This window comes from Gorilla gorilla, chromosome 19, assembly GCF_029281585.2.
Source record: "Gorilla gorilla gorilla isolate KB3781 chromosome 19, NHGRI_mGorGor1-v2.1_pri, whole genome shotgun sequence".
Classification (NCBI taxonomy): domain Eukaryota; kingdom Metazoa; phylum Chordata; class Mammalia; order Primates; family Hominidae; genus Gorilla; species Gorilla gorilla.
The window spans coordinates 112,612,949-112,897,046 of NC_073243.2; the positions used below are offsets into that span (position 1 = coordinate 112,612,949).

Consider the following 284,098-nt stretch of genomic DNA (forward strand, 5'->3'; position numbering starts at 1 on the left):
GTTAGGGTTTTAGGGTCAGGGCCCAGGGTTAGGGTTTTAGGGTCAGGGCCCAGGGTTAGGGTTTTAGGGAGAGGGCCCAGCGTTAGGGTTTTAGGGTCAGGGCCCAGGGCCCAGGGTTAGGGTTTTAGGGTCAGTGCCTGGGGCCCAGGGTTAGGGCTTTAGGGCCAGGGCCCGGGGCCAGGGTTAGGGATTTAGGGCCAGGGCCCGGGGCCCACGGTTAGGGCTTTAGGGCCAGGGCCCGGGGCCCAAGGTTAGGGATTTAGGGTCAGAGCCCGGGGCCCAGGGTTAGGGCATTAGGGTCAGGGCCCAGGGCCCAGGGTTAGGGCTTCAGGGACAGGGCCCGGGGCCCAGGGTTAGGGCTTCAAGGCCAGGGCCCGGGGCCCAGGGTTAGGGCTTCAGGGTCAGGGCCCGAGGCCCAGGGTTAGGGCTTCAGGGTCAGGGCCCGGGGCCCAGTGTTAGGGCTTCAGGGTCAGGGCCCGGGGCCCAGGGTTAGGGCTTCAGGGTCAGGGCCGGGGCCCAGGGTTTGGGCTTCAGGGTCAGGGCCCGGGGCCCAGGGTTAGGGCTTCAGGGTCAGGGACCGGGGCCCAGGGTTAGGGCTTCAGGGTCCGGGCCCGGGGCCCAGGGTTAGGGCTTCAGGGTCAGGGCCCGGGGCCCAGGGTTAGGGCTTCAGGGTCAGGGCCCGGGGCCCAGGGTTTGGGCTTCAGGGTCAGGGCCCGGGGCCCAGGGTTAGGGCTTCAGGGTCAGGGCCCGGGGCCCAGGGTTAGGGCTTCAGGGTCCGGGCCCGGGGCCCAGGGTTAGGGCTTCAGGGTCAGGGACCGGGGCCCAGGGTTAGGGCTTCAGGGTCAGGGCCCGGGGCCCAGGGTTAGGGCTTCAGGGTCAGGGACTGCGGCCCAGGGTTAGGGTTTTAGGGTCAGGGCCCGGGGCCCAGGGTTAGGGTTTTAGGGTCAGGGCCCGGGGCCCAGGGTTAGGGTGATTTCCAGGAAGTGACCTCACAACGACTCAGGCTACCACTTACTGTTGATTGTGATGAAATGCCAGCTGAGGCACACGCCTTGGGAGCTAAGTGGTGCTGCCCTTGACTACTATGAAGACTGGTGTGGGAAGGGTCGCTTTGGATGCACTTGAGCAGGGGTCCCCAACCCCTGAGCCATGGAGCCGTAAGGAGCCACACAGCAGGTGAGTGGTGTCGAGTGAGGGAGTGAGGGAAGCTTCATCTGTATTTACAGCCACTCCCCTTTGCTCACATTCCCGCCTGAGCTCCACCTTCTCAGATGAGCAGCAGCATTAGATTCTCATAGGAGAACGGACCCTGTTGTGAACCGTGCATGTGAGGGATCTAGGTTGCGCTGTGCTTATGAGAATCTAATACCTATTGATCTGTCACTTTCTCCCATCACGCTCAGGTGGGACCATCCAGTTTCAGGAAAACAAGCTTAACACGCCCACTGATTCTACATTATGGTGAGTTCTATAATTATTTTATTATATATTCCAGTGTAATAATGGAAATGAAGTGCCTAATAAACGTAAATGTGCTTAAATCTTTTGGCCCAGCTCCTACCTCCCGGCAGCCTCGCCAGGCCCAGAACTCTCTCCAGTCAGCCTCTACAGACCAAGCTCATGACTCACAATGGCCTATTGAGGCCCATACCCTACCTCACGGCAGTCTCCGCAGATGAGCCTACTGCCTCACAACAGCCTCCACAGGCACAGCTCCATCGTTACAATGGCCTCTTTAGACCCAGCTCCTGCCGCCCAGCCTTCTCTCCAGGCCCTGAACTTTCTCCGTAAGTTGAGGTAGCTGGGACTGTAGGTATACATGACGATACTTGGCTAATTTTTAAATTGTTTTGCAGACATGGGGTCTCACTTTGTTGGCCAGGCTGCTGTCAAACTAATGGCCTCAAGTGACCCTTCCACCCCTGCCTCCCATCCTCGAGGTATGTGCCACCACAAGGAGCACTTGTTCAATTTTCTAAAGAAAAAATTTCTAAAGTAAGGCTGTGGGATGATGGCAGGAAGATAAAAGAAAAACAGAAGAATAAGTTAAAATGACTTATTCACACATATTCTTTTGACAGCAGGAAGAACTTTTAGTATATACATTCCTTACAAACAAACAAACGGCAGATAAACAATGTTGTATAGGAACTTCAACACACACTGTACAATATTCCCACTTTGCTGACATAAGTTATGGAAATTTCGTGGTTTCCTTGAGTGTCGCTAGCAGTATTTTGCTTCTCTGATGATTTTTATCAACTTCCTCATCTGTTAACTTCTCTCCAAGGTATGTCATGTCACGACATACTGCCGCTGCACGAACACGGCCAGTGTCTTCCTATTAAACATGAAGAAAGCTTTCCTAATTTCTCTTTTTACTCTCTGTCTTTGTGTTCTGCATTTTCCTTACTTTTATTGTCAGAAACTCCAGAAAGTGAATCGTACTAATTTATCACGATTTGCTTTATTAATTTATACTATGCTTATATGGAATTTTGCCCAACAGACCTCATTACAATTTGGGCCAGGGCCCAGGGTTAGGGTTGTTTTAATGTCAGGGCCCAGAGTTAGGGTTGTTTTAGGGTCAGGGCCCAGGGTTAGGGTTGTTTTAGGGTCAGGGCCCAGGGTTAGGGTTGTTTAAGGGTCAGGGCCCAGGGTTAGGGTTGTTTTAGGGTCAGGGCCCAGGGTTAGTGTTGTTTTAGGGTCAGGGCCCAGGGTTAGTGTTGTTTTAGGGTCAGGGCCCAGTGTTAGGGTTGTTTTAGGGTCAGGGCCCAGGGTTGGGGTTGTTTTAGGGTCAGGGCCCAGGGTAGGGTTGTTTTAGGGTCAGGACCCACGATTAGATTTTTAGGATCAGGGTCAGGGCCCAGGGTTAGGGTTTTAGGGTAAGGGCCAGGGCCCAGGGTTAGGGTTTTAGGCTCAGGGCCAGGGCCCAGGGTTAGGGTTTTAGGCTCAGGGCTAGGGCCCAGGGTTAGGGTTTTAGGATCAGGGTCAGGGCCCAGGGTTAGGGTTTTAGGCTCAGGGCCAGGGCCCAGGGTTAGTGTTTTAGAGTCAGGGCCAGGGCCCAGGGTTAGGGTTGTTTTAGGCTCAGGGCCAGGGCCCATGGTTAGGGTTGTTTTAGGGTCAGGGCCAGGGCCCAGGGTTAGGGTTGTTATAGGGTCAGGGCCAGGGCCCAGGGTTAGGGTTGTTTTAGGGTCAGGACCAGGGCCCAGGGTTAGGGTTGTTTTAGGGTCAGGGCCAGGGCCCAGTGTTAGGTTTGTTTTAGGGTTAGGGCCAGGGCCCAGGGTTAGGGTTGTTTTAGGGTCAGGGCCCAGAGTTAGGGTTTTAGGCTCAGGGCCAGGGCCTCGGGTTAGGGTTTTAGGCTCAGGTCCATGGCCCAGGGTTAGGGTTAATTAAGGGTCCGGGCCAGGGCCCAGGTTGAGGGTTGATTTAGGGTCAGGGCCAGGGCCCAGGTTTAGGGTTGTTGTACGGTCAGGGCCAGGGCCCAGTGTTAGGGTTGTTTCAGGATCAGGGCCCTGAGTTAGGGTTGTTTCAGGGTCAGGGCCCAGGGTTAGGGTTTTTTCAGGGTGAGGGCCCAGGGTTTTGGTTGTTTTAGGGTCAGGGCCCAGGGTTAGGGTTGTTTTAGGGTCAGGGCCCAGGGATAGGGTTGTTTCAGGGTCAGGGACCAGGGTTAGGGTTGTTTCAAGGTCAGGGCCCAGGGTTAGGGTTGTTTCAGGGTCAGGGCCCTGGGTTAGGGTTGTTTCAGGGTCAGGGCCCAGGGTTAGGGTTGTTATAGGGTCAGGTCCTTGGCGCAGGTTTAGGGTTGATTTAGTGCAAGGGCCAAGGGTTAGGGTTGTTTTAGGGTCTGGCCAGGGCCCAGGGTTAGGGTTGTTTTAGGTCAGGGCCAGGGCCCAGGGATAGGGTTGTTTTAGGGTCAGGGCCAGGGCCCACGTTTAGGGTTGTTTTAGGGTCAGGGCCAGGGCCTAGGGTTAGGCTTGTTTTAGGGTCAGGTCGAGCGCCCACGGTTAGGCTTGTTTTAGGGTCAGGGCCAGGGCCCAGTGTTAGGCTTGTTTTAGGGTCAGGGCTAGGGCCCAGGGTTAAGGTTGTTTTAGGGTCAGGACCTGGGCCAAGGGTTAGGCTTGTTTTAGTGCCAGGGCCCAGGGTTAGGCTTGTTTTAGGGTTAGGGCCAGGGCCCAGGGTTAGGCTTGCTGTAGGGTCAGGGCCAGGGCCCAGGGATAGGGTTGTTTTACGGTCAGGGCCAGGGCCAAGGGTTAGGGTTGTTTTAGGGTCAGGGCCAGGGCCCAGGGTTAGGCTTTTTTTAGGTTCAGGGCCAGGGCCCAGGGTTAGGGTTATTTTAGGGTCAGTGCCCAGGGTTAGTGTTGTTTTAGGGTCAGTGCCCAGGGTTAGGGTTGTTTTAGGGTCAGGTCCACGGCCCAGGGTTAGGAGTGTTTTAGGGTCAGGGCCAGGGCCCAGGGTTAGGGTTGTTTTAGGGTCAGGGCTAGGGCCCAGGTTTAGGCTTGTTTTAGGGTCACGGCCAGGTTCCAGGGTTAGGGTTCTTTTAGGGCCAGGTCCCATGGTTAGGGTTTTACAGTCAGGGCCAGGGCCCACAGTTAGGGTATTAGGCTCAGCGCAAGGGCCCAGGGTTAGGGTTTTAGGCTCAGGGCCATGTCCCAGGGTTAGGGTTTTAGGGTCAGGGCCCAGGGTTAGGGTTTTAGGGTCAGGACCCAGTGTTAGAGTTTTAGGGTCATGGCCCAGGGTTAGGGTTTTAGGGTCAGGGCCCAGGGTTAGGGTGATTTCCAGGAAGTGACCTCACAGTGACTCAAGCTACCACTTACTGTTGATTGTGATGTAATGCCAGCTGAGGCACATGCCTTGGGAGCTAAGTGGTTGCTGCCCTTGACTACTATGAAGACTGGTGTGGGAAGGGTCGCTTTGGATGCACTTGAGCAGGGGTCCCCAATCCCTGAGCCATGGAGCCGTAAGGAGCCACACAGCAGGTGAGTGGTGTCGAGTGAGGGAGTGAGGGAAGCTTCGTCTGTATTTACAGCCACTCCCCTTTGCTCACATTCCCGCCTGAGCTCCACCTTCTCAGATGAGCAGCAGCATTAGATTCTCATAGGAGAACGCACCCTGTTGTGAACCGTGCATGTGAGGGATCTAGGTTGCGCTGTGCTTATGAGAATCTAATACCTATTGATCTGTCACTTTCTCCCATCACGCTCAGGTGGGACCATCCAGTTTCAGGAAAACAAGCTGAACACGCCCACTGATTCTACATTATGGTGAGTTCTATAATTATTTTATTATATATTCCAGTGTAATAATGGAAATGAAGTGCCTAATAAACGTAAATGTGCTTAAATCTTTTGGCCCAGCTCCTACCTCCCGGCAGCCTCGCCAGGCCCAGAACTCTCTCCAGTCAGCCTCTACAGACCAAGCTCATGACTCACAATGGCCTATTGAGGCCCATACCCTACCTCACGGCAGTCTCCGCAGATGAGCCTACTGCCTCACAGCAGCCTCCACAGGCACAGCTCCATCGTTACAATGGCCTCTTTAGACCCAGCTCCTGCCGCCCAGCCTTCTCTCCAGGCCCTGAACTTTCTCCGTAAGTTGAGGTAGCTGGGACTGTAGGTATACATGACGATACTTGGCTAATTTTTAAATTGTTTTGCAGACATGGGGTCTCACTTTGTTGGCCAGGCTGGTGTCAAACTAATGGCCTCAAGTGACCCTTCCACCCCTGCCTCCCATCCTCGAGGTATGTGCCACCACAAGGAGCACTTGTTCAATTTTCTAAAGAAAAAATTTCTAAAGTAAGGCTGTGGGATGATGGCAGGAAGATAAAAGAAAAACAGAAGAATAAGTTAAAATGACTTATTCACATATATTCTTTTGACAGCAAGAAGAACTTTCAGTATATACATTCCTTACAAACAAACAAAGGGCAGATAAACAATGTTGTATAGGAACTTCAACACACACTGTACAATATTCCCACTTTGCTGACATAAGTTATGGAAATTTCGTGGTTTCCTTGAGTGTCGCTACCAGTATTTTGCTTCTCTGATGATTTTTATCAACTTCCTCATCTGTTAACTTCTCTCCAAGGTATGTCATGTCACGACATACTGCCGCTGCACGAACACGGCCAGTGTCTTCCTATTAAACATGAAGAAAGCTTTCCTAATTTCTCTTTTTACTCTCTGTCTTTGTGTTCTGCATTTTCCTTACTTTTATTGTCAGAAACTCCAGAAAGTGAATCGTACTAATTTATCACGATTTGCTTTATTAATTTATACTATGCTTATATGGAATTTTGCCCAACAGACCTCATTACAATTTGGGCCAGGGCCCAGGGTTAGGCTTGTTTTAGGGTCAGGGCCAGGGCCCAGGGTTAGGCTTGTTTTAGGGTCAGGGCCAGGGCCCAGGGTTAGGGTTGTTTTAGGGTCAGGGCCAGGGCCCAGGGTTAGGCTTCTTTTAGGGTCAGGGCCAGGGCCCAGGGTTAGGGTTGTTTTAGGGTCAGGGCCAGGGCCCAGGGTTAGGCTTGTTTTAGGGTGAGGGACAGGGCCCAGGGTTAGGGTTGTTTTAGGGTCAGTGCCAGGGCCCAGGGTTAGGCTTGTTTTAGGGTCAGGGCCAGGGCCCAGTGTTAGGCTTGTTTTAGGTTCAGGGCCAGGACCCAGGGTTCGGGTTGTTTTAGGGTCAGGGCCAGGGCCCAGGGTTAGGGTTGTTTTAGGGTCAGGACCTGGGCCCAGGGTTAGGCTTGTTTTAGTGCCAGGGCCCAGGGTTAGGGTTGTTTTAGGGTCAGGGCCAGGGCCCAGGGTTAGGGTTGTTTTAAGTCAGGGCCAGGGCCCAGCGTTAGGGTTGTTTTAGGTCAGGGCCAGGTCCCAGGGTTAGGCTTGTTTTAGGGTCAGGGCCAGGGCCCAGGGTTAGGGTTGTTTTAGGTCAGGGCCAGGGCCCAGGGTTAGGGTTGTTTTAGGTCAGGGCCAGGTCCCAGGGTTAGGGTTGTTTTAGGGTCAGGGCCCAGGGTTAGGATTGTTTTAGGGTTAGTGCCCATGGTTGGGTTTATTTTAGGGTCAGGGTCAGGGCCCAGGGATAGGTTTGTTTTAGGGTCAGTGTCAGGGCCCAGGGTTAGGGTTGTTTTAGGGTCAGGGCCAGGGCCCAGGGTTAGGCTTGTTTTAGGGTCAGGGCCAGGGCCCAGGGTTAGGGTTGTTTTAGGGTCAGGGCCAGGGCCAAGGTTTAGGGTTGTTTTAGGGTAAGGTCCAGGGCCCAGGGTTAGGGTTGTTTTAAGTTCAGGGCCAGGGCCCAGGGTTAGGGTTGTTTTAGGGTCAGGGCCAGGGCCCAGGGTTAGGATTGTTTTAGGGTCAGGACCTGGGCCCAGGGTTAGGCTTGTTTTAGGGTCAGGGCCAGGGCCCAGGGTTAGGCTTGTTTTAGGGTCTGAGCCAGGTCCCAGGGTTAGGGTTGTTTTAGGGTCAGGGTTAGGGCCAGGGCCCAGGGTTAGGGTTTTTTTAGGGTCAGGGCGAGGGCCCAGGGTTAGGCTTGTTTTAGGGTCAGGGCCAGGGCCCAGGTTTAGGGTTGTTTTAGGTCAGGGCCATGGCCCAGTGTCAGGGTTGTTTTAGGTCAGGGCCAGGTCCCAGGGTTAGGGTTGTTTTAGGGTCAGGGCCAGGGCCCAGGGTTAGGGTTGTTTTAGGGTCAGGGCTAGGGCCCAGGTTTAGGCTTGTTTTAGGGACAGGGCCAGGGCCCAGGGTTAGGCTTGTTTTAGGGTCAGGGCCAGGGCCGAGCGTTAGGCTTGTTTTAGGGTCAGGGACAGGGCCCAGGGTTAGGGTTGTTTTAGGGTCAGGGCCAGGGCCCAGTCTTAGGCTTGTTTTAGGGTCAGGGCCAGGGCCCAGGGTTAGGGTTGTTTTAGGGTCAGGACCTGGGCCCAGTGTTAGTCTTGTTTTAGTGCCAGGGCCCAGGTTTACGGTTGTTTTAGGGTCAGGGACAGGGTCCAGGTTTAGGGTTGTTTTAGGTCAGGGCCAGGGTCCAGGATTAGGGTTGTTTTAGGGTCAGTGCCCGGGCCCAGGGTTAGGGTTGTTTTAAGGTCAGGGCCAGGGTCCTGGATAAGGGTTGTTTCCGTGTCAGGGCCAGGGCCCAGGGTTAGGGTTGTTTTAGGGTTAGGGCCAGGGCCCAGGGTTAGGCTTGTTTTAGGGTCAGTGCCCAGGGTTAGGGTTGTTTTAGGACATGGCCAGGGCCCAGGGTTAGGCTTGTTTTAGGGTCAGGGACAGGGCCCAGGGTTAGGGTTGTTTTAGGGTCAGGGCCAGGGCCCAGGGTTAGGCTTGTTTTAGGGTCAGGTCCTGGGCCCACGGTTAGGCTTGTTTTAGGGTCAGGGCCAGGGCCCAGGATTAGGCTTGTTTTAGGGTCAAGGACAGGGCCCAGGGTTAGGGTTGTTTTAGGGTCAGGCCCAGGGCCCAGGGTTAGGGGTGTTTTAGGGTCAGGGCCAGGGCCCAGGGTTACGGTTGTTTTAGGGTCAGGATCTGGGCCCAGGTTTAGGCTTGTTTTAGTGCCAGGGCCCAGGGTTAGGGTTGTTTTAGGGTCAGGGCCAGGGCCCAGGGTTAGGTTTGTTTTAGGGTCAGGGCCAGGGCCCAGGGTTAGGCTTGTTTTAGGGTCAGGGCCAGGGCCCAGGGTTAGGCTTGTTTTAGGGTCAGGGCCAGGGCCCACGGTTAGGGTTGTTTTAGGGTGAGGGCCAGGGCCCAGGGTTAGGCTTGTTTTAGGGTCAGGGCCAGTGCCCAGCGTTAGGGTTGTTGTAGGTTCAGGGCCAGGGCCCAGGATTAGGCTTGTTTTAGGGTCGGGGCCAGGGCCCAGGTTTAGGCTTGTTTTAGTGCCAGGGCCCAGGGTTAGGGTTGTTTTAGGGTCAGGGCCAGGGCCCAGGGTTAGGTTTGTTTTAGGGTCAGGGCCAGGGCCCAGGTTTAGGCTTGTTTTAGGGTCAGGGCCAGGGCCCAGGGTTAGGCTTGTTTTAGGGTCAGGGCCAGGGCCCAGGGTTAGGGTTGTTTTAGGGTCTGGACCTGGGCCCAGTGTGAGGCTTGTTTTACTGCCAGGGCCCAGGGTTAGGGTTGTTTTAGGGTCAGGGATAGGGCCCAGGGTTAGGCTTGTTTTAGGTCAGCGCCAGGGCCCAGGATTAGGGTTGTTTTAGGGTCAGGGCCAGGGCCGAGGGTTAGGGTTGTTTTAGGGTCAGGGACAGGGCCCAGGGTTAGGGTTGTTTTAGGGTCAGGGCCAGGTCCCAGGGTTAGGCTTGTTTTAGGGTCAGGGCCAGGGCCCAGGGTTAGGCTTGTTTTTGGGTCAGGGCCAGGGCCCAGGGTTAGGCTTGTTTTAGGGTCATTGCCAGGGCCCAGGATTAGGGTTGTTTTAGGGTCAGGGCCAGGGCCCAGCGTTAGGGTTGTTTTAGCGTCAGGGCCAAGGCGCAGGGTTAGGGTCGTTTTAGGCTCAGGACCTGGGCCCAGGGTTAGGCTTATTTTAGTGCCAGGGCCCAGGGTTAGGGTTGTTTTAGGGTCATGGCCAGGGCCCAGGGTTAGGGTTGTTTTAGGTCAGGGCCAGGGCCCAGCATCAGGGTTGTTTTAGGGTCCGGGACAGGTCCCAGGTTTAGGGGTGTTTTAGGGTCAGGGCCAGGGCCCAGGGTAAGGGTTGTTTCAGTGTCAGGGCCAGGGCCCAGTGTTAGGGTTGTTTTAGGGTCAGGGCCAGGGTCCAGGGTAAGGGTTGTTTCAGTGTCAGGGCCAGGGCCCAGGGTTAGGGTTGTTTTAGGGTTAGGGCCAGGGCCCAGGGTTATGGTTATTTTAGGGTCATTACCCAGGGTTAGGGATGTTTTAGGGTCAGTGCCCAGGGTTAGGGTTGTTTTAGGGTCAGGTCCAGGGCCCAGGGTTAGGGTTGTTTTAGGGTCAGGTCCAGGGCCCAGGGATAGGCTTGTTTTATGGTCAGGGCCAGGGCCCAGGGTTAGGGTTGTTTTAGGGTCAGGGCTAGGGCCCAGGTTTAGGCTTGTTTTAGGGTCAGGGCCAGGGCCAAGTATTAGGCTTGTATTAGGGTCAGGTCCAGGGCCTACGGATACGCTTGTTTTAGGGTCAGGGCCAGGGCCCAGGATTATTCTTGTTTTATGGTCAAGGACAGGGCCCAGGGTTAGGGTTCTTTTAGGGTCAGGGCCAGGTCCCAGGGATAGGCTTGTTTTAGGGTCAGGGCCATGGCCCAGGTTTAGGCTTGTTTTAGGGTTAGGGCCAGGGCCCAGGGTTAGGGTTGTTTTAGGGTCAGGGCCAGGGCCCAGGGTTAGGCTTTTTTTAGGGTCAGGGCCAGGGCCCAGGGTTAGGGTTATTTTAGGGTCAGTGCCCAGGGTTAGTGTTGTTTTAGGGTCAGTGCCCAGGGTTAGGGTTGTTTTAGGGTCAGGTCCAGGGCCCAGGGTTAGGCGTGTTTTAGGGTCAGGGCCAGGGCCCAGGGTTAGGGTTGTTTTAGGGTCAGGGCTAGGGCCCAGGTTTAGGCTTGTTTTAGGGTCATGGCCAGGTCCCAGGGCTAGGGTTCTTTTAGGGCCAGGTCCCATGGTTAGGGTTTTACAGTCAGGGCCAGGGCCCACAGTTAGGGTATTAGGCTCAGCGCAAGGGCCCAGGGTTAGGGTTTTAGGCTCAGGGCCATGTCCCAGGGTTAGGGTTTTAGGGTCAGGGCCCAGGGTTAGGGTTTTAGGGTCAGGACCCAGTGTTAGAGTTTTAGGGTCATGGCCCAGGGTTAGGGTTTTAGGGTCAGGGCCCAGGGTTAGGGTGATTTCCAGGAAGTGACCTCACAGTGACTCAAGCTACCACTTACTGTTGATTGTGATGTAATGCCAGCTGAGGCACATGCCTTGGGAGCTAAGTGGTTGCTGCCCTTGACTACTATGAAGACTGGTGTGGGAAGGGTCGCTTTGGATGCACTTGAGCAGGGGTCCCCAATCCCTGAGCCATGGAGCCGTAAGGAGCCACACAGCAGGTGAGTGGTGTCGAGTGAGGGAGTGAGGGAAGCTTCGTCTGTATTTACAGCCACTCCCCTTTGCTCACATTCCCGCCTGAGCTCCACCTTCTCAGATGAGCAGCAGCATTAGATTCTCATAGGAGAACGCACCCTGTTGTGAACCGTGCATGTGAGGGATCTAGGTTGCGCTGTGCTTATGAGAATCTAATACCTATTGATCTGTCACTTTCTCCCATCACGCTCAGGTGGGACCATCCAGTTTCAGGAAAACAAGCTGAACACGCCCACTGATTCTACATTATGGTGAGTTCTATAATTATTTTATTATATATTCCAGTGTAATAATGGAAATGAAGTGCCTAATAAACGTAAATGTGCTTAAATCTTTTGGCCCAGCTCCTACCTCCCGGCAGCCTCGCCAGGCCCAGAACTCTCTCCAGTCAGCCTCTACAGACCAAGCTCATGACTCACAATGGCCTATTGAGGCCCATACCCTACCTCACGGCAGTCTCCGCAGATGAGCCTACTGCCTCACAGCAGCCTCCACAGGCACAGCTCCATCGTTACAATGGCCTCTTTAGACCCAGCTCCTGCCGCCCAGCCTTCTCTCCAGGCCCTGAACTTTCTCCGTAAGTTGAGGTAGCTGGGACTGTAGGTATACATGACGATACTTGGCTAATTTTTAAATTGTTTTGCAGACATGGGGTCTCACTTTGTTGGCCAGGCTGGTGTCAAACTAATGGCCTCAAGTGACCCTTCCACCCCTGCCTCCCATCCTCGAGGTATGTGCCACCACAAGGAGCACTTGTTCAATTTTCTAAAGAAAAAATTTCTAAAGTAAGGCTGTGGGATGATGGCAGGAAGATAAAAGAAAAACAGAAGAATAAGTTAAAATGACTTATTCACATATATTCTTTTGACAGCAAGAAGAACTTTCAGTATATACATTCCTTACAAACAAACAAAGGGCAGATAAACAATGTTGTATAGGAACTTCAACACACACTGTACAATATTCCCACTTTGCTGACATAAGTTATGGAAATTTCGTGGTTTCCTTGAGTGTCGCTACCAGTATTTTGCTTCTCTGATGATTTTTATCAACTTCCTCATCTGTTAACTTCTCTCCAAGGTATGTCATGTCACGACATACTGCCGCTGCACGAACACGGCCAGTGTCTTCCTATTAAACATGAAGAAAGCTTTCCTAATTTCTCTTTTTACTCTCTGTCTTTGTGTTCTGCATTTTCCTTACTTTTATTGTCAGAAACTCCAGAAAGTGAATCGTACTAATTTATCACGATTTGCTTTATTAATTTATACTATGCTTATATGGAATTTTGCCCAACAGACCTCATTACAATTTGGGCCAGGGCCCAGGGTTAGGCTTGTTTTAGGGTCAGGGCCAGGGCCCAGGGTTAGGCTTGTTTTAGGGTCAGGGCCAGGGCCCAGGGTTAGGGTTGTTTTAGGGTCAGGGCCAGGGCCCAGGGTTAGGCTTCTTTTAGGGTCAGGGCCAGGGCCCAGGGTTAGGGTTGTTTTAGGGTCAGGGCCAGGGCCCAGGGTTAGGCTTGTTTTAGGGTGAGGGACAGGGCCCAGGGTTAGGGTTGTTTTAGGGTCAGTGCCAGGGCCCAGGGTTAGGCTTGTTTTAGGGTCAGGGCCAGGGCCCAGTGTTAGGCTTGTTTTAGGTTCAGGGCCAGGACCCAGGGTTCGGGTTGTTTTAGGGTCAGGGCCAGGGCCCAGGGTTAGGGTTGTTTTAGGGTCAGGACCTGGGCCCAGGGTTAGGCTTGTTTTAGTGCCAGGGCCCAGGGTTAGGGTTGTTTTAGGGTCAGGGCCAGGGCCCAGGGTTAGGGTTGTTTTAAGTCAGGGCCAGGGCCCAGCGTTAGGGTTGTTTTAGGTCAGGGCCAGGTCCCAGGGTTAGGCTTGTTTTAGGGTCAGGGCCAGGGCCCAGGGTTAGGGTTGTTTTAGGTCAGGGCCAGGGCCCAGGGTTAGGGTTGTTTTAGGTCAGGGCCAGGTCCCAGGGTTAGGGTTGTTTTAGGGTCAGGGCCCAGGGTTAGGATTGTTTTAGGGTTAGTGCCCATGGTTGGGTTTATTTTAGGGTCAGGGTCAGGGCCCAGGGATAGGTTTGTTTTAGGGTCAGTGTCAGGGCCCAGGGTTAGGGTTGTTTTAGGGTCAGGGCCAGGGCCCAGGGTTAGGCTTGTTTTAGGGTCAGGGCCAGGGCCCAGGGTTAGGGTTGTTTTAGGGTCAGGGCCAGGGCCAAGGTTTAGGGTTGTTTTAGGGTAAGGTCCAGGGCCCAGGGTTAGGGTTGTTTTAAGTTCAGGGCCAGGGCCCAGGGTTAGGGTTGTTTTAGGGTCAGGGCCAGGGCCCAGGGTTAGGATTGTTTTAGGGTCAGGACCTGGGCCCAGGGTTAGGCTTGTTTTAGGGTCAGGGCCAGGGCCCAGGGTTAGGCTTGTTTTAGGGTCTGAGCCAGGTCCCAGGGTTAGGGTTGTTTTAGGGTCAGGGTTAGGGCCAGGGCCCAGGGTTAGGGTTTTTTTAGGGTCAGGGCGAGGGCCCAGGGTTAGGCTTGTTTTAGGGTCAGGGCCAGGGCCCAGGTTTAGGGTTGTTTTAGGTCAGGGCCATGGCCCAGTGTTAGGGTTGTTTTAGGTCAGGGCCAGGTCCCAGGGTTAGGGTTGTTTTAGGGTCAGGGCCAGGGCCCAGGGTTAGGGTTGTTTTAGGGTCAGGGCTAGGGCCCAGGTTTAGGCTTGTTTTAGGGACAGGGCCAGGGCCCAGTGTTAGGCTTGTTTTAGGGTCAGGGCCAGGGCCGAGCGTTAGGCTTGTTTTAGGGTCAGGGACAGGGCCCAGGGTTAGGGTTGTTTTAGGGTCAGGGCCAGGGCCCAGGCTTAGGCTTGTTTTAGGGTCAGGGCCAGGGCCCAGGGTTAGGGTTGTTTTAGGGTCAGGACCTGGGCCCAGTGTTAGTCTTGTTTTAGTGCCAGGGCCCAGGTTTACGGTTGTTTTAGGGTCAGGGACAGGGTCCAGGTTTAGGGTTGTTTTAGGTCAGGGCCAGGGTCCAGGATTAGGGTTGTTTTAGGGTCAGTGCCCGGGCCCAGGGTTAGGGTTGTTTTAAGGTCAGGGCCAGGGTCCAGGGTGAGGGTTGTTTCCGTGTCAGGGCCAGGGCCCAGGGTTAGGGTTGTTTTAGGGTCAGGGCCAGGGCCCAGGGTTAGGCCTGTTTTAGGGTCTGGGCCAGGGCCCAGGGTTAGGGTTGTTTTAGGGTCTGGACCTGGGCCCAGTGTGAGGCTTGTTTTACTGCCAGGGCCCAGGGTTAGGGTTGTTTTAGGGTCAGGGCCAGGGCCCAGGGTTAGGCTTGTTTTAGGTCAGCGCCAGGGCGCAGGATTAGGGTTGTTTTAGGGTCAGGGCCAGGGCCCAGGGTTAGGGTTGTTTTAGGGTCAGGGCCAGGGCCCAGGGTTAGGCTTGTTTTAGGGTGAGGGACAGGGCCCAGGGTTAGGGTTGTTTTAGGGTCAGTGCCAGGGCCCAGGGTTAGGCTTGTTTTAGGGTCAGGGCCAGGGCCCAGTGTTAGGCTTGTTTTAGGTTCAGGGCCAGGACCCAGGGTTCGGGTTGTTTTAGGGTCAGGGCCAGGGCCCAGGGTTAGGGTTGTTTTAGGGTCAGGACCTGGGCCCAGGGTTAGGCTTGTTTTAGTGCCAGGGCCCAGGGTTAGGGTTGTTTTAGGGTCAGGGCCAGGGCCCAGGGTTAGGGTTGTTTTAATTCAGGGCCAGGGCCCAGCGTTAGGGTTGTTTTAGGTCAGGGCCATGTCCCAGGGTTAGGCTTGTTTTAGGGTCAGGGCCAGGGCCCAGGGTTAGGGTTGTTTTAGGTCAGGGCCAGGGCCCAGGGTTAGGGTTGTTTTAGGTCAGGGCCAGGTCCCAGGGTTAGGGTTGTTTTAGGGTCAGGGCCCAGGGTTAGGATTGTTTTAGGGTTAGTGCCCATGGTTGGGTTTATTTTAGGGTCAGGGTCAGGGCCCAGGGATAGGTTTGTTTTAGGGTCAGTGTCAGGGCCCAGGGTTAGGGTTGTTTTAGGGTCAGGGCCAGGGCCCAGGGTTAGGCTTGTTTTAGGGTCAGGGCCAGGGCCCAGGGTTAGGGTTGTTTTAGGGTCAGGGCCAGGGCCAAGGTTTAGGGTTGTTTTAGGGTAAGGTCCAGGGCCCAGGGTTAGGGTTGTTTTAAGTTCAGGGCCAGGGCCCAGGGTTAGGGTTGTTTTAGGGTCAGGGCCAGGGCCCAGGGTTAGGATTGTTTTAGGGTCAGGACCTGGGCCCAGGGTTAGGCTTGTTTTAGGGTCAGGGCCAGGGCCCAGGGTTAGGCTTGTTTTAGGGTCTGAGCCAGGTCCCAGGGTTAGGGTTGTTTTAGGGTCAGGGTTAGGGCCAGGGCCCAGGGTTAGGGTTTTTTTAGGGTCAGGGCGAGGGCCCAGGGTTAGGCTTGTTTTAGGTTCAGGGCCAGGGCCCAGGTTTAGGGTTGTTTTAGGTCAGGGCCATGGCCCAGTGTTAGGGTTGTTTTAGGTCAGGGCCAGGTCCCAGGGTTAGGGTTGTTTTAGGGTCAGGGCCAGGGCCCAGGGTTAGGGTTGTTTTAGGGTCAGGGCTAGGGCCCAGGTTTAGGCTTGTTTTAGGGACAGGGCCAGGGCCCAGGGTTAGGCTTGTTTTAGGGTCAGGGCCAGGGCCGAGCGTTAGGCTTGTTTTAGGGTCAGGGACAGGGCCCAGGGTTAGGGTTGTTTTAGGGTCAGGGCCAGGGCCCAGGCTTAGGCTTGTTTTAGGGTCAGGGCCAGGGCCCAGGGTTAGGGTTGTTTTAGGGTCAGGACCTGGGCCCAGTGTTAGTCTTGTTTTAGTGCCAGGGCCCAGGTTTACGGTTGTTTTAGGGTCAGGGACAGGGTCCAGGTTTAGGGTTGTTTTAGGTCAGGGCCAGGGTCCAGGATTAGGGTTGTTTTAGGGTCAGTGCCCGGGCCCAGGGTTAGGGTTGTTTTAAGGTCAGGGCCAGGGTCCAGGGTGAGGGTTGTTTCCGTGTCAGGGCCAGGGCCCAGGGTTAGGGTTGTTTTAGGGTCAGGGCCAGGGCCCAGGGTTAGGCCTGTTTTAGGGTCTGGGCCAGGGCCCATGGTTAGGGTTGTTTTAGGGTCTGGACCTGGGCCCAGTGTGAGGCTTGTTTTACTGCCAGGGCCCAGGGTTAGGGTTGTTTTAGGGTCAGGGCCAGGGCCCAGGGTTAGGCTTGTTTTAGGTCAGCGCCAGGGCGCAGGATTAGGGTTGTTTTAGGGTCAGGGCCAGGGCCGAGGGTTAGGGTTGTTTTAGGGTCAGGGACAGGGCCCAGGGTTAGGGTTGTTTTAGGGTCAGGGCCAGGTCCCAGGGTTAGGCTTGTTTTAGGGTCAGAGCCAGGGCCCAGGGTTAGGCTTGTTTTTGGGTCAGGGCCAGGGCCCAGGGTTAGGCTTGTTTTAGGGTCATTGCCAGGGCCCAGGATTAGGGTTGTTTTAGGGTCAGGGCCAGGGCCCAGCGTTAGGGTTGTTTTAGCGTCAGGGCCAAGGCGCAGGGTTAGGGTCGTTTTAGGCTCAGGACCTGGGCCCAGGGTTAGGCTTATTTTAGTGCCAGGGCCCAGGGTTAGGGTTGTTTTAGGGTCATGGCCAGGGCCCAGGGTTAGGGTTGTTTTAGGTCAGGGCCAGGGCCCAGCATCAGGGTTGTTTTAGGGTCCGGGACAGGTCCCAGGTTTAGGGGTGTTTTAGGGTCAGGGCCAGGGCCCAGGGTAAGGGTTGTTTCAGTGTCAGGGCCAGGGCCCAGTGTTAGGGTTGTTTTAGGGTCAGGGCCAGGGTCCAGGGTAAGGGTTGTTTCAGTGTCAGGGCCAGGGCCCAGGGTTAGGGTTGTTTTAGGGTTAGGGCCAGGGCCCAGGGTTATGGTTATTTTAGGGTCATTACCCAGGGTTAGGGATGTTTTAGGGTCAGTGCCCAGGGTTAGGGTTGTTTTAGGGTCAGGTCCAGGGCCCAGGGTTAGGGTTGTTTTAGGGTCAGGTCCAGGGCCCAGGGATAGGCTTGTTTTATGGTCAGGGCCAGGGCCCAGGGTTAGGGTTGTTTTAGGGTCAGGGCTAGGGCCCAGGTTTAGGCTTGTTTTAGGGTCAGGGCCAGGGCCAAGTATTAGGCTTGTATTAGGGTCAGGTCCAGGGCCTACGGATACGCTTGTTTTAGGGTCAGGGCCAGGGCCCAGGATTATTCTTGTTTTATGGTCAAGGACAGGGCCCAGGGTTAGGGTTCTTTTAGGGTCAGGGCCAGGTCCCAGGGATAGGCTTGTTTTAGGGTCAGGGCCATGGCCCAGGTTTAGGCTTGTTTTAGGGTTAGGGCCAGGGCCCAGGGTTAGGGTTGTTTTAGGGTCAGGGCCAGGGCCCAGGGTTAGGCTTTTTTTAGGGTCAGGGCCAGGGCCCAGGGTTAGGGTTATTTTAGGGTCAGTGCCCAGGGTTAGTGTTGTTTTAGGGTCAGTGCCCAGGGTTAGGGTTGTTTTAGGGTCAGGTCCAGGGCCCAGGGTTAGGCGTGTTTTAGGGTCAGGGCCAGGGCCCAGGGTTAGGGTTGTTTTAGGGTCAGGGCTAGGGCCCAGGTTTAGGCTTGTTTTAGGGTCATGGCCAGGTCCCAGGGTTAGGGTTCTTTTAGGGCCAGGTCCCATGGTTAGGGTTTTACAGTCAGGGCCAGGGCCCACAGTTAGGGTATTAGGCTCAGCGCAAGGGCCCAGGGTTAGGGTTTTAGGCTCAGGGCCATGTCCCAGGGTTAGGGTTTTAGGGTCAGGGCCCAGGGTTAGGGTTTTAGGGTCAGGACCCAGTGTTAGAGTTTTAGGGTCATGGCCCAGGGTTAGGGTTTTAGGGTCAGGGCCCAGGGTTAGGGTGATTTCCAGGAAGTGACCTCACAGTGACTCAAGCTACCACTTACTGTTGATTGTGATGTAATGCCAGCTGAGGCACATGCCTTGGGAGCTAAGTGGTTGCTGCCCTTGACTACTATGAAGACTGGTGTGGGAAGGGTCGCTTTGGATGCACTTGAGCAGGGGTCCCCAATCCCTGAGCCATGGAGCCGTAAGGAGCCACACAGCAGGTGAGTGGTGTCGAGTGAGGGAGTGAGGGAAGCTTCGTCTGTATTTACAGCCACTCCCCTTTGCTCACATTCCCGCCTGAGCTCCACCTTCTCAGATGAGCAGCAGCATTAGATTCTCATAGGAGAACGCACCCTGTTGTGAACCGTGCATGTGAGGGATCTAGGTTGCGCTGTGCTTATGAGAATCTAATACCTATTGATCTGTCACTTTCTCCCATCACGCTCAGGTGGGACCATCCAGTTTCAGGAAAACAAGCTGAACACGCCCACTGATTCTACATTATGGTGAGTTCTATAATTATTTTATTATATATTCCAGTGTAATAATGGAAATGAAGTGCCTAATAAACGTAAATGTGCTTAAATCTTTTGGCCCAGCTCCTACCTCCCGGCAGCCTCGCCAGGCCCAGAACTCTCTCCAGTCAGCCTCTACAGACCAAGCTCATGACTCACAATGGCCTATTGAGGCCCATACCCTACCTCACGGCAGTCTCCGCAGATGAGCCTACTGCCTCACAACAGCCTCCACAGGCACAGCTCCATCGTTACAATGGCCTCTTTAGACCCAGCTCCTGCCGCCCAGCCTTCTCTCCAGGCCCTGAACTTTCTCCGTAAGTTGAGGTAGCTGGGACTGTAGGTATACATGACGATACTTGGCTAATTTTTAAATTGTTTTGCAGACATGGGGTCTCACTTTGTTGGCCAGGCTGCTGTCAAACTAATGGCCTCAAGTGACCCTTCCACCCCTGCCTCCCATCCTCGAGGTATGTGCCACCACAAGGAGCACTTGTTCAATTTTCTAAAGAAAAAATTTCTAAAGTAAGGCTGTGGGATGATGGCAGGAAGATAAAAGAAAAACAGAAGAATAAGTTAAAATGACTTATTCACACATATTCTTTTGACAGCAGGAAGAACTTTTAGTATATACATTCCTTACAAACAAACAAACGGCAGATAAACAATGTTGTATAGGAACTTCAACACACACTGTACAATATTCCCACTTTGCTGACATAAGTTATGGAAATTTCGTGGTTTCCTTGAGTGTCGCTAGCAGTATTTTGCTTCTCTGATGATTTTTATCAACTTCCTCATCTGTTAACTTCTCTCCAAGGTATGTCATGTCACGACATACTGCCGCTGCACGAACACGGCCAGTGTCTTCCTATTAAACATGAAGAAAGCTTTCCTAATTTCTCTTTTTACTCTCTGTCTTTGTGTTCTGCATTTTCCTTACTTTTATTGTCAGAAACTCCAGAAAGTGAATCGTACTAATTTATCACGATTTGCTTTATTAATTTATACTATGCTTATATGGAATTTTGCCCAACAGACCTCATTACAATTTGGGCCAGGGCCCAGGGTTAGGGTTGTTTTAATGTCAGGGCCCAGAGTTAGGGTTGTTTTAGGGTCAGGGCCCAGGGTTAGGGTTGTTTTAGGGTCAGGGCCCAGGGTTAGGGTTGTTTAAGGGTCAGGGCCCAGGGTTAGGGTTGTTTTAGGGTCAGGGCCCAGGGTTAGTGTTGTTTTAGGGTCAGGGCCCAGGGTTAGTGTTGTTTTAGGGTCAGGGCCCAGTGTTAGGGTTGTTTTAGGGTCAGGGCCCAGGGTTGGGGTTGTTTTAGGGTCAGGGCCCAGGGTAGGGTTGTTTTAGGGTCAGGACCCACGATTAGATTTTTAGGATCAGGGTCAGGGCCCAGGGTTAGGGTTTTAGGGTAAGGGCCAGGGCCCAGGGTTAGGGTTTTAGGCTCAGGGCCAGGGCCCAGGGTTAGGGTTTTAGGCTCAGGGCTAGGGCCCAGGGTTAGGGTTTTAGGATCAGGGTCAGGGCCCAGGGTTAGGGTTTTAGGCTCAGGGCCAGGGCCCAGGGTTAGTGTTTTAGAGTCAGGGCCAGGGCCCAGGGTTAGGGTTGTTTTAGGCTCAGGGCCAGGGCCCATGGTTAGGGTTGTTTTAGGGTCAGGGCCAGGGCCCAGGGTTAGGGTTGTTATAGGGTCAGGGCCAGGGCCCAGGGTTAGGGTTGTTTTAGGGTCAGGACCAGGGCCCAGGGTTAGGGTTGTTTTAGGGTCAGGGCCAGGGCCCAGTGTTAGGTTTGTTTTAGGGTCAGGGCCAGGGCCCAGGGTTAGGGTTGTTTTAGGGTCAGGGCCCAGAGTTAGGGTTTTAGGCTCAGGGCCAGGGCCTCGGGTTGGGGTTTTAGGCTCAGGTCCATGGCCCAGGGTTAGGGTTAATTAAGGGTCCGGGCCAGGGCCCAGGTTGAGGGTTGATTTAGGGTCAGGGCCAGGGCCCAGGTTTAGGGTTGTTGTACGGTCAGGGCCAGGGCCCAGTGTTAGGGTTGTTTCAGGATCAGGGCCCTGAGTTAGGGTTGTTTCAGGGTCAGGGCCCAGGGTTAGGGTTTTTTCAGGGTGAGGGCCCAGGGTTTTGGTTGTTTTAGGGTCAGGGCCCAGGGTTAGGGTTGTTTTAGGGTCAGGGCCCAGGGATAGGGTTGTTTCAGGGTCAGGGACCAGGGTTAGGGTTGTTTCAAGGTCAGGGCCCAGGGTTAGGGTTGTTTCAGGGTCAGGGCCCTGGGTTAGGGTTGTTTCAGGGTCAGGGCCCAGGGTTAGGGTTGTTATAGGGTCAGGTCCTTGGCGCAGGTTTAGGGTTGATTTAGTGCAAGGGCCAAGGGTTAGGGTTGTTTTAGGGTCTGGCCAGGGCCCAGGGTTAGGGTTGTTTTAGGTCAGGGCCAGGGCCCAGGGATAGGGTTGTTTTAGGGTCAGGGCCAGGGCCCACGTTTAGGGTTGTTTTAGGGTCAGGGCCAGGGCCTAGGGTTAGGCTTGTTTTAGGGTCAGGTCGAGCGCCCACGGTTAGGCTTGTTTTAGGGTCAGGGCCAGGGCCCAGTGTTAGGCTTGTTTTAGGGTCAGGGCTAGGGCCCAGGGTTAAGGTTGTTGTAGGGTCAGGACCTGGGCCAAGGGTTAGGCTTGTTTTAGTGCCAGGGCCCAGGGTTAGGCTTGTTTTAGGGTTAGGGCCAGGGCCCAGGTTTAGGCTTGCTGTAGGGTCAGGGCCTGGGCCCAGGGATAGGGTTGTTTTAGGGTCAGGGCCAGGGCCAAGGGTTAGGGTTGTTTTAGGGTCAGGGCCAGGGCCCAGGGTTAGGCTTTTTTTAGGTTCAGGGCGAGGGCCCTGGGTTAGGGTTATTTTAGGGTCAGTGCCCAGGGTTAGTGTTGTTTTAGGGTCAGTGCCCAGGGTTAGGGTTGTTTTAGGGTCAGGTCCACGGCCCAGGGTTAGGAGTGTTTTAGGGTCAGGGCCAGGGCCCAGGGTTAGGGTTGTTTTAGGGTCAGGGCTAGGGCCCAGGTTTAGGCTTGTTTTAGGGTCACGGCCAGGTTCCAGGGTTAGGGTTCTTTTAGGGCCAGGTCCCATGGTTAGGGTTTTACAGTCAGGGCCAGGGCCCACAGTTAGGGTATTAGGCTCAGCGCAAGGGCCCAGGGTTAGGGTTTTAGGCTCAGGGCCATGTCCCAGGGTTAGGGTTTTAGGGTCAGGGCCTGGGCCCAGTGTTAGGTGTTTACGGTCAGGGCCCAGGGTTAGGGTTTTAGGGTCAGGGCCCAGGGTTAGGGTTTTAGGGTCAGGGCCCAGGGTTAGGGTGATTTCCAGGAAGTGACCTCACAGTGACTCAAGCTACCACTTACTGTTGATTGTGATGTAATGCCAGCTGAGACACATGCCTTGGGAGCTAAGTGGTTGCTGCCCTTGACTACTATGAAGACTGGTGTGGGAAGGGTCGCTTTGGATGCACTTGAGCAGGGGTCCCCAATCCCTGAGCCATGGAGCCGTAAGGAGCCACACAGCAGGTGAGTGGTGTCGAGTGAGGGAGTGAGGGAAGCTTCGTCTGTATTTACAGCCACTCCCCTTTGCTCACATTCCCGCCTGAGCTCCACCTTCTCAGATGAGCAGCAGCATTAGATTCTCATAGGAGAACGCACCCTGTTGTGAACCGTGCATGTGAGGGATCTAGGTTGCGCTGTGCTTATGAGAATCTAATACCTATTGATCTGTCACTTTCTCCCATCACGCTCAGGTGGGACCATCCAGTTTCAGGAAAACAAGCTGAACACGCCCACTGATTCTACATTATGGTGAGTTCTATAATTATTTTATTATATATTCCAGTGTAATAATGGAAATGAAGTGCCTAATAAACGTAAATGTGCTTAAATCTTTTGGCCCAGCTCCTACCTCCCGGCAGCCTCGCCAGGCCCAGAACTCTCTCCAGTCAGCCTCTACAGACCAAGCTCATGACTCACAATGGCCTATTGAGGCCCATACCCTACCTCACGGCAGTCTCCGCAGATGAGCCTACTGCCTCACAGCAGCCTCCACAGGCACAGCTCCATCGTTACAATGGCCTCTTTAGACCCAGCTCCTGCCGCCCAGCCTTCTCTCCAGGCCCTGAACTTTCTCCGTAAGTTGAGGTAGCTGGGACTGTAGGTATACATGACGATACTTGGCTAATTTTTAAATTGTTTTGCAGACATGGGGTCTCACTTTGTTGGCCAGGCTGGTGTCAAACTAATGGCCTCAAGTGACCCTTCCACCCCTGCCTCCCATCCTCGAGGTATGTGCCACCACAAGGAGCACTTGTTCAATTTTCTAAAGAAAAAATTTCTAAAGTAAGGCTGTGGGATGATGGCAGGAAGATAAAAGAAAAACAGAAGAATAAGTTAAAATGACTTATTCACATATATTCTTTTGACAGCAAGAAGAACTTTCAGTATATACATTCCTTACAAACAAACAAAGGGCAGATAAACAATGTTGTATAGGAACTTCAACACACACTGTACAATATTCCCACTTTGCTGACATAAGTTATGGAAATTTCGTGGTTTCCTTGAGTGTCGCTACCAGTATTTTGCTTCTCTGATGATTTTTATCAACTTCCTCATCTGTTAACTTCTCTCCAAGGTATGTCATGTCACGACATACTGCCGCTGCACGAACACGGCCAGTGTCTTCCTATTAAACATGAAGAAAGCTTTCCTAATTTCTCTTTTTACTCTCTGTCTTTGTGTTCTGCATTTTCCTTACTTTTATTGTCAGAAACTCCAGAAAGTGAATCGTACTAATTTATCACGATTTGCTTTATTAATTTATACTATGCTTATATGGAATTTTGCCCAACAGACCTCATTACAATTTGGGCCAGGGCCCAGGGTTAGGCTTGTTTTAGGGTCAGGGCCAGGGCCCAGGGTTAGGCTTGTTTTAGGGTCAGGGCCAGGGCCCAGGGTTAGGGTTGTTTTAGGGTCAGGGCCAGGGCCCAGGGTTAGGCTTCTTTTAGGGTCAGGGCCAGGGCCCAGGGTTAGGGTTGTTTTAGGGTCAGGGCCAGGGCCCAGGGTTAGGCTTGTTTTAGGGTGAGGGACAGGGCCCAGGGTTAGGGTTGTTTTAGGGTCAGTGCCAGGGCCCAGGGTTAGGCTTGTTTTAGGGTCAGGGCCAGGGCCCAGTGTTAGGCTTGTTTTAGGTTCAGGGCCAGGACCCAGGGTTCGGGTTGTTTTAGGGTCAGGGCCAGGGCCCAGGGTTAGGGTTGTTTTAGGGTCAGGACCTGGGCCCAGGGTTAGGCTTGTTTTAGTGCCAGGGCCCAGGGTTAGGGTTGTTTTAGGGTCAGGGCCAGGGCCCAGGGTTAGGGTTGTTTTAAGTCAGGGCCAGGGCCCAGCGTTAGGGTTGTTTTAGGTCAGGGCCAGGTCCCAGGGTTAGGCTTGTTTTAGGGTCAGGGCCAGGGCCCAGGGTTAGGGTTGTTTTAGGTCAGGGCCAGGGCCCAGGGTTAGGGTTGTTTTAGGTCAGGGCCAGGTCCCAGGGTTAGGGTTGTTTTAGGGTCAGGGCCCAGGGTTAGGATTGTTTTAGGGTTAGTGCCCATGGTTGGGTTTATTTTAGGGTCAGGGTCAGGGCCCAGGGATAGGTTTGTTTTAGGGTCAGTGTCAGGGCCCAGGGTTAGGGTTGTTTTAGGGTCAGGGCCAGGGCCCAGGGTTAGGCTTGTTTTAGGGTCAGGGCCAGGGCCCAGGGTTAGGGTTGTTTTAGGGTCAGGGCCAGGGCCAAGGTTTAGGGTTGTTTTAGGGTAAGGTCCAGGGCCCAGGGTTAGGGTTGTTTTAAGTTCAGGGCCAGGGCCCAGGGTTAGGGTTGTTTTAGGGTCAGGGCCAGGGCCCAGGGTTAGGATTGTTTTAGGGTCAGGACCTGGGCCCAGGGTTAGGCTTGTTTTAGGGTCAGGGCCAGGGCCCAGGGTTAGGCTTGTTTTAGGGTCTGAGCCAGGTCCCAGGGTTAGGGTTGTTTTAGGGTCAGGGTTAGGGCCAGGGCCCAGGGTTAGGGTTTTTTTAGGGTCAGGGCGAGGGCCCAGGGTTAGGCTTGTTTTAGGGTCAGGGCCAGGGCCCAGGTTTAGGGTTGTTTTAGGTCAGGGCCATGGCCCAGTGTTAGGGTTGTTTTAGGTCAGGGCCAGGTCCCAGGGTTAGGGTTGTTTTAGGGTCAGGGCCAGGGCCCAGGGTTAGGGTTGTTTTAGGGTCAGGGCTAGGGCCCAGGTTTAGGCTTGTTTTAGGGACAGGGCCAGGGCCCAGTGTTAGGCTTGTTTTAGGGTCAGGGCCAGGGCCGAGCGTTAGGCTTGTTTTAGGGTCAGGGACAGGGCCCAGGGTTAGGGTTGTTTTAGGGTCAGGGCCAGGGCCCAGGCTTAGGCTTGTTTTAGGGTCAGGGCCAGGGCCCAGGGTTAGGGTTGTTTTAGGGTCAGGACCTGGGCCCAGTGTTAGTCTTGTTTTAGTGCCAGGGCCCAGGTTTACGGTTGTTTTAGGGTCAGGGACAGGGTCCAGGTTTAGGGTTGTTTTAGGTCAGGGCCAGGGTCCAGGATTAGGGTTGTTTTAGGGTCAGTGCCCGGGCCCAGGGTTAGGGTTGTTTTAAGGTCAGGGCCAGGGTCCAGGGTGAGGGTTGTTTCCGTGTCAGGGCCAGGGCCCAGGGTTAGGGTTGTTTTAGGGTCAGGGCCAGGGCCCAGGGTTAGGCCTGTTTTAGGGTCTGGGCCAGGGCCCAGGGTTAGGGTTGTTTTAGGGTCTGGACCTGGGCCCAGTGTGAGGCTTGTTTTACTGCCAGGGCCCAGGGTTAGGGTTGTTTTAGGGTCAGGGCCAGGGCCCAGGGTTAGGCTTGTTTTAGGTCAGCGCCAGGGCGCAGGATTAGGGTTGTTTTAGGGTCAGGGCCAGGGCCCAGGGTTAGGGTTGTTTTAGGGTCAGGGCCAGGGCCCAGGGTTAGGGTTGTTTTAGGGTGAGGGACAGGGCCCAGGGTTAGGGTTGTTTTAGGGTCAGTGCCAGGGCCCAGGGTTAGGCTTGTTTTAGGGTCAGGGCCAGGGCCCAGTGTTAGGCTTGTTTTAGGTTCAGGGCCAGGACCCAGGGTTCGGGTTGTTTTAGGGTCAGGGCCAGGGCCCAGGGTTAGGGTTGTTTTAGGGTCAGGACCTGGGCCCAGGGTTAGGCTTGTTTTAGTGCCAGGGCCCAGGGTTAGGGTTGTTTTAGGGTCAGGGCCAGGGCCCAGGGTTAGGGTTGTTTTAAGTCAGGGCCAGGGCCCAGCGTTAGGGTTGTTTTAGGTCAGGGCCATGTCCCAGGGTTAGGCTTGTTTTAGGGTCAGGGCCAGGGCCCAGGGTTAGGGTTGTTTTAGGTCAGGGCCAGGGCCCAGGGTTAGGGTTGTTTTAGGTCAGGGCCAGGTCCCAGGGTTAGGGTTGTTTTAGGGTCAGGGCCCAGGGTTAGGATTGTTTTAGGGTTAGTGCCCATGGTTGGGTTTATTTTAGGGTCAGGGTCAGGGCCCAGGGATAGGTTTGTTTTAGGGTCAGTGTCAGGGCCCAGGGTTAGGGTTGTTTTAGGGTCAGGGCCAGGGCCCAGGGTTAGGCTTGTTTTAGGGTCAGGGCCAGGGCCCAGGGTTAGGGTTGTTTTAGGGTCAGGGCCAGGGCCAAGGTTTAGGGTTGTTTTAGGGTAAGGTCCAGGGCCCAGGGTTAGGGTTGTTTTAAGTTCAGGGCCAGGGCCCAGGGTTAGGGTTGTTTTAGGGTCAGGGCCAGGGCCCAGGGTTAGGATTGTTTTAGGGTCAGGACCTGGGCCCAGGGTTAGGCTTGTTTTAGGGTCAGGGCCAGGGCCCAGGGTTAGGCTTGTTTTAGGGTCTGAGCCAGGTCCCAGGGTTAGGGTTGTTTTAGGGTCAGGGTTAGGGCCAGGGCCCAGGGTTAGGGTTTTTTTAGGGTCAGGGCGAGGGCCCAGGGTTAGGCTTGTTTTAGGTTCAGGGCCAGGGCCCAGGTTTAGGGTTGTTTTAGGTCAGGGCCATGGCCCAGTGTTAGGGTTGTTTTAGGTCAGGGCCAGGTCCCAGGGTTAGGGTTGTTTTAGGGTCAGGGCCAGGGCCCAGGGTTAGGGTTGTTTTAGGGTCAGGGCTAGGGCCCAGGTTTAGGCTTGTTTTAGGGACAGGGCCAGGGCCCAGGGTTAGGCTTGTTTTAGGGTCAGGGCCAGGGCCGAGCGTTAGGCTTGTTTTAGGGTCAGGGACAGGGCCCAGGGTTAGGGTTGTTTTAGGGTCAGGGCCAGGGCCCAGGCTTAGGCTTGTTTTAGGGTCAGGGCCAGGGCCCAGGGTTAGGGTTGTTTTAGGGTCAGGACCTGGGCCCAGTGTTAGTCTTGTTTTAGTGCCAGGGCCCAGGTTTACGGTTGTTTTAGGGTCAGGGACAGGGTCCAGGTTTAGGGTTGTTTTAGGTCAGGGCCAGGGTCCAGGATTAGGGTTGTTTTAGGGTCAGTGCCCGGGCCCAGGGTTAGGGTTGTTTTAAGGTCAGGGCCAGGGTCCAGGGTGAGGGTTGTTTCCGTGTCAGGGCCAGGGCCCAGGGTTAGGGTTGTTTTAGGGTCAGGGCCAGGGCCCAGGGTTAGGCCTGTTTTAGGGTCTGGGCCAGGGCCCAGGGTTAGGGTTGTTTTAGGGTCTGGACCTGGGCCCAGTGTGAGGCTTGTTTTACTGCCAGGGCCCAGGGTTAGGGTTGTTTTAGGGTCAGGGCCAGGGCCCAGGGTTAGGCTTGTTTTAGGTCAGCGCCAGGGCGCAGGATTAGGGTTGTTTTAGGGTCAGGGCCAGGGCCGAGGGTTAGGGTTGTTTTAGGGTCAGGGACAGGGCCCAGGGTTAGGGTTGTTTTAGGGTCAGGGCCAGGTCCCAGGGTTAGGCTTGTTTTAGGGTCAGAGCCAGGGCCCAGGGTTAGGCTTGTTTTTGGGTCAGGGCCAGGGCCCAGGGTTAGGCTTGTTTTAGGGTCATTGCCAGGGCCCAGGATTAGGGTTGTTTTAGGGTCAGGGCCAGGGCCCAGCGTTAGGGTTGTTTTAGCGTCAGGGCCAAGGCGCAGGGTTAGGGTCGTTTTAGGCTCAGGACCTGGGCCCAGGGTTAGGCTTATTTTAGTGCCAGGGCCCAGGGTTAGGGTTGTTTTAGGGTCATGGCCAGGGCCCAGGGTTAGGGTTGTTTTAGGTCAGGGCCAGGGCCCAGCATCAGGGTTGTTTTAGGGTCCGGGACAGGTCCCAGGTTTAGGGGTGTTTTAGGGTCAGGGCCAGGGCCCAGGGTAAGGGTTGTTTCAGTGTCAGGGCCAGGGCCCAGTGTTAGGGTTGTTTTAGGGTCAGGGCCAGGGTCCAGGGTAAGGGTTGTTTCAGTGTCAGGGCCAGGGCCCAGGGTTAGGGTTGTTTTAGGGTTAGGGCCAGGGCCCAGGGTTATGGTTATTTTAGGGTCATTACCCAGGGTTAGGGATGTTTTAGGGTCAGTGCCCAGGGTTAGGGTTGTTTTAGGGTCAGGTCCAGGGCCCAGGGTTAGGGTTGTTTTAGGGTCAGGTCCAGGGCCCAGGGATAGGCTTGTTTTATGGTCAGGGCCAGGGCCCAGGGTTAGGGTTGTTTTAGGGTCAGGGCTAGGGCCCAGGTTTAGGCTTGTTTTAGGGTCAGGGCCAGGGCCAAGTATTAGGCTTGTATTAGGGTCAGGTCCAGGGCCTACGGATACGCTTGTTTTAGGGTCAGGGCCAGGGCCCAGGATTATTCTTGTTTTATGGTCAAGGACAGGGCCCAGGGTTAGGGTTCTTTTAGGGTCAGGGCCAGGTCCCAGGGATAGGCTTGTTTTAGGGTCAGGGCCATGGCCCAGGTTTAGGCTTGTTTTAGGGTTAGGGCCAGGGCCCAGGGTTAGGGTTGTTTTAGGGTCAGGGCCAGGGCCCAGGGTTAGGCTTTTTTTAGGGTCAGGGCCAGGGCCCAGGGTTAGGGTTATTTTAGGGTCAGTGCCCAGGGTTAGTGTTGTTTTAGGGTCAGTGCCCAGGGTTAGGGTTGTTTTAGGGTCAGGTCCAGGGCCCAGGGTTAGGCGTGTTTTAGGGTCAGGGCCAGGGCCCAGGGTTAGGGTTGTTTTAGGGTCAGGGCTAGGGCCCAGGTTTAGGCTTGTTTTAGGGTCATGGCCAGGTCCCAGGGTTAGGGTTCTTTTAGGGCCAGGTCCCATGGTTAGGGTTTTACAGTCAGGGCCAGGGCCCACAGTTAGGGTATTAGGCTCAGCGCAAGGGCCCAGGGTTAGGGTTTTAGGCTCAGGGCCATGTCCCAGGGTTAGGGTTTTAGGGTCAGGGCCCAGGGTTAGGGTTTTAGGGTCAGGACCCAGTGTTAGAGTTTTAGGGTCATGGCCCAGGGTTAGGGTTTTAGGGTCAGGGCCCAGGGTTAGGGTGATTTCCAGGAAGTGACCTCACAGTGACTCAAGCTACCACTTACTGTTGATTGTGATGTAATGCCAGCTGAGGCACATGCCTTGGGAGCTAAGTGGTTGCTGCCCTTGACTACTATGAAGACTGGTGTGGGAAGGGTCGCTTTGGATGCACTTGAGCAGGGGTCCCCAATCCCTGAGCCATGGAGCCGTAAGGAGCCACACAGCAGGTGAGTGGTGTCGAGTGAGGGAGTGAGGGAAGCTTCGTCTGTATTTACAGCCACTCCCCTTTGCTCACATTCCCGCCTGAGCTCCACCTTCTCAGATGAGCAGCAGCATTAGATTCTCATAGGAGAACGCACCCTGTTGTGAACCGTGCATGTGAGGGATCTAGGTTGCGCTGTGCTTATGAGAATCTAATACCTATTGATCTGTCACTTTCTCCCATCACGCTCAGGTGGGACCATCCAGTTTCAGGAAAACAAGCTGAACACGCCCACTGATTCTACATTATGGTGAGTTCTATAATTATTTTATTATATATTCCAGTGTAATAATGGAAATGAAGTGCCTAATAAACGTAAATGTGCTTAAATCTTTTGGCCCAGCTCCTACCTCCCGGCAGCCTCGCCAGGCCCAGAACTCTCTCCAGTCAGCCTCTACAGACCAAGCTCATGACTCACAATGGCCTATTGAGGCCCATACCCTACCTCACGGCAGTCTCCGCAGATGAGCCTACTGCCTCACAACAGCCTCCACAGGCACAGCTCCATCGTTACAATGGCCTCTTTAGACCCAGCTCCTGCCGCCCAGCCTTCTCTCCAGGCCCTGAACTTTCTCCGTAAGTTGAGGTAGCTGGGACTGTAGGTATACATGACGATACTTGGCTAATTTTTAAATTGTTTTGCAGACATGGGGTCTCACTTTGTTGGCCAGGCTGCTGTCAAACTAATGGCCTCAAGTGACCCTTCCACCCCTGCCTCCCATCCTCGAGGTATGTGCCACCACAAGGAGCACTTGTTCAATTTTCTAAAGAAAAAATTTCTAAAGTAAGGCTGTGGGATGATGGCAGGAAGATAAAAGAAAAACAGAAGAATAAGTTAAAATGACTTATTCACACATATTCTTTTGACAGCAGGAAGAACTTTTAGTATATACATTCCTTACAAACAAACAAACGGCAGATAAACAATGTTGTATAGGAACTTCAACACACACTGTACAATATTCCCACTTTGCTGACATAAGTTATGGAAATTTCGTGGTTTCCTTGAGTGTCGCTAGCAGTATTTTGCTTCTCTGATGATTTTTATCAACTTCCTCATCTGTTAACTTCTCTCCAAGGTATGTCATGTCACGACATACTGCCGCTGCACGAACACGGCCAGTGTCTTCCTATTAAACATGAAGAAAGCTTTCCTAATTTCTCTTTTTACTCTCTGTCTTTGTGTTCTGCATTTTCCTTACTTTTATTGTCAGAAACTCCAGAAAGTGAATCGTACTAATTTATCACGATTTGCTTTATTAATTTATACTATGCTTATATGGAATTTTGCCCAACAGACCTCATTACAATTTGGGCCAGGGCCCAGGGTTAGGGTTGTTTTAATGTCAGGGCCCAGAGTTAGGGTTGTTTTAGGGTCAGGGCCCAGGGTTAGGGTTGTTTTAGGGTCAGGGCCCAGGGTTAGGGTTGTTTAAGGGTCAGGGCCCAGGGTTAGGGTTGTTTTAGGGTCAGGGCCCAGGGTTAGTGTTGTTTTAGGGTCAGGGCCCAGGGTTAGTGTTGTTTTAGGGTCAGGGCCCAGTGTTAGGGTTGTTTTAGGGTCAGGGCCCAGGGTTGGGGTTGTTTTAGGGTCAGGGCCCAGGGTAGGGTTGTTTTAGGGTCAGGACCCACGATTAGATTTTTAGGATCAGGGTCAGGGCCCAGGGTTAGGGTTTTAGGGTAAGGGCCAGGGCCCAGGGTTAGGGTTTTAGGCTCAGGGCCAGGGCCCAGGGTTAGGGTTTTAGGCTCAGGGCTAGGGCCCAGGGTTAGGGTTTTAGGATCAGGGTCAGGGCCCAGGGTTAGGGTTTTAGGCTCAGGGCCAGGGCCCAGGGTTAGTGTTTTAGAGTCAGGGCCAGGGCCCAGGGTTAGGGTTGTTTTAGGCTCAGGGCCAGCGCCCATGGTTAGGGTTGTTTTAGGGTCAGGGCCAGGGCCCAGGGTTAGGGTTGTTATAGGGTCAGGGCCAGGGCCCAGGGTTAGGGTTGTTTTAGGGTCAGGACCAGGGCCCAGGGTTAGGGTTGTTTTAGGGTCAGGGCCAGGGCCCAGTGTTAGGTTTGTTTTAGGGTCAGGGCCAGGGCCCAGGGTTAGGGTTGTTTTAGGGTCAGGGCCCAGAGTTAGGGTTTTAGGCTCAGGGCCAGGGCCTCGGGTTGGGGTTTTAGGCTCAGGTCCATGGCCCAGGGTTAGGGTTAATTAAGGGTCCGGGCCAGGGCCCAGGTTGAGGGTTGATTTAGGGTCAGGGCCAGGGCCCAGGTTTAGGGTTGTTGTACGGTCAGGGCCAGGGCCCAGTGTTAGGGTTGTTTCAGGATCAGGGCCCTGAGTTAGGGTTGTTTCAGGGTCAGGGCCCAGGGTTAGGGTTTTTTCAGGGTGAGGGCCCAGGGTTTTGGTTGTTTTAGGGTCAGGGCCCAGGGTTAGGGTTGTTTTAGGGTCAGGGCCCAGGGATAGGGTTGTTTCAGGGTCAGGGACCAGGGTTAGGGTTGTTTCAAGGTCAGGGCCCAGGGTTAGGGTTGTTTCAGGGTCAGGGCCCTGGGTTAGGGTTGTTTCAGGGTCAGGGCCCAGGGTTAGGGTTGTTATAGGGTCAGGTCCTTGGCGCAGGTTTAGGGTTGATTTAGTGCAAGGGCCAAGGGTTAGGGTTGTTTTAGGGTCTGGCCAGGGCCCAGGGTTAGGGTTGTTTTAGGTCAGGGCCAGGGCCCAGGGATAGGGTTGTTTTAGGGTCAGGGCCAGGGCCCACGTTTAGGGTTGTTTTAGGGTCAGGGCCAGGGCCTAGGGTTAGGCTTGTTTTAGGGTCAGGTCGAGCGCCCACGGTTAGGCTTGTTTTAGGGTCAGGGCCAGGGCCCAGTGTTAGGCTTGTTTTAGGGTCAGGGCTAGGGCCCAGGGTTAAGGTTGTTGTAGGGTCAGGACCTGGGCCAAGGGTTAGGCTTGTTTTAGTGCCAGGGCCCAGGGTTAGGCTTGTTTTAGGGTTAGGGCCAGGGCCCAGGTTTAGGCTTGCTGTAGGGTCAGGGCCTGGGCCCAGGGATAGGGTTGTTTTAGGGTCAGGGCCAGGGCCAAGGGTTAGGGTTGTTTTAGGGTCAGGGCCAGGGCCCAGGGTTAGGCTTTTTTTAGGTTCAGGGCGAGGGCCCTGGGTTAGGGTTATTTTAGGGTCAGTGCCCAGGGTTAGTGTTGTTTTAGGGTCAGTGCCCAGGGTTAGGGTTGTTTTAGGGTCAGGTCCACGGCCCAGGGTTAGGAGTGTTTTAGGGTCAGGGCCAGGGCCCAGGGTTAGGGTTGTTTTAGGGTCAGGGCTAGGGCCCAGGTTTAGGCTTGTTTTAGGGTCACGGCCAGGTTCCAGGGTTAGGGTTCTTTTAGGGCCAGGTCCCATGGTTAGGGTTTTACAGTCAGGGCCAGGGCCCACAGTTAGGGTATTAGGCTCAGCGCAAGGGCCCAGGGTTAGGGTTTTAGGCTCAGGGCCATGTCCCAGGGTTAGGGTTTTAGGGTCAGGGCCTGGGCCCAGTGTTAGGTGTTTACGGTCAGGGCCCAGGGTTAGGGTTTTAGGGTCAGGGCCCAGGGTTAGGGTTTTAGGGTCAGGGCCCAGGGTTAGGGTGATTTCCAGGAAGTGACCTCACAGTGACTCAAGCTACCACTTACTGTTGATTGTGATGTAATGCCAGCTGAGACACATGCCTTGGGAGCTAAGTGGTTGCTGCCCTTGACTACTATGAAGACTGGTGTGGGAAGGGTCGCTTTGGATGCACTTGAGCAGGGGTCCCCAATCCCTGAGCCATGGAGCCGTAAGGAGCCACACAGCAGGTGAGTGGTGTCGAGTGAGGGAGTGAGGGAAGCTTCGTCTGTATTTACAGCCACTCCCCTTTGCTCACATTCCCGCCTGAGCTCCACCTTCTCAGATGAGCAGCAGCATTAGATTCTCATAGGAGAACGCACCCTGTTGTGAACCGTGCATGTGAGGGATCTAGGTTGCGCTGTGCTTATGAGAATCTAATACCTATTGATCTGTCACTTTCTCCCATCACGCTCAGGTGGGACCATCCAGTTTCAGGAAAACAAGCTGAACACGCCCACTGATTCTACATTATGGTGAGTTCTATAATTATTTTATTATATATTCCAGTGTAATAATGGAAATGAAGTGCCTAATAAACGTAAATGTGCTTAAATCTTTTGGCCCAGCTCCTACCTCCCGGCAGCCTCGCCAGGCCCAGAACTCTCTCCAGTCAGCCTCTACAGACCAAGCTCATGACTCACAATGGCCTATTGAGGCCCATACCCTACCTCACGGCAGTCTCCGCAGATGAGCCTACTGCCTCACAGCAGCCTCCACAGGCACAGCTCCATCGTTACAATGGCCTCTTTAGACCCAGCTCCTGCCGCCCAGCCTTCTCTCCAGGCCCTGAACTTTCTCCGTAAGTTGAGGTAGCTGGGACTGTAGGTATACATGACGATACTTGGCTAATTTTTAAATTGTTTTGCAGACATGGGGTCTCACTTTGTTGGCCAGGCTGGTGTCAAACTAATGGCCTCAAGTGACCCTTCCACCCCTGCCTCCCATCCTCGAGGTATGTGCCACCACAAGGAGCACTTGTTCAATTTTCTAAAGAAAAAATTTCTAAAGTAAGGCTGTGGGATGATGGCAGGAAGATAAAAGAAAAACAGAAGAATAAGTTAAAATGACTTATTCACATATATTCTTTTGACAGCAAGAAGAACTTTTAGTATATACATTCCTTACAAACAAACAAACGGCAGATAAACAATGTTGTATAGGAACTTCAACACACACTGTACAATATTCCCACTTTGCTGACATAAGTTATGGAAATTTCGTGGTTTCCTTGAGTGTCGCTAGCAGTATTTTGCTTCTCTGATGATTTTTATCAACTTCCTCATCTGTTAACTTCTCTCCAAGGTATGTCATGTCACGACATACTGCCGCTGCACGAACACGGCCAGTGTCTTCCTATTAAACATGAAGAAAGCTTTCCTAATTTCTCTTTTTACTCTCTGTCTTTGTGTTCTGCATTTTCCTTACTTTTATTGTCAGAAACTCCAGAAAGTGAATCGTACTAATTTATCACGATTTGCTTTATTAATTTATACTATGCTTATATGGAATTTTGCCCAACAGACCTCATTACAATTTGGGCCAGGGCCCAGGGTTAGGGTTGTTTTAATGTCAGGGCCCAGAGTTAGGGTTGTTTTAGGGTCAGGACCAAGGGCTAGGGTTGTTTTAGGGTCAGGGCCCATGGTTAGGGTTGTTTAAGGGTCAGGGCCCAGGGTTAGGGTTGTTTTAGGGTCAGGGCCCAGGGTTAGGGTTGTTTTAGGGTCAGGGCCCAGGGTTAGTGTTGTTTTAGGGTCAGGGCCCAGTGTTAGGGTTGTTTTAGGGTCAGGGCCCAGGGTTGGGGTTGTTTTAGGGTCAGGTCCCAGGGTAGGGTTGTTTTAGGGTCAGGACCCACGATTAGATTTTTAGGATCAGGGTCAGGGCCCAGGGTTAGGGTTTTAGGCTCAGGGCCAGGGCCCAGGGTTAGGGTTTTAGGCTCAGGGCCAGGGCCCAGGGTTAGGGTTTTAGGCTCAGGGCTAGGGCCCAGGGTTAGGGTTTTAGGATCAGGGTCAGGGCCCAGGGTTAGGGTTTTAGGCTCAGGGCCAGGGCCCAGGGTTAGTGTTTTAGAGTCAGGGCCAGGGCCCAGGGTTAGGGTTGTTTTAGGCTCAGGGCCAGCGCCCATGGTTAGGGTTGTTTTAGGGTCAGGGCCAGGGCCCAGGGTTAGGGTTGTTATAGGGTCAGGGCCAGGGCCCAGGGTTAGGGTTGTTTTAGGGTCAGGACCAGGGCCCAGGGTTAGGGTTGTTTTAGGGTCAGGGCCAGGGCCCAGTGTTAGGTTTGTTTTAGGGTTAGGGCCAGGGCCCAGGGTTAGGGTTGTTTTAGGGTCAGGGCCCAGAGTTAGGGTTTTAGGCTCAGGGCCAGGGCCTCGGGTTAGGGTTTTAGGCTCAGGGCCATGGCCCAGGGTTAGGGTTAATTAAGGGTCAGGGCCAGGGCCCAGGTTTAGGGTTGATTTAGGGTCAGGGCCAGGGCCCAGGTTTAGGGTTGTTGTACGGTCAGGGCCAGGGCCCAGTGTTAGGGTTGTTTCAGGATCAGGGCCCTGAGTTAGGGTTGTTTCAGGGTCAGGGCCCAGGGTTAGGGTTTTTTCAGGGTGAGGGCCCAGGGTTTTGGTTGTTTTAGGGTCAGGGCCCAGGGTTAGGGTTGTTTTAGGGTCAGGGCCCAGGGATAGGGTTGTTTCAGGGTCAGGGACCAGGGTTAGGGTTGTTTCAAGGTCAGGGCCCAGGGTTAGGGTTGTTTCAGGGTCAGGGCCCTGGGTTAGGGTTGTTTCAGGGTCAGGGCCCAGGGTTAGGGTTGTTTTAGGGTCAGGTCCTTGGCGCAGGTTTAGGGTTGATTTAGTGCAAGGGCCAAGGGTTAGGGTTGTTTTAGGGTCTGGCCAGGGCCCAGGGTTAGGGTTGTTTTAGGTCAGGGCCAGGGCCCAGGGATAGTGTTGTTTTAGGGTCAGGGCCAGGGCCCACGTTTAGGGTTGTTTTAGGGTCAGGGCCAGGGCCTAGGGTTAGGCTTGTTTTAGGGTCAGGTCGAGCGCCCACGGTTAGGCTTGTTTTAGGGTCAGGGCCAGGGCCCAGGGTTAGGCTTTTTTTAGGTTCAGGGCCAGGGCCCAGGGTTAGGGTTATTTTAGGGTCAGTGCCCAGGGTTAGTGTTGTTTTAGGGTCAGTGCCCAGGGTTAGGGTTGTTTTAGGGTCAGGTCCACGGCCCAGGGTTAGGAGTGTTTTAGGGTCAGGGCCAGGGCCCAGGGTTAGGGTTGTTTTAGGGTCAGGGCTAGGGCCCAGGTTTAGGCTTGTTTTAGGGTCACGGCCAGGTCCCAGGGTTAGGGTTCTTTAGGGCCAGGTCCCATGGTTAGGGTTTTACAGTCAGGGCCAGGGCCCACAGTTAGGGTATTAGGCTCAGCGCAAGGGCCCAGGGTTAGGGTTATAGGCTCAGGGCCATGTCCCAGGGTTAGGGTTTTAGGGTCAGGGCCTGGGCCCAGGGTTAGGTGTTTACGGTCAGGGCCCAGGGTTAGGGTTTTAGGGTCAGGGCCCAGGGTTAGGGTTTTACGGTCAGGGCCCAGGGTTATGGTTTTAGGGTCAGGGCCCAGGGTTAGGGTGATTTCCAGGAAGTGACCTCACAGTGACTCAAGCTACCACTTACTGTTGATTGTGATGTAATGCCAGCTGAGGCACTTGCCTTGGGAGCTAAGTGGTTGCTGCCCTTGACTACTATGAAGACTGGTGTGGGAAGGGTCGCTTTGGATGCACTTGAGCAGGGGTCCCCAATAACTGAGCCATGGAGCCGTAAGGAGCCACGCAGTAGGTGAGTGGTGTCGAGTGAGGGAGTGAGGGAAGCTTCGTCTGTATTTACAGCCACTCCCCTTTGCTCACATTCCCGCCTGAGCTCCACCTTCTCAGATGAGCAGCAGCATTAGATTCTCATAGGAGAACGCACCCTGTTGTGAACCGTGCATGTGAGGGATCTAGGTTGCGCTGTGCTTATGAGAATCTAATACCTATTGATCTGTCACTTTCTCCCATCACGCTCAGGTGGGACCATCCAGTTTCAGGAAAACAAGCTTAACACGCCCACTGATTCTACATTATGGTGAGTTCTATAATTATTTTATTATATATTCCAGTGTAATAATGGAAATGAAGTGCCTAATAAACGTAAATGTGCTTAAATCTTTTGGCCCAGCTCCTACCTCCCGGCAGCCTCGCCAGGCCCAGAACTCTCTCCAGTCAGCCTCCACAGACCAAGCTCATGACTCACAATGGCCTATTGAGGCCCATACCCTACCTCACGGCAGTCTCCGCAGATGAGCCTACTGCCTCACAGCAGCCTCCACAGGCACAGCTCCATCGTTACAATGGCCTCTTTAGACCCAGCTCCTGCCGCCCAGCCTTCTCTCCAGGCCCTGAACTTTCTCCGTAAGTTGAGGTAGCTGGGACTGTAGGTATACATGACGATACTTGGCTAATTTTTAAATTGTTTTGCAGACATGGGGTCTCACTTTGTTGGCCAGGCTGGTGTCAAACTAATGGCCTCAAGTGACCCTTCCACCCCTGCCTCCCATCCTCGAGGTATGTGCCACCACAAGGAGCACTTGTTCAATTTTCTAAAGAAATAATTTCTAAAGTAAGGCTGTGGATGATGGCAGGAAGATAAAAGAAAAACAGAAGAATAAGTTAAAATGACTTATTCACACATATGCTTTTGACAGCAAGAAGAACTTTTAGTATATACATTCCTTACAAACAAACAAACGGCAGATAAACAATGTTGTATAGGAACTTCAACACACACTGTACAATATTCCCACTTTGCTGACATAAGTTATGGAAATTTCGTGGTTTCCTTGAGTGTCGCTAGCAGTATTTTGCTTCTCTGATGATTTTTATCAACTTCCTCATCTGTTAACTTCTCTCCAAGGTATGTCATGTCACGACATACTGCCGCTGCACGAACACGGCCAGTGTCTTCCTATTAAACATGAAGAAAGCTTTCCTAATTTCTCTTTTTACTCTCTGTCTTTGTGTTCTGCATTTTCCTTACTTTTATTGTCAGAAACTCCAGAAAGTGAATCGTACTAATTTATCACGATTTGCTTTATTAATTTATACTATGCTTATATGGAATTTTGCCCAACAGACCTCATTACAATTTGGGCCAGGGCCCAGGGTTAGGGTTGTTTTAATGTCAGGGCCCAGAGTTAGGGTTGTTTTAGGGTCAGGGCCCAGGGTTAGGGTTGTTTTAGGGTCAGGGCCCAGGGTTAGGGTTGTTTAAGGGTCAGGGCCCAGGGTTAGGGTTGTTTTAGGGTCAGGGCCCAGGGTTAGTGTTGTTTTAGGGTCAGGGCCCAGGGTTAGTGTTGTTTTAGGGTCAGGGCCCAGTGTTAGGGTTGTTTTAGGGTCAGGGCCCAGGGTTGGGGTTGTTTTAGGGTCAGGGCCCAGGGTAGGGTTGTTTTAGGGTCAGGACCCACGATTAGATTTTTAGGATCAGGGTCAGGGCCCAGGGTTAGGGTTTTAGGGTAAGGGCCAGGGCCCAGGGTTAGGGTTTTAGGCTCAGGGCCAGGGCCCAGGGTTAGGGTTTTAGGCTCAGGGCTAGGGCCCAGGGTTAGGGTTTTAGGATCAGGGTCAGGGCCCAGGGTTAGGGTTTTAGGCTCAGGGCCAGGGCCCAGGGTTAGTGTTTTAGAGTCAGGGCCAGGGCCCAGGGTTAGGGTTGTTTTAGGCTCAGGGCCAGGGCCCATGGTTAGGGTTGTTTTAGGGTCAGGGCCAGGGCCCAGGGTTAGGGTTGTTATAGGGTCAGGGCTAGGGCCCAGGGTTAGGGTTGTTTTAGGGTCAGGACCAGGGCCCAGGGTTAGGGTTGTTTTAGGGTCAGGGCCAGGGCCCAGTGTTAGGTTTGTTTTAGGGTCAGGGGCAGGGCCCAGGGTTAGGGTTGTTTTAGGGTCAGGGCCCAGAGTTAGGGTTTTAGGCTCAGGGCCAGGGCCTCGGGTTAGGGTTTTAGGCTCAGGGCCATGGCCCAGGGTTAGGGTTAATTAAGGGTCAGGGCCAGGGCCCAGGTTTAGGGTTGATTTAGGGTCAGGGCCAGGGCCCAGGTTTAGGGTTGTTGTACGGTCAGGGCCAGGGCCCAGTGTTAGGGTTGTTTCAGGATCAGGGCCCTGAGTTAGGGTTGTTTCAGGGTCAGGGCCCAGGGTTAGGGTTTTTTCAGGGTGAGGGCCCAGGGTTTTGGTTGTTTTAGGGTCAGGGCCCAGGGTTAGGGTTGTTTTAGGGTCAGGGCCCAGGGATAGGGTTGTTTCAGGGTCAGGGACCAGGGTTAGGGTTGTTTCAAGGTCAGGGCCCAGGGTTAGGGTTGTTTCAGGGTCAGGGCCCTGGGTTAGGGTTGTTTCAGGGTCAGGGCCCAGGGTTAGGGTTGTTTTAGGGTCAGGTCCTTGGCGCAGGTTTAGGGTTGATTTAGTGCAAGGGCCAAGGGTTAGGGTTGTTTTAGGGTCTGGCCAGGGCCCAGGGTTAGGGTTGTTTTAGGTCAGGGCCAGGGCCCAGGGATAGGGTTGTTTTAGGGTCAGGGCCAGGGCCCACGTTTAGGGTTGTTTTAGGGTCAGGGCCAGGGCCTAGTGTTAGGCTTGTTTTAGGGTCAGGTCGAGCGCCCACGGTTAGGCTTGTTTTAGGGTCAGGGCCAGGGCCCAGTGTTAGGCTTGTTTTAGGGTCAGGGCTAGGGCCCAGGGTTAAGGTTGTTTTAGGGTCAGGACCTGGGCCAAGGGTTAGGCTTGTTTTAGTGCCAGGGCCCAGGGTTAGGCTTGTTTTAGGGTTAGGGCCAGGGCCCAGGGTTAGGCTTGCTGTAGGGTCAGGGCCAGGGCCCAGGGATAGGGTTGTTTTAGGGTCAGGGCCAGGGCCAAGGGTTAGGGTTGTTTTAGGGTCAGGGCCAGGGCCCAGGGTTAGGCTTTTTTTAGGTTCAGGGCCAGGGCCCAGGGTTAGGGTTATTTTAGGGTCAGGGCCCAGAGTTAGGGTTTTAGGCTCAGGGCCAGGGCCTCGGGTTAGGGTTTTAGGCTCAGGGCCATGGCCCAGGGTTAGGGTTAATTAAGGGTCAGGGCCAGGGCCCAGGTTTAGGGTTGATTTAGGGTCAGGGCCAGGGCCCAGGTTTAGGGTTGTTGTACGGTCAGGGCCAGGGCCCAGTGTTAGGGTTGTTTCAGGATCAGGGCCCTGAGTTAGGGTTGTTTCAGGGTCAGGGCCCAGGGTTAGGGTTTTTTCAGGGTGAGGGCCCAGGGTTTTGGTTGTTTTAGGGTCAGGGCCCAGGGTTAGGGTTGTTTTAGGGTCAGGGCTAGGGCCCAGGTTTAGGCTTGTTTTAGGGTCACGGCCAGGTCCAAGGGTTAGGGTTCTTTTAGGGCCAGGTCCCATGGTTAGGGTTTTACAGTCAGGGCCAGGGCCCACAGTTAGGGTATTAGGCTCAGCGCAAGGGCCCAGGGTTAGGGTTTTAGGCTCAGGGCCATGTCCCAGGGTTAGGGTTTTAGGGTCAGGGCCTGGGCCCAGGGTTAGGTGTTTACGGTCAGGGCCCAGGGTTAGGGTTTTAGGGTCAGGGCCCAGGGTTAGGGTTTTAGGGTCAGGGCCCAGGGTTAGGGTGATTTCCAGGAAGTGACCTCACAGTGACTCAAGCTACCACTTACTGTTGATTGTGATGTAATGCCAGCTGAGGCACATGCCTTGGGAGCTAAGTGGTTGCTGCCCTTGACTACTATGAAGACTGGTGTGGGAAGGGTCGCTTTGGATGCACTTGAGCAGGGGTCCCCAATCCCTGAGCCATGGAGCCGTAAGGAGCCACACAGCAGGTGAGTGGTGTCGAGTGAGGGAGTGAGGGAAGCTTCGTCTGTATTTACAGCCACTCCCCTTTGCTCACATTCCCGCCTGAGCTCCACCTTCTCAGATGAGCAGCAGCATTAGATTCTCATAGGAGAACGCACCCTGTTGTGAACCGTGCATGTGAGGGATCTAGGTTGCGCTGTGCTTATGAGAATCTAATACCTATTGATCTGTCACTTTCTCCCATCACGCTCAGGTGGGACCATCCAGTTTCAGGAAAACAAGCTGAACACGCCCACTGATTCTACATTATGGTGAGTTCTATAATTATTTTATTATATATTCCAGTGTAATAATGGAAATGAAGTGCCTAATAAACGTAAATGTGCTTAAATCTTTTGGCCCAGCTCCTACCTCCCGGCAGCCTCGCCAGGCCCAGAACTCTCTCCAGTCAGCCTCTACAGACCAAGCTCATGACTCACAATGGCCTATTGAGGCCCATACCCTACCTCACGGCAGTCTCCACAGATGAGCCTACTGCCTCACAACAGCCTCCACAGGCACAGCTCCATCGTTACAATGGCCTCTTTAGACCCAGCTCCTGCCGCCCAGCCTTCTCTCCAGGCCCTGAACTTTCTCCGTAAGTTGAGGTAGCTGGGACTGTAGGTATACATGACGATACTTGGCTAATTTTTAAATTGTTTTGCAGACATGGGGTCTCACTTTGTTGGCCAGGCTGGTGTCAAACTAATGGCCTCAAGTGACCCTTCCACCCCTGCCTCCCATCCTCGAGGTATGTGCCACCACAAGGAGCACTTGTTCAATTTTCTAAAGAAAAAATTTCTAAAGTAAGGCTGTGGGATGATGGCAGGAAGATAAAAGAAAAACAGAAGAATAAGTTAAAATGACTTATTCACACATATTCTTTTGACAGCAGGAAGAACTTTTAGTATATACATTCCTTACAAACAAACAAACGGCAGATAAACAATGTTGTATAGGAACTTCAACACACACTGTACAATATTCCCACTTTGCTGACATAAGTTATGGAAATTTCGTGGTTTCCTTGAGTGTCGCTACCAGTATTTTGCTTCTCTGATGATTTTTATCAACTTCCTCATCTGTTAACTTCTCTCCAAGGTATGTCATGTCACGACATACTGCCGCTGCACGAACACGGCCAGTGTCTTCCTATTAAACATGAAGAAAGCTTTCCTAATTTCTCTTTTTACTCTCTGTCTTTGTGTTCTGCATTTTCCTTACTTTTATTGTCAGAAACTCCAGAAAGTGAATCGTACTAATTTATCACGATTTGCTTTATTAATTTATACTATGCTTATATGGAATTTTGCCCAACAGACCTCATTACAATTTGGGCCAGGGCCCAGGGTTAGGGTTGTTTTAATGTCAGGGCCCAGAGTTAGGGTTGTTTTAGGGTCAGGGCCCAGGGTTAGGGTTGTTTTAGGGTCAGGGCCCAGGGTTAGGGTTGTTTAAGGGTCAGGGCCCAGGGTTCGGGTTGTTTTAGGGTCAGGGCCAGGGCCCAGGGCTAGGGGTGTTTTAGGGTCAGGGCCAGGGCCCAAAGTTAGGGTTGTTTTAGGGTCAGGGCCCAGGGTTAGGGTTTTAGGTTCAGGTCCAGGGCCCAGGGTTAGGGTTTTAGGGTCAGGGCCTGGGCCCAGGGTTAGGTTTTTAGGGTCAGGGCCCAGGGTTAGGGTTTTAGGGTCAGGGCCCAGGGTTAGGGTTTTAGGGTCAGGACCCAGGGTTAGGGTTTTAGCGTCATGGCCCAGGGTTAGGGTTTTAGGGCCAGGGCCCAGGGTTAGGGTTTTAGGGTCAGGGCCAGGGCCCAGGGTTAGGGTTTTAGGCTCAGGGCCAGGGCCCAGGGTTAGGGTTTTAGGGTCGGGGCCAGGGCCCAGGGTTAGGGTTTTAGGGTCAGGGCCTGGGCCCAGGGTTAGGTTTTTAGGGTCAGGGCCCAGGGTTAGGGTTTTAGGGTCAGGGCCCAGGGTTAGGGTTTTAGGGTCAGGACCCAGTGTTAGGGTTTTAGCGTCATGGCCCAGGGTTAGGGTTTTAGGGCCAGGGCCCAGGGTTAGGGTTTTAGGGTCAGGGCCAGGGCCCAGGGTTAGGGTTTTAGGCTCAGGGCCAGGGCCCAGGGTTAGGGTTTTAGGGTCGGGGCCAGGGCCCAGGGTTAGGGTTTTAGGGTCAGGGCCTGGGCCCAGGGTTAGGTTTTTAGGGTCAGCGCCCAGGGTTAGGGTTTTAGGGTCAGGGCCCAGGGTTTGGGTTTTAGGGTCAGGACCCAGTGTTAGGGTTTTAGGGTCATGGCCCAGGGTTAGGGTTTTGGGGTCAGGGCCCAGTGTTAGGGTGATTTCCAGGAAGTGACCTCACAGTGTCTCAAGCTTCCACTTACTGTTGATTGTGATGAAATGCCAGCTGAGGCACATGCCTTGGGGGCTAAGTGATTGCTGCCCTTGACTACTATGAAGACTGGTGTGGGAAGGGTCGCTTTGGATGCACTTGAGCAGGGGTCCCCAACCCCTGAGCCATGGAGCCGTAAGGAGCCACACAGCAGGTGAGTGGTGTCGAGTGAGGGAGTGAGGGAAGCTTCGTCTGTATTTACAGCCACTCCCCTTTGCTCACATTCCCGCCTGAGCTCCACCTTCTCAGATGAGCAGCAGCATTAGATTCTCATAGGAGAACGCACCCTGTTGTGAACCGTGCATGTGAGGGATCTAGGTTGCGCTGTGCTTATGAGTATCTAGTACCTATTGATCTGTCACTTTCTCCCATCACGCTCAGGTGGGACCATCCAGTTTCAGGAAAACAAGCTTAACACACCCACTGATTCTACATTATGGTGAGTTGTATAATCATTTTATTATATATTGGATATATAATACGTATATATATTTATATATATGTAATAATGGAAATAAAGTGCCTAATAAATGTAAATGTGCTTAAATCTTTTTAAGCAGATTCTTCAGGCCCAGCATCTGCCTCACTGTGGACCCCCCAAGCCAAGCTCCCAACCTTTCAGCAGCTTCTACACACCCAGCTCCCGCCTGCCAGTGGCCTCTTCAGGCCCATGGGGCTCATTCCTCACAACAGCCTTTCCAGTCCCAGTTTTTCCCTTCCGGCGGCCTCTCCGGGCTGAGAACCTCCTCAAGTCGGCCTCTCCAGACTCACTTGCACCCTCCAGGCGTCCTCTCCGGGCCAAGCTCCTCTTCCTGGCTGCGTCTCCAGGCCTGACTCCTGCCTCTCAACAACCTCTTTGGACTCAGTGCCTACCCATCTCCTGGCGTCCTTGGTCGGCCCACAGCTTCCTCAAGCCAAGCTCCCCAGGCCCAGGTCAGGCCTCACGGTGCCCCCTCCACGATGAGCTCCTGCCCTCCAATGGCACCTGCAGGACCCAAATGGTCTCCGGTCGGTGGGCTCCTCCACGCCAAGCTTGGGCCTCCCGGTGACCTCTGCAGGCCCAAGTTGTCCTGAAGTCGGCATCTCCCAGCCATGCCTCCCAGCAAGTAAGCAAGCTCTTTTGGCTCAACTCCTGCCCAGCTCCCAACCGCCTTTGTAGGTCACGAACTTTCTCCAGCCAAGTTCTTTGGGCCTCATTCCTGCCACCCGGTGGCCTGTACGGGCCCAGCAATGGTTGGAGAACGGCCTCTGCAGGTCCCGCTCTTGCCTCCCAGGGGCCTCTCCAGGCCCAGCTCTTGCCCCCACAGCGGCCACCTGGGGCCAAGTCCCTGCCTGCCTCCCAGCAGCCCGCATGCGGCCCAGCTCCTCCCTCACGGTGGCCTGTTGATGCCCATGCCTCTGGTACCCTGCCCAGAGGCATGAGCCCCTGCCGCACACTGGCTCCTCCCACGCTGAGAGAGGTCAGCGTGAGCCCTTGCCTCACACCGGCCCCTCCCATGCTGAGAGAGGTCAGCGTGAGCCCCTTGCCTGACACTGGCTCCTCCCACGCTGAGAGAGGTCAGCGTGAGCCCTTGCCTCACACCGGCCCCTCCCATGCTGAGAGAGGTCGGCGTGAGCCCTTGACTCACACCGGCCCCTCCCACGGTGAGAGAGGTCAGCGTCAGCCCCTTGCCTCACACCGGCCCCTCCCACGCTGAGAGAGGTCGGCGTGAGCCCTTGCCTCACACCGGCCCCTCCCACGGTGAGAGAGGTCAGCGTCAGCCCCTTGCCTCACACCGGCCCCTCCCACGCTGAGAGAGGTCGGCGTGAGCCCCTTGCCTCACATCGGCCCCTCCCACGCTGAGAGAGGTCGGCGTGAGCCCTTGCCTCACACCGGCCCCTCCCACGCTGAGAGAGGTCAACGTGAGCCCCTTGCCTCACACCGGCCCCTCCCACGCTGAGAGAGGTCAGCGTGAGCCCTTGCCTCACACCGGCCCCTCCCACGCTGAGAGAGGTCAACATGAGCCCCTTGCCTCACACCGGCCCCTCCCACACTGAGAGAGGTCAGCGTGAGCCCTTGCCTCACACCGGCCCCTCCCACGCTGAGAGAGGTCAGCGTGAGCCCTTGCCTCACACCGGCCCCTCCCACACTGAGAGAGTTCACCGTGAGCCCCTTGCCTCACACCGGCCCCTCCCACACTGAGAGAGGTCAGCGTGAGCCCCTTGCCTCACACCGGCCCCTCCCACGCTGAGAGAGGTCAGCGTGAGCCCTTGCCTCACACCGGCCCCTCCCACGCTGAGAGAGGTCGGCATGAGCCCCTTGCCTCACACGGGCCCCTCTTACTCTGACAGAGGTCAGCCTGAGCCCTTGTCTCACACCGGCCCCTCCCACGCTGAGAGAGGTCAGCGTGAGCCCTTGCCTCACACCGGCCCCTCCCACGCTGAGAGAGGTCAGCGTGAGCCCTTGCCTCACACCGGCCCCTCCCACGCTGGGAGAGGTCAGCGTGAGCCCCTTGCCTCACCCCGGCCCCTCCCACGCTGAGAGAGGTCGGCGTGAGCCCTTGCCTCACACCGGCCCCTCCCACGCTGAGAGAGGTCGGCGTGAGCCCCTTGCCTCACACCGGCCCCTCCCACGCTGAGAGAGGTCAGCGTGAGCCCCTGCCTCAACAGGCCACCGTGAGGGAGGAGCAGGGTCGCACGCGGGCTGCTGTGAGGCAGGCAGCGACTTGGGCCTGGGAGGTCGTGGTGGGGTGAGAGCTGGGCTTGGAGACTCCCCTGGGAGGCAACAGCGTGGCCTACAGACTCTGTTCTCCAGCCGGAGCTGGGACTGTTCAGGTACTGGGAGGTGGGATGTGGGTCTGAAGAGCTTGGTTGCAGAAACTTCGGGGTCTACAAACGCAGGCGGGAGCTGAGCCAAAAAAGCTTGTTTGCTGGGAGGCGGGAGATGCAGCCAGGAGAAACAGCTATGCCTGCAGAGGCCGCCATGCGGGAGGCGGAGGCCGGGCCTCCTCAAATCGGCCTCTCCAGACCCACTTGCAGCCTCCCGGCATCCTCTCCGGGCCCAGCTCTTCCTCCCGGCTGCGTCTGCAGGCCTGACTCTGGCCTCCCAACAACGTCTTTGGACTCAGCTCCTGCCCAGCTCCCAGCAGGCCCAAGTTGTCGTCAAGTCGGCCTGGAATTGGGCCCGGAAGAGCAGCAAGTCGGCCTCCCCGGGCCCAGCTCCGTCCTCTCGGCGGCCTCTCCAGGTGCAAAACTTCCTCGAGTCAGCCTCTCCAGGCCCAGCTCCTCCTGCCTCCCAGTGGCCTCTTTCAGCCCAGACCAGCTCATGGCTCTTGGCGGCCTTCCCAGGCCCCGCTTTTGACTTTTGGTGGCCTCTTCAGGCCCAGAACTTGACCTCCAGTGGGCCTTTGCAGGCCCGGCCTCCTGCCTCTCGAAGGCCTGCACGGGCCCGGACTCACAGCGGACTCACAGCGGACTCTCCATGCCCAGCTAGCTCTCGCCTCATTGCGGCCTCCCGAGTCCAAAGCTCCTGCCTCTCGGCCGCTTCGGCAGGCCCAGCTCCCGCCTGCCAGTGGCCTCTTTAGGCCCAGCTCATTCCTCACAACAGCCTTCCCAGGCCCCGTTTTTCCCTTCTGGCAGCCTCTTGGCCTCTAATTTGTTTATCTTTTGTGTATAAATCCCAAAATATTGAATTTTGGAATATTTCCACCATTATGTAAATATTTTGGTAGGTGATTTATTTGGGGTGAGTTTCTGCACCAAGCCCGAATTTTTTATTTTATTTTCCTTATTATTTGGTGTTAAACAGGTTTAATGACGGTCATGGCAACTGTTTGGCACAATGAAAAATATCGCCCATGATCAACGTGTTCTGTTCTGGGGAAGGGGGCAAAGGCAGGGTGAATCACTTTCTTAAAAAGTATAGCTCAAGTTGGGAGTGCAGAGGGAATGGGGAGAAAACCCTCCCGCTGCCTGTGTCGGAGTGCAGGAGCCCCCACCCCTATACTCACCTGAGTCCAGCCCCTCTGGGGAAAGAAGGGGTGCATGAACTCCCCCTAGTCCACAGGCACCTCCCTGTGGCCCAAGGCCCTCTTCACACTCCATCTTGTAGCCCCAACAGGAGCTATTTTCCGAAAAGTGAAAAGCTCTGAAGGTCCCACAATTCATGGTATGTACACCTCCCTCACCAGGGGCTGCAAAGTGGCCTGGAGCTCCATACTGAGTAGAAGTCTTTGGGCCAGAGTCAGCATCTGGCTGACGGTCCGGATATCCTGGTTGGAGTGACCCTGGTGCGCCCTGCCAGGGCCTGGTGCCGCTTGCTGAAGATCATGACCGCCACTCATGGGCCACCGATGTGGTCCTTGTCCCATTTGTTGGGGCTGCGTCCATCCTTCTCAGAAGATGAGTCCTGTTCCTTGCGCAGGGCACTGAGGGACTGGGCCTGACATCATCTGAGTGGTAGAGGCAACTGGGTGTCAGGAGACATGATGGAGAGGAAAGCATCATCATGGTCATTCTCTGTCTCACTGTCCAGCAGGGACTCCCCTGAGGGGCCCAGGGCTCCTCCTCCATGGTGGGAGGTGAGCTTTTAACAGGTTCCACCACCCCCAAAGTGTGTGGGGTTGCGGGCCCTGGGCTTTCAGGGCAGGTGGCTCCAGGAGGCCGCCCAGGGTCAACACTCCCTGTGCCACCTGGTGGATGCTCATGAGCAACAGCTGCCAACTTGGCAGGTTGTTTTCTCTGGTTGGAGGCCACTGAGTAACTGGCAGGTTGCTGGGCCTCGTGTGGCTGCAGGGAGGGGTCAGGAAGGGGATGGAGTACCAGGGGAACACGGCCACAGAGTGACCTTCCACATTCCTCCACACGAACATGCTGACGCCACGGGAGGCCTCACTGAATGCAGGCCTGGGGGCCGAGTACTTGGTCCGGGCAGGGAGTTCCTGGCAGGGGCTCACACCTCACCCCCTCCTCAGCCCAGGTGGCTTGGGCCCAGAGAAGTGGGGGTTGGAGAGGAGCAGAAGACCAGGCCTCAAGTTTTGTTTTTTTTGTTTGTTTTTTTGTTTTTGAAATGTAGTTTGACTCTTGTCACCCAGGCTGGAGTGCAGTGGCACGATCTCAGTGGCCTTCATACCTGGCTAATTTTTTGTATTTTTACTGGGGGTGGGGTTTTGCCATGTTGGCCAGGCTGGTCTTGACCTCCCGACCTCAGGTGATCCACCCACCTCAGCCTCCCAAAATGGGATTACGGGCATGAGCCACTGCTCCCAACTTCATTCATTTTTACTTGAAAAACTCCGTTAAGCATTTTTTTAAGGTAGACCTAGTGGTCCTGAATGCCCTCAGCTTTGTTTGTCGAGGAAGCACGTTATTTCTTTTTTCTTTCTGAAGGACAGCTTTGTCAGACATAGTATTAGTTGCTGGCACTTTTTTTCTTTCAGCACTTTGAATGTATTATTCGATTCTGTCCTGACCTGCAAAGTTTCTTTAACTTTTGACTATTTGATTATATTGTGACTTGGTGAGTATCTATTTGGTTTGAACCTCTTTAGGAATCTTTAAGCTTCATGGATTTAGATGTGTAAATCTTTCCCATGATTTAGGCAGTCTTCAGCCATTCTTTAAATAAGCTTTCTTCTCCTTTCTCTATTTTCCTTTTCAAACTCCCATAACCTGACAATGGGTTGCCTAATGGTGTCTTGTTGGCTTTCTTTTCTCTGTCTTTTTTTCTTTTTTTTTTTTTTTTGAGACAGAGTCATGCTCTGTCACCCAGGCTGGAGTGCAATGTGTGGTCTAGGCTCACTAGGGTTAGGGTTAGGGTTTTAGGGTAAGGGCGAAGGGTTAGGGTTTTAGGGTCAGGGCCCAGGGTTAGGGTTTTAGGGTCAGGGCCCAGGGTTAGGGTTTTAGGGTCAGGGCCCAGGGTTAGGGTTTTAGGGAGAGGGCCCAGCGTTAGGGTTTTAGGGTCAGGGCCCAGGGCCCAGGGTTAGGGTTTTAGGGTCAGTGCCTGGGGCCCAGGGTTAGGGCTTTAGGGCCAGGGCCCGGGGCCAGGGTTAGGGATTTAGGGCCAGGGCCCGGGGCCCACGGTTAGGGCTTTAGGGCCAGGGCCCGGGGCCCAGGGTTAGGGATTTAGGGTCAGAGCCCGGGGCCCAGGGTTAGGGCATTAGGGTCAGGGCCCAGGGCCCAGGGTTAGGGCTTCAGGGACAGGGCCCGGGGCCCAGGGTTAGGGCTTCAAGGCCAGGGCCCGGGGCCCAGGGTTAGGGCTTCAGGGTCAGGGCCCGAGGCCCAGGGTTAGGGCTTCAGGGTCAGGGCCCGGGGCCCAGTGTTAGGGCTTCAGGGTCAGGGCCCGGGGCCCAGGGTTAGGGCTTCAGGGTCAGGGCCGGGGCCCAGGGTTTGGGCTTCAGGGTCAGGGCCCGGGGCCCAGGGTTAGGGCTTCAGGGTCAGGGACCGGGGCCCAGGGTTAGGGCTTCAGGGTCCGGGCCCGGGACCCAGGGTTAGGGCTTCAGGGTCAGGGACCGGGGCCCAGGGTTAGGGCTTCAGGGTCAGGGCCCGGGGCCCAGGGTTTGGGCTTCAGGGTCAGGGCCCGGGGCCCAGGGTTAGGGCTTCAGGGTCAGGGCCCGGGGCCCAGGGTTAGGGCTTCAGGGTCAGGGACCGGGGCCCAGGGTTAGGGCTTCAGGGTCCGGGCCCGGGGCCCAGGGTTAGGGCTTCAGGGTCAGGGACCGGGGCCCAGGGTTAGGGCTTCAGGGTCAGGGCCCGGGGCCCAGGGTTAGGGCTTCAGGGTCAGGGACCGGGGCCCAGGGTTAGGGTTTTAGGGTCAGGGCCCGGGGCCCAGGGTTAGGGTTTTAGGGTCAGGGCCCGGGGCCCAGGGTTAGGGTGATTTCCAGGAAGTGACCTCACAACGACTCAGGCTACCACTTACTGTTGATTGTGATGAAATGCCAGCTGAGGCACACGCCTTGGGAGCTAAGTGGTGCTGCCCTTGACTACTATGAAGACTGGTGTGGGAAGGGTCGCTTTGGATGCACTTGAGCAGGGGTCCCCAACCCCTGAGCCATGGAGCCGTAAGGAGCCACACAGCAGGTGAGTGGTGTCGAGTGAGGGAGTGAGGGAAGCTTCGTCTGTATTTACAGCCACTCCCCTTTGCTCACATTCCCGCCTGAGCTCCACCTTCTCAGATGAGCAGCAGCATTAGATTCTCATAGGAGAACGCACCCTGTTGTGAACCGTGCATGTGAGGGATCTAGGTTGCGCTGTGCTTATGAGAATCTAATACCTATTGATCTGTCACTTTCTCCCATCACGCTCAGGTGGGACCATCCAGTTTCAGGAAAACAAGCTTAACACGCCCACTGATTCTACATTATGGTGAGTTCTATAATTATTTTATTATATATTCCAGTGTAATAATGGAAATGAAGTGCCTAATAAACGTAAATGTGCTTAAATCTTTTGGCCCAGCTCCTACATCCCGGCAGCCTCGCCAGGCCCAGAACTCTCTCCAGTCAGCCTCTACAGACCAAGCTCATGACTCACAATGGCCTATTTAGGCCCATACCCTACCTCACGGCAGTCTCCACAGATGAGCCTACTGCCTCACAACAGCCTCCACAGGCACAGCTCCATCGTTACAATGGTCTCTTTAGACCCAGCTCCTGCCTCCCAGCCTTCTCTCCAGGCCCTGAACTTTCTCCGTAAGTTGAGGTAGCTGGGACTGTAGGTATACATGACGATACTTGGCTAATTTTTAAATTGTTTTGCAGACATGGGGTCTCACTTTGTTGGCCAGGCTGGTGTCAAACTAATGGCCTCAAGTGACCCTTCCACCCCTGCCTCCCATCCTCGAGGTATGTGCCACCACAAGGGGCACTTGTTCAATTTTCTAAAGAAAAAATTTCTAAAGTAAGGCTGTGGGATGATGGCAGGAAGATAAAAGAAAAACAGAAGAATAAGTTAAAATGACTTATTCACACATATTCTTTTGACAGCAAGAAGAACTTTTAGTATATACATTCCTTACAAACAAACATAGGGCAGATAAACAATGTTGTATAGGAACTTCAACACACACTGTACAATATTCCCACTTTGCTGACATAAGTTATGGAAATTTCGTGGTTTCCTTGAGTGTCGCTACCAGTATTTTGCTTCTCTGATGATTTTTATCAACTTCCTCATCTGTTAACTTCTCTCCAAAGTATGTCACGTCACGATATACTGCCGCTGCACGAACATGGCCAGTGTCTTCCTATTAAACATGTAGAATGCTTTCCTAATTTCTCTTTTTACTCTCTGTCTTTGTGTTCTGCATTTTCCTTACTTTTATTGTCAGAAACTCCAGAAAGTCAATCGTACTAATTTATCACGATTTGCTTTATTAATTGATACTATGCTTATATGGAATTTTGCCCAACAGACCTCATTACAATTTGGGCCAGGGCCCAGGGTTCGGGTTGTTTTAGGGTCAGGGCCAGGGCCCAGGGCTAGGGGTGTTTTAGGGTCAGGGCCAGGGCCCAGGGTTAGGGTTTTAGGCTCGGGGCCAGGGCCCAGGGTTAGGGTTTTAGGATCAGTGCCAGGGCCCAGGGTTAGGGTTTTAGGGTCAGGTCCAGGGCCCAGGGTTAGGGTTTCAGGGTTAGGGCCAGTGCCCAGGGTTAGGGTTTTAGGGTCAGGGCCTGGGCCCAGGGTTAGGGTTTTAGGGTCAGGGCCAGGGCCCAGGGTTAGGGTTTTAGGGTCAGGGCCAGGGCCCAGGGTTAGGTTTTTAGGGTCAGGGCCCAGGGTTAGGGTTTTAGGGTCAGGGCCCAGGGTTAGGGTTTTAGGGTCAGGACCCAGGGTTAGGGTTTTAGCGTCATGGCCCAGGGTTAGGGTTTTAAGGCCAGGGCCCAGGGTTAGGGTTTTAGGGTCAGGGCCAGGGCCCAGGGTTAGGGTTTTTGGCTCAGGGCCAGGGCCCAGGGTTAGGGTTTTAGGGTCGGGGCCAGGGCCCAGGGTTAGGGTTTTAGGGTCAGGGCCTGGGCCCAGGTTTAGGTTTTTAGGGTCAGCGCCCTGGGTTAGGGTTTTAGGGTCATGGCCCAGGGTTAGGGTTTTAGGGTCAGGACCCAGGGTTAGGGTTTTAGGGTCATGGCCCAGGGTTAGGGTTTTGGGGTCAGGGCCCAGGGTTTGGGTGATTTCCAGGAAGTGACCTCACAGTGTCTCAAGCTTCCACTTAGTGTTGATTGTGATGAAATGCCAGCTGAGGCACATGCCTTGGGGGCTAAGTGGTTGCTGCCCTTGACTACTATGAAGACTGGTGTGGGAAGGGTCGCTTTGGATGCACTTGAGCAGGGGTCCCCAACCCCTGAGCCATGGAGCCGTAAGGAGCCACACAGCAGGTGAGTGGTGTCGAGTGAGGGAGTGAGGGAAGCTTCGTCTGTATTTACAGCCACTTCCCTTTGCTCACATTCCCGCCTGAGCTCCACCTTCTCAGATGAGCAGCAGCATTAGATTCTCATAGGAGAACGCACCCTGTTGTGAACCGTGCATGTGAGGGATCTAGGTTGCGCTGTGCTTATGAGAATCTAATACCTATTGATCTGTCACTTTCTCCCATCACGCTCAGGTGGGACCATCCAGTTTCAGGAAAACAAGCTGAACACGCCCACTGATTCTACATTATGGTGAGTTCTATAATTATTTTATTATATATTCCAGTGTAATAATGGAAATGAAGTGCCTAATAAACGTAAATGTGCTTAAATCTTTTGGCCCAGCTCCTACCTCCCGGCAGCCTCGCCAGGCCCAGAACTCTCTCCAGTCAGCCTCTACAGACCAAGCTCATGACTCACAATGGCCTATTGAGGCCCATACCCTACCTCACGGCAGTCTCCGCAGATGAGCCTACTGCCTCACAACAGCCTCCACAGGCACAGCTCCATCGTTACAATGGCCTCTTTAGACCCAGCTCCTGCCGCCCAGCCTTCTCTCCAGGCCCTGAGCTTTCTCAAGTCGACCTCACCAGGCCCAGCTCATGCTTCTTTGCAGCCTCTCCAGGCCCAGCTCCTGCATCTTGGTGGCCCCTCCAGGCCCAGCCTCTGCCTCCCGTCGGCCTCTACAGTCGTAACATCTACCTCACAGCAGATTCTTCAGGCCCAGCATCTGCCTCACTGTGGATCCCCCAAGCCAAGCTCCCAACCTTTCAGCAGCTTCTACACACCCAGCTCCCGCCTGCCAGTGGCCTCTTCAGGCCCATGGGGCTCATTCCTCACAACAGCCTTTCCAGACCCAGTTTTTCCCTTCCGGCGGCCTCTCTGGGCTGAGAACCTCCTCAGGTCGGCCTCTCCAGACCCACTTGCACCCTCCGGGCATCCTCTGCGGGCCAAGCTCCTCTTCCTGTCTGCGTCTCCAGGCCCGACTCCTGCCTCTCAACAAGCTCTTTGGACTCAGTGCCTACCCATCTCCTGGCATCCTTGGTCAGCCCACAGCTTCCTCAAGCCAAGCTCCCCAGGCCCAGGTCAGGACTCACGGTGGCCTCTCCAGGATGAGCTCCTGCACTCCGATGGCACCTGCAGGCCCCAAATGGTCTCCGGTCGGTGGGCTTCTCCACGCCAAACTTGGGCCTCCCAGCGACCTCTGCAGGCCCAAGTTGTCCTGAAGTCGGCATCTCCCGGCCGTGCCTCCCAGCAAGTAAGCAAGCTCTTTTGGCTCAACTCCTGCCCAGCTCCCAACCGCCTTTGTAGGTCCCGAACTTTCTCCAGCCAAGTTCTTCGGGCCTAATTCCTGCTGCCCGGTGGCCTGTACGGGCCCAGCAATGGTTGGAGAGTGGCCTCTGCAGGTCCCGCTCTTGCCTCCCAGGGGCCTCTCCAGGCCCAGCTCTTGTCCCCACGGCGGCCTCCCGGGGCCAAGTCCCTGCCTGCCTCCCAGCAGCCCGCATGCGGCCCAGCTCCTCCCTCACGGTGGCCTGTTGATGCCCATGCCTCTGGTACCCTGCCCAGAGGCATGAGCCCCTGCCACACACTGGCTCCTCCCACGCTGAGAGAGGTCAGTGTGAGCCCTTGCCTCACACCGGCCCCTCCCACGCTGAGAGAGGTCACCGTGAGCCCTTGCCTCACACCGGCCCCTCCCACGCTGAGAGAGGTCAGCCTGAGCCCCTTGCCTCACACCGGCCCCTCCCACGCTGAGAGAGGTCAGCGTGAGCCCTTGCCTCACACCGGCCCCTCCCATGCTGAGAGAGGTCTGCGTGAGCCCCTTGCCTCACACCGGCCCCTCCCACACTGACAGAGGTCCATGGGAGCCCCTTGCTTCACACCGGCCCCTCCCACACTGACAAGAGGTCCATGGGAGCCCCTTGCCTCACACCGGCCCCTCCCACACTGACAGAGGTCCATGGGAGCCCCTTGCTTCACACCGGCCCCTCCCATGCTGAGAGAGGTCTCCGTGAGCCCTTGCCTCACACCGGCCCCTCCCACACTGACAGAGGTCCATGGAAGCCCCTTGCTTCACAACAGCCCCTCCCACACTGACAGAGGTCCATTGGAGCCCCTTGCTTCACACCGGCCCCTCCCACGCTGAGAGAGGTCAGCGTGAGCCCTTGCCTCACAGCGTCCCCTCCCACGCTGAGAGAGGTCAGCGTGAGCCCTTGCCTCACACCGGCCCCTCCCATGCTGAGAGAGGTCTGCGTGAGCCCCTTGCCTCACACCGGCCCCTCCCACACTGACAGAGGTCCATGGGAGCCCCTTGCTTCACACCGGCCCCTCCCACACTGACAAGAGGTCCATGGGAGCCCCTTGCCTCACACCGGCCCCTCCCACACTGACAGAGGTCCATGGGAGCCCCTTGCTTCACACCGGCCCCTCCCACGCTGAGAGAGGTCTCCGTGAGCCCTTGCCTCACACCGGCCCCTCCCACACTGACAGAGGTCCATGGAAGCCCCTTGCTTCACAGAGGCCCCTCCCACACTGACAGAGGTCCATGGGAGCCCCTTGCTTCACACCGGCCCCTCCCACGCTGAGAGAGGTCAGCGTGAGCCCTTGCCTCACACCGTCCCCTCCCACACTGACAGAGGTCCATGGGAGCCCCTTGCTTCACACCGGCCCCTCCCACGCTGAGAGAGGTCAGCGTGAGCCCCTTGCCTCACACCGTCCCCTCCCACGCTGAGAGAGGTCAGTGTGAGCCCCTTGCCTCACACCGGCCCCTCTCACGCTGAGAGAGGTCAGCGTGAGCCCCTGCCTCAACAGGCCACCGTGAGGGAGGAGCAGGGTCGCACGCAGGCTGCTGGGAGGCAGGCAGCGACTTGGGCCTGGGAGGTCGTGGTGAGGCGAGAGCTGGGTCTGGAGACACCCCTGGGAGGCAACAGCGGGGCCTACAGACTCTGTTCTCCAGCCGGAGCTGGGACTGTTCAGGTACTGGGAGGCGGGATGTGGGTCTGAAGAGCTTGGTTGCAGAAACTTCGGGGTGTACAAACGCAGGCGGGAGCTGAGCCAAAAAAGCTTCCTGGGAGGCGGGAGATGCAGCCAGGAGAAACAGCTGTGCCTGCAGAGGCCGCCATGCGGGAGGCGGAGGCCGGGCCTCCTCAAATCGGCCTCTCCAGACCCACTTGCAGCCTCCCGGCATCCTCTCTGGGCCCAGCTCTTCCTCCCGGCTGCGTCTCCAGGCCTGACTCTGGCCTCCCAACAACGTCTTTGGTCTCAGCTCCTGCCCAGCTCCCAGCAGGCCCAAGTCGTCGTCAAGTCGGCCTGGAATTGGGCCCGGAAGAGCAGCAAGTCGGCCTCCCCGGGCCCAGCTCCGTCCTCTCGGTGGCCTCTCCAGGTGCAAAACTTCCTCGAGTCAGCCTCTCCAGGCCCAGCTCCTCCTGCCTCCCAGTGGCCTCTTTCAGCCCAGACCAGCTCATGGCTCTTGGCGGCCTTCCCAGGCCCCGCTTTTGACTTTTGGTGGCCTCTTCAGGCTCAGAACTTGACCTCCAGTGGGCCTTTGCAGGCCCGGCCTCCTGCCTCTCGAAGGCCTGCACGGGCCCAGACTCACAGCGGACTCACAGCGGACTCTCCATGCCCAGCTAGCTCTCGCCTCATTGCGGCCTCCCGAGTCCAAAGCTCCTGCCTCTCGGCCGCTTCGGCAGGCCCAGCTCCCGCCTGCCAGTGGCCTCTTTAGGCCCAGCTCATTCCTCACAACGGCCTTCCCAGGCCCCGTTTTTCCCTTCTGGCAGCCTCTTGGCCTCTAATTTGTTTATCTTTTGTGTATAAATCCCAAAATATTGAATTTTGGAATATTTCCACCATTATGTAAATATTTTGGTAGGTGATTTATTTGGGGTGAGTTTCTGCACCAAGCCCGAATTTTTTATTTTATTTTCCTTATTATTTGGTGTTAAACAGGTTTAATGACGGTCATGGCAACTGTTTGGCACAATGAAAAATATCGCCCATGATCAACGTGTTCTGTTCTGGGGAAGGGGGCAAAGGCAGGGTGAATCACTTTCTTAAAAAGTATAGCTCAAGTTGGGAGTGCAGAGGGAATGGGGAGAAAACCCTCCCGCTGCCTGTGTCGAAGTGCAGGAGCCCCACCCCCATACTCACCTGAGTCCAGCCCCTCTGGAGAAAGAAGGGGTGCATGAACTCCCCCTAGTCCACAGGCACTTCCCTGTGGCCCAAGGCCCTCTTCCACTCCATCTTGTAGCCCCAACAGGAGCTATTTTCCGAAAATAGCTTTTGGAAGGGTTGCACCAGAGCCTGAGCAGGGTGAGGTGGGGCCAGGCAGGGCTGGGAGTCAGGGCAGGGGCAGCAGCAGTGGACCCGCTATGCACACATCTTCTTCTCCAAGGTTTGTGTGCAGAACCTCCTGCCCATGCTGCCCCAGCAGCTTCAGTTGGCACCTGCCCCAGTCCAGCCTCTGGAACCCATGCAGCAGCTCCCAGCGGCCCTGCACCCACCACCAGCATCCGTTTCACCTGCAGTTGAAGATCCGTGAGGTGCCCAGAATATCATGTAGCCATCAGTCCCACGGAGCAGCTCGCGAGGCTGAGGCTCCTCCCACTGGACCGCCCCCCATCTGGCACCACTGCTGCCCCTGCCCCTACTCTCAGCCTCACGTGACTCTCGGGCAGAGGCAGTGGTGGGGCAGCCAGGGCAGCGTCAAGAGTCTGAGCCAGGTGAGGTGCGGTCAGGACTCCCACAGGGCTGGGAGTCAGGGCAGGGGCAGAACAAACCTTGGAGGGGAAGATGTGTGCATAGTGGGCCTGGAGGGCGGCTGTGGCCTAGTGGACGGGAAGAAGCAGTGGGCCTGGAAGAGCTGCATGATCAGGGTCGGCACTGGTCCAGGGTGCGTGCAGTGAAGAGGACAGCGCCTTCTCGGTCTCCGGTTCCCTGAGCCTGTCCTCGGGAGCCTGCCCCTACCTGAGAGGCCCTCCTGCCCGGCACCAACCTGTGGAAGCCCAGTCCATTCTTCAAAGCTGTAATCACTAGAGTGCCGTGGGTTGCAAGTGACAGATAACCAACTCAGAGTGGCTTAAACAATGAGGACAGCTGAGGTCTTGCTGCACCAGGGTGCACCAATGCAGCAGCCCCTCAGCACTGTTAGGGTGATGGTTCTCTCCATCTTTGCTTGTGGCTGTGCGCTTTTCCTTGTAGAGCAAAATCAAGTCCCGTTTCCTATTCCTAAGGGTGTCTGGGTGAGGAAGGTTCAGGTGCAAACCAAGGTCAGAATGACGCTGTCAGTCTCCATCAGCCAAGCAGGACCCTCAGGTCCAAGGTGGCTGCTGCAGGTCCAGGCATCACATGTAACAATAAGGTCCTTGGCTGGGTAAGGAATTGGTAAGGACCGATTCCTTTTCTCGTGTCTCAGTTTAAGAGCGAGGAAACCTCTCCCAGAAGTCCCCAGGAGACCTGTCCTTTTGTCTCGTTGGCCAGAATTGGATCACGTGCCCGTGTTAAACCTGCCCTGTGTGGTTCACCCAGGACCGGGTCAGGACTGATGCCTGTGCAGGTCTGGAGCAAGGACAAGGCGTTGAGTCCACCACAAAGGTTCTCCGTGTTAGGGGGCATATTCCAGCCCCCATGGGCTGTGGTGCCCCTTCCTTTGAGCCCAGAACCTCTTTGGCCCCAGTCATGTTCTACCTGGACCTGTGATATTTGTAATGCACTCGATGTTACGGCACCAACTATGTGGCAGGCTCTGTGTTAGGCACAGAGATACAAGAATGCTGAGAGGCAACCTCTGACCTGAGGGTGTTCATCAAAACCAAGACAAACAGGCGACCCCACAGCGAGGGACAGGGAGGCAAGAACCCAGATGGAAAGCTCTGGCTGGCGGAGGTCACTCACAGAGAGGGCTCAGCCCTAAGACTGGGAGGAGGGAGGAGGTGGGCTGACGGAAAAGAGGAAAGGGAGGTGCTCTTGGCAGAGGGACAGCTGTGTACACAGGTCCTGAAGTGTCAGAAACTCAGCCCAGTGTAGGCAAAACAATAGAGCCAAGTGGCTCAAAGAAGGGGAAGAGACCTATGAGGAGGCCAAAGCGGTCATATCACACAAGGTCTTGAATGCCACACCAAGGAGGCTGAACTGAGTCCAGGAGTTGATGGAGAACCTTTCAACAATTTAAAGCAGATGAATGAAGATGTTTATAAAAATCTTAACACTTGTCTCTAAGCTCCTGGGAAGCAGGGATGATGGCTCGTTTCTCTCTGTCCCCCCTGCAGTGCCGGCCTGGCTGAATGGCTGTTTCCCCAACTATAAAATGCTTTCAACACAAGCTTGATGATTTTCTATGGTCCTTGCCACAGTTGTTTTGTTTTGTTTTTTAAACTATTTGAGAGCCTGACATTTTTCTTAAAAAAAAAAAAAAAAAAATCAGGGCAGATTTCCTATTCCCAAGGGTGTCAGGAAAGTCCAGGCGCAAACCAAGGTTATGATGATGCTGTCAGGTCTCCATCAGCCAAGCAGGGGGTGTTCGGCCTTAGAGGAGCCAACAGGCGCTTGAGCTTGATTTTCTCTGAATTAGCCCCATTAAAGCTCTGTAATTATCGACAAGCGGGTGACAACTCTCAAAGGCCCATTAGTGACCAACCCTCATGATTTTTCCAAAGATGTAAACTTCCGTGGGATCATGTGATTGGAGCGCCCCAAGGGCAGGGCACTGTGGCTCACAGAGAAGCACCTTCTCCTGCCCTTAGGGCCCTCCTCACGCCCAGCACAAGCCCAAGGTGCTTTTCCAACTCTGAGGGCTCTCCAGGGCAGCGGCTGAGCCCCCACTCTCCTTCCCCTAGAGCAACTCTGCTTTTCTCTCTTTTTGTTTCTTAGTTGCATCCTCCTAAGATTTCAGCTAAACAAAGTGGCCAAAAAAAAAGCTTTTTGGACCAGGGCAGAGTGGCCCGTGTGTGCCTGTAATCCCAGCACTTTGGGAGGTGAAGGCGGGAGGATTGCTTGAGCCCGGGAGTTCAAGACCAGCCTGAGCAACGTAGTGAGACCTACCCCCCCCGCCCCCCCCCCCACACACCACTGTCTCTTTTTTTGTAAATATATTTTTTAAATTAGCCGGGCATGGTGGTGGGCGCCTGTAGTCCCAGCTACTTGGGAGGCTGAGGTGAGAGGATCGTTTGAGCCTGGGAGGCTGAACTGTGATTGCACCACTGTACTCCAGCCTGGGTAACAGAACAAGACCCTGTCTCAAAAAAAAAAAAAACTTCTTGGGAGCCAGTAGGCTTTAAGGGAGAAACTATCAGGATGGAAGTGAAGAGGCCTAGATTCTGTGCCTGGGTCTGCTGGGCCACGCTGAGCAGCTCACCTCCCCTCTCTGAGCCTCATTTCTCTAAAGGGAAATGAAGAGTTTGGGCCATGTGCTCCGTAAGAGAGCTTCACCAGCCTCTCAAAATTGTGACTGAGCTTCTATTTATGAACTATCATTTCTTACAGACCTTCCAGTGGAGTTCAAAGAAATTCATCAGTCCCTTCCTGGTGACACACTGGGTGTGCTGTTCCTTCCCAGGAGGTGGTGACAGGTGTCAGTTTTCCCCCCAGGCAGTTGGAGAAGATCGCTGCCCTCCTTGGACAGGGGTTTCTGTAGAGCCAGTGCAGGGGCTCCTCCCCTGCAGGAGCTGGGTGCCCCAGGGGGAGCAGGCAGCCGCTCCGTCTTCTGGCTGTCCTTCTCTGGGGTTGGGAAACAGGCAGAAATGAGAATGTGCATTTTTACACTTGGGTGTCACACCAGATCCCAGCTCCTGGGAGCACCTGGAGGGCAAGTTGGTTTGAATGGACCAGCCATGTGTGTCTGCATCTGCTGTTTGTGGGTCTCACAGGTGTGGCCAAGGCATGGTCCCTGTGCTCAGGGGGCTAATTCGCTGGGGGAACAAACCCCAGGTAGGCCTGACCTGAACAGCAGATCCATTTACTCTCATGTAAAGCCAACAGCTTCAGAGAATAACAGATTGGTGCATCTTGGGCTGTGGCTGTGTTCATTGCTGCAGGAGCAGTGGGATATACCTCCCTTCCTGCAGCCTCACCTGCCTGGTGTGGAGATGGCAGCTAGCATGCAGGCAGCTGAAGGCCAGCTATAGCCATTGCTGCTGCACACATACCCTGCTCAGGAGAACGTGCCTCAGGCTTCACTCAAGACCTAGTATTTATTTTTTTGAGACAGGATCTCGCTCTGTCGCCCAGGTTGGATACAGTGGCACAGTCACACTCACTGTAGCCTCAACTTCCTGGGCTCAAGCGGTCCTCCCACCTCAGCCTCCCGAGTAGCTGGGACCACAGGCATGCGCCACCATTCCCGGCTATTTTTCTATTTTTTGTAGAAATGGGTGTTTCCATGTTGGCCAGGCCGGTCTTGAAATCCTGGGCTCAAGTGATCCACCCGCCTCAGCCTCCCAAAGTGCTGGGATTATAGGCATGAGCCACCACACCCGACCATTTTTGTAGTTTTTGTTGCCATGTTGGCCAGGCTGGTCTCAAACTCCTGAGCTCAAGTGATCCATCCACTTCGGCCTCCCAAACTGCTGGGATGACAGGCATGAGCACCACACCAGCCACTCAAGGCCTGTTGTCTCTTAGTTTGCACACAGTTCCAACAAGTATCATCACCTGGTCTCATGGGAGAAACAATTATTGAATAGGTGAGAGCTGTCTGCGCCAACACAGACAAGTAATCTAATAGGAGTTTCAGGCTGATGTCAAAGGAAGAGGCAGAAACATGAAGAAAACCGAAAAGAGGGCCACCCGGGACCCTCTGGTGCAGGGGTTGCTTCGTGTCCCCTTTTGCCTCTGGACCATGACCATGACATACGGAAGAGTCATCGTGGCCATAGCAATGACTCAGGTTATTCAGAAAAGTTTAAGTGACTATTTGTATGTTCTGTTCCCAAAGGCAGGGAGGGAAATGAGCCAATTGAGGACAGTTTCATTCCAGAATGGGTCTTAGAGAAGCCAGTACTGTTAGCTAGAAAATCCACCATAGGGATCTGCTCCTTCTATAATGATCTACTGAGCACCTCCTACACCCCAGGCACACTGTGCTGTGAGGTGGATACTACCATTGTCTCCATTTTACAGATGAGCAAACTGAGGCATAAAGACGTTAGATAAGCTGGCCACACAGCAGGGAAGTGCACGCTGGGATTTGAACCGAGGAGACTGATGTCAGAGGGCAGGTCTTGCACCCCACACTGCTGCGAAGACAGAGACATGTGCCTGATCCGTGTTAGAAGGGGATGATCTAGACAAATGCCACTCCCATCACCAGCTCAGAATAAAGGACACTCCACACTCGTGGCCTTTCATTAGCCAATTTCCCTGCAGACCCAAGAAACTTTGTTATGCCTGGGCCCAGCACTCGCCCAGAGATCTGCAAACTTGTTCTATAAAGAAGGGCTGGATAGTAAATATTTTCAGCTGTGCAGGCCATAGGGTCTGCTTCTGAAGTAGGAAAGCAGCTGCAGACGAGATGTACATGATGGGCCTGGTCAGGTGTGGCCGTAATTGGATCTAGATCCATGTTGGGAGCCTAGCTCAGAGCCTGAAGAGCACAGTCTTTCAAGTTTGGCCTTCCCTTATCCCAGGATCACACCAGCCACTAAGCCTGCACCTGCTGGTTGGCCTGTGGTTGGAATCGTCACCTCCCCCAGCCCCTCTTTGCCATTGGCCAACTCCTACTCATCCCTCATGGCTCAGGTGAAGCATCACCTCCTCCAGGAAGCCTTCCCTGGTGGTCCCAATTCACATGGGCTCCCCATGGCTCCCGGCTCACCAGACTCTACTGCGGCAAATTATTTCCATTTGTTCCTCCCCTTAGGCTGTGCTTTCCTTGGGGTAGGGACTCTGCCTCACAGATGTCCATCCCCTAGAGTCTGGCATGTTGTAAACACTTGGTAAATAATGAAGGAATGTGACACCAGTTGACCAGCCCTGCAGCCTGGGAGCAGGCTCTGGGCTTCTGAAGCCATCTGTGAATGTGCATCTTGCTGTCTGCGGACTGCCCCCAAGCTCTGCCCCCCACCATCATCTCCAAGCTCTGCCCCCACCATCACCTCGGCCTTCATGCTGGGAGCCGCTTCTGCATGGAAAGCCACAGCTGCTATGAGTGATTGCCCCCGGGGAGGGAGGCAGCTGCACCCAATTATGGCTGCACCCTCCCCCCAGCTTTTGGGAGTTACCATTGCCATTGAGAGACTTGGGGGCAGCAGTATGAGGACTCAGCTGGCTCCTCACGGCCTGCTCGGGGTTCCCAATGGGCCAGAGAGACAGAGGAGCTGCAGTCCTGTGTGTTGGCTGGGGGACTGTTGAGCAAATCAGCTGATCTTCCTGGCCAGGGCCTGTCCCTCTCAAAGCCTCGTCTCCTCCACCTTGTGTGATCCTTGTGACATTTCACAGGTGAGGGAAACTGAGGCACGGGGCCCAGACTGGCAGTTGCACCAGGAGGGCAGGAACTCCTTTGGCTGGGTGCCCAGCTCAGGTGGGCCACGCACTGGGCCAGACAGGGAACTGGAGTGACCCACCTGACTTCTCTGGGTCTCAGCTCCTCCTCTGGAAAGTGGGGAGATTATTGTGACTTCCCAGGGTTGGGTGGGACTGGGAGGATGGGTGAGGGGCTGGCATAGAGCAGGTGCTTGGTTGGTGGCAGCCGCCATGGAACGGTGGCACCTGCCCAGGCCAGGCTCATCTGGTCTCACAGGGGCAGGCGAAGCCTCTCCAAGATGGGGCCAGGGTGGGACCTGTGCCCTCCTCTGTCCGCAGCTGCCCTGGGCACACTGGACTTCAGCCTGCTGTATGACCAGGAGAACAACGCCCTCCACTGCACCATCACCAAGGCCAAGGTAGGCCCCGCCAGCCTGCCCCCAAATTCCCTGGCCCGGGGTCCTCGAGAGGGCCTAGGTCAGGGAGGCCAGACCACACCACTCCCCAGGTTCCTGTCCAGGCTTTTGGATGTCTGCGCTGTGTGGGGTGTGGGGCCAGGAAGGAATTCTTCTTTAAACCTTCTTGAATACCCATCCCCAAGAAAGGCCTTGGACAGTCAGGCATTGCGGGGAGCAAAGAAACAGATGAGAATGGGAAGATGAAGGCCTGGACCGAGGACCCTCGAGCCTGGGGAGGGGCTGCTGATAGGCAAAGAGAGGGGCAGGGTGATGTCTGTCCTGCAGGCCAAGGGAGGGCGGGTTGGGTGCTGGTGCCTCCAGGCCTCCCAGACGCCCTAAGGAGTGGGGACCCCACTTTGCACCCTGGAAGCCGAGCCACTGTAGGAGGCCGATGCCACTCCAGGCAGGGTGTCCAGGGCCTGAGCCCAGAGGCCCTCTGAGCCTCACTACGTGGGCTGGGATTGTGGGTGCCTGTGGACCCCTCTGCAGCCTGGCCCGGTCCCTGGTGCTGCCCTCTGCAGCCTGGCCCGGCCGCTGGTGCTCCCCTCTGCAGCCTGGCCCGGCCCCTGGTGCTGCCCTCTGCAGCCTGGCCCGGCCCCTGGTGCTCCCCTCTGCAGCCTGGCCCGGCCCCTGGTGCTGCCCTCTGCAGCCTGGCCCGGCCCCTGGTGCTGCCCTCTGCAGCCTGGCCCGGCCCCTGGTGCTGCCCTCTGCAGCCTGGCCCGGCCCCTGGTGCTCCCCTCTGCAGCCTGGCCCGGCCCCTGGTGCTGCCCTCTGCAGCCTGGCCCGGCCGCTGGTGCTTCCCTCTGCAGCCTGGCCCGGCCCCTGGTGCTGCCCTCTGCAGCCTGGCCCGGCCCCTGGTGCTGCCCTCTGCAGCCTGGCCCGGCCCCTGGTGCTGCCCTCTGCAGCCTGGCCCGGCCCCTGGTGCTGCCCTCTGCAGCCTGGCTTGGCCCCTGGTGCTCCCCTCTGGCTCTGCCGCTCAAGCATGTGTCAGCTCCATGTTCTCAACTGTCCTGTTCCCTTCCCCTCACCCCATCGCTCCCTGTGGGAGGAAGGTGCCAAAATTGATGTTCTCTTGCAAGGTAAGGGCCTGCATGGCCAGTAAAGTCTCCCTAGTAGTGCCATGGAAGGGCCTGAGTCAGCCCAGCTCAGATCCAGCGGCTTCCCACAGAGCTGCCTGGGCCCAGCCCCACCCAGCCTCCCAACCTGCAGGCCCCCTGCCCCTCCTCCCAGCCTGGCAGCGAGGGCTGTCCTTGGCACCATGGCCACCCAGCAGGACAGGCTACTGCGTGCCACCCCAGGCTGTCCCCCAGCCCAGCCTGGGCCACATGTGGACTGCCATGGGTAGGTGTGAGTGCCATCCACGCCAGCCTCAGGGCCCTGGTAGGGCACTGAGAGGCCTGCACGCTCCATCCCACCCCTGCCCTCTCCTCTAGAACCACCCATGCTATGACTCAGGGCATGTCCAGCCCTGCCTGGTGGGGGCTCCAGCCCACCCCTAGGAGCAGAACTGAGCATTTGTCAAACCCCAGCTGTGCCAAGGTAGAGACCAAGCTAGACCCTTCCTCCTTTCCCTCTGTCCAACTTTGTAGAGGTGGTCCAGGCCTGGGGACTGGAGAGGTGCCGGCTGCCAGGCCACTCTGGCCAAAGCCCACCCCTTCCTCTCTCCATGCCAGACACCAGGGCCTTCCCTTCCCAGCTCCAGGTGCGTTTGTGTGTATGCACATACATGGCTGTATGTGTGTCTCTGTGTGTACATGTGTGGTACCGTGCGTGCACACATGTAAGTGTGTGTCCACTTTGGGCTGTATCCCTCAGGTATCAGAAGTGGGGGTGGGAGGCCCAGTTCCTTCTCTGTGTAAATCCAGTTCTGTAGGGAAGGGATGGTGCAGGCTGGGGAAGAGCTGGGGCTCTGGGCTGGGGTGTGGGGAGGGGCCCAGGGTGGGTGAGCTGAAGCAGGGCTGGCCTCTGGAGGGCCAGGGTGGGGGCTGGACACCCTGGGGTGCACCCTTGCTTGTCCCCACTTAGAAGGGTCAGTCTCAGTTTGCCCATCTGTAAATAGGGTTGGTTGTCCCTGCCCTACATGCCTGTTGTGAGCATTAAATGAGTTAACACGCGGCCCCTGGCACTACCAGTTCTGGGAGACTTTTTATTTTTATTGTGGTAAAATACACAGATATACATTTCCCACCTCAACCACTTTTTTTTACTTCTTCCCTCAGCGCTCAACCATTTTTAGCATACAGTTCAGTTGTGCTAAGTACCTTCCACCTTCACACTGCTGTGAAACCCATCTCCAGAGCCCTCTTCAGCTTGCAAAACTAAACTGGGCCCATTAAACAACAACTCCCCCTTCCTCCTCCCCTGGCCCCTGGGGAGGCTGCCATTTGGCTTCCTTCTCTATGGATTTGACTATTCTAGGGACCTCATGTAAGTGCAGTCTCCCGGTATCTGTCCTTTTGAGTCTGCAGTCCCCGGGATCTGTCCTTTTGAGTCTGCCTTCTTTCACTCCGCAGAAGGTCTTCAGGCTTCATCCCCATTGCAGCACGGGTCAAAACTTCCTTTTCAGGCTGAATGATACTTCAGACTAGAAAGCTCCTCTTCTGAACACTTCACCAGCAACAGCCTCTGAGAGGCCCAGGGCGGGGCAGGGCTAGGTTTTTGGGGAGAGGCTCTCCTCTCAAAGCCAGACCCCCCATCTGTTCCCTCAGTGCCAGTACCAGCCAGGGCCTCCCCCAGGGCAGCTTCCGCCCATCCCCCCTGTATTAGTCCATTTTCATGCTGTCGATAAAGACATACCTGAGACTGTGTAATTTATAAAGGAAAGAGGTTTATTGGACTTGCCGTTACACATGGCTGAGAAGACCTCACAGTTATGGCTGAAAGTGAAAGGCACTTCTCACATGTTTGGTGGCAAGAGAGAGAATGAGAGCCAAGGAAAACGGGTTTCCCCTTATCAGGCCATCAGATCTCGTGAGATGTATTCACTACCTCAAGGAGTGTCAGACCATGAGATCTCGTGAGACGTATTCACTACGTCAAGAGCAGTCTGGGAGAAACCTCCCCTTGTGACTCGGTTATCTCCCACTGGGTCCTTCCCACAACCTGTAGGAATAATGGGAGTACAACTCCTGATGAGATTTGGGTGGGGACACCGCCAAACCACGTCACCTCCCGTGAGGCCCACCCCTAAACCATGGGATCAGTTTATGTCTCTTGCCAACTCCCAAGCTGGGGAGCATGTGCCCAAGGGCCCCACTAGCAGCTCCCTGCCCTGGAAACAGCCTCCCCACCTTCCCCTTCCATGGACAGAGGTCAGGCTTCGTGGGAGGCCAGCCCCACAGAAGGTGGAGGCACTGGCGGAACCCCGGGTCAGGGCCAGGGAAGCTGCCTGTTTGGGCACAGAAGTTGGTGGCAGCACAGTGACAGGGCCTCAGGCAGTGCCTGCTGGTCCTTTTGCTTTTGGCGAAATGTGTGGCTGCCCAGGGTGCTCAGGGAACTGCCGGGTGGAGGAGTAGAGAGCAGCAGCAGGGGCCTCGTCGCAGTCCCGGGGTCTGAAGGACAGAGCAGGCATTACTCCCATCCCAGCATGACAGCGCCCCTCGACCCAGCCTAGCTCCCACGGGTGTCTCGGGGCACGGAGGTGGGACCACGAGAGCCACTGGAAAGACATACGCCAGAACATGTGGTGGCCCAGAGGTTTGTAAGTGAAACGTGTCGGGAAACGTGGCCCAAATGGAAACATTTTAAGCTACAACAAACAAATGTATAAGGACTGTAAGAATAAGACACAGCAGTCAGGCACCGCCTGGTCAGGCCGGGCCACCAGATTCCCAGAACTCTGCGCTTCAGGCACTTGGTGGGAGAGGTGCAAGGCAGGGTGAGGGAGTTGGGTTTGGAAGAGCAGCCTTGTCACCTTGAGCACGTGTTGGGCCACTGAGCCAGGCCCTGTCCCAGAGGCAGCCCCACAGTGCAGGGCACAGCTCAGATGCACCCAGCAGACCTCAGCCACTTCTCCGGCGTCTCACGGGGGCCTGGCGTGCAGGGAAGGGAGCAAACCCTGCCTGCCAGGCCCTGTGTCCACACGGTCTCCCTCCTTCTCACTCCAGCCCTAGGAAGGTGGGAGTATTACACCCCTGCCCTCTTTTTTTTTTTTTAACTTGAGACAGGGTCTCACTCTGTCACCCAGGCTGGAGTGCAGTGGTGCGATCACGGTTCACTGCAGCCTCCGTGTCCCAGGTTCAAGCGATCCTTCCACCTCAGCTTCTCTAGTTGCTGGAACCACAGGCACATGCCACCCCACCCAGGTAATTTTTTAGTTTTTTGAAGAGACAGGGTCTTACTGTGTTGCCCAGGCTGGTCTTGAACTCCTGGGCTCAAGCGCTGGGATTACAGGCGTGAGCCACCGTGCCCGGCCAACCCCTTTAACAGATGATAAAGCTGAGGCTTAGCGTGCAAAGTAACTCATCCACTTCCCAGCTAGTGAACAGGAGCTGAGCCTGGAGCCCAAGCCAGCCAGGCCCCCAAACCTCTGCCCTTTGCCAGTGGCAGGGAAGTAGGTGGTTGGAAGCCCCTGCCGCATCCCCCTAGAGCTCCGTCAAACCGAGGTGGGGTGGGCCTGGGAGGGAGCCCCAGCCTTCCCTTGGAGATGGGCCTGGTGTGAGCCGCCGAGCTGCCTCCCCGGCCTGGCTGGGTAGAAGCCCTTTGAATACTATCCTGGGGTTGCCGGCTGCACCCCCACAGATGCCACAGCTGCCTCCCTGCATCCCTGTGCACCATCCCAGAAGGAAACAAATGCAATTTTCAGAGACAAGAGCCTGCTGAGGTCAGCAAAGCCCCTCTCTGTCCATGTTTCTGTGTGCCTCTGGCTGTGCACGCGTGGCTGGGTTTTCTAAAAGAACCAAAGTGAGAGAGGGGTGCCATCTTGTGGAGGGACCCTCTGTGGCCAGTCTGCTTGTGTGATCTCTGTGGACTGACTGGGAGTTGTGGCAAATATGGCCAGAAATGGGGCCTAGTCTCGGACTGTGTCCCGGGGTTACGTGGATTTAGGGTCAGTGAGGGGCGTGGCCACTCAGGAGGCCATGCTTGGTAGATGGGGGACGGGAGTCAGGATGATGGCAGGGCCTGAGCAAAGCGGGGTGGAGAGGGAGGCTCAGAGAAGGGGGAGCCACCTGGCTTCCAGGATGAGGAGAAGAGAAAGTCTGTCCTGACAGAGGCCCCATGACAGCTGCCCTGGGCCAGGATGTTTTGGGGAGGGGAGATTGCATCAGCATTGAGCCATCTTCACTCCCTCCATCTGGAGGTGTGGGGCCCGGGGGCTTCTGTGAAACGGGCCATGAATGGACCCAGCCAGGAGACCCAGGGGACAAGGGCATCTGCAGGCCTTGTCAGTTCCATCTCCCCGATTTCCAGTTCACACCGTTTGCTGTTCTCTGCCCTGGGCCTGAAGCCAATGGACCACAATGGGCTGGCAGACCCCTATGTCAAGCTGCACCTGCTGCCAGGAGCCAGTAAGGTGAGGGGTTCCACCCAGGCCTGCCCACCAGCTGCACCCGCCCACCACCTCAGGCAATGCACTCTGGTCCTTTTGCTTTGGGGCCTGGACTGGGCTGCGGGCACCCAGGGAGGCCCACAGCTGCCACTCCCCTCAGAGTCCAAGCAAGCTGATGGGACCTCAGCCATTCAACTGCACACAGAGCACCCAGTCTGTCCCACACCCTGTTGCCTCCTGGGGACCTCACGAGTCAGCGTTACCTACCTGCTGATCTGGGGAAACCCCAGGAGAATTTCCAGGCCAGCATTTTATAAGAAGCATTCTCAGCTGGAAGTTACTATTAGGTGCAAACAAAGGACTCCGTGGTTAAATAACATGGGGAAACATTGTTAAACAGGTTTCTGTACCACAGGACTTCTCAGAGCATCTAACGTGTTGATGGGCTGTTCCCTGACTCTCCGTAAGGGAGATGAAGTGGGCAGAATCTGCCCCATGTGTTTGACCACAGGATGCCCTGACTCTCCGTAAGGGGGATGAAGTGGGCAGAATCTGCCCCTCATTCCTACGCCGGATGACCCAAGCGTCCGACCACACATGTGCTCAGGGCACCAGCACAACAGGTGCATCTCAGACAGGAGAGAGAAAAATTGCTGTTAAATAAAAGCATCAAGGTGACCTTGGGCCATGGAAAGTCAGAACTTAATTAGACTTCCTTCTGTGCATCCTACACTTCAGTGCTGTTTTATTTTTAATTTCATGGGGCAGAGTCTGAGTTTACGTGGGGGCCTAAATGGGTAGGCCTGGGGCCCACAGCAGCCCAGGAGGACCACCCCAGAAGGGGCCCTTCCCCCTTCTCTAGGGAAGGCAGGGCTGTAGGAGAAATGGCAGTGCCCCACCACCTACTCCTGGGGAAGAAATGGGCTCCCCACACCGGGTCTTGATGCCCTTATGCTGCAAGAAGGGCTCAGGGATGTGAGGGCCAAGGGCGAGTATGACCAGGGAAGTGTGCTCAGTGACCCTTCATTTGTGGGACTGGAGCCGGCAGTGCATGGCTGCTGAGTTGTAGGAAGTCCCCTGGACTTTCCCTAGTGTTTTATAAAGAGCAGTCTCCTTACAAACAGCTCCTGAAAGCAATGGGAGAGAGGGATTCCTGTGCTCTTTCCACAGTGGGGAACCTGATGCTGCCACAGAGCTGGAATTGGAAGCCCAGGCTGTCTGACCTCCCAGCCTGGGCCAGGTGTGGCAGGCATCAGACCGATTCAGACAAGGAGCTCAGAGCCGCTGGCACAGGAGGAGGGAGTGGCAGCAATATTCCAGCTCAGAGAGGCCACCCCCGAGGCAGACCCAAGGACGGGATGGGTTCCAGGCAGAGGGGACGGTCCACAAAGGCAGGGAATGCCCTGGGAAGGAGACTCCAGTTCCACACAGGCCTCCTGCAGAACCTACCCCGTGGCATCGGGCTGGAGGTGGGGTCCTCCTTGGATGAGCCTCCTATGGCTGCTGCCAACAAATGACCACAAACTTCGTGGCTTAAAGCAGCGTGTTTACTCTCGGACTGCTCTGCAGGTTAGAAGTCCAACCGTGGTCTCTCTCTGGGCTAAAATCAAGGTGTCGGCAAGGCTGCATTCCTTCTGGAGCCCGGGGAGCCCACAGTTTCCTAGCTCTTTCCAGCTTCTAGAGGCCATCGGCCCTCCTGGGCTTGTGGCCCCTTCCTCCACCTTCACAGGGGGCCCCATTGCATCTCTCTGGCCCCCTTCCTTGGTGACGTCCCTGACTATCTTCTCTGTCCATTCTTCTGCTTTTAAGAACCCTGTGACCACGTTGGGCCAGCCAACAATCTAGGATAATCTCCCTATTCTAATGTCAGCTCATTACCAACCCTAAGTCCACCTGCAGCCTCAGTCCACTTGGCCATGTTGATAACACATTCACAGGCTCCAAGATGAGCACGTGGCCATCTCTGGGGGCCATTGTTCTGTTTGACACACACTTTGATGCTAATAAGATCATTTTTCTCTTCTCCAGGCAAATAAGCTCAGAACAAAAACTCTCCGTAACACTCTGAACCCCACATGGAACGAGACCCTCACTTACTACGGGATCACAGATGAAGACATGATCCGCAAGACCCTGCGGTGGGTGAGGGCCCCAAGCCGCCTGCTCCCTCCCCAACCCCCACTCCCACCTGGCTTTTCCTAATGAAGGCAGGACTGGAGGGTCAGATGGTCCCCTGTGGGTTCAACCTCATGCCAGCAACTCCAGCCTGGGGGCTTGAAGAAAGGCAGAAAGGTCTGCCCATGCCAATGGAGCCTGGTGGGTGGAAAAGGGTCACCCTGGCCCCAGTCCCCTGAAGGTGCTTCCTGGGGCCTCTCAGGGTGCTGGAGGTGGTTCCCTCCAGAGAACCGGCTCTCCCAGCCTCCTGGCTACTCCTGGCACTGGTTCTGCCTTCTCCTGTCCCCACTTCCAACCTGAGGACACTTGTCCATGAGGACAGTGCCTGATATCGTGCCACACTCTGCCCCTGTCAGGGCCCAGGCATCTTGTGCGTCTCCCACCCCAGACCAGGGCAGGGCTTGGGGCAGGAGAAGCCAGGGCTGGCCCTACCTGCGCACATCTCCACCATGCCCAGTGCGTCTGAGGCACTGGCTGTGCCCCTCACCACCGCCCCCGCTAGGATCTCTGTGTGTGACGAGGACAAATTCCGGCACAATGAGTTCATCAGGGAGACACGTGTGCCCCTGAAGAAGCTGAAACCCAACCACACCAAGACCTTCAGCATCTGCCTGGAGAAGCCGCTGCCGGTGAGAGGATTGATTGAGCACCTGCTGTGTACCTGGCTTGGTGGCAGGTGCTGGGAAGGCAGAACTTCCTGCCTGTGATGGGACTCTTGAGGGGCAGAGTGAGAGGGGAGGGGAGACCAGGGAGGTGAGCATGGAGAGTCAAGGGGGTGGAGGTGAGGAAGGACCCTGGCTTTCACTCTGAGTGGCCACGGGAGGGTGCTAAGCTGAGGGATCACGGGGGATGACATTTTACCAGGCTCGCTGGCCTGGGCTCAGGATGGCTTGAAGAAGAGGGAGGAGAGGGCAGGAGGCCTGGGGAGATGGGGAGAGATGGGCACAACCCTGGCCTGACCTTGGCAGTGGTAGGAGGGCTTGATTCTGAACCGGATGTGCAGGCAGCAGATAGGACGTCCTTGGGTGAGGGAAGGGCAGATCCGAGGTTTGGGGCCTGAGCCACTGAAGCCTGAGGGGCTGTTTGCTGTGCTCAGAGGACTCAGCAGGGACCATGGGTGGACAGGACGTGCAAGGAGCACGCTTGGAACATGTTAGACCTGAGTGCCTGTGAGATACGCAGAGGAGACAGCAGAGTATCCTTTCCTAGAAATGGCATTTGTCTCAACGTTATGTCAGAACAGATTTGCCCCCGGCCTGCTCCAGCAGCTACGCCCTCTGAGTCTTGGTCTCTATGTCCCTCTTCCCTCCCCCATCCTCCCTTGTCTATGGCCTCACCTTCACCTGGTTCATAGGGCTGGTGAAGCCAGGAGACCCCGTGCCACTGGGGTCAAGAGAAATCCTGGGGCCTCAGCCTCCCAGTGTTCAGGACACAGGCGGAGGCACGGTCCCCTCGATGGCACGTTGTCTCCCTAAGAGGACTGGGCAAGGGGCAAGTTTGGGAGGACAGAGCCCAGTGGCTGTCCCCAGTGTACCCAGCCCCAGTCGGGCCCGGGGACGTGGACTCACCTCGAGCTTAGCCCAAGTCAAGCCCCGGGGGCGAGTCAGCCTGAGGCCACGGCTTCTTCCTAGAATCCCAGTTACTTTTGCAGAATTTGATCCAATTTTATTCCTTGTCACATTCTTTCCCCCTCAGACATTTGTGTGATGGATATAACTTTTCCTGTTTTATTATTAGTCACTAACCACAGGTAACCCGGTTTTTCCACATGGTCTATGTCACTTAAGAAAGGCAACATCTTAGGAGGCCAAGGCAGGTGGGTCATGAGGTCAAGAGTTCGAGAGAGCCTGGCCAACATGGCGAAACCCCGTCTCTGCTAAAAATAAAAAAATTAGCCGGGTGTGGGGGTGCATGCCTGTAATCCCAGCTACTCAGGAGGCTGAGGCAGGAGAATTGCTTGAACCTGAGAGGCGGAGGTTGCAGTGAGCCGAGATTGCACCGTTGCACTCCAGCCTGGGTGACAAGAGCAAGAGCAAGACTCTGTCTCAAAAAAAAAAAAAAGCAACACCAGCCCTGCCTTAGTGTTCCTGAGTTTTCATCACTGGCATAAACAAACAACCACGTGGGTATGTACGTGGGGTGTCAGCGTGTGTGTGTGTGTGCTCGTGTGTGAATTGTGTGTAAGAGCATATGTCAGTACGTGTCTGTGTGCGACAGTGTGTGTGTCCACATGTGTGGTGTGCGTTCGTGAAAGCATGTGCGTCCCTGTGCATGGCCATGATCAGGGCGTTGCTGGATGCGCTACCGGCTCATTGGTGCCATTCGGGGACTCACAGTGACCGCAGGAGTGCAGCTGGGGATGCACCCCTGGCAGTACAGCCACATTCTGGTGGTACTTTTATTATTATTATTTTTTTGAGACTGAGTCTTGCTCTGTCATCCAGGCTGGAGTTCAGTGGCAAAATCTCTGCTCACTGCAACTTCTACCTCCTGAGTTCAAGCAATTCTCATGCCTCAGCCTCCCGAGTAGCTGGGACTACAGGCGTGTGCCGCCACGCCTGGTTAATTTTTGTATATTTGGTAGAGATGGGGTTTCACCATATTGCCCAGGTGTCTCAAACTCCTGACCTTGAATGATCCACCTGCCTCAGCCTCCCAAAGTGCTGGGATTACAGGTGTGCGCCACCATGCCTGGCTAATTTTGGTATTTTTAGTAGAGACGGGGGTTCGCCATGTTGGCCAGGCAAGTCTCAAACTCCTGACCTCCAGTGATCCTCCTGCCTCGGCCTCCCAAAGTGCTGGGATTACAGGCATGAGCCCCTGTGCCAGGCCTCTGGCGGTAGGTTTTAGAATTTACAGTCTGCGAACATTATCTGTTTTAAGGCAATACTGAGCAAGACCCAGTGGTCTTCATATGAAACAACCCGAAGTACAATGTCCCACCCCTGAAAAAAGAGCTAAAAATATGCCTGCTGGTTGGTTGGTTTTTTTTTTTTTAATGAGATGGAGTCTATGTCGCCCAGGCTGGAGTGCAGTGGCGCAATGTCAGCTTACTTCAACCTCCGCCTCCCGGGTTCAAGTGATTCTTCTGCCTCAGCCTCCCAATAGCTGGGATTACAGGGGCCCGCCACCACACCCGGCTAATTTTTGTATTTTTAGTAGATACGGGGTCTCACCATGTTGGCCAGGCTGGTCCTGTACTGCTGACCTCAGGTGATCTGCCCGCCTTGGCCTCCCAAAGTGCTGGGGTTACAGGCGTGAGCCACTGTGCCTGGCCCCTGCTGGTTTATATTGTTTAATTTTCACACCACACACACTGACACAAGCAGCACAGGGCATCGAGGCCCTCACACACAAAGCTCTGCCTGAGCGGCAGATAGCGAGATCTCGCAGGCCTGGCCTGATCCACCAGGAATGGCTGCCTGAGCACTGTGTTGAAAAGGATTCTGAGGTGGCATTGGAGCCCAGGGCAAATGCTAGGATCGATTAGCCATGTCTGCTCTGGGCGTGGGAGGTGGCGAAGGTGGCCGGTGGGGCATGTATGTCTTCCCTGCTCAACATCCCTGCTCACCTCACAGGAGTCTCATCTCCAGAAAGGGTTAGATGTAGCCAGAGGTACTCACTTTGGTGTTAGGCAGGGCACGGTTGTGAGCAAAAGGAGGTGGCTGGGGCTGCTTAGGGGGCACGGTTGTGAGCAAAAGGAGGTGGCTGGGGCTGCTTGGGGGGCACGGTTTTGAGCAAAAGGAGGTGGCTGGGGCTGCTTGGGGGGCACGGTTGTGAGCAAAAGGAGGTGGCTGGGGCTGCTTAGGGGGCACGGTTGTGAGCAAAAGGAGGTGGCTGGGGCTGCTTAGGGGGCACGGTTGTGAGCAAAAGGAGGTGGCTGGGGCTGCTTAGGAGAGGAGCCTGTTAGAGTCCTAAGGGGATCCAGGGGGACACAGGGCTCAAGCTGGGCGTGTCTGCATGGCTCAAGCTGGGCGTGTCTGCATGGGCTCAAGCTGGGTATGTCTGGGTGGGCTCAAGCTGGGTATGTCCGGGTAGGCTCATGCTGGGTATGTCTGGGTGGGCTCAAGCTGGGTATGTCTGGGTGGGCTCAAGCTGGATATGTCTGGGTGGGCTCAAGCTGGGTATGTCTGGGTGGGCTCAAGCTGGGTATGTCTGGGTGGGCTCAAGCTGGGCATGTGTGGGTGGGCTCAAGCTGGGTTTGTCTGAGTGGGCTCAAGCAGGTTTTGTCTGGGTGGGCTGAGGGCCTAGGAGAGAGGGTTTGGGGTGTGCAGCAGCCAGAAGGAAGAAGCCGGGTAGTCTCGGGAGGGCAAGGAATGGAGAAGCATCAGGCTGGCTGGGGATGGGGAGGCCTGGAGCTGAGATCTGCCTTGAGAGGCAGGCACTGGCAGCTGCTGAGGCAGGGAAGGCACTGGATGGGCTCCCTACCTGGCTCCCAGCTTCTCCAGGGTGAGGAATGTACCAGAACTCTGTCTTCGGGGTTCTCCTGAGGGAGCCACATCCAGCACCCTGAGAGGCTCCAGGAAGCACCTTCAGGGAACTGGGGCCACGGTGACCCTTTTCCATCCACCAGGCTCCATTGTCATGGGCAGACCTTTCTGCCTTTCTTTGAACCCCCAGGCTGGAGTTGCTTGTATGAGGTTGAACGCACAGGGGACCATCTGTCCCTCCATTCCTGCCTTCACTAGTACAAGCCTCCAGTGGGCCCTTAGTGCCAGGCCCTTGCCCAGCCCTGAGGTATTAAAGATGACGCAGGTATTATCTGGATGCGGTGGCTCATACCTGTAATCCCAGCACTTTAGGAGGCTGAGGTGGGTGGATCACTTGAGGTCAGGAATTCGAGACCAGCCTGGCAGACATGGCAAAACCCTGTCTCTACCAAAAAATACAAAAATTAGACTGTGTAGTCCCAGCTACTCAGAAGGCTGAGGCAGGAGAATCGCTTAAACCCGGGAGGCAGAGGTTGTAGTGAGCCACAATCGTGCCACTGCACTCCAGCCTGGGTGACAAGAGTCAGACTCTGTCAAAATCAAAATTTACAGGTAGAGTTCCAACTTCAAGGAACTTAGGGGCTGGGGCAGACCCCTGAGGAAGCAGGGGGCCACACCGGGCCATGACAGGATAAACCCGAGGCAGTGGGCGCGCAGAGGGGACGGCCAACCCACCCTGAGGGTCAGAAAAGCCCCCCAGGCCCAGAAGGACCAGGAACTTATCAACGGTGAACACTGAGGAGGTCAGAGGAGGGTGCTGGAGCTGTGGATTAAGGGTGCGCAAAGGTGTGGAGGTGGGACCCGGCTTCAAAGCCAAGGGAAAGTCAGGGCGGGCTGTGAGGAGGACCTGGTGGAAGACCGTCCGCGGAAGCCGAGCGCGCCAGGCCGGGGGCTGCAGACCCGTGAAGGGCCGCTTAGCACTAATGTTAGGCTCTGTGTGCCTCACAATCTGTGGCCACCATGCAGCTCTGTCCTTAGGGCAAAAGCAGCCATAGAGAAGCATCACGGAGCTGGCAAGGCTGCGTTCCAACAACATGGTGTTAATGGAAGCTGAAGTGTGAATTTCATGTCATTTTCATGTGTCACAAAATATTTTTCATTTCATTTTTCTTTCTGCTATTCCAAAAAGTAAGAACCAGCTGGGCACGGTGGCTCATGTCTGTAATCCCAGCACTTTGGGAGGCCAAGGTGGGAAGATCCCTTGAGCCCAGGAGTTTGAGATCAGCCTGGGCAAAATAGTGAGACCCCTGTCTCTATTTTTTTGAAAAAGAAATTGTTTAAAATAAGGGTAAGAGCCATGCTTAGCTCACATCCCACACAGAGCCAGGCGTCGGGCCTGATCTGGCCCCCGGGCTGCAGTTGCCAACCCCTGGGCTGGCCCTTGCTGGGCTGTGAAGGCCACCGTAGGCCACATGCAGCCAAGAACAGGGAGGGTGTGGGTGAGATCCAGCCCTGGAAGAGCCCTTGGGAGGGAAGAGATGACAGAAGGGCTGTGAGTTCACAGTGAGGCCACTCACCAGGGACCGTGACCAGGCCCGGCTGCAGCAGCCGGATGGGCGGGCTCAGGAAGAGGAGGCCAAGGACGGCCAAGAGAGGGGTGGGAGCAGGTGAGGACTGAGTGACCATCCCGTCCAACAGGTGGACAAGACCGAAGACAAGTCCCTGGAGGAGCGGGGCCGCATCCTCATCTCCCTCAAGTACAGCTCGCAGAAGCAGGGCCTGCTGGTAGGCGTCGTGCAGTGCACCCACCTGGCCGCCATGGACGCCAATGGCTACTCGGACCCCTACGTGAAAACGTGAGTGTGCCGTGCATGTGACCACCTGCCACATCTTCACCTCCAAGGACGGGGGTCCGTGTGCCAGCTCCGTGGTCCCAGGTGGCAGGCACCCAGGGAGTACCTGAGGTACAGGGGTGCCTGCCACGTCTTCACCTCCAAGGACGGGGGTCCGTGTGCCGGCTCCGTGGTCTCAGGTGGCAGGCACCCAGGGAGTGCCTGAGGTACAGGGGCGCCTGCCACGTCTTCACCTCCAAGGACGGGGGTCCGTGTGCCGGCTCTGTGGTCCCAGGTGGCAGGCACCCAGGGAGTGCCTGAGGTACAGGGGCGCCGTGTTCCCTGATGGGCTACCTTGGCAACTCCAGGGGTTAAGCATGGCCAGCCCATTTCACAGATGGGGAAACTGAGGGACAGAGAAGCTGAGTGGCTTCCCAGGGTCATGCAGATATTAGTTATCACCTGATGCTATGTCCAGGCCTCTCTGTGACTGAGGGGCCCAGGAGGGGCCATGAGTCGGAGGAGGGGACAGAAGGTGGGGCCAGTGCCAGGGGTAGCCAGGAGGCTGAGGGAGGATGCAGAGGAACTCTGCCAGGCCTTTGCAACTGCCCACATTTGCCCAGCCCTATACTGGGGCCACAGATGCGGATAAGAGTCCACCCAGCTCTACCAACAGGGCTGATGGTGGGCCCGGGGAGAGACACTAACTCAGGGGGCCATGCCAGGTGGCCTGGGCCACAGAGCTGTGGAGCTGTGAGCCTGGTCAGGAGAGGCTGTGTAGCTCTGAGAGCCAGGCAGGAGCTGGCGACCCTTTGGAGAGGGTGCTACAGGTGCCACAGTGACTACCGTCAGTGCTCGGGGCTCTTCAGAAACTAGGTAGGTATGAGTGTGAGCTCACAGGGAGACTCTGGAAAAGTGAGACTTGGGGAGGAATTTAGTTCAGCAGAAAGGAGGGGCAGGTGCCTCAGGGAGGGGGAATGACAGAGGGATGGCCCTGACCTAGGGGACACCAAGGACCCAGGTGACTAAGGCCTCAGGGACATCTTGGCACCATGAAGAGGCCAGTACTCCTCGTGGCACAGCTCTAGGGGCACCATTCCCATGGCCATGATCATATTTCTGTCACTTTAAAAATTGTATGTGGCAGGTGCAGTGAGTTACACTTACATTCCCAACACTTTGGGAGGCCAAGGCAGGAGGATTGCTTGAGGCTAGGAGTTTGAGACCATCCTGGGCAACATAGTGAGACCTCCATCTCTACAAAAAAATTAAAAATTAGCCTGGTGTAGTGGCATGTCCCTGTAGTCCTAACTACTTGAGAGGATTGCTTGAACCCAGGAATTTGAGACCAGCCTTGGCAACATACTGAGACCTTGTCTCTACAGTTAAAAATAGTAATAAATTAGGCCGAGTGCAGTGGCTCGTGCCTGTAATCCCAGTACTTTGGGAGGCCGAGGGGCACGGATCACCTGAGGTCAGGAGTTTGAGACCAGCTTGGCCAATATGGGGAAACCCGTCTCTACTAAAAACAAAAAAATTAGCTGGGTGTGGTGGTAGGCGCCTGTAATCCCAGCTACTTGGGAGGCTGAGGCAGGAAAATCACTTCAACCTGGGAGGCGGAGATTGCAGGGAGGCGGAGATTGCAGTGACCCGAGATCACACCACTGCACTCCAGCCAGGGTGACAGAGCGAGACACTGTCTCAAAATAATAATAAACAAATAAAAATAATATGACAGTAATGGGATGGCCACTTTGGGAAGCAGCTGATAGTTCCTCAGAAAGTTAAACACAGAATCACCATTTGATCTGGCAATTCCACTCCTAGTTATATACCCAAGAGATAAGAAAAACATGTCCATCCTAAAACTTGTGCAGGAATGTTCATAGCAGCACTATCCACAACAGCCCAAAGTGGAAACACCCCAAGCGTCCGTCCACTGATGAATGGATACACAAATGGAGTCTGTCCCTGCAGTGGAATATCAGCCCTAAGAAGGAGTGTAGCAGGTGTGTGGAATATCAGCCCTAAGAAGGAGTGTAGCAGGTGTGTGGACTATCAGCCCTAAGAAGGAGTGTAGCAGGTGTGTGGACTATCAGCCCTAAGAAGGAGTGTAGCAGGTGTGTGGAATATCAGCCCTAAGAAGGAGTGTAGCGGGTGCGTGGAATATCAGCCCTAAGAAGGAGTGTAGCGGGTGCGTGGACTATCAGCCCTAAGAAGGAGTGTAGCGGGTGTGTGGAATATTAGCCTTAAGAAAGAGTGTAGCGGGTGTGTGGAATATGAGCCCTAAGAAGGAGTGTAGCGGGTGTGTGGAATATTAGCCTTAAGAAAGAGTGTAGCGGGTGTGTGGAATATGAGCCCTAAGAAGGAGTGTAGCAGGTGTGTGGACTATCAGCCCTAAGAAGGAGTGTAGCGGGTGCGTGGAATATCAGCCCTAAGAAGGAGTGTAGCGGGTGTGTGGAATATTAGCCTTAAGAAAGAGTGTAGCAGATGTGTGGAATATGAGCCCTAAGAAGGAGTGTAGCAGGTGTGTGGAATATCAGCCCTAAGAAGGAGTGTAGCGGGTGTGTGGAATATTAGCCTTAAGAAAGAGTGTAGCGGGTGTGTGGAATATGAGCCCTAAGAAGGAGTGTAGCAGGTGTGTGGACTATCAGCCCTAAGAAGGAGTGTAGCGGGTGCGTGGAATATCAGCCCTAAGAAGGAGTGTAGCGGGTGTGTGGAATATTAGCCTTAAGAAAGAGTGTAGCAGATGTGTGGAATATGAGCCCTAAGAAGGAGTGTAGCAGGTGTGTGGAATATTAGCCTTAAGAAAGAGTGTAGCGGGTGTGTGGAATATGAGCCCTAAGAAGGAGTGTAGCGGGTGTGTGGAATATTAGCCTTAAGAAAGAGTGTAGCGGGTGTGTGGAATATGAGCCCTAAGAAGGAGTGTAGCAGGTGTGTGGACTATCAGCCCTAAGAAGGAGTGTAGCGGGTATGTGGAATATTAGCCTTAAGAAAGAGTGTAGCAGATGTGTGGAATATGAGCCCTAAGAAGGAGTGTAGCAGGTGTGTGGAATATCAGCCCTAAGAAGGAGTGTAGCGGGTGTGTGGAATATCAGCCTTAAGAAGGAGTGTAGCAGGTGCATGCTACACGGTGGGAGGACCTTGAAAAAAAGATGCTAAGCGAGAGAAGCCAGACACAGACGGCCACGTGTTGCAGGACTCTATTTCTATGAAGTGTCCAGAATAGGTCAACCCACAGAGGCAGAGACTAGATTTGTGGTTGCAGGAGCCAGGGGAAGCTTGAGGGGACATGGGCAGTGTGTAGAATGTGGTACTATGAAGTTAAAAATGAATAAATTTGAACTAGAGGAATTATTGTAACATGGACAGCTGTCAAAAACACAACAAACGACACACACAGTAGGATACTGGTTTGCGTATATATGTGTTTTTTCTTCTGACTTGTCATTGACTTGAATCTCATGCATATATATCCTTGCAGGAGGATATGCAATCTGAAGCCAAAATGGTGTGATTTTTTTTTTTGAGACAGAGTCTTACTCTGTTGCCCAGGCTGGAGTGCAGTGGCGTGATCTCAGCTCACTGCAACCTCTGCCTCCCAGGTTCAAGCAGTTCTCATCCCTCAGCTTCCCAAGTAGCTGGGATTACAGGCATGCGCCACCACGCCAGGCTAATTTTTGTATTTTTAGTAGACGGGGTTTCACCATGTTGGCCAGGCTGGTCTTGAACTCCTGACCTCAAGTGATCCACCCACCCTGGCCTCCCAAAGGGCTGGGATTACAGGCGTGAGCCACTGTGCCCGGCCTATGGTGTGACATTTTTAAACCAGTTTCAATGCCCACCTGCCAGATGGACAGGAATTCCAGGGTCACCTGCTGGGTTGCCCAGAAAGCAGAGTCTTACCTGCTGTGACAGATGGTCTGGTCAACTTCCACAGGCAGGTGGGGGGCCATCTGGGCAGGGCCTGTCCACTGTACCACAAGCTCCTCCCTGCCACAGGTGGCTGTTGTGGGTGCTGCTGGACCCCTGCGGCTGGGTCCCACCTGCCAGCCGTGGGCCAGGTCACGTGGCCTTTCAAAGACAGGCCGAGCTGTAGGCCACTCCCTATATCTGAGCCACGCCTCACCTGAGACCTCCACGTCTGTTTCAGACACCCTGGGTGAGACACGAGGGCTGCTGCTCAGGGCTCCTCAGGGGTCCCCATCTCTGAAAGGCACCTTCATGGACCAGGGGCCTCTTCCTCACTAAAGCAGAGGAAACAAGGGCACAGATTAGATGGTAAGAGGGGCACCCCTCAGCTGCATCCTAGACCTGGAAGAGAGTGTGACCTGTGCCCCAGAAGAAAGGGAGGGACGTATCTAGTGGTTGATGCTGAGGGCCAAAGCTAGATGGGTCAAGGCCTTTTGTCTGCACTATTATTTTTATTTGTTTTCTTTATTTCTTCCTTTCTTTTTTGAGACAGTGACTCACTCTGTCACCGGGCTGGAATGCAGTGATGCGATCACAGCTCACAGCAGCCTCAAACTCCTGGGCTCAAGCAGTCCTTCCCCCTCAGCCTCCTGAGTAGCTGGGACTACAGGTGTGCACCACCATGCCTGGCTAGTTGTTTTTTGTATTTTTTGTAGAGACTGGGTTTTGCCGTATAGGCCAGGCTGGTCTCAAACTGCTGGACTCAAACGATCCTCCTAGCTCGGCCTCCCAAAGTGCTGGGATTACAGGTGCAAGCCACCATGCCCAGCTAGCACCATTATTTTTATAAAGCTCATCTCTGGTGATACTTGCCCCAGTTTCCCCAGGCTGGAAGTTGACCCCAGGCCCAGCTCTTGAGGGTTTGATGGAAAACCCCAGGAGTAGCAGTGCCTGTGACAATCGCTGACATGTCGAGTTACACGTAATATCCCTGAGCTGCGCGATGGCTGCGTGTGACGCGCTCAGCAGCCTGTGCGGTCGCTCCTGTTGTTATCTCCATTTCATGCCAGTGAAAATGGCAGTAACTGGCAGCAATGTGCTGTGCCACCCTGGGCAACTCCCTTCTCTGGCTGTCTTATGTATAACCAGAAGGGGTTTCTTCTCAAAGCCACAGGCAAGCAGAAGGCACTGTGCAGAGGGCTCAGAGGTACACGGCACAGGGCGGCTCTGTGAGCCCCGGTGGCCAGGACCACTGTCCTGACAGCAAGGGAGGGAGAGACGCCACAGGGTGGGCCTCAGGGGCTTTGCAGGGTGGGCTTGTGCCAGAGTAGGGTGTGCTCAGGGAGGGTGCTGAGGGATCTCCCCAGAGTGGTCAGATGAGGAGGGAAGGGCACTTCTGGTAGAGAAAATAGCAGAACAGAGGGCAACGCTGGCGGAACTGTCCATGGCTGAAGGTGCCGAGGCTGGAGCCTGTCGTGGAAGTCTGGTGGCTGAGTGAGGGGTCACCAGATGGGCACAAGTTGTCCAGGCTGAGGGTGCAGAGATCCCAAAACAACTTTCCTTCCAGGGGCTTGTGAAGGCAGGGCACGCAGGACCCTTCTGTCCCTGCTCCTCACCCGTCACCAAACAGGCCAAGGACAGTTCACAGCAGACACAATACCAATACGTAGAGAAATGGCCAAGGAGCATAGTAAGTAACTAAGGAAATCCGCTGTTTCCGGGTGGCGGGCTTAGGGGAATCCCCCCAAACTTTTTTTAAATCAGGTTTATTGAGGTACAGGTTGAGCGTCCCAAAGCTGTAAATCCAAAACCCCAAACATTCCAAGCACCGACATGACGCTCAAAGGGAATGCTCATTGGCGCGTTTGGGATTTCAGATTTTTGAATTTTTGAGTTAGGGATGCTGAACTGGTAAATATACTGCAAAGATTATGAAATATGAAAAAATCCAAAATTCAAAACATCTGGTCCAAGCATTTCAGATAATGGATCCTCAACCTGTATCATTCATATCCAGTGAGTTTTTCTTTTCTTTTCTTTTTTTAGAGACAGGGTCTTGCTCTGTTGTCCAGGCCAAAGTGCAGTGGCGCAATCATAGCTCATTGCAGCCTTGAACTCCTGGGCTCAAGCATCTTCCCACCTCAGCACTGTGAATAGCTGGGACTACAGGCATGCACCACCATGCCCAGCTAATTTTTAATTTTTTGGTAGAGATGGGGTCTCGCTGTATCACCCAGGCTAGTATAGTCTTGTTTCCACCACCAGAATCAACATAGAGAATATGACCCCAGAAAGTTCCCTGGCCCCAGGCAACCACTCACCTGTTTTCTGTCTCAATAGTGTTGCGGTTTCCAGACTTTCCCATGAAACAGTCAGATAGTGTGTTGCCCTGTGAGTCCGGCTTCTTTCACACGGAGGAATGCGTTTGAGATTCATCTGTCAGTTGCATGTACCAAGAGTTTGGTCCTTTTTGTTGCTAAGTGGTCTTCCATTGTGTGGGTACACCACAAGTTTGTTGTTGATGAGTTCCCCAGTTGAACGGCGTGTGGTTGTTTGCAATTTTTGGTGATGGTAGAAAGCTGCAATGAACAGGTTTTTGTGTGGACATATGTCTTCATTTCTCTCTCCTAATCCCAACTTTTGTCCACATGCATTTTCTAGTGCTTCTGTAATAAACCAGTATTATTTATGCCATGAAAGTCACAATTTTAAAATATGCAAAGTAAAGCAACTATGAGATATCATTTTCTGCCTGTCAAACCAGCAACGAGTTTTTAAATGATAGCATTCAGCTTTGTCGCAGGCACTGTGTGTCAACCACGCAGCCTTTCTGGAGAGGAACTGGGCAGAATAAGCTGGACATGGGCGTGTCTTTGGGCGGTGCCTTCACTTCTAGGGATGCAGGTTAAGCTGGACATGGGCGTGTCTTTGGGCGGTGGCTTCACTCCTAGGGATGCAGGTATTCGCTGGACAGATGTTTGTTAAGCTCCCTGGTGCCAGGCCCAGGGAGTTGGTCATGGGTGAGACCCCAGAGACCCCAGAGCACATTCAGCAGGGACAAGGCAATTGTCATGCAATTATCTATGCAGGAACAGGGTGAGAAGCTTTGCAAAGAAGTTGGGGACCTCTTGTCCCCTTCTCCAGCCTGCATATGACCTCCCTGTCATAGAGAAAGGAGTCTGAGCCTGGCTTTCAAGCACCACACTTGTGCTTGCGGGCTGTGTGACCTTGGGCAAGTCACTCCCCCTCTCTGAGCCTCAGAGGAAGACAGCTGTTCTGCATCAGAGTCTAAGGCCTTAGTGGCTGTGGAGGGAAGAACATCTAGGTGGCCTCCCTGTGACTGCACAAAAGGTCTTGTCCTTCCTCAAAGCTCCAATGGAGGTAGTGGTGATGGTTGTACAACTCTGGGAGCCTACTAAAGGCTACTGCATTTTACACTTCAGAAGGATTGATTTTATGGTATGTGAATTATATCTCAGTAAATCTGCTATTTTATAAAAGAAGCTTGAGGCCGGGGGTGGTGGCTCACGCCTGTGATCCCAGCACTTTGGGAGGCCAGGGCAGGTGGATCACCTGAGGTCAGGAGCTAGAGACCAGCCTGGCCAACATGGTGAAACCCTGTCTCTACTGAAAATACAAAAATTACCTGCACATGGTGGCACATGCCTGTAGTCCCAGCTACTCTGGAGGCTGAGGCAGGAGAATCACTTGAACCCGGGAGGCGGAGGTTGCAGTCAGCCATCTGAAAAAAAAAAAAAAGAAGTTTGAACAAGAGACCAACTCTGCTAAAAACTCTGTTCTGGTGGGAAACGTGAGCTTTATGAAAATTAGACTTCCAGAAATGAGGAAAAACCCCTTTCCTAGGGGGATGGAGGGCGCCCCCCAGGGTTAACTTCAGGAATGTGTGTGTGAACAGAAGTGCGATGGATGAAGGGACCACTTGCTTCTCGAAAACAACGTCTCGCCTTTGCCACAAAATAGCGTTGGGAAAATCCAATGATTAGGACAAAAGAAGGGCCCAGGAATCTCTCTCCAGGGACAGGAAGCTCTTTGAATACCTGCTGGCTTGATCTATACCCCATAGCATGTCCCCATCCTCTGCCTGTCCATTGGATGTAATTCCAGGTACCTGAGGCCAGATGTGAACAAGAAATCCAAACATAAGACAGCGGTGAAGAAAAAAACCCTGAACCCGGCGTTTAATGAGGTGTGAGGGGCTGGTGAAGCTTCATGAAGGCCATTCCTCTGCCCCACAGCAGTGGGGGTGTGGCTGGGTTTTCAAAAGGTCATGGCGGGATGGGGAGGGTGGTCAGAGACGGTGGGGAGGGGCCGCACCAAGCCACAGACACAGGGGAGCTGGGGGACCCCTGGAAAGCTCTTGGCAGGACTTGTTGGATGTAGGGCTGGGGGGAGGGAAGTGTTGAGGGGAGTCCTGGGTTCCTCATGGAGGCAACAGGGCAAAGAGGGGGTGAGAAAGATGGGGAGAAACTCTGTGTGGGGCAAGGGGACTCGAGACACCCTGGGGCCCCAGGAAGTCTTCCGCCCAAGGCGGCAAGTATGGCTGGAAATGCGGATTCCCCCCAAGGAACAAGAAGGAAAGAAGAGCAGAGGGGCCTTGGGTAGAGCCCACGCCACACCAGTGATCCAGAGGCAGGCAGGGGAGGTCGAGAAGATGCTTCCAGAGAGTGAGGGGAACCCTGGATGGAAGGGAGGGTCCCACAGAGAAGGGAGGGGTCAGCAAAGCCAGGCCCCAGAGAGGCCCAGGATGACAAGGACTGTGGGGCGTGCAGTGCCTCTGCAGTCAGGAGGCTCCCGGGGTGTGGGGAGAGCAGGCTCAGGGAAAAGGAGCAAGCGGGCGAGGGGACAGGGGCCCTGAAGACCCCAGTGGAGCTCAGGGGGAAGTGGGCGAGACATGTGAGCATCCACCCCTCATCCACTCTGAGCACTGATCACCCCCGTCCCTCCTCTTTCCCTACACCTCATACCCCTCCTGGCCCCCGGCCGAGGCCCAGGCCTCGTGGCATCAGCCCTAACACTCCCTTCTTGCCAGCAGGAGTTCTGTTACGAGATCAAGCATGGGGACCTGGCCAAGAAGTCCCTGGAGGTCACCGTTTGGGATTACGATATTGGAAAATCCAATGATTTCATTGGTAAGGGGGCATAGTGGGAACACCATCTCACTGTGTGCCTGTCCTGGATCAGGCCACAGCCCCTCTTTCCTGGTCCATGGGGAAAGCTGGAACCACGGACCACCTGCCCCTAGGTCAGGGGCCTCAGACCTTCTCCAGCCTGACCCTTGTGCCCCAGGAAGAGACAGACCCAGAGATGGAAGGAGTTCTGTTAGGGTCACACAGCACTCTGTGGTGGAGCACAGACAAGAGACAATGATGGGCAGTGCCTCGGGCTGGACTCTGAGCCCTAGAGGCCCCAAATTCCCAGTGGGCCTGGTGGCTGCGCATAGTGGGGCTGCCTGGCCCTTTCTCCCCTCTTCAGGCCCCCATTCCTTGACCCCTGATGCTGCCTCTGCACCCTGCCCCTATCCCTGCCCTGGTGGAAGAGAGACAGGATGGCTGGGCCCTGACGGGGCCAGAGTGTGGCATGGAGGTCAGGTCCTGTTCATGCTCAGAACCCAGCGGGCAGTGGGAGAGGCTGGCCTTCGAGCACAGAACCTGGGAGGGGGCATGGGCCCCACGCCTGGGAGTTGGGGGTCCCTGTGCCCCAGCTGCCCCTCCTGTCCTCCTGCAGGTGGTGTGGTTCTGGGCATCCACGCCAAGGGGGAGCGCCTGAAGCACTGGTTTGACTGCCTGAAGAACAAGGACAAGCGCATCGAGCCCTGGCACACGCTCACCAGCGAGCTCCCAGGGGCCGTGCTCAGCGACTGATGCCCACCCGCCACTGCTACCCCTGCCGCCACCTGCGCCCAGCACGGCCGGCCCCGGGCTTCCCCAGCAGCCACCAAGGCCTGTGGCCCCCACACTGGGGGAGATCCAGAACCCCTGCTTGGACACAGAGCCACTGCAGTCCCCGCTCGGAGGATGTGGAGGGCTCAGCCACTCTGGGACGGGGAGGGCAAGGAGCTGGGGTGGGGGGCTCTCAGCCCTCTGGTGCCCAAGAGGCCGGTGGTGGAAAGAGACCTCAGCACCTGCCCAGGGGAAGGGGACACGCCCATCTGGGAGCAAAGACCCTTCTAGAGGCCAGCCCTGGTTGAGAGGACAGGAGTGTGGGGGTGCCTTGGCAGACAGTGGGAACAGAGGAGGGAGGTGGTGAGCAGACAGACAGGTGGAGGATGGGACCTTGAAGACTGGCTGCTCCAGCCCAAGAAAGCCTGACTGCATCCCTCATCTCCTTCGCTGCTGGGCAGATGGAAGAAGCGGGCCTGCCGGCCGAAAGTCTGCCAGAGTTCCCGGAGGCTCCTGATGACGGGTAAATTGGCACATGCTTCACTCAATTATTCCACAAGCCCTGGGGGTGAATGAGACACAGGGCCTGCCCTCAGGGAGTTCCCATCTAGTCAGGAAGCTGGGAACAAACCATTCCAACTGGGGTGAGAAATACCAAGACCAGCTTGGCCAGTCTGCAAGTACTGTGGGCTCTGTTGACTCTGCCGGGAGGTCAGGGAAGGCTTCCTGGAGGAGGCGGTGCTTCCGTAAGGCCTATGGAGGGTGAGTGGGGGCTTCTAAAAGCAGTCCAGGCAGTGGGAGTGGTCTAAAATGGCCTGGAGAGAGAAAGCCAATGGGGCCGGGGTGCTGTGGACCCAGGGTCTCCTCTCCAGGGGAGGGTTTGTTAGGAAGGTGTGAGGCTCGAGGCAGGAGGTGGGGGACGTGATGGAAACACCATGGAGAAACTGGTGTGGGCTGAAGTTCAGACCTCAGACCCAAGTCTCCCACTCTGATCTCTTTCTACTCCTGAGGGACCTCAAGGGCGGAGCCCGCCCCTCCTCCCTCCCGGCATAAGCATCAGGTCAGCTGCGGTGGAGAAAAGGGTCCCTTGTGCTTGGGAAAAAAGCAAGCATTCCTACACGTCCTGACTCTCCCCTCCCCTCCCCTCCACTCCCTGGCTCACACTGGGGGCCTCCGGGTGCTTGCTCGTGGCATCTTGGTCCCACTACCGCCGCAGATGTCCCTTTTGGGAGTAATCAGTGGCAGTCCAGGGCCTTGTCCACCCTCCAGGAGCTGAGCAAGAATCACCCTGGCTGGTGGGCCTGTCTGCTCCCCTGAGTAAGACTCCCCAGGAGGCTTGAGAGTATCTGAATCTTGGGGCCCAAGCCTGAAGCCCACAAACTTTCTCTGCCTACCAAGGGCCCCTCAGGAACGCTGGGTGAACAAATACAGAGCCAAGGAGTTGCACAGCCAGAGTCCCAGTGTGCTCAGCCCATCAGTGTGTGAGGGAAACAGAGGCCCAGAGAGGTCAGGTGACCTGCCCAGGGCCTTCCAGCCCCCACACAGCTGGGACCAGGATCCACAGCCCCCAGCCCAGAGTGCTGGACACCACACTTCAGGGGAATTGGCGTGCTGACCTCACACCAGAGAGGTCCTGCTAGCTGCCAGCCTGGGGCTCCCCCGCCTGCTGCCCACCCCTTCAACACCGATAGAGGGACTCACAGGCACGACGGTGGGACCTTCCAACTGCAGACACAAAGCACACCACCACCTGAGGTCCAGGGTTGTGATTTGAATCCTACCAAGTGCCCATCAGGCCTTTCCCAGGTTCCAGGGAAAACAGGACCCCAGCCCCCACACAGTCCCTGGCCACCTGCTGCTCGTGGAGACTTGTCTCCCCACCTTTAGGAAGGGTTTCTATGTGAAGGTTTTTGCATGCACTGGTCTGAACGCATGTTCACAGCCCTGCAAGGTGGGTTTGATTCTCATCCCCATCTTGCAGGTGAAACAGGTTCCCAGAGTCTGAGTAGTTTGCCAAGGCCACACAGCCAGGAAGGGGTGAACCAGGACTCAAACCCAGGTCCTCTGACTGCCACTTTCTCTCTCTGGGGGTCGGTACCCCCAGTCCCTTCCCTCTTGGTCTGTCGGAGACTCAGCAGAGACACCAGGTGAAGGCTCAGTAAGCTCAGGTGCGTGATGGAGACCTGGGGTCTTGTCACTGTCCTGCCACCTCATCCGCTGGCTTTGAAACCATCCGTGCTACTTCAGGCTTCCCCAGAGGTGTCTAACCTGGCCCCAAAACTCAGCCACCCCACCCTAGCCTCTGGGGGCTGAGGCAAGGGCTCCTCTTTTCTCCACACAGAATGGGCACCCTCTGAGGGCCTAAGGTAAGAGGTGGTCTCTTTCTAAAAGGCCTGGTGTCTAGTTAAGCTCTGGGTATCTTCTTAGCTTTGCTTTTTTGGGGGTCTCATTCAGAGAGGAGATTTGACAGCCTCTCTGAAGACACAGAAGTGAATGGCAGAGCGAGAAGAGGCTGTACCCCCCACCTACCATGACTTCCTTATTAGGCACATGGGGAATGTAAGGCCCAGTGGGTGAGAGGGGCCTGAAGGGGCACAGCTGGGACAAGAACCCAGAACTCCAGCCCCCCAGTCCAGGGCCCTCTACTGCCCAGGCTGTGCAAATGGGGCTGGGACCGAAAGATGGGGACAGTCAGGCTGGGAGGTGGGCTTGCTGGCCAGCCAGCCCAGGGGCAGCACAGGCACTCGGGCAGGAACTCCCCAGGAAGTTTGGAAACCTTCCTTCCCTAGGATCTCAGCACCCTTTTAGATCCCGTGCAGATTGTCTTTCTGTTAAAGCGTTTTGAGGCACGATGGCTCACGCCTGTAATTGCAGCACTTTGGGAGGCCGAGGCTGGCGGATCACCTGAGGTCAGGAGTTTGAAACCCACCTGGCCAACAGGGCGAAACCCCATCTCTACTAAAAATACAAAAATTAGCCGGGTGTGGTGGCGCACGCCTGTAGTCCCAGCTACTCAGGGAGGCCGAGGCACGAGAATCGCTTGAACCCGGGAGGTGAAGGCTGCAGTGAGCCAAGATCGCGCCACGGCACACCAGCCTGGGCGACAGAGCAAGACTCATTCTCAGAAAAAAAAAAACAAAAAACGCTTTGAGAAGCTGCAGAAGCGGCTCTGCCTTTGACCCCGAATGGGCATCTTTACTCGGGTCCATCATCCCCACAAAGACAGGAAATCTGATGCCAAAAAAAAAAAAAAGTCATTCCAGGTGTCAGTAACCAGGCGCTGCCTCCAGCCCCGCCCGCCGCCTGCGCCCGCCGCCTGCGCCCGCCGCCTGCGCCAATCCCCGACGGGCCCGTCTTCCAGCCCCGAAGCGGTCACCTCCTGACCTCTAGTGGCGAGCGCGGGGAACTGCGCCCCGGCTCGTCCGCCCGCCGAGCCCGGGCCGTGCATGCCCTGCCCGTTGTTCCTTCGCAAGCCGAGTGAACCTCCCGATGCATGGACTCTGGCTGTCGTCGACGCAGACTCTCGTGCACTGCTTAACCCCGTTTTGCTGCCATGTGACGGCTGCAGACACTGTCCTCAAACTGCAGTCCCACAGACAAGTTTTGTATTTTGGTCTGACCTACCCGAAGGTGTCCTTTTTAAGTCTTATTTGTTAATATTTATAATGACATATAATCCAAAGTAAATGGAAACTTCATATTGCGATCTCATTGCCTTGGCGAGACTCTCACCTTTTAATAGATTTGAAGGGGGTGGGGGCGGTGGCTCACGCCTGTAAGTCCTAGCACTTTTGGAGGTCGAGGTGGGAGAATTGCTTGAGGCCTGGAGTTCGAGACCAGCCTGGTCAACATGGAGAAACCACGCCTCTACACACACAGACACACACACAATGACAATTAGCCTAGCGTGGTGGCACACACCTGTAGCCCCAGCTATTCAGGAGGCTGAGGTAGGAGGAGGAGGATCGCTTGAGCCTGGAAAGTGGGGATTGCAGTGAGCCGAGATCACGCCACTGCACTCCAGCCTGGGCAACAGAGGGAGACCTTGTCAAAAAAAAAAAAAGAAAAAAAGAAAAAAAAAAAAGATTTGGAAGGGTAGGAGGGGAGGGTGGAAAGACGGAGGAAAAGGCAACTGAAACCTACTCCGGATATAGTCTTGTTACTCTTCACCAGGAACCCATTTGAGGTAGGCCCTCAAGTTACAGATGGGGAAACTAAGGCCCAGAGAGGTTAAAATACTTTTACAGAATCACACGGCTGGTCGATGGCAGAAGCAGGATTCAAACTGAGGCAGCCCAAGACATTTTGCACCAGGACCTGTCGACCATGCTGTTGTCCACTCATCCAACAAACAGCCGTGGAGTATTGACTAACGCCAGCCCGTCTGAGGCTCCAAGAGTCGTACATTTTGGAAGGTAATTTAAGACATGTACTGCTTAGGTTTGGAGGGAAAAAAATAAACCTTCCTAACCACAGATTAGTGTATTAGGACTAGTAGCAATCCCCACACTTTATATTTTCATTCCACCTTGTTAGAAAATGTCGATCAATTGTTGAATACAGTTTATTGTACATCATTCTTTAGGTCAGAAATTTCTCAAGATAAAAGCCTTTGCTTTCTAACATCGACTAACGAAGAAAATGTATGTCATTGAATATGCAAACCTCTCAATCTCTTTCCTCTATGTCCCCCTTCAGGGTCAGGGTCAGGGTTTAGGGTCGGGGTTAGGGTCTAGGATCAGGATTAGGGGTTAGGGGTTAGGGATTAGGGTTCAGGCTTGGGTTCGTACTAGGTCCGGGTCCAGGTCCGGGTCAGCGTTTCGCATTTAGTCAGGGTTTGGTGTTCGGTTTTTGCCGGGTTAGGGTGAGTTAGGACTCGGGTCATAGTTTTGGGTTGGTGCGGTCGGCATCCGTGCTGGAATTTCCTTTCTGGCTGTCACCGTGACCGTAACCTGTATTCTGGTTCCACTGCTCTCCCCTGTCTAATTATCAGGGCTCTTTTCACCGCTGGCTCCATTCATTGCTCGCTCCTCCTGCTTATCTCTCCTGTCCAATCTGCAGAGCTCGCCACCTTCTTGTTCCGCCCTCTTTTCCCTAACATCCAATAGCAGCCTTCTCCGCAGTCCTTGCTCCTACCACTCCTGTCTCTTGTCCAATCAGCAGGCTTTACCAATGCTTACTCAGCCCACTTCTCTCTCTTGTCCAATTGGCAGGGTCTCCTCAGTGCTCGCCCCACCTACTTCATGCCCGTCCAATTGCAGGATCTCAGTGCTAGCCCCGCCCACTTCTCGCTCCTATCCAACCAGTAGAGACTCTACCAGTGCCCACCCTGCCCACTTCTCTTTCTTATCCAATGACAGGATCTCCTAGTGCTCACTCCGCCCACTTCTCTGCCCCATCCAATCAGCGAGCTCTGCCAGTGCGTTGCGTTCCTGTCCTTTGGGGAGGGAGTCCGGGGTCTCTCGGGGAAATGGAAACGCAGGCTCAGATGTGCGGGTCCAGTTTCGAGGCAAAGCGGACAAAGCGCTCTTCCAGCACACAGTGGTTTTGTGGGGCAAAGGCCGCGCGATTCCGCAGGCCCTGACCCTGCAGGGACTCAGGATGGCCCTGGGCGCTTTGTCCGGGTGGAGCAAGGGGTCGTGTGCGGGCGGCTGCGCAAATGGCCCCGCCGGCACCGCGCGGGCCCGGGTATGGGGGCAGCCTGGGGAGGCAGCGCCTGCGGGTGCCGCCCACGCCGAGCGCTCTCTGCCTCCCCGAGCACTCGCTGCGGACTCCAGGGCACCGTGCACCGAGTGCCATACCTGCTGTGCGCACAGGGGCTCGGCTGGGCTCCCGCTCCCTCTCTCGGTGGAATGAGCTGTCAGAGCCGCCTCTGCGCACTCCCGTGCTAAAGGAATGGAAGCTGGGCTCCATGCCCCGGGAAAAGGGTGTTTGGCGCCACCAGCGACTGGCAAACCGGTTGCACACCTGCTCAGCTGTCAAGCTCATCTGAAGGACAAGTCCCCCGACCCCCAAACAACAAAACCTCCAGCCCGGCTGGAAGGCGGAGCTGTGGCTGCTCATTTGCAATCCGAGGTCACTGTGTGGCAGGGCCAGGAGCTGAGCTGGAGACGAGGGCGTCGTGTGGCAAGAGGAGGGTTCAGTGAGTATATTTGAGAGGTGAACCAAGCACCAGGATTTGGGGTGTCTTGGATTAGTAGTAATGGATTGTTGGTTCAGACCAAAGACCTGCGAAGAAAGCAAGAATATTTGCATGGCCCCGTGGCAACAGCCTTTTGCAGCCAGCAGGGCTGCTCTTGCTTGCTGGGAAGGAGACTGGCACCCGGACGGAGTCTCACTAAGCCTCCCCTCCCATCTCATCGCTTGCAGAGGGACGTGAGGAAAAGGGGCCTCCACAATCCCCAGAGACAATCCAAGGACCGTGGGAGCCGCTGGCCTTAGCCTCGGACTTTCCTGGAGCAGAGACAGTTTCAGAGCCACTGGCTGCCAGGTACTATCATCCCATGGCCATGGGACCAGCTCGTGATCAGTTCCTTTCCCTCCTCAGATGGAGACTGGAGCGTGGAGTGGGTGTGCCGGTGCCAGGGCCCCGACACGGGGACAAGGTCAGACCCCAGGAATGGGGAAGCCACCAGCAAGGAGCCCACGTCAGGGACTGGGGTTGGGGGCTTCCTCTGACCCCACACTGCTCCTGCACCCTGACTCATCACCTGAGTTCATGTCTGTTTTGCAGAATGAGGGGACAGACTTCGAAGGAAACACATGCAGGCCTGACACCTAAAGAGAAAGCCAGCTGTCCCTGTGGTTTATTTCTAGTATTTTGTCTGATTGCTTTTCAGTGAGTCAGTGATAGCCAACGTCTTTAGTTCCTAGTACGTACCAGTGCTGTTTGAACACTCTCCCTGCACTCTGTGCTCTTCCTATGATGAAGTGAAAACTTCATGTAAGGACAGGGAAGGTGTATCCTGGCCAGCTGTGGGGCTGGATCCACGCGGGGTCAGCCCATGGCATGTTTGGCCATCACACCATGCTCACTTCTGCTCCTTCTTTTCCTTGTACTGTTATGACATCAGCTTCTCTTCTGAGACCACCTGTGCCTGCTCATATTTAGGCCTGATACTGCCCAGGTGTGTGACCCTAGGCAGGTTCTCAAACGTCTCACCTGTAAAATGGAGATGGTACTAGGACCTTCCATGGGGTGGTTGCGAAGGTTAAGCGGGGGTGGTTAGCCAAAGCCTAGGAGCATCAAGGAGCACCATTGAGACACAGTGAGTATTTGTGGAATATTAATTCTTAATTCTTTAATAATTCTCTAATGAATTATTTACTTAATTCCTTTAGGATCAATCATCATTTATTCAGTCAACTGTTAGGCTCTAATCATTTTCAGTTAGGTTAGAGATAGCATAGGGTTATGACTGTTAGGGTTAGGGTGGGGATTAAAATTCTATATGAGATTTGGGTTGGGAAACAGAGTCAAACCGTATCATCAGTTCAATATTTTATATTAAGAGTTACAGAGATGTTGAACTCATATTCCTCATGGAGGTTAAAAACTCTATATGGTGGTGAGAAGTTGTAGTTAGAAAATTTATTTATTCTATAAATTTATCTTTGTACACTAAGGACCCGTATTCATTAAACTAAAATAAAATATTCTGAGAACTGTGTGATGTGACTAAGCTATGACCGTACCAGCTCATTTAATCCTTACCAACTGATAACTATAGTGCCCACATTTTGCTCATGAGGAAACAGAATTAGAAAGATAAAATATCTTGCCTAGACTCCCAGCTAGCAAGTGACCTATGCCAGGCTTGAGTCTACGGACAGATCTGAAGTCTTGGACTTTTAATTACTATTCCTATTCAAGTCTATCATTTTGGATGTATTTTCTGGGTGACAGGGTGAGACCCTGTCTCAAACAAAAAAAGAAACCCAAAAAGTTTGTTTGTGAAGAAGGAGGAAAACTAGTTTTATGTGGTGTCATCAAGAAGTGAGAAAGGAAAATGTCTTGATCATAGAGCATGATCTGATACTTTAAAAGTTGCCGAGAGGTCAAATAATGAAGGCAGATGGGACCTTTTGAGCTTACTGGTGACCTTCATATGAGCAATTTCACTGTTGGAGATGAAGCCATGTTGGTGTTCAGTTACTCAACATTATTCAACATCCCTTCATGCTAAAAACTCTCCATAAACTAGGTATTGATGGAACGTATCTCAAAATAATAAGAGCTATCTATGACAAATCCACAGCCAATATCATACTGAATGGACAAAAGCTGGAAGCATTCCCTTTAAAAACTGGCACAAGACGAGGATGCCTTCTCTCACCACTCCTATTTAACATAGTACTGGAAGTTCTGGCAAGGGCAATCAGAGAAAGAAATAAAACATATTCAAATAGGAAGAGAGGAAGTCAAATTATCTCTGTTTGCAGATGACATGATTTTATATTTAGAAAACCCCATCGTCTCAGCCCAAAAACTCCTTAAGCTGATAAGCAACTTCAGCAAAGTCTCAGGATACAAAATCGATGTGCAAAAATCACAAGCATTCATATACAGCAACAATAGACAGAGAGCAAAGTCATGAGTGAACTCCCATTCACAATTGCTACAAAGAAAATGAAGTACCTAGGAATACAACTTACAAGGGGTGTGAAGGACGTCTTCAAGGAGAACTACAAACCACTGCTCAAGGAAATAAGAGAGGACATAAAACAATGGAAAACCATTTCATACTCATGGATAGGAAGAATCAATATAGTGAAAATGGCTATACTGCCCAAACTAATTTATAGATTAAATGCTATTCACATCAAACTTCCAGTGACTGTCTTCAAAGAATTAGAAAAAACTACTTTAAATTTCATATAGAACCAAAAAAAGAGCCCGTATAGCCAAGAGTACCCTAGGCCAAAAGAACAAAGCTGGAGGCATCACGCTACCTGACTTCAGACTATACTACAAGGCTACAGTAACCGAAACAGCATGGTACTGGTACCAAAACAGAAATATAGAACAATGGAACAGAACAGAGGCCTCAGGAATAACACCACACATCTACAACCATCTGATCTTTGACAAACCTGACAAAAACAAGCAATGGGGAAAGGATTCCCTATTTAATAAATGGTTCTGGGAAAACTGGCTAGCCATATGCAGAAAACAGAAACTAGACCTCTTTCTCACACCTTATGCAAAAATTATGTCAAGATGGGTTAAAGACTTAAATGTAAAACCCAAAACCATAAAAACCCTAGAAGAAAACCAAGGCAATAGGGTTAGGGTTAGGGTCAGGGTCAGGGTTACGGTCAGGGTTAGGGTCAGGGTCAGGGTCAGAGTTAGGGTCAGGGTCAGGGTTAGGTTAGGGTGAGGGTTAGGGTCAGGGTCAGGGTCAGGGTGAGGGTCAGGGTCAGGGTCAGGGTAGGGTCAGGGTTCGGGTTCGGGTTAGGGATTTGGGTTAGGGTGAGGGTTAGGGGTTAGGGTGAGGGTTCGGGTCCGGGTCAGGGTCAGGGTCAGGGTAGGGTCAGGGTTTGGGTTCGGGTTCGGGTTCGGGTTAGGGGTTAGGGTGAGGGTCAGGGTCAGGGTTAGGGTAGGGTTAGGGTCAGGGTCAGGGTCAGGGTCAGGGTTAGGGTAGGGTTAGGGTTAGGGTTAGGGTAGGGTTCGGGTTAGGGTTAGGGTTCGGGTTCGGGTTCGGGTTAGGGGTTGGGGTTAGGGTTGGGGTTAGGGTTAGGGTAGGTGTTAGGGGTTAGGGTTAGGGTTAGGGTAGGTGTTAGGGGTTACGGTTAGGGTTAGGGTTAGGGGTTAGGGTTAGGGGTAGGGTAGGGTTAGGGGTTAGGGGTTAGGGTTAGGGTCGGGTTCGGGTTCGGGTTCGGGTAGGGTAAGGGTAAGGGTTAGTGTTAGGGTTAGGGTTAGGCTTTTAGGGTTAGGGTTAGGGTTGGGTTAGGGTTAGGTTTAGGGGTTAGTGTTAGGGTTTAGGGTTAGGGTTAGGGTTAGGGGTTAGGGTTCGGGTTAGGGTTAGGCCAGGACCAGAATCCCAGATCACCTATCCCATCACCCTGAGCCCATGTCCTTCACATGCTTCTCTCTCACATCATCTTACCAGAAGTATCTCCTACCTAATCTGACCTCCTTTGGCCTCTTCTCTGTATGTAATCAAAGAAGTCTGTTTAAAGAACAAATGAGTTACTATGTTACCTGACTAAACCCTTCCCTTGCTCCCCACTGCCTTAGGGTGAAAGACAACCATAACCTTTGTCCTCACCCCGCCACCTCTTGGGCTTCGTCTCTTGCCCTTTGTCTCCTTTCATACTGTTAGCTCATGCTCCTGAATTAATTGAAGCTCCCTATTTATGACGTGTCTTCTCCCAACTGTAATCCTTTTGCACATGCTGTCCCCTCTGCCTTTAACACTCTTACCAACCCTGCTGCATTTGTCTGTTCTTTTTTAGGTTACCGAGTTGATCTTTCTTTTTCCAGGTAACCTCCCTGGCTTGCTGGCCTCCAGGGTAAAGTAATCCCTACTGAGTTCTCTGGGAGCAACTCTATGCTGTTATGATCTGTGTTACCACTAGTTTCTCCTGGCTCCTGAGAGAAGGCTGGATATAGAAGATAATGCTGCCATCCATTAGGAGAAAGGGAACGCTGTATGGAACCCAGCAGTTCTCCAGGACACCTCTTGGTACTTCCACTGACCACAGTAAACGTTCATAAAAAACTAACCCAACCAACTAAATAACCAACAAAGGCAGGACCACTAAGGGTTTGGACCCTTCAGGAATGAAGGTTTTGATCACCCTACTGGTAAAAAGCCAGAACAATGGAAGGGTGGGCTCAAGGCAAATGGAACCTGGGATGAATAATGTAAGAAGGAATTTATGAATATTAACTACAGCCTTGTGACCAGTTACAGAAAGAGAACTATAGTAGTGATACAGTTTTTTCTCCTTGTTTGTATGTGTATGTCTATCTGTATCTATGTCATCTATCTTTCTATTTATTAATCTATATGCACATTTTGTTTTGTTTTGTTTTGAGAGGGGGTCTCACTGTATCACCCAGGCTGGAGTGCAGTGGCGGATCTCGGCTCACCACAACCTCTGCCTCCTGGGTTCAAGCAATTCTCCTGCCTCAGCCTCCTGAGTAGCTGGGATTACAGGCATGCATCACCATGCCCAGCTAATTTTTGTATTTTTAGTAGAGATGGGGTTTCACCATGTTGGCTAGGCTGGTCTTGAAATCCTGACCTCAGGTGATCCGCCTGCCTTAGCCTCCTAAAGTGCTAGGTTTACAGGTGTTAGCAACTGCACTCGGTCTGTTTTGTTTTAAGAGATAAGGTCTTGCTGTGTTGCCCAGGTTGCCCTCAAACTCCTGGGCTCAAGAGATCCTCCTGCCTCAGCTTCCCAAGTAGCTGAGGTTACAGGCACAAGCCACCATGCCTGGCTAGCATATTTGTTTTTATTAACTAATTTTTTCTTTTGTTTCCTCTTTTATCCTTGTTATTTTATAGAAGGATTATTGGCAGGAGCTTGTAGGTTATAAACTCTTCAGGCAGAACTGCCAAGGAATAATCTCACTCAAAAGATGGGTGCAGTGTCTGTTGGGGCTTCCTATCTCCCCTCTGTGGGAGAAGGGGAGAGGGCCTTGTGTTAATATGAAGGATGCATTGAAACTTGTTATACAAAAAATATACATTTATTAATGTAGTACAGAAGACTTAATATCTGTAGAAGAATGTGTGTGGATGCTGAGCAACAAAAGGGGTGGCTGGGCCAGTGAGAAGCTATTGACACCTGGTTAGGTGCAGTGTCAGGTAATTCCAGCACTTTGGGAGGCCGAGGTGGATGGATCACCTGAGGTCAGTAGTTCAAGACCAGCCTGGCCAACATGGCAAAACCCTGCCTCTGCTAAAAATACAAAAATTAGCTGGGCATGGTGGCAGGTGCCTGTAATCCCAGCTACTTGGGAGGCTGAGGCAGGAGAATCACTTGAACCTGGGAGGCAGAGGTTGCAGGGAGCCAAGATCGCGTCATTGTACTCCCGACTGGGCAACAAGAGTGAAACTCCATCTCAAAATGAAAAAAGAGAAGCTACTGACTCTCAGCTCCAAACTGAGCCTTCTATACTTAACTTGGCAATGGTGGGACTGGAACTGTCTGAATTACATTAGTTTTGTCAGCCAGCTCCTTGTTAGGGGCTGTCAGGCAGACAAAGATACACTCCTTTCTGTTGTCTTTGTTGTTCATGCCAGTGTCATCTCAGCAGTGTCATTTCACTTCCAGTTTCCAGTTTTTTCCACACTCCTAGAATCAGCTTCATCTCTCTCTTCAGAGGCTCCACTGGGCAGTGCTCCCCTGCCAGAGGTCTGGGTCCCAGCTCTGCAGAAGCCCTGATCTGAGCTCCCAGGAGCCAGCCCCAGCTGGTCTCTGCTCAGGAGTCTGGGTTGCAGGTCCTGGGGGGTCCCTCTGTTGACCTTCTAGGTTCTCACAACCTAATCTCTTACTATTGTCCCCAGTCCTTGAGGGGGTGCCTGCATCCTGCAGTTACTTTCTCTGTTACCTCAATGTCTTCCTTTGCTTTTCTAGTTCCCTGGTAGCCACCAATTTCCTGATATTAAATTCTTTCCATTTTTCTTTTTATTTTTTGAGATGGAGAATCACACTATCACCCGGGCTGGAGTGGAGTGGCGCTATCTTGGCTCACTACAACCTCCGCCTCCCAGGTTCAAGTGATTCTCCTGCCTCAGCCTCCTGAGTAGCTGGGATTACAGGCACCCACCACCATGCCCAGCTAATTTTTTGTATTTTTAGTATAGACGGGGTTTCACTATGTTGGCCAGGCAGTCTCGAACTCCTGACCTTGTGATCTGCCTGTCTTGGCATCCCAAAGTGCTGGGATTACAGGCATGAGCCACGGCGTCCTGCCTCTTTCCATTTTTCTAACTGAACTCTTAGTGATACAAGATAATGCAGAGTTCCTTCTCACACGGATCCTACAGTCCAGTGGGAGAGACAGATATTAAGCAAATAATTACATTTAATTATGTTGAAATAAGTACCATGAAGGAAAAGTACAAAGTTTATTAGCATATTAAAGGCCCTGAGAAGTTCTGCAGTAAATAAGCCTGGTTAGCATTGTTTAGGGCAACATCTCCTTATTTTATTTGACCAAGAAACTTCATGGTAAACCTATTAGCACCCAGCAGAGTTAGCGTGCTACATAGTAGTGCATTGTGCAAATGGAAAAGGGAAGTCATTGAAGAAATGTGAGCTGGGGGACTTGGAGTGTGAGCATTTGCCCTGTTCCTCCAGTAGCATCCAGTGGGTTAGGGGCATCTTAGCTGCAGGATTCCAGTCATAGGATCAACTGACAATTCTCCTTGCTCTTTTCTTTTCTTTTCTTTTCTTTTTTTGAGACAGAGTCTTGCTCTGTCGCCCAGGCTGGAGTGCAGTGGCGCGATCTCGGCTCACTGCAAGCTCCGCCTCCCGGGTTCACGCCATTCTCCTGTCTCAGCCTCCCCAGTAGGTGGGACTACAGGCGCCCACCACCACACCCGGCTAATTTTTTGTATTTTTAGTAGAGACGGGGTTTCACCGTGTTAGCCAGGATGGTCTCGATCTCCTGACCTCATGATCCGCCCGCCTCGGCCTCCCAAAGTGCTGGGATTACAGGTGTGAGCCACAGCGCCCGGCCTCTCCTTGCTCTTACTCTAGCCCCATGAGGCACCTTTCTGGTCATCACCGACTTACTGAGTAAATTTCCCTATAGGGAGAGGATGCTCTCATTCACCAGCACAGATGTTCTGGTCTACCTGGCAGTTTCTTTCTCATTATAGAGCAAGGTTTCTTGACCTAGGTCTTTAGAGGGACCATCCACCCCTTAAGACTATCTGCAAAATGTGTGTGTGTGTGTATGCATGTGCGCGTGTGGGCGCACGTGTGTGTGTGTGTGCATGCATGGACATTTTTCTGGCAAGAGGGTCCATATCTTTTGATATTCCTAGTGGGAGTGTGACTTCAGAAAAGGATAAGTTTAGGAATCACTGCATTAAAGGAAAATGTTCTATTATTTGTGTATTGATCTCCTGTGAGTGTGGTCACTGTAAATGGGTTCTTCTTCGTCTGATCAGCCTTGTGTTGACTCACCAAACTGAGGTTCTGGATCCTCCAAGGTACCTACTCCCCTGGCTAAAGGATGAACCAAACTTCTTGGACCTCAAGGGATCACTCCCCTCTAGGCCATTGCCTGTGCCATTTCCTCTCGCTGGGAAACCCTCTTCCCAGGCCTTGTGGTCAACTCCCAGTTATTCTTCAGGTCTCAGCTTAGAAGTCATTTCCTCCTTGAAACCTTCTCTGACTAACCGCTTCGGGATTTGATAGCCCTTATTTGTGCTCCCACAGCATCCGTCCCACCTCTCTGGGGCCCCTACTTTCCCTTCCCACAGGACCATGTTTTTCCCTTCATTGTGTCTGTTCCATGATACAATTAACTGTTTATAGTACTTCTCTGCCACTTTTAGAATGCAAGCTCCACAAGGAAGGGGGGCTGTGTCCAGCTTTGCTCTGCTTTTCCCCCAACACCAAGCACAGTGTCTAGCATATATTAAGTGCCCATTAAAATCGAAGGAATGCATACAAAAATAAGTACCTTAATCCTTTCAGTGCGACATTTATGTGCCGTCACAGCTAGACCACGAATGTCCTTTTACCTCACTCTAGGACTATGTACAGATTTGCCAGCCACGAGAAGTCCAAAAAATAAAACATCCAGGTAATCAACTTTCATCTTCTATCAGCAAAAGCTTCTTTCTCGTCAAGTGTGTGCATACATTTGTACATACAGATGCACATACTTATATGTGGGTGAAGAGAAAACGTGCTGCAGTGTCGGAAGAAACCTACCTGCGTTTCTTAGAAAGCGGTTCCTATAGTCCTTGACTACCCTCGTGACTGGGTTACAGAAGCCGTCTCCACAATCGTAATAGCCCCTGGGGATTTTTCTAGGTGGGTCCATATTGGTGAGTTGAGCCATACCTTGAAAGAACATAATGGGCAATTAGTTCACCATCAAGGCCAAATCCAAACCCAGTGTTCCCATAAGGTCCACTTGTGGCTGGTGGCTCATGTGACTATCTGGCTCCCCTGTTGAACTAAATACCCCCTACTCAGGGCAAGAAGCAAACCCAGCAGAAACGGTGCCCCAAAGGAACTTTCTGAACATGGCTCTTGGGAACAGGGTCTTGGGAACGAGACCCTCTGTCTTCTTCTTCCTTTGACCCCATCCTCCTCCATTTCTTCGGATACCATGACAAAGGGCACAGGTTCTGAAGTTAGACAGATGCTGAGGGTAAGTCAGAGTTGGCAAATGGATAGGAGAGCATCAGATCCAGAAGAGGGGTGGCATTCAAAGCGTGGGCAGAGGCCAGAGGCATGGATCCTTAAGCCCCACTCTGGAAACCTTGTAGAGCAGAGCACGTATGAAGGAGAACAGCAGAAAAGAAATGGATCAGGTGGACAAGGGGCAGGTGGTGGAGAACTTTGACTCTTGCCAAAATTACCACGGTGGCTGCCACTCATTGAATGTTTATTATGTGCCAGGCATTGTGCTCCTCTTTTATTTAATCCTGAGAGCAACTCTGTGGCTCCATTTTACAGATAAGAAAACTGAGGCTCAGAGAAGTTAAAGTAACTTTCCCAAGGTTATCCAGCTAGGAGGCAGTCCAGCTCTGGAACCTGTATGTTCAGGTGCCAACATCAGGAGAGGAGACAGCCTAGGTGCAGCCACAGGACCGGGGACACTGAGATCTCTGGGAGAGAAAGAAGACTGAGTGCACCTTTTAGGTCATGCACGCTAGGTATGTGTATCTTGAAACGCCATGGCTCAAGTAAAGGGAGAGGTTGGAATAAATAACTTCTCAGGTTCCTTCTAACTATAGTTGCTATAGTTCCTTGTTCTCTAGACTGAGAGCTGGATGCCCACTGAGCACACAGCACCACGCCCACAACCCAGAGTCTTGCACACAGTAGGAACTCTTGTGTTGCTTAATGACATGCCTAACCGTAACCCTGACACTGACCCTGATCCTAAACCTAACCCCATATGTACTGGCTAATGACTACTGAGAACTTACTCCATGTCAAGCACTTTACAGCCATTCTCTCACCAAAGCCTCATGCCAATGCCCATCTCACAGATGCTCCAAGAGGTCACGGGGCACTTTTAACCCTCACCCTGCCTTACAGGCAGGGCGAGTTGCCCTAACAATGCCAGCCCCGAGAGGCAAAGTGTGGAGTGACAAGGGAAGGAAGTAGCTACTTAGAATCAAGCTGCTCTTCTGAGGGTCACAGGAGAAGTAGGGGAGAGCCAGGCAGGTTCGGGAAAAGCCACCACGAGACTGGCAGAGGCTTAGCTTTAGCAAAACCAGCCATTGTGTGAGAGCTAAGGCTTAAGGCTGAGGGCTTTTTGCCTACAGCCTTAATTGGGGTGAAGAGCCCATGGCAAAGTCCAGGCCTCCCATCATAACTAATCCGGGAGGAGTGATTTGCAAGGTTCTCAAGCTGCAGCTAGACTGGCAGCTCTTTGAAGGGAGAGATGATGTCCTCTTAACTCTGGTCTCCCTGGGTCCAGCCAGTGTCTGACATACAGTAGGAGCTTAGGAAATATTTCTTAATGTCATTGCCTTAACTCCCCTAAGCACATACTTCACCCTGCACTGTGATGTCAATATCATTATCCCTGTTTGACAATAACTCTTTAACGAGTACCCACTGTATGCCAGACAATGTGCTAGGGCCCTGCCCTCATGTTGCTCACAGCTTGAGAAGACGAGATGAACACTCACGATCCAAGCCCTGGGAGGAGGTCATGGCTGCTGTGATATGCCACAGGGAGACCTTACCTAGTGTGGGAATTCAGGGAAGGGGCTCCCAGCTTCAGGACGTTGAGCTGAGACCTGAAGGATGGGAAGGAGTTATTTGGGTGAAGTAAGAGGGTTAAAGTATTCCAGGCAGAGAGAATGGCAGGAAAAAGTGTGGTCTCTTTGAGAAATAGAGAGAAAGCAAGCATGGCAAGAAGGGAGAGAGAAAAACCGAGAAGGGTGGGTAGCCTAGGATGAGGCTGGGACATGAGCAGGAGCCAGAGAATGTCACTGTTTCTGAGAATTTGAAACCTTATCTTGAGGGTATAGGGAGCACTCAAGGGGCGGGGCGGAAGGGAGGCAATCAGATTCACACTTTAAAAGATGTAAGCGGCCGGGCATGGTGGCTCACGCCTGTAATCCCAAGTTAAGGAGGGAAGGTTGCTTAAGGCCAGGAGTTCTAGATGAGCCTGGGCACCATGGCAAGACCCATCTCTACAAGAAACTTAAAAAAAAAATAACCAGGAGTGGTGGCACATTCCTGTAGTTCCAGCTACTTAGGAGGCCAGATCACTTGGCAGGAGGATCGCTTGAGCCCAGGAGTTCAAAGTTACAGTGAGCTATGATCATACCACTGCACTCCAGCCTGGGCAACAGAGCAAGACTCTGTCTCAAAAAAAAAAGATGGAAGTGACTGCAGAATGGAGAATGACCTCAAGGGGGCCAAGTGGGGATCTCTGGAGTCAGGTCATCAAGGGGAAAGATGATGGAGGGCTGGAACAGGGCAGTGGCAAAGAGTATGAAGAGAATGCTGCCTGGCACATGGAAGTGCTCAATAAATATTTGTTGAATAAACAAATAAAGTCTATATTTCAGAGGTAAAATCCATAGGACCATTGCACTTAGGGGGCAGGGGAAGGGAGGATTAGGCTTACCTAGGTGGATGGGCATGACATTCAGTGAGGCAGCCATCACGGTGGGGGTGACAATGAATTCAGTGCAAACAAGTTGAGAACGACCAATACAGGTGTCAGGGAAGCTTGATGCAGGGATCTTAGCCTCAGGGATTCTGATTTCAGTTTAGAAGCCAATGGTAGTTGAAGGCTTAGAAGTGTATCAACTTGTTCAGGAAGAGCATATAGAATGAAAACAGAAAATGCCTAAGCCAGAGAGCCCCGGGAACCTCAACGTGAATAACTGGGGGTGGGGGGATGTTGAGGAGGCAGTGGCAAAGAAGCCTGGGGATAGGAGGAAAATAGCAGAGTAAGTGTCAGGAGGGCAAAGGGAGAGAAGGCGGCTCACCCGGTCAACTAACTGACCCAAGGTCATGAAGCTGGGAAGGGAAGGAGATGGGGGTTTGAGCTCAGGTCTGCCTGACTCCAGTGCCTGGGTGCTTCCTGGAGGCTTCTGCCCTGACGGAGGTTGACTTGTGCAGGCTCATCCAGCTATAGACAGAGAATGCTAGGACTCAAACCCACAATTTCTGGCTCCATGCTCTGTCAACCACAGCTCATGGTCTCTCACAAGCTAAGTTGGGATTGTTTTTATAGTATACAGAGTTGTTTCCCCATCTGTCATTTTGGATATATTATCTCTGCTGTGCCAAAAACTACACTCTTCTTTTTTTATTTTTTTATTATTTATTTATTTTTTATTATACTTTAAGTTCTGGGGTACATGTGCAGAATGTGCAGGTTTGTTACATAGGTATACACATGCCATGGTGGTTTGCTGCACCCATCAACCTGTCATCTACATTAGGTATTTGTCCTAATGCTATCCCTCCCTTCCCTTCGTCTTGAGGCTCACCTGACCTGGAACACGTCTCAAAATTTTAAGGTGCCACTCTCTGAATCCAGACTTATAGTCCAAATGTAGCCCTCTGTGATGAAACACGGTTTTTGCAGGGAGGTAGCATGATACAGAGGACCTCAGAGAGTAAGACTGGGCTGCCAGTGTGAGCTCTGCCACAGGGAACCATGTCTGAACTCCACAGCCTCAACCTGGAGTGACATGGGACTAGGAAGGCTGACTGGGCAGGGTCATCTGGACATTAGGGAGACAGGGATTACAGAGAGCCTCCCCCAGCACCTGATACACAAAGCACATGCTCTGTCAGTACTGCTTTCGTCCTTAACTCTTTCTTTTTAAAATATTTACATAATTTTAGTGTTATAGTAGGTACCACGAATAAGAACAGCTGACATGTACCGTGCACCCACATGCATTCAAGGCATTGTTCTAAACACCTGACATGAATTATCTTATTTACAACAATCTTGGGAGGTAGATGATGCTGTTGACCCCATTTTGATTTTTTTTTTTTTTTCTGAGACCAGAGTGTCGCTCTGTCGCCCAGGCTGGAGTGCAGTGGCGTGATGTCAGCTCACTGCAAACTCCACCTCGTGAGTTCAAACGATTCTCATGCCTCAGCCTCCTGAGTAGCTGGGATTACAGGCATGCCACCATACCCGGCTAATTTTTGTATTTTTAGTAGAGACAGGTTTCACTATGTTGGCCAGGATGGTCTGGAAGTGCTGACCTCAAGTGATCCACCCGCCTTGGCCTCCCAAAGTGCTGGGATTACAGGCATGAGTCACCACGCCCAGCTGATTGACTCCATTTTGAAGGTGAGAAACTGAGGCACAGTGGGTAAAGTCCCTTGCCCATGGTCCTCTGGCTAGCACAGTGGAGCTGAGATATGAGGACTGGCCTTCCTGGCTCCAGGACATGGCTCTTTTGTATTCTTCTACGCCTGCTCAGTTCCTCTTCCCCTTTAAGTTACTTCAGTAGGACACAGTCCACTTATCCAAAACTGTCTTAGTTTCCCTCTCAGTTTGGGTATGAAGGAAAGGGTGGGTGCCTGGGTACCTGCAGGCTTCAAGCCATTGAGGATCTCTGTGTAAAACCTCCGATCATAGCCGTCGCAGTAATGCCAGTTCTTCTCATCATAGTGCAGCCCATCTACGAAGGTATATGTGCCCTGGAAGACAAGGAGCACACATGTGCATCTGAGGAAGCTGAAGGCTTTTGGCCAAGAGGTTCAGATATCAAGGGAAGTGGGGGCCTTTCTGATGGCTGCAGTAAAGAAGTGGTAACTATCACAATTACTATGGTTGTGACGACAAGAGGGAATGGGTATAAGTGCCGAGCCCTGTCCCTGCCGCTCAAAGTGGGTGAACTCACTTTGGCAGATGAACTTGGGCAGATGACCCACTCTCTCTGGTCCTTCATTTCTTCATTTGTAAAATTAAGTTAATGATACTGTACATAAAATAGGGTTGATTGAAAATTCAATGAGATAGCACACGTGAAGCATTTAGCACAGTGCCTGGCTGTGATGGTTGATTTTGTGAGGCAACTTGACTGGGTTAAGTGAAAGGGATGCCCAGATAGCTGGTAAAACATTTCTGGGTGTGTTCATGAGGGCGTTTCTAGAAGGGATTCGCATTTTAATCGGTGGACTGAGCAAAGAAGTTCCACCCTCACCAAAGTGGGTGGGCACCATACAATCCGTTGAGGGCCTGGATAGAACAAAAAGGCAGAGGAAGCGCCAATCCCCTGTCTCTGCTTGTGCTGGGACATCCATCTTCCTTGCCCTTGGACATCAGCATTCCTGGTTCTCAGGCCTTTGAACTCTGACTGGGACTTACACCATTGATCCCCCTGGTTGAGGCCCTTGGGTTTGGACTGGAACTACACTAACAGCTTTCCTGGGCCTCCAGGTTGCAGAGGGAAGATTGGGAAGCTTCTTAGCCTCCATAATCTTGTGAGCCAATCCCTAATATAAATCTCTTTCCATACATCTCTGTATATCCTATTGGTTTTGTGTCTCTGAAGAACCCTGACTGACACACTGACACAAAGTAAGCCCTCAATAAATGTTATTATTCTTTTATTATTATTATAGCTGGAAAGGTCAGAGCCATCAGCCACGGCCCTTTGTCCAAACGCATACATTCTGCCTTTGCTGCCTTACTGCTAAAGGAAGCCTCAGGATGTAGAAATTGCATTGGCCTGGGCATCAGGAAACACGGGTGGAAATTCCAATGATACTATTAATTCACTGTGTGACCTCGGGAAAGTCACATCCCCTTCCTGGGGCTTAGACTCTCCAAGCTATAAAACAAGGAGCATTTCTTAACCTTTTTTAGGTCATGAGTCAGGCCCCAAGATGCTCTTAGTGAAACTGATGAAAGCTATAGATGCTTTTCCTGGAGAAATACCTAGTCCCCTTTACACAGAAATTTCTGTATATAAATCAAGAGGTTTCAGTGACTCCCTGAATTCTATTCATGACTCACAAATACCAGGGGGTAAGAATCCTTGGATTAGGTAAGTTATAATGATAGTAGCAGTGATGGTGGTAATAAGAGCTAACACTTATTGAGTGCCTTTTGTGTGCTGGGAACTTAGCAAAGTGTTCACATATATATATTGAGGTGCCTTGTACTATTGTGGTAGGCTGAATAATGGTCCCCCAAAGATGTCCCTGTCTGCTGCAACCTGTGAGTATGCTACTTTACATGGCAAGAGGGATTTTGCAGATGCAATTAAATGAAGGATCCTGAAGTGGGAAGATTATTTGGATTAACTGGGTGTGCCAAATATGATTGCAAGGTTCCTATGAGAAGGAAATAGTAAGGTCAGGGTGAGAGAAGATGAGATGACGATGAAAGCAGAGGGATGAAGGGTGGCGTGATGATGAAAGCAGAGGTCGGAGTGATGCGTGGCCATGAGCCAAAGAATGCAGGCAGCCTCTAGAAGCTGGAAAAGGCAAGGAAACAGGTTTTCCCATAGAGCCTCTGGACGGAATGCAGGCTTGCTGACCTATTTCAGACTTTTGAGCTCTAGAACTGTAAGATAATACATTTGTGCTGATTTCAGACTAAATCTGTGGTAACCTGTTATAGTACCAACACATAACTAATGCAACTAACTGTCCTGAGTTGATAGGTGAAGAACTCTCAGGGAGGTGAAGTCATGGGCCTAAGACCAGGCAGTAAGTGGTGTAACAGATGCAAACTCATCATGGCCTCTCCACAGATCCTTCCAGATCTAGAGGGAGAGGATTCTAGAGCCCTGGGAGATCCAGAAGCAGGGAGAAATTAGCCGGGCATGGTGGCACATACCTGTAATCCCAGCTACTCAGGAGGCCTAGGCAAGAGAATAGCTTGAACCCAGGAGGCAGAGGTTGTGGTGAGCTGAGATCACACCACTATGCTCCAGCCTGGGCGACAGAGACTCGTTTTCAAAAAAAAAAAAAAAAGGTCAGGTGTGGTGGCTCGCACCTGTGCACCTGTAATCCCAGCACTTTGGGAGGCCAAGGCGGGTGGATCACAAGGTCAAGAGATTGAGACCATCCTGGCAAACATGGTGAAACCCAATCTCTACTAAAAATACAAAAATTAGCTGGGCATGGTGGCTCATGCCCGTAGTCCCAGCTACTCGGGAGGCTGAGGCAGGAGACTCGCTTGAACCCAGGAGGTGGAGGTTGCAGTGAGCCGAGATTGTGCCACTGCACTCCAGCCTGGTGACAGAGTGAGACTAAAAAAAAAAAAAAAAAAAAAAAAGTTGGGGGAGTGGGGGAGAAGCAAAGAGAAGAGTGAATGGAACGAGGTGGGCACCAGACAGGGACGATGGGGCGCCAGAGGGTGAGGCTCTTCTTGCCCGAGGATCTCTCCTCCACAGCACCCGCCCCCCCAGCTGATCACCTTTATGGCCAATCCGTTTTCCCAAATGGCGTCGTATTGGCTTCCACTGGGGAGGTACAGGGTTCCTTCGCCGTGAAACATGCCATCCTTCATTTCCCCAACATATATTGTTTCGGTAGGGAGGATGTACTTGGCTTTGCCCTCCATCCTGTAAAGACACAGGGAAATCACTGAGCCCTGTGTGACAGCTGGAGGATCAGAGCTGGCAGGCAACAGAGTGAGCAGGAACCCCGTTCTCAGCATTCTCATCCTTCTCATCCCAGCAGTACTCTGCTGAAAACAAAATTTTTGTTTTGTTTCCCTCAAAAGCTCAAAAACGAAAAGAGGGGAATAGAGTTTGCTCTGTTCATTCTCCCCTTCACCTAGAGGCTCACTCTCACCTTGGAGTTCACACTGCTCCCTGAAATAAACCCCCTTAGTAGGCCCAGAGAGTGTAGAGGTGTGCCCAAAACCACACACAGTAAAAACTGTGGACACTAGAGCCCAGGTTTTCTGGCAGCTGGTTCTGTGATTTCTCTGTCCCCCATGAACAATCCATCCTTGCCTATTATGCCACAAGTGGAATATTAGGGAAAATATGAAATTTAGAGACAGGAGTAAGGGTTTGAAGCTTACCACCATTATACATATATATATATAAAATCGTGGATATTGATATTGTTTGGCTGTGTCCCCACCCAAATCTCATCTGGAATTGTAGCTCCCATAATCCCCACATGTCATGGGAGGGACTCAGTGGGAGGTAACTGAATCATGGGGGTGGGTTTTTCCCATGCTGTTCTCATGATAGTGAATAAGTCTCATGAGATCTGATGGTTTTATAAAGGGCAATTCCCCTGAACATGCTCTCTTGCCTGCTGCCATGTAAGATGTGCCTTTGCTCCCCCTTTGCCTCCACCATGATCGTGAGGCCTTCCCAGCCATGTGGAACTGTGAGTCCATTAAGCCTCTTTCCTTTATAGATTACCCAGTCTTTGGTTATGTCCTTACAGCAGCATGAGAACAGACTAATACAGATACTTTCCCAAACCTCTTTGCTTGTGCCTCCCTCCCTTCCTTCCCTTCCTTCTTTCCTTCCAAACAGGTATTTACAGAGCACCTACATTTTGTCAGGGACTATGCTGATGGTCCAACTTGCTGAATACAACACAGATTCAACAGTGATCAAGGCAGATGCAGTCCCTGTCCTCGGGGGCTCACAGTCTAGTGGGCAACAAAATTGAGTAATTATACAATGTGTGATAAGTGCTATGCAGGAGGAAGACAGGCTCATACAGGAGAACAAGGCAGGGACACCAGCTTGACCAGTTGACTAGCTTCTTTGTTTTGTTTTTTGTTTTTTTCCCAAGACCAGATCTTGTTCTGTCTCCCAGGCTGGAGTACAGCGGTGTGATCATGGCTCAATGCAGCCTCAATCTCCTGAACTCAAGTGATCCTCCCACCTCAGCCTCCCAAGTAGTTGGAACCACAGGTGTGCCCCACCACGCCTGGCTTATTTAATTTTTTTTTTTTTTTTGTAGAGATGGGGTTTCCCTATGTTGCCCAGGGTGATCTAGAACTCCTGGGCTCAAATGATCCTCCTGCCTCAGCCTCCCAAAATGTTGGGATTATAGGTGTAAGCCACTGCACCGGGCTGACCAGTTTCTTTATGGGTGAAATGGCTGCAATTAATACAGGTAACATATAACGATTTTCCTAGTAAAGGGCCTGACATATAGTGAGTGCTTAATAAATATGCTTTCATTCATTCCTTCTCCATTCCTCCTAACAAGCTGAAGGCTCCTCTCCTAACTCTGACCTTTTTAAGGCTTTTGCTAGTACCTCTGTCGGGATGCGTAACACTTTCTATCTTGTTTTGTAATTAGATATCTTATCTCCGGTATTTAAGAAAAGCTTCTTTAAAGGAAGACTTTGGTATCCTCAGCTCCTAGAACCACTAAGCAGGGGCTTCATAAACGTCTCCTGAGTAAAGAATGAAGGAAACAGAAAGAGTAGTCAGTGAACAGAGTGGATGACAAAGTTGTTGAGATAACTGAGTGAGACGATGGTTGTGAAACTATAGCAGAATGCCCGGCATAGAACAAGAAATTGAAAACTATTTCACTTTTATTCTAGTGCAAGACATGGGGGGACGGGAGAATTCCTTTTCTCCTTCCCTCCTGTACTCTTTGCTTGAGCTCACATCTATCATTTCTAAGCACCATCTCCATATTCAAGTTCTACACCCTTCTCTGAGGTTAGACCCCACCCCTTTTCTTACCTCGAACTGGACATCACTGTTCAGACCTCTCACAGACATCCCCAACTCGCCTAAAACAGAATCATCTCCTCCTCCCCTAAGCAGCACCTCCTTAGAGTTCTCTATTTCCATGAATGGTATCAGAATCCTCTGGTTCAAGGCCAGGAGCTGGGCCCAGGGCTGGGGCTGTAAGCCATCTCTGGACGGGACTGGAGCCAATCAGCTGCCAACTCCTGGCAGTAAAATCCCCAAACCTCTCCTACATTTTTCTCTTTCCTGCGGCTTCACTGCTTCTGCCTTGGCCCAGGGTTCTGCTGCCTCCTACTGGGACAACTGCAGTGAGCTCTGAGCTGATCTCCCCATCTTCACTTTTCCTGCTTCCCTCCTCTCTGTCCCTCCTTCTCTCCTTCTCCTCCCTTCTTCTTTTTCTCCTTCACTCTCTCTCTCTTTCCCTTCCTTTCTCCCTCCTTCTCTTCCATTTTAAAAAATTCATTCAAGGCGAAAAGCCTGCCTTCTAAATTCAAAGTAAGTTAAAAAGAAGAAAAAAACCACTTTATAGTGAAGGCTTCAATCCATAATAAGGATATGATTTCCAGATCTCAAATACCTATCAATTAGCTGGGCATGGTGGCGCATATCTGTGGTCCCAGCTACTGGGGAGGCTGAGGTGGGAGGATCGCTTGAGTCTGGTGGGGTGGACATTGCTGTGAGCCAAGACTGCACCACTGCACTCCAGCCAGAGCCCTCCAGAATGAGACCCTGTCTCAAACAAACCCCTCAAAACCTATGATTCATTCATTCATTCATTCAGCCAACATTTACTGAGTCTCTACCACACATATGCATTATGAGGAGAGTTACAGAGATGAAATAAGTTTTATTTCCTGATGCTTGGCCCTACCAGGATCTATCAGTGGTTCCTCCACCACCAGAATTGTGCACGGTATTGAAATTTCTTTGCCAGAGCACAGACCGCCTGTCCAGCTTCCCTTTGCATAACTCCTCTGGGCACAACCCACTCTCCTGCCAAACTGAACTGCCAGCTCTACTCCATACGTGCCCTCTGGGCTATTGCTCATGCTGTTCCCTCTGCCTAGAAACTTCTAGAAAAAGAATTCTTCACCTTGCATCTCCAACCACCTAAATCCTACCCAACCTTCAAGGCCCATTTCAAATACTATCTCTTCCACGAAGCCTTTAAGGACGGCTCCGACTGTATGTGGCCTCTGAAGGGCCCCAGCAGCAGGGAACTATTGTAGGAAGCACGTGGGCTTTACAGTCTGATCGACCTGGGTTTTAATACCTGCTCTGCCAAATGCTAACTGGGTGACTTTGGGCAAGTTTACTCCGAGCCTTACTTTTCCCACCTGTAAAACAGGATAACGATATCTATCTCAAAGAGTCCCTGTGAAGAGAAGATGCAGGCAAAGCCACCCAGAGCACAGTAGTTACTACATAAATGCTATGGGCGTCCCTTCCTCCCCTGTGTCTGTAGGTCTCTTCTGGCACTTACCTTGTGGTGCTTTGGAGTGGAGTTATCTAGAACTCCATTGTGCGACTACTCCAAAGAAACCATAATATTGAGGTCAGACAGATACTACATTAACCTTTTTTTTTTTTTAATATTCACACATGGTACAGGGAAATCATGTCTCTTTTAAGGTTTTTTTTTAAAGTAGATTTATTGAAGTGTAATTGACATACAATAGGCCACGTGTTTAAAGTGTACAATTTGACACGTTTTGACATCACCTGGGAAAACATTATCACAATCAAGACAAAATATCTACTCCCCACAAAAGTTTCTGCATGCCTTTCTGTAATACTTCCTCCTTGCCCCTGACCACAATCCTCATCTCTAGGTGACTACTGATCTACTTTCTGTCACCATAGATTTGCATTTTCTAGAATTTTACATAAATGGAATCATACAGTATCTACTCTTTTTGTCTGGCCTCTTTCACTTAACATAATTTTTTGAGATTCATTCATGTTGTTCTGTGTACCAATAGTTCACTCCTTTTTATTGCTGAGTAGTATTCCAATGAATGGATATACCACAATTAGTTTCTTCATTCCCCTGTTGATGACATTTGGGTTTGTTTCTAGTTTTGGTTATTATAAATAAGGCTGCTATGAGTACTTGTATACATGTCTTTGTGTAGATATACACTTTCATTTCTGGGGTAAATACCTATAAGTGGAATGGCTGTTTAACTTTTCAAGAAACTGCCAAACTTTTCCAAAGCAGTCGTACCATTTGATGTTCCTATCAGCCATGGAGAGTCTACATAAACTTTTTAAACCAAACGTTAAATATCAACTTCCTACTGTATAGAGAGGTTACTCTATTCATTTAAACTCCAAGAGGAAAATATCCCCTCCCTAAATTAAAAAAAATCGATTGAGTATCTACCATTTGTAAATAACACCCATATATGATCATTACATATTCCTTGAAACACTGCTGCTGAATGTGCATTGCTTTCCCATTTTACAGATGAGGAAACTGAGATATGGATGGTTGATTAAGTGTACAACAAGCAAATGGCAGACTTGAGCCCAGACCTGTCTCATGCTCTCATTACATGCTGAAATTTGAGATGCCCCAAATAGAATTCTAGTTAACTGTTGTTAAAAACACAAAATCAATACAGAATAACACATGTCCAACTTATGAAAAGAAGTATAACAAGTGAAAAACTGCTGACTTCTTGCTAGTTATGGGAAATTGGGAAGCCCTGTTCAGGTCTGGGAATCCCTATTGTGGTTACAGAGGTACCAGACAACCTCAAGCAAAGCCCAAATTCCTAGGGCCAAAGCATGGAAATGGCTGATTTGGCACAAAAACCCAATGAAAATACACAGAAGGCCAAAGGCAAATGGTTGAAAGCCTTCCCTCTTTTACCTTGTCTGTGTGTTTCTCTCTCACCCATATACAGCCCATCAAAAATTAATGTAGTTTCTCAACTTTTTGTGCCTGAAATGCCCAATACCCCATCTCTATCTGCCAAAATTCTACCACCTTCACTGTAGCAGGGCCTTGTGAAAAGTAAGAATGTGGTTTGGACAGAGGATTGGGTTCAAATCCTGACTCTGTTACTTCCTAGCTCTGTATCCATAATGGTGGGCCAGTCATTTTGCTTCTCTTAACTTCTGTTCCTTTATTTGCAAGGTCAGCCTGAACTATCTCACTGAGTAGTGAGAGGGAGTACACATCAAGCACCTCTGCCACTTACCTGCTGAGTAGGATAAGTGTCTCAAGCCCTGTAAGGGTCACCTTTGTTACCTGGAAAGATAATAACATCTTCCTTGCAAAATTGATGTAATGATTAGAGAGATAGCATCCCATAGCATTCCTACCACCCTCTCTAGGAATCTATCTCCTATCCCTGTCCAGACCACAGATCCCTCTTTCCTATTAACTCAAAATGCCCTGGAATTCCACCAACTTGTGAATACAGAGCCCCAAGGTGGGAGTGCTTCACAGTCCCGACAACTAGCACTGGTTCAGCAAACCACTTCATATCGTCCAGCCTTGGTTTCCTCAGCTATAAAAACAGAGATTCCACTTTCTTCATCCAGGGTGGTTGGCAAAAAAGAGTGGCCACCTCTGTGTTTCCTCTGCTTCTCTCTACTACAGCTCTTATCACACTGAATCGCAGTTATCTGTTATGTCTACTTGTCGCATCATGTTTGAATGAACTTTCTGAAGACAGGGATTGTGCCCAGAGTCAATTCCAGGGCCTGGTACTCGGTAGCCACTCAACATTGTTGAATTGCTGGGCACGGTGGCTCATGCAAGAGGATCACTTGAGCCCAGGATTATGAGACCAGCTTGGACAACATAGCAAGACGCCGTCTCTACAAAAGGCGTTGAAAAATTTGCTGGGGGTAGTGGTGCACACCGGTAGTCTCAGCTACTTGGGAGGCTGAAGCGGGAAGATTGTTTGAGCATAGGGGGTCGAGGCTGCAGTAATCAGTGAACAGGCCACTGCACTCCAGCCAGGGCAACAGAGCGAGATCTTGTCTGAAAATAAAACAAAAACGAGAGAGAGAGAAAGAAAGAGAGGAAGGTAGGAAGGAAGGAAGGAAGAAAGGAAGGAAGGAAGGAAAAGAAAAGAAAAAAAACTGTTGAATTATTTTTTACTACTAGTCCACTACAGTGATTTGTGTATAAAATCCTCTATAATAATCCCTAGATCGTGAACTCCTCCTGGAAGGAAGCGACCGTGTAGATTCAGATTAGCCAGTCTCTCTTCCCTAATCTTCGTGTTTGTTTTTATAGCATTTACCATTATCTGTAATTATTTTATCACTTATTTGTTTATTGGCAATACATCTCCAACTGGATTATAAACTCCCTAAGAGCAAGGATCTTGACATTTTAAATATTCCTATGTTTAAAACTGGCAGATAGCACACACACACAGTCAATGCACACACACATATAAGTATATATGGAGTGAATGCATCTCAGCTTTGCTGCTTGTTAGATACGGTCCTTGAAAAAATTACTCGGGCAAGTTTGTGAAAGTGCCTGGCACAAGGTGTTTCGCAGAAGCAAAAAGCCGTCTTTTTCCAGTCACAGCTATTCAAGGTATAGTAAGTGAATCAAATGAGCCCCTTACCTCCCATCTACATATTCCCCGATATATTTGCTCCCTGTGTACTCCATGGCGCCTGTTTTTAGCCTCCAGCTGTTAGGATCCGGAGTCTCAGTGGAAACGGCATCACTATGACAACCGGAGGGGTGGGCGGAGCCGAATCGAAGCCCCACCCCGCTGGAGGCCGAAGAGTTCTCGGTATTGCGCACGCTCTCTCGCTCGTGGTTGGGCAGGGCAATACGCGTGCGTGTTGCCAGATGCGCATGCGCAGGCGCCGTGTGGCACTCGGCGGTCGAAAGGGGAGTTCGAGGAGACGGGGGCGACGCGGCTGAGGGCTTCTCGTCGGGGTCGGGGCTGCAGCCGTCATGCCGGGGATAGTGGAGCTGCCCGCTCTAGAGGAGCTGAAAGTAGATGAGGTGAGGCTATCCGGAGGACAGGCAGGGGAGACATGGGGCTGCGGCTTCTCGGGCCTGGGCCTAGCCCCGCTTGGGCTCCGCGGATCCTGGGACCCGGGCCCCCCTCCCCAGTCCTCCAACGCATATACAGGTCGACCCCCGGAGGTCCCCTCCGCAGCTTTGGGAGTCGCCTCCCCTCTCTACCCCACCCTGTCGCATCCTACAGTGGCTCTAGAATCCTCCCCCTTTCGCCCTCCACAGCGACCTGTTTCTCCTTCCGTGAATAATAGTGATACATTTTATTAAGCACCAACGAGTCATTTTCCTTAGCTTATGTCGCTTAATCCTCAAACTTGCATGCGAGGTGAGTATACAACTCTAGGGGCTCACAGTCGAGGGGGACGGTCACCTACCTTAAAGTGGTATGACCGGTGCCGAGTGCATAGAGTGGGGTGACGAAGCCGCGGGAAAATGAGACAATATTGGAGCGTGCATCTACTCACAGCCTTGGGAAGGTGTTTGGTAACAGGACCCATTTAAAGCATTCGTTTATTCAAGAGATATCATTTGAGTAATTAACGTGTACACGTAACGCTGGAAGAGATATACTTCGTGCTTTCATGGACTTTACAATCCAGTAGGGAGACAGACACATAAAGAGGCAGTCACAGTACAATGTAGTTAGTGCTGTGAGAAGTGAAGTAGAAACATACCCTACTAATTATAGCTAACATGATCAAGTCCTTTCTAGATACCAGGCAGGATGCTAATTACTTTCCATGCATTAATTCATTGAATCCTCCCAGCAACACTATAAGGTAGGATATATATATATATATATATATATATATATATATATATATATATATACACCATATATATATATATATATATATATATATACACCATATATATATATATACACACACAATTGGTCATATATATATATATATATACACACACACACACACAATTGGTCGTAACGTTATAAATAAGGAATTAGTCCCCGAGAGTAGAAATGATTTGCCCAAGGTCACGGAGCTCGTAAGTAATAGAGCTGGAAGTGAACCCAGGTCTGATTTTAAAACCAGTGCTTTTCCACTATATTATGGGTGAAAACTCACAAGAATGAGACGGCCTAGCAGAACTTGTGTGTTTAGGGAGCCAAGTACAGTTTGATGTGACCCTAGTGGTGGTGGTGGGAAGCAGCAGGTGCTGAGCCTGGAGAGGCAACTCGGGCTGAGGTAGGACTTGGAAGCAGCTTCTACAAGGCCAGACCAAACAGTTTGGACTTGATCCAGTAAGGGAGGTGGTGGGAAGAGGTGGAAGGTTTTAAGGCAGAGGAGTGTCATGGCCGGGCTGGATAGTAGAACAGGCTGTATTAAAGGAGAGGAAGGCCAAGACTAGAAATGATGTACCAGCAATGATATACCAGGCACTATGTTAAGTGTTTTGTTTGTTTGTTTTGTTGTTTATGAGAGTCTCGCTCTGTCGTCCAGGCTGGAGTGCAGTGGCGCGATATTGGCCCACTGCAACCTCCACCTCCCGGGTTCAAGCGATTCTGCTGCCTTAGCCTCCCGAGTAGCTGCGACTACAGGCGCTCATCACCACACCCGGCTAATATTTTGTATTTTTAGTAGAGACGGGGTTTCACCGTGTTAGCCAGGATGGTTTCGATCTCCTGACCTCGTAATCTGCCTGCCTCGGCCTCCCAAAGTGCTGGGATTACAGGCGTGAGCCACCGCGCCTGGCCATATGTTAAGTCTTCTACCTGCAATGCTTCATTTAATCTTAGATGCCTGTGAGAGTGGCAACTGTTATTTTCCTCAGAGGAAGAAATTATTAGCTATGTTCAGGGACTTTATTATATTAAAGTGACATTTACTCTGAGGTGGCAGAGGGGAGCTGCCATGTGGCCCCCACTCTTTTGTTCCCCCCGGTGAACCACCCCCCTGCCCCCACCCCATGTAGCTGGGTTAATCTTGAGTTGCTGTATTTCTTGTTGCAATTTTTATTAGGTTCAACAAACATCTGAAGTTCTACTTCATACAACTGATGTATCTGAAATACATTTGCCTTTACTCTTCACACAATTGAATGAACATACGAATAATTACATAAATAACTAAAATACAAGACAAGGTGTGATTAAATACTATGAAAGGGGGAAGATGTGGTTTAGGAAAAGATTTGAAGTTGTATCTAAATTCTAGGCCTACCTGCCGGTCACCTTGATTACTTGATTTTAGCATTTGCAGACACGGTTATTTGTAAGATGAGGTGATCCCAGCTATAAAATTCTCTGAAACTATAAAGGGAATAGAGAAAGCACTTTTTGGGCATAATGTAAGACATGACTAAATGGCATATGAAGAATGGCATTTATGGGCGGAGATGAAGAGAAGACCCCTCTAAGTGAGGGTAGGGTCCGAGCAAAAGTAAGGAGATGGGAAAATGCAGAGAGTCAAAAAGGAGTTCAGTGTTTTGAGAGAACAGTAAATAGTCAGTCCCTTTTTGAAATGTTGTGGGTGAGAAGGGTGGAAAGATAGTTTGGGTCCAGAAGCCTTTCGGTACCCGTTAAGAAGTTTAGGCTTTATTCTGCTGTTAAGGCTGAATGAGAGTTTGGTTGCTAATATAACAGCAGAGTAAAATAAGAATTGTCATTTAGGGAGATCATGGTAGCAGCTGTGTGAAGAATGGATTGAAGAAAGAAAAAGAAAAGCAGGGAGACTGGTCTCAGTGGCTCTGAAAATTATTGAGAAAGATGTTAATGATCCCAGTGTAATTGGTGCTTACAGAGACTGTGCTTACAGAGAGCAAAGAACAAGTATATCTAGAATTGATCAGACTTAGCAATGGATTAGATATTGGAGGTAGGGAAGGTTGAAGAATCAAAGTCAGATTTGCAGCGTGGCAATAGTACTGGTGAAGCCAGAAAAAGAAGCCCGTTTGGAGAGCGAGTTAAATACATTTTGGACCTCATTGGCTTAGGAGTTATGACACATCCCCATTGAAAAAGCAGTCAGAAGCTTTGGACTGGAAAGTCCTTGGACACATTTGATAATTTTGAGTAAAAACAAAAATAGCTAATATTTATGGTGTGCTTTCGATGTGATAGGCACTGTTCTTATTATTTTTATATATATTAACTCATTTAATCTTCATAACAGTTCTATTAAGTACTATTCTCTGTTTTACATAAATTTAGGAAAACTCAAGGCATGGTATAAATAAAGTACTATAAAAAGAGGTACAGACATAGTTTAAGGAGACAAGGACAGGACTAGAAGGTTGATTGGCTCTAGATGGTGACTTTGTCTCAGTTTCCACACCTGCAGACTGTGTAGCCCTGCTGTGCAGTGAGGCTGTTGTGAGAATAAATGAGAAGGATGTTGAAATTCTGTGTTGTTTGAGACAAAGAGATCTGAATGAATTTGAGACGATATTCATGGTAAACAGCTGTGAAAGGATGTTGTTTCTGTTGGAATTCATCAGTCTCAGTGAAGAAGCAGGTGAGGGGATATGGTGACATCTCAGGCTCATCCACCTCAGTGATGGTGATATAATGGGAAGAAGCCTGGTTGGAGGTCACAATCACTGTGTTCTAGTTCTGGGGTTGCCACTGACTCACTGTGTTGTCTCTAGCACATCCCTCTTTTTCATTAATTATGAAACAGACTCAATGTCTTCCTTTATTTTCCTGTGACAGGGATGGTGTTTTATATGCTCAGCAACATGTGTATACCTTCATTTTGATAAGATTTCCACATTTGTAGGGAAATAAATAATGTGTCAGGCTTTTTGGGCCGTATAGTTTTGGGCCTTTGAATAATTGAATCAGCCAGTTAAAGCTCTTTTAAGGCATATGACAAGTAAATATAACTAACTTAATTATTAAAATATATTAAGCTTTTAGAAAAGTTTGAGTGTTAGTTTTTATTCTCCTAGCTGTTTATAGGTAATAAAACAAGCAAATGTGTGCCAGTTTACCTAAATAAATTCTTTTATTTTCAAAAACTTTAATACAAAAACTTTACAGATTTTAAACATAAATTTATTAGAGTCATCATGGCAGATTTCACTTATGTCATAACTTTATCTTTGATAATTATAACAGTTGCACTATTAATAGACATAGTCATAACTTTATTCTCCTTTCTGTAGTGTATAGATTAATTACTCTTGTCATCTTTCCTTGCCTTTTATTAATAATCTAGCTGCATAAAGTGCATAAAAAATAAAATTACAGCTGGGTGTGGTGGCCCATGCCTATAATCCCAGCACTTTGGGAGGCTGAGGTGGGAGGATCATCTGAGGTCGGGAGTTTGAGACCAGCCTGACCAACATGGAGGAACCCCGTCTCTACCAAAAATACAAAATTTGCCGGGTGTGGTGGTGCATGCCTGTAATCCCAGCTACTCAGGAAGGCTGAGGCAGGAGAATCACTTGAACCCGGGAGGTGGAGGTTGCGGTGAGCTGAGATTGCGCCACTGCCCTCCAGCCTGGACAAGAGCGAAACTTGGTCTCAAAAAAATAATAAAATAAAATTACAGACTGTTCTCACACAACAATTTTTAATTTTACAAATCAAATTCAGTAGTGTATTAAAGCATAATACACTGTGACAGACTAGATTTTATTCTAGAAATACATTGGATCAGTTTTACAAAATCTGTTAATGCTCTATGTTACATTTATAAATTAATGAAAACAAAGCCTAAAAATTTTAGTCTTTTCTGGTATAGAAAACAACAGTAAAGCAAAACTAATTAGAATTAGAAAGAAGCTTTCTTAACAAGGAATATCCAAACAACTATATTCCAGATACCAACAGCAAATATTATACCAAACTTGCTTTTAATTTTAGAAAAAGGGAAGGTTGTCTGCTGTCATTGCTCTTCATCTGTATTGTCCTGAAGGGGTTGGTTAAAGCAATAAAATAGGAAATGAGAATAAGAAGAAAAAAATAAAGTAGCAGAAGGGAAAGAGACAGTTTTTATTTGTAAATGGCAGTTTTTCTGTTAATCTTCTTGAGTTTTGTGTCAGAACTAACAAGAGTTCAGTAAGATGGCTGGAGAGAAAATACAGTATACAAGCAAGCAGTAAACAGTTTGAAAGTCTAATAGAAAAACTATCCTATTTAGATAGTATCAAAAGTGCTAAAATACTGAGGAATAAACAAGAAATGTTCAAGGTCCCTATAATGAAGGAAACTAGTTTTAACCAAAGGACAAGAATGACTTGACTATGAATAAATGGAGAGAAATACTGTGTTGTGGATGAGAAGGTGTGATTGATGTATTCATATCTGTTTTCTAATTATTGTATCCCCATTTTCTAGCAAAGAGTGGGTGCTCAACAGCTACTTGTGCTAGACACTATTTTGGGTGCTTGGTGTGTACCGTATTCAACATTATATTTAATTACCATAGCTTAATATAGGGAGAATTGATATCTTTACAGTAGTGGATCTCTGTTGAAAACAAAATCCCTTCCCTCTGGGAGCTTATGTTCTAGTCACACACAGACCACTCAGGGGCTCTTAAAATTATTGAGAAAGATGTTAATGACCCCAGTGTAATTGGTGCTTAATACAGAAACTGTGCTTACAGAGAGGAAAGAACAAGTATGTCTAGAATTGATCAGACTTAGCACATGAATGCTAAGACCAGACCACATGAGTGACCACTGATGATAGCTTATATAAGATGATTAGAGAGAGGCTCTCTGAGGATGTGAAGTTTGAGCAGGCACCCAGTATTATAAAAAGTGCCCATTGTTCCCTAATTTAACATATAACTAAATTTAATACAATTTGAATGCAAATTATTGGGGGACGATGTTCATCTGAAAGAATAGCCAAAAAAGTTTTGAAAAGGAAGAATGAGGAGGATGGTTCTCCCAGATAACAAAATGTTATCTTCAGTGACAGTAATTAAAACATTGTGGTATTGGTATAAGAAAAGGTAGTACAGAAAAGGGACCACAGGTCTCTTGCTTAAGCAGCTGTTTGTAGGCCCTGGACAGTTTGCAGTTCTCTCTGAGCTGGCTATATCTACACTGTGTATCTTCTCAAGAAAATATCACTAAAATACTATTGAGCGAAACTGGTGGGCATAGTTAAAGGGATGGCAACCTTGGATATGCTCTGATTTTTAAAAAATTTGTAGATTTTAGTACTTTATTATTAGTTATTACTAGATGGACTAGATGGACTATTACTAGATGGACTAGATGCTCTTTGTGATCTCTTCCAGCCTCATCTTCTGTGACTCCATAGTCCTCTGGGAGTTTTATTTATCCTTTAATTTAATTTAATTTAATTTAATTTTTTTTTTTTTTTGAGACAGAGTCTTGCTCTGTCACCCCGGCTGGAGTGCAGTAGCGTGATCTTGGCTCACTGCAACCTCTGCCTCCTGGGTTCAAGCAATTCTCATGCCTCAACCTCCCTAGTAGCTGGGATTACAGGTGTGCACCACCACGCCCAGATACATCTCTAGTATCTTTACTAGAGACAAGCTTTCACCATGTTGGCCAGGCTGTTCTTGAGCTCCTGGCCTCAAGTGATCTTCCTGCTTTGGCCTCCCAAAGTGCTGGGATTACCTGTATGAGCCACTGTGCCCAGCCTTATATATCTATTAATTTTATTCCAGCAGCAGAAACTCAGCAAAGCTCTCCAGAGTTGGTTCCTCTCCCTGCATCCCAGAAGACTCCATCCTTCTCTACACCCCTTTTCTCTCTACCATAAATAAAGATTCTATTAGGGGTGCCATTTCTTCTGCTCTAAAATGGGAATATTAATCTCTTCATGAGACTATTGTAAAAGTGAAGAAAATAATATATGTGAAAGAGCTTCGTGTTCTCTAAATCACCATAGATTTTAAAGGATCGCTGGGCGAGGTGGCTTATGCCTGTAATCCCAGCTACTTGGGAGGCTGAGGCAGCAGAATCGCTTGAGCCTGGGAGGCCGAAGTTGCAGTAAGCCGAGATCGCGCCACTGCACTCCAGCCTGGGGGATGGGAGTGAAACCCTGCCTCAAAAAAAAAAAAAAAAAATTATTATTATGACAGTGTTTAATTTTCTTGGTAAAGTCAGAACAGTGCTACTTTTGTGTTCTCTATTCTGACCCGCATGAGGTAAAGCTGAGAAAGTGGTATTCTGGTTCACAGTCTGTGGCCTTTGTCCCATCTTTCCTTTCCTAGGTGAAAATTAGTTCTGCTGTGCTTAAAGCTGCGGCCCATCACTATGGAGCTCAATGTGATAAGCCCAACAAGGAGTTTATGCTCTGCCGCTGGGAAGAGAAAGATCCGAGGCGTTGTTTAGAGGAAGGCAAACTGGTCAACAAGTGTGCTTTGGACTTCTTTAGGTAAAAATCTTTGGTATCAGTGCCTACTTGGTTGAAGCATAAAGGTTTAAATGAATAAGTGAACAGCCAGCTAATAATCTGGATTTTATTAGGAAGTACATAGGCTTTGAAATCAGACCAAGGTAAAACATTCAAAGGATGATAATTATTTTTGGTTTTGTTTTTATTATCTGGCAAGTTCTTTTATCTCCATGAATCTCAGTTTCCAAATTGTAAAATAATACCTATCTAGGTTTGCTAAGCAAGTGACTGGTGACCATTTTTGCTACAGCAAGGGGAAAGTCTTTTTGCTGTGAAAAATTTGAAAAGGCACGTAAAACAACCTATCACAGTCCTTTTTAAGCAGGCATTCACTAGGTTTTGTCATTACTACAGAACACAGGTATGATGGAAAGAAAACTGTATTCGGAGTTAGGTTTTAGGTAGGTCATTGTGCTTGATACTTAAGTAAAAAAAAACTAAACAGTGTAATTGTAGGAAAATGTTTTAGCAAGCATATTAGCACTCTATTTAAAAGGAGAGAGAGTGAACTCAAAGGAAATTGGCTCTTGTAACTCTGAAGTCCAGAAATAGGCCTGGCATCAGGCAGGGCTGGATTCAAGGGCTTAAATAATTTCACAACTACTTGATGTCTTTTTGCCTCTCCTCTTTTCACAATCTCTTAGTCCTGGTTTTCTCTGTTGACCTCATTTCAGAAAGACTCTCACCTTGCTGTACCAAAAATGGCCACCAGCCACTCGAGTTGCTGTTCTGTTGATACTTGCTTAGCAAACCTAGACAAAGTGTGCCCTTTATCCAGAAGTGAGCAGAAGCTCCTGAACTGAGTCTAATTGTCCTGGCTGGCGGACTTCGTATACGTATCATTGCATCACTTGTGCTTCAGGAGATAAAAAGCTCTAATTGGTCAGGCCTGAGATGGGGAGTGGACTTAGCTTCATCCAAACCACATTGCTGAGAGACAGGGAGGGGTTGTTCCCAAAGGAAAATTAGAAGGATGTTACAGAAGAATGGGGAATGACTGCTGGCTAGGCAGAAACCACCGATGTCCACTACAATGAAGTTAGAGAAAAAAAATAGATACCTTAGCACAGTAGCTGCTTTCCTCCTTTCTTGCATCTGCTGTCTCTGTCCCTATGCAAAGATATTTTTGTGGTTATAATCATAGTATGTATACATTGAGAAATTCATTTTTCACTTGATATTATTGGAAACATCCTTCGAAGTTGCTATATAGTCTTCATGATCATCTTTTTTTTTTTTTTTTTTTTTTGAGACGGAGTCTCACTCTGTTGCCCAGGCTGGAGTGCAATGGTGTGATCTTGGCTCACTGCAACCTCTGCCTCCTGGCTTCAAGCGAGTCACATGTCTCAGCCTCCTGAATAGCTGGGTCTACAGGCCTGCGCCACTACGCCTGGCTAATTTTTTTGTATTTTTGGTAGAGATGGGGTTTCAGCATGTTGGCCAGGCTGGTCTTGAACTCCTGACCTCAAGTGATCAGCTCTCCTTGGCCTCCCAAAATGCTGGGATTGCAGGTGTGAGCCACCGCACCTGGCCATGATCATCATTCTTAATGGTTATATATTATTCCATCAGTGGATAAACCAACCATAACGTACCTGACCAATTCCTGTTATTGAACATCATTGTTGATTTCAGTTTTTGATTATTTTGGATAAATCTGCAGTGATTACCTTTGCGTATAGATCATTTTCATCAGTTAATAATTCCTTGGCATAAATTTCCTAACAGTGAGTTTACTCTATAAAGGGCTTTGAACATCATTATGGCTCTTGAACTGTATCGCTTTTTTTTTTTTTTTTTGAGGTGGGGTGTCGCTCTGCCCAGGCTGGAGTGCAGTAGCACGATCTTGGCTTACTGCAAGCTCCGCCTCCCGGCTTCACACCATTCTCCTGCCTCAGCCTCCCGAGTAGCTGGGACTATAGGCACCCAGTACCACGCCTAGCTAATTTTTTGTATTTTTAGTAGAGACGGGGTTTCACGATGGTCTCAATCTCCTGATCTTGTGATCCATCTGCCTTGGCCTCCCAAAGTGCTGGGATTACAAGCGTGAGCCACCGTGCCCAGCAAATGCTTTTGTTTTTTAAATGTTGGATCAATTTATGCTGTCCTCAGCGCTGGATTCTGGTATGCATAGTATTTAAATATTTGGGAGGTGCAAATATTTAATTTGCAGTATTTGGGAGGTGCAAATGTTTCAATTTGCATTGATTTGATTGCCAGCGAGATTGAGTGTGTGTGTGTGTTTATTTAAACAATTTTTCTTTTTTTTTTTGAGACAGAGTCTCACTCTGTCACCCAGGCTGTAGTGCTGTGGCGTGATCTTTGTTCGCTGCAACCTCTGCCTCCTGGGTTCAAGCGATTCTCATGCCTCAGCCACCTGAGTAGCTGGGATTACGGGTGTGTGCCACCTGCCTGGCTAATTTTTGTATTTTTAGTAGAGATGGGGTTTCGCCATGTTGGCCAGGCTGGTCTTGAACTCCTGGCCTCAAGTGATCCACCCACCTTGGCCTCCCAAGGTGCTGGGATTACAGGCATGAGCCACAGCATCCAGCCTAAACAATTTTTATTTTCTAAGAGAACTTTTGCGAGCATTTTTTCCATGGCCCAGTGGTAGTACATTTTAAGGAATGTTTGGATTTCACAAATTCCCAAGGTGCCTAACTGCCTCCATAGAGGAATTTCTCACTGCTGAAGTTGCTGGTTTTAGGCATTAGTAGATAATTGTTAGGTATGGGTAACAGGGTCCAGAACAGGGATCCGTGCTACTAGAGTAGTGGCTTGCAGCCCGTCTGCTGCTGCTGCGTTTTGGAGGAATATAAAACTCCCATTGGAAATGGTTGCTTTCTACCAAAGTGATTCTTGAGTAGAAGTTATGTGGGTGCAGGTTATGCTTAGTATACCCGGAAGGGAAACCTAAGAAGCTGGTGACATTGGTGGACCTCTAGGAGAGCAACTGAGTGGCTTATTGGGCAGGGTGGAAAGCAGATTTTTCACTGTATACTTCCTTAAGCCATCTCTGAGATCCTTCCTTCCTGATCCATGTTAAACAAGATTCATGTGAGAGTGTAGCTAGATTTCTGGAGTATGACAGGTAAGCACTTAAATAATAAAATTATTATTTCATTGGGAGAAAGAGGTGTTCTGAATTTCACTGCCTCAAGTATGGCTTTTACATAAAATGATGGTATTTTATTCTTGCTTGAACATGCATACTAGCAGGGTTGAATGATAAGATAAGGAGGATTTTGCAAAAAACTGAAACTTATTCTTCTTATACACAGAAGTTAAATTTTCTCTAGCCATTTTTGATGGCCACAGAATGAATTATATGCTAGCCTGCTTCTTAACAGAGAATACCAAATATAATATAACTTTGTTCTTGATAGCAAGGATTAATATCTATTTTTGTTCAATGCGTAAATAAAATGAGGACCTTGAGCTTTTGAGGAGTGGAGTACAGTTTGTCTTTATACTGAATGATCCCAGGATCTTCTGCTTGTTAGTTTGTGTATTTGCTTTTTATAATTCTGTCTCTTCCTTTGCCGTTGTCTGTCACGTTTGACTTCTATCAGCATGTCCATGATTTAATTATGCCTCCTTCTCTTCTAAATTTGCTAAGCTGATACCCTTAGAGGAATTGGATCTGAAGAAAAGAATAAATAGGCCCCAAGTAAGGAGTTCCCCTCTGAGTAAAATAGGCGTGCATTAGGCTACGCTCTTTTCTTCTTACTATATAAAGAAATTAGGTTTTCTACCTCAGAAATCTTTTTTGTTTACTAACTTGTTCTCAAATTGAGGATCCTGAAGTTGTCTTGTAAGTGAGGTAAGAATATATACTCATATACCTTTCAAAAAGCAAGGCTATGTATTTGAGATCTGTACCTATTTTTTTCTCACTTTTCTGTTTTTCATTGTTTTGCAAAGAGATGCCCCTAACCCAGCTTTCTTTTCCAGGCAGATAAAACGTCACTGTGCAGAGCCTTTTACAGAATATTGGACTTGCATTGATTGTACTGGCCAGCAGTTATTTCATCACTGACGCAAACAGCAGGCAAAGTTTGACGAGTGTGTGCTGGACAAACTGGGCTGGGTGCGGCCTGACCTGGGAGAACTGTCAAAGGTAAAAAGGCTTCTGCTGGAGGTCTCACTTTCTGACTCGGGTGGGATAAAGGCAGGAGGTGGTCAGCAAAGGGTCTCTGTAAATACAGATATGATGTAAGAACTTACCAGATTTACCAAGCATATTAATTAGGCAGTGATTATACACAATCCAGAAAGGAATTTTTAAAAATAGAAATATTTCTGGCCGGGCGTGGTGGCTCACACCTGTAATCCCATCACTTTGGGAGGCTGAGGTGGGCAAATCATGAGGTCAGGAAATCGAGACCATCCTGGCTAACATGGTAAAACCCCGTCCCTACTAAAAATACAAAAAATTAGCCGGGCGTGGTGGTGGGCGCCTGTAGTCCCAGCTACTTGGGAGGCTGAGGCAGGAGAATGGTGTGAACCCGGGAGGTGGAGCTTGCAGTGAATGGAGATTGTGCCACTACCTCCACTCCAACCTGGGCAACAGAGTGAGACTCCGTCTCAAAAAAAAAAAAAAAAATTTCTTTAGGCCTTCTAGCATGTGCAGATTTGTTTTTAGTTAATTAGCTAATTAAAGAACAGAAGGGAGTAGAGAAAGATAAAGTATTAGTGAAACACTGTCAGTTGAAAACATTGTGGAGGTTATTGTGGAATTCACTGGGGAAATAGGATCAGGCTTATGCCATATTTTTCAGAACATATCTAAGATTTTTTTTTTTAAACTACATTCTTGTAGTTTTAAAAGTGTTTCTCTTTCTCCTATATTTCCTATCTTAGTTGTGACACCACCGTCTGTTGAAACATCAGAGCTAGAAACCTGAATTCTTCATTCCCTACTGATTCCATGCAGTCATCACTTCATTTAGATTAGCATCTTCTGGAATTTTTTTTTTTTAATCCTCTCATTGTTCCTGCTGCTGTTATCTTATTCTTGGACAGGAGTTCTTAACCTGGGGTACATGAATTTCTGGGAGAGGAGGGTGGATCAATGTGGGCTTTAGATGAAATTGAAGAATTGAGGATTAAATTACACCTCCACAAGAAGAGTGATCTGTGTGGAAAACAAATCTTACGTCACTGTGTTTTTAAAAACTGTACGGGGACTCTGCATTGCTGGTGAGATAAAGCATCTTCTCCATAATATGGCATGCAGGCCCTTTATGATCTGACCCATCCCTGCTTCTTCAGCCTCAGCTCCCTCCGTTCCCTGTGGGGCAGCACAGGTAGCAAGGCATGGAGGAAAAAACTCAGGTCTCACTCTCTCTCCTAGGCTGGAATGCAGTGGTGCAATCACAGCTCACTGCAGCCTTGACTTCCTGGGCACAGGTGATTCTCCCACCTCAGCCTCCCAAGTAGCTGGGACTACAGGCGCAGGCCACCATGCCCAACTAATTTTTGTATTTTAGTAGAGACAGGATTTTGCTGTATTACCCAGTCTGGTCTTGAGATCCTGAGCTCAAGCAGTCCTCCCACCTTAGCCTCCCAGTGTGATGGGATTACAGGTCACCATACCTGGTCTAGTTCCCTTCTCTTTGTGTATAGCATCTGTGAATGGTTGGATTATAAGCTTGGTGTCATAAGTAATAACTTAGCAATTTTTTTGTCTTTTATATCTGGCTTGATTATTTTCAGATACTTTCTGATGTACTGAACATATTATTTTAAATAGTTGATAATTCTAGGTTGGAAAGTGGTAGAACTTATACATGTAACAAATAAAACTACCTTTTCTCATTTCTGACTTATGAAAGAAGAAATAACAAGTCATGCTAGTAAGAAAGCATATTTATTCTTGAATCTTTGTATTAACATTTTTTAAAACTCTGTGAGATAAAAAAAAATTCTCTTAACTCTTTTCAAAAGTGTATTTCTCGATCAGGTGCCATGGCTCACACCTGCAATTCTAGCACTTTGGGAGGCTGAGGCAGGAGGATCGCTTGAGCTCATGAGTTCAGGACTAGCCTGGGCAACATTTTTTTTGTTTTTCTTTTTGAAGTGGAGTCTCACTCTGTCACACAGGCTGGAGTATAGTGCCACGATCTCTGCTCACTGCAACCTCTGCCTTCCGGGTTCAAGCAATTCTGCCTCAGCCTCTTGAGTAGCTGGGATTACAGGCACCCGCCACCATGGCCAGCTAAATTTTGTATTTTTAGTAGAGATGGGGTTTCACCATGTTGCCTGGGCTGGTCTTGAACTCTGACCTCAAGTGATCCACCTGCCTCAGCCTCCCAGAGTGCGGGGATTACAGGCATGAGCCACTGTGCCCAGCCAATTTCATAAATGTCTTTAATTCCTTAAAGGAGCTGCAAATACCAGGGAACCACTAGTGGATCATTAGGAACCATCTGTACTTATGACAGGGCGGTGGGATAACTTTCAAAAGCAAACAAACAAAACTAGTAGACTTGAAGACTTAGGTTCCAGCTTTAGCTCTGACATTAGTGTGTATCTTATCTTAGGCATGCTAACCTCCCTGGTCTTCATCTGTGCACTAGAGATAATAATGCCTCATAAGGTGGTTATAATAATAATTGTGTGATTGTATACACAAAAGCTCTGTTCCCAATAAAAGGTTTCTGAATTTATACATCTAGGAAGATGAATCTGGTCATTTTACATGAGGTGACTTAAGAGTTCAGAGCAGTGGCTTAATACAACCAAAGTTTATTTCTTGCGCATGGGTTCAATGGGCGCTGGTGGGGTTGGGGAGCAGGGGTCTCTCATCATCTTGGTTATTGAGATCGTGGTCTCCCATTGTGACACCTGCTTTCATGAGTCACTGAGGGAGGGAAAGAGCATGTGGTGGTGAATTTGCACTGGTTTTTAAAACATCTACCCAGAAGTGATGCATCCCTTCGGCTCACATTTGATTCGCTGAAGCAAGTTACAGGGCCATGGCTAACCTCAGAGGGATGGGGGATGTGCAATCCCACCGTGAGGGTGTAAAGAGGAGAATCAGGCTATTTGGTAAACTGTGCTAATTACCACCATGATATCACATGTAGAGATACAAATATATGCTGTATATAAATATAAATATACACATATTTTATTTTTTCTTTCTAGAGAGGGTCTTGCTCTGTCACCCAGGCTGGAGTGTAGTGGTGCAATCTCGGCTCACTGCAACCTCCACCTCCTGGGCTCAAACCATCCTCCCACCTCAGCAACCCTCGCCCCCCAGGAGCTGGGACTACAGGTGCACACCATGCCCAGCTAATTTTTAATATTTTTTTGTAGAGACAGCATTGTGCTATGTTGCCCAAGCTAGTCTCCTGGGCTCAAGTGATTCTCCTGCATCGGCCTCCCAAAGTGCTGAGATTACAGATGTGAGCCACTGTACCCAGCAGATATTTCATTTTTTAAAATGCTGCAGTTATACCATATAGATAGTGTTTGGCAACTGCTGTTTTAGCAGTACCTCATATACATCTTTCTCTGTTAGTATATATAGATTCATTTCATTTTAACAACCTAATAGTCCATTTTATATACCACAATTTATTGACAGTTGTTGTTTCTACGTGTTTTCTTTGCTATTACAAAGAGTGGTGCAATTAACATCACCCTTCAGACTCTTTTTTTTTTTTTTTTTTGAGACAGAGTCTCACTCTGTCACCCAGGCTGGAGTGCAATGGCACTATGTTGGCTCACTGCATCCTCCACCTCCCAGGTTCAAGCAATTCTCGTGCCTCAGCTTCCAGAGTAGCTGGGATTACAGGTGTGTGCCACTATGTCTAGCTAAGTTTTGTATTTTCAGTAGAGATGGGGTTTCACCATGTTGGCTAAGCTGGTCTTGAACTCCTGACCTCAAGTGATCTGCCCCCTCTTGGCCTCCCGAAGTTTTGGGATTACAGGCATGAGCCACTGCACCTGGCCTTTTCAGACATTTTAAGTGTGTATTTGTGCAAATACTTCTGTAGAATAAATTCCTAGGAATTGTTGGATGAAAGGGCATATGTGCTTTATATTTTGATTGTTACTATCAAATTGCCCTCAGCAGGGTTTGAGACTGCCTGTTTTTGCATATCTGCTCCAATACTATATACTATTCATCTTGTGTATCTTTGCCAGAGTGACAGGTAAAAATGTGTTCTTTTAATTTACATTTCTCTGATTGTCAACAAGGTTAAACTTTTTGCATAAGTTAATTTGTCATTTGTCTTGCTTCATCTGTGAAATGACTGAATCTATTTTTTGTTCATTTTATCTTTTGGGTTGTTTTGTGTATGTTTTTTCTTATTGGTTTGTAAATATTATGGTTACTTTTTATCTCATATGCATTGTAAATATTTCCCCGTTGGTTATTTAAATGTCTACCAAATATTCATTTGCCTTGCATGATCCACATTACAATTAAAAAATTTCTTCTTCTCATTCACTAAAAACAGTCCTTAATTACTTTTGACTTGTTAGCTCAAGAAGGCAGAAGAAACACATAATTCTGCCTTCAGGTGCTATGAAATACCTAGTGAATTAAGAGATTGTGTGGAGAGGCTTAGAGTTTTCCATATCCATGGAACTGGATATTTTATATGAAACTTTCACATAGATTTATCTAACATGACTTTGACTTTGTGCAGTAAGTATGGTAGATTTCATTATTTCTGTTGTACAGATGTCCCTGCATCTATAGATTTGGGTTTGAATCCCCACCAGGTATTAGTTCTGTCACATGGGGCATCATGGTACTTAGGGGGTTATTCCATGTTAATCATACATGTAACATGTATGGCAAAGTCAGTACGCAATCAGTGTTTGTTCTCTTTCAACTCTTCCACTCTTCAGAGGTGTTAAGAGACACACAGCTTAGATCTAGAGGCTGGCTCTCCTGGCTTGTAGGCCAGGTCTTTTTCTGGTGGACTGTATTGCTCCTCTGAAGAGAGTGTGAGTTCCTGGCCCCTTTAGAAATAAGAACATCAGAGTTAGTGTTTACATAAGTCCTTCAGTGCAGGACTGGGCTTTGAGCCTGGATGTTGGTTTTATTTAAAAAGCACATTTCTCACTTATATAAATAATCCTTGTACATTGCTTAAAAATTTGGAAAAAATATTTTTAAAACATTTATAGTCCTACCATTGAGATGGAATGACTGCTTTCACGTTCGAGCATTTCTTTCCAGTATTTCTTCTGGGCATATATATTTTTTTGTTTTACAAATCTGATACGATTTTATTGTATCATTAACATTAATGCCCACATTATAATTTAAACATTTTTCCTTGCTATACAACTTTTTGTTAATGTCATTTTAATTGCTGCAAAATATTTCATTCAGTGGGTTGTATTTCATTATTTATTTTCCTGGTATTAAATGTTTAGATTGAACCCTCTATTAAAAATTATTCAGGAATGTGCTTCCTTCCTATATTTCATGTTCTTTTCTTTTTGTTTTTTTTGTCTTTAGAGACAAGGTTTCACTCTGTCGCCCAGGTTGGAGTGCAGCAGCGTGAACATAGCTCACTGCACCCTTGAACTCCTGGCCTCAAGTGATCCTCCCACCCCAGCCTCCAAACTAGCTAGGACTAAAGGCGTGCGCCCCCATGCCAGCTAATGTTTGTATATATATATTTTTTTTTGTAGAGATGGGGTCTCCATATGTTGCCCAGGCTGGTCTTGAACTCTTGGCATCAATGATCCTCTGGCTTGAGCCTCCCAGATTGCTAGGATTACAGGTGTGTGTCACTGCACCCAGCATATTTCATATTACTTTCTTAAGCTAACTTTCCAAAAATGAAATAATTAGACCACACGGAATATACATTTTAAGGCTTTTGGAATATATGGCCAAATTGCTTTCCAAAATAGTTTTAGCAATTTATGCTCAGCTCTGAGGGTTCCTATAAATACTTACTTTTGAAGAATATAATGACAAATACTGGAGAAGAGAGTGAAACAAATGAATCTTCTCCAACCTATGGGCCCTGTCTTCACCAAATACTTAATTCTAATCATCAGTGCATAGTTCAAAGTGGGGCATTTTGATATGGCTATTTTGGTGTGGCCATTATGCCTAATTTGAAACAGCCATATCACAATGTAAACTCACTCATTTTAACGTTCAAATAATGTATTCAGTGGACATGCTTGGCTTTCTCTTTATCCTTGACCTTCTTTTTTTTATTTTTAAAATAAAAAGAAGTGGTGTCTCACTATGTTGCCCAGGCTAGTCATGAACGCCTATCTTCAAGTGATCCTTCCACCTCGGCCTCCCAAAGTGCTGGGATTCTAGGTGTGAGCCACTGTGCCTGGCTCATCCTTGACCTTCTCATTAGTTCTAACTCCTTATGTCATCCCCGATCTTCTACCCAGAGGTAGGGCTTAAGCATTTCACATACTTTGGCAGTTTTATTGCCAAAAGTTTTGATAGGTGATTTCTTTTTTTTTTTTGAGACAGAGTCTTGCTCTGTCGCCCAGGCTGGAGTGCAGTGGTGCGATCTCAGCTCACAGCAACCTCCACCTCCTGGGTTCACACCATTCTCCTGCCTCAGCCTCCCGAGTAGCTGGGACCACAGGTGCCCGCCACCATGCCCAGCTAATTTTTTGTATTTTTAGTAGAGACGGGGTTTCACCGTGTCAGCCAGAATGGTCTCGATCTGTTGACCTCATGCTCCACCCGCCTCAGCCTCCCAAAGTGTTGGGATTACAGGCATGAGCCACTGCACCCAGCCAGTTTTGATAGGTGATTTCTTAGGTTTTGTCAAAATATTTCTGGAGTTAAAAAAAAGGGGGGGTACATTAAGAGCTGCATTAAAATGTCATATGCCATCATTAGCTATTAGGGAAATGAAAATCAAAACCACAATGAAATACCACTTCATACCTATTGGGTTATCTATAATAAATAAGACAGATAGTACATGTTGGCAGGGATGTGGAGAAATTGGAACCCTCATACACTCTTGGTGGGGCTGTAAAATGGTGCAGCCATTTTGAAAAACAATTTGGCAGTTCCTCAAATGTTAAACATCCTAGCAGTTCTCTCCTGATATATACCCAAGAGAAACCCAAGAGAAACGAAAACATATGTGCACAAAACAACTTGTACACTAATGTTCATAGTAGCATTATTCACAATAGCCAGAAAGTGGAAACAATCCAAATGTTCACCATAAGGTAGTATGCAACCTGATGGAAGCTGTAACAGTACTCTAAACTTTCTTCGTAAGAATGACCTTTGTTTTTTTCAGGGAAATTTTGAATATTTTCCTGAAGAACAAAGTTCAGATTCCTTATGAAGGCTCCATATGACGCTTTTCACAACCCAAGATGCATTATGTCTTGGTGGGTGTAAGCATGAGCTCTAGACCTACACAGATAGGGGTTTGAAACAACTCAATGTGTAACTTTTGGCATATTTTGCTCTGAAACTCAGTTTCTTTTTCTGTAAAATGGGCATAATACAACCATATTTCATGGAGTTATGTATTGCCAGCATAAAAAGCTATACTCATGTAAAGTGCCAGGTACATAATGAAGACTCAGTTGAATATTTAAAAAAATTAACACTTGGCCCTAACCTTCTCTAGGCTTATTTCCCATATTCCTTGAACTTTATGCACTACTGACACCACACTGCATGTGGTTTGCTTGAGCCTTCATGCTGTGCTATTCCTCTTGACCTTTGTTCATGTTTTTCCTCCTCTGAATGCTCCCTCCCTTTGTTTGGCTACTTTTTTACGTATCCTTCAAGAATAAAGTTTTACCTCATGTTTTCCGTATATCTTCCCTGACTCCCACGCACATGCCCCAGGCTAGGCTAAGTCCCCTTCCTTGGGTCATTTAGAGTATTTTATATGTATCTCAATTTGATTAGTTTTTTCAAAGAAGCAACTTTTGACTTTATTCATCATCTCCATTGTATCTTTTTTTCTATTTCATGGCTTGCTGCTCTTTATTACTTCTTCTCTTCTACTTTTTGAGGTTTATTTTGTTGTTCTTTTTCCAATATTAAGTTGGCTGCTTTGCTAATAAAAGCACTCAAGACTACAAATTTGCCTCTAACTACTGCTTTAGCTACACCTATGAGTTTTATTATGCAGTATTTAAAAAATCACCTTGTAGTTCTATGTATTTTACATTTTCATGAAGATTTCTTCCTTGACCCATGGGTTATTTAGATTAGTGTTTCAAGAACATTTCTAAGCAAATAAGGTTATTTCTACTTATCTTTTTGTTATTAATTTCTAACTTAATTTCATTGTGGTTAGAGGATGTTTTTTCTTTCCTTCCTCCCATCTTTTTTTTTTTGCAGGTTTTTGCTTTATGGTCTAATACATGGTCAGTTTTTGTAAATGTTCCATGTATGCTTGAAAACAACATGCATTCTCTAGTTATTGAAAGCAATATTTTACATATGTATGTTAGATTAACTTATGAATTGCATTATATAAGTTTTGTAGCCCTGATTTTTGTCCAATATTTTACATATGTGTGTTAGATTAACTTGTGAATTGTGTTATATAAATTTTATGGCCCTGATTTTTGTCTGATCTATTAAGAGTTATGTTAAAAATTTCTTCTGTGATAGTGATTTCATATCTTTTTTAATTGATTTTTTTCTTGTTCATTTTCTCCCTGCACTAGTCTGGAAGTTACATATTCTATTTTTATTCTTCTATTGATTACTCTAGAAAATTTAATACGTGTGTATAATTTCACAAAGCCTAAGGTTACTGTCTTTATTCTCTTTTTAACAACGCAAGGATCTTTAGTATGCTTTTTCATTTTGGCCACATCACTTCTGACATATATGCATTTGTTGTCCAATATTTTAGTCCTATCTTATTCTTTTTTGAACTTCACAAATTAGGCATTATTGGTATTTTATATAGTCTGTGTCCTTTTGAGTTACCCACATTTGCCATTTTCTTTGTTTGCTGTTCTATTTTACAACTCAGACCTACCTTCTGGGGTCATTTCCTTTCTCTTGGAAGTATGTTTTAATAAACTCAGTTTTTATTTGTCCAAAATTACCTTCATTTTCTCCTCGTTCTTGAAAAATAGTGTTGCTGTACATACTGTTCTAAGTTGATAGCTATAGGGTCTCAGCGCTTTGAAGATATGCCACTGTATTTTCATTTCCATTTTGCTGTTGAGAAGTCAGTTGTCAGTCTAACTTTTTCTTCTGCTAGTAAAATGTCTTTCCTTCTGGCTGTTTTTAAAATCCCTTTGTCTTAGATGTCTTCGCTGTCAGTAAGACATTTCTAGGTGAGGATTTCTTCTGATTTATTCTTCTTGGGATTTGTTGGGATTCTTGTCTCTGAGGTTTGGTATCTTATCAATTATGGAAATACTGTCTCTCATCCACTCTTTCTCTTCTGTCTTTTTGGAATTCTGATTTAGATGTTAGGCCTTTTTTTTTTTTGATGGTGATCTTATGTTCCTTGGAACTTTACTTGCTGATCATTCTTTGAGGCTTAGGTTTCAAGTTAGAATCTTCCTTTTATACAGATGCCTCAGGGGGCTTTACTACCCAGAACACTTAAAACTACATTTTTTGGTGTTAGACTTTTCTTTTGGTTATAGGTGTAGGATGAATTCTGACTCCATACTTGGATAGGAAGGTATCATGGTTAGACATTCTGAGCAGAGACTTATTCCTTTTATTTCCCCTTTCCTGAGGCAAGGCCAAAACACAGAAGGTTTGCTTCCAGTTTCACCCACTGAGGATGTGGCATTTCAGAGGGCCTGGCTTGGTATGGGAATTTCCAGTCTAATTCTTGCCTTGCCAGCAGACACTCGGGGGCCAGACCACTGCCAACATGTACAGGGAGCAAGATAACTACACTTTTAAAAAGATCGCTCTGGTTGCCTTATGGAGGATGGCTTACAGACGGCTTGAAGAGTGGAGGCAGAGAGGCAAGTTAGGATGTGATTATAAACCTCAGGAGAGAGGTGTTGGCCCCGGGACAGACAGAATGGTGGTGGATGGGGAAGATTATTGATTAAGATGATCTGTCTCTTCCCATAGACTGTAAGATACCCAGCCTCAGGGTGAGTATCATCACAAAGATGTTTTTCATCTCTGAGTCCTTCCAGTGCCTGGCACAGAGAAGGCATTCACAGATGCTGATTGAATTGGACTGTGGAATCAATAATGGTTCTAGAGCTGATTTTTTTCTACCTTCTAAATGACTATTTTCCTTAAAGGGAAATTACATGAAGGGATTCCAGGCAGTGAACTCATGCCTGTCTCTGGCATTGCGAAGCCCAGTCCAGAAATAGAGAGCCAGCTGTTTGTAAGCCCAAAAGCCTTAGGTTTTGGAAGGGTTTACTTTCCATGATAACATAGCTTTCTTTAGCCTGTGCACTTGTTCCTTACTTAAGGAGTCTCAGACTCTGCTTGAGATTACTTACACAAAACCTTACCATCTTACTGGATTTTTATGGCATTTTCTTAGAAATTACTAAACTTTATGACTCTCTAGGCAGGTTGCAAAGATGTTCCTCTAATGATATATTACAGCTATGAAAAATTCTTCCTCCTAAGGCGTTCTTTTTGGAAAAATGCTCTGTGTTTAGAGAAAGAAGGGAGAGGCAAGTGGTTCCTGCTGTGTGACAGTTTAATAAGCTTTAGCTGGTCACTAAGAACTGTTATTCTAAGAATGTATGCAACACTTTTCCATTAACTGTGCAGAAGTATTTCTAGAAGGTATGGTAAAATAAAGCATATATATGTGATTTTTAACTTTTGAGGCCTGGAAGTTCTTTATTATTCATTCAACAAATATGTGTTGAATGTCTGCTGTGGCCCAAGGCTTGTGCAAGGCATGGGTCATCACTATCAGACACCATCCCTGTGATCCCTACTCGCCCATCGTGTTCTTTTGTGTGAATTAGAAAAAGGCACCCATTCCTCAAGGAAAGAATATTAAATTCGTCAATATAGCACTTACATATCAATAGCAAATTTGTTACAACAATGGATTATTAATGATAAATAAATGTTGGTTATTAATATTTATGTAGCATTGTTGATTTGAACTTGAAATTCAAAAATATTCTGCCACAGTAAGCAAACAGCAGATTATTGAATTACAATATGAACGTGAATCTGATACCAATGAGGGATTTTTAAAAAAATTTAAAGGGACTCATCAATCATCTATCAAATGTCAAAACAGATCCCTATTTAGAAACACAGACTATTTTAGATATGGTTACATCAACAAGGTCTTTTTTTTTTTTTTTTAAGAGACCAGGGTGTCTTGCTGTCTTGCCCAGGCTGGAGGGCAGTGGCACAATATCAAATTCTTGGGCTCAAACCATCCTCCTACCTCAGCCTTCCAAGTAGCTGGGACTAGGCGCATGCCAACCCACTCAGCTATTTTTTTTTTTTTTTTTTTTTTTTGTAGAGACGAAAGTCTTATTGTATTGCCCAGGTTGCTCAAACTCCTGGTCTCAAGTAATCCTCCTGCCTCAGCCTCCCAAAGTGCTGGGATTGTAGGTGTGAGCCACCATGCCCAGCAGATTGTCTCTTGATTATTGAATTTGTCAAAGGGGAACAATACATACTGGCTTATTAAAATAAGACATGACTGCCATTGCCAGAAAATTCTTGTTGTAAATAAAAAAACCACCCAAATATAAAATCATCTGATGTTAGTTTACAAAACCAAAATATTTCTCAATTCCCAGTTTAAATCAACAAGTACCTTCATGATGACAATATGTGTTATACAGTAACTTACATTTGTTATCATGAATAATCCATTTGTTATACAGCTTATAATTATAAAAATATTCCATATGTTAAAATGTTAAAGATGTTTACCTGTGAACAGCATCATGGCACTCTTTTTTTTTTTTTTTTTTTAAATTGAGACGGAGCCTTGCTCTGTTGCCCAGGCTGGAGTGCAGTGGCACGATCTCGGCTCACTGCAACCTCCGCCTCCCAGGTTCAAGCAATTCTCCTGCCTCAGCTTCCCAACTTGCTGATATTATAGGTGCACACCACCACACCTGGCTAATTTTTTGTATATTTGGTAAAGATGGGGTCTCACCATGCTGGCCAAGCTAGTCTCAAACTTCTGACCTCAAATGATCCACCTGCCTCAGCCTCCCAAAGTGCTGGGATTACAGGTGTAAGCCACTGCACCCAGCAAGCATCATGGCACTCTTGTACATGACTTAAAAAGCCACACATGGTGGCCTTGGATGCTCTGTGCTGGGGGAAGCAGACGTAGCTGATGAGTCCACTGTGGGCTGCTAAGAGCCCTATTGGAAGTATGTACAAATATGGTGGGTGACAGAGGAAGGCAAGATGAGGTCAGCCTGGAGGTAGAGAAAGGCTTGTGTGAATGAGAGGCTTCTGGGCAAGTAAGGTCCATGGCCTTTTTAACATATTTTGGCTGTAAGTAGCCTTTAAGCCTTCTTTCCTGGTTCTGGCTACTGTCTGGATACATGAGATAGCTGTGTTCCAGATTGGTGAGGTGTTTCTATCTTTAGATAGACTGTCTGATCTTCTTTCTGCCTGCCTACAGCTTCCCCTGTCTTCAGGTCTCAGCTTAAATCTCACTTTCTTTAAGAAGCCTTCCCGGCTCCTTCCTTCCCCACCTTGGGTTGATGCTCCTGCTTTGTGCTCCCTCAGACCCCATCATAGCATGAATCAACTTTATTGTGGTGATTGCTTGTTGGATTTTCTTTCTTTCCCACAAGATTTTATTTTATTTTATTTCATTTTCTGAGATGGAGTCTCACTTTGTTGCCCAGGCTGGAGTGCAGTGGTGCAATCTTGGCTCACTGCAACGACTGGCTCCCAGGTTCAAGCGATTCTTGTGCCTCAGCCTCCCGAGTAACTGGGATTACAGGTGCATGCCACCATGCCTGGCTAACTTTTTGTATTTTAGTAGAGATGGGGTTTCACCATGTTGCCCAGGGTGGTCTCAAATTCCTGATCTCAAGTGATCCGCCTATCTCAGCTTCCCAAAGTGCTGGGATTATAGGTGTGAGCCACCACCCCTGGCCACCCACCAGGTTTTAAATTCAACAAGTGCAAGGGCCACATCTGTCTTGTTCATTATTGTTATTATTGGATCCTCATACTGCACAGTGCCTGATAGATGATATAATCAGATTTTGATAAATATTGGCTGAAGTAATTTTCTCATTCATTCCTCAAACATTTTCTAAGCCCTTACTTTGTGCCATGGACCCTGCCAAGCGCTGGGCAAACAAAGAAATGACACCCTGCGTGTCCCTTCCCCAGAGAGCTCCCTCTCTGCTTATTACTATCCGGTGTAGGAAGCGCGATGTTACAGGGAAGGAGGAGGGGAGGGACGGCTGGCTTAGGTTAAGGGTCAGAGGGGTTCTCCTCTAGGATGCACCTCTGAGCTGGATCTGGAGGATGAGGGGTGAGCCAGGGAGCAGGGGGCAGGGGCTCAGCATGGATTGTGGCATGGTGGCAAGCGAGAACACTGGGTGTTTAGGAGACTGCAAACTTTTATTTTTTTGAGACAGAGTCTTGCTCTGTTGTCCAGGCTGGAGTGCAGTGGCACGATCTCAGCTCACTGAAACCTCCACTTCCCGGGTTCAAGCAATTCGCCTGCCTCAGCCTCCCGAGTAGCTGGGATTACAGGTGTGTGCCATCACACCCTGCTAATTTTTGTATTTTTAGTAGAGACGAGGTTTCACCATGTTGACCAGGCTGGTCTCGAACTCCTGACCTCAAGTGATCCACCCACCTCAGCCTCCTAAAGTGCTAGGTTTACAGGTGTGAGCCACCGCGCCTGGCTGACTGCTAACATTTTACTCCGGCTGGATCACAGGATATGGGAGGAGAGTGAAGGGAAGGGATCAGAGAGGTATGCAGGAGCCAAGTCATACAGAACTAAGCTGCAAGCAGAGACCTCTAGGGAGCCATTGGAAGGTATCTATTTTAAACTTTTAGAGGCTGGGTTTTGCTATATTGCCCAGGCTGGCCTCGAACTCTTGGGCTCAAGTGATCCTCCTGCTTCAGCTTTCTGAGTAGCTGGGATTATAGGTGCATACCATCATGCAGGCCTACACTGGAAGGTTTTAAACAGGGGTGTGTGTGTGTGTGTGTGTGTGTGTGTGTGTGTGAAAAATCTGATTTGTATATTAGAAAGACCCATCGGGCTATGGTGTGGAGTGTATTTAGGGGTTGCAGTGGTGAGCTGGAAGTGGGGACACCCTCCTTGAGGGCAGAGAGCATTGCTTCCTCCTCAGTCTCTAACATCTGGCGAGCAGCTGGTGTCCAGTAAGCACTGAAGTGATGCTTTATGATGGAGTCAATCTGCAGAGACAGCAAGGTAGGATTCAAAAGTCCTTTATTGCAGAATGGCAGCAGAATCACCACTGTCACTTTACTGAGTCTCCCGCAACCCTCTGAGTGAGTAGGGGAATAGCATTAGTTCCACTTTTCAGGCCAGGTACCTGATCAGGCCTGACCAGAGGACATGTCCCTGGTCACACAATCTTTGTGGGTGGCAGGTCAAGCACCTTCTCCTTCATCCCGTGCTGCACCTAGGGGCTGGGCTGGGGGGCGGCAGCAGTGCTGGGGAGAGCGAGGCTTGCTGGTGTCTCTCCTCTCTAGGGACCACCCTCCTCCTTTCTGCTGAGGGAGCGGCCCAAAGAGGCATCTCCAGGTTTCCAGCCACAGAGGGCCATCTCACATGTCCCCTCCAGGCAGTGGTGCCCCCTTTCTTGCATCTCCTTCCAGGCAGAGAGAGACGGAGACCCAGGGGGCAGCCGAAAGCTGTCTTCACCAAAGCAGCGGGGAGAGATTTGTTTGCGGCTCGCATTCTCATTGCCTGGGTATCATGCTGCTATTTAATAAAGGCCTCATTGCTTGAAGGGCCATTAAGTAACCAATGACATATTTCAACCTCACCGAGGAGGAAAACGCAGAGTTAAATCAAATTCAGACCGTGTGGAAGTAAAATCCTAAAGAGACTATTCACATGCACGCCCTCTCCTAAGGGGAAGGGAACAAGCCATGGGGTCCACTCTAAGCCAGGCACTGGATAGATGCTTTCACATTAGTTTTCTTGCTTAAAAAGTTCCAGCAACACTGACAAGCAGAGACTGTGCTGTCAGTTTTGTAGGTGAGGAAATGGAGTGCCCGAGACACCGGCCAGTTAGAGGTAGAACTATCCTCTCAGCCCTTGGTCTCTGATCACACGGTGCCTGCTCCTTCCGTGATACCATGCTGCCCTCCTGTGGAGCCTGTCCTCTCCATAAGACAAGCAGTGATTGCTTTTCGTGCCAAGGCTGAATGGCAGGGAGGTCAGCAGCCTGTGCCCGTGTACACCGTACACCGCCCGAAGGTAGGAACCCCTCTGTCTGCCTCCACATCCTGGCACGATGCTGCACACACAGCCGGATGATGTTTGGTAGGTTCTTCCTGCCCTGAGGAGGGGAGCGCTGGCCTTTGCTACCCTCTCATCACATTCCTTTTGTCTGTCCTTCCGTCTCCTTCATTCCTCTGTCCCCTCAGAGACACTCATCCAGCCCTACTGGAAGATCATTTTGAGTCCATCCCAAGACCTTTGCTGGGTAGTAATGAGCAGGTAGATGAATCAGGTTGTGATTCTTCCTCGGGGTGTCACATTTAAAAGGAGACTCTGGATGACAACTTTGTCTGCAGGGGCCGAGGGGACAAGGTATCTCAGGTGGGATGAGGGCTGTGGAGTTGATGTTCTCACACTCAGTTTTTGCTCGTGTCCTGGAAAAGCACCTCAAGCCCTCTCTAGCCAGTCTCACCCCTGCCAGGCTTGCCACTGCCCCCACCCCCTGTTGTGCTGTGGCCTAACAGCCTGAGGTAGTTGTGCCACCAACCTTTGCTCACACAGAGCTCTTGGCCTGGAATAACTTTTGTTACCCTGACTCCCTGCTGGCTGAATTGGAGCCCCTTTCAATATCCAGCTCAGTTATGAGCTCCATCTTGAAGCCTCACCTGCCCTGCAGAAGGAGCCACTTCTTCCTGTCTTGTCAGAGCCCTTGGTGTGTCCCTCCCTCTATATGTTGCTCTTCATGGGGGATAATGATTTGCTTAAGAGCCGTGTCTCTCACTAAACCCTAAGAAGTTTGAGGACAGAGATAGTGTTCTGTTGTACGTGTGTGTGTGTGTGTGTGTGTGTGTGTGTGTGTGTGTGTGTGTGAGATTCTCTATGCCTGGCCTAGAGTAGGTGCTCAGGAAGGGATTGTGACCCAGGAGAATGTGAGAATGTATAAGGTGGGGCCAGCGGTGCCATGATGAGCAGGAGCAAGTCCAGTCCTATTATTCTCCTCTCTCTGTCCTCTGGCCTCCTTCCAGGAAAGGCTGTTTTTGTGTGGGGTCACACTGCTGGGTCTTCTCTGGGGCTGTCCAGCAGGGGTGTTCATCTACCCTCACCTGGGAGAGTGACCAGACTGCACTACCTCGGAGTCCCATCCCTTCTGGCCCTTCTTTTGTTGTTGCTGTTGTTTTTTTGAGACGGAGTCTCACTCTGTCGCCCAGGCTGGAGTGCAATGGCACGATCCCACTCACTGCAACCTCCACCTCCTGGGTTCAAGCGATTCTCCCGCCTCAGCTTCCTGAGTAGGTGGGACTACAGGCATGCTCCACCCCGCCCGGCTAATTTTTGTATTTTTAGTAGAGATGAGGTTTTGCCATGTTGGCCTCAAACTCCTGACCTCAGGCGATCTGCCTGCCTCAGCCTCCCAAAGTGTTAGGATTACAGGCGTGAGCCACCACGCCCGGCCCCTTCCAGCCTTTCTTGTCTTCTGTCCTGAACCCCTGGCTGACTAGCAGTGAACAAATGAAAACTGGACATGCAAGCTTTGCTTTGAAATGTCTCTGACCTAGCCTGAGGAGGTAGGGCTTAAGTACTTGGGGAGTCTCCCACTGCACAGGTAGGGACCATGCTATTCATCTCTGTATTCCCAGCCCCTTAGAACAGTGCCTGACTCACAGGAGTTGCTCAGTGATGATTTGTTGAACACAAAGGGGTTTTGCATTTCTTGGTCTCTTGTTTTCTTTGTTCACTGTGTGTATTCACTTGAGTAGGATAAACAGTTGTAACGAGTAGGCCCAAATGTGTAAGGTCTCAACATCTGGAAGTCTATTTCTTACTCTTGTGATATGCGCCACTTTCACCTTGGCAGGTTCATCATTCAGGGGCCCAAGATCTGTCCATCTGTGGCTCTGTCATTCTCTGGGGTCTCTGCATCACCCACACCCAGGCAGCAAAAGGGGACAGAGCATGAAGGAGCACATACAGGAGGTTTTTATAAGTGAGCCCAGGAAGTGGTGCATGTCACTTCTGTCCCCATCCCACTGGCTGGAACTCAGGCACTTGGTCACACCCAAGTGCCAGGGAGACTGGGGAATGTAGCCCAGTGTTTTGTCCAGGAATAAGAGGAAATGGATTTCGGTGAACACCCCCCAGTATCTGCCACAATGCAGTGTAGAAAAAGCGCAGGATTTGGAGTCGGCCAAAATCACCTTCAAACCCAGGCTCTGCTTCTTACTAGCTGAGTGCATTTGGGTGAGTGATTTAACTTCTTTGAGCCTTAGTTTCCTCAGCTGAGTGATGGGGTATAATAACCCCCACCTTAGAGGAGGGTTGAGAGATAATGTTGGAACAGTCTCAATGGTACATAATAAGTATCCAACAGTATAACTATTACTATTAATACTATGTGGACTTTTATCTTTATTATTACTGTATATCCCAGTTTTATTGATTAGCAATTTAATAACATGCACGTGATAATGAATTTACATAGTAGACCAGTACATCCCACCTATAGTTCCCTTCCTTAGAGGCAAACCACCTGGAGCAGTTTTCTTGGTCTGTTTCCAGAGATATACATATCTAGGTATATATTGTATAAATAGCCCTTTTTATGTACCTAATGTTTTAATATAATCCACTCGATTCTGTACCTTTTATATAATTTAGTAACATAACTTAGCTATTGTTTTGTATCGTTATATATTGATTTACTGCACCCTTTTTCGTGTACATTCCATAATACAAATGTACCATCATTTACTTAATTAATGCCCTATTGACACACCCTTGGCTACTTACAGGGTGTTACCACCGTATGTAAAGCTGCAATGACCATATCCTTGTATATATGTCTTTGTGTACTTGTGTAAGAATATCGTAGGATAAAAATCTAGGAATGACATCATGCATTTAATTCTCTTCAAAGCTAAGGTATAAAATTTGGAATGTTTTCACTCTGGTAACTATTGTGGAGTGAAAGAATTAGGACTTGAGATTTGGCTTGTCATAAGAAGTGGGAAATTAAGTACATTGTTTACATTTAAAACCTTTTGCTCAGGCTGGGCATGGTGGCTCACACCTGCAATCCCGGCACTTTGGGAGGCAGAGGTGGGTGGATCACGTGAGGTCAGGAGTTCAAGACCAGCCTGACCAACATGGTGAAACCCTGTCTCTACTAAAAATACAAAAATTAGCTGGGCGTGGCAGTGGGCGCCTGTAGTCCCAGCTACCCGGGAGACTGAGGCAGAAGATCTTGGCTGTAGTGAGCTGAGATCGCGCCATTGCACTCCAGCCTGGGTGACAGAACAAGACTCTGTCTCAAATAAATTAATAAATAAAAAATCTTTTGCTCACATAGAGTTTTGTATCCTCTTCTCATGGTGCCTTGGATTCAGATTCTGCAGCAGTAATATTGGCAGATTTATAAACCAATGCAAACCTACTCTTAGTGAGTTTATCTTCCCACATGAATAAGTTGTCTACCAGCTTTCCAAAGCCCATACCTGTTAAAGAAGTCGGATTCACCATAATAGAAACAAAGTGCCTCTTTTGTTTTTGTTTTGAGTGGTAGAGAATCAAACACATTTGGGGACTTTTCTGTGTTAGGGAGTTTTTATAGGTTATTTTATTAATTCTTGCAAATCCTTTGAGGTGCAATTATTATTCCTGTTTTCCAAACAAAGAAGGGGATGGGTTCACAAAGGTTGAGTGACTTGCCCAAGGTATGCAGAACTAGGATTTGAACTCAAGTCTTGATGTCATTATGATATGGGCTGGCTTTGTGTCCCTACCCAAATCTCATCTTGAATTGTAATCCCCATAATCCCTATGTGTCAAGGGAGAGACCAGGTGAAGGTAATTGAATCATGGGGGAAGTTTCTCCCATGCTGTTCTCATGATAGTGAGTGAGTTCTCATGAGATCTGATGGTTTTATAAGGGTCTCTTCCCCTTTTGCTTGGTACTTCTCCTTCCTGCCGCCTTATGAAGAAGGTGCCTTGCTTCCCCTTCTGTCATGATTTTAAGTTTCCTGAGGCCTCCCTAGCCATGCTGAACTGGGAGTCAAACCTTCTTCCTTTGTAAATTACCCAGTCTGGGGCAGTTCTTGATAACAGTAGGAAAACGGACCATACTACTCTGGACTTAATTAGGGGATTCAGCAGAACATTCCCGGATATCAAACAAGTTTTACTGATTGTGTAGACATTTGCTGATTTGCAGTGCTTCTGAGAGATTCTGTGGCCTCTCTAAGCTTAGTGGAGAAAGGGAGTCATGTCTGTTATGGTCCCAAACTTGGTTTTTAGCATGCTTAGTCCTAAAGTCATGGATCCAGCAATTCTCAGGTGACCAGTCCTGTCTTCATGGTCAGCTCTGCTGGTTTCCATCTTTCCATGGTCTCCACCCCTTAGTTCTAAGGCAAGATTGCTGTCTGCATGACCTTGGACTCTGGCTCAGTGATTTTTTTTTTTGTCCTTCCCTGTTGTCTCCCACTCCACCCCCTGCACCTTTGATTAAACTTCTCTTGTGTCTTCTCTCTCTTAGTAAAGGGAAATCATTTAAAGCACTTTTTAAATTGGATGACATTATTATTACTAAGATGACCTATAAACCCTACAACCCTACCACCACCACCACCACCACCACCAACAACAACAACACTCTGCTCCCCAGTCCACCAGCCTTTGAGCTGGTGTCACTTCAGTCTGTAGTCTGCTATCATTTTTGGAACATGCATTCAGTTCTTACAGCTTCCAGGAAATCTATGACCTAAGAACAAAATTAGCACATTAACGCTCCCCCTCCTTCTACTCCACCCCCATTTAAGAACGTCCTACCCAGAGAACCAAACTGTAATTCAATCCACTCTACACTGGGAAGGGCCTGTTTTTCTGCAGTATAGCTTAGAATCAGTACTTTGTGGCTGTGAATGTCTCTTTTTAAGATTTAATATGTCTTTATTAACTGCTGATTGCATATTAGTACAGTCCCTCTCTTGCTGGGCTATAAATTCACTCTAGTTTTATTATTCATTGACAAACATTTGTTAATGACCTGATAGTGTCAGGCCACCCCCTCCATTATCTCACCTATTCCTCAGAATAAGTCTACGATGGAGGTAATCATTAGCCCCATGTGCAGTTTGGGAAAATGCAGCTCAGAGAGGTTCATTAATTTATCTATATTTGTCTAGTAAGTGGTAGGTCTGGGATTTGAACCCGGGTTGTTTGGATTCTAAATCCATAACCTCTCCCAGCTGAAAGCCAAGGCTTGTAGTTTCTTATTATCTTGCTGCTTCCGTGAGTCTACTCAAGTCCTTAATTAGTGATGACTGGAAATTAGTAGTGTGTTACTGAGCCTCCTGGTGTGGGAATCAGTTTTGTTTTGACAGAAGTCACATAACCTATACTAAGGAGACATTACTTAATCCAGAATGAGAGACTGTAAAAACCCATAGGAAACCTGGAAGACAGGAGGGGCAGCATTTTTATCTGACTGGCTGGCTGATTGACCTCTAGAGGTTTTTATTTTTTACCCATTCCTTTTCTTCTTGCAAGGCTAAATTACTTCGAGGAACTCTACCCAGTTCTTAAAATTGGCCAGGAGATTGCAGTTAAGTAAACGATTGTTTTGGGTTTTAGGTTTCCTGAAGCCATAACTTAGCATCTCCCAAACTTGTCTGATCCTAAGAATCACCTGGGGCATTTGTTAAAATGTGATTTCCCAGTAGGGATGGGACCTAGGGACTATTTATTTTTTTTTAACAAGCCCCTTTACGTGATTCTTCTGATCAACTAGTTTGGGAGACACTGAGCGTCACCACTGGGAATTTGGTCCCCTTTGTGGACCATCCTCTTTAGAATTGAAGCACCAAGGCTCACGTTGTCTTACAGTGGAGGGAACATGAATTTTGGAGTCAGAAAGCACAGGTCTGAAAACCCCAAGCTGCCTCTTATAAATTGGGTTAATCTTGGACACATGACTGAGTGTTCTAATCTGAAGACCTCTGTGTGCCATTTCCTCTGCCTAGAAAGAAAAAATTGTTCTCCTTTCTCTCCCCACCTCTTCCCTCCTCCTTTGTCTTCTTACTCTTCAGCTTTCAGGAAAGCATTCCTTGATTCCTCCCAAGCTGGGTCACTCGTAATTATTTTTGTCATGAGTTCTTGTGTCTATCATCCCCCACTAGATTCTAAGCTCAACAAAAGCAGAAACCATGGCTCTAATGTTTATTATTGCACACCCAACACCTAGCACAGTGCAGTGTGAATGACTCAGAGTCTAATTTGTCTCATCTGTAAAATGGATAAACGCTATTGATCAACAGGCGTATAGGGAGATTAAAATACTGAGCATGAGAGCAACCAATATACCGTAGGCATCTAATAAATGTTAGTTTTTGCCTTCTTTTGAGGAACTCATATATGATTATTGTGCTGAATAGAATGGATTATAACCAAGGCTTTGAGGGTCTTTGCTTGACCCGCTATCCTAAAAAGTTTCCAGTATTTTTAACATTTTAGAATTTAGCCTTCTTTTCCTCCCCTCCCCCTAAGTCAAAAGAAAGTTTTTCACTGTCTTTTAACTTTGTTCTGGTGGCCCATTTTGAGGTCTTTAATAATTTTACTTGATTTCCTGTGGATAGCATATCTTTAAGATTTCTTTATTCAGTTTGGTGCTGAGAAGGAAAATGATATAATTGTAGATTAAACTTAATATTTTAAAAAGATTATGAATGGCAGAATGGATTTGAAAGATAGCTTTATGGAATCTCTTTTCCTGGAATTCTTTAGAAGAGAATAAGAACATTGATGTGTGAAGAGTCTCTCTAATCCATTATGAAATCCAGGCTGATATTAAGTGAACTAAGTTCAGAATTTTATTGTTTCCTAACACTTAGGAATACCTTTCAGATATATGACTGCCTTTGAAATTTAAAGGGTGTGAGAAAGACTTGCTGTTAATAGGCTCTTCCTTCCATACATTGGCAAAAGGAGGCCGCCCCATTGCTAGGGTGACCAGCTGTCCTGGTTTGCCCAGGACTGAGGGGGTTCCTAAGACACTGGACTTCAGTTTTAAAACCTGGACAGTCCTGGGCAAACTGGGATGAATTGGTTGGCCATCCTGTTCTTGGAGAAAGAATTGGAGCAACAGTGAATTAAGCATTAGCATGCTTTTCTGTTGTTTTAAGAAAAAAACAGGAACCATAAGAAGTTAAAATTGCCTTTAAGAAATTCTGTGAAAGTTTTTGAAAATAAATTTTGCTTTTAAAGCCACTAAACGAAATACAGGTGATCTTAAATAAATGTAATGGTTTTTGCACCATTTTTGAACTCACTAATAGTGATTTCAAAATAAATAGTATTGTATTTTAAAATGCAATCTTATTTTTTCTGTACCTGAATGGCTACAGCTAGTGACCTGTTTTCTAGCATTAATATAATTTTCACTGATATGTTTTGAATAGTTCATGTTTGAAGTATTTTCTTCCAGTTAAAAATCAACAATAGATCTGATGTTATCATATATGGATCTTCAAATAGGTCGATTTTGAAGTAAGGGTCTTAACTCACCTAAATTTTATATTATTTAAATCTCACAAGGTAAAATGTAAAATTATTTTAATATGTACTTATGCCTATTTTGTTCCCCAAAAGTATGTAAAATGGCTTTCAAAAAGACACACATTGTTATAAGTTTTTGGTTTCTTGACATTCAGGTAAAAAAAATTCGGGCAAAGGAGCAATTAAGATGATATAATAAGATAAACTCAGGCCAGGTGCGGTGGCCCAAGCTTGTAATCCCAGCACTTTGGGAGGTCAAGGTGGGAGGATCTCTTGAGCCCAGGAGTTCAAAACCAGCCTGGGCAAGATAGCAGGGTCCTGTCTCTACAAAAAATAAGCAAAATTAGCCAGGCGTGGTGGCATGCACCTGTAGTCCCAGCTATGGTGGAGGCTGAGGTGGGAGGATTGCTTGAGCCTGGGAGGTCAAGGCTACGGCGAACAGTAATTGTGCCACTGCACTCCAGCATGGCTAATAGAGTGAGACTCCATCTCTTAAAAAAATCTGGGGAAAGTTAATATCTAGAAATGCATAATATATCATGCCTGTAATCCCAGCACTTTGGGAGGCTGAGGAAGGTGGATCACCTGTGGTCAGGAGTTTGAGACCAGCCTGGCCAAGATGGTGAAACCCCATCTCTACTAAAAATACAAAAATTAGCCAGGCATGGTGGTGGGTGCCTGTAAACCCAGCTACTTGGGAGGCTGAGGCAGGAGAATTGCTTGAACCCGGGAAATGGAGGTTGCAGTGAGCCAGGATCATGCCACTGCACTCCAGCCTGGGCAACAGAGCAAGACTCCATCTCAAAAAAAAAAAAAAAAGCATAATATAAAGATCTTGCACAGTTCTTATAATGGGATACAGATTTGGTTTGGAGCTCTCTGGTTACCAAGGAAAAACAGAAATGTACCAAGTCGTAAGTCATATCTATCAGATCAAATAGAAGATGTTGAAGAGAAGCTTGGCTTTTCCTAGCACTGAGGCTGGGAGAAACTCCCCCAGAGGGCTTCATAAAAGAGCCCCTGTGTGATGTGGTGAATAGCATCCTCCAACAGCCTCCTCTGATCAGTGCAGCGTCACGGTTTTGTAAGAGATTGAGCCCCTCAGTGCACTCTGAGGTATAATAACAAAGTGCTCATGAGATTGGCTACTATATTTAATATAGCGGGATGTGCCCAGGGTGTGCCCCCATGGGGCTGTGCCTCAGACTCCCCTGGTGAGTATTTTAACATTCAGATTCCTAGTTCCCTGACAGGATTACCTGACAGAGAACCACCTATTTAGAATTTTCAAAAGAAATTCAAAGAGGAAACCCAAATGTCTAATAGACACTTGAAAAAGATAATTCGGCTGGGCGCAGTGGCTCACACCTGTAATCCCAGCACTTTGGGAGGCCAAGGTGGGTGGATCACGAGGTCAGGAGTTCAAGATCAGCCTGGCCAATGTGGTGAAACCCCATCTCTACTAAAAATACAAAAATTAGCAGGGCGTGGTGGTGGGTGTCTATAGTCCCAGCTACTCACGAGGCTGAGGTGAGAGAATCGCTTGAACCCAGGAGGCAGAGGTTGCAGTGAGCCAAGATTGCACCACTGCACTCCAGCCTGGGCGACGGAGTGAGACTCCATCTCAAAAAAAGAAAACAAAAAAAGGAAGAAAAACATTTTGTCTTACTAGTCTAATCATGAAATGCAAGTTAAAATAACAATGAGCTACCATTTCACATCCATCAAATTGGCAAAAATATTTAGCAATATTTAGTGGTGTTAAAAATGTATCTACTCTTCAACCCCAAAAATTCCACTTCTAGAGAAATTCTTGTCCATGTGCTCAATGAGATACAATAAAGATGCTTATTACAGTGTTCTGTGTAATGGAAAAATTGGAAAGCACTGAAATTCCATCACTAGTGGGATGCATACATCAATTTATGTATAGGAGTTGAATTGTGCTCCCCCCCCCAAAAAGATATGTCCAAGCCCTAACCAGTATCTGTGAATATGACCTTATTTGGAAATAGTCTTTGCAGATGTAATTAAAGATCTTGGGATGAGATGATCCTGGTTTTAGGGTGCGTCCTAAATCCAATGACAAGTGTCTTTATAAGAGACAGAAAAGGAGAAGACAGACATATGGAGAGGGGGGCCATGTGAAGACGGTGGCAGGGATTGGAGTGATGTGTGAACAAGGCAAGTGATGCCAAGGGCTGCTGGCATCCAACAGAAGCCAGGAAGAGGCATGGAATGGATTCTCCCTTGGAGTCTTCAGAGGAAATCAACCCTGCTGACATCTTGATCCTGGATGTCGGGTCTGCAGAGCTGTGAGAGAATAAATTTCTGTTTTAAGCCACCAAGTTCATGGTAATTTGTTATGGCAGCCTTAGGAAACTAATACACTGATCTTCTCCCATACCCCAGGAATACCTGGAAGAGGGCATAGTTATACAGTTCTTCTTCAACAAGAAAATGGACCGTTGGAGCTAATAATCTCCCACAGTGTAGTTGAAACAGTCTTGTCCTGATTTGAGGCTGAAAGAGCCCTTGGAGACCATGTAGTCCAACTTCTCCCCCCATTTTACAGATGAGGATACCCAGAAAGAGGAAGTGGTTTGCACAAGACCTGGAACTAATGGGTTTGAATCCAAGCGGCAAAACTTGGATTCAAACCAAGGTCTGATTCCTGTGTTCTTCCCACTTCAGTCAAGGCACCGGCACTAGCTTGTGTCTGGTCCTTTTGGATCTATATGGGAGCACGGGCTAGAGGAAGGAGCTCAGATGTTGGAACTGGAAGGCTTAAGTTAACGTCTTGGCTTTCCCATGCTCTACCAGCATGGCAGGGAGCAGGCTATGTAACTTCTCTAACCCTTATATTCCTCTTCTGAGCAGTGAAGCTAACCTTTTCTCCTAGAGCACTGGGATTTCTGGATGGTAAGGCTCATATAACAGACTACATGTGAAAAGGTATTTATTAAATTGTGAATCACTATACAAATAGTAGCTATCGTCATTGTCATCTAGTCTAGCCTCAGGAAAGTGAAAACTCAGAAAGTGTGGTGGGAAGAATTCTAAGATGACCTTGAATGATACTCTGCCTTGTATGATCCTCTTCCCTTTGAGTGTGGGTGGACCCTGTGTCTATGATAAGACATCGCCCCTGTCACCATATTACAGTGTAGGGCAAAAGGGAGATATCCCTGGGGCTGATCTAATCAGGCCAGCCCTTTCAAGGAAGAGTTTTCTCTGGCTGGTTGCAGAAGAGGAAGTCTGAGAGATGCATTCCAGCCAGTCAGGAAGAAAGCAGATACCCATGTTATCAATTACCTATGGGGGTCACTATGACAAGCAGCTGTGGGCAGTCTCTAGTTGCTGAGTGTGGTCGCTGGCTGACAGCTAGAAGGAAAATAAGGATCTCAGTCCCGCGGCTGCAAGGAGATGAATTCTACCAACAACCAGTGAGCACAGATGATGACCCTGAGCCCAGAGATGAGTGCCATAAACCCAGCAACACCTTAATTTGAGCCTCGTGATAACCGGAGCAGGGAACAAAGAAACCAGTTACACCATGGTGGATTCCTGACCTAAAGGACTGTGAACTAATAAATAGGTGTTGTCTTCAGGCACCACATTTGTATTAATTTTTTTGTGCAGCAAGAGAAAGCTAATACAGGTTACACATTTTTTTTCTGGATCACAGAGCATTATGTGCACATGTGTACATGTCTGTGTATCCCTCCAAGAAACTTCAAGCTTCTCTAGGGCTAGAGCTGCATCTCATTCATCTCTAGAGTCATTTTGGCTGGGTTTGTTCCTGGCTCTGCCACTTATGAGGTTGAAAACTGAGGCAAGTTACTTGACGTCTCTGTGCCTCAGTTTCCTCATCTGTTAAATGGGTATGATAATAGCGCTTACCTGTAGGGTTGTTAGGAGTTTTAAGTAACTTCATACATTGAAAGTGCTTAGAGCCATGCCTGGCACATAGTAAATGCTCAGCAAACGTGGCAATAGTGATTTTATTTTATATCCCAGCACTTAGCCCAGTAGCTAGCACGTGATGGGCATTCGATTAATGTTTGTCAAGTGGATGAATGAATTAATTAGGACTGGAATCTCAGTTTCCTGAGCCTTGATCCCGCAATGTTTCTATTAATCATTATTTGCAACAGGACACAGGCTTTTCCAAAGCTAAGTTGACTGGCTTGGTTTCTTCAAGGTGCAGCGAGAAAGCATCAGATTTATCACAGCATGGAAATGCAGAGGTGTGTGAGCCAGTCCCAGAGTGCTTAAGGACCTGCAGGCTGTGGATGCTGACTGAAAGCCGTACGTGGCCTAGCTCTGCCTTAATAGACCACGCCAGCTGATCAGGGTGACACACACTTAATGCAACTGCCTCATTATCTGGTCACCAGGGAAATGCCAGCTGTCATTGCCCACTGAGCTGGGCCATCAATCAGTTTGTTCTGAGTTCATTAAGTAAATTAAAAGGTATTGCTTAAATACTTAGTAGAGGAGTAACAGCTCTCATCTCAAGGAGCTAGTGAAAGCACTGGATTTGGCCACAGCTATTAGCTGTGTTGAGCTGTGAAAAATGAGAAGATTTGGAACTTATAGCTCAACATCAGAAGCAAAAGGAGGCTCCAAAATTTGATAAAGATGCCCATACGCGCTAGTCCCCTCTCCCATCATATTTGAGCAGTTATTGCTGATGATACCTTTTAAAATTCTAAACAGCAGAGTGGACTCTCCCTCTTGCAGCCGGGAGCTGGCCCATCCCTCTTGAAATTAGACCCCACTGTAGTCATATATTTCCTTTCCCCTGTGGTGAGGTGGACATGAATGTTATTGTTAAATCCTTGCCTGGAGAAATGAAGGACCAAATCTGAACATGACAGCTGTAGGCTTGAGCAGTTTCACATTGAAATTGGTCTTGAGGCTTATGGATTCTGTCTCCACTGAGTTCCCTGTCTGTTGCAAAGCCCTGTGGGCAGGCTTTCCTCCCTCCACATGGAGCTACATGCCATTAATTCCTCTAGCATCTGTTTCACGCCTACTCCCTCCCAGGCACTGGGCTAGGCACCAGCAGTATGGAAATCATGAAGGTGTTCCTGCCTCGAGGAAACCTATGATCATGCTCCTCATGGTCCCGTGCCCACACCACTGTCCTGGCTTCTAGAGTTGGCAAATTCTACCTCACCTTTGACATTTCTTCCAAACCACACCTTTCCTTCCAGCAGAATAACTCATGCTCTGCTTCATGCTCCTGTAGCCCTTTGGCCCTCACCTGCTAGGAAGTGGGTGAATTTGCATTATCATTTGTTTACAAGTCCATCCTGAAGACAGGGACTGAGCCTTATTCTTTTCTGAACCCCTCAGTGCCTGACACTGAGTTGATGCATAATAAAGTGGGCTTGAATGAGAGACTAAGTTCATAAAAGGGCGTAACTATTTTTATGTAAGGTCTGTAGGAGGGTGGAGGTGGGGATGGAGCCAGAGAATAAATGTGCTTTTTAAATACCTCTGTTACCACCAGAGGGAGAGGTGTGTTTATAAATATCCCTTTATGTAAGCCTTTTGGTTCTGTGGTCTCAAGGCCAAAGAGAAGCTCAGGGCCTTTCCAAGTGACTTCTCAAAATTTTAAGATGTTTTTACTTCAATTAAAAGTGGATATGATTGGCGGGGTGCAGTGGCTTACACCTGTAATCCCAGCAATTTGGGAGGTTGAGGCAGGCGGATCACTTGAGGCCAGGAGTTGGAGACCACCCCGGCCAACATGGCGAAACCCCATCTCTACCAAAAATATGAAAATTAGCCAGGTGTAGTGGTGGGTGCCTGTAATCCCAGTTACTGACTCCGAAGGCTGAGGCAGGAGAATTGCTTGAACCCGGGAGCTGGAGGTTGCAGTGGGCTGAGATTGTTCCAGTGCACTCCAGCATGGGTGACAGAGTGAGATTCAGTTAAAAAAAAAAATGTGGATTTGAGCTTGAATCGTGTCACCTTACAGCAGATCACTCTCTATTTTCTATTTTTCCCTGGCACACTTTGTCATTTCTTGTTCTTTCTTACTGGAGGTTTAGGAGTGGTAGTGGGAGTTTATTCACCGATTTAAATCTACAGGCAGTAAAATGCCATCCTCCCTGAACACCTTTAATACAATAGTGGGGTTTAATGCAATATTTGTTCTTGGCGCCCACTGTCTAGGGCAGCTGAAAGGAGTCTCCTTCCCTTCCCACCTCTGGCTTTGCTGTTTCTCAGCAATCACTCCAAGAACACATCCACCCATTCAGCACTTCTTTCCTCTATGATTCCTCTGTGAAGCAGACACGTGCCCTTCTTGCCTTGGCTTCTCTCTACTCCCATTCCTGAATTTCCAGTTCCTGTGGGATACCTCTGATTGATGTCCTGTTATCCCCTCTAGCTCAGTTCTTCTAAAAGTTAATTTTTTCTCCCGTTTATACTCCCATTCCCAACACTATTGCATTAGCGGTTCTGTTGGTCACTGATATCAGGAGGTGAGGCTTGACATAGGCATGGACACCCAGGTGGAAGATGCAGTGCTTTGAGTGGGAATGCTGTGGCAGTCTGTTCAGCACTCTGGAGAGCTCCTAGGTGGGGCCAGGTCCCTCCCCTGACTCTTCTCCCAAGAATGGGCCTAGGAACTCAGTACACACCCCATCATCACCGCAGTTCTATGACAGTTAAAGGAATCTCATCCATTTCTCCTAGGCTCAGTTCCATGGGGCCTAAGGATTTAATGAGGCTGGGTTCTAGTCCTTGTTCTACCACTTACTGGATGCAGTACCAGAGGGTTAAATAAACCAGTTATTTAATTGCTCTGAGTTTAGGTTTTTCACTTAGGTAAAGTGAAAATAATATATCTACCTATTTCGTAGTGTTGTTGTGAGAGTGAATTGAGATAGCACATGTAATATACACAGCACATAAATATTAGCTACCATTTTCATTATTACAGAAATTATTGGTACAATATTAATTTTTGTTAATATGTGATTGTATGACTTGAGTCTCTTGTGGCAGTGGCACATCTCTGGGAATTTCAGGCTGGGTTTTGGGATCAGGAGGAGCAAATGAATTTGGAGGGGGCAGAGCCCAGTCACCTTTAGTTAGTCCTCTAGGAGACCTCTTCTCTCTCCCTTGGGTATGTTATTTTGGCAGCAGTGGATACATCAGGCTCAGCACAAGTCATTGTCGATTGCTGGAAAAGAAGAGCAGCCCCTTGCAGATTTGCAGAATGGGGGATATCCTGCGTATGGCAAATGGGGAAATAGGCTTGAAGAGGTCTGTGAATGCCCGAGGCAGCTCCGCAAGTTAGTGGCCACACACAGGACCAGCAACTTGGGCTCCTGGCTTCTCGCTGCTCAGTCTTTGCCCATGCGGTTTGCTTCCTCCTGAGGGAACACCCTCCCTCCCAGTCTTTTGGTAACTTCCCTTTTTTTCATCAAGAGTCAGTTCAAATGGCTTCAACCTTTCCGAGCCTTGGTTGCTCCTTCTGTGAAATGAGGATATGATGGCTGTTTACAAGGTGGTGTGGAGCTCTGACTGGAAATTTGACAGCATAGGTAAAAAGCTTGGCTTAGATGGTGACTGCAGGCCTTATTTATCTGACTGGTCCACTGGTTCATTCATCTTCCTATGTTCCCCTGTGATGGTTAATACTGAGTGTCAACTTGATTGCACTGAAGGATGCAAAGTATTGATTCTGGGTGTGTCTGTGAGCGTGTTGCCAAAGGAGATTAACATTTGAGTCAGTGGGCTAGGAAGGGCAGACCCACTCGTAATCTGAGTGGGCACCATCTAATCAGCTGCCAGGGCATCTAGAATACAAAGCAGGCAGAAAGATGTGAAAATCCTGGAATGGCTTAGCCTCCCAGCCCACATCTTTCTCCCATGCTGGATGCTTCCTGCCTTTGAACATCGGATTCCAAGTTCTTCAGCTTTGGGATTCGGTCTGGCTTCCTTGCTCCTCAGCTTGCAGATAGACTATTGTGGGACCTTGTGATCATGTGAGTTAATACTTAATAAACTCCCCTTTATCTATCTATCTATCTATCCTATTAGTCCTGTCTTTCTAGAGAACCCAGACTGATACATCCCCCCTTCAGCTTTGCCTGTCACCACTAACCCTCTGCTCCTGTGTGTGTAATGTCTGAGCATTCCCCGAGCATACTGCCTGGCTCAAAGGCATGACTTGCTTATGTGTTGAATAAATGAATTTATGGACTGGCAACACCGTGGTGCCTTTAGACCAATGCTCTGGTGGGACTTTTTATTGGGGAAAGTACTGAATTGGACTGGGTTCCTGGATAACTGGGGAAAAGCCGCCCTAAGAGAAGTCAGGTGCGACTTTGGATAAAGTTGTCTGATATCCTGGGTGGGAGGTAAATGTTGCTGAAACGGAAACCTGATTTGCATTGTTTCCATTTCAGTTAATAAACCATTTAAAGTTTTGATGTGGAAGAGTCTAGGTAATTTGAGGCCTAGTGGTGAATTGATGTAATTTACCAACTGTGAGAAAGTAGAGAACTGGGAGATTACTGTTGATAATTTGCAGGGTATAATGGAGTTCATTTATAATTTATAATTGATATTGGAGCTCTTTTCCATGGGCTGAATTATGATGGAATGGAGTAAGAGTCATTTAAAGAGATTATTTTGTTGTTTGTATCACCCTCATGAATTGGAAAGTGGAAAGAGAACATAGTGCTAAATTGGTATCTAATCTTTTCAGAGCTATTTGCTAAATAAACTGGAATTTTAATTAAAACTGCAAGCCAAGAGGTAAATCGCTTTAGAAGTTTGCGAAGTTTTTCTTTTTCTGTTGCCTAATAATATAATTACTACTGATAAAGATTCTTTATGGGTGGGAAATTAGATAGCAGAATAAATAACTGGAGGAGATTGCTATGGTACGCTGAAATTATGAAAGGGGCAAGGTTATCTTCCCCTCCTACTAATGGGTTTTTTTCCTCCCCATTGTTAAATTGTTTGGTAACAATTTTGATCTCATTAAAAGTATTGCAATCACAAGCGGAAGCAAGGCGGACGATGGGCCTCACCACCGCTCTTCCAGCTTCCATTCATATGAGTCAATTATAATGAATGGATTTAATAAAAAATACAACATGCTTTGGTGATTAACTCAGTGAAGGATGAATGGCACGCTTACCCGGGGTATCATATTTGCAATAATGAAGAAGAAGTGAACAGGAAAAGGAAACTTCATAGATCACAAGAATTGCTACTTTCCAGCAAAAGGTTGTTAATTACTTATCCTCTTGCTATATTTATTGGCTCTATTAGAGGATGAGTAATTATTGTGTTCCCGGGAAACCCACTGGAGCCAGACGGCGCCTTTATTACATGGGAAGGCTCTTCAGAGCGCTAGTTATCTCCGTGGGAGCCTCTCCCTTCAGATTCCCAAACGACTAGGAACCTGGCGGAGGTGAGACAGGAAGGTAGCCCACGGGCAGTAGGGAAGGGCACTGTGAAGTGTGTGAACTGTCAGAGCAGTCCTTGCACGCGGAGCCATGACTGCCTTTACTCTCCCACGCCTTCCCCCAGCCCTGCTCCCTGCGCATACTTTTTTCTGGGCCCAGTCCCCACCCATGCTCCCTCCCCTTTCTCCCAGCCTAGGTCAGCTTCCTTATGGTCCTGGCGGCTCTCAGTCTCTCTCTACTCCTCATCCACTCTCCATTCTGCCCTGGTCTGACACAGCCCTGCTTGGGCACTTCCTCCACCTGCAGAGTCAAGCTCCAGCTCCGCAGCTTGCCCTGTGAGCCTACCGTGATCTGTGTGGGCTGTGTGGGCTGCGTGGACCTCTCCAACTTTGGCTGTTCCCCTGCCCCCCAGGCTCCAGGCACGTGGGACGTCTCTGCTGTCCTATAGTCCTCTGCCTGATTTCCCTTTGTCTCTTCCTTTGCGAAGGCCTACTTCACGCCCCGCTCCAGTGGCCCCTCCTTGGTTAAGCTTTTCTCATCTAGACCAGAAACCACTGCTCCTCCCTCTGGGCTCTCACACAGCACTTTGACACGCAGAGTGCATTTGCAGATCTGTCGACACATCTGCCTCTACCCCGACCCAGCTCCTGGATTCCTGGTGGACCAGAGCCATGCTTGATGGACTGTGTTTCCTGAGGTGGGTTTGTGGAGGGCCAGCTTCTGCTTTCTCTGCCAGCAGGCATGTCTGGGGACTCTTCCTCTCTGCCTTTCTCACCAAGGGACTTAATTAGGTGAATAATCCAGGAGGCTTGCTCTCAATATTCTCTAATTGGACTAATTTGACTCCTACTGTCTGCCAGGCCATTCACAAACAGACTTTCACCTATGCGGTTGTTTTCACCTTTACAACATCCCCTGTGAGGGAGGCTCTGCTACTCATCTTTCTCAGATGATGAAACCCAGGCCCTTAATAGTTGGCAGGGCTGAGGTTTGAATCCAAGTTCCTGAACTAGAGGGAAGGAGCCTTTCTGCACTTGTGGGCTTTCTCCAGAGGTTACGTGCCTACCCATGAAGACTCACATGGCTTTAATACCCTGATTGTACCATGTGCACATTTAAACTTAGGCTAGTCCTGCAAAACACCCCCATCTCCTAGCTCTTTTGGGTAACAGAAAGATGGATGAAGGAAGAGTTTTTAAAAATCTTATCAGTCAATAAGTATGAGGTGAAGAATGATAGGAAAGAATGGAAGAGAAGAAGAAACCAGCAGTTTTTGAACACCTGCTATGAATCAAGCATTGTGTGCCAGGCCCCGTGCTAGGTGGTCCAAACATACTATTAATCCTTGTAATAACCCAATCAAGTCGACATTATTGTTCCCATCGAGGAAACAGGCTTGGAGTTGCTCCCACAGGTGGGCTTCCCCACCAGCCCCATCCAAAGACACTGCAGTCGGGAAGCTGTCTGGTCCCTCGCTGGCATGGGGAAACCTTTTCTCACCAGCTCCATTTTCCATAGGCAAGAGTGAGCCTGGAATCTTCCTGGGCCCCTCAGTTGGGGTGGAATTTCTCCTCTGCCTGGGGAGCAATGCTGTTCACTGAGATGTGAGCAGCAAGGCAGAGAAGTGAGCGGGCCTCCCTCTTTCAGGCCTGAAAGGGACATGCCTTCTTTTGATGTGCTCACATGTGGCAGATAGAACTGTGTTCCATCTGGTCACACCCTTCAGGATTTCATCAATTTCCACCAGTATTTTCTTAGTCTGCTTTTTTTCTCGATTGAGGAAGAGTGATAGTTTTTTTTTGTCCACTCTTGAAGGGCAGTTGCTTAGTTCTTTCTTTGTCTTAATTGGCCTCTTCTGGACTTTTCTGTGCTATGTTTTTTCTTTTATGATTTTTATTGTTATGGGTTCTTTCTAATTTGGTCTCGAGGTCTCTCTGTTGAGCGTGGCCACAGGCCAAGATAGCCAGTCTCCAGGAGAGCCCTGACCAAGGGGAAAGTTAGGTTTGGGTGTGTGTCAGATGAGACACAATGAGGAGGTGAAACAGAAGAAATTTATTACTCAGAGGATCCAGAGAGTTTAGGGGCATTGACTGGGGACTCTCTGGAAGTCTGGAGGGGACAGAGAGCTCAACCAGTGAGTGGGAAGTGAGAGCGAGTGAGTGAGCAAGAGAGAGACACAGAGAGAGAGAAAGAGAGAGAGAAGAGAGACAGACTCTGGTGTTGGTGATTAGGTTTTGTTGTGGCCAGCAGCTGTGGGTGTGTTGGGTTTTGGGTCCGTGGGATGAGCAACAAGCAGGCAGTATCACAAACAACCACATGGGAGGAAAAGTTTTAACTAGGCCAAAGGCGATGTGGTATGACTGGGTTTCAAATAACTTATGCTAGACCACAAAATGGATGTCAAGGCAGAAACTGCAGGGTATGTTAAAGAAATTTATGATATCTTCTTTGAAGTGTTTGTCACAAATCTCTGCTGTATGTGCTCATTTCATCCATCCATCCATCCATCCCCCTTAGTCGAATTGAAGGAGTGCAGTCTTTGGAGATAAACCAACATGGCTTCAAATTCTGGGTTTGTCACTTATTAGCAATGGGATTATATTTCTTTATCTGCAAAATGGAGGCATTTATGTAAGATACCTGGCACATTGTTAAGTACTCAATAGTAATTACTATATTCATTATATTATAAGGATATATTAATCTTAAATTCGTTCATTCTCAGAACATGTTCTTTCTCTGGGACCTTGCTCTGAAACTGAAATGGTGCATTCATTATCTATTGCTGTGTAACAAATTTCCCCAAAACTAAGCAGCTTAAAAAAAAAACATCCATGATCTTACACCATTTTTGAGGGTTAGGAATCTGAGTGTGACTTAGCTGGGTGGTTCTGGCTTAGGCTTTTTCATGAGGCTACAGTCAAGCTGTTGGGCAGAGTCGCAGACCCTGAGTACTTGACTGGGGCTGACGGATCCACTTCCAAGCTCACTCACATGGCTGATGGCAGGTGACTTCGGTTGCTTACCACGTGGGTGTCTCCCTAGGCATTCCCAAAGCAAAGGGGGAGTGAGGAGACTAAGGCAGACACCGTAGTCTTTTTATAAAAATATCCTAAATATCAGAAGTGACGGCTTATCACTTCTGCTGTATGCCATTGGTCATCTAGACCAAGCCTGTGACAGTGTGGGAGAGGACACACAAGGGATTGAATTCCAGGAGGCAGGGATCACTGGGGACCATCTTGGAGGCTGCAGACCACAGGTAGGGGAGAGGATAGAAAGAAGAATAAAATGTCTCTCCCCTGAAGCATCCTGTCAGGTGAGGGAGGCCGTCATGTAAACATTAATGCCCCGTAAGACAGTGGCTATATTACTGGCACCAACAGAATGCCAGGGGAACATTGGAGAGAACTCTGTTAACCTGCCTGAAGGCATCATGGAAGGTTTCCCAAGTGCACGCACACCGCAGTGTCCTTACTCAAGAGCTGTCCTAATGACACGCGATATTTGGTTGGCGTCTTTTTAAATTGAAGTTACTTGTTGAGGTGATTTCCTTGGACATTAACAATAATAACTTGTCTCATATTACAGCAATGTACTGTTTACAAAATGCTTTCCCATGTGTTATCGCAGTCCACATAACAGCCCTGGGAGGTGGACAGGTTTTATTACTATTGTTTTTCTCAGTTGTAGCTGAGCTGCGGAAGCAAAGTCACTGTTGGAGTCTCTGAGTGGGGTGTGGTCGGTTGGGGCTTAAGCTGGGGTCTCACTGGTCCACGCTTGGTACCTTAGCCATGACAGCACCTTCCCTGTGTTTCCTTTGAGTACTTTGGACCCCTCATCTTAGAGCAGCCATTTGGACCATTTCCCCCCTACAGATGCATTGCACACAGACTTGCTTATATCAAAGCTTATTTGCCACCTTTATCCTCAGTCAGTTGAAATGCTTTCTGTTCATAGAGAAGCTTTATGAAGAAAATCATTCACAAAGTACAGAAATGTGAACTGTACTTTCATCAGCATTCACTGTGAAATTTCATTTTGCAAAGTCCCCAGGGGGACTTGAATTTTCTCTTTGGGCCATTAGAAGAGGGACCCGAACATCAATTCCTTAAACACAGATTTGCTCAAAGAACATTTAACAGCTTCAGTTCTCGTTTGAACGTGACTATTTTGCAAGTTTGTTTTTAGTTCTTCTGGTCAAGAGGGAAAAGATTTCGGGTCCATCCAGGTGTATACTCTGGGGGAGGAACTTTCTTTGTGACAAAGATGGTAGCATGTAGGGTGAGGGTTACAGTTATTCACGCGTGACTAGTAAATAAGACTATAGCAGTCTCCAAAAAGACATCTGTAGTGCTTAAGTGCATGGGCCTGGAAACTGTGCAGACCTGGATTTGATCCTGCCTCTGCCCTTAATATAATACCTCTGTGACCTTGGGAAAGTTATTTACTCTCCTAGCACTTGGTGCCCTCATTTGCAAATAGGGTTAATAGTAGCACCTATATCATAATCTTTATTATAGGGTTAATAGCACTTTTATCATGTTTGTGGATTAAATAAGGTAATACATGTAAAGTGTTTAACACATAGACGTAGGAACAAGCATTACCTAAATGCTAATGTTAGTGGTGATGATGATGACATGTATTTGAGTGGCTGCTCTTTGTGAGTTCATTTATTCATGAAACATTACTGCAGGCATTGCTAACACTGGTATCTGAGAACAACTAGGGGCTGTAGGGAGTCTTTGAATCTCCTAAGCTCATGTGGAAGATTTTGTGCATGTGCGTGCATTTTTTTTTTTTCTGGCAAGAATCTCAAAGGAATTTATGACCTCAGAAAGGTTAAAAACAAAGCCTACAGGGTGCTGAAGACTTGGTGTTAGGGATACACTGATGATCATGGGCTTTCCTTGTGCTTAAGGAGTTTGCAAAGTGGCCAGGTGGACAGATGTATAGACAAGATGTTGCAGAATGGCCTGTGATGGGTGTAGCGACAGAGGCCACAGACAAAGAGAGCTGAGAGATCATCATCATGGAGGGGGAGTGGATGGGCAAGCCCAGTCAGAAGATCCCAGGCGGAAGGACATGAAGAAACCCAGGCCACCAAGTAATAAAGTGCTGTATCCTTAAAGGATCAAAAGTAGTCACAGTGACAGTGCAAGTGCCCAAGAGTTAAGTGGCCCAACTTGAGGTGGGCAGGTTGGCAGAGGGGAGTCTGTGAAGTGTCTTTCAGATGAGGCTTGGAGCTTAGCCTTGATCCTGTGGTCGGTCCACGGGGAGGCATTGAAGAGTTGTAGCAAAGGAGCGATATGGTCAGAGCTGTGTTTAAAAATAAAAATCTGGGCTGGGTTCAGTGCCTCACATCTATAATCCCAGCACTTTGGAAAGCCAAGATGGTAAAACTGCTTGAGGCCAGGAGTTTGAGACCAGCCTGGGCAACATAGCGCAACTCTGACTCTACAAAAAGTAAAAGATATAGTCAGGTGCTGTGCCATGTACTTATAGTTCCAGCTACTAGGGAGGCTGATGCAGGAGGATCACTTGAGGCTAGGAGTTTGAAGCTGCAGTGAGCTATTATCACACCACTGCACCCAGGCTGGCTGACAGAGTGAGACCCCATCTCTGAAAAAATAAAAATAAAATAATGAAAATAAAAGTCTCTCATCCTGCTGTGTGTCAGGTAGACTAAAGAGGAGACCCTGGAGGAAGGGAGATGGGGGAGGAGGCTGGTGAGAGATGAGGCCCTGAAGTAAGGCAGAGGCAGTGGGGATTCAGGAAGGAGAGGAAATTAAAAATAAGCTAGGAGATCAGCCAGAGGGCTTGCTGCCCAGTGGATGTTGAGGAGGGAGAAGGTGACATGGGTGATTCTCAGGATTATGGCTTCTAATTTTCCTGTGGGCCTGGGACCTGCCAGATACCTGGTTACACCCCACTGGAGACCTGAGACATGCATATCAAATTGTCCCTAGCCCTAGAAGTGCATAGTGTTAATGAGGGAGATAAGGATTACACATGAAATAACTAAAGAACAGCACAGGCACATCCTAAGCATAGTAAGGGAATCAGGAAGGTGATGGTGTGAACTGGAGTGGTTCCAAAGCTCTCTGTGGCGTTATATCAAATGAGCAGTTTTTAATGTTCATCTTGTCTGACCTCTCAGCTTCCCACCACTCCTTTAGTCTTGAAACACTTTTCCCTTGCTTTTACAACATGTACTCTCTCTCTCTGTGGTCTCTCTTTCCCAGCTGGCTCGCTGGGTTCATTCTCTTCCGGGGAGAGGGGGCGGGGGCATGCTCCAGCACAGGGTGCAGCCCTACCTGAGCTGCCCCCTGCTGAAGTCTCATCTCCACCACTTCCCTCTTGTCCTCTCTGTTGCAGCCACCCTGACCCTCCATCAGGCTTTGCCTTGAGCCAATGACAGTCCTACCTCTGTGCTTTTACACATTTATTTTCTGTCTGAACACCCTTCTTCCCTCATCTCCTAGTCAACTCCCATTCTTCCTTCCAATCTCAGCTCAAATTGCCCATCCTCAGGAAAAGGTTGACCATTTTATTTATTACCCAAACTGGGATACATTTGAAAGTGCAATGGGTGTTATGAATAATAACACCAGGACAACAGGCATACGCTGGAACCTTCTGGACAAATGGACAGGTGGTCACCTGACACGGGGTGGCCTTCTCAGGCTCCCCAGATGTGACTGGGTCTTCCTGTGCCCTCGTTGCTCTCTGGGATTCCTTCCACAGCCCCTACCATGGTTTATAGTGATACCTTTAAGCACCATCTGGCTTATCATCTTCTCCCCCGTGGACCGTATACTCCAAAGGCAGACATTTCCCATTGTGTTGTTGGCTCCTGAGACCCTTTGGTGCGTAGGAGGTACTTAATCAACACCTAATGAGTACCTGAATCAATGATGGAACTCAGATTGTGTTGTTGTTCTGTGGCATGTACTAAGCCCTTCCATTTCCATATCTTGGTTGGTTCTCCTCGCTGTCTTGCCACGTTTCCTCATCTCTATCTCCTGAGGATAGAGGCTTAATTACAATCTCACAGTGAGTGCCAGAGACAAGTCTAGGACTCTCAGGTCTGCTGATCCCAAATCCAGTGCTTTTTCCAAAAGTGTCTGAAGAAGAGAAAAGGAAAGATGACTACCAGATTTAGAACCCGGGAAACTGGGAGGATGGTCGGGACTGGAAAAAGATGGAGAATGGGGATCTGAGAACCATTTGTCAGCTTTCAATGCTCCATGACAATCTGAACAGCATTCTATGCTGCAGACAGCTCAGAGTAGAGCCACAAATGGCCCCTCAGCTGCAGGGGGCGTATTAGTCTGTTCTTGCTATAAAGAACTACCTGAGACTGGGTAATTGATAAGGGAAAGAGGTTTAATTGGCTCATGGTTTGCAGGCTGTACAGGAAGAATGGCTCTGGAGGCCTCAGGAAACTTACAATCATGGAAGAAGGCAAACAGGAAGGAGGTGTCTTACATGGCTGGAGCAGGAGGAAGAAAGAGAAGAGGGGGAGGTGCTACACACTTTTAAACAACCAGATCTCGTGAGAATTCACTGTCACGAGAGCAGCAAGAGGGAAGTCTGTCCCCATGATCCAATCACCTCCCACCAGGCCTCTTCTCCAACACTGGGGATTGCAAGTCGACATGAAACTTGGGCGGGGACACAAATCCAAACTCTATCAGGGGGCTTAAGTAGATGGTGTTTTGTTTTTATTGTGGTAAAACATACATGATATAAAATTTACCATTTTAACCATTTTTAGGTGTACAGTTCAGTGGCTTTAAGTACAATCACACTGCTGTCCGACCATCACCGTCATGCATCTCCAGAACTTTCTCATCTTCCCAAACTGACACTCTGTACCCATTAAACACTGACTCCCTATTTCTGTTCCCTTCAGCCCCTGGCAACCACCATCCTACTTTCTGCCTCTATGAATTTGACTACTCTAGGTTCCTCAGATAAGTAGAATCATACGATATTTGTCTTTTTGTGTCTGGCTCATTCACTTAGCATCACATCTTCAAGGTACATCCATGTTGTAGCAGAATTTCCTTCCTTTATAAGGCTGGATAATTTTCTATTGTATTTATATACCATACTGTGTTTATTTCTTCATCCACTAATGGGCACACCTGGGCTTTTTCTACATTTTGGCTATTGTGAATAATGCTCCTATGAATGTTGGTATATAAATATCTGTTTGAGTTTCTGCTTTCATTTCTTTTCTTTTTTTTGAGATGGAGTCTCACTCTGTCGCCCAGGCTGGAGTGCAGTGGCGTGATCTTGGCTCACTGCAACCTCTGCTTCCTGGGTTCAAGCGATTCTCCTGCCTCAGCCTCCCAAGTAACTGGGATTACAGGCGCACCACGACGCCCGGCTAATATTTGTATTTGTAGTAGAGACAGAGTTTCGCCATGTTGGCCAGGCTGATCTTGAACTCCTGACCTCAGGTGATCTGCCCACCTCGGCCTCCCAAAGTGCTGGGATTACAGGGGTGAGGAACCACTCCCAGCCTGCTTTCATTTCTTTTTGGGGATACACCCAGAACTGGAATTGCTAGATCGATCAGCCAGTAATTTTTTTTTTTAAACTACACAGCTTTCTATATTCTTAATGTGCAAGGGTTCCAATTTCTCTATATACTTGTCAACACTTAGGTCTTGTGATTTTTTTTTCTTTTTTTTTAAATAGGGTCTCTATCATCTAGGCTGGAGAGCAGTGGTGCAATCATAGTTCACTATAGCCTCAAACACCTGGGTTCAAGCAATCCTCCTACTTCAGCTTCCCGAGTAGTTGGGACTACAGGCATGCCACCATGCCCAGCTAATTTTTCAGGTATTTTGCTGTTGTTGTTTGTTAGATGGGGGCCCTGCTACGTTGCTGAGGCTGGTCTTGAACTCCTCCCGCATCAGCCTCCCAAAGTGCTGTGATTACAGGTGTGTGCCACCTCGCCCAGCCTGTTTTTGATAATAGTTATCCTAATGGGTATGAAGCAGTTTCTTATGATTTTGATTTGCAATTTTTTAAATGATTAATGATGTTAAATATTTTTTCATATGCTCATTGGCCATTAGTATATCTTAGGAGAAATGTCTATTCAGGACTTTTGTCCATTTTGTAAGTGTTTTTTCATTGTTGAGTTGTAGGAGTTTAAAAATATATTCTGCTCATCATCACTGGCCATCAGAGAAATGCAAATCAAAACCACAATGAGATACCATCTCACACCAGTTAGAATGGCGATCATTAAAAAGTCAGGAAACAACCGGTGCTGGAGAGGATGTGGAGAAATAGGAACACTTTTACACTGTTGGTGGGACTGTAAACTAGTTCAACCATTGTGGAAGTCAGTGTGGCGGTTCCTCAGGGATCTAGAACTAGAAATACCATTTGACCCAGCCATCCCATTACTGGGTATATACCCAAAGGATTATAATCATGCTGCTATAAAGACACATGCACACGTATGTTTATTGTGGCATTATTCACAATAGCAAAGACTTGGAACCAACCCAAATGTCCAACAACGATAGACTGGATTAAGAAAATGTGGCACATATACACCATGGAATACTATGCAGCCACAAAAAAGGATGAGTTCATGTCCTTTGTAGGGACATGGATGAAGCTGGAAACCATCGTTCTCAGCAAACTATCGCAAGGACAAAAAACCAAACACCACATGTTCTCACTCGTAGGTGGGAATTGAACAATGAGAACACATGGACACAGGAAGGGGAACATCACACGTCGGGGACTGTTGTGGGGTGAGGGGAGGGGGAAGGGATAGCATTAGGAGATATACCTAATGCTAAATGACGAGTTAATGGGTGCAGCACACCAACATGGCACATGTATACATAAGTAACAAACCTGCACGTTGTGCACATGTACCCTAAAACTTAAAGTATAATAATAAAATAAAAAAAGAAAAGAAAAAAATATATTCTGACTATTGATCTATTATCAAATATATGATTTTCACATATTTTCTGCCATTCTGTGGGTTACCTTTTCACTCTGTTCATAGTGTCTTTTGATGAAAAAAGTTTTTGATTTTTATCTTTGATTTACCTATTTTGTTTTTTGTTGGCTGTGCTTACGTTGTCATATCCAAGAAATCATTGCCAAATGCAGTGTTATGAAGATTTTCTCCTATGTTTTCTTCTAGGGGATTTAATAGTTTTGGCTCATATGATTAGGCCTTTGATCTATTTTGGGTTAATTTTTGTATATGGTATAAGGTAAAGGTCCAACTTCATTCTTTTTGCACGTGGATATTCAGTTTTCCCAGCACCACTTGTTGAAAAGACTGCCCTTTCTCTATTGAATAGTCTTGTCATCCTTGTTGAGAATCATTTGATCACACCTGAGAGGCTTTATTTCTGAGCTATCCTATCCCACTGTCCTCTATATCTGTCTTTATGCCAGTACCACACTGATTTTTTTCATTTGTTTTTATTTTCATTTTTAAAGCATTTTTGGTTCACAGCAAAATTGAGCATATGGTACAGAGATTTTCCACCACCTGCATTGATGGCCTCCCCCACCATCAAAATCCTGAATCAGAGTGGTGTGTTTTTTACAACTGATGAAACTACATTGACATGTCATCATCACCCAAAGTCCATAGTTTACATTACTCTTCACTCTTGGTGCTATTCTATGGGTTTTGAAAAACGTATAATGACATGTATCTACCATTATAGTATCACACAGAGTATTTTCACTGCTCTAAAATCCTCTGTACTTCACCTGTTCATCTCTTCCTCCCCTCTGGCCCCTGGCAAATACTGATCTTTTTACTGTCTCTGTAGTTTTGCCTTTTCCAGAATGTAGTTTAGTTGGAATCATACAGCATGTAGATTTTTCAGATTGACTTATTCCATTTAGTAATATGCATTTAAGATTCCTCCATGTCTTTTGTGGCTTGACAGCTCATTTCTTTTTAGCACTGAATAATATTTCAATGTTTGGATATACTGTAGTTTATTTATCTACTCACCTACAGAAGGACTCACCTACTGAAGGACATCTCAGCTGCTTCCAAGTTTTGGCAGTTATGAATACAGCTGCTATAAACATTCATGTGCAGATTTTTGTGTGGATATAAGTTTTTCAACCCATTTGGATAAATACCAAGGAGAACTAATTGCTGGATTATATAATAAGAGTATGTTTAGTTTTGTAAGAAACTGCCAAACTGCCTTCTAAAGTGGCTTTACCATTTTGCATTTCCACCAGAAAGGAATGAGAGTTCCTGTTGCTCGACATCCTTGCCAGCATTTGGTGTGTCAGTGTTTTGGACTTTGGCCATTGTAATAGGTGTCTGGTGGTATCTCATTGTTATTGTATACACTATTTGATTACTGTAGCTTTGTTTTTGGCATCAGGAAATGTGAGACCTCCAGCCTGGGCGCAGTGACTCACGCCTTTAATCCCAGCACTTGGGGAGGCCTAGGCAGGTGGATGGCCTGAGACCAGACTGGCCAACGTGGCAAAACCCAGCCTCTACTAAAAATACAAGAATTAGCTGGGTGCGCTGGCATGTGCCAGTAATCCCAGCCACTCGGGGGGCTGAGGCGGAAGAGAAAGAATCACTTGATCCAGGAGGCAGAGGTTGCAGTGAGCTGAGATTGTACCACTGCACTCCAGCCTGGGTGACGGAGGAAGACTCTTGTTTCAAAAAAAAAAAAAAAAAAAAAAAAAAAAAGGAAGTATGAGAACTCCACTTGGTTCTTTTTTTTTTTTTTTCAAGATTGTTTTTGCTATTTGGGGTCCCTTGTAATTCCATATGAATTTTAGGATGGATTTTTTTATTTTGAAAAAAGTTATTGGGATTTTGATAGAGACTGCATTGCATCTGTAGACCATTTTGGGTAGTATTGACATCCTAACAATATTAACTCTTCCGGTCTATGAGCATAGGATATCTTTCTGTTTATTTGTATTAATATCTTCTGTAATTTCTTTTACAAATATTTTATAGTTTTCAGTGTACAAGTCTTTCACCTTTTTGGTTAATTCCTAAGTATTTTATTCTTTTTGATGCTATTATAAATGGAATTCTTAAAAACATGTCCTTTTTGGATTGTTCCTTATCATGTATGAAACACAGTTGATTTTTATGTGTTGATTTTGTATCCTGCAACTTTGCTGAATTTGTTTATTACTTTTAATATTTTTCTGTGGAATCATTAGAGTTTTCTACATATGGGATCATGTCATCAACAAACAGATAATTTTGCTTCTTATTTTCTAATGTGGACACCTTCTATTTCTTTCTCTTGCCTATTCTGGCTAGAATTTATAATACTATGTTGATGTTAAATAAAAGTGGGCATCTTTGTCTTATTCCTGATCATGGAGGAAAAGCTTTAAAGCTTTTAGTATTTTACCATTGAGTATGATGTTAGCTGTGTAAGCGGACAGTTTTTAAAGGAGCTTAAAAAGAGGTAGGATTGTGAAATCCTGGGACTTAATTAAAATTATATCCCCCATATTCCTAGCACCTAGTCTGGCATATAATAATTACTGAGTGAATGGACACATTTTAAAAAATGGTAGTTTCTCAAAACTGAATGAGCTACAGGTGCCTCTAAAAGGAGGGGCAATTTGGTATTCATGAGGGTGGTAAGCATTGAAGAGTGATGAAAAAGGAGATAAGAGTCATTGGGTTGCCCACTGACAAGGTGTTTGTTCCTCATTGTGGGCAACAAAGCAAAGCCACTTTACCCTTTGCTTGGATAGCCTGCTTAATTCTGGTTATTTTCTCCTTCTCTATATTAGCACTTAACAGCTAGAAGAAAATAACATATGTTGTATCTCATTGTATTTATGAGTACTGAATTAATAACTTACAGCCCATTGCATAAAAAGAAAATGAGCAAAATGCTGTAAATTATAGATAGAAGTTGTTAATGTGAGTAGAGTGTACAACATATGCCTCACTGTGCACGGCTTTGAAATAATGTGACTGATTTAAATGACTTGAGGCTGGCTTCATTTTAATGTGGAATGGATGGAAAGCATTGAGTCACCACCATTTCATTAGTAAGGCTATGTTCTTCCATTGGACCTTGGCCCCTCAACTTGAAGTAGATAAAAATTCTGATTACCTATAGTCCTAGAATGGGAAAATCAAAAATTTTTATTTAATATGTTGGCATATCTATTCGTGTGCACTTTTAACAAGCAAATTCTGAATATGAACTAACATGGCCTCCCTTTTCTCCTTTAACAAGGTTATCTGAGTTACAGATTTAAAAAATATGTTCATTAAATGCAGAGCTTGTTGATAACTTTGAGAAGCAGCAGGATGTAGTGGAAAGAACAGGCCCTTTTGTCTCATTGAGAAATTTTCTGGCTGCAAATAATTGAAACTCTATAGCTTGTGCCAAACAAGATTTTAGAAGACCAAAAAGGTGTTCTCAGGATACAAGGCTATCTTACAGGCTTACGCAGGTCTGAGGCCACTCAGTCTGAGTTTCTAGGGCCATGTTGTCTCATCTCTGCTTTCCCTCCCACACCTGCTCCTTTCTTGTCTCTCAGCAGACTGGCTGTCTCTGCTCCTGTGCGCATAGCCAAGCACAGCTGCCCTGCCCTGGCTTTTTATCCCTGCCAGTTCAAGGGCCAGCAGAGGCTGCCTGGCATCTCTGATTTCCAGATTCCTGGAAGAGAGAATCTGGTTATCTCATCTTGAGTCAGATGACCACTCCTGATTTGTTCATTTATTAATTCAGGAAGACTTTACGAGTTTTGGGAACTGTTTCAGGCACTGGGATTCATCTTACCCTCATGGAGCATATGTGTGTGTGTATGTGTGTGTGTGTGTGTGTGTGTGACAGAGAGAGAGAGAGAGAGAGATAAAGGAAGAGGGACTCTGAAAGCTTATTCTTTTGGGCTCGGTTGAGGGTTGTAATTTTCAGAGGAAGGGATGTATGGGTTTGGAATTTGGATAGACCTGGACTCTAATCATGGTTCCTCCCCTTACCAGCTCTGTGTGACCCTTGGGCATGTTAAATTACCTCTGTCAGCCCCAAGTTTTGAATCAGCAAAATGGGAGTAATCCTTTATAGGGTAGTTATAAGGATTAAAGTGAAATGGTGCCTGCAAAGCCAGGAGTGTAGTATCTGCCACATGTAATCAGAGCTCTACCACTTGGAACAAGTTATTAAACCGGTTTGAATCTGTTTCCTCATCTGTAAAATGGCAAAGAATATCACTTACCTCATATGCGTATTATAAGGATTAAACCATGGTAAGTACACCAGGGTGCCAGGAATGTGTACATAATGGATAGTCAGTGTGGTCGCTGCTCTTCTTATTCTTATTGTGAGTCACATTTTTTCTCTTCTAGTTCCCATTTGGCCGGCGCTTGCCTTGTGACATCTACTGGCATGGAGTTTCATTTCACGACAATGACATATTCTCCGGTCAAGTGAACAAGTTTCCAGGTATCTGCTGTTATTGTTGACATTTAAACATGTTTCTAGGGCCAAGTCTCAGGTACACTCTTCTACTAAAACATGACAGTTATTTTTGAGATCAGATTTGAGGACTCTTAATTGGGAATTGCTGTGTTCACTAGCCATTAAGGGTTTAAGGATTGGAGACAGGCTTTTAAAGGTTCAAAGGCAGGCTTTCTTGGTCTAATGCCACTGGTGGAAGAACATGGTTTCCACTTTTTGGGTTATACATATAATATGGGGTTCTAATGAGAGGAATATATTCTGAAAATGAAAAAATAATAGAACATTTCATTCTTGCGGGAAACAAAAGCACCAAAATTCTAGGCATATGTCATAGAAATGGGGTATCAGCTTCCCTTTTCTTTAAGTATTATATTTGGAGGTACCATTTTTAAAACCAAATATACTGGTCTCCATATTAAGTACTACAGGCTGCACACAGCCTCTGCCTTTTACCTAATGACATTATCTCAGCAAGACTTATCCTGCAAGGAGAAATCTTAGTGCTAGAAAAGCATCATAGCCAGCACTGAGATATCCCTCTCACTCCACTGCCAACCTCCCAATACAACTTTTTTGTTTTGCATTTTAATCTCTACCACTTTTCTGAGATGGAGTCTCGCTTGGTCACTCAGACTGGAGAGCAGCAGCACGATCTTGGCTCACTGCAACCTCTGCCTCCCAGGTTCAAGCAATTCTCCTGCCTCAGCCTTCCGAGTAGCTGGGATTACAGGCCTGTACCACCATACCTGGCTAATTTTGTATTTTTAGTAGAGACAGAGTTTTGCCATGTCACGTTGGCCAGGCTGGTCTCGAACTCCTGACCTCAAGTGACCCACCTGCCTCAGTCTCCCAAAGTGCTGGGATTACAAGCATGAGCCACTGTACTGGGTCTCTTCATTATTTTTGATGGCTGAATGAAGAGGATATTTAAGATGGTAGGACAGCTTAGGGAGAAGGAGCACTGGATTAAGCTGGGTATGATGCAGTCAAAGGGCCTTCCACTTATTTTTTAAAATGTTAATATATTACACAGACCATATTATAATGCCATAATAAATACTTTCTAAAAAGAACATCACCCTGAATCCCATATCTCATTTAACAAAACAGCAGTATGAATATTTCTATATTTCCTCCCAAACCTTAAGCAAGTTTACTCATCCTTTTTGCATGGTTGCAATCCTGGTGTAGTTGCCTAAATATAGGGTGTTTTCTCTTAGTATTTTATCAATTTAACCTATTTTAAAGGGAGAATCAATTTACTCTTTCCTTGAAATTCTATCCCACGTCTTTAAGAAAACGCATTGCAGAAAACACAATAGCCATACCTTATACACGGGGTGGTAGTTATGCCACATCCACTAGAGGTTTTCACCTAAGCATGCAGTCTTACAAGTTCACTACCATAAGCCACACTTGGCTCAGATTCACTTAGAAGGATACAGGGCAGGAAACACGGCTTGCTGGACAGTCAGTGTCAAGCATTTCTCTTCAGTGGAGTATTTGCAAGAGTTCCAGAGACTAGTCTCTGGCTCCTCAAGTGAAAGCTCGGGTGCAAAAGGACAAGATCCACATTGGTGGATATGAGTCTTTCTTGGCTTAGATGCCCCAAAGAAGCCAGTATCTCTTAGAACTGCTCCATAGTATGCCTTCTAAGGTCCCAGCAAGGGTCATATTAAGTTACAAGAATCATTGCACTCAGAAAAGCCTAGAGCTATGACTTTCTACTAGATATTTATGCAATTTACCAAATCTGGGATCATTTTAACCATATGCTTTGTTGCCTAGTAATTCAGCTAACATTCTACCTTCATTGTTTTCTAGGGGAACTGAGATAGAAAGTTAACCCAAGGTCAAATTTATCCTTAGAGAAGGAGAAAGGGTTTTGTTACAGAACAAGAGTAATTCTTGCAGCCAGAGTTCTTGCCCAACAGTTTAATGGGATAGCTATTATTTTTTGTGTCTTGCTGCTCAGAAAAGGATGCTTTGTGATGCCACTTAAAGGACTTATTAGGATATTGGGAGAATACAGTTTGGAAGAGAAAACGCTTTGAATGAGGACAGAGTTCCTAAGACATGAATCATCAAATGAGGCTTTATTTACATTTTCCCCATTTGCTCATGCCTCATCTAGTGGCTCAGAGTAGGAAAGAAGTAGCTATAGATCTACATTTGGAATACAAATTAGAAATATAGAATGAAGTACCCACAAAGGATTAGTTTTATAAAGGTGATAGAATGATATTCATTCCAAAGAAGCAAGTTTGCCCCATCCCATGTTCCACATGCCGGTGATTGGAACATAGACTTTTCCACATTACTAACAGAAATTAATTAGTTCTAATGACAAAGCAGGCTCTTGAACCTCTAGGCAGAGGAACAGTGCTGCCACACCCTCTACCCTGTGAAAGGTAGTAATCCTCAGCAGAGGGGTAATTCCAGAACAGTCTGTCCTCTGATACCAGTTTGTGTCCAAGCTTATCTTCTGTCTCTCATATATCTCATTATTCTAAAATGCACTTTCTATGCATTGTATATTACTTAGGGTAAGTTCTAGTGGATATCCCAGGCAAGTATAAACGCTTTATGTGCTGGGTCAACTGAGAACCGATATATACAGATGGAAGTGATTAATTTCGTTTGTGTCAGCACATTAGATTTTAGTCACTTTTCTATGGGTAATTTCCTGGTTCAAATTACTTTATTATATTTTGGCTGATGAATTAAGACTTTCTATGAAAATAATCTGATTTAGATACGTCTAAAGAAAGTAGATTATTAGATATGTCTACTTTCTTTAGATGTATCTAAATCAGACATGTCAGATTAGACATATCAGATTTAGCTTTAAGAAAGTCCAAAACTGTCCATTCTCAGGTTCTGAGCAGGTCTTTTGCTGAGTTTCAGGGTCTGAGATGTATGGCATCACATGGCAGGTGGTACCTGAGAGCCCACCTGAGGAGGGGGCTTTCTGCTGGAGAGGGAGGGAGCTTCAGTGAGGAACCTGTGGGGACAGCCATCTGTCAAGCATTGGTCTGGGCTCTGGGGCTATAAAGACATAGAGAAAGGCATGTAAAGAGAGAAGACAAGTACAGCCTAGGGGCTATGCTGGAGGAAGCTGGAATGCTGTGGGGGTCCGGAGCAAGGGCAGGCAACCTAACCCAGATTTGCCCAGGGAGCAGCAGGGTGAGAGCTCCTGGAGAACAGGACTGGCATGGAAACTGAGCCTCCAGGATGGATGGGCCTGATCCCCATGCCAAACAAGGGAGCAGAGTTGGTGCAAAGACAGAATGCCTTCAGCATATTGCTCGTTCAGTGAAGGGCAAGTGGCCCACCATGGTTAGAGGGCATCAGGTGAGCAGGGCAGGGGAGGGGTGATGAGTAGGAACCCAACTACAGCATTGTTAGAGCCTGAAGGTCATGGGGAGCCACTGAGGAATTTTTAAGCCAGACAGTGACACGGGTCAGCTTGCATGTTAGCAAGATCAGCCAGAGGGACACATTAGAAATGAGATGGCTCAGAGAAGAAACAGAGATGTAGCTCAGAGTCTGCTGCAGCATCCACCCAAGAGATGAATGAATTAGTGGCAATCAGAATAGAGAGAACAGGATGGATCTGAAAGGATTTATTTGTTGTTTGGTGGTTCTAATGTGTTTTTGCCAAGAATTATTGTTATAAATAATATTTTGATTGAATAGTGCTCCAAGTATAGCTCAGTTTTAGTTTGTTTTGTTTTACATTAACTGGGTTAAGTAGGGCTGCATGGGCAAACCTGAGATTGAACTGTTATGCTGTCAGTTAACTTGAATGGGATGAGACCCACCAGGCCTTGAGACTCCAGCGTAGCAGACAGAAAAGCCCAGGCCTCAGAAGGAGGGGCAGGAGGTAAGCCCTTGGTGTCAGAAACTCCCACCTGAATTAGGAGGTTTTCCCAATCGATAGGGGAACTGCCCTCATAGGGACATCTAGGGATAGACCTTACTGAGAAACCTAGGTGGGCAGTCAACCTCAAAAGGAGCTGTTAGGTAGCAGGACCCCAGACACTGGGCGAAAGTCAACAGACAGGAGGATTCCAGCCCTTGCAGGGTGGGCTTGAGGGGAACAGAGGAGAGGTTGGAGAGAGGAGGGGCATTGGAGAGAACAGAGAAAAGGACGCAGCTCTGCATTGCTAAGGCAGCCACTCAGGCTCCAGGAGCAAAAGATAAGGTCACCAATATTTGGATACAAGCAATAGAACACCGGAAAAATGGGTAAAATCCTTCTTATGTGATTGGAATACAAAGTCTAGGTCAGACTTTTAGCAGAAGGGAGCTGGGGGTTAGACCTAGAGCTTCTATCTCAGTTCAGAATTGGTCCTAGAGCCCAGGGAGGGGACACAGGTGACGAGGGGTCAGGTGCTGCAGCTGCTTAGGGAAAGGGGACAGGGCCTGGAGCCAGTAGGGCCTGAAGTCAGCAGAGCTGGCCATGACCTTCCTTCTCACAGATTTACTCTGGGAACGCGTGCCCTGGATCAGCTAGAAACCCTGCTACGCTTGTCAGGGTCATAATGGAGAAGATGCCACTCCCACACCTGTCTCTGAGCCACCTCCAGAGGTGGAGATGCCAGAAACTTCCATGTGGGTTCTAGTGAGGGGCCAGAAACTCTTTCCCCGGTGGCACTGCATAGGAGTACAGCTTAGATATGGAGGAGCAAAGGTTTGGTGCTAAGTGGATTGAGAGAAGTCTATATGCGTCCCTCCTGGAGACAGACATTCAGGCAGGTTTGGAGTGAGCTGCCTCCGGCCTGCAGGCAGGAAGTGCCTGGCTTCCAGGGGTGCTTCTTAAGTTGGCCATTTTCAGTAGAAAACTGCCTGGAGACATGAAGGTAAACTTGGAAACATCTATTAGCTGGTGTGGGGCCTGATGATGCACATTACAGAAGGAGCCATTGCCGATATTAAATGAATATTGACTGAATTTGCTGGACATAGATTTTCACAAAACTTTTCTGGAGCACCCAGACTGCCCTCAAGTACCCACAGCTCTCTGTGTTGTGTGAGCCCTTCTGACCTGCTGAGGGATTTTGGAAGAGAACATTCCCCCGGCACAACGACTTTAAAGTGCAGAAAATACCACAACACTATTTGGTCAGGAGGCATCCTCTACGTGGAGTAAGGTGCTGTATTACAGTTAGTTATGAAGGCTTTAAGTTCAATACGGTAACTAAAATGTTAGTAAACCTCAAGCAAAAGGATTCCAAAAAAGTTGAAGTTTTGCTTTGTTTACTTTATGGTCAGCTCTAGTGTTTATAATGCAACAATTCTAATTTCGAGGGAGAATAAAAGGAAATAGCTGTGATTTTCCAGACTCCCTTCTTGGGAAGCTCAGAACAGTGTCCTCAGTGAGTTTTCTTGACTATTGAACAGTCCGTGTTAGAGCACAGTTTATTAGTGCTTTTTAAGCTCCTTTATTTCTTACTTAATCCTTCCCTACATCCTTCTAAACAACAACTAAGACCTGGGCACTGATGTCTTGAAGCTGGGATCTTTAGATTTATTGCACTTTTTAATATGCTGATGGAAGCAAGAAGTTGGTTCTTAAAACTTTCCTTCCCAGATGTTTACCCTTTTCTTCCTGAACGTGGGAATTTAGAGGAAACTCATTCATTCTGGCTGCCCATTTGGAATGTGTGATAATTTGGGCATGCCAAGCTGACATGGAACTTTGTATTTTCTATTAAAAATAGCTTTGCCAAGCACATTTCTAGTATCAGTAATGGAACTGTTTGGTCTCTTTCAGGGTAAAGGCCATTTGTAGCCGCCATTTTTGGCAATGATATTTGTCTTAAGAAAGAAGCATGATAGCCGGGTGCGGTGGCCACGTCTGTAATCCCAGCACTTTGGGAGGCTGAGGTGGGTGGATCACCTGAGGTCAGGAGTTCGAGACCAGCCTGGCCAACATGGTGAAACCCCTTCTCTACTAAAAATACAAAAATTTGCTGGGCATGGTGGTGCACACCTGTAATCCCAGCTACTCAGGAGGCTGAGGCAGGAGAATTGCTTGAACCTAGAAGGCGGCAGTTGCAGTAAGCCAAGATCATGCCATTGCACTCCAGTCTAGGCAACAAGAGCGAAACTCTGCCTAAAAAGAAAAAGAAAAAGAAATAAGGATGATGCCAGGCATGGTGGCTTACACCTCTAATTCCAGGGCTTTGGGAGGCCAAGGCAGGTGGATGGCTTGAGCCTAGAAGTTCGAGACTAGCCTGGGCAATAGTGAGACCCTGTCTCTACAAAAACAAAAACAATACAAAAATTAGCCAGGCATGGTGGCACACACCTGTAGTCCTAGCTACTCGAGAGGCTGAGGTGGGAGGATCCCTTGAGCCTGGGAGGTGGAGGTTGCAATGAGCTGAGATCATGCCACTGCACACCAGCCTGGGCATTAAAGCAAGGCTGTGTTTCAAAAAAAAAAAAAGAAAAAATGAAATAAACATGCTAAAATTGATAATAATTTTTACCTATTTGCTTAAAATTTGCTACAATATATAGTACTCAGTTTCTTCTCTTGTCAGAGTTACTAATGATGTTACAAGAAAGAAAATCCACCAACCTTTTTTTTTTTTTTGAGACGGAGTCCTGCTCTGTTGCCCAGGCTGGAGTGCAGTGGCTCGATCTTGGCTCATTGCAAGCTCTGCCTCCCAGGTTCACGCCCCCACCATTCTTTTAATGTTTTATAACAGTGAGACATTTCAATTCCCTCTGGGCAAATTAATGAGATAGGATCAATGTCAGTGTCAGTCCTTATAACTGAGGAACTCCTACAGATTGCATTTTTTCCCTTGAAGTATAAATTATGGTATTCTTTTTATTTCCTGTCCTTCATTCAAGGAGACAGATTTTATGCTGAAAGATGTGTATTTTCCTATTCCATGCCTTTAATACTCATGAAACAGTAAAAGAAATAAACTTAATTAAACCTCTCATAATGTAACCAGAGTCCACTAGATGATATTCTCTAGGGTACAAAATGGAAGGAATCCCAGAAGCACGTAAGGTGGCCCCAAATTAAAGAAGGTATTAAATTTTAAGTGCAAGATATAAATGCTTCCCTATTCATTACCTAAGGGGGTGACAAAGAATAAAAGAATAAACTAGGTGAAAACTCATTCCTTCAAACTGATGCTTCATTTTTATAAAGAGAAAAGAACACCCGTCCGTTACCTCAAGTTTTTCATTAACTCAGTAGTTCTTTCCAAGCCATGAGTCACCGCTGTGGGGAACAACTCAGACCTTTTTTAAAAATCCTGCCTGAAAAAGAGAATATGTCGGGTGGGTGGTTTTAAAAGTCCCGAATAATGGCTGTTTTATAGCTAGTAGCCCACTGTTGTTAAAACCTCACAGCGTCTCTTCTCCCCAGGCATGACGGAGATGGTGCATAAAATTACTCTGAGCAGAGCAGTGAGAACCATGCAGAATCTCTTTCCTGAGGAGTACAACTTCTACCCTGGCTCATGGATTCTGCCTGACGAGTTCCAGCTCTTTGTTGCTCAGGTAGATGGCACTCCGTCCCCATGACCCCTGAATTATATTATGGTTGCAACTGTGTCCTGGGTCCTGTGTGCTGGGAGCTGGGACGGGGGTCCCAGGGAGCTGCGACTAAGGGAGCATCTTAGCAGTACACAGTAGGTGTTGGCGGCTATCAAAACAGCTTGCAGAGTTGAACGAGTAGGGTGACAGGTAGGTAAACTGAAGAAACGGGTCTTGACACAAGGAGACAGCCCTAAGGCGGATATCAGAGCTGGATCATGGAGTCAGGACGCTGGGGAGCCGGGGAGCTGGAGCCGGAGCAGGTGGTTGGGCCCCCAGGTAGGATGGGGCTGCTGGGGGAATCCTAGAGCCGTGGCCTCGCCGGCTTCCTGTGGCCTGAGATGTGGGAGGTCAGGCTCTGTTTAAAGGCCAGGGAGCAGGTCTGACAAACTCATGGGGAACCTTTTAAGTGTTTTGCTTTAAACTTGTTCCAGAATCAATTGTCAAGTGACCCATTCCACCTCGAAGCACCAGGTTTGAGCATTTAATACACTGGAGCCCTCACCACTGATTGTGAAGTGGAACTCAGAATTGCCATTTTTGTTAGCCTTTTAACAGTTTCATTTAGGATCCCTTCAAAGCCTTTGTGTACAAGTTTCACAGTCTGTCCCATAACTCTGGGGTAACTATACAACCAATGCCTGTCTAATTGTGATAAGGCTAACACCATTTACTGTTCCTGCTATGTTCCAGGCTTTGTGCTAGAAGTTTAACATTTTTTATTTATTTTTATTTTTGTGTTTTTGAGACGGAGTGTTGCTCTGTTGCCTAGGCCAGAGTGCAGTGGTGCGATCTTGGCTTACTGCAGCTTCCGCCTCATGGGTTCAAGCCATTCTCCTGCCTCCGCCTTCTGAGTAGCTGGGACTACAGGCGGGTGCCACCACACCAGCTTTTTTTTTTTTTTTTTTTTTTTTTGTATTTTTTGTATTTTTGGTAGAGATGGTGTTTCACCGTGTTGGCCAGGCTGGTCTCGAACTCCTGACCTCATGCGATCTGCCCGCCTCAGCCTCCCAAAGTGCTGGGATTATAGGCATAAGCCACCACGCCCAGCCCACATTATTTCTTTTAATCTTCACAGCAATCTTGTGAGGCTGGTTTTATTATTATCCCCATATTATGGATGAGGAAACTGAGGCTTTGAAAAATTTAGCAACTTGCTTGAGAAGTAAGGTTTAAAACCTAGAGCTATTTCCAAGGCATATGCTTTCTATAGTCTATTTTATTGCCTCTGTATTGTTTTGGTTTTAATATTGAATTATAAAACTTGTAATAAAATTATCATTTACTAAACACAAAAACAGCTTGAAGTGATAATTTTTAAAGGAAGTTTTCTCTGAGATGGTGGTCACATGGGTTTATATACATTGCTTAAAATTCACCGAACTATTAACTTAAAATGGGTGCATTTAATTGTATGCAAGCTATGCTCCAATAAAGTTAATTTTAAAAGATAACTCTCAGCTGTTCCTCATAATTACCCCCCCCCCAATGTCTCTCTTCTGTGGCTCTGCTCATGCTGTTGTTGCTATGTGGAATACCTTTCCTTCCCAGCTTTGCATCCAACTACAGTCATGAGTCACTTGACGGGCACACATTCTGAGAAAAGTGTCATTGGGTGATTTCATCATTGTGCCAACACCATAGAGTGTGCTTACACAAACCTAGATGGTATAGGCTCCCACACATCCAGGCTATATGGTATAGCCTATCGCTCCTAGGATACAAACCTGTATAGCATGGTACTGGACTTAATATTGGTAAGTCTTTTTTGTATCTAAACATAGAAAGGGGAAAATACTGTATAAAAGATGAAAAATGATACACCTATGTGTAGGATACTTCCCTCCACTCCCCACCGTCTCAGGCGAAAGGGTTTGGGGTCAGGTATGTTTATCCTCCACCCCCACCATCTCAGGCGAAAGGGTTTGGGGTCAGGTATGTTTACCCTCCACTCCCCCCGTCTCAGGCGAAAGGGTTTGGGGTCAGGTATGTTTACCCTCCACTCCCCACCGTCTCAGGAGAAAGGGTTTGGGGTCAGGTATGTTTATCCTCCACCCCCACCATCTCAGGCGAAAGGGTTTGGGGTCAGGTATGTTTACCCTCCACTCCCCCCGTCTCAGGCGAAAGGGTTTGGGGTCAGGTATGTTTACCCTCCACCCCCACCGTCTCTGGCAAAAGGGTTTGTGGTCAGGTATGTTTACCTTCCACTGACTTTTCAACTTCCGGCTCCTTCATTGCTCCAAAATCCTAACTACCGCAAGGAAAAAACACACAGAGAGGCCGCAGCACAGAATCAAGAGACATGCAAGATTAAACTACACGCCTGACCACACATGAACCCTGGCAGCATGGCACAGACACAGTGAGAGACACGAACATGGGGTCAAGCCCACGCATACGGTGACCAAAGGAACTCCCAGCTTGGTGGCTCCCATTATCCCAAGGGCCTGCACCGAAGCAGGCGAAACCCACAAGGGCCCTGCACCTATGTCCACTGAGGCATAACCTGTGAACCAAGTCCCACATGAGGGTGTGGGGCCCCCAGAGTACACTCAGAGCCACTTGGGAGCATCAGGGAACACACCCACTTGGGTGACCAGAGCTTGGTTGAAGACCCAGCTGTGCTGTAACCAGCATTGAGGCTGGATTTTCACCCCAATCTTCAGGCTGCAAAGCCGACATGCATTCCACAGTGGCAACCCACCTCCTGCTTTGGCCTAGAGCTACTCTGCATCTGGAAGCTGATGGACAGTGAGAGTTAGCCTCATCAGTGATAGGAAAAAATGAGCCCAGAGTCCCCCTGGGGGTGCCTGTGGGGCGGAGAGAGGCTCTGGAGGGAGGTGGATGAAGTCCAGATCTGGAATTCTGCACTCCCGCCTCCTGAGCTGCCAGGACTCTGGACTGCTGCCCTCAGCAGGAGTTGAAGCAGTAGGACCACCCACGGTTCTGCCTGAGGTCACCCTCTGTTCTTGGTGGCCCTGGCAATCAGAGTCCCAGGCACTGGTCACCTTTCATTCACTCATTTATTTATTTAAGACAAAGTGTGGCTCTGTTGCCGAGGCTGGAGTGTAGCGGCACCATCTTGGCTCACTGCAACCTCCACTTCCTGGGTTCAAGCAATTCTCCTGCCTCAGCTTCCCAAGTAGCTGAGGTTACAGGCACGCACCACCACATCCAGGTAATTTTTGTATTTTTAGTAGAGACAGGGTTTCGCCATATTGGCCAGGCTGATCTTGAACTCCTGACCTCTGGTGATTCACCTGCCTCAGCCTCCCAAAGGGCTGTGATTACAGGCGTGAGCGACTGGGCCCGGCCACCTTTCTTCTATTCACAGTCTGCCCCTCGTTTTATTGCTTGACTGTTTAACTTACATCTGCCGGGCGAAGAGTCAGAGCCCTGGCATTGGGAAGTGGTCAACTCATGGGTTGGTAAAAATAATTTACCAACAATAGTATAGGTTTGAAAAAGGCAAGTTTATTAGAAAGGAATCACACTGCAAAAGGGTGCTGTGGGGTGCCTTATTGAGAGAGGATTGAGCATGCCGCAGTGAATTTTCCTTAGGAGCATTTATGGAACTTAAGAGGGGAGCTTGAGGGTAATTTGGGACACATTAGCCACGTAGGTTATAATAATGATTACATTTGTAGACGTTTTGGTGCCTTAATGTAAGCAAGCATTGCAAAATGAGTTTCCACATGGCATTTCAGAGATGTATGGACATTTTAGTTACTTATAAAAGTTGAACGAGGCCTGGAACCAGATGCCGACTTTAGATACTAGAGAAGTTTAATTATTATTCCCAGGGAAGGAGTTTTGCCTCCGGATGGCCTGTTTGATGGTCACCAGGGGGTCTTTGCTCCCTTCCAAATTCCGCAAATTAGGAGTTTTTTACTCCATTCTCTGTTCAGTGGTCACCAGGTGACTTTTACTCTCCTCAGCAACTGCCACCCTTTCTAGACTGTAAATCTTCCTGAAAGCAGGGATCATATCTGTAGTAGTCCATTCTCACACCACTATAAAAAACTGCCCAAGACTGGGTAATTTATTAAGGAAAGAGGTTTAATTGACTCACAGTTCCCCATGACTGGGGAGGCCTCAGAAAACTTACAACCATGGTGGAAGGGGAAGCAAATATGTCCTTGTTCTCATCGTGGCAGGAGAGAGAAGTGCCAGCAGGGGAAATGCCAGACATTTATAAAACCATCGGATCTCATGAGAACTCACCCACTATCATGAGAACAGCGTGGGGGAAACCGCACCCATGATCCAATTATCTCCACCTGGTCCCGCCCTTGATATGTTGGGATTATTACAATTCAAGGTGAGATTTGAGGGGGGACCCAGAGCCAAACCATATCAATATCTGAGCCACCTCTGTATCATTCACACGCAATGCCCCATCGACCCTCAGGACACCCCTTTGAGGCTGAGTTAGCATCTGTCCCCAGGGATAATAGGAGGCCTCAGAAAGCACACATGGTGGCACCGGACAGACCTGGAGCTGGTTCCAGCTCCTCCACTCCTTAGCTGGTGTCTCTTTGTGCAGATTAGTGAAACTCTAAACTCCTCTTTTCTCTTGGGGGTCAGGCGCTGATGTGGAAAGGAGACATAGCAAAGGCTCAGAGTAACTACGTGAGCGACTGTTGTCATGTCCTCATTGATATGACAGGAGGAAACAGGCTTAGTGGAAGGCTTGTCCTGTCTTGCTGCCCAGCAAGGCAGTGGGGGGACCCGGTGCTCAGGGACTCAAATTCATTCCTCTAAGAAAAGTGTGAAGAGGGTACACAGATTCAAAGACACTCTATGTAGTCTGTTCTTCATGATCAGATGAGAAAACACCATGAATGGCGTGTTTCTAAGCTTAGCGAAGAGCAACGTGGAATGAACCCCAGGGGTGAAGGAGAAGCCCTAGGAGGCCCCAGGCAGCCTTCACAAGAGCAACTGGAGGCTTGATGTCCAGCAGATTCCTTTGTCCATGGTGACCTCTCCCTCCTGTCTCCTGACCACTGCCTCAGCCCTGCCTGTTCAAACGCCTAGAGGAAGTGGCTATTTTTCCTGCGTGAAGTCTCCTGGGGAAAAGTCTTTGAATCCTAGTGCCTGGGGGAATGAAAGCATCTAAAGTGACAGCATCAAGGCCCAGAAGGCCGACTTAGGGATGAGGTCTGGGAGGAAATCACTTAAACCTCACCCCTCTGCTGCCCTGAACCTCCTGCAACCTGGACATTGGGGTGGCACCCAGAGCACTGGCTTAGCTGTGAAGACAGGAGTGTGCACTCCAGCGCTGCCTTCTCCTAATAACTGGGTGATCTTGCAGGTTACTTTGAATCTCTAAGCCTTGATACCCTCCTCTGTAAAAACATACAGTTTGAGGGATTAAAGCTGAATACTTTTTTAAAGTACATGCCACAGTGAAGTGATCAACAGCATGAACTTCCTTCCCCTTTTCCTTTTCCCCTCAGAACTCCCCCCTCATAATTATGGATTCTCCACATCTTCAGGGCAGAGATCTGAAACAGTGGAGGTTGAGGTGGTAGGGGAGTTCAGTCTAGGTTTTCTGTAGCTATGAAAGATGGGTACCATGGTCCTGTTTCCCCCAAACTGATGTTGAAACCTAATGCCCTCCAAAGTGATGAGTTTAAGAGTTGTGGCTTTTTGGAATTGACTAGGTCATGGAGGTGGAAATTTCATGGATGGAATGAGTGACCTCTTCAGAGAGGCCCAAGAGAGACCCTTCATCCTTTCTAGTATGTGAGGACACAGTAAGAAGCCACCATCGATGAACTAGGGAGTGAATCCTCCCCAGACACCGAATTTGCTGGTGACTTGGTCATAGATTTGACGCCTCCATAACTGTGCGCAATAAATTTCTGTTGTTTATAAACCTCCCAGCTTATGGTATTTTGTTATAGCATCCAGAGCAGACGAAGACAATGGGTGACTCTTGCCACAGGAGTGTAAAGGTCTCATCAGTGTAGTGGAGGGGAGGGGTCTCTCCCAGCCCATGGCCTGCTCTGATTACTGAAGCAAGGACCCTTATGCCCTCAACACCATTTACGAGATGGCTCCAAGGCTGCACCTGCCAGGACATATGGCCCCTGCTGGGTACGTAGAGAAAGCTGACATGTACAAACATCACTCACTCCTCTTCCACTCTTGCTCTCTGTTCTCTCACTGTATTGATCAATTCATGTTCTAGATCCTACCAGTGCCAAAATCACCTTTTCTGTTCCCCGTGCTCCACTTTAACTTGTTTGAAAAGAGATAGCTCCTCCCCACCATTGGACAATAATTGCTTTACCTGGGATTGAGGAGAAAGGCAGTGTGAGCTTGCCTTGGAAGTCAAAGCCACTGAGAAACCTGAGCCTGGAGGTGCATCACACACAGGTCCAGAGTTTTCTCTTCTGGGCTATTATGGAGAAATGGCCATCCTGGAGGAAGAAGAAGCTGTCTCCCAGGGACTTCCAGGCCTTGGCGGCCCAGGGAGGCTCACTCAGCAGGCCCAGGCTCAGCTAAGACATCCCATTCTCAAAGCCCTGGGGACAGAGGCAGCTCCCTCTCCCCAGAATTGTCTCTCCAGGTCTCTGAATCCTGGCAGGAAGGGGGAAGAGCCTCAGCATTTTGTAAGAAGAGAAGGGCAGGCTTATGGTTCAGCCACTGGATTATAGACACTGTCCTGGGCTTCCACCCCTGATGATACCTGAACTTACAGCTGAGCATCCTCTCCTGGAGTTCTGTGTAGCTTCTTGCTTTCTGGAACTCCTTCCTCGCTGTGCCATCCACTCAGTTCCCATTTCAAGGAGTCCCTTGTGGTTGACATTTGAATACTACCTTGCAGGAGTCAGCATTATTTCACACCTTCAGCATGGATCATCTCTTTCCTGCTTGAAATGCCTTCCTCTCCAGGATTCCAGGATCCCACACACTCCACCTCAGTCTCTTACCAGGTTCCCCTTCTCTGCCCCTTCTCTCTAGGAAGTGTTCCTTTTGCAAAATAATGACCACATCTGTAGCTTCAGCCCTGACTTCACTCCTGGACTCTAGGTTCATTTATCTATCTGCCTCTGCCTCCTCTGCAAGCATCTCAAATTGAGAAGATCCACAAAAATTGTTGAATTCACACATCCAAAAACTGTTTTGCCCATCTTCCTTGTTTTTGTAAATGGCATCATCATGTGCTTATTCCTGAGACTAATGCCCTAGGAGTTATTCATGGTTCTTCTCTTTCCCTGGAAACACTGGTCTGGCCCATAAGAGATTCTCCTGAATTCTACCTTCTAAGTCTTTTCCTAATCCAGTCATCTTCCCTGTCTCCATTGTGACCAGTGCCATTCAGCATGTCATCATTTCTTGCCTGGACAATGCAACAACCTCTTATCTAGCCTTTCTTTCTTCCCTCTGAAATAAAAATTTATTATTCCCTCAGAAGGCAGAGTAATTTTCTGAAATGTGCATCAGACTGCATGATTCCAGTGCACACTGAACATGGTTCTACATGACAGCCAGTCTCCCGAGTTATCCAGCTCACTTCCACACCTCACTGTGTCCCAGCACACTCATCCTTGCCTTCTTTCAACATCTCAGGGATGTTTCTCTGCCTAGAGTCCTCCCCGCAGGGCTGCACACATAGCCACCCATCTCCCATGACTCAGGCTGGAGAATTACCCACTCAGAAAGGCCTCCAAAGACATTACAGTCAGAACCTTATGTTTCTTCCCACCTCAGTCTCTCTCTCTTTATACTCTATTTAGATTTATATTATCTTTCTCTTTTTTCCCTTCTTTTCTGCTTTTTTTTTTTGAGATGGGGTCTTGCTATGTTGCACAGGCTAGAGTGCAGTGACTACTTACAGGCGTAAGCATAGCTCACTATAGCCTCGAACTCCTGTGCTCGAGTAATCCTGCCTCAGCCCCCTGAGCCCACGGACACATGCCATGGTGCCTGGCAAATATTTAGATTTTTTCACAGCACATATTACTACCTGAAATTGGCTCAACATTTTCATTATTTACTTATTTATTGTCTTTCTCCCTGGCAGTAAACCATAGGAACATGTTCTCTGAAGTATGCCCATTAAAAAATTGTGTATATGCCTAACCCCAGCTACTCAGGATATTGAGGTGGGAGAATGACTTGAGCCCAGGAGTTTGAGATCAGCTTGACCCATATAGCAAGGCCCCATCTCAAAAAGTATATATTGCATGTATTGGAAAATTATTATAAAATTATTTATTGTATACATTGCATGTATATACTTTGTGTATAGTATGCATATGTAACATGTGCATAACTAACATTTATTATTTTAACCATTTTTAAGTGCACAGTTCAGTGGCATTAAGTACATCCACACTCTTTTCCAAACATCACCATCTTCCATCCCAAAACTTTTCCATTAACTGAAACCCTGCACTCATTAAACACTAACTATTCCCGTAATCCAGACCCTGGCAACTACCATTCTACTTTTGGCCTCTATAAACAGGACTACTCTAGGCACCTCACATACGTAAACTCATACGTTATTTGATGTTTTGTGATTGATTTATCACAAAATAAATGTGGAATTACAAACCAAAATATGGTATATGTATATGTGTGTATATTTACTCATGGATTCGATTTACCAGAAACCGTTATTTTTATATGCCACGGCTTCCAGTTACTCTTTGGGGTCCTTTTATTTAGATTTGAAGGAGTCCCTTTAACATTCTTTTTTGGGCAGGTCTTGTGGCGATGCACCTTCCACCATTTGTGTTTCTGGGAATGTCTTTATTGTGCCATCATTTTTGAAGGGCAGTTTGTTCAGATATACAATCCTTAGTTGAGAGTTGAGTGTTTCCTTGTTTGTTTTCTCAGCATTCTAAGTATGTCCTCTGACTGTCTTCTGGCCTGTAAAGTTTCTACTGAGAAATTCCCCGATAGTCTACTTGGGAATCCCTCTTACATGGCAAGTCACTTTCCTCTTGCTCCTTTCAAGACTGTCTATTTTACTTGGTTTAAGGCAGTTTAACTATAATACGACTCAGTACAGGTCTCTTAGGATGATTCTATGTGGACTCATCAAGCTTCCTGAATTTGTAGATTCAAGGATTTCTTGGGAAGTTTTCAACCATTATTATTTTGTAAAAATAATCTCTGTCTTTCTCTCTCAGTATCTCTCCTCTCTGAGACTTCCACAATGCATGTGTTGGTTCACTTGTCAGCGCCTTATAAGTCCATGAGCTCCTTTTACTTTATTTATTGTTTCTGTTGTTCCTCAGACTCGTAATTTAAACGACCTGTCTTCAAGTTTATCGGTTCTTTCTTCTCACTCTTTGAATCTGCTGTCGAACAGCTCTAGTATATTTTCCAATTTGGTTACCATATTTTTCAGCTCTAGAATTTCTGTTTGCTTCTTTTTTTTATAATTTTGGTTATTTTCTTATCATTTTAATGTATATTTGTATATTGCTTTTCTTATTTTCTTTAGTTGTTCGTTTGTGTTTTTCTTTAACTCTTTTAGCATATTGAAGTGTTGTTTTACTTTTTTTATCTAGGAAGCCTGATGTGTGTTTCTGCAAAGACAGTTTCTGAAAACTTATTTTGTTTTGCAAATGGTTGATGTTTTTCTGTACCTTTGTGTGCCTTGTAATCTTTTGTTAAAAACTGGGCATTTGAAGAAACAGGTACCTCTCTCAGTCTTTACAGACTGATGTGGCATACTTTTGCTAATTGGTGAAAGAAGTCCTAAGTCTGGATCAGCCTGGGATAAAGCCTTATGGTCATTTTAGGTATTTTCTGGGCATGTGTCCTCCCTGGGCGTGTGTGTGTGTGTCTGTGTGTGTGCGTGTCTGTGTGTGTTTGTGTGTGTGTGTGCATTGTCTTGTTTTCTTCCCTCAATTTCTCCCATATAAACAGCCGCTTTTACATGTCTTAATGAGCCTCATTCAGCTTCTCTCAGGCTCAGGCCTGAGATGTTCTATTGCATTTCTCTGCCCATGTTCCTTTGCCCCAGGTGTCCACAGTCTGCAGCCTCCCCACCAGTTCTCCCATGCCTTAGTGTCTGCCATTGCTTTTCAAGGCTTCCAGCAGCCTGAGAGCCAAGCCATGGCACCATTCTCCACCTGAGCTCCCAGCCAGGCAAAACAGAAACAAGTCTCTTGGGCAGCCACATACAGAGTAGAATATTACAGATAAATGCTGTCCTTTTTCTTCCAGCCTGAGGGAGGGAACTGGGAATTGTGCTGCAAGATGCCAAGGATGGGTAGAGCGAGGGTGAATATAAATTTCACAGCGTTTCCTGCTGGCTTAAATGTAACTTTTTCTTAATTTGGTGTTTTCTTAGTTGCTGTAGATGCTAGATTTGTTTTCAGAGCTCCTATAAAGTTATTGTAGTCCATCTGTAGTTGCTTTCCTAATATTTCCATGGGGAAACAAGTGTTTGAAGCTTCCAGTCCACTGTCTTGCTGATATCACTCCTGGCAAGCCCATTTTTAAAATTATGGAACTAAGACTCAGAAAAGCTGGTAAGTGACAGCACTTTGACTAAAATCTGTGAATGTGAATCTTTAGACTAGTGTTTCTTCTACACGGCTGACCTCAAGCTGTCCTTCTAATAATCAGAGTGATAATAACGACGTGCATACAAATGGCACACTGCAGTTTAAAAACTAGCTTTGTGGCCGGGCGTGGTGGCTCACGCCTGTAATACCAGCACTTTGGGAGGCCGAGATGGGCGGATCACAAGGTCGGGAGATCGAGACCATCCTGGCTAACATGATGAAACCTCGTCTCTACTAAAAATACAAAATAATTAGCCGGGCGTGGTGGCGGGTGCCTATAGTCCCAGCTACTCTGGAGGCTGAGACAGAAGAATGGCATGAACCCGGGAGGTGGAGCTTGCAGTGAGTCGAGGTCAGGCCACTGCACTCCAGTCTGGGTGACAGAGCAAGACTCCGTCTAAAAAAAAAAAAAAAAAAAGAAAACTAGCTTTGTTTTCTTGTAAGGCATCTAGAGTTCCTGTTTAGGGTAGTTGGGAGAGAGGGGAACTGTCCCATTTGCTAGATGAAGAAACTGGACTATTTGTCCAAAGTCACATACAAATTAGTGGAAAACTCATATTAGTTTATCTGCCTCCATATGGCCATTTTGGCCTCTGCTCTACACTTTCAGAGGCTTGGAAGGTGCAGGTGGGAAGATGAGGAAAAACATATCAGAGAGGGATATATTACAGTGCAGGTACCTCACCTTCCCTTACCCCAGAAGCTGCCTGCCATGCAAAAGCCGCAGGCCATGGCCTGTAAGAGTTCCCTAGAATTAAGCAATAAAGGGAAGAGTCATGGGGAGGGTCAGAAACCTGAATTCCAGGTCCCTCTGTGAGCCCCAGCCTCTCTGTACCTTGGTTGTGCAGTATCTGCACTGAGGCCTGACCCCATCTCCTTGTCTAGGACTGCTGGCCTGTTCCTCTCCCTCCTCTTTACCCTCCCAGGCTCTGTAGGGACAGCTTGAAGGCTGCCCTGAACCTGGATCCAGTCCCACAGCCAGGACTTCCCTGTGCCCACCTCCTTGGTGACAAAACCTACCCTGGCTGCTGGCCTGGTTGGGGACAGTGGGAGGAGAAGAGGCTGCCCAGCGCTGCAGCTTTTATTCTCTGAAGCCAGAGACCCACCCTGGGAGATTTTATCAGGACTTCTGCTCCCAGATCCCTCCTTCTACAGACACCCTGATCCCCAGGATCTAAAGCCGCCTCCTTGGAACTCCCTTCTCAGTCAATGCCCTGTCTCCTGAGTGGGTCCCAGTCCTCCCTGCTTCCTGCCACCCCCTGGGAGGTCCCAGCCCTCCTGCACATGCCCACAGCTGTGGAGTTGTGCAGGCACAGCCCCTGGGATGTGGCCTCATCGTAGTGTGCAGGGAGGCCCTGCAGTGAAAACCTGCACACTTCTGCACCAGGACACTGGAGTCTGCCGTCCTCCCCTGGGCTGGGGATGGGGAAGCAGCACCTAAGGCTTCCTCACAGGTGACAAGCCTGCGGCCTGTGTGGAGGCCACCAGGTGAAGTTAACTACAGGAGTGGTTAACTGTACAGTCTCTAAAGCCAAGTTATTGTTGGGTGTGGAAAACAGAGAATAGGAGCACACAGCTGAGGCTCTGCAGTGATCACTAATTTTCAAAAAATAATTGGAAATTTTTCTCTAGTTGCTAATTGTTCAAGAAACTTAGATCATGATGAAAATAAATACAAAATCTGAACTACGGTATAATGGTTTCTAACAATCTTGAACTTGGATTTGGTTTTCAGAGTAAGGGAACAAGGGAAAGTGCAAATTAACCTGGGAGGTTATCTGGGCAGCAAAAGCCTCTCAGGAGCATATGTAGAGTCCAAGGGTGGAGGAATCTGAAGCGCTTTTGGTATGAAATTCTTTTATAAGCAATTTTCTTCGGTCCTCTCAGAAAAGACCTCTAACTGTATTCTTTTAGCGTGTCAGAAATGATGCATCTAGCTGCTTCCTCAGCGTCTTGTGATTGGCATCTGAAGTGGAGGGTGATCTTGTGTGACTGAGCCCCCAACCTGTGGAATCAGCTGCTGTCTCCAGGTAGATAGTGTCAGAACTGAATTGAATTGGAAGAAACTCAGTTGTATCTGCTGGGGAATCTGTAGGATTGCTTGGTGGGGAAACTCCCCACAAATCTTGGTGACGGGAGGTCACAGAAGTATTGCATGTTGATGGTTGAGTGAGGAGATGGGAAAAGTGCGCTTTGGCTGTCTTCTCCCTGTCTCTCCTTCGAGGGTTTGTCGGCTGTACACCGATCTCCCAGCAGCTTCTGCGTCTTTTCTCCCTCAGATGTTCTCTCCTGTACCCTCCTCCTTCAGTGAGATGTAAACAAGCTGCCTCATGTGTCTTGTCTTATTGGAAGCCCGGGGCTTGACACCAGATATTTATCATCTCAGGATGTGTGCACCCCACAGTTCTCTACCCCAAAACTCTTTTTCTCACTTTCTTAAACAACTTGATTTTCAGGCATTGCTGAAAATGCTTGACTTTCAAAAAAATATCAAGACTCATCTTAAGATCTGGATTTTGCAGTGCCTTTATTACTTCATGTGTCTTCTGCTTATTCTCATGTGAAATTGTATTCTAGGTACTAATTAATTATGCCAAGGCTTTCTTCCCTTTCTGGATAACTTGCAGTGTTTGGGATGCTAACTGCATGGTGTCCTTACTGTTTTGTCAAACATCAGCCCCTTTATTGCCTTGGTCCATCAAACAAGCCCATGGTCCTTTATTTATTTTCCAAGCCTGGTTTTCCTGCAGGGATAAGCACTGACCCTGATGGTCCCTCTAAGGTCACGTGTGTGGCTGTGAAGAAGTTCAGTGGAGCAAGTGCCAGACAGAGGCAACACAGCCCAGTCCAGATCCCTGCCGGCCCTGTCTACAGCCTCTCTGTCTCAACTCCTTACTTAAGGAAAGGACAGAATGCCCCAAAGGTCAAGACAAAGCTGGGGCATGTGAGAGCTCTTGGGACCATGGGAGAGTGGACAGCGACCCCAGGAATCTGCTCAACACTGGGTGAGGAAGGTAGATTGTGTTTATCCAATTTGCTAGGTCTTATCTCCAGAATTCGTCACAACTGCATAGGAGACCAGGTGAGTGATTGCACCTAGACCCTCCCATACAGGTGGGATTGCACCTTAATTGATCTCGCTGTTGATACTGGTGGATAACTCCATTTGGTTGGCCAAGAAGGATGTCTAAATACACATGACAATGGTGAACGAGGTAGAGAGTCAAGAAAGGCTGGGTCCAAAGTAAAGAAGCAAAAGTTTCTCTGACACACAGAGTGGGTGGAATTTGGGAGCCCAGGCAGCAGAGCCCCACAGAAGTATCTTCACATGGAGCAGAGCCCCATTCAGCCTAGGATTGAGGGCTCATTCTCAGGATGGGCTGGTAATACCTAGGCAGTGCTTTGGACTTAGGAGAGCCTCGGGGTACTAGGGCATTCACTAAAGCAGGACCCAGGACATAAATATAGTTCTAAGGATTAAAGCCCAGGGTGGGGCTTGGCTTCAGAAACCACACTATCAGATTCTGGGCACCAGGTCAGTGTTGGGCCGGTAATAAGGATCTTTACCATCAAGTCCCTGAGTGTGTGGCTGTAGCTGTTGAAGTAGTACAGGACTTCTGGTAGAAGGACTGACACTTTCTGTAGATAGGGATCAAGGGGCTTTGCTGTGTTGAGGAGGCTGCACGTAGAGGCCAGAAACTAGGCTGGGCCTGGCAGGTTGGAAGGCCATTCATGGACCGAGCACATGGGCTTCAGTCCACGTGAGCCACTTGGCATTATTTCACAGCCAATGGGTGCTGTTTGTGAATGTTCCTTGAATGCATATTTTGGTCGAATGAGAGAATTCATTCATGTGAATTAATGAGAGAGGGAGTTGGAATAGTAAGAGGCGGGCACAAGCAGCCACTCATTAAACTCTGTGGAATTAATGAATGACTAATACAAAAAGGATCACCAGCTGGAAAAAAAAGTCACTCCACGCACTCCTCTAGTGAGAGGAAAGAATCATGAGGTTGTGGCACATGGCAGGGTTTGTTGGTGGGTCAATGACAAGCTTTCAGTTTGGAGGATGACTTGGGTACATTGGAGACAAAATAAATCCGCACAACTCTCACCTTTTTGTGACACCTTGTCACACTGCATACCTATTTTACCTTCAAGACAATCTCATGAACTGGGTATTTTTATCTATATTGTAGAGCCCAGAAGCTGAGCCTCAAAGGTCCCTCAGCTCTTGGACACCTAGAACTGTGCAGTTTGAAACAAGCCATGGTGAGAAGTGTTCCCTGAGTCAGGGAGAAGAGACTGGCTCCACAGAAACAAGCCCTTAGCCAGGCAGGGCTCAGGAAGTAAACGTCAGTGGCTCTGAAGGCAAGGCTGGTGCATTCTGATCCTGGACACAAGGTGACTTTTGCGCTGCAGGATGTGAGCAAGCTAATTTCCAGGCATGGATCACTTCGGGAAGAAGGTCTACTGGCCCGTGTTTGAGGCAGGAAGAGAAATGCAAGGATTAAATTTATACCAATTTTGCCACAATGTAACAGATTGTGAAATCTCACAGATCCAAGTGAGGTAGGCAATGTTCACTGATGCTCAAGAAGAGTGACAATACATTTATTATCTCATCCGTGCAACTTTCAGAAGCAAATGTTTGCATATTTAACAACTACTCTAGACCTCAGACATAGCCAAGAACTGTCTACAGCAAGCTGAGACCAGTGGCACCATGGATCTGGGGACTAGGTCTCTGCAGCAGACTGGGCACAGCCTCAGGACTCCAGGATGCAGAATCCAATGGCAGAGGCCAGATGAGGGCGACATACAGCACACTCTCTGCAGGAATCATCCCCGTTAGACCCTGGAAAACTGAGGGGATAACTGAAAGTGCTGAACTCAACGGACATAAGAAAAACTGCCCCAAATGGTTGTGTGACTAAGGCAAGTCACATGATCTGTTTTGAGTCTCACGTTCATCATCTTTACAATGGGAATAAATAATTTCTTGCCTGTCTCCCATGAGATTGTTCTGATGTTTGAGTAAAACAATGCCTGTAAAAGTGCATTTTGAAGGGAGCAGTGTGACGCACACGACAGAGCACAGTTCTGAAGCATCATTCATTTCCACCACCACAGCCACACGAGGGAGTGGGAGTGATGTTTCATATCCCTTCAGGGATAACATGAAAGATCCTGCTCCCCAGGTGTAGAGCTTTGGGGGACAAGGTCAGGGAAGGCAGGGCTGGCACAGGTGCTCTCAGAGTGATGTGTGGTCCTAGAGAGCCCAGTTAGAGCGGGGACACTGCAGGAGCCACATTTGGGCATGTGGACACCCTGGGTCTCAGGATTTTATACCTGAGACAGTCAGCCAATATGTGTTATTATAAATATGTTTATTAACACATACTTCAGAAACACCCTGTCCCTAAACTAGAGATGACCCATGGGAGGTGTCCTTTCTTCCTTTGGATCTTACAGTGACACACCAGAAAGAGTGATGGGAAACTCTCTAATCTGCAGAAGAGTCAGAATCTTCAAAGGTGAGGAACAAGTCGCAAGAAGTCATACCAGGGTCTGATCTAGAAGTCATATCTGTCATTTTATCTAAATGAGGGCGAGTGAGACAGGAAAGACCTTGTGCGTCCTTTGCTTCTAAAAGTAAAGGCAATGAAGATTCCAGCAGTACATTCTGAGCAAAATTTACATTTACAGACAGAAACCATACTTGTTTGTTATGCGAAAGTTCTGTAAAAGCTTGGATATGCACTAGAAATTATTTAGGTTGAGACAACTGGTAACAACTCTGGCTATTGCTAGGGGTCATTGCACTTAAATACCGAATGCCCTCCTGCCCAGGGCATCACATTCCTTCAGTGTGAAGCATACAGTGGACTGTTGGTGTATTAGTGAAGTAGAATTTATGCAGTTTTACCCCTTCCAAGGCGCTGTTATCCCTTGAAAGACTTCTCAGTCAACCCTGTACAGAAGGAAAGTTTGGAGAAATGTTGAAGAAAGAAGACTCACAGAAAGTTGAGGGGCAGGTTCTTAGAGAAGGCAGTCTGCATTATCCCTCTACTGCTGTGAACATCACCACAAAATTTAGCATCTTAAAACATCACACATTTATCTCAGTTTCTGTTGGTCAGGAATCTGGGCACAGCTGGGGTGAGTCCTCTGATTATGGCCCTGGAACAAGCCTGCAAACAAGATGTAAGCCAGGGCTGGCATCTCACCTTGCAATGGAAAACTTTCTGTGTCTACTTGACTGGATTAAGGGACATCCAGATAGCTAGTAAAGCATTTTTTCTGGGTAAGTCTGTGAGGGTGTTTCTGGAAGAGATTAGCAATTGCATCAATAGACACTGTATTCGCCAGGGTTCTCCAGAAAGACAGAACCAATAGGATATCAATATCTAGATACAGACAGAGATATGCGAAAAGAGATTTATTAGGGGAAATGGATCACGTGATTATGAAGGCTGCAATGTCCCACCATAATCTGTGTGCAATCTGGAGACCTAGAGAAGCCCATAGCATGTCTCAGTCCAGGTCTTCAGGCCTCACAACCAGGGAAGCCCATATGTAACTCTCAGTTCCAGGCTCAATGTCTGGGAACCCGACAGGGTGGTGGGGACTTTGGGCATGGTTCTAGTGGGAGTCCTGGAATCCACAGGCCAGAGAGCTTGGAGTTCCGATGTTCAAGGGCAGGAGAATGGTGTCCTAGCCCCAGGAGAGAGAGTAGGATAATAACCTTTCCTCTGCCTTCTTCTTTAGGATTCTCTCCAGCTGATTGGACAGTGCCTGCCCACAGCCAGGGTATCTTCCCCACTCAGTCTACTGACTCACACACCGGTCCCCTCTGGAAACAGCCTTGCACACATCCAGGAATAATGCTTTCCCGGTGCTCTAGGTATTTCCTAATCCAGTCAAGGTGACACCCAAAATTAAGAATCACACTGAGTAAAAAGAATTGCCCTCGCTGATGTGGGCTGGCATCACCCACAAAACAGAACAGAAGGCTGGGAAGGGTGGATCTGCTCTCTGAGTTGAGACATGCATCTACTCCCACCCTCCGACACAGGGGCTCCTGGCTCTCAGGCTGCTGGATGCTGATTGAACTACACCATGGGCTTTCCTGGGGCTCCAGCTTGTGGGGGACCGGCCATGAGGCTGATTCCTTGGCCTCTGTAATCACAATTTCCATAATAAATTCCTTTCTTATCTCCACATATATATCCTAGTGATTCTCTTTCTCTGGAGAGCCCTGGCTAATCCACACCTGAGATCTTGGCTGGGGCGGGGTTGTTCCTCCCTCACGTGGTGTTGGCAGGACTCAGTTCTCTGTGGGTTATTGTGCTGAGCCCCTTGGCTTCCTGCTGGCTGTGGCTGCAGGGCACCCTCAGGTCCTGGCCACACAGGCAGCTGCTCATGATGTGGCAGCTACCATCATACAAGCTGGCAAGGGCGAGTGTCTGTTATCAACAAGGATATTATAATCTCATGTGATTCAATCACATCTGTCACAGAAGCGGCATCCCGTCAACCCTGAGAGATCCTAACGCCACAGCAAGTTACTCAAGAAAAGGAAATTGCACTGGGCTGTGAATACCAGCAAGCAGGGGTCACTGGGGTCATCTAGAGGCCACCTACTGCAGCCTGCCCGTCAACCCCTGGTGATGCCACCCTCTGGCATCCACGTTCTCATGTCACCTTCTCCCCTAAGTGTGGGCAGGACCTGTGGCCAATTCAACAGCCCACGAAATGCCAACCCTCCAAGGACCACATGAGCTTGGAAGTGGATCTCTTTCTCAGTCAAATTTTGAGGTGAAACCTCCAACCTGAAGGCTCATGAGACCTCCTGAGGAAAAGAACGCAGGTGAGCCCGGATTTCTGCCTCCCAGAAACTGCGAGATGATGATCGCAAGGAGTTTACAGCTGGGAAGTCTGTGGAAATGTGTCACACGGCGTTAGATACCCAAGGCACCATCTGCAATTACTCTTCCAATGGCAGAAGCTGCAGACAACAGCTTTGGGATGCTGGGAGGATTTCTGTGCATGTTAACTTCCAGGAGAGACTTAGTGTAGAGATAAACCCTGGAGTAAATGGAAAGAGAGCATTGCAGCAAGTCTATGCATGAAGCACTGGCCTATGTGATACGGCGATTTACAAGTCCACTATGTATTATGTAATATTATAGAATACCCCTCTTTTCTGTGGCTCTTGTCAATTTTTTGTATCTCTGAATGATGAACTCTGCACTTGGCAAACAGTTCCTGGCATGCGAATGTAAATGTTGAAGGCACTGATCCAGCCTCTCCTTTCCTTTAAGTTTTCACTCTTTATCACCAGACATCAACTATCCGTTTGAGTTTGGCACTGGAGATGTTGACCTGAGCTGACCTCGTGGGCATAGTTTTTTCATTGGAGGGAGCTTTCACCCTAAAAATGGCATCCCTCTAGCAAGGAGTCATGTGTCTTGAATCCTCGTTTCGGCTCAAATCCTGCCTTGGGGTGCTCTTGGCTGAGGAAAAGTCCTCCTTTGCTGCCTTTGAAATGTTTGTAAAGCCCCGAGGCCCCCCAGCCTGGCCTGTTTCCCTTGGGGGGCTTCCCCATGGGCAGGACATGCTGTGTGCTTCTCATGCCTGGCGGGGTTGCTCATGCAGGCCCAGGTGAAGTGATGGGTGATGGAGTCTGGGAAGGAGGGTGCAGGTCCGTATGCTTCCTGCCCTGGTACTCCACAATTCTCCTTGGGACTCAAGTGGCCCCAAATATTGGCATGCACCAGGAAGGATCCCAGAACAACTTGGCTGGCCCCAGGGTCTAACTCGTGGGCTTCACGGTAGTGAGGGCTGGACAGTCACACTCCCAAGGCAGTCCAGCAAGGCCCAGCAGAGGGGTGGGTGGTAGGATGGCAGGGCTTGCAGGTCACAGCATTCTGATGGATCAGGGGCCAACCCGAGCAGGGCTGCTGTGTGGGCCCATATTCACAGGCATTGCTATGGCTTTAGCCACACATGCTCCATGTGTGAGCATCAGGAAGCCCCTCTCCTTTAGGGAAGATGGACAGTTACCCGAGCAGGGCCATGTGGGGTAAATCACAATGGTGGTTGTGAAGTTTTTTCAGAGACAAGATGCTGTGGCCACAACACATGTGGAATTCCACTGCAGGAACACCCAGTGCCACGTTAAAAGACACGTGAGTTTGGAGTGTATGTGGGTGTTGGCTTAGTGGTTTCTCTCCATCTTCTTTGTCTACTTTTCTCTTTCTCCTCCTGCTTGCCATGAGCCTGAGGGCAGGGCCTGAATCCAGCAGCACCAGAACCCAGGTGGCCTGGCTCTCAAATAATTGGAAAAGAAAGCTGGGTGGAAATATGGAGGACAATGGTAAAGGCCTGGATTACAATTGAGTGTTTACAGATCTGAAGTGGCCTGTGTCCAGGTGCTGAACTTAGTCCATCCTATGCAGCTCAGTGGTTCCAGACGTCAGCCACTCCCAATCCCTGTCCTGCTTGCCTGCAGACACCAGGCTCCCTGCAAGGCCCTTTCCCTCTGCCCTTGATCTAAGGGCATTCATGCCTCCCTGCTCTGTTCGGACACTATCCTGCACAGAACACAGCTAAGCACACGCTTACTATAAGAGTCAAGCTGCATTTCTCCCCAGCCCCAATTCTGGCCCTCACTCCTCTTTCTGGTTTCCTCTCTCCAACCTCTGAGCCTCTGCACTGCTTTTCCTCTTGTCGAGCACACCCTTCCCTCCATTCCACACATTACAATCTTACTCACACATCAAGCCTGAGTACAGGAGGATGGGCCTGACCACTCGGTGAGTTCCCACTCCTCTGAATTCCTGTGTTATTAGATGAGCAGCCCTCTGATTTTGTCCTCAGTTGTAGTTGGACATGACTGATTTAAGCAGCAGAGGCATTTGTCTAGCTTCATCTCTAGACTTCAGTCTCCCTGAAGACAGTGAGCAAATGTTGTGCATCTTCAATGTGTCCCTGCAGTTTGCATGGTGTTGGCAAATAACCGAGCCTGGCATCTGCAGTGAGGTGGATGGGTGGACAGGTCTAACATGAACCCCAACAAGAGGGAGAAGACAGGCAGGAAAGTGGCGAGGATGCAAAACAGAGAAAAGCTCAGGGTGAAAAATACTATCTAGGTGGGGGTGCTGGGGCTGCAGATCCTAGAGTTTCTCAAAGGCAACTCGATGTTTTGTAATTACATCCAGTCTCCAGCACCACTATGCAGCCTCAGCATGTGTGCTGTCCAAGCAACTCCACCCCTGGGGGAAGACGGGTGCCTCCTTCAGAGGGTGTCCGCAGGAGGACGTCAGGACCCTGGGGGAAGACGGGTGCCTCCTTCAGAGGGTGTCCGTAGGAGGACGTCAGGACCCTGGGGGAAGACGGGTGCCTCCTTCAGAGGGTGTCCGCAGGAGGACGTCAGGACCCTGGGGGAAGATGGGTGCCTCCTTCAGAGGGTGTCCGCAGGAGGACGTCAGGACCCTGGGGGAAGACGGGTGCCTCCTTCAGAGGGTGTCCGCAGGAGGACGTCAGGACTCTGTGGGGCCTGTGGGTGGCCTGGTATCTGGGGTCTGGGAGTCGTGCTTGGCAGCAATCAGATGATGCCTGGAATCCTGGGCTGGCCTCCTCCCTGTCTCCTAAGAGCTCCATGGAACTTGGTCTCCCATTAAGTGGTTTTTGACCCCAGTTTTCCTGATTCTCAGATTCATCTGGCATGAAAGCCAGATAGCTTTACTGCATTCTGAGGCTTTTTTTCCCACTGACAGTGAGTTTATAGGAGTGCTTCTGTGCCGCTATTTTATTTTTTACAGGAAAGTATGAGTGACGCCTGGGGGACGTTCACTTTCTGCAGAAATTAAAAAAAAATAAAAATGGCCTTGCTGAGGAAATTAAATTTACATTCAAGTGCTATTTCTTTACTGCACTGGGAACAAGCATTTCAAGCAATTTCAACCCTGCTGGACCGCATCAAGTGAGGGCCGGGATGGAAAAGCGGCCGTGCCGAGGTGCCCCGGAAGCAGCCTCCGGAGTGTGCCTCAGAGTTTCTGGCCATTTCAGCTAAGACTTTTCTTCTGACAGACTAGAAGTGAAAAAAAGAATTATTTACTTTGCTGGGAAATGTGACAAAAGGTTAAAATTCTACTAGTTCATAAAATATTTGAAGCTAACTTTGTTTTTATAAATAAAATTGTATTTACAATTTAAGTTTTAGTTCTCATCCTTGCTGTTATAAAAGTTATTCTAAGTTATGTCAGTCTTTGAGGGTAAATGTAGAGTATTTAAAATAGCTTATATTTGGAAAACTGAACGGTGTTTGTTGTCATGATTTTACTTTGTTCTTGACCACATTGGTCCCAGAGAAAGTCAAGGTCTTCACCCACGGATTCAAGATTCTTGTGGCAGCTGCTGAATTCTTTTCCAACAATGCTTGGGCCTCATCAGCGTCATGTTTGTGCACTACCCCAGCCCCAACCACAGACATGGGCAGGAGGAACAGAGCTCTACCGTGTAGCGTCACTGCCAGTAAGAGTCTGGCTCTCCCATGAAGCATTACTCTTCCTCTGCATGTATCTTAGAATTTCAAAAGCCATTTGGCCTCCATTTCTTTAGATTGTGGATAAGATCCATAAACTTGTACTGGGGTCACTGTTCCTCCAGCCTCTTTAGCACGTATCTGCAGTCTCATTTCCAGGCTGTTTCCTCTACGGGCCACTGCCTGCAGAATTCCCAGATGAATCCATTGCCCATTCCCTGTAGCCACATCTCCAAATCCACAGCCGTTCTCAGCAGCTGCCTGCACACTCACATCCCAGAGGTCAAGTTGCCACAGCTGGTGTGTGTTTCCAGCCACTAGGCAACCCCAGGTCTTCATCTGAGCACCCAGGGCCAGAAGTCTCACCCTGTCCCCCATACCATCCCTTCCCAGCCAGCCACAGTTTCCTTCCTTCTGTTGCTCACACAGTGCTCTCAGCCCCAGATGCCCTTCCTGACACTTCCTCCCAAGGAAACCCAAGTCATCCATCAGGGTCCACCCAAATGTCCACACCCTCTGGTAGCCTGCCCAGCCCCAGAGGCTCCCCTGAGCTCCCTTCCCCCATTAGAGCCTACAGAGGCAGTGCTGCCCAGCAGACATCTCGGCTGGGAGTCAAACAGAGCAAGGTTATTTTGGTCCCTCTCTCCACTCTATGTGACCCTGAAATGTGCCCTGGCCTTAGGAAACATTCAGCTACATCAGAGAACGTGAGTATGCATGTGGTTTGTATAACACAGGCAAGACATGGTTTTTAGATATGTTCAGAATAGATAGTTACAGAGAACAGGTATGTTACATGTGGGAAGGAAGAGACACAAGGGCCAAGAGATACTTAATATGCATGAGGCTCCTGGGCACTAAATGTTCAATTCACAATGTGCCTTTATACAAGAGACACCTAAACATGCAGAACCATGGGGCCTTTGTTCTCCACCATTCCTGGTGCCCATTCTGGTCCCATGCGTCCTCTGCCCAAGAAACACGTAGAACCCATGGCAGTGCAACAGCTGCTTCTTGGCAACTCCACCATGATCAGGCACACTTGTCCCATGTCTGTCCCGTTGAGCCGGTGTGTGTCATAAGCCCTTCAGCTGTGAGCACTCTTGCCCAGACCTCGGCTCTGGTCCTTGTGGCCACACCTGAGTGGGTGAGGTTGACTAGCAGAGAAAGAAGAGAACCGATGAATGTTGACAGCACAGGAATCAGGTCATACGGCCCTCCCATCTCCTTCCCTCAGCTTCTTGCTGTGTTTTGCGAATGGATTTTATAAACCTGTGATTCGAGCATCCTCAGTTGCTTCTCGAGCCTTTCCGCTCCATGAACTCTGGGACAGCTTGCCTGGTACTGCAACTGGAGGACATCATTGCATCCAGAGAGCTTCCCACATGACAGTCTGTGAGCAAGGGACTTCGCCTCCCTGGATGGTGGTTTTCTTTTATGTAAAAGATGTGATCGTAGTCTCTATTTCTCAAGGGTGCTGTGAGAAACATGCAGAATAAGGCCACGTGAAAGTGTGTGGCAGGTAGCGGATGCTCAGTAACGTGAAGCCTGCCCTTCCCGTAGCCTTTCTCTTCCTCCACTGGGTCTAGACTTCACATTGTCCCATGGTTCGAGATCCTTGGTTCATCCCGAGTCTTATCATCATCCCAGAAGCTTGGAGGGAGCTCCTGGGGAAATCCAGCTTCACGGTCCCACACTGATCACTTCCCCTGGGCATGGCCTGGTAAATGCAGCTCAGATCCGCTCCCCAGGCAAGTCAAGGAAGTTGCTGCCCAGAAACCAAGTGAGGACATTTACAAGAACCGGCAGCAGCAGCAGCAGCAGCAACAGCAGCAGCAGCAGCAGCAGAAGAAGAAGAAGAAAAAGAAGAAGAAGAAGAAGAAGAAGAAGAAGAAGAAGAAGAAGAAGAAGAAGAAGAAGAAGAAGAAGAAGAAGAAGAAACTGGATTTGCTTTTTCACCAGAGGATCCAGATTTCCCTGTGGCCTCGCAAACAAAAAGGAAGGAAGAAGGAGCAGCACAGTCATCCCTTTGTGAAAAAGGCATTCAAGTAACTGAGTGACTCAGCAAGCCTGGGTCTTGGGGCAATTACGAATACCTGGTTGAAGGGCAGTCCTCAGGCAGAGCCCCTGAGACCTGTTGAACTCTAGAGTGTGGGAGCAGAGGAGATTCAGGGCCTGCCCAGGGGCAGTGTCCACAGGGGCAGAGTGCCCCCAGGACTCGCCCTGGCTCAGTTAAGGACTCCCCTCAGGATCTGCAGAGGTGCAAGGCAGGGTGCATCTCTGCCTGGACTGAGCTGGAAATGCAGCCGTGTGGCTGAAGTGGCCACTTCCTGCTTTCTGTAAAGCAGCCACAGGGACCTGTGAACAGGTAAGACCCTTACTCTTGATTACTGAAGAACTAGAACCCAGGCTCCCTTGACCTTCTCTCCAAAAACCCAGATGACACGAGGACCCTCTCCCAGCTGAAGGGGCAGATTCATGCTTTAGAGTGTGGGGAGTCAGCTTGGGGGCACGTGAGTGTTTAGCTTAGGTGTGGGCCTCACAAAAGAGTCAAAACAAGTCAGCCAGGACTCCAGCAGCCTTCATTGTGTGAGAGATGCCAGCACTGTGGCCACAGCCTGACAGCTGCGCAAGCCACATAATGTGTGGGGCCGAGTGGAAAACGTGGGGTTTTTTTTGTTGTTGTTCAAAATCATGAGCTTCCAGGGGCGGCAGCAGAACCTTAAACTGCTCTGAGGCCCTTCTGAGCACAGGACTTGGTATGACTGCACAGGGATACCTGGCAGGCCAAGTGCAGGGACAGAGCAATCTGCCCAGAGGCCAGCAGGTCCCCAGTCAGTGTCTGGCACCAGCTCCCTTCATGACCTGGGCTGGCTCCGTTTCACGGGACTCCCAAGGCTGGAGGCTTCCCCGGAACACCATGCTCAGGGATTTCCCAACAGGAGCAGCCTCTGGCTTCAGATCTGTCCTTGTTTGACTCATAAATTATCACTCAGACTGAGAAAATTAACACTCAGTGATTCCTGAAAGGGTGCCCAGTGCAATAGATAATTTTCAAAGTGAGTTCATCGGGGATTTAATAGCCAGGCAATGTCCATTAAAACAGCGACAAACATGGGGAGAAAAGGAAAAGTTCCAACTGGAAACTCATGCTGGCTTGACAGTTGTTCTCAGGGAGCAGAACAGAAGTGGGCATTTTCATTCTGGTTACACCATCAGCGATACCTCCACGGAGCCTCTCAGCTGGTTCCTCCTGGGTCTGGGCCACAGGCCTCCCAGTATTGCCGGTCTCGGAAGACATCTGTGGGCAGGTTCTGTAGAGGGAATCTGAGGCTGTGTGGGATGAGCTGCAGGACCCCCTGTGGGGAAAGGCAGGAGGCAGCACCAGCTCCTTCACCAGGACCTGAGGGTACTGTGGCTCATCAGGGGCCATCGAGGACATGGAGACCCTGCACAGTGTTTGAGGAGTCCTGCTACATCAGTTTATTCTGGTTTAGGTGGTTGAGGGGAGACTCAGTGAAGTCTTGGGGGTTCAGGGCTACACTGCCAGCCTCTGGGACAGCAGCCCCAGTGTCCCCCAACCCAGGCCTTGCTCCTCCCTGCTGATGAATGCCCAGTCTGCTCCCAGATGCACATGTGTCCTGAAGACACCCGGTTCTCATGCTCTTCTCTGCAGCACCTGAATTGGGCATTCCTGGGTAAAGCAGTTTAAGTTACTTTCACTTTTATCCACCTTGTTTCCGTTATTTCAACCATGCATGTCCCTTGTGTATGTAGGATAAAGGTGTCTAAGAATAAAGGTCCATGATTTAAAGTTTTTTCCTCTTCTTTCCCTGTCCTGACCACCTGATCATAAGCTTGTAGAAATAAATTGTGTCTCATGTTGTGTATCTTTTGATGCATCTAGAGAGATGGTTATATTCATATAAATAAACGGGCACATCCAGCATATTATTTCTAGTTGTCGTCTGCTAATAAGTTTACATCTGGTAAATGCCAGTGTTTCTTCAAATGGCTGCATTGCACATGAGTCAATCTGTGTGACAAAGAAAGTGGCAGGTTTTGTACAGCCTTTGTAAAGACATTCTTCAATGCTGCCTTTTAAAATAGAAATGTTAAATCCTGTAACTAATCAACCTATGCCTTGTTAGAGGGCTGACATTTTCAATAATTCCTTTACAAAGGGTAGTGAGATGCATCAGATCCCCCAGTGGCCCCAAGTAGGGACAGTGACAGTCAGCAGTTCTTTACAGACACCTGCTCCGTGGCAGGTTCTCTGCCGGCCCTGGCTGCGGGCGCCCTCATCTAACAAGATGCTTCTGTCCATGGGTGGAGGACAAAGGCCTATGGGCTTGGGGAGCGAGTTCTTTCGTCTCCTACATGACCTTCATCTGCTCGCGTTTCCCACGAAGTGCATCTGGGTTGGAAGGAGATGGTGGTTTCCCACGGAAGTCTGGTCCCTAAGTGACGCCTCTGCTGCCTACATCAAAATCTCCCTGGCTTGCTCCACAATGGTCCCGTCACGTGGTGCAGACTCAGGCGCAGTCTTGTGTGTGCAGAGGCAGGCTTGGTCTAGTGTGCTCTTGATCATGCACCTAGTCACATCTGTTCTACAGTGTTGCATTCTAATTTCCATGCACATCTTTGCATAGGCGTGTTCCCATTGTTCCCATGCCAATAAGTGGTGTGCAAGGTTCCAGAGTGCGCCAGTATTTCTTTAGTCGGTGTCATGCTGTTGGATATTCAGGTTTTTTAACCTAGTGTAAATAACATTCACATTTCTAAAAACCAGAAGAGTGTTTGTGATTAACATATCATCTTAGTGGATATTAAATTGCTGCATCTGATTTCATTTCTCTTTCCCAAATAAAGAGTCAGTTGTGTGGGCTAGTCTCATTCTGAAACTGCACACTCCCATCCCAGAGGTAGAAAGCGAGATCTCCTGCCTGCATTTCATGGAGCATGTGATTATGGAGGTGTCCAGTCCCAGCAAACAGACCCCACATTCTTTTCCTTCAGTGACTCAGACGCAATATGTGGAGAGTCCCAGACAGTATCGCTCCCTCACGTTCATTAACCTCCAGAGATTAAACATCACCTGATACACAGAACTGTGGGTTCCCCGTTTGGCTAAGCATCAGGTGCAGCCAGGTTCTTACCTAGGTGCACGTGACAAGGTGCTGCCAGATGCCACCAGCGCAGACAGTCAGTGAGCCCACCTCATCAGAGGGCACATGAGATCCCCAAATGAGAAAGAACTCTAAGGAGCCGAAATCTGCCAAGATGGGTACATTAAAGCTTGCAACTTTGCACGTGAGCGCACCCTCAGACTCAGCCAGTTTATTCTCCTTTGCAGTCCATTCTGAAAAGTCCAGCCAGATGATGGCTAAAGAGTAGAGAATGGAAGGTGGAAGGCGGTTGCTGCTTGCAGAAGAGGCACGCTGGCAGCATTGGCAGGGAGGAAGAGACTGGAAACTGAGTAGCAGATCCGAGAAACCAAAATGCTCAGCAAATGAGGGCAGGTGGCATGGAGCTACTTCCCTGGGTCCAAGAGCCTAATTACCTTATTGTTCCATAAGTTCATGGCCTGCGGTCATCAGGGAAAATAAAACACTGACTGGGGGTCAGTCTTTTCTGTTTAGAGGAGGCTCCCTGAAACCTCCCCCTCCCGGGTTCAAGCGATTCTCCTGCCTCAGCCTCCCGAATAGCTGGAACTATAGGCGCCCGCCACCACTCCCCGCTAATTTTTTTTTTTTTTTTTTTTTTTTTGTAGAGACGGGGTTTCACCGTGTTAGCCAGGATGGTCTCGATCTCCTGACCTCGCGATCCGCCCGCCTCGGCCTCCCAAAGTGCTGGGATTACAGGCGTGAGCCACCGCGCCCGGCCTCAGCTGGTTTTTCAAAAGTCATGGCGTGTAATTGTCAGAACAGTGAACTTCGGAGATCCACCGGAGGGGCGAGGCCACAGCTCAACCGCGGGCACCTGAGCATCCTGCACAGCCTGCGACGGCCATCAGGGGGCGCGATGCCGCCTCACAGAACCTCAAGAGGCGCCCGGGTTCCGGCACAGAAGCCCGGCGGCTCCAGGGGGCGGAGCCGAGCCGCCTCCTCAGGACCTACGTAGGAGGCGCCGTCATCCCTACAGGGACACCTGAGAGGACCCAGCCTCCTCCTCCTCAGGACCCACTCGGGAGACGCCGCTGGCTCTATAGGAACACCTGGGGACCGTGGCCAGGGACGACCCAGCCTCCTTCTCCTCAGCTCCTCAGGAACGACTGGGGAAGCTGTGGCTTCGTGGTCCCCGAGGCTGCCCGAGGAAAGGTGAGGAAAAGCTTTCCGTCCCGGCTCAGTGCTGAGGCGGCCGCGCTGCCTCGCGCTCCACTTTCTCAAGTTGTATTTATTTTATTTTACAAAGTGGCCCATCATTAAGTGGCTTTGTTATTCATTATTACAGCATACCTGAGTTGTCTCATTTTTAAATTTTTGACCAATTTGGGTTTGTTTGGGGTGGATCCGGGACAGAGAAGGGAGAAACCCTGAGGGCAACATGGAGAGCCCCAGGGAGACGCGCACCCCACGACTTGCTTTTATTTGCGTTCCAGTGGCTCGTTTTTCTTAGAGTGTTAAAGTACTTGAAAAATATTGAAGACCAGATGTAGATGTGAGTTTTCACAACCGTATTTTAAGTGTAAATACTGGACTTTGTCTGTTAACAGGATTTTAGGTAAAATAAATTTAAGCGGAGTTTATTTCGGCAAAGGAATGGTTCATGAATCACGCAGGAAGCACCAGAACGGAAGTCGGCTTGGGGCTTCGAGCTCTTAGGGTGGCCCGTAAGTGAGGCTCCTCAGTGGCTCCAGCTAGGCGACCGCCTGTGGTGGGGATGCTTCCCTCAGCGTCCCTAGTCATACAGCCAACTGGCTGCTGGGCTTTTTGGCATTGACTGTGGTTGGTTTGTGAATTTTTTTAAGTCAGTTCAAATGCCTCCAAGTTCGGTTTCTGTTTGCTTAGGGAAGGCCTCAGGCTAACCCCCGCCGTATTTGCTTTAACATGTCAAAACCATAATTTATTTTTCATTTTACTTTCCTGGCATTAATAGAAGTAAATTCACATTTGTGCGTTATTCAGAAAGTCAGTTTAATTGGCAACCTATTTGTGATGGTGCATAAAATAATGTCTTTTAATCATTGGCATCTTAGATTAGATGAAATATGTTAACTCTCTTAAGCTTTGTTATTAACCCATAACAAGAGTTAAGTTTCTTTTTTTCTCCTAGGCTTTGACCATTTAAAATACACTCAGGCATCTCGTAACGATGTTATACTTTCTGAGAAATCTGTCCTTAGGTGATTTCATCTTTGTGTGAACACTGTAGAGTGTCCTTATAAAACTTAGATGGTGTAGCCCACTCCACACCTAAGTTACATAGTATAGCCTATTGCTCCCAGGCTACGAACCTGTACAGCATGTCTCTGTACTGAATGCTGTAGTCAACCATAACACCATGGGGATTGCAGATTGTGATCCCAGAATATCTGGGACAGGTCTCAGTCAATTTAGAAAGCTTATTTTGCCAAGATTAAGGACACGCCCATGACACAGCCTCAAGAGGTCCTGACGACGTGTGTCCAAGGTGGCCAGGGTAGAGCTTGCTTTTGTACATTTTAGGGATACATGAGATGTGTAAGATGTACAGTCATTTGGCCCAGTAAGGCGGGACAACTGGAAGCAGGAAGTGGGGGTGCTTCCAGGTCAGAAGTAGGTTAGAGACAAAAGGCTGCATTCTTTTGAATCCTTCATCAGCCTTCCACTGAATACACAATTTAGTCTGGCTCAATGAATCTGCATTTTTACATAAATAATAGGGCAGAGGAAGCAGTCAGATATGCATCTGTCTCAGGTGAGGGATGACTTTGAGTGCTGTCTGTCCTTTGTCCAAAAGGAAATTCTTTGTGGGCAGATTGTGAGTGAGGTATGTAGCTTTTTGTCTTTGTAGCTATCTTAGTTAGGAATAGAATGAGGGCAGATTTGCCTGACATAGCTCCCAGCTTGACTTTTCCCTTGGCTTAGTGATTTGGGGGTCCTGAGATTTATTTTCCTCTCATGGTATCAGAACAGAGAAAAGGTAATGCGTTGAGCCATGAGCTTATGACAAGATGGCTAGGAAGGAATTTTTCAGCTCCATTTTTATCTCATGGGACCACCATCATATGTATGCAATGCACGAGTGTAAAATCACATTTAGTTAAGTCAGCTTACACTAAGCTATGGACCCAGATGGTCCTGGGGCCTTTTTCCACTGGGAGATCTTTAAGGACCTTTCTTAGCTTTTCTATGCTAATTGGTATATTCATAGTTGCCTTATTTCAGTGTCCATTTTGTTAATGTGTATTTTTACTAGTAAATCACCCATTTTTCTAGGTTTCCAGTTTGATGCAATTATTTGACTTTTAATTTCTCCTCTGTTTTTAGTTTTGTACATAATTTTCCTATCTACTTTTGCACTCTTTTTTCCATCAACAATATTTTTAAAATATACTTTTTAGCTTTTTTTGAAGAATTGTTATGTTTGACAATTTTTTATGACCTAATCATGACCGTAAATGATTTTTAATTAATTTCAGCTTAATGTCTTTTGTAGGGCACAACTGTTAAAATACAAAATTACAACAAATGTGGGTTTGCAGATCTTAATTGGCTTTTTTTTGTGGTTCTAGAATCAGGCAGCAGTCCAGACCAAAAATGGTTCAGAATGATCTGCCACACAACATGTGCGGGTTATATTTATAGCCAGAGAAAAAAAGTGACATACAGAAAACAGAAGTGAGGTATAGAGGTGGCTGGATTGGTTACAGACCTGGTTACAGCCTGGATTTGCCTTCTTGGAACTTGTTTTGAACAGCTGGCTGCCGGCCATTGACTGACACTCGGCTGATGTGATTGGCTGAACCGCCGCTATTTGTTACCATGATACATTCCCAAGTCAGATTTTCAGTTTGTTTCTATACTAAATTAGGTTGCGATTCTTCTTCTTCTTCTTCCCTTTTCTTTTTTGAGGCGGAGTCTCGCTCAGTCGCCCAGGCTGGAGTGCAGTGGCGCGATCTCAGCTCACAGCAAGCTCCGCCTCCCGGGTTCATGCCATTCTCCTGTCCCGGCCTCCCGAGTAGCTGGGACTGCAGGCTGCCGCCACCAAGTCCGGCTAATATTTTTGTATTTTTTTTTAGTAGAGACTGGGTTTCACCTTGTAAGCCATGATGGTCTCGATTTCCTGACCTCATGATCCACCCGTCTCGGCCTCCCAAAGTGCCGGGATTACAGGCGTGAGGCACGGCGCCCTGCCGCGACTCTTTACAAGGACTCCTTGGGAGGCTTCTAAAGCCCAAATGTTGTTTGATGTAAGAATTCCTCCCTTTTGGTCAGCCTCTCAATTTTGAGATATTGATCAAAACTTTGGGCATTGGTGTCACTCTTTGTTATCGTTGTAAATTGAGTTATTAGGACTTATTTGCTTTCAGTGTGGCATTTTCAAGTTTTATTTGGTCTCAGTGCCCTCTGGGCAATAGCAGAACACTGTGTTGTGTAAGGCGGAAATAGAGCAATAGAAAATAACAACTGATTTGTTAATATCAGATTACTTCAAGTTACTTGTTTTGGTAAGAATTAAAGCAGAGGGGACTTCTTTATGCTGACTCAGGTAGACTGGAATCTCTTCAGGGAAAAAGGGAGCTCTTTTGGGATCTATCTACTTCCTTAAAGTTTCAGCTTTGTTGTGTGTCATTCAGCGTGAGTGTCTCCATTCTGGTTTTGCCTGCTCAGTGTGGCCTAATGCGGGAGTTGTGACCAAAACAATGACCTCCCGTAATTTGTTCAACAGTTCTCCCCTTTTGGTTAGGTTCCTACCTAGGTGAGGGTGTGACTAAAAACTTAGGGCATTAGCAGTATTCTCAGTAACTATCATTTTAGGTTTCCGGTCTCAACACATCATTTAAGAAGTCAGTAAAGCTTTCCTCTATTGTGACAGCATATTTAATACTGAGAAAGAAAAGAAAATTTTTATCTTGCGAATGTGAGCTTCCTCTAAATTATCAGGTCCAGGGAGGCATGGGAATGAGGCAGCAGTCACGTCCCATTTCCCTCTTAGCTAAGTAATCATATCTTGAAGCTGCTTGCTATGTAGACTAGACTGACTGTCATCAGCTATAGATTAACCTAAGAGTGTCTTTGAATATTTTTTCCAGTGGCAAATATTTGCTTCTGTTGTATCGTAGCTGAAAGGAATGCTGGGAAACAAAATAAAGACAAGCATTCATTAGAATAAGTGATCCAGTCACAAGGAATCAATTTGAACTTTTTTTTTTTTCACAAAGTCATACTTTGAAAACGTCCAGCCATAAATTGAAATAGTCTCCAAAATGTGAATTTTTTTCCCTGGTTCTAAGATGACCAGCTTTCTTAGAGAGTGAACTACACCATAAGAAAAATGATATGACCATGTTTACACGTATATGTTATCTTAACATAAAACATGTAAAAGGGGCATTTCTTTGAAAGTATATATTAGTCTGTATAATTTACTTTGCAGTATCATGAATGCTCTTATTTTTAAAAGTAGGAGTAGTTACTGTCAATTACTAATTTTTAGTACAAATAATTTAGCAGATATCTGAAAAAATTACAATTTTTAAATAGAGGTTTTATTTTAAATTAGTTTTAGATTCATACAGAAATTGGGAAGAAAATGCAGATTTCCCATGTAGATGCAACCTAGTTTCCTCTCTTTTTAACATATCAACATGTATCAGATAGGTTTAACAGCTTTTTTTTTTTTTTTTTTTTTTTTCCCAGACAGAGTCTCAACCAGGCTGGAGTGCAGTGGCGTGATCTCGGCTCACTGCAACCTCCGCCTCCCAGGTTCAAGCGATTCTCCTGCCTCAGCCTCCTGAGTAGCTGGTATTACAGGTGCCTGCCATCATGCCCGGCTAATTTTTGTATTTTTAGTAGAGATGAGGTTTCACCAGGTTGGCCAGGCTGGTCTTGAACTCCTGATCTCAGGTGATCCGCCCGCCTCAGCCTCCCAAAGTGCTGGGATTACAGGCATGAGCCACCACTCCTGACCAACATCTTACATCATTTCTTGTCATACTTAATGACTGGGTATTACTATATTATTAAATAAGCTCACATCTTATTTGGTTTCCCTTAGTTCTGCCTTTTTCTCTCCCAGGATCCTATCTAGGATCCCATAGGACATTTAGTCATCATGTCAGGCTCTTCTTGGCTGTGACAGTCTCTCAGACTTTACTTCTGAGGACCTGGAACAGTGTTAGGAGGATTGGTCAGGTATTGTGTAGAATGTCCTCCATTGTGGTTTACTTGGGGTTTTTCTCATAATCAGCCTGGGTTTAGGGGTTTGCGGGAAGCAGAGCAGATGTGTAGTGTGTCCACAAAAAGAGTCAAAGACTAAAATATTTGAAGAGATGTATTCTGAGCCAAATATGAGTGACCATGGCCCTTGACACAGCCCTCAGGAGACCCTGAGAACATGTGCTCAAGGTCGTTGGGGTACAGGTTGGTTCTATACATTTTAGGGAGATAGGAGACATCAATCAAGTGTATTTAAGATATATATTGGTTCGGTCCAGAAAGGTGGGACAACCCAATGGATTAGGGTGGGGTGGGGCTTCCAGGTTATAGCTACATTTAAAAGTTTTCTGATTGGCAGTTTGTTGAAAGACTTACTATCAATAGAAAGGAGTGTCTGGGTTATGATAAGGGGTTATGGAGACCAAGGTTTTGTCATGGAGATGAAGCTTCCAGGTAGCAGGCTTCAGAGAGAATAGATTGTAAATGTTTCTTATCAGATTTAAGGTTGTGTTGATGTTAAATGCTGATTGGCTTTTCCTGAATTCCAAAAGGGAGGAGGGCATAATGAGGCATGTCTGACCACCTCTTTCCCATCATAGCCTGAACCAGTCTTCCAGGTTAACTTTGGTGTCCCCTGGTGGAGAGGTGGTTGTGGGAAAGATCTTTGAATTTTATTTTTGGCTTGCAAGTGCTAGTGTAGTCACTTCATGCTGTCACTTCATGCTCTCAAGATGTGTTATCACCATTAATGTTAACTTTTATCACTTGGTTGAGGCAGTGTTTTCAGGTTTTTCACTGTGAGGTTACTTTTTTCCCATGTCTATATTGTATATATGCTTTTGGAGGAAGTCATCATGCAGAGCTCATACTTAAAGGAGTGGGGAGTTAGCCCCACCTCCTTGATGGCTGTCTATATCAGGTATTTGGAATTCTTCTGTATAAGAGATTTCTATTCAGCCCATTTGCATATCTGTTTAATCATTTATTTATACCAGTATGGGTCCACAGATAGTTACTTTAATCTTTTGGTTATCTAATTGTACAGTATTTTGTTGCTCTTTGTTCATAGCTGTGGCCATTGGTAGCTCTTTCCACTGGCTCCTTTTACATAATTTCATGTTTTTTTTTTATAATTTATTTCTGTTACTTCAAAAGTACCCTGGCTCATATATTTTCTGTCCCAGTCCTAGTTTCAGCTATTTCTTCTAATAGCCCTGATTTCTTTTGTTAGAGAATGGTATGAAAAACTTACATCTGGCCACTAAATATGGTCATTGCGTCATGACACTTACAGCTGACAGTGCAAAGAAATATATGTGTGTCTTCTAACTTGTATGTACCCACTTAATTATAAAGGTTTCTATGTGGAATCATCTATGTATATGTTAAGCTAAATGTGAATTTATACTTATGTTGTATATATATATTCTGACTCATTATGACAGAGATCATTCTAGGCTTCCCTATTTTTTATCTGTAACTTCTCACTGTAATAGTGAGGAACCTGGCTCCTACTATCTGCCATTTATTTCATCCCTTGTACCATTGGGAACAAGGAATTCATTCTTGATCAAGATTCCAGGTTGGGACTTAATAAGAAATATATGTTTGGTCTGTGTCTGCAGTTCCTGGTACAGAGCTTCTAAAACTATTATAATTTCCTGAACAGTAGGGGTGCTAGGAGCATCTTGTGTTCTAATATTTGGTCTTTGGCCCTGGTTCCTGACGCAGAGTTCCTAAATCTCTTGGAATCTCCTGGATAATAGGAATGGCTTCTGTTCTAATAAGGACACTCTGTGGGTTCCTGGATGGTTTCAGGATGGGGATGGTCACCAGAAAGACCAAGCCATGATAAGAAGGTTGTAACTTTTAGCTTAGCATGCAATCCTTTGAGGGTGTGAAGGGACTGGAAATGGAGTTAATAATCCGTCATGTCTACATGATGAAGCTTCCATAAAAATTCCTAAAATATGGAATTTGGAAAGTTCCAGATCAAGGCTGACAGATTTGATGTCTAGTGAGGGCTCATCTGTCATAGATAGTGCCTTCTAGCATGTCGTGACATGGCAGAATGGGGAAACGGGCTCCTAGATGCTTTTATAAGGGCACTGGTTTCATTCATGAGGACAGCACTCTCATGATCTGATCACCTCTCGGTTACCTCTGAATACCATCCCTTTGGGGATTACATTTCAAAATAGGAATTTGGGGTGGGGGTGTACACACATTGAGACCATAATAACTAGTAAACATAAGTAAGTATTTCCTAGTTCCATAAGCCATCATAGCAAATTGTCAAACCTGAAGAGGGGGTGTAGGAATGCCTAGTTTCTGGCCAAGTCATATAGAAGTTTGGGTAAACTGGGGATTCACTACTTGTGATTGGCATCTGAGGTTGTGGACAGTCTGGTGTTACTAAGCCCTTAACCTGTAGGGTGTATACTAACTCCAGGTAATCAGTGTCACAGTTGAATTACAGGATACCCAATTGTTTTCCAGAGAGTTGGAATATCGGTTGGTATGGAAAACACCCCCCACCCCCCACAATTTGCTGTTAAAAGTGGAGTGTTGATAGTATAGAGGAAAATCATGGTTATTTTTCTTTTTACAGATATAGTAGTTTCAAAATTAACTATTATCCCTATGGGAAATAACTTTATAAAATAGAGTCCACTGTTCGTGTATATAGTACGTTTTGTTTTTAGTCTATGGATTCTACTCATTTCCAGCTCAGCACCTTTGGCCCACCACTTGCAACATACATTGGTAATACAGTTAGATTCTTGGTTGCACTCTGTATTTTGTCCTTAGATACTTCCACATCCTAAATAATTTAATTTGTGTAGATTGTGATTTGTTCTTTGTGCATTAAAATTCTGTGGGTTTTATCAAATGCATAGTGTCAGATATCCACTACTGAAGTAGCATACAGAATACTTCAAATCCCCACCCCAGACAGTCACTGATCTGACTATCATCTCTTTGGTTGTGCTTTTTCCAGAATGTTATATGAATGGAGTCATATAATGTATAGCATCTTCATACTGCCACCCTTTACTTAGCAACATAGATGCAAGATTCATTCATTTGTTTTCATGGATTGACAGTTCATTCCTTTCTGTTGGTGAATGGTATTCCATTGCATGGTTGTACTTCAAATTGATTATGCATTCAGCTATTGAAGAACGTTCTGATTACTTCAAGTTTTGGCCATTATGAGTAGAGTGGCTCATATATAATTACATGCTAGTTTTTGTTTGAACATAATTTTTCAAAGCAGCTGTCTAAACATACACAATTTAGGGGTGCATTTGTTGGATTGTAAGGTAAGACTTGTTTATCTTTGGGAAAAACTGTCAAACTATTTCCCAAAGTGGCTGTACCCATTCATGCATTCTGCCAGTAATGAATGGCCGTACCTATTGTTCTTCAACCTCCAATTGTTACTGTTGAGCTTTTTTAAGAGTCCCACAGTTGTACTAGGTGTGCAGTGATATCTCAGCATTATTTTAATTTGCAGTCTCCTAATGAGATATATTGAGCATCCTTTTGTGTGATTATGTGCTATCTGTGTATTTTCTTTTTTTTTCTTTTTTCTTTTTTTTTAATTGAGATAGAGTCTCGTTCTGTCACTCAGGCTGGAGTGCAGTGGCATGATCTTCGGTCACTGCAACCTCCACCTCTGATGTTCAAGCAATTCTCTTGCGTCAGCCTCCCAAGTAGCTGGGATTACAGGCACCCACCACCATGCCTGGCTAATTTTTTTGTATTTTTAGTAGAGAGGGGGTATCACTATGTTGGCCAGGCTGATCTCAAATTCCTGACCTCAGGTGACTCACCCGCCTCAGCCTCCCAAAGTGCTGGGGTTATAGGCATGAGCCACCACACCTGGCCTGCTATCTATATATTTTATTTGGCTGGATATCTGTTCAGATATTTACCCAGTTTTATTTGGGTTTTTAGTTTTCTTAGTGTTCGTTTGAAGAGTTCTTTGTGTATTTTCAATACAGTTTTTAAAACCACGTTTGTATTTTGTAAATATCTTCTCACAGTGTGTCTTGTCTTTTTGTTCTCTGAATAGGGTTTTTCATAGTAGAAAATTTAGTTTTATAAAGTCTGTTCTCAGTATTTTCACGAATTGGCACTTGATGCTGTGTATTAAAACTCAACACCAGATCCAATGTCTCTTAGGTTTTCTTTTAGATTGTTTATAGTTTTGCCTTTGAAGTTGCAGTCTCTGGACTATTTTGAGTAGGTTTTTCTGTTTTAATTTGTGTATAGAGTCATTTCATTCTATATGGCTTCCAAATAATTCTTCCATCACCATTTATGGGAAGGGTACGGATATAGTGGACTTTACTTCGGTTTGAATTTCCAAAATTATGACACTGAATAAACTGAGTATTGAATTTTATAGGTATTTCAGGACAGCCAGGAGGGGGCGCACATCCGCCGAGAAACTGTGAGCAAGAGCGTCTGTGCTGAACCACGGAGCCACCAGAGGGCGCGCGATCCCGCCCCAACCAACTTCCCGCGGAGGTGCCAGAAGCAGCGAGGAGCTTCAACTTCCTCAGGGCAGCACGAGGGTCGTGTTAACTTGGTGTTCTTCATTGGTGAGTAAAAAGCTCCTGTCCACGGCCCTGAGTGCCAAGGAGTGAGTCTTTAGAGCACTCAGCAGAGGAAGAAATCCATCTAGAAAAATAAAACCCCCAAATCTCACTGTTTGGAGTACACCCTAACATCATTGTCAATGTCCAAGACACAGTGGCTGCTAATATATATTCTTACAGTGGCCTCTAATATAATAATCACACTGTGCCCTACATTACTATGATATCCACACCGTGCCCTAACACCCATATAATATTCACACCATGCCCTATCACTGATCTAGTCCACACCATCGCTTCCAATACTAATGTAATAATATCCACACCATGCCCTAACACTGATCTAATCCACACCATCGCTTCCAATACTAATGTAATAATATCCACACCGTGCCCTATCATTGATCTAGCCCACACCATCACTTCCAATACTAATGTAATAATATCCAAACCATGCCCTATCACTGATCTAGTTCACACCATCGCTTCTAATACTAATGTAGTAATATCCACACCATGCCATATCACTGATCTAGTACACATCATCGCTTCCAATACTAATGTAGTAATATCCACACCATGCCCTATCACTGATCTAGTCCACACCATCGCTTCCAATACTAATGTAGTAATATCCACACCATGCCCTATCACTGATCTAGTCCACACCATCGCTTCCAATACTAATGTAATAATATCCAAACTATGCCCTATCGCTGATCTAGTTCACACCATCGCTTCCAATACTAATGTAGTAATATCCACACCATGCCGTATCACTGATCTAGTACACATCATCGCTTCCAATACTAATGTAGTAATATCCACACCATGCCCTATCACTGATCTAATCCACACAATCTAATCCACACAGTTTTATTTGGGTTTTCAGTTTTCTTAGTGTTCGTTTGAAGAGTTCTTTGTGTATTTTCAATACAGTTTTTAAAATCACGTTTGCATTTTGTTAATATCTTCTCACAGTGTGTCTTGTCTTTTTGTTCTCTGAATAGGGTTTTTAATAGTAGAAAATTTAGTTTTATAAAGTCTGTTCTCAGTATTTTCACGAATTGGCACTTGATGCTGTGTGTTAAAACTCAACACCAGATCCAATGTCTCTTAGGTTTTCTTTTAGATTATTTATAGTTTTGCCTTTGAAGTTGTAGTCTCTGGACTATTTTGAGTAGGTTTTTCTGTTTTAATTTGTGTATAGAGTCATTTCATTCTATATGGCTTCCAAATAATTCTTCCATCACCATTTATGGGAAGGGTATGGATATAGTGGCCTTTATTTCGGTTTGAATTTGCAAAATTATGACACTGAATAAACTGAGTATTGAATTTTATAGGTATTTCAGGACAGCCAGGAGGGGGCGCACATCCGCCGAGAAACTGTGAGCAAGAGCGTCTGTGCTGAACCACGGAGCCACCAGAGGGCGCGCGATCCCGCCCCAACCAACTTCCCGCTGAGGTGCCAGAAGCAGCGAGGAGCTTCAACTTCCTCAGGGCAGCACGAGGGTCGTGTTAACTTGGTGTTCTTCATTGGTGAGTAAAAAGCTCCTGTCCACGGCCCTGAGTGCCAAGGAGTGAGTCTTTAGAGCACTCAGCAGAGGAAGAAATCCATCTAGAAAAATAAAACCCCCAAATCTCACTGTTTGGAGTACACCCTAACATCATTGTCAATGTCCAAGACACAGTGGCTGCTAATATATATTCTTACAGTGGCCTCTAATATAATAATCACACTGTGCCCTACATTACTATGATATCCACACCGTGCCCTAACAGCCATATAATATCCACACCATGCCCTATCACTGATCTAGTCCACACCATCGCTTCCAATGCTAATGTAATAATATCCACACCATGCCCTAACACTGATCTAATCCACACCATCGCTTCCAATACTAATGCAGTAATATCCACACCATGCCCTATCACTGATCTAGTCCACACCATCGCTTCAAATACTAACGTAGTAATATCCACACCATGCCCTAACACTGATCTAGTCCACACCATCGCTTCCAATACTAATGTAATAATATCCACACCATGCCCTATCACTGATCTAATCCACACCATCGCTTCCAATACTAATGTAATAATATCCACACCATGCCCTATCACTGATCTAATCCACACCATCGCTTCCAATTCTAATGTAATAATATCCACACCATGCCCTATCACTGATCTAATCCACACTGTTACTTCCAGTACTAATGTAATAATATCCACACCATGCCCTATCGCTGATCTAGTCCACACCATCGCTTCCAATGCTAATGTAATAATATTCACACCATGCCCTATCACTGATCTAGTCCACACCATTGCTTCCAATACTAATGTAGTAATATCCACACCATGCCCTATCACTGATCTAATCCACACCATCGCTTCCAATGCTAATATAATAATATCCACACCATGACGTATCACTGATCTAGTCCACACCATCGCTTCCAATACTAATGTAGTAATATCCACACCATGCCCTATCACTGATCTAGTCCACACCATCGCTTCCAATACAGCTTCCATGCCCTTCTGTTTTGTAGTTTTGGTAGGGATGGGGTGGGGTTAGGGCTAGGGAGGGGGGTTTTGGCTGTGTTGCCCTGAGGTCAAAGTGATCCGCCTGCCTCTGCTGCCAAAGTGCTGGGATTAGAGGCGTGCACCACTGCACCTGGCTGCTGTAAAGTCTTATTTCACACAGCTGAGACATGTTTTAGGAATTTTGCTAAAAGACCCCTGGAGACCTCCTTATTGTGACCTCCCTGTTATTGTGTTTAATTTGATTGAACTTTTCTGCCCTCCTGCTTTTCAGCTTCTCTAATAGTCTCACATTAAAGCAATTCTAAGAACCACCAAAAAGGGGAAATTTTTTCTTGAAAGCAATAAAATGATATGGACTGTTTGAATGTAAAATATATGAAATCAGTCATTATACGTTAGTGCTGCTCTGACGTAGGGACGTAGTATTGAGAAGCAACTTTTGCTTGATTTTCAGAGAAATGGAATCATCATATCGCTGATCTACGTAAACAAGTTGAAGAATTGTCTGAAAGAAAATATGGTATGTCTAAACTGGAAAAGTCCTGTAATCTTATGTTCATGGGCGTTTACACAATGGAGTTACTGTTCATCATGGGGGTACCGTGGACAATCCCAGGGCTGCCGGTGAGTCATGCCATCCTTACACGTTTCTCCTTGTAAGGTGCTTTGTAGTGTCTACACACTTTGTTTCTAGATTGCTGCAAAGCTGAGGAAAAGTTGTATTTCTTTAGTTATTAGTTAGCATTTCTTTTAAACTTTCAGTATGGAGATTGGAAATTTATTTACATATTTATTGCAAAGCCCTGGATCTTAGGGATTTCATTGAATTATTTATTTATTTTTTTTGAGATGGAGCCTCACTCTGTCGCCCAGGCTGGAGTGCAGTGGCACGATCTCGGCTCACTGCAACCTCCGCCTCTTGGGTTCAAGCAGTTCTCTGCCTCAGCCTCCTGAGCAGCTAGGATTACAGGCACCAGCCACCACGCCTGGCTGATTTTTGTATTTTTAGTAGAGACGGGGTTTCATGATCTTGGCTAGGCTGGTCTTGAACTGCTGACCTCCTGATCCACTCACCTCAGCCTCCCAAAGTACTGGGATTACAGGTGTGAGCCGCCATGCCTGGCCAAATATTATTTTTTTAAATGAATTGTTTCTCTTAGTCTGCTTTGTTAAATTTGGAATTCATCTTGGCGCGGTGGCTCACATCTGTAATCCCAGCACTTTGGGAGGCCAAGGCAGGCAGATATCTACGTCGGGAGTTCGAGACCAGCCTGACCAACATGGAGAAACCCCGTCTCTACTAAAAATACAAAATTAGACGGGTGTGGTGGCGCATGTCTGTAATCCCAGCTATTCGGGAGGCCAAGGCAGGAGAATCGCTTGAACCCAGGAGGCAGAGGTTGCGGTGAGCCGAGGTTGCACCATTGCACTCTAGCCTGGGCAAAAAGAGCAAAACTCCATCTCAAAATAAATAAATAAATAAAATGTTCAGTACTCACCAAGGTGCCCCTATTGTCTCTACTTTTATCTTGATGCATCACTGAATTGATGTTAGATTTCAAATTCATCATCGCCCTGATACTATTCTATCCTGAAGCCACCTTTATATAGTGATGAAAGAAATTAGCGATTTGTTATTATCCTCTCTCTGTTGGTATACATCAAATGCTCACCTAAAAAGAGCAACAACCAGTGGAAAACATGATGTTTTTATTTGGGTGACTATTTACTTGTAACCTACTAGCAAACTATAAAATTGTATGATATGCAGAATTTTAACTGAATTGCTTTAAGTGAACATTTAAACATGATAAACAATATTGATGGTATTTATGTTAATGTACTTAAAATGAACATTTTTCTTCATTATGAGTAATATAACCTACTCCTCAATGAAAACCTAGCACTAAATTTGCTAATGAATTCAATAACATTTCCATAATATTTTTAGTTACATGCTTAAGGTTCTCTTAGTGTTTCTCCCACTTTTTAATAGCTTATGCCTTTTTCACCTTTGGTTTATTTTGGTTCATTTTAAAGCAAAAACCTCACAACATGTGATATCTGGAAACACTGTAACCCAGTGGTAAGACCATAGGCCCTGGGGACACAGGCTGGCCACGTCTCTTCTCCTGTCTGAGCTTTAGTATCCTCTTTTGTGGTCATGAGAACTGAAGATCTGTCCCGAAGATTTGATAAGATAGTAAAGTGCTTCACATAATACCAGACATATACATAGTAAATGCTTCCTCCTTATATTTTTATTGATTGATTGATTGAGACAGAATCTTGCTCTCTTGCCCAGGCTGGAATGCAGTGGTGTGATAATGGTTTCTGCAACCTCCACCTCCTGGGTTCAGGCAATTCTCCTGCCTCAGCCTCCCGAGTAGCTGGGATTACAGTTGCCTGCCACCATGCCCAGCTAATTATTGTACTTTTAGTACAGACGTGGTTTTACCATGTTGGCCAGGCTGGTCTTGAACTCCTGACCTCATGATCTGCCTGCCTCGGCCTCCCAAACTGCTGGGATTACAGGTGTGAGCCACTGTGCCCAGCCTGTCTTTTCTCTTCACACCCGCAGTTCATGATGAAATATTAAATATGTACTAGTGGATATTACTTTGTTGAATATTGTCTAGTGAATATTAAGTATTTATTCTCACCTTTCAGACATGAACTTATGAATTCAACAGGTGAAGATTTACTACTTGATAAATCAGCTTTGTGAGGTACGTCTTCAGTCTTAAGTCAGATTAGAAGATTATGTGAGGTAATTAACACTTAACATTGATTTAATGGTAGCTTCCACATGAAATAGTATGCCTCTAAGTATTAATTATGTCCTAGGACAGGAGAATTCATGTTGTCAAAATTCTCATACTCTCTAGAACAATAAACATTTTCTTTTTATTAGTAAATATTGCATTTATGGGTAGACAAAACTGAACGAACAATATTTGTTCTACTTTTGAGATGCAAGATTCATCTGGCATAATGCATTGAACAGGTTATTATTGAAGTCTACACCAGTCAACTGAATAAGCATTCATCAAATGTCCATGATATGCAGGATGTAAGTTTTCTTTTAGAGTATGGAACCATGCATATTATCTTTTAATTAGATGATTTAGTTAGATATGTTTTTAAAGAACTAGAAATATAATTGATTTTCTTGTTTTGGCTCTGGAGTGGAGTGGGGATGAAACAGAATGGATTCACACAGTTTAGATTTACTAAAATGAAAGGATTGCAGCAGGATCATATCCCTAGTCTCCCCATAGCAAATGTCACCTGCTAGCTGTTTTTTTTTTTTTTTTTTGGAGGTTGAAGTTTTGTTCTGTCGCCCACGCTGGAGTGCAGTGGTATGATCTCAGCTCATGGCAAGCTCACCTCCTGGGTTCAAGCAATTCTCCCTGCCTCAGCCTCCTAAGTAGCTGGGATTACAGGCCTCTGCCACCAAGCCTGCCTAATTTTTGTATTTGTAGTAGAGTTGGGGTTTCACCATGTTGGCCAGGCTGGCCTTGAACTCCTGACTTCAGGAGATTCACCCGCCTCAGCCTCCCAAAGTGCTTGGGATTATGGGTGTGTCACTGCACTTGGATTTAATGGGATATTTTACTACAGACTTTGGTAAACAGAATATTAGCATTTTTGGTGTTCTTTTTATTTTACTCATACTATTTTTCTTTGGACTCAATCACAATAACAGAATTAAAGATCAAAGTGTAAAAGTTAAAGACCAGTACAGATTCAATAATTATTCTTTTCTACATACTGTGTTTAAATGATATCCCTTTTTCTTTTTGTTCTTATAGCTCGAGCTGTAAAAGCCAAAGGTCCGGTGATGATCCCATACCCTTTTTTCCAGTCTCATGTTGAAGATTTTTATGTAGAAGGCCTTCCCAAAGGAATTTTTTTTTTTTTTTTTGAGATGGAGTTTTCACTCTTATCGCCCAGGCTGGGGTGCAGTGGCGCAACCTTGCTGGTCACTGCAACCTCTGCCTCCTGGGTTCAAGAAATTCTCCTGCCTTAGCCTCCCAAGTCGCTGGGATTACAGGTGCCCACCACCACACCAGGCTAATTTTTGTATTTTTAGTGGAGATGGGGTTTCACCATGTTGGCCGGGCCAGTCTCGAACTCCTGACGTCAAGTGATCTTCCCGCCTCGGCCTTCCAGAGTGCTGAGATTACAGACGTGAACCCATGCCTGGCCAGGAATTTTGTTTTTTAGGAAGGCTTTCTACTAATGGAATTCCTGGCCTTGAGAGGATGTTACTTTCGAAGGAAAGGATTTTTTTGTTATTAAAAGGTAAGATTCCTGGATTCTTATTGGACTGTTATCTCTGTTATGAGTAATCCATCTTTAGTCATTCACCACTAGGGTTGTATTTAATTAAGTCTGAGTTATTTTATGGTAGTTTTGTTTTGTTTTGTTTTGTTTTTACCGAATTTCGTTCTCATTGCCGTGGCTTGAGGGCAATGACGTGATCTCAGGTCACCACATTCTCTGCCTTCCAGGTTCAAGCAATTCTCCTGCCTCAGCCTCCTTAGTAGCTGGATTTACAGGCATGCACCACCATGCCTGGCTAATTTTTTGTATTTTTAGTAGAGATGGTGTTTCACCATGTTGACCAGGCTGGTCTAGAACTCCTGACCTTGGGTGATCCACCTGCCTCGGCCTCCCAAAGTGCTGGGATTACAGGCATGAGCCACTGCGCCCAGCCTGGGCCTGCTTCTTTCTCTTTTTCTTTTTTTTTCATTAGCAGCTTAAAATTGGTGCCTTATTCAGACACAAGCAAAAGGACATTAGCCCAGCTTTGGAAATAGGTGAGAGCCCATCTATGATTTTCCTAGTTTCTCCTCCCCTTTTGCTTTTTGCTCTCTTGTTAGTATATTAATTGTTTTCACTCTCTGAATCTTTTTTCCCCATTTCTTTGGCAGACATTTTTACTTGTCTTGGAAGAGTAGGTGAAGAGCTGTTTTTAGGACTCTTTGAAAGGGTACAGTATGGGTGACAGTCTTGGCTAATGGTAACATCCAGGGAGCTGGGGTCAGCGTGAGCTGGAATCAGTTCAAATTAGCAAAACACTGGCACTCAGTGGCAGGAATACAAGTGACTGCAAAGTGTTAAACACATCTGGAAAGGGATACTGACATCATCCTCAGAATCTGTGGGGAGTTCACATAGCCAGTTAAGACTCATTCCTCTTTGACCCTATAAAGATTCTTTAAAGAATAATACCCTTAGTGGTTTTCTAGCCAGCTTGCCTGCTCATTTATCTTTGAGGACGACATGCCTTGTGGAGCTCCACAGGCCCCAGAGGGGTATGGATTCTGCATTTAAAAGTGCTGAAGCTGAGAGACTGGGTCTTGGTGGACCCCGAGAGTTCTGTTTCTCCTCTACTCATTGTTCCTTTTTTTCCCAACAGCTGGCATTGCTGTTTAAATGGGTTGTTCTTTGCTGTTTTAAGTTGTTTCATAGTGGTGTGTCAGGATTTGGGTTTTCTTAATACTTTCCAAGCTGGTGACTTGAGTGGTGGTTAGGGAGGAAATGTTTTAGGGCTGTTCTGGAGCTACTGAGGTCAGGTGACTAGATACTCCCAGCTTGTCTGTTGAGGAGAATGCTGTTCTCATTGTGCTGCCTTTGGTGGTGCTGTGTGTGGCTCTTTAGATGTGGGTGGAGGTGAGCTGGGGGAGTTAATGAGATCTTTTTTAGGTGCTTTTGATAAAGTAGCCTGCCCTACAGGATTCACTGTGACTTTTTTCCTTAACCTATGCATTTCTCTCTGCTAGCTTTTGCTGTCTTTCTCATGCCTTTGATTTTCCCAGCTCCTCTTAGTTGAATTAACCTAAGTGCTCTGCTATGGTTTAAATGTGTCCCCCAAAGTTTATGTGCTGGAAACTCAATCCTCAATGCAACAGTTGGGATGTGGGGCCTAATAAAATAGCCTTCATGAATGAGTTAATGTTGTTATTGTGGTAATAGATTAGTAATCACAGAGTGGGCTTATTATAAAACAGAGTTCAGCCCCTTTTGCCCTCTTGCTTTCTTGCACTCTCTTTTCCTTCTGCCTTCTGTAGTGGGATGATGCAGCAAGAAGACCCTTACCAGATGCAGGCCCCTCAACCTTGGACTTCCTAACATCCAGAACTGTTAAGAAATAAAATTTATTCCTTTCCTTTCCTTTTCTTCCTCCTTTCCCTTCTCTTCCCTTTTCTTCCCTTCCCCTCCCTCCCTCTCTCTCTCCCTCCCTCCCTCCTTCCCTCCCTTCCTCCTTCCCTCTTTCTCTCTTTCCCTTCCTTCCTTTCCTTCTTTCCCTTCCTTCCTTTCCTTCCCTCCTTCCCTTTTTCCCTCCTTCCCTCCTTCCTTCCTTTTTTCTTTCCTTCCTTTTTTCCTTTTTATAAATTATGCAGTCTGTGGTATTCTTTTATAGAAGCATGAAATGGACAAAGACTCCATTTTCAAGAGCAAGCACTTTTGTAGTTTCTGAGCGAATTATGACTGCAAAGGAAGTTCTATAGGTAGCCTCAGATCCACTACCTAGGAAGCATGCTACCAAGCAGACCTAGGATCTAGGATTTGATCAAGTGCTGGGCAACATGATACCTCTGCAATTTAGCACTTCCCTATATACCTCCAGTTGGCTCAGCCCATTAGGGCTAAAACTACCCCTCATATCCTGGTGTGTCTTGTAGGCAGAAGCCTTGCCTAAACCCTAAGCTGCTTGGCTCACATTCTGTCTTGTGGTTTTTTTGTAGGGGGTTCAAATATACACAAAAGAAATATGTTGAACCTCCATGCACCCAACCCTCAGATTAAGCAGTTACCTCCATTTTTCCAGATTTGTTTCGTCTGCTTCAATCTCCCTAAAAATTTATGTTTGTACAGGAAAGACTGAATAAATAGCTAATTCTCCACCCTACCTCTCATCTTAAGTCACTTTTCAGAGTAGTAAGTTAGTGACCTAGTAACCTTCCCTCTAATGACCAGTAGTTTTTTTTTCTGAATACCATTATGAACTCATAGATTATTGTTTGCATTTGATGTATTTCAGGCCATTGCAGTCTTTATTGTTTTGGATGCTTACATTGTCTCATCTAGGTTAATAATTATCTCTTTAAGTTGACTTTCATGTCTTTTTGACGTGATCCTGTTGGACTTTGATGGCTTCCTTGCTTTCTGGCAAAAAAGATGTTCCAGGATCAATATACTGCACCATACATGGAGTCAGCCATTTCTCTAGGGAACCTTGATTCCTTTTAGTAGAGAACAGAGTTTGAGGTCTTGGACTGAATGACTTTTGTGAACCTCCTCTCCTGAGACTACAGGCTGCATCCCTGCATATAGCCCATTTGGAGCTCTTGCTGGGCACCAACAGATCTCCTAAAACTGCTATATAGTTCTGCCTCACTCTTACAAAGATTCATCTCTTGAGAGTTTTGTGCTCTACCCCCAGATGTGGTCTTTCTGGTTCTGAAGCTTTTGCTTCAGTCACCCTGAATTTTGCCAGCCCTATGCATGCTATACCTTGGATTGCCAACTTGCCCTCACTGAAGCCAGTTTCTCTGGTTAGAATAGTTGCCCAAACCCATGCCTAATACTCTAGTAAACAAGGTTCTACCTAAGTTCATCAGCCTCCATAAGTTCTGGAATTACAGGCTGCCACCATGCCCGGCCTTCACCAACATTTGCCATTATCCGTTTTTTTTTCTTCCTTTATACCTTAAAGCAGTATAGGAACAAATGTCTTCAATTATAGGAAACAGTATAATCCCAGGGCATTGGGAGGCTAAGACAGGAAGATGTCTAGATGCCAGGAGTTTTTTTTGTTGTTGTTGTTTTGTTTTTGTTATTGTTGTTGTTGTTTTTGACAGAGTCTTGCTCTGTCACCCAGGGTGGAGTGCAGTGATGGGGTCCACTGCAACCTCCACCTCCCAGGTTCAAGTGATTCTCCTGCCTCAGCCTCCCGAGTAGGTGAGACTACAGGTACACGCCACTACTGCCCAGCTAATTTTTGTATTTTTGATAGAGTCAGAGTTTCACCATGTTGGCCAGGCTGGTCTCGAACTCCAGACTTCAGGTGATTTGCCTGCCTTAGCTTCCCAAAGTGCTGGGATTACAAGCATGAGCCACCATGCCCAGCCTGATGCCAGGAGTTTTAGACTAGCCTGGGCAACATAGCAAGACCTTGTCTCTACAGAATATTTAAAAATTAGCCAAATGTGGTGGTGCCTGTGTATAGTCTCTCTCCCTCTCTCTCTTTTTTTTTCTTTCTAACTTTTTGTGACATGGTCTGGCTCTGTCACCCAGGCTGAAGTGCAGTGGTGTGATCATGGCTCACTGCAGCCTGAAACTCCTGGGATCAAGTGATCAATCCTCCCACCTCATCCTACCAAGTAGTAGGGACCACAGGTGTATGCCACCCAGGTCTTGCTATGTTGTCCAGGCTGGTCTTGAGCTCCTGGCCTCAAGCAATCCTCTCACCTTGGCCCCCCACAGTGCAAGGATTACAGGTATGAGCCACCATGCCTGGCCCCTACCCTGCCTACTGAGAACCAAAAGAAGGACCCAAATTCTCCTTAGCTCAACTCGAGCCATTTCATGATTGCTTCATCAGCAAGGAGCTGGTTATTGGGTTGTCCAGGCCTCCCAAGCAGCACAGAAATGAGGTGAAGGAGTTTTCCTGTTGCTCCACTCTGTAAGGAGTTGGAGGGTGATGTTTACTCGTTTGCAGAGAGAGATGCCTTGTAGGCACCTCAGGATGGAGAGGACCCTGATTCCAATGTCCTTTTTTTCTTCAGAAACAGGACCTTGCCCTGTCACTCAGGATGGAGTTCAGTGCTCCTATCATGGCTCATTATAGCCTCAAACTCCCAGGCTCAAGCAATCCTACCATGTCAGCCTTCCCGTAGCTGGGACTACAGGTAAGCATCGTGACACTCAGTGAATTTTGTTTTTATTTTGTTGTAGAGATGGGACCTCAGTATGTTGCCACAGCTGACCTTGAACTCCTGCACTCAAGGGATTTTCCTGCCCTGGCCTCCCAAAGTACTGGTATTACAGGCATGAGCCATTGTGCCCACCGTCTCTGGTTCTTAACCTTCTGCCTCCCTCTTCCAGTTTTAAAGAATGCTTGTAATTACATGGGCTCTCCTAGATACTCCAGGATAATCTTGTTTTAAGGTCAGCTGATGAGCAACATTAATTTTATCTGCACTCTTAATTCTCCCTTCCTATGTAATTGTGCTGTGTAACATAGGACATGAGCAATTGGTGGTGGTGGGGGTTATTACTTTGGCCACCACAGTAACTATTTTATGCCAGGTACTCAGGTAAGCACTGGTGAATTAAGCATGAATAACACACACTCCCTAATCTCCATCCATTCATGGGAGGAGCACTTCACCTGCCATGCTCCTGAGAATCTCGGGAGTCAAAGAAGTCTTCTATGAGGAGGTGATGCCAAAGCGGACAAGTGACAGAGGAGTCGAAGCTAGCTAGGAAGAGAGTAGAGGTTTAAGGGGAAGCATATTATAAGCAGAGGATATTACCCACTTCAGAGACTCCCAGAGGAGAAAGAGTGTGTGTTCAAGGGGCAGATGAGGCTCAGCTGGACTCCATAGCAGATGAAATGGAGAGGAGCAAGCAGTGAGGCTGCCTTGCAAGGCAGGGCAGAGCAGGGGCTGTTAAGGAGTTTGGACTTAATCCCTGAGGCAAGGAGAAGTGATGTAAATGGGGGAGTAACATGATGAGATTCATGGATTAGAGACATGGCTCAGGCTGCTATAGAGAAGGCACCAGGGAGAGCAGATGGCTCAATGGGTGTGCAGGAGACCTCTCCCTGAGTTTAGGGAGAGGTTTTTAAAACAGAAGAAGTTTGAGTAATTTAAATGATGATGGGAAGGAGCTAAAAGTGGGGGATAGGTTAAAGATACAGGAAAGTGGGAGGAAGAACTGACAAGTGAGGTTCCAGAGAGGGCAGGAGAAGAGGAGATTCCCATAGGGGGATTAACACTTTCTTTTCTTTTTTCTTTCTAAGACAGGGTCTCACTCTGTCGCCCAGGCTGGAGTGCAGTGGCACAATCTTGGCTCACTGTAGTGTAGACTTCCCAGGCTCAAGGGATTTCTCCCATCCCAGACTCCCAAGTAGCTGGAACTACGGGTGTGCACCACCACCACACCTGGCTAATGTCTCTTTTTTTTGGTAGACACAGAGTCTCACTATTTAGCACTGATTGGTCTCCAACTCCTGGCCTCAAGTGATCCTCCTGCCTAGGCTTCCCAAATTGCTGGGATTACAGGCATGAGCCACAATGCCTGGCCTCTGCTAGTTCCGTATTCTCTAGAGTTGTCTTTACTTTGTGCTAGTGTGTCCCTCATTGTGCTGATCCTCTGTAAAAATTAATCTTTTTTTTTTTTTTTTGAGATGGAGTTTCACTCTTGCTGCCCAGGCTGGAGTGCAATGGCGCTATCTCGGCTCAGCGCAACCTCCACCTGCTGGGTTCAAGCGATTCTCCTGCCTCAGCCTCCCGAGTAGTTGGGATTACAGGCATGTGCCACCATGCCCAGCTAATTTTGTATTTTTAGTAGAGATGGGGTTTCTCTATGCTGGTCAGGCTGGTCTCGAACTCCTGACCTCAGGTGATCTGTCTGCCTTGGCCTCCCAAAGTGCTGGGATTACAGGCATGAGCCATTTTGCCTGGCCAAAATTAATACTTTTTATATTAAATTTACATATATACATATATATACGTTTTTTCTTTTTGATACCAGGTCTCACACTGTCACCCAGGCTGGAGTACAGTGGCATAACCTCTGCTCACTGCAGCCTCCACCTGCCAGGCTCAAGCAATTCTCCTGCCTCAGCCTCCCGAGTAGCTGGGATTACAGGTAAGTGCCACCACACCCAGCTGATTTTTGTGTTTTTTGTAGAGACGAGGTTTCGCCATGTTTCCCAGACTGTTCTCAAACTCCTGAGCTCAAAGCAGTCCACCCACCTTGGCCTCCCAGAGTGCTGGGATTACAGGTGTGAGCCATCTTGCTCATTCTAGTTTAAACTTTTGAGTGGTTTGTGTCTCCTGATTGGACTCCTACAAATACAGAATTGATGCTAGGAAGGGTACCAGGAGATAGACGCACACAGATGGGATTTGGGAATAGGTTTGGTTATCCAAGGAGCAGTGCTGAGCTCCTTGCTAATGGGATATGGGATGCTGGTGATTTCCAGGAAGTGAGCTCACAATGACTCAAGCTGCCACATACTGTTGATTGTGAAATGCCGGTTGAAGTATATGTCCTGCGAGCTTAGGGGTGCTACAAGTTGACCACTGCAGCAGTAAAGATGACTCTGAAGAATGGCGTGGGATGGATCCTTTCAAATGCACTTGAGCAGCGGTCTCCAACCACAGGGCCACAGAACTGGAGGTGAGCAGCAGGCGAGTGAAGGGAAACTTCATCTGTATTTCTAGCCCCTCCCATCGCTTGCATGACCACCTGAGCTCCATGTCCTGTCAGATCAGCAGCAGCATTAGATTCTCATAGGAGCACAAACTCTGTTGTGAAGTGTGCATGTGAGGGATCTAGGTTGTGTACTCCTTATGAGAATCTAATGCCTGATATTCTGTTACTGTCTCCCATCACCCCAGATGGACAGTCTAGTTGCAGGAAAACAAGCTCAGAGATCCCACTGAGTCTACGTTATAGTGAGTTGTAGAATCATTTCATTATATATTACTATGTAGTAATAATAGAAATAAAGTGCACAACATATGTAATGCACTTGAATCATCCTGAAATTATTCCCTCACTCCCAGTCTGTGGAAAAATTGTCTTCCACACATTCACTCTGTTTTTTGGTAGAGGCAGGGTCTTAATATATTGTCCAGGCTGATCTCAAACTCCTGGCCTCAAGTAATATACCTCTCTCAGCCTCCCAAAGTGCTGAGATTACAGGCATAAGCCACCACCCTCAACCAAGACTTTCTTAAACCAAATAAAAATTAAGTGAGATTACTTGAGCCCAGGTGGTCAAGGCTGCAGTGAGCCTGATTGCACCACTGCACTCCAGCCTAGGTGACAGAATGAGACTGTCTCAAAAAATAAAATAAAATACAAATTAACCCTTTATGACATTCCCAGTAACTTCCTAAGTGTTCCCCAGAAGTCTTTGAATTCTGTTTAATTTTCACATAACATTTAAGACATTTAAGAATTTATGTCTGTCTGTGTCATCCGTTTATGTCAAAAGATGTCTTTTTGTCACTTCCAGCTGGATCTACCATGAAGGACTTCTGAATCCAGGAAGAGAGACTGACTGGGCAACATGTTATTCAGGTACAAAAAGATTTGGACTGTAACTTAAAAATGATCAAATAATAGTGCATGCATCAAGTGCAATGGGAAGCTCTTCTGGAGAGTGAGAGAAGCTTCCAGTTAAGGTGACATTGAAGCCAAGTCCTGAAAGATGAGGAAGAGTTGTATGAGAGTGGGGAGGGAAGGGGGAGGTGGAGGGATGGGGAATGGGCCGGGATGGGATAGCGCAAACTGCCCGGGAAGGGAAACCAGCACCGTACAGACCTGAACAACGAAGATGGCGTATTTTGTTCAGGGAATGGTGAATTAAGTGTGGCAGGAATGCTTTGTAGACACAGTAATTTGCTTGTATGGAATTTTGCCTGAGAGACCTCATTGCAGTTTCTGATTTTTTGATGTCTTCATCCATCACTGTCCTTGTCAAATAGTTTGGAACAGGTATAATGATCACAATAACCCCAAGCATAATATTTCGTTAATTCTCACAGAATCACATGTAGGTGCCACAGTTATCTCCATTTTATGAATGGAGTGATGAAGCCTTAGGAATAATGAATGATTTGTGCAGGCTCACCTGGATATTAAGACTGAGTCAAATGTTGGGTCTGGTCTGACTTTAATGTTTGCTTTGTTCATGAGCACCACATATTGCCTCTCCTATGCAGTTAAGCAGGTAGGTGACAGAAAAGCCCATGTTTGTCTCTACTCACACACTTCTGACTGAATGTATGTATGGAGTTTCTACACCAAATTCTTCAGTGCTCTGGATATTAACTGGGTATCCCATGACTTTATTCTGACACTACCTGGAGTTAGCACAGACCCCACAAGTTAGGGGCTCAGTCCCACGAGGCCATCCTCACTTCAGATGCCAATGGCAAGTCCTAAGTTGTCACCATACTTTTGACCAACCTGTTACCAATCGGGGGTTCCCATAACTGTCTTCTTGGGTTTAATAATTTGCTAGAACAGTTTACGGAACTCAGAAAGACAGTTTATTTTCTTTTTTTCTGAGAGAGAGGGTCTTATTTTGTTGCCCAGGCTGGTGTGCAATGGTGCAGTCATAGCTCATTGCAGCCTTGATTGTCTGGGCTCCAGTGGTTCTCCCACCTCAGCCTCCCTAGTAGCTGAGACTACATGCCTGCACCACCACATCTGGCTAGTTTCTTTTATTTTTTGTATAGATGGGGTCTTGTTGTGTTGGCCAGGCTGGCCACAAATTCCTGGTCTCAAGTGATCCTCCCACCTCAGCCTCTGAAAGTGCTGGGATTACAGATGTGAGCCACCACATCTGGCCAGTTCATTTCCTATTACTGGTTCATTGTGAAGGATACATCTCAGAAACAGTCAATGAAAGAGACGTGCATGCTGGATGCAGTGGCTCATGCCTGTAATCTCAGCACTTTGGGAGGCCAAGGTGGGAGGATCGCTTAAACTCAGGAGTTTGAGACCAGCCTGGGCAACATGGTGAAAACCTGTCTCTATAAAAAATTAAAAAAAAATAATAATAACCGGTGTGGTGTTGTGCACCTAGAGTTCCAACTACTAGGGAAGCTGAGATGAGAGGATACCTTGAGCTGGGGACTGGGGAGGCTTAGGTTACAGTAAGCTGAGATTGTGCCACTGCACTCTAGCTTGGACAAAAGAGCCTGATCCTGTCTCAAAAAAAAGAAAGATACCCAGGGCAAATTAAGTTCGGAGGGGCACAGAGCTCCCATGCCCTCTGTTGAACATGCGACCCTCCCAGCATCTCCTGTGTCCAGCAACCCTGAAAGCTCTGCAAACCCCGTTCAGGGTGTTTATGGAGGCTTTATTATGCAAGCATGATTGATAAAATCTTTGGCTGTTGGTGATTAAGTCGGTCTCCAGCCCCTCTTCCTCCTGGAGTTCAGTGCATGAGGCTGAAAGTTCCAAGCCTCTTACCATGTGGTTGCGTGGTAATCAGCCCTCCTCTTGAAGAAATTTAAGAGCTTGCAGTCACCCAGTCATCTCAACAACATCCCCAAATGCATTCTTACCATGCTGGAGATCCCAAAGTTCTTAGAGGCTCTTGTGTTAGAAACCTTGGACCAAGACCAAATATTAAAACAAAAGATGTTCCTGTCACATCTATCACTGAGGTCTTTGTAAGAGCTTTAGAAGCTCTGTGCCAGGAACCAGGGACAGAGATTAAATATATATTTCTTTTCTTTTTTTTGAGACAGAATCTCCTGTGTCATCCAGGCTGGAGTGCACTGATGTGATCATAGCTCACTATAGCTTTGGCCTCCTGAGATCAGGCAATCCTCCCATCTCAACCTCCCAAGTAGCTAGGACTACACATGCATGTCACCCATGCCCAGCTCATTTTTGTAGAGTCAGAGTTTTGCCATGGTGGCCAGGTTGGCCGTGTTGGCCAGATGGGGTCTTCTTTTGTTGCCCAGGCTGGCCACAAATTCCTGGGCTCAAGTGATCCTCCCACCTCGTCCTTGTAGAGATGAGATTTAGTTATGTCGTCCAGGCTGATCTCAAACTCCTGGGCTAAATCGATTGTCTCACCTCAGCCTCTCAAGGAGCTGGGACTACAGGCGCATACCACCATGTCGGGCTAATATTTATTTTTATTTTTTTCTAGAGGGGGTGGTCTCACTGTTTTTCGTGCTAGTTTCAAACTTTGGGCCTCAAGTGTTCCTCCTGCCTTGACCTCCCAAAGTGTTGAGATTCTGGGTGGGAGCCACCATGCCCAGCAATCACAAGGGTCTTTATAAAAAAAAGAGAGTAGGAGACTCAGAATTGGAGCAGGAGATGTGGTGATGAAAGCAGAGGTAAGAGAGGGAGATTTGAAGATGCTTCACCTCTGGCTTTGAAGATGGAGTCAGGGGCCATGATCCAAGGAATGGGGGTGGCTTCTAGAAGCTGGAAAAGCCAAGGGAACATATTAGAGTCTCCAGAAGGAATGCAGCCCTGCTGACACCTTGACTTTAGCCTTAATAGACCTAGTTTGGGTTTCTGGCCCCTAGAACTGTAAGATGGTAGATTTGTGGTGCTTTAAGCCACTAAATGTAGGAAACTGCAAACTATGTTGCAGCAGCAAGAAGAAATGAACATGAAGCCAGGCATGATGGCTCATGCCGGTAATCCCAGCACTTTAGGAATTTAGGCAGGAGGATCACTTGAGGCCAGGAGTTCAAGACCAGTCTGGGCAACATAGTAAGACCTTGTCTCTACAAAAAATGAAAAAATTGGCCAGGCATGGTGGCTCACGCCTGTAATTCCAGCACTTTGGGAGGCCGAAGCGGGCAGATTACCTGAGGTCAGGAGTTTGACACCAGCCTGGCCAACATTGTGAAACCCCGGCTCTACTAAAAATACAAAAATTAGCTGGGCGTGGTGGCACACACCTGTAATCCCAGCTACTTGGAAGGCTGAGGCAGGAGAATCACTTGAATCTGGGAGGTGGAGGTTGCAGTGAGCCGGGATCGCACCGTTGCACTACAGCCTGGGCAAGAAGAGTGAAACTCTGTCTCAAAATAAAATAAAATAAAATAAAATACTAAAAAATTTAGCCAGGCATGGTGGCATGAACCTGGAGTCCCAGGTACTCGGGAGGCTGAGGTGGGAGGATCGCTTGAGCCTGGAAATTTGAGGTTGCAGTGAGCTGTGATTTCGCCACTGCACTCCAGCCTTGGTGACAGTGAGATCTTGAAAAAAAGAAAGAAGAAAGTAAAGAAAGAAGAAATGAGCATGGTGGGCATGGGGACAGATGGCGATGTTAAATAGAATAGTCAGGGGTGGCCTCCTAAGTGAAAATTGAGTAAAGATTTGAAGGAGGGGAAGGAGGTGGCCAAGGTGCTGAGGGAAGAGGATTGTAGGCAGAAACAATAGAATAAACTGTCTGAGGTGTGTCTCTGGCTCTGGAAGGAGGCCCATGGAGCAGATGGAGAGAGGAAGAGAATTAGGGGAGGGAGCCAGGGAGTTGCTGGGTGGGGATCAGTACAGATCACATAAGCCCTGGGAGGTTATTGCTGGGGCTTTGGCTTTTACTCTGACTGAGATGGGAACTGCGGGAGGGTTCTGAGCAGAGAGGCGACATGATCTGTCTCCCGATTTAAAAGCATTCTCTGGCTGCTGAGTTGAGAAAGACTGTGGGAAGATGTGATAGAAGCATGGGGGCCAAGCTTTGGCAACATCCAGGCGGGAGATGATGGTGGTCCTGACCAGGGTCGTGGTGGTGTTGAGAGATGGTCAGAGGGGAGAAGTAGGGGAGGAGGCCAGGGAGTTGCTGGGTGGGGATCTTTAGTAGATATCGAAGACAATCAACAGGATTTCCTGACAGACTGGATATGGGGTGTGAGAGAAGGCAGGGGTCAAGGTTGAGTTTGATTGTTACTGAAATTATTAAGTAATTTTAAAAAACACTACTGCCTTTCCCAATCCTACCAAGTATGGGATGCTAGATTAAAGAAATCTCTTCAGGCTGATTGCAATGGCTCATGCCTGTAGTCCCAGCTCTTTGGTAAGCAGAGGTGCGAGTATCTTTTAAGGGCAGGTGTTCAAGACCAGCCTGGACAACACAGCAAGATCTGCTCTTTACAAAAATATTTTTCAAAATTAAATAAATGTAGCTAGGCATGGTGATGTGTACTTGTAGTTTCAGCTACTCAGGAGGCTGAAGTGGGCAGATCTCTTGAGGTCAGGAGTTTGAGGCCAGCTTGGGCAACATAGCAAGAACCCTCACTCTACAAAAAAATTTAAAAAATAACCAGGCATGGTGACACTCAACTGTACTACCAGCTACTGGGGAACTGAGGCAGGAAGATGGCTTGAGCCCAGGAGGTCGAGGCTGCAGCGAGCTGTAAATGCACAGCTGCACTCCAGTCTGGGTGACAGAGCAGTACCTGTCTCACAATACAAATAAAAATACAAGTAAAATAATATCTCAAGTCAGAGCCTTTTGGCTCTGCAGCCCTTGAAACCCCTCAGCCGTGCAGTGGGGTTTGCATCGCTGGTAATGAGGAGACCCCTGCCCGGTGTTGTTGCCTGACTAATCAGTGTTTTAAAAGATACATTAATCGGGGTGGGCGCGGTGGCTCACACCTGTAATCCCAGCACTTAGGGAGACCCAGGCGGGTGGATCATCTGAGGTCAAGAGTTCAAGACCAGCCTTGCCAACATGGTGAAACTCCTTCTCTACAAAGAAAATACAATAATTAGCTGCACATGGTAGTGGACGCCTGTAATCCCAGCTACTTGGGAGGCTGAGGTAGGAGAATCACTTGAACCTGCGGGGCGGAGGTTGCAATGAGCTGAGATTGAGCCACTTCACTCCAGCCTGGGCAAGAGAACAAGACTTTGTCTCAAAGAAAAAAAAGTATTATATCAACATGTAATGGTTTTATTATTAATATGTAATGAATATTAAATATCTTTAAAATCTTATATCAACATGTAATGGCTTTAATATGTGATGAATAATATTTAAAAATTTGGGTCTTATTTTCTAGTTTTAATATAATTATCTACAGAAAGAAATAGTCTTAGAGATCTTCAATAAAGTTAAAAAAGGTAAAGGGATGTTAGACCCCAAAAGATTGAGAATTTCTAGTTTACAAATATTCAGAGTAAGCCACATACAGCTTGCTACTTGAACTACTTTTTTTCTTTGTTTTTTATTTTAGGAGATGGGGTCTCACCCTGTCACCCAGGCTTGAGTACAGTAGTGCTATCACAGCTCACTGCAGCCTTGAACTCCTGGGCTAAGGGTACTCCTACCTGAGCCTCCTGAGTAGCTAGGACTGTAGGTATACATGACGATACTTGGCTAATTTTTAAATTGTTTTGTAGACATGGGGTCTCACTTTGTTGGCCAGGCTGGTGTCAAACTAATGGCCTCAAGTGACCCTTCCACCCCTGCCTCCCATCCTAGAGGTATGTGCCACCACAAGGAGCACTTGTTCAATTTTCTAAAGAAAAAATTTCTAAAGTAAGGCTGTGGGATGATGGCAGGAAGATAAAAGAAAAACGAAGAATAAGTTAAAATGACTTATTCACACATATTCTTTTGACAGCAAGAAGAACTTTTAGTATATACATTCCTTACAAACAAACAAACAGCAGATAAACAATGTTGTATAGGAACTTCAACACACACTGTACAATATTCCCACTTTGCTGACATAAGTTATGGAAATTTCGTGGTTTACTTGAGTGTCGCTACCAGTATTTTGCTTCTCTGATGATTTTTATCAACTTCCTCATCTGTTAACTTCTCTCCAAGGTATGTCATGTCATGACATACTGCTGTTGCACGAACACGGCCAGTGTCTTCCTATTAAACATGTAGAATGCTTTCCTAATTTCTCTTTTTACTCTCTGTCTTTGTGTTCTGCATTTTCCTTACTTTTGTTGTCAGAAACTCCAGAAAGTCAGTCGTACTAATTTACCACGATTTGCTTTATTTATTTATACTTTGCTTATATGGAATTTTGCCCAACAGACCTCATTACAATTTCTAACCTGTTTTATTTTGTTTTTTTTTCTCTGAGACAGGGTCTCACTCTGTTGTCCAAGGCTGGAGTGTAGTAGTGCTATCGCAGCTGACTGCAGCCTCAACCTTCCAGGCTGAAGCGATCCTCCCACCTCAACCTCCCACGTGGCTGAGACTACAGGTGCTTGCCACTATGCCCAACTAATATTTGGAATTTTCGTATACGTGGATTCCAGAGAGGTGACAGCGAAACGTGAGTAAGCATGGATTTTGGTATATGCAGAGATGGGGGCTGGAACTAATTCTGTATACTGAGGGACGGCAACTGTATATGTTTTTACAATTACGCTATAGGATACATACTGTTGCGTAGCCTTGAAAATAATAATTTTTAATTGAGTGGAAGAATAATAATAATATTGCTAAAAGTAGCAGCTGGCCAGGTGTGGTGGCTCCCACTGGTAATCGCAACACTTTGGGAGGCTGAGGCAGGAGGATGGCTTGAGGCCAAGAGTTTGCGATAGGCCTTGGAAACAAAGGGGGAGTCACCATCCCTGCAGAAAAATACATGAATTAGCCTAGTGTGGTGGCATGTTCCTGTATTCCCAGCTACTTGGGAGGCTGAGGTGGGAGGATCACTTGAGCCCAGGGAGGCTGAGACTGCAGTGAGTCATGATCAGGCCTCTGCACTCCAGCCTGGGTGACAGAGTGAGACCCTGTCTCAAAACAACAAAAAAGTAGCAGCTAACATCAACTGACCTTTTATACCAGGTGCCTATTGATATCATAGTTTAATTTCTTAGAAGTGTTTCTTATTTCACTTACCAACTCTGTCTTCAGTTACTCCCAGATTTTTACTGTGTTTGTACAGATGACCTTTTGTTTAGATTGAATTGTCTCCCCAGAAGTAAGATTACTGTGAGTCATGGTGAATGGACATTCTCATTACCCTTGATGTAAATTGACAGGGTTTTGGGTGCCTCCCAGCTATAATCTTAGCACTTTGGGAGGCTAAGAGAGGAGGATTGCTTGAGGCCAAGAGTTGGAGGAGGCAGTATGGCAGTATGGTGAGACCCTGTCTCCATTATTTTAAAAAATTGACAAGCTTTACCCGGGAAGGCTTATACACAATGTAAACACCCCTCATAGTATAAGAAAGTGCCCATTTCACTGCACCTTTGCCAGCACAGGGTATTATAATTTAGTAAGTCATTTTTTGTTTGATTATTTTAAATAGACAAAAGACCTCATGTTACTTTACTTGTCACATTTCAACATCTTTCCTCAGCTTATTAGCTCTATCTCTTTTCTGTCTGTAAACGGTTTTTGTTGTTTTGTTCTTTGAGACAGGGTCTTGCTCTGTCACCAGGCTGGACTGTAGTGGCATAATCATGCCTCGCTGCAGCCTTGACCTCCCAGGCTCAAAGTTCAGCATTCCGAGTAGCTGGGACTACAAGTGTGCACCACCACTCCCAGCTAACTTTTTTCTTCTTTTGGATAGAGACAGGGTCTCACTGTGTTGTCCAGACCGGTCTCTAGCTCCTGGCCTTAAGCAATCCTCATGCATTAGCTTCTCAAATTGCTGGAATTTCAGGCATGAGCCACCATGCCTGGCCTGGGCTAGTCCTGTATTCTCTAGAGTTCTCTTTACTTTGTGCTAGCCAATCTCTCATTATGCTGTTCACCTGTTATAATGAATAATTCTCCGTATTAAATTTTACCACTTTAAACTTTTGAGTGGTTTATGCTTCCTGATTGGACTCTGACTAATATGTTAGGAAGGGTCCCAGGAGATAAACCCACACAGATGGGATTTGGGCATAGGTTTGGTTTCCCAGGGGGCAGTGCTGAGCTCTTTGCCGGTGGGAAATGGGATGCTGGTGATTTCCAGGAAGTGACCTCACAATGACTCAAGCTACCACTTACTGTTGATTGTGACAAAATGCCAGCTGAGGCACATGCCTTGGGAGCTAAGTGGTTGCTGCCCTTGACCACTATGAAGACTGGTGTGGGAAGGGTCGCTTTGGATGCACTTGAGCAGGGGTCCCCAACCCCTGAGCCATGGAGCCGTAGGGATCCACACAGCAGGAGGTGAGTGGTGTTGAGTGAGGGAGTGAGGGAAGCTTCGTCTGTATTTACAGCCACTCCCCTTTGCTCACATTCCCGCCTGAGCTCCACCTTCTCAGATGAGCAGCAGCATTAGATTCTCATAGGAGAACGCACCCTGTTGTGAACCGTGCATGTGAGGGATCTAGGTTGTGCTGTCCTTATGAGAATCTAATACCTATTGATCTGTCACTTTCTCCCATCACGCTCATGTGGGACCATCCAGTTTCAGGAAAACAAGCTTAACACGCCCACTGATTCTACATTATGGTGAGTTCTATAATTATTTTATTATATATTGGATATCTAATAAATATATATTTATTATATATATTAATATGTTAAATATATTAATATATTAAATATATTATTATCTATTGTAATAATGGAAATAAAGTGCCTAACAAATGTAAATGTGCTTAAATCTTTTGGCCCAGCTCCTACTTCCCGGCAGCCTCTCCAGGCCCAGAACTTTCTCCAGTCAGCCTCTACAGACCAAGCTCATGACTCACAGTGGCCTATTTAGGCCCATGCCCCACCTCATGGCAGTCTCCGCAGATGAGCCTACTGCCTCACAACAGCCTCCACAGGCACAGCTCCATCGTTACAATGGCCTCTTTAGACCCAGCTCCTGCCTCCCAGCCTTCTCTCCAGGCCCTGAGCTTTCTCAAGTCGACCTCACCAGGCCCAGCTCATGCTTCTTTGCAGCCTCTCCAGGCCCAGCTCCTGCATCTTGGCCCCTCCAGGCCCAGCCTCTGCCTCCTGTCGGCCTCTACAGTCCCAACATCTATCTCACAGCAGATTCTTCAGGCCCAGCATCTGCCTCACTGTGGACCCCCCAAGCCAAGCTCCCAACCTTTCAGCAGCTTCTACACACCCAGCTCCCGCCTGCCAGTGGCCTCTTCAGGCCCATGGGGCTCATTCCTCACAACAGCCTTTCCAGGCCCAGTTTTTCCCTTCCGCCGGCCTCTCTGGGCTGAGAACCTCCTCAAGTCGGCCTCTCCAGACCACTTGCACCCTCCGGGCGTCCTCTCCGGGCCAAGCTCCTCTTCCTGGCTGTGTCTCCAGGCCCGACTCCTGCCTGTCAACAACCTCTTTGGACTCAGTGCCTACCCATCTCCTGGCGTCCTTGGTTGGCCCACAGCTTCCTCAAGCCACGCTCCCCAGGCCCAGGTCAGGCCTCACGGTGGCCTCTCCAGGATGAGCTCCTGCCCTCCGATGGCACCTGCAGGCCCCAAATGGTCTCCGGTCGGTGGGCTTCTCCACGCCAAGCTTGGGCCTCCCGGCGACCTCTGCAGGCCCAAGTTGTCCTGAAGTCGGCATCTCCCGGGCCTGCCTCCCAGCAAGTAAGCAAGCTCTTTTGGCTCAACTCCTGCCCAGCTCCCAGCCGCCTTTGTAGGTCCCGAACTTTCTCCAGCCAAGTTCTTCGGGCCTAATTCCTGCCGCCCGGTGGCCTGTACGGGCCCAGCAATGGTTGGAGAGTGGCCTCTGCAGGTCCCACTCTTGCCTCCCAGGGGCCTCTCCAGGCCCAGCTCTTGCCCCCACGGCAGCCTCCCGGGGCCAAGTCCCTGCCTGCCTCCCAGCAGCCTGTGTGCAGCCCAGCTCCTCCCTCACGGTGGCCTGTTGATGCCCATGCCTCTGGTACCCTGCCCAGAGGCATGAGCCCCTGCCACACACTGGCTCCTCCCACGCTGAGAGAGGTCAGCATGAGCCCCTTGCCTCACACCGGCCCCTCCCATGCTGAGAGATGTCAGCGTGAGCCCCTTGCCTCACACCGGCCCCTCCCACGCTGACAGAGGTCAGCCTGAGCCCCTTGCCTCACACCGGCCCCTGCCAGGCTGACAGAGGTCAGCCTGAGCCCCTTGCCTCACACCGGCCCCTCCCACACTGACAGAGGTCCATGGGAGCCCCTTGCTTCACACCGGCCCCTCCCACGCTGAGAGAGGTCTCCGTGAGCCCTTGCCTCACACCGGCCCCTCCCACACTGACAGAGGTCCATGGAAGCCCCTTGCTTCACACCGGCCCCTCCCACACTGACAGAGGTCCATGGGAGCCCCTTGCTTCACACCGGCTCCTCCCACGCTGAGAGAGGTCAGCGTGAGCCCTTGCCTCACACCGTCCCCTCCCACGCTGAGAGAGGTCAGCGTGAGCCCTTGCCTCACACCAGCCCCTCCCACACTGAGAGAGGTCAGTGTGAGCCCCTGCCTCAACAGGCCACCGTGAGGGAGGAGCAGGGTCGCACGCAGGCTGCTGGGAGGCAGGCAGCGACTTGGGCCTGGGAGGTCGTGGTGGGGCGAGAGCTGGGTCTGGAGACACCCCTGGGAGGCAACAGCGGGGCCTACAGACTCTGTTCTCCAGCCGGAGCTGGTACTGTTCAGGTACTGGGAGGCGGGATGTGGGTCTGAAGAGCTTGGTTGCAGAAACTTCGGGGTGTACAAACGCAGGCGGGAGCTGAGCCAAAAAAGCTTGTTTGCTGGGAGGCGGGAGATGCAACCAGGAGAAACAGCTGTGCCTGCAGAGGCCGCCATGTGGGAGGCGGAGGCCGGGCCTCCTCAAATCGGCCTCTCCAGACCCACTTGCAGCCTCCCGGCGTCCTCTCCGGGCCCAGCTCTTCCTCCCGGCTGTGTCTCCAGGCCTGACTCTGGCCTCCCAACAATGTCTTTGGACTCAGCTCCTGCCCAGCTCCCAGCGGCCCTGGTAGGCCCACCACTTCCTGAAGCCAAGCTCCCCAGGCCCAGCTCAGGCCTCACGGTGGCCTCTCCAGGCTCAGCTCCTGCCCTCCAATGGCAAGGTCAGTGGGCTCCTCTAGGCCCAGCTTGGGCCTCCCGGCGGCCTCTGCAGGCCCAAATTGTCCTGAAGTCGGCCTCTCCAGGCCCAGCTCTGGCCTCCCGGCGGCCTCTGCAGGCCCAAGTCGTCGTCAAGTTGGCCTGAAATTGGGCCTGGAAGAGCAGCAAGTCGGCCTCCCCGGGCCCAGCTCCGTCCTCTCGGTGGCCTCTCCAGGTGCAAAACTTCCTCGAGTCAGCCTCTCCAGGCCCAGCTCCTCCTGCCTCCCAGTGGCCTCTTTCAGCCCAGACCAGCTCATGGCTCTTGGCGGCCTTCCCAGGCCCCGCTTTTGACTTTTGGTGGCCTCTTCAGGCCCAGAACTTGACCTCCGGTGGGCCTTTGCAGGCCCGGCCTCCTGCCTCTCAAAGGCCTGCACGGGCCCGGACTCACAGCGGACTCACAGCGGACTCTCCATGCCCAGCTAGCTCTCGCCTCATTGCGGCCTCCCGAGTCCAAAGCTCCTGCCTCTCGGCCGCTTCAGCAGGCCCAGCTCCCGCCTGCCAGTGGCCTCTTTAGGCCCAGCTCATTCCTCACAACGGCCTTCCCAGGCCCCGTTTTTCCCTTCCGGCAGCCTCTTGGCCTCTAATTTGTTTATCTTTTGTGTATAAATCCCAAAATATTGAATTTTGGAATATTTCCACCATTATGTAAATATTTTGGTAGGTGATTTATTTGGGGTGAGTTTCTGCACCAAGCCCAAATTTTTTATTTTATTTTCCTTATTATTTGGTGTTAAACAGGTTTAATGACGGTCATGGCAACTTTTTGGCACAATGAAAAATATCGCCCATGATCAACGTGTTCTGTTCTGGGGAAGGGGGCAAAGGCAGGGTGAATCACTTTCTTAAAAAGTATAGCTCAAGTTGGGAGTGCAGAGGGAATGGGAAGAAAACCCTCCCACTGCCTGTGTCGAAGTGCAGGAGCCCCCACCCCCATACTCACCTGAGTCCAGCCCCTCTGGAGAAAGAAGGGGTGCATGAACTCCCCCTAGTCCACAGGCACCTCCCTGTGGCCCAAGGCCCTCTTCACACTCCATCTTGTAGCCCCTACAGGAGCTATTTTCCGAAAAGTGAAAAGCTCTGAAGGTCCCACAATTCATGGTATGTACACCTCCCTCACCAGGGGCTGCAAAGTGGCCTGGAGCTCCATACTGAGTAGAAGTCTTTGGGCCAGAGTCAGCATCTGGCTGACGGTCCGGATATCCTGGTTGGAGTGACCCTGGTGCTCCCTGCCAGGGCCTGGTGCCGCTTGCTGAAGATCATGACCGCCACTCATGGGCCACCGATGTGGTCCTTGTCCCATTTGTTGGGGCTGCGTCCATCCTTCTCAGAAGATGAGTCCTGTTCCTTGCGCAGGGCACTGAGGGACTGGGCCTGACATCATCTGAGTGGTAGAGGCAACTGGGTGTCAGGAGACATGATGGAGAGGAAAGCATCATCATGGTCATTCTCTGTCTCACTGTTCAGCAGGGACTCCCCTGAGGGGCCCAGGGCTCCTCCTCCATGGTGGGAGGTGAGCTTTTACCAGGTTCCACCACTCCCAAAGTGTGTGGGGTTGCGGGCCCTGGGCTTTCAGGGCAGGTGGCTCAAGGGGGCCGCCGAGGGTCAACACTCCCTGTCCCACCTGGTGGACGCTCATGAGCAACAGCTGCCAACTTGGCAGGTTGTTTTCTTTGGTTGGAGGCCACTGAGTGACTGGCAGGTTGCTGGGCCTCATGTGGCTGCAGGGAGGGGTGAGGAAGGGGATGGAGTACCAGGGGAACACGGCCGCAGAGTGACCTTCCACATTCCTCCACACGAACATGCTGACGCCACGGGAGGCCTCACTGAATGCAGGCCTGTGGGCCGAGTACTTGGTCCGGGCAGGGGGTTCCTGGCAGGGGCTCACACCTCCTCACCCCCTCCTCAGCCAAGGTGGCTTGGGCCCAGAGAAGGGGAGGTTGGAGAGGAGCAGAAGGCCAGGCCTCAAGTTTTGTTTTTTTTGTTTGTTTTGTTTTTTGTTTTTGAAATGTAGTTTGACTCTTGTCACCCAGGCTGGAGTGCAGTGGCACGATCTCAGTGGCCTTCATACCTGGCTAATTTTTTGTATTTTTACTGGAGGTGGGGTTTTGCCATGTTGGCCAGGCTGGTCTTGACCTCCTGACCTCAGGTGATCCACTCACCTCAGCCTCCCAAAATGGGATTACAGGCATGAGCCACCGCTCCCAACTTCATTCATTTTTACTTGAAAAACTCCATTAAGCATTTTTTTAAGGTAGACCTAGTGGTCCTGAATGCCCTCAGCTTTGTTTGTTGAGGAAACACGTTATTTCTTTTTTCTTTCTGAAGGACAGCTTTGTCAGACATAGTATTAGTTGCTGGCAGTTTTTTTCTTTCAGCACTTTGAATGTATTATTCGATTCTGTCCTGACCTGCAAAGTTTCTTTAACTTTTGACTATTTGATTATATTGTGACTTGGTGAGTATCTATTTGGTTTGAACCTCTTTAGGAATCTTTAAGCTTCATGGATTTAGATGTGTAAATCTTTCCCATGATTTAGGCAGTTTTCAGCCATTCTTTAAATAAGCTTTCTTCTCCTTTCTCTACTTTCCTTCCCAAACTCCCATAACCTGACAATGGGTTGCCTAATGGTGTCTTGTTGGCTTTCTTTTCTCTGTCTCTTTTTTTCTTTTCTTTTTTTTTTTTTTGAGACAGAGTCATGCTCTGTCACCCAGGCTGGAGTGTAATGTGTGGTCTCGGCTCACATTGCACTCCAACCTCCGCCTCCTGGGTTCAAGCGATTCTCCTGCCTCAGCCTCCCAAGTAGCTGGGACTACAGGTGTGTGCCACCACACCCGGCTAATTTTTGTATTTTTAGTAGAGATGGGGCTTTGTCATGTTGGACAGGCTGGTCTTGAACTCCTGACCTCTTAATCTGCCTGCCTCGGCCTCCCAAAGTGTTGTGATTACAGGCTTGAGCCACCACACCCAGCCTTCTTTTCTCTTTTTTATTCTTTTTTTCTTTGTCCTCTGACTGGATAATTTCAGAAGATCTATATTGAAGTTTACAGATTCTCTCTCCTGTTGAAGTTTACTATTGTGTTATATCACCCAGTCTGGTCTTGAACTCCTGGGCTCAAGAGATCCTCCCACCTTGGCCTCCCAAAGTGCTGAGTTTACAAGCATGAGCCACTGCATCCAGTCAGTCCCAGCACTTTGGGAAGCTGAGGTGGGAGGATCACTTGAGCTTAGGAGTTTGAGACCAGCCTGGGCAATGTACTGAGAACTTGTCTCTATATTAAAAAAAAAAAAAAGTCTTTGGGAGGCCAAAGCGGGAGGATCACCTGAGGTCAGGAGTTCGAGACCAGCCTGGCCAACATGGCAAAACCGCATCTCTACTAAAAATACAAAAATTAGCCAGGTGTGGTGGCACACGCCTGTAGTGGTGGTGCATGCCTGTAGTCCCAGCTACTCAAGAGGCTGAGGCAGGAGAATCACTTGAACTGGGAGATGGAGTTTGCAGTGAGCTGAGATCGCACCAGTGCACTCCAGCCTGGGCAACAGAGTGAGACTCCATCTTATAAAAGGAAAAAAGAAGAAAAGAAAAATTCCATATCTGAGTGTTTACTCCTGGGTTTTTGAGATTGTTATTAAGATCGTGCTCTACTGTGATGATTTGGGTTTGTTTGATAATCAGAAAAAAGCATATTCTTTTGGGTGTTCAGCCACACTGCTTTGGTGTCACAACTGCACATTGGTTTCACAGCTGCAGGACAAATTCGAGCATCTTAAAATGATTCAACAGGAGGAGATAAGGAAGCTCGAGGAAGAGAAAAACAACTGGAAGGAGAAATCATAGATTTTTATAAAATGAAAGCTGCCTCTGAAGCACTGCAGACTCAGCTGAGCACTGATACAAAGAAAGACAAACATCGTAAGAAGCAATAGTTTCTCCTACTATTCTGAGAGCCTTATCATTCTACATCCCATCTTCCTGTGAGATTGTCGTTGTAGCATTTAACTCTAATTGCAGTTCTCTTTTTAAAAATTGGCTTGCTTATTGTATATTTTCCCCAACTAAAGCGTGAACTCCTAGCAGGTCGTGGTGGCTCATGCCTGTAATCTCAGCACTGTGGGAGGCTGAGGTGGGTCGACTACCTGAGGTCAGGAGTTCGAGACCTATCTAGATAGGCATGTGAAATTATCTAGGAAATCAAAGGATTGCAGATGGAATCAGAACCATGTTGCCACAGTTTCATTCTGGCTTCAGCCTTGAGTACAGTATGGACTGAATGGAGACTACTAGGCTCTCAGCCATCTGCTGCGTTCTGGTAGTGCTCTACAATCATGTGTCTCTACTACTTCTTTTCAATGTAAATACTAGTGTAAAACTACTCAGCCACAAGCTCTGAGAGAGATCGAGAGATGTCCTTCTCTTAATAGAGATAAGTCATTTGGTGGAATAACTCTTCGAGTCAACCAGTGTAAGTAACAGAGACACCAAAAACCAGCCATTAGTTTAGTTTGCTTGACCCAGCAATCTACCTCTTAGTATATGCTTTGGTGACACTCATGTACTTATGCACCAGGTGGCAGGTGTGTACTAGAATTAAGATATTCATAGTAGCATTGTTTCAGATAGTAAAAAAGTGTTATCCACAAAAAAATGGATGAATTATCAGTGAAAATTACTGAACTTTGGACACACACACATCCTGCCAACCGTCATCAAAAAAAGTATTATTTCTTATTCTCCATCCTAACCTAGATAAGTGGAAGAGAAGAAAGAATTTTTTAAAAAAAGTCCTGATAGCTGGAAAACTTCCTTCACTGTATCCAAAGTTATGAGAACTCTTTGGGTTGTGTCTCCAAACTGAGATTCAGAAAAGCAATCACAATTAATCAATAAATTATCATTTTCATAGGACATTTCTAAATTTCCAAAGTGAATATAGCCTTTTATTTTTCAATCCAGCTAGCTAGCTAGGTCCATCCATATCCATGCACATCATCTGGTTTAATAGATTTCTCATTAAGCTGTATTCATCTGTATATATTCTAATGTTGGAGAATTTTCTCAAATTTAAATATGATTTAGATAAACTTAACAGAGTGTCAGCAGTACTTAGATAAAGCAATTTTTTTTTTTTTGAGAAATGGTCTCTCTGTCACCTAGGCTGAAGTGCAGTGAGGGAGTTATGCCTCACTGCAGCCTCAACCTCCCAGGCTCAAGTAATCCTCCCACCTCAGCCTCCTGAGTAGCTGGGATTACAGGTGTGCACTACCATGCCTGGCTAATTTTTGTATTTTTTTTTGTAGAAATGGGGTTTCACTGTGTTGCCCAGGCTGGTCTTTCTGGGCTCAAGCAATCCACCCACCTCAGCCTCCCAAAGTACTGGGATTACAGGCATGAGCCACTACATGCAGCCTAGATAAAGCAAATTTTTAAATTGATTTGATACTTGATTTTACTCATAAAAAAAAACCTGAATGCTAATTGTTAACCAACTATTGTTAAATTTTAAGGGCAATTGGGTAGCATGGTCTTAGGTCTGATTATAAATGTTTGTCTTTTTTGGGAGCCTGTGATTTTTTCAATACAAAGCAGCTTTTAAAACATCTTGTGAGAACGGTATTTAGGAGGAGAACAAAAAAGGGAATTCTGAATTGTAATGACAGATGTAAACATGTCTTTCATTAGGGTTCACTTTGGTTTTCTTTTTCTTTAGTGGTTTTTGGCAAATTTGTCATATCAAGAAGCACTTTCAGACACACAAGTTGCTATAGTTAATATTTTATCTTCAACTTCCAGTAAGAAATTTGTCTTTAAAAATCTGCATTATAAATCAGTGTATGTATTTCTGGTATATATATATGTACATGTACAACATTTTAATCTTGTTATAGCTTCTTACATTAGTTCTAATATACATTAGTCTATTATAACTGCCTTTTAATCTGTATACAGTCAGGTGCTGCATATGATGTTTCAGTCTACAACAGACTGCATATACGATGGTGGTCCCATAAGATTATAATACTGTATTTTTACTGTACCTTTTCTATGTTTAAATATGTTTGGATACACAAATACTTACCATTGTGCTACAGTTGCCTACAGTATTCAATACAGTAGCATGCCATACAAGTTGGTAGCCTACAAGCAATAGGCTTATAGCATATAGCCTATCTGTGTAGTAGGCTATACCATTTAGGTTTGTGTGAGTATGCTCTATGATGGTGGCACAAGGATGACATTGCCTAACGACACACATTTTCTCTATATTTATCCCTGTTGTTAAGCATGACTGTAGTTTCATGCCTTAGCCTGTGCTATTTATGTTCCTTCAAATACTTTACAATATTTTTTATATAACAACATATTACAGTTTTATAGGCTGGCCTTTTGTATTGTAGTTGCCTTTCCCTTCACACATCCTTTCCAGAGATCTTTTTCTAGACCCTTTGGCTAAAATTTAATTGCTTATTTCAGAACTATAATTTGCCCTATGATAGGTGTTTTATTTTTAAGATTGAATCACCTTTCAAATCTGGAAGACAAAAGTATTTTTAAAGCTATAAAAGTAACTTTAGGGACACAGGCTTGATTATGATGAAGTCAGCTTGTTACTCTGAATAAGATTTAAGTTTCCTATTAGTTTAAAATAAATAGGACTGTACTTGATCTGTACTGTTGAAATAAACATGGTTTAGTTTGGAGGCTATTTTATGCATGAACTTTAAACATTTCAGTCTAGTCATTACTTAACTGCAGTCATTTTCTTAGTTAAGAGTGACAAAAATAATTTGAAAGGTAGGTATATAATTTGCTTATTTAAACAATGAAGTTGGTAGTAAAAATGTTGACAGTATTTAAACTCATGTACCATTTTTAAATTCTTTTCTCCTCATAGGACTTTTTACCTTAATCCTTGCTGCAGTATTTCCAAGTAAGAGTGGAGATAGATTTACCCTTTCTAAACTATTAGCTGTAATTTTAAGGTAAGCATATAGTGTGATAGCTAGTTTACTCTGCTTAAAAATACAATATTACAATTTCTGATAGTGGCACCAGGGTAGTTTGTATTGTAAGAGCAAAGAAAGATGTGGATAAAAGAAGGCTTTAAGTGGACATGATGCTACTTAGCCCTGTCACATCCTGCACTAGGTTTCTAAACCTTCCTGGGTAGGGTAACCAGAGGGAAAACCCCAAGGCTGCTTTGGTTCCCATTCATGTGTCTGCAGACTCATCAAGTATTGGACTGACATTCACACTTAATGTGGCAGCTTAATCCTCATAATCTCCCAAGTTTCTATTTCTTTTTCTTAAGGCAATTTCCCCTCTTTGTTTTGATTTTTATTTCTCCTTTTTCTACTTCTCTTAGAAAGCTAACATTCAGTTTTCTCTAATTGTCTAAGCCTCAGGTGATGTTTCAGTTATTTTCTGTATAATTCATTTGGCAGTTTTGCACTACTGCATAATATGAGTGTTGCTGATAACTATACTTAAATATTTTAATTTAACTTTGTGTATGTTTGTCTTGTCTTCCCTACTGGTTTGTAAACCCTTGAAGGCCATAGCCTTGTTTTATATTTGTGTCATCAAAGACCTAGCATAGGGCTTTGCCCATAGACAGTATTGAAAAAAGATGTGTTGGTTTAATAAAACTTATTTTATGAAACAAAATCAGAGAAGGTAGCAGGATGATTTGATGGAGAGTAGTGTTTCTTGGTTATCAAAGCTGAGATTGAATAAGAGCTCTGCTGTTTGCCCTGGGGCAGTTTCCTTAAACTCTGAAAGGGTTTCCTAGTTGAGAAAATGATATTATCTATTTTACCTTGCAGCCTTGTTTTAAAGTTTAGTGGTAATAGCTATGAAGTGTCTGGTATTGGGCAATCATAGAAGACTGGTAGCTCTTAATATTAAATGTTTTTCTTTTTTAGTTATAAGGGTAAATTAACCACGGTTGCTCCAATGGGCAGCTGGTTGATCCAACTAATTTATCATTTAGACTTTATGGCCACTAGGGATTTATTCTTTTACATGGTTTACTAATGTTTTAAGCCGAGCAAATTTTTGCATTAGGGAAATATGTTTGTATTGGAGAAGTAAATGAGGTTTTATTTAACTTTATTTAAAATATGTGCTAATTTATAACTTTTCTTCGTGGTATCTTAATAAAGACTTGATAAAGAAGGAAATGGATATAAAATATTGAACTTGTAAGTATTTTGACAGAGTACATTACTTCTTCTCATTAAAGTAGGTAGACGAACAGAGGTTGGCAAACTATGTTGGGTCAGCTGCTGGTTTTGTAAATCAGATTGTATTAGAACACAGCCACTCTCATCTATTTGCAAATTGTCTATGGCCATTTTAGCACTACAGAGGCAGAGCTGAATTGCAATACCATGTGGCCCAGAAGCCTAAAATATTTACTATCTGTACCTTTAAAAAAAAGTGTTACTTAGAAATTTTTTGAGTAAGTATATGTTCTTAAGAATTATGTATTAAACATTGTTTAATATTTTGTTTTGAATTGGCTTTTTACTAAGAGATTCAATTTCTGAGGCTATAAAAAGAATTTTACATAGCAACAATCTTGAAGGGAATCTAAGCAAAGAAATCTCATTTCATCAATTGAGAGACAAGAGTGTGGCCTCAAGCCAAACAACTTGGAATCCAATCCCATCTCCATCATTACTAGTTTTGAGATCTTGAACAAGTTCCTTACATTTCTGTGCCAATTTTCTCATCTGTATATTGGGGATGATAATAGGATTTCTCTCATAGGATTATTATGAGGATTAAATGAGTAGAAGTTCTAAAGTGCTTGGAACAATGTCTGATAAACAACAGGAGGTGCTCACTATATTTAGCCATTATCATAATCATCATCATTTAAATGGAAACAAAATCCCTGGTTTCTAATATATTGTGGATACTCAATAAATAATAGCTGAATCTGAATATGAACAGTGATTATTACAGAAAATTGTGATGATTTAATTGAAGGGTTTGCATATTTAATGTAAGGACTACACTTGAGTTCTGATGACATCTTTCCGTAAGGGAATACATATTTTCTTTCATCTTCCTCTCCCACTGCCACACTGGTCTTTCTCATCAGGGTGAGAGAATTAGGCTAATTTTTTTTTAATTAGCAATATCTCATCTACTTGAAAACGTGTTACAATTTATAAGATTCATAGAAATAGACAATGTAAAGAGTTCCCTGAGGACAGGAACCACATCTGTATTGTTCACTTCTGTAACCCAGTGCTTTGCCCATATTAGATGCCCAGAAAATAACAGTTGAGTTTATGAATGACCTCTGATATCTCTACATCCTTAATTCAGTCTTATTTTTATCCGCTAAAATCATGAGATTAGTGAAATTGTTTAAGCACGTAAGGATAGTTTTACTGTTAATTTAGATTTTACCAATAAGCAAGAGTAGTACCATTGGTGGATTTATATGGGTTTGATATATTTGTATAATCCAAAAGAAAGATTGGAAAGGGATGACAAGTTGGTTAATTCATTCTTAACTGAAAGACAGTGGATAGCATAGCACATAAAAGCACTGGACTCTGGAGTAAAACTGCCTGTATTTCAGTCTCGGCTATGTGATCTTGGTCAAGTTACCTTACCTCTTTATGTATTAGCTTTCACATGTAAAATGGGAATGGCAGTAATAAGACTTCCTTATAAGGTATAATATTGTACATTTTGTGAGGATTAAATGAGTTAATACAAATATAACACTATATTATATTGATATTGTTAGATATTATTATTGAAATTGCTAAATTATTTGATAGTTTTACCCAAAGTTGAGATTAGTCTTGATCACTTATAAATAATTTTTATCTTTATGATTAGCCTTTTCAGAATTCTTTAGCTCATCATTAATGACTGTTATTCTCATAGCATTGGAGGTGTTGTACTGGTAAACCTGTCAGGGTCTGAAAAATCTGCTGGAAGAGGTACAATAGGTAAGTACTTGACTCTGGAGTCTCTCTGTTAGAGTAAACAAGAAAGTTACATGTGCGTGCTCATGTGCACAGATGAACGTACGAAGGGTAGGCACTAGCAGGGTGTTTTTTTTTTGAACTTTTCCTTTGGAAATAACATAAAAAATGCGTAAATAGTTTAGTGAATTCTCATAGCCTTCACCCAGATTTTTCAAATGTTAACAACTTACATAAATATTATACAGTTATAAAAATCAGAAATTAACGTTGATTATGATACTGTTATCTATAAAGCCTTTTCAAATTTTGCCATTTTTTCCACCAATGTTCTTTTTCTGATCCAGGATCATTTATTGCATTTAATTGTCGTGTTTCCTTAGTTTCCTTTAAATGCAGAAGTGTTCCTCAGTCTTCTTGTCTTTTATGACCTTGACACTTTTGTAGGGTACCACCTAGTTGGTTTGTAGAATGTTCCTCAATTTGCATTTGTCTGACATTTTCTTTGGTTAAATTGAGGTTGTGCATTTTTGGTAAGAATATAATGGAAGTGATATTGTTTCCTGATCAGTGCATTCTACCAAAAGGCACATGATATTGATTTGTCCTGTTGCTGGTAATGTTAATTTTAAGGTGGTTAAAATTAACCACCCTACTCCAGTGTAAAGTTACTAATATTTCCCACTGTAAGTAATAAGCATCTTGTGGGGGATACTTTGAGGCTATACAAATTTCCTGTTGCTGTCATATCTTCACCCACGAATATTGTCATTTACTCTTGATTCTTGATTCATAGTTACTGCTATGGTGAACACTTAGATTTTGATCCATTGCTTAGACTTAACAAAAACAAAAGTAATCAGAACCTAGCTGGGCTGAGCATGGTGACTCATGCCTGTTATCCCAGTGCTTTGGGAGGCCAAGGTGGGAGGATCGCTTGAGGCCAGGAGTTCAATACCAGCCTGGGCAGCATAGTGAGACCTCATAATAAAAAATAAACCTAGATTAATTATTTCTCTTTGAATACTTCTTTAGATATTTGAGGTTTATTGAATAGAACAATGCTTTCTGAATTATTCCTAGCTACTACCCAATGAGCTGTGCTTTGAACCTCCTCACCTCTTTCTCACCCAGAGCAGCTTTGTGTATATAAAACAATGTATGTATTTGGTATGTGCATGTGTATGCAAGATTTTGTTGACAGGCTTTTCCTTAGCTTTAAAAAAGTTTGAAAATAATAAAAAAAAGTAATAAAACATTCGTCTTTTGAATAATTGATTAAAGTATTGAATATGACCACTTGGCAGAACATTATTTAGCTGTTTAGAAAAGTTTAAATGTTTTTGAGAGTTAATAAAGAGAATCAGTATTTATTATTCATGTACTGTGAGATCTGTATTATGTTAGCTATTTCGGAACATTAAAAAGTATAAATTATGTGTTTGCAGTTTTCAAGGAGTTCTTGATTTGGAACAATATGAGATTTATAAAATGAAGCTACTAGGGATTAAACTAATACCATACTTGACAATAGTAAGTATTGTCTAAAACAGAAGACAGGACAGAAATACAGCCGATTAGAAAGAGGATGCTTTGTGGAAGAAATGGAACTTTAACAGAGCCTTTAAGATGGGAGTGGTAGTGTAATACATATTAAGAATGGTATATGGGGGTAAGGAAGACAATACAAGCAACAGCTTAGTGATGGAAAAAAACATTTGTTAAGTTGGAAAATGCCAGGTGTCAAGATTGTTTATGTAGGGTAAAATAAGAAACATGCATTTCTAAATTAAAAACAAAGTGTTACTTTGGAGTTGTATTATTATAATATGTATAGGTTTTGGTCGGATCATTGAGGTGAATGCTTTTGCATTTATTTGTTAACACATTAAACTCCTTCCTGTACTCCTAGAAGACTTGGATGGGGTAGGCTATACCTTTTCATTATATATCTTTATATCAATATAAAGGTGATTTATATCATTATATATCTTTTCACTTTTGTATATTCTTGCAATATTATCTGACACATTATTGGATTTTAAGCGTATATTGAATGAGCTAATGAGTGATTGCTTTAAATCACGTCCATTTTTACAGGTTCCATTTGGTCTCTTGCTGGAGCCATGCTCTATGCTGTCTATATTGTTATGATTAAGAGAAAAGTAGATAGAGAAGACAAGTTGGATATTCCAATGTTCTTTGGTAAGAATATATGTAACTTGGGAGGCTATTTACTCTAAATGATTAACACAGGGTTTTGCTTTTGTTTTTTGGAGGGAATAGGGAAGCCTTTTTTTTTCTTCCGTATGATTCTTTAAAACCATTTAAAGATTATGAAGGCCAGTCCCAATGTTTTCCTTACTTTATCCTGCATAGTTGTGCACCTATGAGGGAGTGCCCGTCTCCTCAGTGTGAGACAGAAAGAAACTCCTAACACTTTTTTCAAATTGATGTCTTCAGACTGCAAGTCAGATATTTATCTCACTGATAGGACAGATTTATGGTCTTATAAGCATGTGAGAGTTTACCTGCTGTATTTTACATTTTGCCATTTTTGAATAGTTAGCAAAGGACTGGGGAGACTGCCCCCGAATTATATGTTTAATGCTGTCGCAGTCTATGTACTTATGTACATTAAAAATTGTGGGCCATTTAAATGCTTTTCATTTGCATTTTATCTTTAAGACACAGACACTTTTATAACATAGATTCATTCTCAAATTACCCAATTATAGTTTCTGGATATGGTTTATAAATTTTCCTTTGCCTGACATCAGTTCAGGAAAGAACTTGCGATATCTGTAGGACTACAGATGAAGAACACATTGACAAGATAATCTTTCAAAAGATATCTGAATATAAATAGATAAAGAAGCTCCGTGATAAGAGTTCAAAGTGCAGCTTACAAGGAGTCAGGAGACCTGGAATCCAGCTGTTGTAACTTTATTTATCTCACAGGCATCTGAAATATGAGGAAATTGTACTAGATGAATGGCCTCTAAACTGTGATTTAGGGAATAGGTAGGCTTCTGGGATGGTTGGAAGGAAATACAGTTGCATGCAGGGGTCTAGTTCTTGGACTCCTTTGCTGCTTCACCTGTGGAACAGCTCTACTTTGTTGAGCATTTTGCATTAGAATTTAATTTATAGTAAAGATTTATCTTATGGCTGGGCATTGTGGCTCACGCCTGTGATCCCAGCACTTTGAGAGGCTGAGGCAGGAGGACTGCTTGAAGCCAGGGATTCAAGATCAGCCTGGGCAACATAGGGAGACTGCATTTCTATTTAATTTTTTTTTTAAAAAGACTATTTTAAAACTATTTTAAAACTAAAAATAGATTAAATACTTGTACCTAAAGACTAACAAAAATAAAATGTTTGAAAAGCCATGAGGCTGAATGATTGCTTAAATTCTTTTTAAATATAGAATTCAAGAAATATAGCATAATAGCCAGGTTTGGTTACATGTGTTTGTAATCCCAGCTGCATGAGAGGCTGAGGCAGGAGAATCACTTGAGTCCAGGAGTTCGAGTCTGCAGTGAGCTATGATTGTGTCTCTGCACTCTAGCCTGGGTAACAGAGTAAGATGCTGTCTCTTAAAAATGAAAAGATAATTTTAATGATATTTTATTTGAGAGTCATAGAAAATTTTATTTGGAATGGAATAAAATGCTAGTTTTTTTTAGTGTTATAGGTAGGTGGTTGGGTCAGTGGTACTTTTTAAAAATTTATACATTGACAACTTGCAAGAAAAATTGCTTAATTTACTCATATTAGGGAGAGTGCATATAGACATGTGGCTTGTGTTGGTCCTGTTCATATGTGATGTGATATGTAAAGCAATATTGATCTGCCCTGGGCTTTAGAATAGACAGGATTTGGAGAAGTTAGGATTGGGATGTTGGGGGCTCTTCAGGCAAGGGAGTGTGAGCAGAGGCTTAACAGGGAGCAGTGAGTAGATCTGAATGATTGTGCTGGAACTTCGCTTTGTGGAAGAAGAACAGAAAGGCATGTGGCGCCAGATTCTGGGCAGTTGAGGGAATAGGTGGGGTCATTGGGACTTTTGTCTCTAGGTCAAAGGATGTTAATTTATGTGGGATTTCATAGACTCAGCACTTCAGGGACTAGAAAATAGATTTAGATCTTGGTAATGCCACATTTTGGTGTTTCATTAAAACAACTTTGTAATGTTATTTAAGCATTTTAGGTCATGTGTCCTTGCTGTATATGTGTTCTTTTGTTGTTGTTTTTTTAATCAATAGATGTAAGTTGGTGTATTAGTCTGTTTTCACACTGCTATAAAGAACTACCTGAGACTGGGTAATTTTTAAACAAAAGAGGTTTAATTGACTCACAGTTCTGCATGGCTGGGGAGGCCTCAGGAAACTTACAATCATGACGTAAGGTGAAGGGGAAGCAAGGCATGTTTTACACACTGGCAAGAGAGAGAGAACTTGAGAAGGGGGAACTGCCAAACACTTTAAAACCATCAAATCTTGTAAGAACTCACTATGATGGGAACAGCATGGGGGAAACCACCCCCATGATCCAGTCTCTTCCCACCAGGTCCCTCCCTGACACGTGGGGATTACAAGTCAAGATGAGATTTGGGTGGGGACACAGAGCCAAACCATAATAGTTGGGCTCCCTAAAACAGGATATGAGATGGGGAATTTGTGTGGGTGATTTTTTGTGGGGAGTTCACTGAAGGAAAAACTTGCAGTGAAGGAAGCAAGATAGAGAAGGGGAAAGAACCGTGTGGCGCACAAGTATAACTGAGGTTTGGCCCAATTCATTGCAGGTACTGAGGCAGGGAGCAGAGGGAGAGCAGCTAATATGTCTGGGCCTTGAGTCGTGATGGCTGGCCTCGTAAAGCCTCCATCAGTTAGTAATGAGCTGCAGAAGATGGGGTGGAGTGGAGGGTGGGAACTTGCTGGGAAAGGCAGACTTATTTGCCCCCCTTCACAGAAGTGGGGTGGCTGTGAGTCTTTAGCATCAGACAGAGAGTGGGTGCTCCTGCCCTGTTAAGATTTAACTAGGCATCCTAATGACTGGTTTATTATTTAGGTGACATAGTAAGTATCAATTATATATCTACTGTAATTTAATTTTCTTTTAAGAAAGCTGTATAGTTACATAAATCATATAGCAAATTTGTGACATAAACTGTATAGGAAGTACAACAAAATTTATTATAGAATTGTAATCTTTTTTCTTTATATTCTTTACTTTTACTTGTATATAGTCATATATAAACTTAATTTCTATAATAATATTAGCTAACTTTTATTAAGTGCTTACCATGTGCCAGATACTATGCTATATTTTATGTGTTTTGTCTACTCTTCCCAGAAACCTAATTAAATATTATTAAATGTTATTTTATGCTTATAGATTGGAAAACTGAGGCTTAAAGAGGTATAAGGCTTGCACTACTATTGAGTGATATATAGAGCTGGGATTGGACCCAGGCAGTCAGACTGCCGAGTACACACTCAACCACTATGTGGGATGGCTTTCCTTAATAACTAGTCAGTGGTACTTTGCTCATACGTTGAATAGCTCTTTGTGTGTACATACTTTCTCACTAACTAGTTAGAGGTCTGGGAATGCAGGAACCAAGGGTTTTATCTCCTTTGGAACCTTCTTCCATTATTGCTCACAAAGCACAAGTGTTTTGGACATAAATAATTGAATCAGAGAGCAAACCATCTAATTCCTCAAAATTAATTTAGGCTGAGTACACAAACACATACATACCAGTTATTTCTTTTAAGTTCTAGGGCACTATATTATCAGTAGCTAAGGTTAACAACCCTTCTTGTTGAGTTGTCCTAAGTGGTTTATTCCATAGTAGTTGCTCCCATACAATGTGGATAGTTGAACTGAGTGATCACCAGTTGCTTCAGACAGTTTTTTTTTTAATGGTGTTGAGCTATTCACAGGACTGACTTAAAAACAAACCAACAGAAGTTTTAGCTAAGGAAACCTCCCAGAGTGCTTTTGTGCAAAATCTAATTTTGATTTTAGAGTTAATAAGCTTGGAAAATAGAAATAAATCAATTTTAACTCTTGTCTCTTTTATACATGTTCAGGTTTTGTAGGTTTGTTTAATCTGCTGCTCTTATGGCCAGGTTTCTTTTTACTTCATTATACTGGATTTGAGGACTTCGAGTTTCCCAATAAAGTACTATTAATGTGCATTATCATTAATGGCCTTATTGGAACAGTACTCTCAGAGTTCCTGTGGTTGTGGTATGTACTGTTTATTCTCCAATTATTATCAGTTGATTAATTTTTGGATATTTTAAGCGTTTATATTTGTCTGTTTGCTGGTGGCCCTTCCTGTGCACCCCATTCTGCAACACACATACAACTGAATACTTTAACTCCACTAGAGCAGGGACTTTGTTTTTTAACTTCTGTGTGCCCATTCTAGAGTAGTACCTTGTCCACAGAAGGAGCTCAATAAATACTTGTTGAATGAAAGAATGAATATGAATGGTGTAAATCTGTAAAAATGTTTTAGAAAGTGGAGTATTATGCAAATGAAAGTAGTCATTATCTAATGGATATCCAAACATATGAGGTATGTGTGCCAAGTATGAGTGCATGAGTTCTAGTTGAGAATCCAGGAGATGGTGCTTATTTAAGAGGCTTTGGAATATCTGTTTGCTTGTTCATAGGTGTTTTTGTTTTATTTATTTTCAGGACCTTTCATATGGGTGAGCCAGATATGTAAACCTTAAACTGTGATTGATTTGAGATGTTAACATACTTTGATATGCTGTATATCCAATATACTGATATGCGATAATAAACTTAAAATAGTTTGAAGACAGTATCATGTATGGAGTTTGAGAGACCTTTCAAATAACAGAGCTTTATACTTAGTCCTATTTTTATTTAATAGAAATTTGAAATGAATAGAATGAATAAAACATAAGTGAATAAAATGAATTTTATTACATACCCATTGAAACTGTTAACTAGTTTTCCCTTGCAAAAGACTGCAACAGAAATAGACTTTTTTGTGAAGTCTTCCTTAATGCTCTGCCTATAGTGCTGTGTCTCCCTGCCCAGTTAAGAAATACCTATTTTCTTGGTATCCCCCATATCACTCTCTTTTGTGTAATACTTAAAGATTTACTTTGTATTGTAGTAATTTATGTTCTTATCTAAACTCCTTTGCTGATCTAAAATTCTTTAAAATCATAATCCATTTGCTCATTAATTTTTTCATCTTTAGTTATGTACATTTTAGATACTCGATTTTTTTAACCTTAACTATTAACAGATGACAAAAGGCTTTAGCCTTTAGCTAAATTGGATCCACCTTAACAGCTGGATTAAGTCAAACAGGCTTTATAATTCTACCTCCCAGGTTTTTTATTATAGTACTCTGCATGATAAACATCCAAGAACATATGCTGTATTTGACCCCGAATGCTCTTTTCACAGAGCAGCTAAGTAGTGGGAACCACAAGTACTTGTTTCCTTTACCTCATCAATAAGGACTCGTTGTTCAGCCTCTGTTCATTACTTCTAGTGACACTTTATTGAGAGATAGCCCCTTTTATTGCAGGACAGCATTATTAATTCTGACATATACTGAGCTAGATTTTACTTGCCTATAACTTCCATGGATCTGTAGTCCTAACGATATACATTATGGTTTTATCTTGGCTTATAATTCATTTTCTCCTTATATGCCCAAATTATCAGTCTTTATAAATGGCTCATCTGTCTCCATTGGGTGTAATATTTTCTTTCAATTCAACAAAATGGTATGCAGATAGATATTTCAAAATTTCATACCCACATTGATAATTCAAGGTGAAAATAAAGAGCTTACTTAGCTTTTGGTTAGGACAATTGTTAGAAAAATGGAAAACAACAAGAAAATATTTTTTAAGAATATTCAAGTCTTTCTTTTTTTATGCCAAGCCAAATCAAAAGAGTAACACATGATTTTAGTGTTCATGAAGGTGAGATATTTTTGCTTGGTGACAGAATCACATGTTGGCTTATCACTTCCTTAAAGTCTATGTGTGAAGTATTGTCCTGCAATGTTAATAATGCTGTTTTCTTTGTTATCTACAAATCATCACAAAACTGTAATAACTGTTCAACAGTTTTTTAAAAAAATTAATGAAATATAAGCTATACACCCAAAGTTGAATAATATCTGCAAACAGATCTTGAAAATAGCATAAAATATTTTGAGCTTTTTATACTTATATATTTGTATTTTTAATATTTGAAGAAAAACTTTGAGAATCATCTTAATAACTTTATTATATTTTATGTTTCAATCCATCCTAGCCCCTTATCTTTGCTCCTGATCTCACAGGCCTATATTATAGGATAGAAAGTCTTTGTTCAGTGTTTTTCTTTGGTTGTTTAATTTTTTAAATATAGAAATGTATATTTTCTTTTTTTTTGGGGCTGCTTTCTTACCTCATCATTGATAGGCACACTTGCACTAAGCCTTACAATACCTCTGTCCATAATAGCTGACATGTGTATGCAAAAGGTAAGGAAACTATTTATTATTCATAGATATTTTAGGTGTGTTATTAAAACAAACCTAATGAAAGTTGAGATGTGATTAAATTATGAGGATACAAACATAAATAATACTTGATGCTTTCTCTCCCAAGGTGCTTTACTACATAGAAATATAGAAAGTACCGAAGAAATAGATAATTTCCATTTTTAGCTTTTCCATTTTTTCCCTAAATTTCTAAGTTAAGGGCATCATCTTCATATGTAGTTCTCCAGTTTTTGAGCTGATTCTGTTCCAGATGTTCTTTGGTAAGTCACATTTTATCATACAAGCATTTTAGTTTCTGCGATAAACCCTGTCACAGGCTCCTTCACACTGTGCTGAATGAGCAGCACAGGAATCATGCTGTTTGCAGTAAAAGTTAGCCATCTCTCTCTGGACTCAGCAGAGTGGGTATCCCATCCCTTTTCTCTGAAGGCCTAGTATGGATGTGGGGATTCTCGTGATAAATATTGGCAATGCTAACACCACAGAAAAGAGAATCTGGGATGTTGCTGCCAGCAGCCTAGAAGGGAAGAGTTTATTCAGTGCTCCTGAGTGTAGCAGGAAGAACAGAGGTATGCTGTTGCCCAGCACTGAAAGATGGAGCATAGCCATTTATCACACAGTTCAGTATATGTAGGCATTTAACTTTTAACTGCAACTACTAAGTCACAGAAGTGTGTGTGTGTGTGTGTGTGTGTGTGTGTATGTGTGTTTTAGTCTAATATAATTTGAAGAGGGAAATACTTCAAGGCCCAAAGGCTTATAATGTGTACAAGCAATAATCAAAATTTTAAACCTATTTTTCTCTAGGTCTTAGCCAGGCACAGTGGCTCACGCCTGTAATCCCAGCACTTGGGAGGCCAAGGCAGGCAGATCACTTGAGGTTAGGAGTTCGAGACCAGCCTGGCCAGCATGGTGAAACCCCGTCTCTACTAACAATACTAAAATTAGCTGGGTGTGATGGCAGGCACCTGTAATCCCAGCTACTTGGGAGGCTGAGGCAGGAGAATCACTTGAACCCGGGAGGCGGAGGTTGCAGTGAGCCAAGATCATGCCACTGCGCCAAGATCATGCCACTGCGCTCCAGCCTGGGCAACAGAACAAGACTCCATCTCAAAAAAAAAAAAAAAAAAGATAAAAGCAAAATATGCTTAGTGCTGTATATCCTCTTTATTTATAAAATAATTCTTTACTGATATTTAACTTTGTTTTATGGTCAGTAAATTCTTATTTGTCATGGTTAAAGAACTGAGATTCTTTCCTTAATTGAGAATTAATTATCTTACATAACTTGCATTTTCAAAGAATGTGGATATTCTATATAACACTAACATTGCACATTATTACACATCATTCTTTTATAGATTTAAGTAATATCTAGGCCCTTCTTCATCTTCAGGTCATAATCCTGAATATGAACCAAACTGGTTGTGAAACTGGGAAGGTGCTACTAGTTAGAGGATTTTGGTAGACTACTGTGTAAATCATCTTTATTGTACTGATATTTTAAAAACAAAAGCTTTGTAGATTGAAAAAAATTGCAGCTTAATGTTCAGGAATTTTTAAGAAAATAGTCACAGGGGACCTAATTGTATTAAATGATTAGTCATTTCATAATTATCATTACAAACAATAATGGTTATAATTTGTTTAATAAAGTATTTTAGGGTAAAGACAAAACGGGGAAATGTATGCACATGCAATTAATTATAAAAACATAACCAAACTTTAACTGATTGCCCAGTTCTGGATATGAAGACAATCAAGAAAAGATTTGGTGTTCTTGATTGTCTTCATATCTAGAACTGGGCAGTCAGTTAAAGGAGCAGGCTGTGTGTTGGTGTCAGGATTGAGGTTAGGGAGATTCCATCTGGAAAAAGCAGCAGTGTGTGTCCAGAACTGTAACACAAACATGATAAGAGAAATCTACTTTTCTAGGGTTTTTAGGTTTAATTAGCTAACTGTATTTATATATAGCTTCTGAAATGTTAGCATTTATTAACATTGTGCTTGAAACAAATTGGTTATTTAAATCTATTTATAATCATTTTATATAATAGAAAGCATCCTTGATCATATTCTATTTGATATTCAGATATATTTAGGAATTAGAAAAAAAATTTTTGTTTACATAGGTAATTTTCTTTGTTGTAATAAATGGCTTCATTTCTTTTGTCTTAGCTTGTTGGAAATCAAATTAGAAGTTTTTTATTATGAGACAACATACAAACAGCTACATTGTGGAAAGTGAACTTGCCTTCTAAAGTCTTTTAGGGCTTTATCTATCTTTATTAAGTTTGCTTTGATTCAGTTATGAAATAAGGTTTTTAGTTGAATATTCATGAAATAATTCTATCAACTATATCTACATTTTTAATCGCATTATTTATAACTTCTTAATACCTTTTCTGATCTTGGATAATTTAAATGCAGCATGGTTTTTCCTGATTATTAGTCATTCTGGCAAATATTCCAGGAATATGTTAAAATATATTGGTAATTTCATAACTAAATGAAGGCTTTTCAGTTTAATGACTATTCTTTCCGGGGTGTTCTTAGGCTGACTCAGTCATTGTATATGAATACCATAGAAATAGGGTATGCATGTTAAAAATTGTCAGTTATTATTCTTGTGTTATGCATTGTGAGTTCCCTCATAAAAGACATTATGCTCACAAAACTCGTTTACTCTGACTAATGGTGCTATGAAATGGAATAGTATATATTTTCCACCAGAGGGAGTCTTACCTATGATTCCATGCCCTTTTTTTTTTTTTTTTAATTCTCAAAGAGGGCAAACACAGTTTTCCTTCCCTATTTTATAGATAGAAGTTACTATTTTCATAATGATTTTTAAAGCAAACCTCCTGTGTGTTACACTTAAGTCTCAGTAGTTGATCAGTGTAGGCTTCTTTGACAATCGTTTCTGATCTTTAGCTGAGTCTAGATGGTAAAAGTGAACCAGTGAAAGGGAAGAATGAGTTTTGTTTTGGATGGCATCTCATTATTTTTTATTTTCTTTTTATTTATATATTTGTTTTTCTTATTTTTTTTCTTTTTGATTTTAATACCTCCACCCTACTTACAGATATTTTTTATTTTCTTGACAACCCTGATAAATGATGGATTGGAGGATCAGACTTGTTGACATCACTGATGAGGCTTGTCTTGTTGCTTGTCTTCTCTGGCTAACATTCCTTAGTAAAAATATTTCTATTTTTTTTCTTTATTTTATTTGGTCATTTCATTTTGAGCTTTTTTCATTTATTACTAGATAAGCGAGTTTTGAGTGTCAAATTTGCACTTAATTTGTTTTTGGTACTGTCATAAGGACTGTAGCATACACAGCATACTACAACTGTAACTTTTTACGAAAATATACATTTTTTGAAGATGACTTCAGAAACTGAGGGAGAGAGACCCACTTGAGACTAGGCAGCAAACAGTGAAGAAGAAATGAGCAACATGGTGTGCAGGAGCAAAGTTTCATACTGTATATCTCTACTCTAAGTGTACAATGCCTATAAATGGAAAGTATGCTTTCTTGGCTTTCCTTTAGCCTATTTTCCAAGCAAGAACTATTGTTGTTGGTAATTTAGGTACATGGAATAGTAAGTTGAAGTCTTGAATTCTTATTTAATAATAATACACTTAATACATTGTCAGTGTTTAATTTTGTCTTCCCATTGTTCTTATTCCTGCTAGTTTTCACAAATAGAAAACTTACACTGAAGGGGGAAATTGCCTTAATGATAATTGTGGGTGTGTTTTTTCCTCTATCTTTTATTTTTAGGTGCAGTTTTCTTGGTTATTTTTTGCAGGAGCTATTCCTGTATTTTTTTCATTTTTTATTGTAACTCTCCTATGCCATTATAATAATTGGGATCCTGTGATGTTGGGAATCAGAAGAATATTTGCTTTTATATGCAGAAAACATCGAATTCAGAGGTACGTTTAGTCCCAATACACATTTTTAAAAATAGTGTTTGCTAGATAACTGAGAATTGCATCATGCTGGCCTAGCTTTTAGAGATTTTTGTGAGGAATTATTGAAAGATGATAACTTATATGTTACGGCAGATGAAAATAATTTGTTTAGATCTTTTGGGTAATAAGATTCTTTCTCTTTCTTTCTTTCTTTCTTTTTCTTTCTCTCTCTTTTTCTTTCCTTTTCTTTCCCTCTTTCTTTCTTCTCTTTCTTCTCTTTCTTCTTTTTTTCTCTTTCTTGACAGAGTCTTGCTCTGTAGCCCAGCCTGGAGTGCAATGGCATGATCTCAGCTCACTGCAACCTCTGCCTCCTGGGTTCAAGTGATTCTCCTGCCTCAGCCTCCTGAGTAGCTGGGATTACAGGCGTGCACCACCATGCCCAGCTAATTTTTGTATTTTTAATAGAGGCAGGTTTCCCCGTGTTGGCCAGGCTGGCCTTGAATTCCCGACCACAAGTGATTTGCCTGCCTAGTATCTACATGTTTTTAAAAAAAAAATATGATTCACAGGAAATACCAAAAGGTTTACTGTTTTGCCGTAACAAACTTAAATATAGAAAACTTTTATTGGTTTGAACATAATTCATGATAGAATAGTATTTCCTCAGTTTTTCTTTCCAATTTCTTTCTTTTTAAGAATGAAAGCTTTTTACATTTTGCTATAAAAAGAACTTGGTTCCAGTGACTCTGGAGCTCAAGACCAGCCTGGGCAACATATCAAGACCCTGTCTCTAAGAAAATTAAAAAAAAATTACCCAGACACAATGGCATATACCTGTAGTCCCAAGCTACTTGGGAGGCTGAGGTAGGAGGATCACTTGAGCCCAGGAATTCAAAGCTGCAGTGAACTATAATAGCACCACTACACTTTAGCCTGGGTGACAAAGTGATACCCTGTCTCTTATTTAAAAAACAAAAACAAAAAACGCTAACTTGGGACAAGTTCTTGGGAAATTTTATCCTAGTGTTGGTTCTGCCACTGACTTGCATCCTGTCCACATAGCTTCAGCCAATGGAATAAATAAGGTTTGAGGTTCCTTTTCAGCTCTAAAGCTTTCCTTAATTATTGCTTTTTTTTTTCTTAAGAGTTCCAGAAGACAGCGAACAGTGTGAGAGTCTCATCTCTATGCACAGTGTTTCTCAGGAGGTTGGAGCTAGTTAGCTGTTTGTTGTCTGTAGCCCAGGTTTGTATGTGAGCTGGGTTTAGTATTGAATAAGGTTCTTATCTGTGTCATATTCAAAGGGTTGATTTTCTATAATTAGTTGTTTGAGAGGCAATACAGCCTTAGAGGCTAAAGGGGCTAAAGCCTGGACTCCAGTTCTGTCTTCTCCACATACTAGCTGTGTGGCCCTATGCAAGGTTCTTAATCTCTTGATGCTCCGGCTCTCTTATTTGTGAAATGGGATTACAGTAGAACCTCCCTTATGAGGGTGTTAAAATAGTAAATACTTGGTAAATATAAAGTATGTATAATAGTGCTTGACTCAAATGATCAGAAAGTTTTAACTCATTTTTATTCATGCTAAGGGTCATTTTATTTAATAATATGCTTTAGAAAAATATTTTTTCTCTGATGATAAAAGAAAAATGTAATATCCTGGGGTACAATATACTGGTTGGAAAATACTAATCTTTATGTGTGTGTTTTACATAACTGGCACAGTGTTTATCCTCATTCTCTGACATTGCTTTGTCATTTAACAATGCTTCTGGAATATTTTTCCATTTTTTACATTTTAAGAAATAGTGTCTTTTATATGTCTTCGATGATAGAGTACATGACATTTAATATTTTGCTGAATGAAAGCTTGAATTAAATGTAACATACAGATTTTGCAGGTACAAAAGTGATTATTTAGAATGAAAGATCACAATAAACTACTAGAATTTTTCTAGTTTTTCTAAGACATCTTTAGGCAATTTATATTGAAATGTTTCTTGATTGCTACTGAGTTTTCCCTCCCTATCTAGAACATTGTACAACTCCTGTCAGTTGTTAACACTTATATTAGGCTTGAAGATTAAGTTTCGTTATCCTCATGGTAAACTTGCTTCTAACCTACAGCTAATGGTCCTGGTTTTCTGTTTTTCTTTAGTGTGCTGTTTTTAAATCTAGTTTATACCTGCACATGGTTTGAGCTCTAGTTCTCCAAGCCTTTTTGTACAAGGCAGTTACCCCTGCCCTTCCCTGCCCTGCTCATCCTGCTTTCATTTTCTTCCCACTCTGAGGAAATTAAACTCTTTGCTGATTCTTTTGGTATTTTCCTTCTTGTCTCCCTAAGTATCACGCTTATGACTTGTGTTTCATGAGTTCTCGGTTTTAGGCATCTTCAGCTGACTTTCCCACTAAGATCAATGAGGACAGATTATTTTCAAGTTTACTCCTCCTCTGCTCCCACCTCATATGCCTACTGTCTCCATATCAGTTCGGCCTCCTCATCATCCCTGTATAGTTATTGCATAATTTTGGATAGATCTGTAGTCAGTGTTTATATTGTTGTCACTAAAAAATTGTTACTTATAACTGAGCTATGTAGGATTCGTCCTGGTATTTCCCTTATCCAGAGATCCTCTGTTACTACCCTTTTTGGAGAGTAAACCTTAAAGTCTTCTCCTGGGATAGAGAAAAGGCACTTGGCCAACTGTGAAAAGTAAGAGAGGGCATCTGGGTGTCTGTCTGCTTTTTCTATAGACATTATACCAGTCTTCTTGTTTTTAGTTGTTTCTTCACCCCTCCTTACAGAGATATCTAGTCCTGTTTTTCCATTGCTAACCAAGAGTTGGCTGTTATTTTCTCATCTCTCTACTTTTCTTTTTGTCCATGTGGTTTGTTCCTTTTAAGAAAAAAATTCCAGGCTGGGCATAGTAACTCATGCCTGTAATCCTAGCATTTTGGGAGGCCAAGGAGGGAGGATCACTTGAGCTCAGGAGTTTGAGACTAGCCTGGGCAACATAGTGAGACCTTATTTCTGTTAAAAAATATATTTTTTTAACCCTTTGTTTCCTTTTTAGTGAGGTTTTGGAGAACAAGTGGAACTAAATATATGTTTATGTGCCATCTTTAAATTTAAAAAAACGTAAACACAATTACAGTAAGTCCTCACTTAACATCATCAGTAGGTTCTTATAAACTGTGACTTTACGCAAAATTACAGCAAACCTTTTTTTTTTTTTGCATCAACATTATAACATAACAACACTGAACGAAAAAATGTTATTCGGGGACCTAAAGTCAGTTTCCTAGAACCTATGACATTAAGTGAGGACTTTGTATTCTTGAAAGCTTTTTAATGCTGTAATTTATGCATTATTTTTCTTGGGTATGCTGTGCATTGTTCTCATACTCACACTTAAACCTACCCATATCCAGCAAGGTTTCAGTATTTTTAGAAGTGAGAGCTGTGTAAAGAAGAGAGTGAAGACTAGAGAGGATGGATTGCAATAGAGTAGAATAGACTGGGCAGGTGTCTTTGTCTTTGCAGGAGTAATGGTGGAATATACCAGGAGTACAACTAACTGCTAATACACAGTCTTTAGTGTTGATGTCAGCTTTTGACATTGCTATAGAAGTCACATTCATAAGTTCTTAGTACTCCAAATTTGAGTATCCAGTTATTAAGTATGTATACAGTGAAAATAGGTATTTCAATCTTAAGATAATTTGCTTTTTAAAATGTAAACTATAGAAAACTAAAACTGTGAAATTATAATCTAATCACATTTCTGTGGTTTCTGTTTTTAGCTTGATAATGGAACTATACAGCGAAGAGACAATCTCTGGCAAGTTTTTGTAGAAAAAATGTTTCAGTGCCTAGTCTGAAAAATAACAGTTTCAGTTCTTTGAAACTCTAAACTATATTTTTCTCATACCTGTTTTCTTCATTTTCATAATGAAGCACTTTGCTATGTAGCTGTGTACATATCACTACAGTTATAGGAAGTTTCAGTCTACAGTCCATCCAAAGGACCAACCTGCCTTACACATCTCAAGGAATTCAGCTGTTGAAATCATTTGAACTAATCAAGGAATAAATCCTAATGTTCTGGGACTTTATTTTCACATGTTAAATGCTGGAATATATTATGAAAATGTTTTCAAGAAATCACTTAAGTGTTCATAGACCAGTATTTCTGACAGGTAAAATGCTAAAATAAGCTACCTGTAGTAAGTGTGGATTATATTTTTGGGTTTTGTAGAATATTGCAAATTAACTACACAAAAAATGTTTAATTTATGTAACAAGCATGTTTGTGCAAATTTCATGGGACTTTAAAAAGAATAAGTATTTGAGAAAATATCTGGTTCACTTACACTACATTTACTGTATTATTCTTTTATAGCATTAGGTGCCTTGTATTTTAAATCTGTGACAAACCGTGGCAAATTTTTAAAGGGGAAGTATTATTATAAAATGAAGAAATATGTATTTCTAAAGGCTATATTGCTGTAAACTTAATTGATAAAGCTCTGCTTAATTTAGAGTTTTGAAGAAATAGTCTCCCTTCAATTAAGAAATTTTCATAATGGAATGATTTAAATTGAAGTGACAAAGAGTATTATTAAAATACAATGTTTATACGTGTATTTGTGTATTGTAGATGTATCAAGTGATTTCTAATTTTTTTTCACATATGAATGTGCCAGATTACTCTAGAACTAGATGTCTCTTCTTTAAATAATTTTAGTTTTCCTGAATAAATTTGTAATGGTTAAAGTACCAAGTAAGTAAGGCGAGAAGGGATTCTGTTTTTAAAATCACATCAGAACTTTTCCTCTACTAAGATTATAAATTAAATGTAAAATACTCCTAATTGCAATTCTTAAACTTAGGCCTTACATGTACTTATTATGCAACTGCTCCTGGACTCTATTCACCATAGATATCAGTAAATGTATGTCCCAGGATTCACAGGCTTTTGATTAATCAATATTCTTTTCAAGTTTTCTGTGTGAAGAGTTTAGTTCTCTTCAAAATTTCTTAACTAATCTGATTTTTAAGAATTCTCTTTGCAGTGTTTAGCTTCCTATTCACATTCTTAAAATTGCTTTGGTGTTACCATGAGTCTAAAATGAAGTTTAGCCTTCCTTTTGTTTCATTCTGAGAACTTCTATATTATATTACCTTTAAAAATTGTTTATGATATTAAATTTAAAATACAAACAGCTCTCTCTCTCTTTTTTTTTTTTTAAATCATCCAGCCCAAAGTGGCAAAAACAGCTCTTTTCTCATTTGGCACCACCAATAATGCAAGTTAAAAATAATGTTGAGTTTATTATACTTTTGACCTGTTTAGCTCAACAGGGTGAAGGCATGTAAAGAATGTGGACTTCTGAGGAATTTTCTTTTAAAAAGAACATAATGAAGTAACATTTTAATTACTCAAGGACTACTTTTGGTTGAAGTTTATAATCTAGATACCTCTACTTTTTGTTTTTGCTGTTCGACAGTTCACAAAGACCTTCAGCAATTTACAGGGTAAAATCGTTGAAGTAGTGGAGGTGAAACTGAAATTTAAAATTATTCTGTAAATACTATAGGGAAAGAGGCTGAGCTTAGAATCTTTTGGTTGTTCATGTGTTCTGTGCTCTTATCATGACACAGGTCATGTGTTGTTCCTCAGGATTCTGGAAGTACTAAGCCGTAGTTAACAGGCTGCATAGACCTTCAGCCAATCTTCTTTCATTATACTGCTGCTTTTCTGTTTCTTAAAAAACAAAAATCAATGAACAACTTCTTTAGAAGGAAGCACCACTGTTCAATTGGTTAACTGAAAGTATGAATCACTGCCGCTTTGCTTGCCCACCTGTTGGCTTTTTCTCACAGGTTTTATTTATCTGAATGATTGTTGCATTTGAATACTGTAGCCATGGTGAGTGAGGAGTTGAAGACTTCCTTTCTGCACCTTCATAGTTAAGGGTTCATCTTCTCAAGAAATAAAGTTGTGCTGGGTTGTTTCAATTCTGTAGATCACCTAGAAACTAGGTAACAAGGCCCTTGGATCACAATGGGCACATTGCAGGTCTTTGGAAATGCTGGGAAGGGGTTACATTCAAGTAACTGCTGACGTCCTTCCTCTCTGTCAGACCCATGTTGGCCTGTAATTATATTTTTCTGAATCTAAAAACAAATAGAAATTTCTGATATCTTTTCAGTCTCCTACTTTTCTTTCCATTCATCACTTAAATCTCATTATTGTATAACGTTTCAAATTATGACCTGGATTGAAGGAAGTCTGTTTTGTCAGGGACTTTGTTAGGTGAACATCAGAATCTCAACTACAACAAAGCTGAAAAATGAGGCAGCCTTAACAGTAAATGCTTTTGGGCCGGGCGCGGTGGCTCACGCCTGTAGTCCCAGCACTTTGGGAGGCCGAGGCGGGCGGATCATGAGGTCAGGAGATTGAGACCATCCTGGTTAACACAGTGAAACCCCGTCTCTACTAAAAATACAAAGAATTAGCTGGGCGATGTGGCGGGCGCCTGTAGTCCCAGCTGCTCGGGAGGCTGAGGTGAGAGAATGGCGTGAACCCAGGAGATGGAGCTGGCAGTGAGCCGAGATCAGGCCACCGCACTCCAGCCTGGGCGACAGCGAGACTCCGTCTCAAGAAAAAAAAAGTGAATACTTTTGAAATGAGTGCTTTTTGAAGCTTAGAAGAACCATTAGGTTTATGTAATGCACCCATACTTATTCCTTTAAATAAATTTTAATTTAAAAACATTGAGATATTGGCTTCTGTCAACCTGATTTAATTAATTCTTTACATTAAGCTGGTTTTCCCCCTGGCAGCTGACAAATAAGTTCATTGTTCTTGTAGAAGTGGGCTCACAAGGTTAAATGTGAATGTTCTCAAAGGTACACAGCCTTGTTTCAGAAGAATTTTAGTGCCCACTGTAAAATCAATCATACAGAGCCAATTTGGGGTATGACTCCAAGGTATGCAAGGTATGACTCCTCTGGAAGCCAAGTTTTTTCATAGGGCACTGTGGTAATACCCATAGCACTAATCCTCAGTGTGCTGGTTGAAGAAATAAAATGTTTTTAAAGAAGGATAAAGGAGGAATTAATTAGAAAATGTTTTTTTCACATATTAGCAAATAAATGAAATGTCATTTTCATATTAAGTAATTATAGTTATGATCTTGCTTCATTTCTACCTACTCTCCTTTTGAAATATTCTTTATTACTAAATAATATTTTAGGAGGAGTTAACAGAAATAATTACCTGTAACATCTGCAGATAAACTTACATAGCTAACATTGTGTGCTGACTTTTTTAAATGGTGAAGTGGCATTAATGAGATGTTCACTTTACAGAATTTGAAGTTTGAGTTCTATTTTAGTAGCCTGCCGTGTCCCCCAAATCCCATTTAGATAAATTGAGGTTCATTTTTCACATAGACTTGCAATTTTTAGACACCACATTTTTTTTATAGTAACAGCCTCATTTGCCTGTACAATAACTAATAATACAGTATTTCATAGGTACATTGTATGTGCACAGGAAATTTTTCTTTAAATCTTAAGAGCCTTTAATAAACGAGATATTTTAATATTTTAATGTTACTACATTTAAAAAATAGTGTTTTCCTACAAAATTTTCTGTATTCAGTATACGTTAACTATGAAAATGTCAAACAAATCATTGAAATATATTTAAGGAAAAATTACCAACCAAAAGTAATGAGTACCCTCTATATGCATATTTGCTGGAATGTTCATGTGAAATGGTAACATTTCCAATAACAGCATTTTGAATCTGGGGTGACACAAACATGATTTTTATTTTTGAGCTAGGGATTTTGATGGAGAAGCACCTAGATGAAGACACCATTTCATTCATGATATTTTAAAATTAGAAAAGTAAAGCTTCTAAATTGAAACTCTTAACAGGTCACTTCATGAAATTTTTAGTTTTAAATTTAATTTTACATGAGATGTCTTTCTGAAGAGCTACTTTTATTAACTTTCACTTAGATCGTTGTATGCTAGGCATTCAGTATTTCTCTACTTGATTTTCCTATGCCTAGTTGTGATTACAGCAAGTATTTAATAATAAAGTCAGTCATGTGAGAGTTTCCATTAATTTCAGTGGGTCCTTGGAAGGCAGGCAGAAGATTTCTGTCCAAGAGTCTTATTTTTGACATGAGATGAAATTCTTTTTTTTTTGAGATGGGGTCTCACTGTGTCACCCAGGCTGGAGTGCAGTGGCAGGATCTTGGCTCACTGCAACCTCCCAAGCTCAAGCCATCCTCCCACCTCAGTCTCCTGAGTAGCTGGGACTACTGGCATGTGCCCCCATTCCTGATTAGTTTTTTTGTATTTTTGGTAGAGATGGGGTCTTGCTATATTGCCTAATTTTTGTGTTTTTAGTAGAGATGGGGTTTCACCATGTTGGCCAGGCTGCTCTTGATCTCCTGAGCTCAAGTAATCTGCCCGCCCTGGCCTCCCAAAGTGCTGGGATTACAGGCATGAGCCACCATGCCTGGCTAAAACCAATTCTTTAGGTTGTTTTTGCCACCATTTGCTTACTTGGAATAGCTTTCACATTTATTTTTCTTATGAAGAAATCCAGTGTCAGTCAGACCATGTAACATCAAAGCAAAATTTCATTGAAGCCTATCCTTGTCTTAATTATTCTAAAATAAAGTACAATAAAGTGAATTATTTTGCCCTTTGTAGTAGCATAGTGTTAAGTTATATATATATTTTAATATGCATACTCCTAAGTAAAGTTTCAGAGACCACATGCTGGAGAGCAGTGGCTTTCAGACAGCATCAGCATCACCTGAAGGCCTTGTTGAATACACATTATTGGAAGAGAGGGGAGAACACAGGCTCATGCCTGTAATTCCAGTGCTTTGGGAGACTGAGGCAGGAGGATCTCGTGAGCCCAGGAGTTCAAGATCAGGCTGGCCAATACAGCAAGACCCCTGTCTCTACAAAAACAAAAACAAAAATCAAACAGGCATGGTAGTGCATACCTGTAGTCTGAGCTGCTTGGGAGTCTGAGGCAGGACGATCACTTGAACCCAGGATTTCGAGGCTGCAGTGAGTTATTATTGGGCCACTGCAGTCCAGCCTGGGCAGCAAAGTGAGACCCTGTCTATTAAAAAAACAAAACCAAAAACTTGATTGCTGGGTGCCACCCTAGAGTTTCTGATTCAGTAGGTCTGGCGGTGGGGATGGTGGGCCTGGTAATTTGCCTTTCTAACAAGCGTCCAGGTAATGCCCCAGCTGCTGGTCCCAGGACCACACTTTGCAGATTATTACTCTGAGAAGAGCACTAACTCTGACGTTGGATTCCTTCTGTTCCTCATTAGTGAATTTATTTGGGGGAGATTATTCAATCTGGTAGATCCGCATTTACTTAGCTGTGAAGTGGAGGTTAATGCAACCTGCCTGAGACTGTGAGAATGAGAAACTCTAATTGAAATACCAGGCCCAGCGTGCCTGGATGCTTGAAAAATGCTGACTCCCATGGTCAGTCCTTCCCTCACTTCTCAGCTATAAAGTGAGGAGCGAAATTCAGTATCTTTTAAGATTCCTCTCAGGTGTAAAATGCTGTGATTCTAAAAGTTTAATTTTGTAGTTCCAGAGACAATGCCAAACACCTGTGTGTACTTAGTGCTTTGTAAAGAGTGGTGATAACAGTGACGCCACATAGGCCGTAGTTTTGTAGTTCCAGAGACAATGCCAAACACCTGTGTGTACTTAGTGCTTTGTAAAGAGTGGTGATAACAGTGACGCCACATAGGCCGTAATTTTGTTTTTGCTTTTGTTAGGGTGTTCAGCATCTTGACTCCTTAAAAGTTTTCAGTCAGATTTATAAAGCAGCATTGAAGAAGTTGTATTATGTTTGAGTACAGTTGGAATCCATGGCAGTTTTATGGAGGCCGAATATGTCAGATGAATAGGCTAATTTTCCTGAGTTGCTGGCCTTATTAGTCCCTACTATGTTGCCCCCTGGTTACCTAATGCATGCTCAAAAGGTATAGTTTTCATCACCTGCTTGATCTTGATTTTCAGACAGCATCAAATCAGTTGCAAAACAAATCCAAGCTAAAATTGTGAGCGTATGATTAATTTACTATAGCATGTAATTATGCAGTACTTTATTTTTTATTTTTTATTTTTTTTGAGACAGAGTCTTGCTCCATTGCCCAGGCTGAAGTGCAGTGGCATGATCTCGGCTCACTCTAACCTCTGCCTCCTGTGTTTAAGTGATTCTTCTGCCTCAGCCTCCCGAATAGCTGGGATTACAGACATGCACCACCACGCCCAGCTAATTTTTTGTATTTATAGTAGAGACGAGGTTTTACCGTGTTGGCCAGGTTGGTCTTGAACTCTTGACCTCAAGTGATCTACACGCCTGGCCTCCCAAAGTGCTGGGATTACGGGTGTGAGCCACTGCGCCCAGCTATCCAGTATTTTATTTAAAAGTTGTCACTAGGGTGTTCACTATTGTGAATTTATAATCTTAAAAGTTGGGGATGCTAAAAGTACCAGACTAAAATACTACGAGGTTTTCTCATCTTTTAATTCCATTTTGTTAGAAAAAAATAATCACAACCAGGGTTCTTTTACCTTTCCCCAGCCATCTAGACTGCTTTACTGCAATGTTGGGAAGATTGCATACAATAAAAACTGTAGCTAGTTGATTGGGATTTGGGAAAATTGAATCAAGCATTTGCATTCATCCAGAATGGTCTTAAACTGCTGACTGTGGGGTGCCCACAGGATGAGCACTGGTGGCATGGGTGGGAGGAATTTCCTTGGATACTGCAATTGCATTTGAAAGATCTATTTTCCAAAACCCGAGCAGAGAGAGGCTAGGAGGAATGCAGACAGGACATTGAAAATGCGAATTCCCTTTACTAGTAGAACATGAAATATCTGATAATGGTTTAAAAAAATGAATGTCAGGATACATTGTAGTATAAAGGTTCAACTAGTATAATTTAAAATGAGTCTTTATATTCAGGCCAGGTGCGGTGGCTCACACCTGTAATCCCAGCACTTTGGGAGTCCGAGGCGGGTGGATCACCTGAGATTAGGAGTTCAAAACCAGTGTGACCAACATGGAGAAACCCCTTCTCTACTAAAAATACAAAAAATTAGCCAGGCATGGTGGTGCATGCCTGTAGTCCCAGCTACTTGTGAGGCTGAGGTAGGAGAATCACTTGAACCCAAGAGGCAGAGGTTGCAGTGAGCTGAGATCACATCACTGCACTCCAGCCTGGGTGACAGAGCGAGACCCTGTTTCAAAAAAATAAGAAATAAAAAGTGAGTCTTCATATTCAAATTAGTATATGAGGTTAGGCAACAATTCTTGTATGGGACCAGGTATATTTAATTTGCCTTTCTTTGCAGTCATCCTAGTAAATCCTTGTAAAGGGTTATTTTATATACAATTTTGTAGTATATTCTAAATCCCCTTTGGCAAATAAAGCTGAAGTTATCTAGTGTCAGCATACTGTGATTTGTATATTTATATAAGACAAGATTGCATCATTCTGATTAAGTTGCAGCATTTTAGTTTTATCTGATAGGCCTGTATTGAGTAATCAGTAGCTATGTGCAAATATTAAGTCAACTTAATTACCAGACCCAGAAGTCCAGAGGTAATCAAAGAGTACTTTCGGAAGATGAAATATTTATAATGAGTTATGGAAACAATGTTTTAGAAATGTTTTTCTTGGTGTAATTTAATGCAGATTTTTACCTCAATTTTGTTAAAAAACTTGATAATTTGATCCCTCCATCTATTTAATATTTTCAGATTCTAGAGTATTTAAAATTTAAACACAATTATAAAATTAATTATAATTCCTACTTATGTTAGCTATGATTTAGGGCCAAAACTACCCTGGTTTTGTCTGCAACTTGAAACATTGTGTATTTTAAAGTATATAATTTGGGAACATTATTTTATAGACTGTGGATAACCAAATATAAGATTTGTGATTTTTAATGCTTCATTTGTGTAAAATCATTTGTATATTCTATTTATAGTATGCATTTTCTAGCTCATTAAAAGTACAGAAAAACCTCAAATCTGTCCTTATACAAATATTTGATTTCTAGTTTCCTTTTATTAAAACATTTTCACTTATTCATTCTTTCACACCTTAGTCTCTAAGATGTGTCTCGGGTATTTGATAAAGTAGGTCTTCTTGTGGAGCACATCACTCAGCTTTGGAGACCAAACATTAAACACACTGAGTTGCATCTTATGCATGTTAAGGTCTAAAGCCAAAAGGTGAAATTTTTGAATAATCAAATTGCCCTTGGGAGGGTCCTGAATAAGAGATCTACATTCCATCTCATGATAAGTCCCTTCCATTGAACTTTTCCTCCAAAATTGGAATAGAAATTAGCAACAGCAGAAAGCCAATGCTATCCCTAGGATGGTGGGGTGGAGGGAGGAAGCCGTCATAAAGCTCAAGGCCAGGGTCACCCAGAGGAAGCACAACCCCCGCAGCAGAGCACAGGGGCCTTCAGGGTGCTGCAGCTGGAGGCAAAGAAGGAGGGAAAGAAATACTCTCGCTTTGCTTTGTTTTTTCCATTGACTCCCAGTGGCAGGAGCTGACTGGAAGCCAGCTGGCACAGGAGCTTGGAGCTTGGTGGTATCCCTCTGGTGTCGACTCCCCTGACTTGGAGCAGAGCCGCAGACCTCAGGTCAAGCAGGCTCAGAATTGGCACATTTGCACTGGGGACCATATTGTATGGACAACACTTACTCTCAACAGTAGAATCACAGCCTGCGAAGATGTCACAGTACAAGAAATATTCTGGAACCAAGATCACCTTTATCCATGTCGAGTCCACTCCAGAAAGTGGAATTAGGGGAAAGTACCTGCCCTGGACTAGTATTTCGAATCCCTTCCCTCCTCTACTTACTCCCCTTTCCCTTTTTCTTCTCCCAAGCTGAGCCAAAGGGAAATGTGAAGAACATTATTGCCTCTTTAAAACCAAACATATATAAAATATGAAAAATATTTTTCAGTGACAAAAGATAAGAACGAAAGCATTCAGGATAGTGTATTCATAGAAGCTTTGGGAAAGAGTAAAAATTTCTTAAATTTTTTTCTTGAAAGACTGAAAATAGAATCTTAAGGAGATAGTGTTCTTAAAGTCTTGATCTGACTACTTGGCTACTTATAACTTGTTTCTTCATCTACTAATTATTTTGAAAAGTCACTTAGTCATTTGTCAATCCTAACCTTTAGAGATAAACATTTAAAATCAGTTCACTAATCACAGCATTTTTTTTTTTAGATGGAGTCTTGCTCTGTCGCCCAAGCTGGAGTGCAGTGGTGAGATCTCGGCTCACTGCAACCTCTACCTCCTGGGCTCAAGTGATTCTCCTGCCTCAGCCTCCCGAGTAGCTGGGACTACAGGCGCACGCCACCACACCCAGCTAAATTTTGTATTTTTAGTAGAGACGGGGTTTCACCATGTTGGTCAGGATGGTCTTGATCTCTTGAACTCGTGATCCGCCCTCCTTGTCTTCCCAAAGTGCTGGGATTATAGGCGTGAGCCACCACGCCCGGCCCACAGCATCATTTTTCAAGGGTCTCTAGGGTGACGAGGTGTGCGGGTTTGCCAAGGACAGTCCTAGTTTCTACCTGCTGTCCTAGGACAATCATGAATAGTGCCCCTTTCAGTTTCAAAAGTGTCATAGTTTAGACATTAAATTACCTGACCACCCTTATATGCCCCATGTTTCTTAACATCTAGGCTGCTGACAAAATTCACATTTTCTGACTGTCAGTATAGAGAACACTAGACTGATATGGATCCACAAAGGAAGCAATATTGGCCAACAATTAATCTTCAGTCTTTGGATTAGTGAGAGGTCACAACGTGCTGGCAGCTGTCACAGCCCTCGCTCACTCTCCCCGCCTCCTCTGCCTGGGTTCCCAGTTTGATGGCACTTGAGGAGCCCTTCAGCCTGCTGCTGCACTGTGGGAGCCCCTTCCTGGGCTGGCCGAGGCTGGAGGCGGCTCCCCCAGCTTGCGGGGAGGTGTGGAGGGAGAGGCGAGGGCGGGAACAGGGGCTGCGCGCGGTGCTTGCGGGCCAGCGCGAGTTCTGGGTGGGTGTGGGCTCGGCGGGCCCTGCCGGCCCTGGGCAATGAGGGGCTTAGCACCCGGGCCAGCGGCTGCGGAGGGTGTGCTGGGTCCCCCAGCAGTGCCGGCCCACCGGCGCTGCGCTCGATTTCTCGCCGGGCCTTAGCTGCCTCCCCGCAGGGCAGGGCTTGGAACCTGCAGCCCGCCATGCCTGAGCCTTCCCAGCTCCGTGGGCTCCTGTGTGGCCAGAGCGCCCCCTGCTCCACGGTGCCCAGTCCCATCAACTACCCAAGGGCTGAGGAGTGCGGGCGCAGGGCACGGGACTGGCGGGCAGCTCCACCTGTGGCCCCTGTGCGGGATCCGCTGGGTGAAGCCAGCTGGGTTCCTGACTCTGGTGGGGACTTGGAGAGCTTTTATGTCTAGCTAAAGGATTGTAAATACAGCAATCGGCACTCTGTATCTAGCTCAAGGTTCGTAAACACACCAATCAGCACCCTGTGTCTAGCTCAGGGTTTGTGAATGCACCAATCCACACTCTGTATCTGGCCAATCTAGTGGGGACATGGAGAACCTTTGTGTCTAGCTCAGGGTTTGTGAATGCACCAATCCACACTCTGTATCTGGCCAATCTAGTGGGGACATGGAGAACCTTTGTGTCTAGCTCAGGGATTGTAAACGCACCAATCAGTGCCCTGTCAAAACAGACCACCGGCTCTCTGTAAAATGGACCAATCAGCAGGATGTGGGTGGGGCCAGATAAGAGAATAAAAGCAGGCTGCGGGAGCCAGCAGTGGCAACCCGCCGGGGTTCCCTTACCAAGCTGTGGAAGCTTTGTTCTTTCGCTTTTTGCAATAAATCTTGCTGCTGCTCACTCTTTGGGTCCACACTGCCTTTATGAGCTCTAACACTCACGGTGAAGGTCGGTAGCTTCACTCCTAAAGCCAGCGGGAGCACGAACCCACCAG

General features: G+C 47.1%; 3 protein-coding genes, 3 long non-coding RNA genes and 1 pseudogene across 21 annotated transcripts; 6 read left to right on the plus strand and 1 right to left on the minus strand.

Annotated features, from left to right (window-relative positions):
• The first annotated feature begins 951 nt into the window (after positions 1–951).
• LOC129527934 (uncharacterized) lies at positions 952–53,437 on the plus strand. 11 transcript variants are annotated; one of them, XR_010131870.1, is made up of 23 exons: positions 952–1,176; positions 1,404–1,461; positions 1,555–1,787; positions 5,204–5,261; positions 5,355–5,587; positions 11,184–11,241; positions 11,335–11,567; positions 18,231–18,288; positions 18,382–18,614; positions 22,037–22,094; positions 22,188–22,420; positions 29,084–29,141; positions 29,235–29,467; positions 32,890–32,947; positions 33,041–33,273; positions 36,476–36,533; positions 36,627–36,859; positions 40,473–40,530; positions 40,624–40,856; positions 49,906–49,963; positions 50,057–50,289; positions 52,188–52,245; positions 52,339–53,437. It is a non-coding gene; the product is annotated as an uncharacterized lncRNA (long non-coding RNA). The 11 variants fall into 11 exon arrangements; XR_010131878.1 differs by lacking the exons at positions 49,906–49,963; positions 50,057–50,289 and having other exon boundaries at positions 954–1,176; positions 1,555–1,797; XR_010131872.1 differs by lacking the exons at positions 49,906–49,963; positions 50,057–50,289 and having other exon boundaries at positions 954–1,176; positions 5,355–5,597.
• A 14,909-nt stretch (positions 53,438–68,346) lies between these two features.
• Positions 68,347–83,214, plus strand: LOC129527884 (double C2-like domain-containing protein beta). The gene is made up of 5 exons (XM_063700893.1): positions 68,347–68,412; positions 70,417–70,526; positions 71,066–71,192; positions 76,692–76,849; positions 82,305–83,214. The coding sequence occupies exons 1-5, from the start codon at positions 68,350–68,352 to the stop codon at positions 82,312–82,314; spliced, it is 468 nt and encodes a 155-aa protein (XP_063556963.1). The 5' UTR covers positions 68,347–68,349; the 3' UTR covers positions 82,315–83,214.
• Positions 83,215–101,287: 18,073 nt separating this feature from the next.
• On the minus strand, positions 101,288–116,183 carry LOC129527885 (MORN repeat-containing protein 5-like). 2 transcript variants are annotated; one of them, XM_055366870.2, is made up of 5 exons: positions 116,084–116,145; positions 110,317–110,416; positions 109,214–109,361; positions 106,371–106,482; positions 101,288–101,676 (listed from the first exon to the last, which is right to left on the minus strand). In XM_055366870.2, exons 1-5 carry the CDS (start codon positions 116,088–116,090, stop codon positions 101,456–101,458), a joined length of 588 nt encoding a protein of 195 aa, XP_055222845.1. In that variant the 5' UTR covers positions 116,091–116,145; the 3' UTR covers positions 101,288–101,455. The 2 variants fall into 2 exon arrangements, with proteins under 2 accessions (XP_055222845.1, XP_055222846.1); XM_055366871.2 differs by lacking the exon at positions 110,317–110,416 and having other exon boundaries at positions 116,084–116,183.
• Positions 116,184–116,305: 122 nt separating this feature from the next.
• LOC129527859 (NADH dehydrogenase [ubiquinone] 1 alpha subcomplex subunit 8-like) lies at positions 116,306–182,518 on the plus strand (annotated as a pseudogene).
• A 27,819-nt stretch (positions 182,519–210,337) lies between these two features.
• On the plus strand, positions 210,338–222,040 carry LOC134757646 (uncharacterized). Its single transcript, XR_010131880.1, has 3 exons — positions 210,338–210,645; positions 220,106–220,301; positions 221,645–222,040. It is a non-coding gene; the product is annotated as an uncharacterized lncRNA (long non-coding RNA).
• Positions 222,041–223,336: 1,296 nt separating this feature from the next.
• Positions 223,337–241,913, plus strand: LOC129527862 (uncharacterized). 5 transcript variants are annotated; one of them, XR_010131881.1, is made up of 8 exons: positions 223,358–223,481; positions 225,528–225,586; positions 226,673–227,165; positions 231,659–231,781; positions 233,631–233,747; positions 234,085–234,559; positions 235,126–235,190; positions 241,698–241,913. It is a non-coding gene; the product is annotated as an uncharacterized lncRNA (long non-coding RNA). The 5 variants fall into 5 exon arrangements; XR_010131882.1 differs by lacking the exon at positions 241,698–241,913 and having other exon boundaries at positions 223,337–223,377; positions 235,126–236,660; XR_008672969.2 differs by lacking the exon at positions 241,698–241,913 and having other exon boundaries at positions 235,126–236,660.
• Positions 241,914–250,835: 8,922 nt separating this feature from the next.
• LOC129527948 (solute carrier family 35 member F5-like) lies at positions 250,836–274,226 on the plus strand. The gene is made up of 10 exons (XM_055367008.2): positions 250,836–250,874; positions 252,273–252,354; positions 253,458–253,545; positions 256,478–256,542; positions 258,619–258,723; positions 262,617–262,773; positions 264,943–265,057; positions 268,869–269,023; positions 270,148–270,245; positions 272,805–274,226. The coding sequence occupies exons 1-9, from the start codon at positions 250,836–250,838 to the stop codon at positions 270,221–270,223; spliced, it is 882 nt and encodes a 293-aa protein (XP_055222983.1). The 3' UTR covers positions 270,224–270,245; positions 272,805–274,226.
• The last annotated feature ends 9,872 nt before the right edge of the window (positions 274,227–284,098 follow it).

What these genes read in the sequence shown, in the direction of transcription:
- LOC129527948 (XM_055367008.2), top strand. Translation starts at nt 250,836, where the DNA reads ATGGAGACTACTAGGCTCTCAGCCATCTGCTGCGTTCTG. An exon ending in GGATATTCCAATGTTCTTTG is followed by an intron (nt 258,724 to 262,616) that starts GTAAGAATATAT and finishes ATACATGTTCAG; the next exon opens with GTTTTGTAGGTTTGTTTAAT. An exon ending in CTCTCAGAGTTCCTGTGGTT is followed by an intron (nt 262,774 to 264,942) that starts GTGGTATGTACT and finishes TTTTAAATATAG; the next exon opens with AAATGTATATTTTCTTTTTT.
- LOC129527885 (XM_055366870.2), bottom strand. An exon ending in AAAACGGATTGGCCATAAAG is followed by an intron (nt 106,483 to 109,213) that starts GTGATCAGCTGG and finishes CTTGTCTTCCAG; the next exon opens with GGCACATATACCTTCGTAGA. An exon ending in CAATGGCTTGAAGCCTGCAG is followed by an intron (nt 101,677 to 106,370) that starts GTACCCAGGCAC and finishes TGTTCTTTCAAG; the next exon opens with GTATGGCTCAACTCACCAAT.
- LOC129527884 (XM_063700893.1), top strand. Translation starts at nt 68,350, where the DNA reads ATGGACCACAATGGGCTGGCAGACCCCTATGTCAAGCTGCACCTGCTG. An exon ending in TGCTGCCAGGAGCCAGTAAG is followed by an intron (nt 68,413 to 70,416) that starts GTGAGGGGTTCC and finishes TCTCTTCTCCAG; the next exon opens with GCAAATAAGCTCAGAACAAA. An exon ending in ATGATCCGCAAGACCCTGCG is followed by an intron (nt 70,527 to 71,065) that starts GTGGGTGAGGGC and finishes CGCCCCCGCTAG; the next exon opens with GATCTCTGTGTGTGACGAGG.